This window comes from Macaca fascicularis, chromosome 5, assembly GCF_037993035.2.
Source record: "Macaca fascicularis isolate 582-1 chromosome 5, T2T-MFA8v1.1".
Lineage (NCBI taxonomy): Eukaryota > Metazoa > Chordata > Mammalia > Primates > Cercopithecidae > Macaca > Macaca fascicularis.
The window spans coordinates 188,690,827-188,979,184 of NC_088379.1; the positions used below are offsets into that span (position 1 = coordinate 188,690,827).

Below are 288,358 nucleotides of genomic sequence, written 5' to 3' on the forward strand. Positions count from 1 at the left end.
TTTCCTTAAGGTTTCAGATTCAATTTATTCTATTTGTAAATTTTGCATTTTTAAGTAAAAAATAAAAACCGTAACTCTTGGGGCCTCTGAAAAACATTTGATCAACTCGAATGGAACACTAAATCCCCTTTTCTTAACAATTAGCCCTACTTAGAAACATCTTTAAATACATTCCCTTAAACATTTAAATTGCATCTATAAATTTGGTTTATTTAATTTTTAAAATGTATTACTATTTTTGTTGAGTTAAAATACACATAACATGAAATTTACCATCTTAATCATTTTTAAGTGTATAGTCCAGTTAAGTTAAATATATACATAACGTTATGCATCCATTACTACCATCTATCTCCATAATTCTTTTCCTTTTGTAAAATGGAAACTCTCTACCAATTAAACAACAACTCAAACAACGACCCCTCTTTTCACCTTTCCTCCAGCCCCTGGCAACCACCATTCTCCTTTGTGTCATTATGATTTTGACTATTCTAAGTACTTTATATAAGTGGAATTATGCATTATTTTTCTTTCTGTGACTGACTTCTTTCACTTAGCATTCTGTTTTCAAGGTTCATCCTGTTGTAGCATTGGACAGGATTTCCTTTCTTTAGAATGCTGAATAGATTCCATTATATGTATATATTGCATTTTGCTTATCCACTCATCCCTCTTTGGGTACTTGGGTTGCACCCATGTTTTAACTATTGTGAATAATGTTGCTATGAATATAGGGAGGGTCCAGATATCTCTTCGAGTCCCTGCTTTCAATTTGCAGGTGTATCTAGAAGTGGAATTGCTGGATCATATGGTAATTCTATTTTTAAGTTTTTGAGGAGTTGCCATACTGTTTTCCACAGTGGCTGTACCGTTTTGCTTGCCTACCAACAGTGCACAAGGGTTCCAGTTTCTCCACATAATTGCCAACGTTTGTTATTTTCTGGGTTTTGGGGTTTTTTTTTTTTTTTTTTGATAGTAGCCATGCTAATGGGTGTGAGTTGGTATCTCATTGTAGTTTTGATTTGCGTTTCTCTAATGATTACTGATACTGATTATCTTTTCATATGCTTACTGCTCATTTGGATATGTTCTTCACAGAAATCTCTATTCAAGTCCTTTGTCCATTTTTGAATCTAGTTGTTTGTTTTTTTGTTGTTGAGATTTAGGAGTTCTCTACATACTCTGGATATCAGTCCCTTATCAGATATATGATTTGTAAATATTTTCTCCCATTCTGTGGATTGTCTTTTCTCTGTTGACTGTCTTCGGATGCACACATTTTAAAAATTTCATTAAGTCAATTTTTCTGTTTTTTTTCTTTTGTGGCTTGTGTCTCTGATGTCATACACTTGGTATACTTGATTTTTAAAAAGTGCTTAATATATCTGACTAGGAAGGCTTCAACCCAAATTTTCCCCAGTACTCTACTGGGTCTTCAGTAGTCATCAAATATGTGCCAACCATTGCTAGCCATTGGGGATATAGTTCTGAACAAAACAGAACAATGAGCAACAATGAATAAGACAGAAAATGTCGCTCATCCTCGTGGAGTTTACATTCTTCTAACTCTCATTTCATTCAACTATAGCAAAGCTAATAAACTAAAGTTTTAAATGAAAAGGATTTCAAGTCAAAATTTGTATACCTTTCAATTTAAGATTACAAGTCTAAAATCAATTATACATTTGAATTAGAGTCACAAAGCAAATCTGTCTAATTAGTGTCTCTAATCTGTCTGATATGAAAATACCAAATATACACATTTTAAAAGCCTGATTAAAGAATACTAATGCTATAAAATCAATTTGCTTTATCATTTAATTCTAACTTTCCTAATATTGAATACTGGGTTACAAAACTGAGCTTGCTTGATGGACAACTCATGACCCAGATCCATGATTGTCTGAGGTCGGTTTAGAGATCTGAAACTGACCAGAGTGACTCTTTCCATAACACAGATGGACAGACTGAGTCTGATTTTAATAGTGGCTATAGTAACAGGGACCTCCATTTTCTTCAGATTGGACTGGTTTCACAATATGCTGTTTGCTAGATTTAAGCCTTCCCTTCATAGCGTTATTCAGCATTGTCCCCAATTTGGATGGATAAATTACTTCACCACCTATACCTACTTTGCCATCTGATCCGATTCAGCTAACTCAGCCTATGTACCCCCTAATTCTTCTACATCAGGCTAGTTGGCCACAAACACTGTATCATGTCACCCCTCTGCAAGGTCTGCATTTGGAGGTGGCTGAGTGGAGCTGTAGCTCTTCTCCCCAAATGTCCATCAACTCACCTCCCTTCTTTTATATGAACAATTAATATTTTCTCAGTTTAATCAAGTGCAATTCAAACTTACTTCCAGAAAATTCTTAGCCAATCTCTCCCTTCAAACAGATTCCCTATTCTTCTGTATAGAAATTCTAAAAATATCATTGTTTCTTTTATCCAAACCCTTCAGCGGTTCACACTGCACTTGGAATAGAATATAAAACCTTTACCATGGGCTGCAAGTCCCGGCATGATCTGGCTCTGCATCCTTCCATGACCTCATCACAAACCTCCCTCTTACTATGCTCCAATTTCAGCCACAGTGGCCTTTTTCCACTTCCTCCAACAGAAGTCAAGATCCCTTCTACCCCAGGGCCTTTACACAGACTGCTCCCCCTTTCTGTAACCCCGTCTCCCCCACTCTGCTTGAGTGGCTCCTCATACTGTAGGTCTCAGCTCAACTGTCATTTCTTAGAGAGGTTATTGTTCTTCATAGAACTTAGCACAATTTCTGCGTTTATTTGCCTACTGTTTCTCTTCCCTACTAGATGGTTTGCTGCAGGGTCATGTGTGGTGCTCTGTTTGCCTAGCACCCATCGCAGGGCTCACATATTCTAGACAGTCAGTCATTGTTTGCTGAATGAATGACTATCACAGTTGCCACAGCAGTCACCATTAGCCTTAAGTCATAGCTATTATAATCATTCATATAACCGCTTTTGGCTCTTGGGAGGTACTGAGTAATTGTTGAATTGAGATATCTCAATGTCAGTTATCCTACATTCATTACTACAATTTATTATTACCTTTATGATCCTTTACACCAGCGGTCCCCAACCTTTTTCACATTGGGCACCAGTTTCGTGGAAGACAGTTGTTCCTTGGACCGGGGTGGGGGTAGGGTTGGAGGGTAGAAGGTTTTGGGATGATTCGAATGTATTACATTTACTATGCACTTTATTTCTTTTATTATTAGATTGTAATAGATAATGAAATAAGTATACAATTCACCATCATGTGGAATCAGTGGGAGCCCTGAGCTTGTTTTTCTGCAACTAGGCAGTCCCATCTGGAGGTGATGGGAGACAGTGACAGATCATCAGGCATTAGATTCTCATAAGGAGCATGCAACCCAGATCCCTCCAAGCGTGGTTCACAATAGGGTTCGCGCTCCTATGAGAATCTAATGTGGCTGCTGATCTGACAGGAGGCTGAGCTCAGGAGGTAATGCCAGCAAGCAATGGAGAACTGTTGTAAATACAGATGAAGCTTCACTGCCCACCTCCTGCTGTGCTGCCTGGTTCCTAAGGGACCAGGGACTAGAAGCTGCATGGGGTCCATAAATATCCGTGGGGTAGGTAAATATCCAAGCAGTCCATGGCCTGGGAATTGGGGATCCCTGCTTTATCCAGCTAGCTTTCTATAATTTCTAAATCTGTAATCTTTCTGTTCTTAGCAGTTCTCTTACAGGAAGACATTGAACTAAAAATGCCTTTTGGGGGACTATCCTTTCCTAATTAAAAACAAAAAAACACAGAACATTAGTGAATTGGTTGACAGTAATCCATTTATTTTTTTTGGGGGGGGGGGGACAGAGTCTTGCTCTGTCGCCCAGGCTGGAGTGCAGTGGCGCGATCTCGGCTCACTGCAAGCTCCGCCTCCCGGGTTCCCGCCATTCTCCTGCCTCAGCCTCCCGAGTAGCTGGGACTACAGGCGCCCGCCACTACGCCCGGCTAATTTTTTGTATATTTAGTAGAGACGGGGTTTCACCGTGTTAGCCAGGATGGTCTCGATCTCCTGACCTCGTGATCCACCCGCCTCGGCCTCCCAAAGTGCTGGGATTACAGGCGTGAGCCACTGCGCCCCGCCTAGTAATACATTTTGATTTTGTAAATATAAATTCCGTAGGCTACTTACTGATTACTTCTTTATTTATCCTGGGTATCCCAAGAGGTAGTACAGTGGCCACAGGTTATAGAAGGTGGTCTTGAGATCTGAATGAGGGGAGCTCTAATTCTAGATTTTATAATGCCTGTGGCTTAACGCCATCCTGCTCTACCTGGTTCTTCAAGATCCTTGCTACCCACCTCAAAGAATTCAAGCCTTGGAATAGCACGGATTGTGTTAGAAGTTCCTGAATCCTAAGCAGCTAGAATCCACTGGCTTGTTTTTGCGATATCAGCCTGTTAAAAGCATATCCCCATAAAGATTTAACATCCCTGTCTCTGCGTCTTGGCACCTGTGAATATGAAACAACAGCATAAATATGATTTTGAACGTTGCATTGTCACAGATGAAAAAATGCATCAACAAGTCAAATAAAATGCAGCACTGAAAAAGGAAATCAGGCTTATTTTTGTCGTTGTTTACTGTACCAAAGCATTTTTGGAAACCCAAATCGAGGAGATAACCGTTTTTGAATGAACGGCAGTGGCAGAGCATGGTCGGGGTTAGCAGCAACGTGGCTGGGCGCCTTTAACTCGGCGTGACCTCCGGGTCCCGGGCCCGCGTCCCGGGCCCATCGCCCCGGCCCGGGCGGCGCATTGGCCGCTCCTCCCCTCGCGCGCCGCGCGCGTTGTTGTCCTTTAGCGATTGGTTGTTGGACCAGAAACAGCTGTGCAGAGCCGTGCCATCTAAAGAGCTGTGGACCTGAATGCAGTGTAGCCGGCTGGCGGTGACTTACACCGGGACTCCAGAGGGAGAAAGGAAACGCTGCAGGCCACTTGCATTGCGTCTTCCAGGCTGCGTGGACCTGGCGCCCCGGCGAGTGCGGTTGTGGGGGAGCTCGCCGTGGCGCCCCCTCCCTCTGGCTTTAGCTTCCGTTGGGGTTGGCGCAGGTGGGCCAGGCAGGGCACCGCAGATCTCCCCGTTCCCACGAAGGCTGGCTCGCTGTTTCTCTCCGAGGGGGAGGGACCATCCTAAAAATATGTAAATATCCAAGCGCTGGCTCCAGCCTGGGGCAGCAGCCAAGGTCCCTGCGCCGCCGCCGGGTGTTTTACATGAAAATGAGAAGCCTGATGGGAACCACGCTCTAACTTAAGGCAGCCTGGTGATTAGCATGAGACTGGGCGGCTGTCCTGCTTCCTGCCCTTCAATAGCCGTTCCGCGCGCTCGCGCCGGAGCAGCTCTGCCACCGCGCGGGGGTCGATCGCAGGCTCGGCGTCCTTGGCAGCCATGGCTCCGTCGCCGCCTCGGCCAGTAAGTAGGAGCATGCATGTGTAGGGGGCACATGCGTGTCGGCGCCCCCACCCAGCCACCCACCCGCGCGCACGCACGCACAGCGCCCGGAACCTCGGCAAGGGGAAGATTGACGAGGCGCTGCAGTCGCGGGGACGACGCGGGCTCTTCCTGGATTCCGCAGGAGCCCGCCCGCCGCAGCTGCTGTCTGCAGAGCCTGCTCGGATCCTGTGCACACGCGCCCCCGGCTCGAGCCTCTGTGATGAAGACTGCCTCCCGGGGACTGCAGCGGAGGCAGAGCCAGCCAGCGCCAGGGACTGCGGGCCGTGCGGCTGATAGGCCCGCGGGGACACGACTCGGACACTGTCATCCCCACGCCTCGCGCTGAGCCGCCCGGCGCGGAGGGTCTGCCGCCGCCCCTCCGGACTCCCGCACGCCCGATCCCGGGTCAGCCCCGGAGGCCTCGGCTGCCTCATTTGTTTGGGTCTTTTGTGCCGTGGCTCCCAGTTGGCCAAGCACTCCTGCGCTGAATCGGGCCATTGTCTGCGCTCCCATTGCCTTCACGCTGCAAGTCTCGGCGCCCCCACCCCGCCCGCCCCCTCCCCGCCTCCTCCAGGCCGGGGAGCCTCCTAACGTGCCTTTCCCCCCAGGAATCTGGAAGCTATAAGCCGGGCGGATTGCAAATGAAGTGTAATGCATTGTGGGACGTGTGTAAAATCGGAGCCTTCGCCGTGGGGGTGTGGGGGGGCGTGGGGAGGGCCGGACCCGCCGCTGGCGGTGTAGACGCCGACGAGGAGGGGCTGGGAAAATGTGCGCAGAGTCCGCCCGGGTCGTGCCCGCCGTAGACGGATGAAGGAGCGCGGTGCGCCCCGGCGCTGAGGCCCCGAGGATCGGGGCGGCAGGTCGCCCTCCCCACCATGAAGAAGACCCGGAGCACAACCTTGCGGCGAGCCTGGCCTAGCTCGGATTTCTCGGACCGGGCCTCGGACCGCATGAGGTCCCGCAGCGAGAAGGACTACCGCCTGCACAAGCGCTTCCCCGCGGCCTTCGCGCCCCAGGCTTCGCGGGGCTACATGACATCAGGTTGGTTGGTGACCGCGTTTCTGCCCCCGCGCCGGGGCCGCGGGATGTGCTCGGTATCCCGCGGCCCGGGTGCTTGGAGGAGAGGACGGGCAGTGATGGATGCGATAAGTTATGGGGAAAGCAGGAAAAAATTAGCTCCCATCCACCATTTTGTACCTCCGCAAGATCCACAGCAGGCCCTCTCAATATGGGGTTGGAGAGCTATTAGTTAGGTAAAACGAGGGAGGGGGGACGAGCCGGGCGTTTTGGCTGCAGGGAGATAAATGACTGCAAGCCCCCGCGCTGCAGCCTCCTCGAGCTTTGTGGAGGATCCTGCGCCCAGGGTTGCCTGCAGTGCCAGGCTTGCTGGCTCCTGCGTGGTGGCCGGTTATCTGAGTGGGTATTTCCAGCAGCCCCCTGTTCTCCAAAAGGAACAGGTTCCATGCGCAGCTCTGGATGGGCTGAGTCAGGGGAGAGTCCTGCAGACATCCCAGGCTCGTCTGATTTGCACGCAGAGAACTGTGTTGGAGCTCACTGAATGCGTTCTGTGGGGGTAATGGTGTGGATGCGGATTGAATGCTCACATGATTCTGTGTGGATTTAACATACATTGCTTTGAATTAGGCTGTATGGAAAGAATGGAGGCTGTATCATGTATTTGCGTGTCAGACAGGAAGGACAAACAAAACGGTAAATGGAAAAGGGAGGCTTCAGAAAAGATTTCCGCTTAAAATGCAGTGCTGTGAAAAGCCTTCCTGAAGGAGCCAGTTCTTTTTTTGGAAATACAACGGAATGGCTTTGGTTTGATTTGGGAACCCAGGGATGAAATTCTTGAGGGAAATGCTGAAGGAGGAAAAGCCTGGAAAGCTTCCGTTGCCTTCTCCTTACTTCTCGTTAACCACTTGTATGTAATGATGTGTAAGGCATCGGTTTTTATTTATTTTTCATTCAGAGAAAAATTTTGATTTTCTTCTGAGCACACTGTAATGGAAGAACCGAGATTTTCTTTCAAACCGCATACTGTACCAAATCACTCTGAGCCCTGTCTTAACTGGGAAGATCATTTTAAGCTTGTGGTTGGTACTTAGAGTCTAGCTTTACTCTCTTTCTCCTAAAACAGCAAGTCCTTTTTAACTGGGGTCAGCATCTCATGCTTCAAAAATGCCTTGTGACCGCATTTCCACGAACGTAAAGCCTAAATAAAAGAACCATCTTTTTTATTGCAAAATCAGGCGACATAAGGATGTTGTACTATTTTGGCAATAAAGCTCCTTGATTTTCCCTTTCGTGAAAAGCCAAATTCGTAAAGAAAGTGACAACTACAGTTTCTGCTTCAGTCATTTCAGTCGCTGCTGTGGTTGCTATATTCCTCAGACTTGTGGCAGTAAATTTTGAAACACACCTAAATCCAAACCTAACCTCAAAACACGTATGTACATAAACCCATGTCTGCCCCTGAGTGTTCAGATAATCCTGGGTTTCATGTACTTAGGGTTTGAATGTCTTCATTCCACACTTCACAGTTCCCCTTATGCCTCCTAAAGAACCTGTCCTGACACCAAGTGTGAAGCTATAGGAGGGCTGGTGGCCATCATTTCTTCAACAAACCTGCAACACTGTGTTTCATGATTCAGGCACATTTCCAGGGAGCCAGTTTTTTTTTTCTTTTTTTTTAATCTATCTTGGCATTACCTCGTTATCACATTTTCATTCTTTGCAAAAGAACTTGTCTGCTATTGCAGGTGCTGTGAGGCATTTTTGAGGGCTTGAGGAAGAAGCTTTTAATTGTATTTGATTCCCTTATTTCATTTCTTGATCCGCAAATGGTAAGATGGTCCTATGGTGATAATGAAGGATAACCTGTTTCAGGTTGGCAGTTTTCTGTTCAGATTCAATGTTAGGTTACTGCTGAGAAATCTGAAGACCAAAAGATGGAAGAAAAGTTCCATCATTCATTCAGCACTTTTCTAGAGTGCCCCCGAAGAGCACAGTGCCTTGCTGGATTCTCATGGGGTTGTACGGTTGGATATAATATGGTTCTTGCCCAGGGAGGGAGGCTTGTCGTTTATTCTTTATTTTAAATATTAGTTGATACGTGGAATAAGAAGCAGGTGTTGCTGCTATGGGAGGAAATAGTAAACATGAAGACAAACACCTACAATGAACACTGGGAGAGTAGGTGGAGTCTTTCTCATGTGCAACTCTTTTGGGGGTTGGGTTGGGAAGGATGTGTATCTTCATGTATTTCCTTTACAAATATGGCTCCTTTCAAAATGTGGGTGTTGATAGAAATAGATGATATATTGAAACACTTGGAAATGATTTATAAGACATTCTCGTCCTTTTAGGAAATGTAAAGGAGATCCACTTTTATCAAGTTAGTGACTTTGGATACAAACGGAACCTTTGTCACATAAAATATTGAGTAGAAAATGAAACCTCTTAGAAACACATGAGGCCTTTCATATTTCTACTTTCTGTTTGTCCAGCCATTTGGTTTAATTACTACTGGTATCCTCATACTTGATTTTTAGTAAAAAGGTTTTTGTTGTGGGGAAATTACTTGGGTTCTAAGGACAAGATAAGCCTTTCAGAAATGTACTAAATGACTTAAAATAACTTCAGTTAAGAGACTATTTTTAGACCCCCTCCCTCAACAAATATTCCTGAAAATTGTGGGAAACAATCACTTAGTTTTAAGCTTCAGGACATGAGAGAGCCTTGGGAATTTCAAGAAATAGATATTAATAATTTTCCTTTTGGTCTAGCGTCCCATATCACGCAGTAGGTGCTTCAAGCAAAATTATAGGCTTCTGTAATAGCTTTCTAATGAGACAGCACTATTTCAAACAGCCTTTGCTCCACGAATAAGTAATTACCAGTGTGAAATGTGATATATAGCAATAGGCTTGACATTTAGCCTTGGCCTTTCCAATACCTTCAGGAAAAACTACACTTAAGCTCAAGAGGTTAGAGCGGGCACCTATAAACTAGAGAGGTCTTGCAAAAGGACAGTTAGGGAATTCTGAAACTTTAAGTCTCGAAGACTATGCCTTATGGGACTGTTTAAGCTCCCAACTCATGCTACCAAATCTGAAGAAATCCTAAGAATTCATGAGCTTCCTAGCAACCAGTAAGTTCACAGGCCATGAGATGACTTCATTGTTCATCTTGAATATTAATTTCCCAGTGGTGGTTTCTGGGCAGAAAGGGGAAGATCTTGTCTTTTGTTCAAATCAAGATGAATAATAAAAAGTGCATGGCATTATCTTAAGAAGAAAAGGGGTTGGACCAAATGGATGTGGGATGATTCTTGTGCATTTTCTAAAACTAGAAGTTACGATATTCATGAACTAGAGATAAAAGTGAAACTCCTCACAGAGGAGCAAATCTGTATAACGAACACTTAGTACTTTATGTATGAAAACATTTTCAGTTGTCTCTGTGCAATGATTTTCAAGGCCCCAAACCTGTGGTTGATGAAGTTGTTAGAGCTTTCTCTGTTAGAATTATGTGAACTGTAATCTCTTCACAAGAATGATGCTGCTAACTTTTCGTTTCCTTCACTACCCCTTCCCCCAGCCCTGGGGATGGGCACCTCTTTATATTCCATATATAATACCGTCAAAGCTTTGGGGGACATTCTTATTGATCAAGCATGGAAAGTAATTTTTTCACTATACAGGTTCTACAGCACACGATCCTTAAAAGCTTTGTTTATGAATGAGAAAGTGAAGTCCTGACCCATTTTAGTCTGATGCTTATCGTTTTGATAACATCTTTAAGGAGTAAAGTGTGCGTTTTGAATACTGTGATTTTAAAGGCTTTGAAAAGAAAGACAAAACAAAAGCCCTAAACTGACATTGCAAGAAATTGGAAAGCAGTTCTGTCTGCTGGGGAAGAATGGCCAGCTCATCACCTTCATTAGTTTATTAGTTTTTGGTTTATAGAAACTAATTCTGGGGCACATTTGACTGTGTGTTCCAGTTCCTTATGCTCTGTTATTTTAAGAGACATGAGGGTTTTCTGGGAGTGGAGGATGGACACTGGAGGTTCTAATCTGGGCCTGCCACAAACCAGCTGTGTCCCTGGCGAGTAATATGACCTCCCTCCATCCCCTCCCTCCATCTGTAGGAGTCCTCCACTTCCGTGCTGCCATTACAGAATTCGGCTCCGCAGTGGCTCTGTAATGAGCAAGTGCAAGACTTCTGAGCACTTACACATGAATCGTTACACAAAAGCTCGGCCCTCTTCCACTTTTTGGAGTCAGGTGCCTCCCGCATGTGGGAATAGTGCTCATTTTGCCGTACAATCCTATTTCCCATCATCCTGAAATGTTACATGAAATGTATGCATTTTAGGACTCGCCCTGGTGACCAGAGTAATGAGGGAGGAGGAAGTAAATTAAGACCTGGTAAGTTGTAATCATATGCAAGTTTTAATAAACAGCATCCCGTCACGTCCCATTCCTTCTTTGCGGAGATCCATTTTCAGCCTAGCCGCTCCAACTGTGTTTTAATTTGAAACTACCTATGTTGACTCCTTTCATCAGGCGAGTGGAAGTGAGGAATATTACACTTGGTGGTGAATGACTTTATTCTTTATTTCCCAGGAGAACGTGAGTGGGCTTACAAAAGGTCACCTCTCTTGGTATTTCAATATCTTTTACATTCTTTCCAATGTTTTTATTTGAAAGAAAGGAATATGAGTATATTGTATAAAAACCTTAGCACTTCTGCACCTCCAGAGCAATTCTGGCCTTAAATTCCCTACCCCCCGGAGACTTAGGACAATTCAGACAATGGTATACTCTTTGGTACACGATTGCTTAGGCTGAATGCAGGTTATAACTAAAAGCACAATCTGCTTGGACCCTTGCCAGTGGGTACTGTGCTAACTTTTGAATTTAGGACATGCTTTTGTAAATCAGTTATAGTGTGTGATGCCTAATCTATAAGGTATAAAGTAGAGGTTCTTCTAGTTGGTGAGAGTATAGATACAGTCTACTCCAAATTGACCTTATCCACAGTAACACAAGAAAGAAAGGACATGGGTGATTTTTTAAGTAGGGAGGAAACTTTTCCTGAAGTAGGAAAGGGCTGGTCTTTTTTAACATCATAATGCGCAACCAGTCAATCAGAAAATTCTATTTGTTCCTCCCACTTAAATATTTCTAAAACCTGTCTCTTCCTCTTCCATCTCTCTTGCTGAACTCTTTTTCTGTTCTATTATACCATCTTCCAAACATACCTCTCTTCCAGTTCCTTCCATCCTCCTGATGTCCCCCGAGGGCTTTGATGGTTTTGTTTTGGTTTTGTTATTTTAAAATCTCTCCTAAAGCAAAATTGCTCGTGTTGCTTCCCTTCCCAGTGTTCCCATCCATCACGCCTGTGGATGAAATCGTAGACCAGGGCACATCACAGTATAACCTCCCCCACTTTTTCCACCTCTTCTTCTCTTTCCCCCCTGTTCACCTCACCCTGCGCTCTGGGCTCTGGGAGCTCTTTACCTGCGGCAGTGCCTGTCACCTTGTGTACCTGTTGTAGTTTATGTGACTTTGCCCAGAAGGCGTCCTCCATCCTTGCAGTTCTGATAGAATCCTCTTTAGCCTTCCAGAACCAGCTCCTATGCCCCCTTCTCTTGCATCGTCTCTCAGATCCTTTCCAGAGTGAATTGCTCCCATGATGGTTGTTTTGTACTTGTGTTACAGCAACACGGTCACATTGTGCCGCACCACGAGTTTACAATCCATGTGCGTCTCCAGTCTGGGTGGTGAAATCCTCACTGATAGTACCTGCCTTATTCACATCTCTATTTTGCCAGCAACCACAGAGCTTGGCATGTATCAGGCACACAGAAAATGTGTATGGGATGAGTGACTAAAATATGACTTCTTAGAAAGTTGAATGAAGTCTTGAAGTCCTAATATGAGTCACCTTCTTGTAACTGCGGAAGTTACAAGTATGTATTCTAAGATCCTACTTTTGAAAAGATCTTCCATTGTGATTGGTAGAACCAGGACCAGCAAGCTATGAGTGGATGATTAGAAAGTACTAAATAATAGGATACAATCAAGAGTCAAGTTGAGTTGGTTGATGTGGTTGCTACAAGTGGAACTGGAGTTCCGAGAACAGAAGGATGTTGCTTAGAAAAGGCTGCCTGGAGGGAGGACTTACTTGGGTCTTGAAGAAGTGGGTTGATTTGAAGAGATGGAGAAGGAGAAGGATTTGGGGGAGGTTGAGGAAGCAATACAAACTAAGGCATGAAGCTGGAAATGAAAATGGATGTGTGAAATTTGTCTTACTGTAACTCTGGGATGTTATTAGAAATAATGTGTGGGATCTTGAAATTTGGGTGGATTCAGAGTTTGTGGGGTAGGTAACACATTTGTGATTTGGGGAGAGAAATGACGAAAGGAACCTTTTTAAAGAGGTGTCAGAGAGTGGCTTCCTGGGTAGATGCATGTTTTGAATGTTTACAGCCGGGGAGACCAGAGGGGAGGTGTTTGGGGGTTGATGTGGTGATCAAGCAGTAAGCCAACGACCACAGAACAGTGTGTCCTGGGCCAGGCGCAGTGGTTCACGCGCGCCTATAATCCCAGCACTTTGGGAGGCCAAGGCAGGCGGATCATAGGGTCATGAGTTCGAGACCAGCCTGGCTAACACAGTGAAACCCCGTCTGTACTAAGAATACAAAAATTAGCTGGGTGTGGTGGTGGTGTGTGCCTGTAATCCCAGCTACTCGGGAGGCTGAGGCAGGATAATCCCTTGAACCCTGGAGGTGGAGGTTGCAGTAAGCCGAGATCGCATCACTGTACTCCAGCCTGGGTGACAGAGCAAGACTTTGTCAGTGGGGTGGGGGAAGCAAAACAAACAAACAAAAAAACTGTGTGTCCCAGCACTGCTAGGCATTATTAGCACACCACCCTCAAGATGTTAAAAATATGTCTGCATACCACCTACATTGCTACCTATTTAATACTTCTCTTTAACTTGATCTACTTTTGTATTTAAGTGAATTAAAGAGAAAATTTTGCATTTCCTGTGAAATTATGGGTTTCCCTTGATAATTATATTTTTTCCTAATCCCTATTAAAATGGACGTTTAATTATTTCAGTAAAAAATATTCAACTAGATACTACCCGAAATGAACCCATGTGCCCGAGTGGTACTCACACCATATAGTGGAAAACCTGAGTAGGCCAAGGGAGGAGGGATGGCAGAAGGTGGAAAGGGTTACGAAGAGGAAAGGGAGAATCTGGGAGAACAAAGGAACTGGCTGTTCTTTGTACGTGGTTGGGTTTAAGAGGTGAAAGAAAAATAAAGGTGAACATGGCGAAACCCCGTCTACAAAAGATACAAAAATTAGCCACACTTGATGGCATGTGCCTGTAGTCCCAGCTACTCGAGAGGCTGAGCGGGAGGATCACCTGAGCCTGGGGAGGTTGAGGCCACAGTGAGCCGAGATTGTGCCACTACACTCCAGCCTGGGTGACAGAAGGAGACCCTGTCTCAAAAATAAAAATAAAAATAAAAAAGGTGCAACAGATTTTGTTGTTGTTGGAAGAATACAGTAAACGACCAGGAACCTGCAGACAGTGAGTGGAGAATGAGTTCCATTTTGGGCTAGTGGTTTGATATTCCAACCACAGAGGGCTTTCAGGTATACAGGTGAACAATAAAGGCATATAGGTTGGAGGTCATGTGTGCGGCAGTGTTCGTTGTGAACATGAGAATAGCTTGGCTGTCTGTGCTTTCTGTTCCCCTTCTTGGAGGGGAGCAGATGACCGATTTTTATTTCCAGCAGAAAGAGGTTCAGTTGGATTCTGTTAACTCAGAGTTCTCCTTGAGTTTCTGAAGCCTGGAAACTCGAGGCTAGGATTGCTTGGAGATTGTCTGCTTTCCTATTCCTAAAAGTAAAGTGCCCTTGAATTCTTGGATTTGTTTTATTAGTGTTCTCATTTATTCAGAAGCCACTGCATTGTTGATAGAAGGGATATGTTTTTGATATCTATAGTCAGATCTGAAAAGAGAACTCTGCAAGTAGCAGCACAAAAGACTAGGCCAGCTATGTAAATAATGTATATTTCAAACATCTGTCATATACCTATCCCGCTGAAAAATTATGGCTTAGGTAACTCATACACACAGTCAAAGTCTCCATTTATCTTTCTACTTTAATCCGTGATGGCCCCTCCAGGCCAAGTTTTCTCTTTTTGAAGATAAAAGAGAGAGATTTGGCAGATGCCTGTGGGCAGTAGGGGTAGCAGGACTATTGCCTGGCCTTATCTGTCTGATGGCCGTAGTTTCAGAGGGAGGAGCCATCCTCTGCAATTAACACTGCCTTCTCACCCCTACAGATTCCTGTCTGGTCGGTTCCCCTAAGAGAGCTAATATGCCATTTATTGCTTTTTGGCATATCCAACTTTTGCTTTGAAATTGTCTCGTTATTAGAGAAATTGAAGGCCGCCATAGTGACTGAGGTGCATGGGGTATTTGTCCTTTTTTTTTTCTTTTTGGCTGCCCAGTATCTGAACCTCTTTTCAGTGTCTGTGTCACTCCCCATTGTTACACGTCAAATGTGTCTGCCCAAAAGATATGTTCAAGTCCTAACCCCTGGTACCTGTGAATGCGCCCTTATTTGGAAATCAGGTCACTGTGGCTGTAACCGAGTTAAGATACAGCAGTACTGGAATAGGTGAGCCCTAAATCCATATGACCGGTGTTCTTATAAGAAGAAGAAAAGAGACACAGACACAGGGAGAATACCATGTGACGAGAGCGGCAGAGGTGGGAGTGATGTGTCTACAAATGAGGGAAGGCCCGGGACCGCCAGCCACCACCAGAGGCTGGGAGAGAGGCATGGGATTGCTTCACCCTCAGGGTCCGGGAAGGAAACAATCCTACTGACACCTGGGGTTTCCGCTTCTAGCATCAGAGCTGGGAGGGCACATATTTCTGTTGCTTTAATCCGCCCACTGTGCGGTGCTAGTTCCAGCAGCCGCACGACACTAGTCCGCCACCTGAGCCTTGGTGGAAGGCAGCGCCCGCATTCTCTGTGAAGATGCTGAAATTGCTGTGTAGTTACTTTCCTGGCCTTCCTTACGTGGAGGGCAGGGGCCAGAGACCTGGGTTTCACCCATTGGATATTCCCTTCTTATGACTTCTAATCTGGTGCTAGTAAGGTAAGATGATGGGGACTGTGAGACAGAGTCCCTGGATGTGGTGGTGTAGCATGATGGCATTCGGAGGCCAGAGGTGGCAGCCGGCAGGCGGTGCCCCATGTGACCTTGCTAGCGGTGCCAGCTGCAGGTTCGTGCTTGGTGGTGGCTGCAGAGGTGTCCTTATTGAAGCGGCTCTGGCTGCATGCTTCAAGCCTGGGTCTCCAGCCCTCCCTGGGATCCTTAAGTTACTCAGTGTATTTTACTGTGTTCTCTTTCCTGAGAGGCTGTGTAGCTGGTGATTTAGAGCAGAGATGTGGACCACGTGGCTTGGCTTCATAGTTCAATGTTACCATCACTAGCCAGGTAAACTTGGAGAAACTACTGATTTTCTCAGGACCTCAGCTTCCTTACCTGCAACATGGGAATAATAATGGTACCTACTCATTGGGCTTTGGGTGAATTAATACGTGTAAAGCACTTGGAACTAAGCTTGGTACAATGGAAGCATGATATCCCTATGACTGATTTTGCCATTAAAAGTAATGGCCAAAACTGCAATGACTTTTCCACCAACCTAATATTAAAAGAGCCAGCATTGGTTTCTGCAGTATAAAACTGAGAATTGCATCAGACACCTATATAGAATCACAACGGGATCTCAATCGTTGTCACTTCAAAATATTGATATAAAGAGTGGCTTGCACATAAGCTACACAAAAAAGTACAGTTGAGTTTTACTTTGCAACCATGTCATCTTCCTATGGTGACCTTTCCAGAGCCCTTTTGTTTTCCCCTTTCCAATAACACCCTCTTCCCTCTACTTCCTATTTGCTTCCTCCTAGTGTTTAGAACTTAGTTCCTTGAGGAAACCTGATGGGGTGTGACTGAGCTGGCTCCTTCTCCGTGCTCCGGCAGCACTTCTTGCACACACCTCTGAATAACCGATACATCTGCCATTTTCTTGCCTCACCCTCCATCTAGACTGGAAACGCTTTCAGGCCGTGGCTTGGGTCTGACTTGGTTTTGTGCTCCCAGTGTCTAGCGAGTGCCAGATGGGTAGCAGGTACACAGCAGTTTAAATAGATACGGCGACACATGGTCTTGCTGGCATTCCCAGTGGCTTCAGTGGACTCTGTATTTCGCGTCTTTCTCTAACCATATGCATGCTTGGTGCCCCAGGGGTTGATGCGAAGAAGCCACCGGGGTGATTGTGGTGGATCAGTAATCTTGACCCACTCACAGGGGCCCAGAGGAGCAAACTAAAGGAAACTGGGGTAGTTTAGCTATAACCACCGGGTTGTAGAGATATGAGCTTCGGTCATAGGATTTTTAAGAATTCCGGCATGGATCTTTGGTGAAATTATAAAACAACGTCTTCTGAACTCACCAAACGTCTAAGAGAAAACTTCCATTTAGATTACGTGCTAGAGCTTGTGATTAGAACGGGGCATTCTGTTAACCTAGTGAACTCATTGAGATTATCATTTCCATTAGTTTTCAAATAACTGAAAGAAGTATTTGGACATATTTTCCCCACATTTGCAAACTGGCGGTTTATAATGCAGACAATGGGCAGATGTGGATAACTTTTTAACAGTGCTTTTAAAAAGACTGTTTAGCCAGAGAGTGAACAAGTCCCAAAGAGCAGAACAGTGAAGATGGCAATAGTGTCAAGTGGATTTTTCCTTATTTGTGAGAGTGGCTTCTGTCTGTGTTCATCAAATGCCTTTATTCAGTAAGGCAGCACTGTGATTTAGGGCTTTGAAATCAGACATTCATACACTGGTGCTGGCACCCACTTGCTGGCTGTGGAATCCTAACAATCTATGTTATCAGTCTATCCTCTGTTTTCTTATCTTTAAGATGAGGATAAAATAGTATCTAATTTATAGTTGTTATGTGGATTAAATGCGCAAATGCAATCAAAATAATTAACATAGTGCCTGACGCACCGTAAGAACCTAGTACATCTTTGCTACTATATGATTATTTCTTTTGGAACATAACTATACAGGATTGACTGGTTTCTAAGTGTTTTACACCTGAGGATGCAGAAGAAGAGAACTAGCGGGCAACTTGTGTAGTGCCGCGCAGAGTTAAAAGCAGCTTTAAATGGGATTCTTCGCCTAATATTTGGTACTCATTTATCAGAAATCAAATATTCCGTTTCTTACTGATTTTGGTATGTGCTCTGCTAAGGAAATCTACAGAATTATTCATTTATTTAAGTGGGCTCATTTGTCCTTGAACTTCCAACTAAGGGAAAATGGCAGAGAATCACCGCGCAGTCGGCAGTCAATGTTCCCGTGGAATGTAACTCTAAGAGAACTTGGCTTTACTGAAAATCAGGGAAATTGTGTCCCATATAATCAGACATAGCTTACTCTGAGATTCTTATTTAGACTTTTCAGTTGAAGGTAAAGGAGAAAACTCCCGTTCTGAGCTGCGAGTTCAGCTGCGTGTTGATGTGTTTGCATATGCGATAAAAACCAGTCTCACAGAGCACAGCTGAGACAGGAAAGCTGTGAAATGAAAGGGCATCTTTCAAGGCCAATTTTGAAAGTAAAGCCAGTAGGCTCTCTCCTGCCAACCAAGTGCATGTTCCTCCTTTGGCGAGTTTGTAAAAGTAGTGATGGGCCCAGTGGAATCTCAGGTCAGCACGGCCTCTGGGTTGCATAGGAAATAAAAGGAGGGTGCTAGAATTGGAGGTCCACTTTTCACATGTGTGAATTTTTCATCTGCTACAAGCAGATGGTTTGGCAGCCAGGCCCGGGGCTCCGGGATGACAGCCTGCGCTGGAGGAGCGGAGTGGGTTTTCCCTCTGCACCCACCTCCTGTGAACCTCTGCACCAGCCAGGATCTGGGAGCTCAAAGCTGTCCACTTTTGCTGCATGTAGCCCTGAGTTTCCATGTTACTTATTCATTTGCAACACATCCTTTCCCTTCCTTCAAATCAAGGGAAAAATAACTAAAGAACGGAAACGGTACTAAGTAACTTGTTTTCTCTGGTTATGCCCAACTAATTGAACTTGGAAAGCCTCTTCTACTTAACATTCCACAAGTATTGGCTTTCTTTAGTCAAAGCATAGCTTCTGGAGCATGCAGATCTTGTTTTTCCATATGGTGTACCCTGCTTGATGTGGGTGATTTAAGCACTCGGAGAGTTACACAGAATGTTTGTTTGGGATGCCAGAGGCATAGTAAATAGTAGTGTACCATCCTGGCCTAAGGGCCAGAAATGGAGGTTTCCATTGTGAGATGCAGCCATATGCGTGCAAGGCTTCCTCTGCAAGGCAGCGTGGTGGAGTGTGCTCGGGCTGGGATTGGTGCTGTGGGCCTGTTAGAGGTGGGGTTTAAGGTTCTGCGGTCGTGGAGTCAGGCCCCCCGGGAGGTGTGTGTGAAGCTCGGCAGTGGCTCAGGCCTGGGACATAAGCACAGTCTGACAGCATGCTTCCTCAAAGACAGCGGAGTTCTGGTGTGCTCCTGAAATGTCAGTATGAAAAAGGAGTCTCTTTACCCTCAATTCCCTTTCCCCTAACAAAGGAAATCATTGTTGTTGTTGGGACTGTTTTTTAAGATGGTCTCACTTTGTCACCCAGGCTGGAGTGCAGTGGTACTATCGTAGCTCACTGCAACCTCTACCTCCTGGGATCAAGCAATCCTCCCACCTCGGCCTCCCAGGTAGCTGGGACTACAGTTGTGTACCACCATACCTGGCTATTTTTAAATTTTTTGTAGACTGGGTCTTGCCATGTTACCCAGGCTGGTTTCAAACTCCTGGGGTCAAGGAGTCCTCCTGCCTTGGCCTCCCAACGTGCTCAGATTATAGACATGAGCCACTGGACCTGGGCAGAAACCATTGTTTATTGAGCATGTACTTGGTACGTTGGTACCTGTGTGTTACCTTATTTAGTCCTCACAGCATTCCTGCAAGGATGCCACCGATTACTATTTTAGCAACACAAATGTAAAAAATCTGAGAAAACTGAGATTTCACACACACACACACACACACACACACACACTCTCATATGTATACTTTTAATCGTGTTCAATGTTAGTAAAATAACTTCTTATTTTTATTTATTTTTATTTTTAGTTTGAGACAGGGTCTTGCTCTGTCACGCAGGCTGGAGTGCAGTGGCGCCATCTTGGCTCACTGCAACCTCCACCTCCTGGGTTCAAGCAATTCTCCTGCCTCAGCCTCCTGAATAGCTGGGATTAAAGGTGCCCGCCACCACACCCGGCTAATTTTTGTATTTTTAGTAGAGACGGAGTTTCACCATGTTGGCCAGGCTGGTCTTGAACTCCTGACCTCAAGTGATCTGCCTGCCTTGGTCTCCCAAAGTGCTAGGATTACCGGTGTGAGTCACCACACCCAGCCAACTTATTTTTAAATAAAGTATTTAATATTATTTCATTCCCCCAGTGGTTCATTTTGCACTTCCTCTAAGTGGACCCCACTGTAGAAGCCTGTGCATAATGAGAGAGCAGATTTTAGGGCTCCTTGCATATTCTAACAAGTCTAACCCTAAATATTTGTGTATATTATTTAAAAATAATCTCTTCTCAGCCAGCCGAGTTTCTTCTGAGAATTATCTTGCCTTACCCAAAGAACAATAAAGCCTCCTAAGATCTGGCAAGGGGCGGGCTGGGGCATTTGCTGAGTGTTTCCCTGCTGCTATTTCTTCCTCTTCCTCTTTTTAGCACCTTATAGTGGGTTTCAAATGCCATTGTAATGCGCTCGTGAGCTCCTTAGTCATCTTAATTGGCTTAGTGTTATCATGAGCTGTCAATCATGCAGTGAACATCCCTGAGTCTTGGAGAAGATGAGATAGTTGGGATCGAACAACTCCTAGGTCGTAACTCATTTAGTGCAAAGGTACCTCACAACAAAATTTGAAACTTCAAATGAAAAGAAGTCTCAAACATAAACATAATTTCATTCATTTGCAAATCATTTTCTTTTGCTCACTCATTTTCTCTTGTATTTTTCTTGACTTTCTTAGTTATGAAAAATTGCTGAAGAAGCATTTGGTTTAGCACAGTCTAATTTCTGCCATCTGTTGTTGTAAGAGTTTGACTGAACATTATTCTGAGGATAGCAGTAGGCTAGGATCCAAATAATGGAACAATTTGACAGTACCTGGCACAATAATTTAAAGTGACGGAACTGGGGGCAAAGAAGAAGTTCCGTGGGTTTGCATGGTGTAAGATACAATTCAGTTCAAGGTAATCAAGAAACAAATTAATAAACTAGAAATGTTGAATATGATTAAAAAGGATAGATGGTTAAAATTTGGGTGAACCAACTGTATCTTTGATAAGAATCAGTGAACTGGTTTAGAATACATTAGATGTATATTAAAAAATCTTCAATTTTGGGGAAAACAAAAAAAGGCGTCCTTGTGACTCCCTGTAGGAGGGTCACTCTGAGAAAATCTGTTAACAATTTCCTCCAGCATTTCAGTGGTCCAGGAGGATGGGTTCGGTAACCCATGGCAACACAGTGAATGTGGGTAATATGAAAACATAAGCTTCGTTCAGTTCTGTTAGTAGGAGGACTTTCAAAATCTAGCACCTACATAATCCTTGGAATGTATAAGATTTAAAATAATACAGATAAAGGAAACCCCAGATCTTTAGAACATTTAAGAGCAGTCACAAAGCTTTATGACTTACGGTACATATTTTTAAAAGACCAAAATTACTTTTAAACAGTATATAATAGTTAAAAATTATATCTTTTATTAACACTTACCCCTGTTTCATGGCTAGCTAACTAGCTAACACTTAAATTCTGTGTATACTATACTGAAGAAATGTAACACAAAGTTGTAAGCTTTTAACTAAAAATATGATTTATAGTTTCTCTGTATTTTTAAATTTAGAATCAAGATACCAAAAGATAAACTCATAATATGAAAAAGGTCAAATTCACTTGTATTCAGTTTCCTAAGATAAGAATTTCTTAATTATCTGCATGTCTACTTCTTATTGTCTTCCTCCTTCTAATGATATGCTGGGAGAGATCTGACTAGTAAACTACCTCTTTAAAGCAAAGGGTTAATGATATACAGCACATTAAATGTACAGAAATTGCATTGATCTGAGCTAGATGACTTTCCACAAATTCGCTATTCCCTGGTGCTTTGAGAAGATGAACGGTTTGTTCCTAAGGTGCAAATATTATTTTAACTGTTTAGATTCATTTTTAGTCATGCATTTTTTTAAACTTACTTTTTCAAATTGTGGTAAAAAAACACATACCATCTTTTTTTTTTTTTTTTGAGACAAAGTCTCTCTCTGTCGCCCAGGCTAGAGTGCAGTGGCATGATCTCGGCTCACTGCAGCCTCCACCTCTCGGGTTCAAGCAATTCTCTGCCTCAGCTTCCGAGTAGCTGGGATGACAGGTGCCTGCCACCACGACTGGCTAATTTTTGTATTTTTAGTAGAGGCGGGGTTTCACCATGTTGGCCAGGCTGATCTTGAACTCCTGACCTTGTGATCCACCCACCTCGGCCTCCCAAAGTGCTGGGATTACAGGTGTGAGCCACCACACCCGGCACAAAAGTTACCATCTTAACTTCTTAAGGGTACAGTTCAGTGGTATTAAGTACGTTCACATTATTGTGAGGCCAACATCAGGGTGTATCCTGGGAACTGTTTTCATCTTACAGAACTGAAACTGTGTACCTATTACACACTAACTCCCAGTCCTCCCTACCCTGATCCCCTGCAACTACCATTCTACTGTCTGTCTCTGTGAAATTGATTACCCCACCTCATCTAAGTAGAATCATAAAATATCTGTCCTTTTGTGACTGGTTTATTTCACTTAGCATATCACCAAGGTTCATCCATGTTGTAGCATGTGTTAGAATCTTCTTGTTAAAGCAGAATTGTATTCCATTGCCCACATGTACCATGTTTTGTTTATTCATTCATCTGTTGATGGACATTTGAGTTCCCACTATTTTGCTCTTGTGAAGAATGCTGCTGTGCACACAGGTGTGCAAAGAACTGGCAAGTCCCTGCCTTCAGTTCCTTTATGTACATACCCAGAAGCAGCATTGCTGGCTCACGTGGTAATTCTGTTTAACTTAGTTTGAGGAACCACCAAACCATTTTTCACAGTGGTTGCACCATTTTGCATACCCACCAACAGTGTACAAAGGTTCTAATTTCTCCACATCCCTGACAACACTTGTTATTTTCTGTTTTTTTTTTTCCTTGATAGTAGCCATCCTAATGGATGTGTGTTCTTAGTCATGTATGTTACGAAGTATACTCATAGCTCCGTGCTGTGCATGATGTGTCTTCTCTGAGAAGTTAGAAGAAAACTGGAGGAATCTCTGTGTGGTCTGCTGCACAGAGAAACAGGATTGGCTGGAGTCTTTCTTAGAAGGCCGCTGTCACCTGATCAGTAACCAACGTGGAAGACAAAGGCAGAGCTGATCAACAAAACTGCTTCTAGTTTACTGTGCTTTTATTTGAATACTGTTTTCTTATTTTTTTTTTTTTCCAAGTGAGGGAAATATTTAAATACAGGCAAAGTCAACTTGTAATTCTTCAAGTTTTATCCCTGTTTGCAGTGTGTGTGATGAGGTAGTGCTGTGGGATGTAACCATATGGGCCCTTCCCAAGTTGCTTAAAATGTAGTGAAGAGCTTAGAATATCCTTGGGGGTGAGCTGCACAAAGTGAGGTGTCGGATGAGTCCTTACCCGGGGCTGTGAGGGGTGTGGCATGGAGTTGTCAGGCTGCATTCAGCAGGGGCAGCATTGAGTTGACTCTGTCTTGTATTCTAGATGTACCCTCCGGAAGGTAGGAACACTCTGTAGACTGTGGTTCCTAGACACCATCTGTGGAGGAGCATTGAGTTGGTTCCTTCTGCAGAATCATCTGGGGAGCTTGTTAAGCAGATACACATCTTGGCCTCATTCCCCAAGTATTTGTAGCTTGGGATGGGGCCCAGAACTTTATGTTTTAAAAGCTCTTGAGGTGATTCTGATGTACAGTTAGGTTTGGTAGCCACTGATTTGGAATTGCCTGTCCAGGACAGGGAGCCTCTCAGCTCCTTCCTTCAGATCCTCACTGCTTCCTCACACCTTCAGCAAACCAGCGTTGCCTGTTCGTGTCAGGGCCTTGACATGTGTGCTTGTTTTATTAGAGAGGCAGGATCCATGCTTGCCTTGAAGGCCCACACAGTTGGCTGGAGATACACAGGAAACCACTGCGTGACAGTGGGATGAGGGTGATGATGGGGGCCTGAGGAAGGGGCGCTGGATCCCACAGAGACTAGGAGATGGGAAAGGACTTCTGAGGAGGCACAGGAGCCCCTGTCTGCCCTTGGAGGGGCAGGCAGCCCAGCAGGAAAGGACAAGAGAGGCTGGAGACAGGAGGAGTCTCCCAGGCAGTGCTCTCCTTCTAGAGGCCAGCAGATGATAGAGACAAGGCGAGAGAGAGGAGAGGCCGGGACCCAGGAGGACCTTATATTTCAAGCTGAGGAGCTGTCAGGTTATTCTGAGCTTAATGAGTCCCAGACAGACTTGAAGTAGGGGAGTGACATGTTGGGATTTGCATGAGAGAGAGAGATTGCCCTGTCTCAGGGTGGAAAATGGATTGTAGGGCCTAGAGGAAGAAACTGATAGGCAGGCAGTGGATAGAGATAGGCTCTCAAGGGTGTCAGGGCCAGAATGTTGAGGAATTCCATGCCTGGTGGTGCCTGTCTCCACCTTGAAGCAGGAAGTTGGCTGCAAGAGTTAGAGGAGGTCATGGGCAAGATACCAGAGTTAAGATAGCTGTGCTGGCATCAGAAGGTACATGCGTAGACCTCCCTTAGAGAGTCTTAGGCAGGCCTGCTGAGACTGGATACCATGAATTTGTGGTGGCCTTAATTTGTATGACGCAGTGATTTTTATATGTAGTGCTCTATAATCTGAGTGCAAAAGTAGGAATATCAAACATTTGGATTTTTCTAGGTTTATCACTTTGCCAAGTAGAAGGATCTAGAGTAATGAGGAAGTTGAAGTTTCTTTTTCTCCCCATGCTGTAACCTTCGAATGAAGTCAGTGCTGATGGGATGTCTCCTTTGGGGGTTTGTTCCTAGTGAAAGCACAGGTTGGTATATGAGAAGGTGGAAGCACAGGTTTGGTGTATGATACTTCTTAATCTTCTGAATGCTTCTCTAATGATGGTAGTCTCAATACTCAAAAAAGGAATCCAAATTGAAAGAAGTACAATGGGTGAAAATTTGAATCTTGATCACAAACTGTCATTTCAAACTCACTTATTTTTTGGTAGAGTTGGGGTCTTGCTCTGTTGCCTAGGCTGGTCTTGAACTCCTGGGCTCAAGCGATCCTCCCACCTGGCCTCCTAAAGTGCTGGGATTACAGGCATGAGCCACCTTCCCCGGCCCCAAACACACTTGCAAAGTTGCTTGAAGAATAATTCCAAGTGAAGTCTATTATCATGAAGAATTATTTCTGAAGGATACTTGAGCTCTTCTTAAGCTCTAGTCAAGAAAAATTGATCACCTAATTAAGCTTTTGTCAGATGTGACTTGCTGTGTATATAATGTTCCACAGGACAATGTAATATATATAACTAGGACTAGAATTGCACTAATTTGGGATAATTGGGAGGAAGACCTGTCTAAAAAAGTGAAAGATTTAAATTTTATAGAATGTTTAATGGAATGCAGTCTTATTACTTTCATGTCCTTAGGCTATCTAATGAATGGATAAATTATTTATAATTAGCATATCATTGGTTCTACTAAGAGATTGCTCCTTTTAGTATTTGAAAACAGGGTTTTTTTTTTTTTCTTCTTGAATCGTTGATATGGTGCCCTGAAATTTTATTGATGCCAGTTATTTCTCCTAGCTAAAGGAAAGGTAACCTTTAACCTGGCCCTATCCCATCATCTCCAAACTCCAAAATGGTAGATTTTAAATCAAAATGAAATTTTATTACATGGCAGAACCAAGTAATTCTGCATCCTTAATGACATGTGAGTCTTTTTCTTTTTATAAAAGAAATCTGTATTTCCACCACCTATATGAGAACAGATGTGTTAAAATTCAAGACGAAAAATACACAAATAAATATTCAAGATAAAGAAATAAAACATTGAAGATAAATTAAAAAGTACAGATTTTAAAAATTAAGAAAATAAGGGAATAATAAAAATAAAAAATATAAAACATTCAAGATAAACACTCAAAATGATAAATAAGTAAATATCCAAGAAGAAATAAATAAGAAACATGTTGTTTTCCCTAAAGAATATTTTAGAATTCCTGATAATGTTTTCCACTTATTGAGGCCCTAATAGTAGTCAATGATATTCTTTCATTTAATACAACAACCAATTCTCTGAGGTTGGTATTATTATTATATCAATTTACTGATAAGGAATTTGTGGTTGAACATTACTAGCTAATTAATGGCAGCGCAAGGATTCAAATCTGGATCTGCTAACTTTTCTTAGGACGAACCTTTAGTACTTCACCCTCCAATGTATAATTAGAGTGAAGCAAAAAGTGTTTTTTTTTTTATTTGTTTGTTTGTTTTCCTTTTGAGACAGAGTCTTGCTCTGTCACCCAGGCAGGAGTGCAGTGGTACAATATCGGCTCACTGAAACCTCCGCCTCCCGGGTTCAAGCAATCCTCCTGGCTCAGCCTCCCAAGTAGCTGGGACTACAGGCATGCGCCACCACTCCTGGCTAATTTTTGTATTTTTAGTAGAGATGGGGTTTTGCCACATTGGCCAGGCTGGTCTCGAACTCCTGACCTCAGGTGATTTGCCCGCCTTGGCCTCCCAAAGTGCTGGGATTACAGGTGTGAGCCACCAGGCCTGGCCATAAATAGTGTTTTTTAACCAGATCTGTAAAAAAGTTAGGAGATGGAAACTGGGCAAAGAGTAAAGTGTCAACTGCTACTCTTAACAGAAGGAAAAAAGTGCTATTGGTGCAAAAATGGCAGCGTTTGGGAGGATCAAAACAACACATCATGATGAGTATTATTTCCTCATTGACTCTGATTGCTTTTCTAGTCAGTTATTGATTCTTTGCACACATGTAGACTTTTGAGTTGGTTTTCTCGAAGCGGAGCCAATGCCAGATAGTGGCTTGAGGCCCGGATGTGGGAGAAGGCTGGCCGAGTTTGGGCACAGGCTCTGCACAGAGGCAGCTGTGTAGCCTGGCCCCCATGCCTGGCCTCTGTGTCTTATGTGTGAAATGGGACAACAGCAGCACCTGCTTCATGGGATTGTTTGAGGATCAGATGCCTTCATCAGTGTAAAACCTTGAGGATAGCAATCTTTAGTTTAATGTTATGTGCTCAGGAACAGTTAACAGTTATTGTTATTAATAAGCTTGTTGTCAGTTTAGCAAGAAGCAGCTCTGGACCTCTAAAAAGGGGTCATTTATTTCTGAGAACTTTCTGGGTCTTTTTTTTTTTTTTTTTTTTTTTGAGGTAGGAGAGACTTAACTGCTGGTAATTACGATCTCTCCTGACCTATAGGAGCTGTTTGAAATAGTGTGTTTGAAATAGATGGGCTTTGCAAGATAGACATGGTCCTTTTTCAGTGCACATGTTACTGAGCTAGAAGGACCCATTAGGACTTAATGGTTAGGAGGTTGCCAACTGATGTTTTTGATACGAGGTAGGAGGGTGTGTGAGTGCTGGTGTGACATTCTAATAATTGCCTTGTTTTGCCCTTTCCGGGTCTTACCCAGGGCTGTACATCTGTAAGGAGCCACTATCAGTCTGCTCTCTCTTCTTGCTTAGGAGAACAGACTTACCCTGTTTTTCCACTTGCAGGTAAGTGAGCAGGGCACACAGGCATCAGCAGGGCACACAGGCATCCCACCAAGTGGCCCGGAAACAAACCTGGCTCTGCGCCCCTCCTTGCTGTGGTCGGATGGTCTTGCAGAGGCTGTGATAGGACCAGCATGATGGTCAGGCTACTCAACAGAGAACATACAACTGCAGAATCTTTCCGGAAGAGAACAGGGGTGCTAAGGATCCCTGGCGTATTATTTCAGTGGTTCCGTTTTGCAGTGTTTGTTTATTGGCTTTGTGGCAGCGTTTTTCCCCAACAGACTGGTGTTCAGTTTAGGTCATCTGTTTTAAGTGCATTTGTGTCTTTCACATCGGTGAGGATAAGGAGCCCTCATGGGGGACATTTTGTATCTGGTGTACCCTCCTGTTCATCTCTGCACCTTCCCAGAGCTGCCCACGGAATGCTTACAGCCCCAGTGGCCTCCTTTCTATGCAGAAGATAAACTGTTGGGTTTAAAGCAAAATGAAATAACAAAAAAACCCACACGAACACGGAAGCCTACATCAGTGTCTGCAGGAGCTTGGATTCTGCCCCCTTCAAGATTCTTGAGAAATTTATCTTTCAGCTGGAGAATACGGTGAAGAGAATAACAGAGGAGAGCTTTGGGGTTCAAGGATTTATCAGATATTTCAATTATTAATGGGCGATCAGGATGGAGGTCTAGGACAAGCTTGTGGTTTTGCTGAGGCACAGATTTTAATCCCGTGTCCTGTGAGCGTGGACCTGAATCGTTAACCCAGTGAGCTGGCCGAGCCTGGCACTCTTGCCAACCCAGTGTGGCTCCATGGGCCTGTTCTCAAAGTTCTGAGACAGGAGAGGGGATTAAAAACCTGGTATCTTGGGAGGCGGAGGTTGCAGTGAGCCGAGATCACACCACTGCACTCTCCAGCCTGGTGACAGAGCGAGACTCCATCTCAGGAAAAAACAAAAACAAAAACAAACAAACAAAAAACAACAAAAAAACTTGATTTCTTTTTGGAAATAGTCCTGAGAAGAACACCAACCAACCACAGCTGCTGGTGATAAGAATTAAGAGAAAATGACGATGTCTGAGGAAGTCATAGCTCTTACTCAAAGGAAAAGAAGCTTTGGATAAAGTATGAAATGCAAAACTTGGTAATGGTTCAGATCTGTGATATAACCCAAGCCCCGAAAACGTAACTCCTGGAAGCATCTGGAGAATTCCTCAGATGAGTATGTTTCACTTGCCATCTTAATTTTTATACACACAATATTTAAAGATATAAGGCAGTAACTTAAAATTTCTAGTTATTGGGGAAATTACATGGGATCTAGTCATGATAAAAAAAACATGGAGATTTGCTGAAGTCTTGGGGCCTCTCCATTACTCACAGCTGGTTTCTTTGCTGCAGCGTATACAGGATGAGACCAAAAGTGTTCAGAGCTGTGCCCCGAATATCAAGTACACAGCTATCATTAAATCAGATATTTTATGCTGTTTTTGATTGTGTGGTGATATTGGCCTTCCTTTGAATAATCCAGTGAAGATTTAGGTAAATGCATTAGGAATCCAAGGAAAAGAATGGTCTAGGTCTGGTGGTTTGGAAGTAGTATGCATTTTCTCTTTCTATGACGTTATGTGTACTATGTTGGGTCATCGCCATACCTGAGTGTAGTTTGGGGACATAATTTATAACAATAATCAATTGATTATTGGGTATATTTCAAATACCTTAGGTGAGACTGAGAAAGTGATGGAATCTCTGGCCATGGATCACACCGGTTCTTCTGAGCCTTCTGCAAACATTAAAACCAGATGAACAAAGAGGCCCTTGCCGGGGATTCATAACTCTCACTTCTCACTGCCATTCCCACATACAACCAAAAAAAAAAAAAAAAAGGACCATTTAGCAGCATTGAATGTTGAAAGGCCACAACACCGACAAGCTTCCAGTCAAATGTATTTCTGAGCTACAACTACTGTTTTGTTGGTCTTATGTTCACTGCTCTGTGAATAATTTTGTACAGCAAGAAAATATTACAACCAATTATCCTAGCTATACAACTTTTTTTGTTTTGTTTTGTTTCTTTGAGATGGAGTCTCACTCTGTCGCCCAGGCTGGAGTGCAGTGGCACCATCTCGGCTTACTGTAAGCTCCGCCTCCCGGGTTCCCGCCATTCTCCTGCCTCAGCCTCCCGAGTAGCTGGGACCACAGGCGCCGCCACCGCACCCGGCTAATTTTTTTTTGTATTTTTAGTAGAGACGGGGTTTCACCGTGTTAGCCAGGATGGTCTTGATCTCCTGACCTCGTGATCCGCCCGCCTCGGCCTCCCAAAGTGCTGGGATTACAGGCGTGAGCCACCGTGCCCGGCTTTTTTTTTTTTTTTTTTAAGACGGTCTTACTCTGTTATCCAGGCTGGAGTGCACTGGTACAGTCATGGCTTCCTACAGTCTCAAACTCTTGGGCTCAAGTGATCCCCCCAGCTCAGCCTCCAGAGGAGCTGGAGCTGCAGACATGTGCCACCAAGCCCAGCTAAGATTTTTATTTTTAGTTATTATTTTTTATTGTTTGAGACAGGATCTTACTCTGCCACCCAGTCTGGAGTGCAGTGGCATGATCATGGCTCACTCCTGGGCTCAAGTGATACTCCCGCCTCAGCCTCCCAAGTAGTGGGGACTACAGGTGTGTGCCACCATGCTTTTTTTTTTTTTTTTTTTTTTTGTATTTTTCATAGAGACAGAGTCTCATTATGTTGCCCAGGCTCATCTCCAACTCTTTTGTTCAAGCCATCCTCCTGCCTTAGCCTCCCAAAGTGTTGGGATTACAGGTGTGAGCCACTGCTCCAGCCATAACTTTTGTTTTCAAGAAGGAAGTTAGTCTTCAATATTCTGTTCTAAAGCTTAAAGAATAATATGAAGCTATATTTATTTCCCTCTGTTTTGGAGGAAGAGGTCATATTTTTTGGATGTTTTAAGTCTATTTATGAATAACTTCAATATCAGTTCAAATACTGATCTAGATCTACAAATTTTCTTTTTTTCTTGTATGATAGTCCCAGGATCATATGTGGTTTCCGCAGATATCTTCAAATCAGAGAGGCTGAACATAAGCCATACTGGTTAAAATAGAAATTTCTATTGGGGGACAACGAAAGTGTCTTTGTTAGTATCAAAATAATTCTTAAAAATATTCATCTAGAAACTGTCGTGTTTGTTCTTGTTGAGATGATTGTGTTAAACCCAAATCCTAGCTTGTTGAGTAATTTTTCCTTTTAATTTCTCAAAAGATCTTTATTTATCATCTACTATAATATATTAATTATGGAGCTACTGGTTGGGCATGGTGGCTCACACCTGTAATCCCAGCACTTTGGGAGGCCGAGGCAGGCAGATCACCTGAGGTCAGGAGTTCAAGACCAGGATGGCCAACATGGTGAAACCCCGTCTTTACTAAAAATACAAAAATTAGCTGGGTATGGTGGCACACGCCTGTAGTCTCAGCTACTTGGGTGGCTGAGGCAGGAGAATAGCTTGAACCCAGGAGGTGGAGGTTGCAGTGAGCCAAGATCGTGCCACTGTACTCCAGCCTGGGCGACAGAGTAAGATTCCTTCCCCCTGCCTCCCCCCACCAAAAAAAAAATTATGGAGCTACCATATTCCTGGTACTCTCTTCTATTGATTTATTCAGAGTTATCTAGTGTCTATATGCAATCAATATATTAGTTGCGAAGTGTCTAGGAACAGTGAAAGACACAAGTCTCCTGTTCACTTAGATTATACAGACTATTGTGAAAGAAAGGGACTGAAAGGAGTTCGCTGTACCGTAAAGGTAGTGTGGTGCAAGCTGAATGTGAGTCCGTAGGGTAAGGCGAGTCAGGAGGTGCCTTGTAGGTTGGATGACCTTATTAACTGCAACGCTTGGGCCAGTGAAAGAGGGCACTATTAATAATTGCACAAGAAGAGCAGGCATAAGCTGCAACCATCCCAGGCAAATGGGAATGTATGGTTACCCTACTCATGGGGGTGAGGAATTTGCATGCTCTTAAGAGGCAATAAACGAGAAACTGTAGAGAGTGTTTAATCTAGCGAGCAATAGAATAACAACTTGCATTGTGGAAGGCAGAGAAGGATTGGAGCGGGCAAGAAGGGAGGCGTGGAGACCAGGGAAGGGCCGTTTCAGGGATCCAGACCTGGGAAGGAGACAGCGTGGAGCAGGTGATGATGGTGGAGAAGCTGAGTCGTGGGCAGAGCTGAGACGTGCTTTGGAGACTCAGCTGACTGACAGGTGTCAGTGACTGTGAGGATGTAGCAGATGAGCAGGAAGGAGGAGTCAAGGCGATACCCAGTTGCTGAGTAAGGGAGAGGTGCCATTTGCTTGGATGGAAATGCATGAGGAGGAGCAGGTATGGGGTTGGGGACATTGATGAGTTCCATTTCAGATATATTGAGTTTGAGGTATCGATGCGATATATTGATATAATATATTAATTATATCAGTATATACATACAGTATATGCATGTATCAGTATATACATTAATGTATCAGTATATATATTAATGTATTGATACAATATATTAATTATACAGCAGAAATGTTTGGTAGGCATTTTTTTCCTTTCTGTGTTAACCTCAACATCAGCCTGAACATACCAATGTTGTTACTGAGGGCTTTTAATCCCTGTGAAGATCTTGAGCGCCTAGATTTGCTGTGATTCACTTAAGGGCTCATGTCAGTCTTGAATAATTAGTTACTGTTTTGAGCCTAGTGAAAAGTAGCATGGCTGCTCTTGTTGAAGCAGCTTAAATTTGGCTAGGAAATGGGGAACCCGGCTTCCTACAACAACATTGTTTCCCAACTCCCTGTCAGAACTGTGGAAGATGTGGGTGTTTCTGCAGCTTTAGAACTAAAGAAATGTCCTACATGACAGCTCCTCATTTGAACAATATTTATAGCCTTTTGCAGAATACTACTTCAAAAATACCTAGTATTTATAAGGCACTTATTCTCCAGAGCTTGCCTGTATTTTTCCATTTTTCCTTAGAATACATATGGAGTTGTTGAGAGGCAGATTCACATGCTAAATGACAAAGAAAAATATATAAATATGACATTGCTTTCTGAATAGTTTATTAGTTAATATTTGTATTAGCCAATGTTTACATTTTTAATGTGCGTCAATAGCGAAATTTCTCCTTAAGCTCCTGGATAATTTCTGAAGCAGATTATCTGGCTCACGTACAACATTTATTGGAGTTTGTGGACAGACACAAATACTATGCCTTTCCCCAATGTATTTTAAGTGATAGCGATTTACTTTAATACTATAAATTTAGCCAAAGACATAATTGGGAATGGCTTTTCCTAAGCCTGTCTAATTCTTATTGAAATTAAAGCATTTGCATAAAAAGCTATACAAAAATCCCAATTGTTGTTGTTATTGTTGTTGTTTTGAGGCAGAGTTTCACTCTTGTTGCCCAGGCTGGAGTGCAATGGCATGATCTCAGCTCACTGCAGCCTCCACCTCCTGGGTTCAAGGGATTCTCCAGCCTTAGCCTCCTGAGTAGCTAGGATTACAGGTGCCCGCCACCACACCCAGCTAACTTTTGTATTTTTAGTAGAGACAGGGTTTCACCATGTTGGCTGGGCTGGCTTCAAACTCCTGACCTCAGGTGATCCGCCCGCCTCATCCTCCCAAAGTTCTAGGATTATAGGTGTGAGCCACTGCACCTGGCCAAAACCCAGAAGTATTAAGACATGGTACATTGTGCCTAACTTGGGTATTGCTAATAATTACATTTATGTGATAATTAGAATTGTAGTATCTCCTGTTTGAAAGAGCATTTTATTATTTATACTCAGCTTCATCCTGCCTCCCTGCAAAAGTATTTAAGATGTGTTAGGGAGATACATAGCTATCATGTGATTAAAAAAATTAAATAGTGGAAAAATGGACATAGAAAATAAAAATAGGAAAGTAAGCAGAAGGTGGGGTGTTTAAGAATTAAGATGTGCTGGCAGAATTAAGAAATTCAAACTTGATTCTATCTATTTAAAAATGTAAATATTGGCCAGGCGCAGTGGGTTATGCTTGTAATCCTAGCACTTTGGGAGGCTGAGACGGGTGGATCACCTGAGGTCAGGAGTTTGAGACCAGCCTGGCCAACATGGCGAAACTCCGTCTCTACTAAAAATACAAAAATTAGCTGGGCGTGGTGGTGGCGCCTGTAGTCCCAGCTACCTGGGAGGCTGAGGCAGGAGAATCGCTTGAACCCAGGAGGCAGAGATTGCAATGAGCTGAGATCGCACCCCTGCACTACTGCCTGGGCAATAGAGCAAGACTCCCTCTCGAAAAACTAAAAAATAAATAAAAATAAAATAAAGATGTAAATGTTGTGTTTAATTGAAAAATATCTGTCTCTCCTGAATGCCTTGGCCCAAGCCCTTTGTCTTAAATCGGGAAATGGAGAATTACTCAAGCACTTGGGTCTAAGTATATAAAGGCCTTCAGAAATTTTAGATAGCCTAAGTTTATTTTATCTTTATTTCTATATAGCCTGTCTTTAATTCTTGTCTCCTTTACTGACTTATTCAGTTGTACAGCAATTAGTGACAGAGTTAATTAAAACAAATATCCAAAATCTTTCACTCAACAATTGCTTGATTTAGAGCAGCAGTTCTTGGCCTTGTTAGCCTCAACGAGCCTCCTTTTAAAACAGCAACAACAAATACTTTGGTAATGCTTCTTTTCTTATCCTGAAATATAATTTATCTACACACATAATTTCAAAAAATCAATATGCTTCTTAATTGTAAAATAAATGAGAAATAAGAAGAATGTAACATATAGTAAAATTAGGTATATTTTCATATGTACATGCTTGGATAGGTCTTCACTAGAAAATGCAGGAAGCTGCCGGCTTCTTTGCCTCTTAGGGGAATCGCTGTGAGCGCACAAGCAGTCTGACACCTGGGGTTGCGTGGGTGCCTCAGACACAGTCATCACCATTGCCACTGGCGACACAATTTTCTGAAACAAGAATCAACTCAGGGCAATATTTCAAACAAAACAAAGTTTAGTTTGTTCCATCTCCAGTTGTAATCCTGGAAAACTCAGCTTTTATTAAAGCTGGGGAAAGAGTTTGGTGTTTTTATGTAGAATGGAGTGATGTTCTAAGTGCAGATAATTACACACAGATGCTCCCCAGCATGGAGGTCCCGCAGGGCAGTGGGAAGGCCGCTCAGGAGCGTGCATTCTGGGCTCCACCCCACGCGTGCCCTGGAACCTCATCTGGTAAATACCAGAGGTACCCTCTCAAGCAAAACTGCCTCATACATCCCTGAAAGCTCCTCAGCGGGTATCACCCTGTTGACCAGAAAAGGGGGAAGGTGGAAAAGAAACAGCAACAACTGGAAGTTCGCGTTTAGGTTTGTCTTTCCCTTAGGCCTGGAAGGCAGCATTTTGGGGCTAACGCCCTGGAGAATTGTGAGGGTGAATAAGTCTATCTGCTTATTCCAGAAAGAGTCGGAGGGAAACTGAAGCGAGAGGGACAGCAGGCCAGGGCTGAAGACCAGAGGCAAGGCCCAGGGGCCCAGCAGTTTGGGAGTGCGGGGAAATTGAACTGAACTTTGAGTCCTAGTGCTGTATGAAATGTAGCCCCCACGTAGCTGTATGATCTTGGAAAAATGCTTCTAAACTCTGAGTCTTTCTTCACCTGTAGAAACAAGTACTTACTCCTAATTTATAGGGTTGTTATGAGAATTAATATTAATGGGACGGTAGTGCATTAAAGTAACTGACATTGTGCCTGGGACTAAAGAGTACTCAGAAACTGCTAGTTTCCTCTGCTCCCTCTTCTCATGCAGAGCTTTCTAGTGATGGTGTTTGCATTTCAAGAGGGGGGATGTAAGAGTGATAACAAAGTGAAATGTTTAGTTCTTAATTTTTAAGGTGAAAAACCTGATACACAGTACTTTATATACCCTGAAGCATCCTTAATTTTTCTGTTGAAATGAACCGTATGCATTTCAGATTTAGATTTTGTATTTCACAACATTCCTGGGAGAAAAAGGGTTACTTCTTTAAATGGCAAAAGAAATGCTTTCCTGCAGGAACTTCAAACAAGGGACATATAAATAAATTTCAACACGAAATCTTCACCACCCCTAATCCAACTTCCTAAGAGTAACTAACTACTAATAGAATTTAAATGTGAGTACTTCTGCAGTCTTCCTCCAAGCCTTGGCAAACGCTGTTCCTTCCATCTGGAGTTTCTTTGCCGTCCGTGTGAAACCTTCGCTCTCATCTGTGCTGAGGAAGCTGTAGCCTCGCGTAGCCCAGCCTGGCCCACCTGAATCTACTCAGGGTAATTGCTTCAGCACGGCTTGTCTTTGTTTGTAGGGCTGTGATTGATGGATATCAATTTTTATTTCTCCTGTAAGGTTTTTGCATATTTTCTTCTTTTTTTTTTCACAGTGGATCTTGAGTTTATTGACGACAGTATCTTTTACTTTATTGTAAGGCCTAATAGTGTCTTTTTTTTTTTTTTTTGGTATACCAAAGTTGCTCAAAATTGGAAAATATTGACCAAAGCACTGAATTGTGGTTATACATGAGTAGTCTGTAGGCAGAACAGTGTCTGAAGAAATGAAAAACCTAGATTTTAAGAAACTAAGAACTTTTAAAGACCCTGAGAATTTAATCACAAAGAAGTTTACTTAAAGGAGAGGTATTGGTGCGTGGAACTGTTGAATATTTAGAACTACTAGCCTGCCTGTGTTCTTAGAGGTATTCCATGAACAACTGTGTGCTGAGTGACAGTTTGTCTTATTTCAAAACTTCATCAGTCCTATCTGTTGTAACCACGTCTATGTCTTGCAAATGATATGTCGCCTCACTTTCATTCTGATTAATGAAACAAGGGATTTGTAGGAATAAACAGTTCTTAAAATATTTGGAGATCTAATTTGGTGGCCAGAGCATGGATACTTTTGCACATTATGAGTTTTCATTATAGAGACATTATCTTACTCATTTTAGTAAACTTTGAAATGGGCGTCGTAAATAAGGAGGGAAATAATAATGACGGTATCTTGAATTCACACGTGCATATAGTTGTATGCACTCAGGGCAGTGTGTGCATGTCTTTGATGTACAGATAAAGCACCCTTTGGTGAGGTACATTCATTGTACCTTTCCTTTCCTGTGAGTCACGGCCTACCTAAGAGAAAGCTTAGTAACATGCAAGCAAAATTCAAAACACATTGAGGCTCTTTAATGTACGTGATACTTCAGCTGAGATAACCTGTCATTTAAAAAATTTATTATCCAGAATTCTCTTGGTTCATGGCAATTTCCTGTTTAGACACAGCTTTCCTGAAAGGCTGTAATCAATTCTTCATCTATCCCGAAGGAGAGAATTTCCAGTGGAAAGAAGACGTGTCTCCTTCCTTTATTTCCGACGCTCAGGAAGCCGCAGGACCCTCTCTTTATTGGATGAGGCCTTGGCACTTGCTTAGGGAGGTCAGCGTTTGTCTTAGAGCTACTCAGAGTGGGGTTGGCAGACAGGTCCACAAGGACATATATTTAGACATTGGGAGTAGGCATTGAAACACTAATAGCAGTTTGATATTTCACCAACATCCAAACTCATGATCGGTGAACTCGTCTCATTGACGTCATTCAGGTGTGGTGTGAGCTGCAGAACAGTCACGCTCAGGACCTTGTTCACAATGTGTGGCATTTTAAGGTTAGCTTCTATGATCCAGAAGTATGGAAACCATTGATTTCATCAGTAGATGATGTACAATTAACTAACTTGACCGAAAAAAAAATTGGAATTGATTAAAGATGAATTTTGAAAATATAGTATCTCTGACTTTATTTTGAGTAAAAGTTAAAAAATCCTGAGCTGGCTGGGTGCTCATGCTTATAAATCCCAGTGCTTTTGGAGGCCAAGGTAGGCAGATGGCTTGAGCCCAGGAGTTCAAGACCATCCTGGGCAACATGGCAAAACTCCTTCTCTACAAAAAAATCAGAAAATTAGCTGGATGTGGGGGTGTGTGCCTGAGGTCCCAGCTACTTGGGAGGCTGAGGTGGGAGGATCGCTTGAGCCTAGATGGTGGAGGCTGCAGTGAGCTATGATTGCGCCACTGCACTCCATCCTGGGCAGCAGAATGAGACCCTGTCTCAAGAAACAAAACAAAATAATTCTGAACTTGCTGAAATTACTTTAAAATCTTCTTCCATTCTCATTAACATACCTTTTGTGAGACTGGTTCCTCTACATAACTGTTATTAAAACAAAACATGAAAGCATTTTAGATACACATTATTCCTTGTGAGTAGCGTTGCCATCATCCAGTTTGTGTTAGTAAATTAACATGCAAGAAGCAAGCTCATTTGTCACTTTAAAAAACTTTATTGATGGCTGAGTGTGGTGGCTCACACTTGTAATCCCAGCACTTTGGGAGGCCAAAGGGGGCAGATTACCTCAAGTCAGGAGTTCGAGACCAGCCTGGCCAACATGATGAAACCCCGTCTCTACTAAAAATACAAAAATTAGCTGGGCATGGTGGTGCACGCCTGTAATCCCAGCTACTCAGGAGGCTGAGGCAGGAGAATTACTCGAACCCAGGAGGTGGAGGTTGCAGTGAGCCAAGATGGTGCCATTGCACTCCAACCTGGGCAACAGAGCAAGACTCTGTTTCCAAAAAAAAAAAAAATCTGTTTTATTCCCAAAGTTTACTCTTTCAAATGCCAGTGCTCCTGTGTGACAACTTTGATTTTCAAAGCTCACCATTACCTTGGAGACAACGTTCTGCCTAATTTCAGGATGATTGTTTTGAGATGCATTTTTGAATTTTTTCCAGCCTTGTACTTGTAGTGTCAGTTGCTTCATTTCATCAGCTCTGATTAAGAATGCTCATCTTTTAATAGCCTGCTAATGAACTCAAAAACTTTATAAAGTAAAATAAAAAAATATTTTATTAAATGAATGATTTTAAAAATGCAGGCCGTTAATAAGATCTATCAAAAGAGTCAGCTCCTTGGTTCGTAGGGAATAGAAGACTGTTTTCAGATTTTGGACTTGTAAAAGCTATTGGTAACTAACCAGATAATTTGGATGTTTAAGTGATTTGTAACAATCTTAATCATTTGGTGACTTGGAACCAAGGATGGCATATTATTTCCTGGGGCTGCCATAGCAGAGCAGCACGCAGTGTCTGGCTTACAATCCCAGAAGTGTATTCTCTCACAGTTCTGGAGCCTGAAGGCTGAAATCAACGTGTTGGATCTAGGGGAGATTCCTTCCCTGTCCCTTCCAGCCTCTAGTGCCTCCAAGTCCTCCTTCGTCTGCGGCTGCATCTCTCCAGTGTCTGCCTCTGTCCTCACAAAGCTTTTTCGTCTTCTCCGTGTCCTCCTGTCTTCTTCTCTATGAAAACACCTGTTGTTGGATTTAGGGCCCACCTGAGAAATCCAGGATGATCTTCTCATCTCGAGCTCCTTCACTTAATCATATCTGCAAAGACCCTTTCTTAAGTCAAGCCCAATTCACAGGTTCTGGGGTTTAGGACTTAGATGTACCCTTTCAGGGGCCACCACTCAGCTACTACAGATGGTAACAGATTTGTTTGTTTGTTTGTTTGTTTCAGAATCACTATTTATTGAGTGTCGTTTATAATGTGCTCCAGAGGTTGCTGGAGGGAGAGGGACTGTGGTAAAATGAAGAGTGACACCTTTGGGTTGGACAGTCCCAGGCTTGATTTCAGGCTCTAGCATTCTCCCGACTCTGTGAGCTGGGATGTGCTTCTTAACTTCTCTGCGGCTCAGTTTCCTCATCTGCAAGATGACATAATGGTGAAGTTATATAAAGTTCCTAAAAATTCTGACCAGTGTGATAGATACATCAGGAGTGATCATAATTATGGTGTTTTCTTATTTAAAGATAGCATTTTTTTTTTTAATGGAGTCTCGCTCTGTCACCCAGGCTAGAGTGCAATGGCGCGATCTCGGCTCACTGCAGCCTCCACCTCGCGGGTTCAAGCGATTCTCCTGCCTCAGCCTCCTGAGTCGTTGGGATTACAGGCGCCCACCACCACACCCAGCTAAGTTTTGTATTTTTAGTAGAGACGGGGTTTCGCCATGCTGGACAGGCCAGCCTCAAACTCCTGACCTCAGGTGATTTGCCTGCCTCGACCTCCCAAAGTGCTGGGATTACAGGCGTGAGCCCCTGCACCCATCCAGCATTTTTATTATTTCTGAAATCAAGACACCCGGGTTCCCTGACATTGGTTCATGGTATCTTTCGTACCTCACGAATTTTTCCACAAAACTGCTAGGGCAAAAGAAGCACCTAGTTGTTCTGGTTACTCATTAGTGAGACCCAAACGACTAAGCAGGTATTTATGTCCTAGCAACTTCATAGCAATATGAAAAGTGGTATTTTATTCTTAAATAAGTCCCGTTACTCCGGGGATATATGTACATGCTGCAAACTGCAGAACTTCTCAAACCTGGGAATGACCTGGGGCATGGCCACTCCTCTTCCTGCTCCACGCTGATTTTTGCACAATACTGCTTTTTATCTTGGCAACCACCAAAAAACCAGCTTCACAAAGATGTTGTCATCAAAGGGAACACAGCATGTTCTAATTTGAAACTCAAAGATAACCCAGGTTGATTGATCACATGATGTTTGACAGAGGTCAAGTTTTATTTTCTAATTTGGTTGTACAAAATTGACCCCCTAATCAGCAAGATTTGAAAGCCTGACTTCCTTTTTCTTTAAAAACTTCGTGGTCCTAATCGTACTAAATATTTTATGTGTGATCGTTTTTTCTAAATCTACTGTTTCTTCTAAATTTGCAACCTCTTTATTTTACTATTTTAAAGTTTTATTTTACAATTCCTTCATAAAATAATTGTCCAATAAATATTTGTTGATGAATGCCATGTCAAATAAACCACTTTTCATTCAGGCTGACACGAAAATGAAACATTCAGGAGAGACAAAGCTTGCTGTAACGTATGCTTTGGATCTGTGGTGTGGCCAACCAACCACTTTTAATGAAACAAGCTCAGATCTAGCTTCTTTTGTGTGCACCAGAGATAAGGATGATGAAGTTAGTAAAAACACATTAGGTCATCTTTAGTTTATCTTTGCAAGAACCAAATCAGTTACTCGTAAGATGAGTGGACTGAATTATGGATTCCATGTGCTGATGGAGTCTTTGAGTCATATGTATTTGTTCATAATATTCATTCTTACTCATCCTTTTGGTTCTCCTACTCTTCAGTTCTTTCATTCATTCAAAAAATATTTTGTGGCCAGGCATCGTGGCTCACACCTATAATCCTAGCACTTTGGGGGGCCAAGGCAGGCGGATCGCCTGAGGTCAGGAGTTTGAGACCAGCCTGGGAAACATGGCAAAACTCTGTCTTTACTAAAAATACAAAAATTAGCCAGGCGCAGTGGTGGGTGCCTGTAATCCCAGCTACTCGGGAGGCTGAGGCAGGAGAATCACTTGAACCTGGGAGGCAGAGGCTGCAGTGAGCTGAGATTGTGCCACTGCACTCCAGCCTGGGCAACAGAACAAGACTCCATCTCAAGAAAATTCTTTTCTTGAGCACCCCAATATTCATGCACGATATGGGGGTATATACCTAATAAGTATACGGGCCGTATGGTGATAAACAACGTGGATACCATATTATGTGCTTAAAGTACTTAGCACAGTGCCTGGCACAAAGTTAGTCATTAGCAATTGGTAGATGGAGCTAATGTTGGTATTATTAAGTTTATGTGTTGTGCATTAGAAAGCTCCACTGGAAGAAACGCAGAGATGAAATATAAATCAATATGTTGTGAATATTTTAGTGTACACTTTGGTTAGAGAGAATCTGAGATTCTCCAGGACGACAGACAACACTGACACTCTTGTTGACATTTATCACTTCGTCATGCCTGGCACCCTACAACTCCTCTTCAGCTATTAGAGGGCACATGTGTTGAAGGGCCTGTCCTCAACCCATTAAAAAATATGGATGGTCCTCAGGGGTATTTAGTACCTCAGAAGCATTTAAAACTCTCAAGGATTAGTAAGTAATTAGCCTTCATGCCCGATGTGTAAACAGCAAAGGCATCTTTGGTTTTGACTCAATCAATGTAATTTTAATGTTAACGGCTCTGAGATCAGCAGCCAACAGTTAAATAAACTGACACTGAGAGCAGACATTTCAACAAAGGTACAATCCAATTTACTGTTGATTGACCAACCAGCTTGTTTCCTCTGAGTTTAGACATTTATAAATTATCTTACACATTTGTATTTATATATATGTGTGTGTGTGTGTGTGTGTGTGTGTGTGTGTGTGTGTGTGTGTATATGCGCCAGGCTTCTAGGGTGTTTTTTTTGTTTTTTTTTTTTAGACAAAACCGAGGTTAAAACAACAAAAACAAAAGTTGGATGAACACTCATGCCTCACCGCATGGGACCAGACTGCTGGTTGTTGGATCTGGGTTTCATCTGGTACTGAGGGATCACTAAGAGGCTTCTGATTGTCCTAAGCTCATCCGCATTTCATTTTCATAATCTGTATACAAAATCCTGTAGTCCTCCAGCTCTTCTTTTCTTAAAAAAAAAAAAAGTCATTCCATATTGCATAATTTACATTTGTAAACTGATTTTTTTTTTTTTTTTGAGACGGAGTCTCGCTCTTTCGCCGAGGCTGGAGTGCAGGGGCGCGATCTTGGCTCACTGCAAGCTCCACCCCCTGGGTTCCCGCCATTCTCCTGCCTCAGCCTCCCGCGTAGCTGGGACTACAGGTGCCGCCACCACGCCCGGCTAGTTTTTTTGTATTTTTAGTAGAGACAGGGTTTCACCGTGTTAGCCAGGATAGTCTCGATCTTATTACCTTGTGATCCGCCCGCCTCGGCCTCCCAAAGTGCTGGGATTACAGGCGTGAGCCACCGCGCCCGGCCTTAAACTTTTTAGGCACTACAAAAAGAGAGAGAAGAGCTCTTGTTTGTAAACTATGGGCTAACGACTGTTTCAGCCTGAGAAAACAAATGGCAGACAGGAACTGCAAAGCTGGTATAGGGTCCTAGGAGAATGGAGACAGGCCATGTTTATAAAGATTTTCTATGTAATGTGCTTTAAAAAAAGTCTTTTTTAATGGTTTGAAACCAATTCTTACAGCCCTGAGATAAGAAGTCTTTATTACTGTCTTGTCGGATGTTTTCATTTTGTGAAGTAAATGGCCTTTGTTTTTGTATTGCGACATAATAATTTCTTATCAGTTCATCTAATTGCTGGGGCTTTGAATTCCAACTCTGGCAGTGGTGAGTTTCAACTTTTCTAGAAGACTGAATCTGGGATGCAGTCAGCGTTCAGAATGGGGATAGAAAAGAAACCTTGAGATTACAAATTTTACAAGATTTATTAATTCAGATAAAAGTTTAGGCTGGAAGAGAACACTGACCTTTCATAATTAAATATATTTAGTCATTTAACTATCATTAATTTTGGGGATAGGCTATTATGGGACCGTGACCCTGTGTTTGCAACTTGGCAATCCGGGAATACTCTCTTCTGGCAGCTGGTTGTCCAGTGAATAAACTTAACAGGGAATTATTAGCAGGGAACTTAGCAGGAAATTATTTGTTAAAAATCTAAAATATTTTATTTTAACTGAAAACACCTTTTTCATGTAGAGGCAAGGACTATGAGTTTGCATAGTTTTTCTAGAATAAATCATACCTATTATGTATCATCTATGATTTCCAGTTTCATTTTCCACAGGGAAACAAAATGAGTTAATTCTTGAAGCTGAGTGATAGGTACATGGAGGTTTTAGGATACTGTTCTGCTAACTTTTGAATGTATTTGGAACTTTCCATTTTAAAATGTTTTTAAAATAAAATATAGAGAAATAAAGTGATCAAGAATTTCAAACATACGAGGAGAAATAGAAGTGCATAATCGTTCTTGAGTTTTATGATTAAAAAAAGAAATCTCATTGTGGTTTTGATTTGCATTTCTCTGATGGCCAGTGATGATGAGCATTTTTTCATGTGTCTGTTGGCTGTATGAATGTCTTCTTTTGAGAAATGTGTGTTCATATCCTTTGCCCACTTTTTGATGGGGTTGTTTGTCATCTCACACCAGTTAGAATGGCGATCATTAAAAAGTCAGGAAACAACAGGTGCTGGAGAGGATGTGGAGAAATATGAACACTTTTACACTGTTGGTGGGATTGTAAACTAGTTCAACCATTATGGAAAACAGTATGACGATTCCTCAAGTATCTAGAACTAATTGTACCATATGACCCAGCCATCCCATTACTGGGTATATACCCAAAGGATTATAAATCATGCTGCTATAAAGACACATGCACACGTATGTTTATTGCGGCACTATTCACAATAGCAAAGACTTGGAATCAACCCAAATGTCCATCAGTGACAGATTGGATTAAGAAAATGTGGCACATATACACCATGGAATACTATGCAGTCATAAAAAAGGATGAGTTTGTGTCCTTTGTAGGGACATGGATGCAGCTGGAAACCATCATTCTTAGCAAACTATCACAAGAACAGAAAACCAAACACCGCATGTTCTCACTCATAGGTGGGAACTGAACAATGAGATCACTTGGACTCGGGAAGGGGAACATCACACACCGGGGCCTATCATGGGGAGGGGGGAGGGGGGAGGGGGGAGGGATTGCATTGGGAGTTATACCTGATGTAAATGACGAGTTGATGGGTGCAGCACAGCAACATGGCACAAGTATACATATGTAACAAACCTGCACGTTATGCACATGTACCCTAGAACTTAAAGTATAATAATAATAATAAATAAATTAAAAAAAAAGATATTTAAAAAAAAAAAAAAAGAAATCTCAGGCCGAGGCGGGCAAATCATGAGGTCAGGAGATCGAGACCAGCCTGGCCAATACAGTGAAACCCCGTCTCTACTAAAAATACAAAAATTAACCGGGCATGGTGGCGTGCACCTGTAGTCCCAGCTACTCGGGAGGCTGAGGCAGAAGGATCACTTGAATCCGGGAGGCGGAGGTTGCAATGAGCTGAGATCGTGCCACTGCACTCCAGCCTGGGCGACAGTGCGAGACTTTGTCTCAAAAAAACAAAAACAAAAACAAAAAAAATCCAAAAAACAAAAAAAGAAATCTCCCCAGGGGATGCCACTCTGCTGTGGCCACCACTCAGCACCGTGCGAGGCGCTGTGGATTCAAAGATGTCTCAAAGTCAGTCCTGCTCTGGCAAAACCCATGACTCAGTGCAGAAGACAGGCGTACAAATGAAAGAGAATACATTCTGGTTGCATCAATGTTCTGAGTATAGATGGAAGAGAACGCATTCTTTCTAGGAAGTTGGGGACACTTTACAGAGTAGCTGACAATATAAGTCAGGGTAAAATAGTAGTTACTATCCTTTCATCCCTTTTGCTCAGCGAGTGTCTTGGCCCTGCTGGGCTTAATTAAAGCCAGGGCTGCCCTCCTCCTCCATGTCCTGGGAAACATGTCTTACTTTGAGCACCACTGCTTAACTGCAATAGTTCACGTGGTGCTGACATGTGAGTCTTCCAAACTCAAGTGCATAATACACTACATTAAGACCCTGTCATTACTCATCAGATGTTTACTGAGCATGCATTTAAAATATACGGGTGAGAGCCGGGCATGGTGGCTCATGCCTGTAATCCCAGCACTTTGGGAGGCCAAGATGGGTGGATCATGAGGTCAAGAGTTCGAACCTGCCTGGCCAACGTGCTGAAACACCATCTTTACTAAAACTATGAAAGTTAGCCAAGCGTGGTGGCATGTGCCTGTAATCCCAGCTACTTGGGAGGCTGAGCCAGGAGAATTGTTGGAACCCAAGAGGCGGAGGTTGCAGTGAGCCGAGATCGCGCCACTGCACCCCAGCCTAGGTGACAAAGACTCCGTCTCAAAATAAAATAAAATAAAGCAAAATAAAATGAAATAAAATGGTGAGAAAGTTATTTAAGTATATATTCTCTGTTTGCATTTGAGCACCTCAATATGACAACTAAAAGAATGTTTGGAGAATGTATTTATTTGGGAAATATGGGCCTTGCCTATTATAAGCTTATCTTTTATTCATTCGACAAATTTTATCTAGTGTCTACCATGTCTAGGGCACATCAACAAAAAAGACACAGTTTACAGAATGATACACAATATAATACCATTTTTTAAAGTCTTTTATTATGCATCTAAAAATACCAAATATTGTTGTGCATTCATTTACATATATAAAAGTGTTTAAATGTGCTGGGGGGATTGATGGTGAGGTTCACAAGAGTGCCTCTGGGTATGGAGTCTGTGAGTGTATCACCTTACCTTCAAGGTTTCATTCTTTTCTGTAGAAAAGATTATGACAAAATTTCATCAATTGTCAGTTTTAGGTGGTGGCAAGGCAGGTGTGTATTTTATACAACTCTGAGCTCTTTGGTATTTTAAAAATTTCTTCAAAAAGGGAACGTAGGAGAATTTCAGTTGCAGAATTTGGGGGTGGAAGTGGAGGAGACACAAGAAAAATCTGATTTTAACATGAGGGTACACGGGGGAGAGGGTCGTGACAGCATACCCATTCCTTGGTGAGAGAGCAAAAACAAAGTGACTTAATTGATTATTTATTGATTAGAATGGCTTAATGAGCTTTATAGCCATAAGTCATTTTGTCTTTAGATTTTCTAGATCATTTCTAGGTTACATCTATATTTTGAGCAAAAGATAGTTGTGCTCAAGACGGTTTTGCTGGGTACCAGTTACTATGAATGCCTGTAGGCCTGCATTTAAAAACGGAACCCATAGCAATTCTATGGAGAAAAGGAAAAAGTTGTGTGAAAACAAAGAAAGTTCCTTTTGTTGAGGGATTACGATGTTGCAAAGGGCTGAGGAAATCCGTTTACCATGGGTACAGCGAAGTCGTTTCCCATCGCTGAGCACGCCACGAAAGAAGACTGAAGGACCCTTGCGATTCAGGGTCTAAGACGCTGGGAATGCTCTCTTGTCCTAGTCCATGTGTTCTTTACCTTCCGTTTGTTTTGCTGGGACGCATCATTTCCTCTCTCCTTGCAAAGAGCTGTAGCCATCGTATCCTCCTTTAGAATATATTTCTTTAAGCTCTTTAGAAAACTTTAGTCATGAAATGCTTAATGTTCTAAATCTGAATAAAACCATTGTGAATGTAGTACATAGCTCCCTTAGGACTACAGTTTCTAAAGGGAACAATTTAAAATACTTTCTATGTCAATAGGCACTCAGGGTAAATGATTTTGGAAAGAAAGCAATAATGTTTCCTAGGTCTAACAGGTCTTGCTCTAAAACGCATAAATACAACGCGTTGGCTGAATTCAACGTCACACTTTTTAATTCAGATGACCTCTCAGGGTTTAATAAAATAGCAGGATAGCATAATGGTTAAAATGATGGGCTTTCTAGGAAGACTGACTTCATTTCAAGCGTTTATTTGCTGTGCGACTTCAGGCAAATTACATGCCTTTTCTTAGTTTCCTCACTTGCAAAGTGACTGTTGTCAGGAGGATTAAATGAGCTTATGCCTGTGACAAGAGCCAAGCACATAGCAAGAACTTAATAATAAGTACAGTCATGCCTCAGTGTCCATGAGGGGGGTTGGGCTATGCCCCCATGGATACTAAAATCCGAGGATGCTCAAATCCCTAGTGTAAAATGTCCTCCATATCTATGGGTCCTGCATCCTTGGACTCAGCCAACTGTAGATCAAAAATATTTGGAAAAAAAGGCATTTGTGCTGAAGACGTACAGACTTTTTTCCTTGTCATTATTCCCTAAATAATATAACAACTATTTACATAGGTTTTTGTTTGTTTGTTTGTTTTGTGATGAAATCTTGCTCTGTCACCCAGGCTAGACTGCAGTGGTGCGATCTTAACTCACTGCAACCTCTGCCTCCCAGGTTCAAGCAATTCTTCTCCTTCACCCTCCTGACTAGCTGGGACTACAGGTGTGTGCCATCACGCCCATCTAATTTTTGTATTTTTAGTAGAGACGGGGATTCACCATGTTGGTAAGGCTGGTCTCAAACTCCTGACCTTGTGATCCACCCGCCTCGGCCTCCCAAAGTACTGGGATTACAGGCATGAGCCACCGTGCCCTGCCTACAACTATTTACATAGTATTTACATTGTATTATGTGTGGTAAATAATCTAAAGATGATTTAAAATATATGTAGGATGTGGGCAAGTTCTATGCAAACACCACACCATTTTATATCAGAGATTTGATCATGCATGGATTTGGTATCCTGGAAGGGTCCTGGAACCAGCTCCGTAGGACAGCAAGAAACAACTGTATTTTCAGTGAACTCATGCACATCCTCCTGTATACTTTAAATTACTTCTAGCTGTGCTTATAATACCTCATACAATGTAAATGCTCTGTAAGTAGTCATTATACTGTATTTTAAAAATTTGTATTATTTTTGTTAGTTGTGATTTTTTTTTTCTGCATAGTTTTGATCATTGGTTGGTTGGATAGGAGCTCGCAGAGGGCTGAGTGTAGTATTTAATTGTTGGCCGTGGCATTCTCTGCTTTATTAGCTGTCTAGTTTGTGGGGTGGGGCTGTCTTTTGCTTCTCATGCAATCCACATCTCAAAATATGACTTGTTGTGTTGGCCTTTTGGTTCCACACAGAACTTCACTTTTCCACTAGCTATATACCTTATTTAATTTCTTTGTGCTTCTGTTTCCCTATCTGTAAAAAGCAAATAATAGTAGCACTACATCATTGGCTTGCTGGGAAGATTAAATAAAGTAATGATTGCCTTATTGCTCCGTCCTAAATAAACGTTCACTCTGTTTTGTGTTCCAGAGGCTGTTTTCTCTGCTTGGAACACATCTCCCCTTCCTCCTTCCTGAAGACTCCTTCCTTGTCATCTTCTCTGTTGTGTTCGTCAGGGTTCTTCCAAGCAGAGTGGAGCGGTGCCTCCTCTGTGTCTCAATACAATTTTGTACAGACTAATATTACTGCAGTTAGCATGTGTTATTAGAACCAGTTGGCTTTTTGCTTGATTCTGTGCTATCCTAAGTGATTACAACAAGGCTCCATGGTAGCAAACTTACATTTAAGAGTAAGTAGAGGCTAGGTGCAGTGGCTCACGCCTGTAATCCTAGCACTTTGGGAAGCTGAGTTGGGCAGATCACCTGAGGTCAGGAGTTCAAGACTAGCCTGGCCAACATGGTGAAACCCTGTCTCTACTAAAAATACAAAAAATTAGCCGGGCGTGGTGGCATACACCTGTAATCCCAGCTAGTCGGGAGGCTGAGGGAGGTAAATCACTTGAACCTGGCAGTCGGAGGTTGCAGTGAGCCGAGATCATGCCATTGTATTCCAGTCTGGTCAACAAGAGCAAAACTCTTTCTCAAAAAAAAAAAAAAAAAAAAAAGAGTAAGTAGAGATGTTTGACAAGTATGTGGAGGCTTATTTCCTTTCAAAAAGTAGAAGCCAATAGAGAAATCATTTTTAGGTTGCCCATTTATTATTTGTCCTTAAACTGATACATAGCATCTTAAAATTGGCAGGTGGAGTGTTTTCCAATAGCTCCATATTTCTATTAGTCAATTCAACACCTAGTTTGGGGAATAATCACCAGGCAGGGATACAGATGTTCCTGGGGCTCTTTCTCTAATGACTATGCAGTCTTTGGACAGGCTGTTAACTTGTTAATGCCGTATTCTTTTTTTTTTTGAGACGGAGTTTAGGCTGTAGTGCAGAGCCGCGATCTTGGCTCACTGCAACCTCTGTCTCCCGGGTTCAAGCGATTCTCCTGCCTCAACCTCCCGAGTAGCTGGGATTACAGGCGCCCGCCACCATGCCTGGCTAATTTTTGTACTTTTAGTAGAGACGGGGTTTCAGCATGTTGGTCAGGCTGGTCTCAAACTCCTGACCTCAGGTGATTCGCCCGCCTCAGCCTCCCAAAGTGCTGGGATTACAGTCGTGAGCCACTGCACTGGGCTGCTTTATTCTTAAAATCGCAATAATGAGACCTAACTTACCAGGTTGCTATTATTATTAAATGAGAGAACATGTAAAATACTGTCTCTGATACTTAGAGCGTGCTCGGCAAATCTTACATCTTTCCTTCTCTTGGCTCTAATCTATCCATTGCTGAAACAAGGATGCTAATTCCTAGAGGACCATAAGAAAAATAATAAGTGATATCCGCTAAGCAGAGGTCTACACAGTAGGGGCATTAACAGTTTTCGTATTTCTTTTGAGTCTTCTCATGGAGAGATCGAAGCTATTGGTATAATAGGTGGGGAAAGCAGTGTTCACAACCACCAGTCAAACCAAGATTAGGCACTAAAGGAAGAGGAAGAAACAATAGGAGAAGAGATCTCAGAAGTGATCTCACATCGTAAACACTCAGGAACCAAATTACAAAACAAATACACTGGCTAATTTTCAATCAATCACCTTATTAATTCTTTAAACATGGAAATTCAAAGGTAGCATTTTTTCTCTTTTTCTTTGTCTTTAATTTTAAGAAACTGCCCTTAAAATCATAATAGTTTGGATTTGTAATTCGCTCTACTTTCTTAATTTAGGCCGGGCGTGGTGGCTCACGCCTGTAATCCCAGCACTTAGGGAGACTGAAGTGGGCGGATCACAAGGTCAGGAGTTTGAGACCAGCCTGGCCAACATGGTGAAACCCCATCTCTCCTAAAAATACAAAAATTAGCTGGGCGTGGTGGCGGGTGCCTGTAATCCCAGCTACTCGGGAGGCTGAGGCAGGAGAATCGCTTGAATGTGGGAGGTGGAGGTTGCAGTGAGCCCAGATCGTGCCATTGTACTCCAGCCTGGGTGACAGGGCAAGACTCCATATCAAAAACAAACAAACAAACCAAAACTTTCTTAATTTCCATGCCGATACACTTTAGATTTTTGCAAGATATTTTTATATTTTTAAGTCATATTTTTTTGAGTGCTTGTTGTTTCAGGCTGGTGGTTTTATCCATTTAGACATTTAGCCAAGTCCTGCGTCCCATTTTGTGCTTAGATGTGTGGGTGCTCCATTCAGTCTGCATTTGTATCCCTTCTCTAGCCATGTCATCTCTTCCCCACTTTCCTCACCGTGTCCCCCTGAGGTTTGAGGGCTCCTACTGACAGTTAATACCGTGAATTAAAAGTCATAAAGTTTTCATTTTAGGCATGTTCTTCTCACCATTGTACACCATTTTTATTAATTTGCTAACTGCATTTGATTAATCTGCTAACTGCATTACACTTTTATTAAATTACGTTGCTATTTCAGAGAAGGGACAGCTAAAGCTGAAATTCTTTAGTTTTTATTTCTCTGGATAGATTAAGACACTTCGGTCATTCATTCATTCGTTCATATGTTCAGCACATGTTCACAGAGGCTTATTGTGTGCCTGGCTGTGGTCTAGGTGTGGGGGATTATTCAAGGATGTTAGCTAGTGAGCAAAGTTGAAACGGTCTCCGCCTTCATGGACCTACAGTTTAGTGGGAGAGAGAGAGAGACAGACTCAGACTCAGACAAGAAGGAAATAAAACAGGCTGCTAGGAGGTTCAGAAAAAGGGGACCTGGCCTGGGCAGGATGCTCCTGGGGCAGGGAGTGTGAAGGCGAAGGGCAGCAGAAAGTAGTGGGGAGCCAGTGTGGCTGGAGCTCCTGGAGAGATCGGGGGAGGCAGGATGGAAAGAAGAGACAGTGCCCCAGGAAGCCACTGGAAGGCCTTCATGGGGGAAGTGGCATGAGCAGGCCGAGTTTGTCAAAGATCACCGTACAGAGGAGCTGGAATGACATGGAGCAGGATGGTTGGGCATGCAATAGGGCGTGAGGCCAGGGAGCCCACGGGACTCACAGTGTGCTGGGGACTCCAGACAAGGAAAGGGGCAGCCTCACTGCAGCCAGAGAACAGCCCGCAGAGAGCCTGCAGGGGGAGGTCTCAGGAGCTCACAGTTTTGTGGGAGCATAGACTGGTAGGAGGGAGCAGCTGCTAAGAGATGGAGTTAGGGATGTTCACTGGGGTCAGAGCAGAAAGCGCCCACAACCGACGTCATGAAGTCCCTAGTTTGTAGAAGAAGGAGAGTAGCGCAAAGGCTTTGCTCAGGAGTGACACCATCACCTGGAGGCACTTTAGAAGCTCATTCTTCTTGCAGTGTGGGGAAAGGATTTGGGGTGACAGAGGTGGGAAGAGGAGCAAGGCTAGAGAGAGGAAGGGAAGTCCATGTTGCTGCCTATTCATAGATATTTTCATCCATGATTTAGAGAACGACAGTCTCTCTCTCTCTCTCTCTCTCTCTTTTTTTTTTTTTTCTTTTTTGGGATGGAGTTTTGTTCTTGTTGCCCAGGCTGGAGTACAATGGCACTATCTCGGCTCACTGGAACCTCCACCTCCTGGGTTCAACCCTTGAGGGTTCAGCCTCTCAAGCAGCTGGGATTACAGGCGTGCGCCACCATGCCAGGCTATTTTTGTGTTTTCCGTAGAGACGGGGTTTCACCATGTTGGTTAGGATGGTCTTGAACTTCCGACCTCAGGTGATCCACCCGCCTCAGCCTCCCAAAGTGTTGGGATTACAGGCGTGGGCCACCGCTCTCAGCAAGGAAGACAGTCTCTTACCCAGTTTTCTGAAAGTAGATGAGTGGTTGGGTGCGGTGGCTCATGCCTGTAATCCCAGCACTTTGGGAGGCCAAGGCAGGCAGATCACAAGGTCAGGAGTTCGAGACTAGCCTGGGCAACATGGTGAAACCCCGTCTCTACTAAAAAAATACAAGAAAATTAGCCGGGTGTGGTGGCGCATGCCTGTAGTTCCAACTACTCGGGAGGCTAAGGCAGGAGAATCTCTTGAACCCAGGAGACAGAAGGTTGCAGTGAGCCAAGATTGCACCACTGCATTCTGGCCTAGGCGACAGAGAGAGACTCTGTCTCGAAATAAATAAATAAATAAATAAACAAACAAACAAACAAACAAATAAATAAATAAAAGTGGATGAGCGACTCTTCACCCTCCGATGCTCTCCCTCTAGCCCTTTGTAGTTTCCCCACATTAAAGCAGTTTTGTTTGAAGTGAGATAAACAACACTGGACTTCCAGACTCTCTTTCTCAGAAAACTTTGGCACAGAAAGAATGTATTTGTGAGTTTTCTCAAAAGGCAAGAGAAGCAAGTGAATGTAAAATAATCCCCATCACGTATATTTCAAAACAGGGAAACTGTTGCAGAACGCACATGCTACTTTTTTATGGTGTTGGTTTGTTCTACGTACTTTAAAAACCATAACACATCTCATTTCACAAATTATCCAGGATTCACATAGTATTCTTCTAAAGAAAAAAATAAAAGAATCCATCACTGATTTTACTTTTGTTCTAAAAATGTTATTGAAGCCTTTTCTTCATTCTGAATTATTTGAACTCAACTATGTGATTACTGTCAAAAGAATATACAGATCTCACAAATATATATTAGATTCCTTTTCACAAGAGTAGTTTAGTTAGGGGAGTTTCCCATTGAATAGTACTTTCTTTTTTTTTTTTTGAGACGGAATCTCGCTCTGTCACCCAGGCTGGAGTGTGGTGGCGCGATCTCTGCTCACTGCAACCTCCGCCTCCGGGGTTCACACCATTCTCCTGCCTCAACCTCTCGGTAGCTGGGACTACAGGTGCCCGCCACCATGCCCGGCAAATTTTTTGTATTTTTAGTAGAAATGGGGTTTCACCATGTTAGCCAGGATGGTCTCGACCTTGTGATCCGCCCGCCTCGGCCTCCCAAAGTGCTGGGATTACAGGCATGAGCCACCACGCCCGGCCTGAATAATACTTTCACTGTAAACATTTGAGGCTTTAAAAATTGTCCAAATAATCGGGGGTAAATCAAAAAGGAATTTGAAAAGCTATGAAGTAGGAAGAACGGAATAAAAGTTTCTCCATCTTGACAGCCTTAAAATCAATGGCAGTGACCCCCAGGACGTGATTGTGGAGCACCAATTTTGTGATACTTGGGCCTCTTGAGTAAAAAAGGAGGTGCATGTTACATTAGTTTGGGAAATGCTGGATTAAACAAAGTTGCACCATTTTCTTTACTGTAGGACTGCTTAGGGTCCTACATATGCTCATATGAGTAGTGACTATCCCAATGTAGGTATAAAGTGTAGTGTTTCCCCATGGAATACTATGCAGCCATAAAAATGGATGAGTTCATTTCCTTTGCAGGGACATGGATGAAGCTGGAAACCATCTTTCTCAGCAAACTAACACAGGAACAGAAAACCAAACACCACATGTTCTCATTCATAAGTGGGAGTTGGACAATGAGAACACATGGACACAGGGAGGGGAACGTCACACACCAGGGCCTGTCAGGGGGTTGGAGGCTGGGGGAGGGATAGCATTAGGAGAAATACCTAATGTAGATGATGAGTTGATGGGTGCAGCAAACCACCATGGCACATGTATACCTGTATAACAAACCTGCACGTTCTGCCCATGTATCCCAGAACTTAAAGTACAGTTAAAAAAAAAGAAACGTGTGGTGTTTCCCAGATGGATTTTACCATGAAACTGTTTTTTAAAAGAAGTGTGTTCTGGGACTAGCGTTTTATGGGATTTCCTTGGGAAAGGCAGATTTTTCACACGGGGGTGGTACATGGGTCGTGAAGGCAAGGATGACATTGGGAGCATACCTCCTAACCCCACACCCTGTTGCCCCTTTACCATTTTGCATTGTCATGGCCTATTTATCGCCACCTTCCCCTCCCACTAGAGGTTCTGCAGGCAGGGGTGCCCCTTGTTCCTGTTGTACCCAGTGGCAAGATTGGGCCCTTCATAGTAGGTAACAGTTAACTTGCTTGAGCATTTTTTCTGTGCCACACACTGTTTATGAGGTATACATGATTATTCTCACTGATTTTTTTTTTTTTTTTTTTTGAGACTGAGTCTGGCTGTATCGCCCAGCCTGGAGTACAGTGGCAGGATCTGGGCTCACTGCAACCTCCACCTCCCAAGTTCAAACAATTCTCCTGCCTCCGAGTAGCTAGGATTATAGGCGTGCACCACCATGCCCAGCTAATTTTTGTATTTTTAGTAGAGATGGGATTTCACCATGTTGCCCAGACTGGTCTTGAACTCCTGACCTCAAGTGATCCACCTGCCTCAGCCTCCCAAAGTGCTGGGATTACAAGCATGAGCCACCACACCCGACATTACACCTATTTTATAGACAGTAGGCAGTTCAAAACTTGCCCAGAATCCCACAGCTGGTGTGTGAGGGAGCCAGAAAGTGGTTCTTAATAGATGTTTGCTAAATGAGTGAGTGAAATTTGCTTTACTCTTGCAGAGCTAAGATTGTGGGCCTCTAATTCTCACTGAAGGTGGTTTCATGTTGATAACACCCCTTCCGTCATCATTCCGGTGAATTTCTTATTAGTCCTTGATAAAAACTAATTTTTGTAATTAATGCTTCTTTAAAAATAACATGGAAAAAGAAACTAAAAGAATATCCACAGCACTGTGGAGCGCTTCTTGTCACGTTGCAGAGCCCGTGGGAGGTACTCAAAAAGGTCTCACTGGCGGGTTGATTTCTGCCCTACCAAGCCTGTGCTGTTCATTAGTTTTTTGTTTGTTTGTTTTTGTTTTGTTTTTTGAGACACAGTCTCTCTCTGCCGCCCAGGCTGGAGTGCAGTGGAATGATCTCGGCTCACTGCAAGCTCCACTTTCCAGGTTCAAGCGATTCTCTTGCCTCAGCCTCCTGAGTAGCTGGGCGCCCACCACCACGCCTGGCTAATTTTTTGTATTTTTAGTAGAGATGGGGTTTCACCACGTTGGCCAGGCTAGTCTCCAACTCATGACCTACTGATCCACCCACCTCGACCTCCCAAAGTGCTGGGATTACAGGCGTGAGCCACCACGCCCAGCCCAGTTTTGTTTTTATAATTAATTTTTGCTTTTACAAAGGTAATTACGTAATTTAAGAAGTCAAAAATGCACACACACATCACCCACACTACTGGCTAGTATAATGAAAAATAACAACCACCTGATCCCTTCCCCACCAATCTTTATTTATTTATTTAGAGATGAAGTCTCGCTCTGTTGCCAGGCGGGAGTGCAGTGGCATGATCTCGGCTCAGTGCAACCTCTGCCTGCCTGGTTCAAGTGATTCTTCTGCCTCAGCCTCCCAAGTAGCTGGGATTACAGGCGTGCACCACCATACCCAGCTGATTTTTGTTTAGTAGAGACAGAGTTTCACCATGTGGGCCAGACTGGTCTCCCAAAATGCTGGGATTACAGGCTTGAACTACCACGCCTGGCCCCCCCAAGCAGTCCTTGATTCTGATTCCCAGAGGTTATCTCTTCAGACTCTTCTAGTTGTTTCCTTGGCATGTATCTAATTTCTAAATGTGCTTGTAATGCTTTATCTTGGTTTATTACTTTGGATTTTATCTTTTATCTTCCTGGTAGACTGAGTGAAATTTAGCTTCCTTATATACTCACCTCGCCTCCCTTTATCTCCCCCACGTAGTTATACAAGAACTTACAGGTAAATCAATAATCGGTGTTGGTATTATGATGACTATGTAACTTCTATTCTTTGAAGGGCCAAGTATTGTGCTATGAATACACTTACTTCCCTTACGCAGCCATTCATTTTGTCTGCAGTTAATGATTGCCTGTTTTAAAAATTGCATAGATTTAAAAAAGTATGTCTTTAACTTTTTCCCCAGTGCTCCATCAGATGTGCCAGATTCTCACCGGTATTTTTTTTTTTTTTCCAAGTACTTTGGTATCTCAGGCAATCTAGCTATTCTTCCCTGTTCTTGGAGACTTCGCTTTGAGAGGGCTGTGTCCTCCTCCTCTGATCGGGACTGCTAACTTTTAAGGCTGGCTGACAGCTGATATCTGGGGGTTTTCTTTTCACCACTCCTGTGTTGGATCCTCTGTCTTCTAGGCCCCAGTTCTTCCTGTTCCTGGGTTTATTTCCCTATTTTGCTGGGCCACATCTCTAGTGGCTTCCTGGGAATATTAATTTTAGGAGTTTGGGAGAGGATTTTTCTGTTCTGTGCTTTGTATCCACTTCTTTAAAGTTTCTTTTCTAGTTTTTGCTTTGTTTTGATCTCTGCAGGCACTAAAGTGTTGCTTGGAAGTTCTGTGGGAGGTTGGCTTATCCCCCGTGGACCTGCCTGCGGAGTGATCTGTAGAGGGCAATGGTTGGGCTTTTCTCTTGCACCCGTTTCCCTAGAAGAGTCTACCAGCCTCTAGACTGTGACAGCAGTCTAGAGGGAGAGTAAAGTGTATGATTTTTCACATAACCCTGTTTCATTCAGTAGCTGATTTCTCCTCTCAGCTGTGCTTGGTGTCCCTAGTTAACAACCTGTGGTTTAACCTCTCCAGTATATAAATTGCTGTCGTCTGCCTAGGTTGAGAGGTAACTGTATTAGATAAAGGAATAGGGCTGAGTGTCTAAATGCTCCTTATAAAGTTTTGCAAACAGTAGTTCTGCTTTCAGTGGTGTTTTACACCTCGCCTTTAACAATACCTGAATTTTAGAGACTTTGCAGCCTTCTTTCCTCCCACCAGCTTTTAATTTATTTCTTTTGACACAAAAGTTACAAAGTACATGAAAGGAACACTAGTCTACTATTCTCTTACATTTACTAATTGTTAACATTTTGCCACATTTGATCGATCGATCGATCTCTCTCTCTCTCTCTCTCTCTCTAATATGTATTTTCTGTACTTTCGAGAGTAGTTGCAAGCATCGTGGCACCAATGTTTTAGAGTTGCATTTCCTAAATGTTTCAGGGGTACATTTCCCAAGAGCAAGGACATTCTCTTATAGATAATGAGACTAGAATTACCGACTTCAGAAAGCTGATCATTGATATGATACTATTTCTAGTGTAAGTTAACATTCAATTTTTTTTCAGTTGTCCTAATAATATCATCTATAACAGTTTTTAAAAATTCTTTTATTTAAATTCCAAACTCTAAGGATCACATGTTATACTGAGTTGCATTTCTTCAGTTTCTTTTAATGTCAGAGTTTTCCAGCCTCCTTTTGCATTTTATGAAACTGACTTTTTCTAGCATTACAGGCCAATTGTTTTGCAGACTATTCCTCAGTTTGAAGTCCAGTTATCTCTCCATGGTTAGATTTAGATTAAGCTTTTTCTTTTTTTTTTAAGAATACTATAAGTTGTGTAGTGTTCTTTTCAGTACATAACATTGGGAGGCACATGGTGGCTTTTTATCTCATTGATGATACTAAGTTTTATCATTTGGTTATGGTGGTGGCAGCCTGATTTCTCAATTGTCTTTTTCTTTTTGTAATGAAAAATAATCTGTTGATATTTTGAGACAGTATGAATAGCTTGTTTTCCAACAGCCTTTGACCCTGTAGTTTTATCATGCATCAGTAATTCTTGCTTTAATCACTTATTGCAGTGGTGGTTACAAATGTGATATTTGAATTCGATAGTTTCTTCTAAAGTTATGAATTGATGTTCATTTGTTGAATGAAAATAAGCACTGTACTTTTCTAAGCACTGTATAATTTTTTGTTTGTTTTTGTGCCGTAATGGACTCACGGATTTCTTTTGATTCAGTGGGTTATAATCTTTTGCAGGCATGCTATTTTATGCTGAACTGGTTCCCGATTTGACCACAGAAATCCTTTCAATCTTGTCCCTGTGTCTTTTGAGGTGTCCTTATCAGTTTTGAAGCCTTTTCTGAAACTAAATGATGTTGCATGTTCACCTATGTTTTTCCTGCCTTGGACCTATTCGTGATGATCAATTATTTCTCTAAGGCACCCTGATTTCTTTCAGGGAGGATGGTAGATTGGTATTTAGAACCCCAGATTGTGAATAAGGCACCGGGTTTCTTTCAGGGGTGAATGGTTGAATGGCATTTAGAACCCCAGATCGTGAATAAGACACCCTGGTTTCTTTCAGGGGTGAATGGTAGATTGGTATTTAGAACCTCAGATCGTGAATAAGACACCCTGTTTTCTTTCAGGGGTGAATGGTAGATTGGTATTTAGAACCCCAGATTGTGAATGCTGTGGGAGCTCTTTGCCACTGGGGTGGCGTTGCTTCCCAAGCTTTTCAGGGGACAGAGCTAGGAGAAATACACATATAAAAGCAGGAGTTCACAAAGATAGCGCTGGGCTCTTCGTCTCCCCTCGTGGTTAATTTTCTCAGTCACACCATATATACACAATCATTTTAGAAGTACCATACCCATCCCACCGTCTGTGGTTGGCTTTTCCTCTTATATATATATTTACACTTTCTTCACTCTCGTAATTCAGCTACTTCTCATCCATCTGCTTTTCCAGCTTCCAGAATTATTTGATGGCTTCCTCTGCTTTCATGTTCCCTCTCATTCTCTTCTTTTTTATTCCGCCTACTGTCATTTTGGTGAGAGTTGGGAGGCACTGTTTGCAGTCTACCATGTTTAACTGGAAACCCCATCTTAGATCTTCCATCTGTTGGTTACTTGAGGTAAGGTGACAGGGAATAAACAATATTTACCTTTAACACCCCAAGTAGCTTTGCTCATGATGTCTGCCTCAGTGTCCCAGGCCTGCATTCCTCCCGTATCTCTCACTGGCAATTAGAACTCTGCGTGGTTTCCTTGAAGTTTCTCTTCCTAACTCTCTCAGTGGGTGGGACTTCTTTTCGGTGGTATTGACGATAGACCTGAAAATTCAGGGATGTGGGCAGTTCTGGAGAGAATAGGCCAGGCTCTCTGTGGATGCATTTGCACTGTGCTTGAGGACTGAATGCTACAAATCAGATAGTCCTGGATTCTTTCAGACTGAAAAAAATTAGAAGACTAACCTGGGAAGAGGCAGAAGGCACGCCAGCTCTCTCAGCATGTTTTTGATGTCTCGGTGTTCTCATTTCATTGAAATTAGTGCAGACCTCTCCCCTTAGCTATAACACTTGGATTTTCTATGTCACTTTGATGTCTCCTATCTCTGCTTGTTTACAATGAACATAACTTCAAATTTTCATTTTCTTTCTACTCTGTTAAATGTGTTACGTGGAAATCTGAAATCTGAAGAGAAATTTTTACCTTAGAATTCTAAGAATGCCTTTGGTGTCAACTCTAGTTATGAAGGTCGCACTCAGGGTGGAAGGGGGATTTTCAAAAAGGTGATATACATGAGGCAGCCATCACCTTCGAAACAGTTTGAGAGGTTTAATTTATTTCTCATGCTTTGGTAAACAAAAGCTGGCATTTTCGTTCCGTGGTTTTTCAACTGCAAGGCTGCCGTTCCTGCCCTTCCCCCGCAGTGGTGCATTTTGGTGATGAAATCTAAAACATGTGTCAGGTTCGTAGGCATGCTTTTTACCAGGAACCTCCTTTAACACTTGCCATATTGGCAGTTTTTACAGGATCTTCTCTCTGTGCTTTATTTATTTATTTACTCTGCTTGCATTGTGGAATTATGGGTAGGGCTGCTTTACATCAGCATCCTGTTAAATAAAAATATCGAAAGAACATTTTCACCAAGAATAATGTGAATATTTCAACATAAATATCTATGCTGAATTGGCTTCTGGATTTCAGAACAGGAAGAACATTCATGATTTGGTTTTGCTTTGCTGCAGATTAGGTTTAGTGACAAATTCCATCTGGCTGGAGCTACATGCAGTCTCTCTATTGATTGGTTATATTGGGACTTCATGGGAGTGTCCTTCAATTTGCTTTTCCCAGCATTTTTAAAAGCTCCATTGAAAAAAAAAAATAGAGACTAGAAAAGAAAAAAGGAACCTGCATTGTTTCCGTTTGCATCCAACATGCAAAACATAGTTCTAAATTTTTAATTAGCTAAGTGAGTGGTGAAAAGGAAAAGTAATATAACAAGCCTCCGCGAGCAGCTGGGATGTGTTGTCATGACGACAAGTTCAGCAGGCTGCCAGCAAGCATGTCAATGGGTAATATTGGGAGAGGGCTTTGAAACAGTGCCTGCTAGCCACAATGTGATTGGTCACGCCTCTGTTGTCTTTGTGTGAACCGGTGCATGCTGGGTAAGACCTAGAGTGAATGCTCAGCTTGTCTCAAGGCTGCAATGAGGTAATGCTTCTGAATCTTTGGGGATCATGAGCTCCTGCCTCCAAAAGACTGCAGTCTAGAGTGTTTTCATTCCGATTTGCGTTAATTACCGACTGTAACATGTTAGGAAGTTTTACAGCTGCCTTTATTCAATCTTTGATATGTGCATGTGTATATTATAGATAACACGTGTGTATGCTGCATATAGAATCTCAAGCGTATTCTAAAAAAAGAGATAACCCTCCATATTAGTCATTCTGCTCAGAGTCAACATTTCATTTGATTGCTGGCATCAGTGACAATACCTATTGGTGGATAAATGATATATTAAAGTGCATTTACATTGGGTAAGCAAACTTGTTCATTTCTAGAGAATATTTTGGCATTGATTACTTTTTAAAGTCTTTTATCTATGATGAGTCGTAAGGGGCATATAGGGGGTTGTAAAGAGTGTCGGATTTGCTTGGTTAGGAGGTTTAGTTCATTTTTAGATTCCTTGAAATTGGCTGGTTTATATCCTAATATTGATATTATAGTCTTTCATTAATTGAACATAATATCTGACTGCTCCAGAATTATCTGCTGAATAATGCTCTGACAGTTGCAACTTAAAGCTGTAAAGGGAAGCTGTGTTTACAGATGTAAAGATCTGGAAATGTTTATGGTGGTTTGTGAAACAAATACATCAAGGTGCTGATGTGACAGAGACACATGAGCTACACCCCTCAGCCCTACCCCTGACACAGCGACTTGGATGCTCTCCAGGGTTTTGTCGGTTGGTTAGAGAATGTTTTATCACATTCATAAATAGTAACCCAATGCCCTGGAAAGGTTAGGGCAGTGTCTCCAACTAAGGTATGTGTTGCTAGGGGGTACACATACCGTAGTTGAGTTGGGCTGTCTGGTTCATCGTGTCACAAATGGGAAGCATGTGAGCGAGCTTTTGGACAGAGCTCATCGAGCTGTCATATTGCCACCCCAATGTATTTACCTCGCAAACAGTTCATAAAAATTTATAAGCCTTTAAATGGATAAACAAAGAATAAAAACACCTCGAACGACAAGTGATGGTTGTTGTTGCTGCTGCTGCTGCTGCTGCACAGAACGGTGGACTCTGCCAGCCACCTTGCTTTATGTGAGGTCAGGCCACCGGCATGTGAGGAAGCTGGATGATCGTCAGCCCAGCTACCTCCATTCACCAAATACAAGGCCAGCTAGCAAGAATCTGTAGCCAGCTTTGCAGCGCATCACACTTGCTTTATTCTTTTATATATTCATTTTAAAATTTTTTAGATTTAGAGGTACAAGTGCAGTACCCCTAAATCTACTTTGTGTTACATGCCTATATTGCACAGTGGTGAAGTCTGGGCTTTTAGTGTGCCTATCACCCTGATAGTGTACACTGATAGTAGGTAGTATGCTTGGCTTATTTCTACTCCTCTATATGGTTTCTGTTTGTATGGCTTTGTAAAGAAAAACTTTACCAAAGATAAATAAATGCGATAGTATAGCTAGGTTTTTAAATAATTGGTTCAAAATATTTGGAGCACAAAAAGGATCTTGGGTGTGACTTTTACCAAGATGTTGAATCTATCTCATGGCACAAATGCCAAAGCTCAGATTGTGCTGAGACCACAATTGGAGAGGCCTTTGAAGTGGGCTGGAGTCCTTTGTCTAAAACAAAGCAGGGTGCAGTGACCCCATGAAGAGAAATCCACCTGTTGATAAAACAGGCACTTTTTCTCTATAAACATTTGATTGTTCTGTTACCTTCATTTCTCTGGGGGATGGGTTAATTGTGTGGTTTCAAATCTCAAGCATGCTTTTCTAATTTAAACCGTGTTTAGGTTCATTAATGACTCGGTTTGCATAAGATTGGACCCTCTGTAATGCAGTTCCATTGTTATAAGCAGGATTTGTCACCTTTGTTCACTTGCAGGCTATAAAGCTTCCCTTACTTTAAAACATAGAAACCATATTTATTAATCGTCATAGGAAGACACCTTTATTTTGTATAACTATATAGTAATTGTTGTTCTTAAGTGGCAAAATTCTAATCTTTTATATTTAGGTGATTTAGTATGTCTCTGTGGTCAGATTATGATACGGCAAAATCTCCATTAAGTCCTTTTAGAGCGTCTAACAAATGCAAAATTAATATGTTAAAGATTAAGTAGAATTGAAAGGTAGAGAGATATTCTGTTTAATTTACTGTTTCATGAGCTTTTTCCTTTTTTGAAAGCCCCCTTGAAGAGGAGCAATGGCAAGTTCAAACTAGTGTGAATCATTATATCCTGTGACAGGTTCCACAATAAATGACTTGTGATTGATGTGAAGCCTGATGCTTAGAGATTAATGGCAGATGCAGTATTGTAGCATTTCTCTTTCATCACTGATATCATCCAGTGCAGCTAGTAGCTTAGCAAAAGACTTTGCTTAGAAATAATTGGGATTGGTAATACTGATGGTCTGTGAAGTTTTAAAAAATATGGCCGTTAGGGAAGTCTAGAGAAAAACAGTGTGCTTTTAGATAATTTCGTGGGTTCAAGAAATTTAAAAATACTTTTCTTTAGAAATTCACTGTTTACAAACAAATATCAAGCTCACTACATTTATAAAAGGGGGGTTATTAAGCAGTAGAAGCAAAAGTTCTTTTGAAGATAGGCAAACTTTAGAAGAATAAAATCGGTCTCTGGAAGGTAGAATATCAAGAGTATTAAGGCTTCAAAATCAGACAAAATCTTAATTCTTCTACACTCATTGGGGAAACTTTTGGTCACTTACTCTCTCTACATTGATCCTTCTCCCACACTTACCAGTCACAAAAGTCAGTGTCCCCCAGGTGTAGATGAGTGGGATGGACCAGTGGATACACCTGGCTCTTTACTGATCAGGTGGTTCCGTCACATGGAAACATGAGAAGGAGAGAGTATTTGTTACCCCCAACTAAGAAACATGTAGTCTCTATTGTTACGGGTTTTATTATGACGTCAAAAAGTCGTATTTGTATAATACTTAACTTCATTAATAAAGTGCCATTAAAATAATTTTTAAATGACACAAATTATAGTAGGAAACAACATGTTGAATGTTGCTTTCATCTACTTAAAAATGTTATATTTTTTCTTTTCTTTTTTTTTTTTTTTTTTTTTGAGATGGAGTCTTGCACTATCACCCAGACTGGTGCAATCTCTGCTCACTGTGACCTCTGCCTCCCGGGTTCAAACGATTCTCATGCCTCAATCTCCTGAGTAACTGGGATTATAAAGGTGCCTGCCACCACACCCGGCTAATTTTTGTATTTTAGTAGAGACGTGGTTTCACCATGTTGGCCAGGCTGCTTTCAAACTCCTGACCTCAGGTAATCCGCCCGCCTCGGCCTCCCACAGTGCTGGGATTACAGGCGTAAGCCACCACACCCGGCCTAAAAATGTTATATTATTTCTAATATGACAAAAATGAAACCAAACCAGCTTTCTTTACAAAGCTGAATGCTGATAATTGAAATCGAGACTAGCCTAAAATGTACTTCTGTTCCATTTATGTGAAAAGGGTTTCCTAAATGAATTAACGGCACAAGGGAGATTATGTGCTTCAGAGAATAAACTTTGCAAGTCACTTCAGTTCTTCTGATGGTGTGCTAATTAATATTCAAACGTTGTGTTGAGAAAGGACTGATTTTCAGATCTTTATGACCTAGAATCACTTCCCCAATGGTGCATTTTACACATTGTGTGATTGTAATATGTCAAATCCTTTTTTATTTGGAGCTCATGTTATTTAGATTGAGTCCATGGTGAGGTTGTATGTAATGCATGATGCCAACAGCACTGGGAGAGAAATGCTGTCTTTATCTCAGTACCTGTTTATCTGGAGTTGAAAGTGTTACTTGTAGATGGATTATACTCTGATTGTACTGTGTCTTGGTCTTCCTTTTGTCCCCAGAGTACCCGTACTGGGGCTAAGTATAAAATAGGTGTAAAAAATTGGTGAGTTGTTTTTGTTTTGTTTTGTTTTGTTTTTTGAGACAAAGTATTGCTCTGTCACACCCAGCAGTGGTGCAATCTTGGCTTACTGCAACCCCCGCCTCCCAGGTTCAAGCAATTCTCCCACCTCAGTCTCCCAAGTAGCTGGGATTACAGGTGCATGCCACCATGCCTAGCTAATTTTTTGTATTTTTAGTAGAGATGGGGTTTCACCATATTGACCAGGCTGGTCTTGAACTCCCGACCCTAGGTGATTCGCCCACCTTGGCCTCCCAAAATGCTGGGATTACAGGCATGAGCCACTGCACCCAGCCAAATTGGTGAGTTTTTATGTTGGAACGTTATGAAAAGTTACCCTTGACCTCAGAAACAGGAAATGAAAGGGTTTTATGAAATCTTAGACATATTATCTGTTGAATTTTCTTATCACCAAATAGTGCTTCTCGTATTTACCCGTTTCTTCTTTCAATCAGCATAAAAATCTTATAGTCTTAAAATCTGAAATTTGAATAAAAAGGAAATATTGTGGTTGAATTTAAATAAGAGCAGTTATGCCGTGTTTACGAATCTTTTAGCCACTCATGGCACCAGCAAGTCTGGCATTTTCTTGGTGACAGGGCATGTGGAATGGTGACAAGTGTGTAGGTTCGGGATATTGGAACCACATTTGTATCCTGGAGGTACCATTTCCTTGCTGGGAGACATAGAACAAATTAGCTTTAATCCTTTAGATGAGGATTACACCCACATCACAGGTTATATTAATTGTGTACCTATATGAAGTGTCTAACTTGGAGTACTGGCCGTGCAGTAGGTGTGCGATAAATGTTAGCATTCTTTGCCTCCTGCTTGCATTTAATTGCTAAAATGACCAAATTCTGTTTGCCTTAATGGGATATCTTTCCTGAAGGGATAAGATAAAATGGTTTGTTCTTCAACTCTGATAAGTGATTCTAGAAGAATATCTTTATATGATTAGACAATTTCATCATCTGTCCTTATGTAATGTCCTTAGTTTTATCAGCTCAAAAATAGGGATGCAATTGATATCAACATATTGAGATCATTAGGAGTTTATCATTGGAAAAGGAGTAAGAGAGGAGCATTAGACGGGAAGCTCATTCTGGGACTTATGCTTAGGGTGACAGAGGAAACCAGTGGCAGGGGTGAGGAGGGTGGTTTCCAGTAGTGCCGGTGAAAACCTAAAGCGAAAGGAAGAAATGGATTTAGAGACATCCAGACAGTGAGTAGAGTGGCTCTGTTGACTGCTTCCGTTATGAGGGAAGGGGGTGGTTAGGGAAGAAAGGACAGGTATCTCACACTCATGTGTCACGCGGCTGCCCCGGTGGTGGTGCTACGGTCCAAACCGGGAGATACAAGAAGGGGCAGGATTTACGGGATAGAGTACACGTTCAGTTTTGGGTGTGTTGAGTTTGAGGCACCAGAGGTATCTAGGTGGAATCATCTGATAGGTAAAGAGAGAAGGTGGCAGGGAGGGAGGGAGAGACAGATTGAGAAAGACAGGTGGGTCAGGCAGTCAGGGAGAGTTTTGGGACCAGGGAGGGAGTTTTGACCCCTTCAGCTCTGCATGGCTGAGAGTGGTTACACCTGAGACGGGGTGGGCCTGCCCCTGTGGGCCACGTAGCGGGAGAAGAGAGGAGGTGGGTGAGGATGGAGCCTTCGAGAGCTCTCTTTTAGAGGCCAGCAGAGGAAACAGTTATAAGAAGAGGAAACTCAGACCCTAGATGTGAATTTAGAATCTGGATTTGGTTTTAATAATTTACACACAGTTAGTTTCCCAAAAAGATGGATACGGCAACTGTTTGGAACCAAAAAACCAAAGCTGGAAAGAACCACGGTGCCCTAAGTCAGTTTTGCATTTAATGGACAGATGGGTCTCTTGAGTCCACTGAATTTCCATTTCATCACAGTCACCCTCCCGGTGGCGCCTCCCCCAGGAGCCGTTCCCAGTGGTGGCGATGACTCAGGCCACGCCACACATTCACCGTAACCTTCATGAGACCAAAATGCGGCAGGTGACTGTGGGAAGTAGGAGGTACTGAGCACTCAACGAGGAGGCGCGCAATTTAAAGTCGTTTTCACTCGTCTTTAGTATGAGCACTTAAATGGTTGTAATTAGAAGGGATGACCTAGGACCTGTGTGGAAAGTGTGACTTAATATTTTAAGTATTTTTGGGAGCAGAAAAGTGTTCTTTACTTTGTCAAATTTTGCTTTTTTTTTTCCTTGATAGAACTCAATCAATGTCTTAGCTATTATATAATCTGTCATTAAAACTGTGACCGTGGGCAAGTTACCTAGCTCTCCCTGATTTCATTCATAAAATGGAGATAATAGTATTTGTTTCGTAAGGTTCTTATGAGAACAAAGTGTCATGACATGTAGAAAGCCCCTTCGTACATATTGACAGTAAGGTGTAGTTGTTATTAGTAGGAGGTGGGAGGGGTAGGCATTAGAAGTGAGAGGGACTGGGCACAGTGGCTCAAGCCTGTAATCCCAGCACTTTGGGAGGCTGAGGCAGGCGGATCACCTGATGTTGGGAGTTCGAGACCAGCCTGACCAACATGGAGAAACCCCATCTCTACTAAAAATACAAAATTAGCCGGGTGTGATGGCGTGTGCCTGTAATCCCAGCTGCTCCGGAGGCTGAGTGAGGCAGGAGAATTGCCTGAAACCAGCAGGCAGAGGTTGCAGTGAGCCGAGATGGTGCCATTGCACTCCAGCCTGGGCAACAAGAGCGAAATTCCATCTCAAGAAAGAAAAAGAAGTGAGAGGAAAGCGGTTAAAGATGATGGGGTGTGCATACAAGTGAGAATGTTTATTATCAAGAAAGTGAGTGGTGCAAGAGGAAGAAAGGGGAACATGATGGTGTTTGGTGTCTTTAAGGAAGAGTGAAGGAAGGGTAGGAAGGCACGGCAGCATACACGGGCCACCCAAGGGTAGTGCTCACACCTGACAGTTGGATGTTTGGGACCTGAGATGTACCTAACTTAGATAACTTGTTGCATGCTCTATGCTCTGGTTGTTTTGAGTTTCCTGCAATCAGACATAGTTGGATTGTAGGATGTCATGAAAATGGTGATAGTAGGAAGGGAAGTAGTGATAATCCTGTATTGGATGAAAAAGATCATCAACTTTGGGTTGTGAAAAATGTAGTGCCACAAGAATATGAAAATATTAAAACTGAGAAACATAAAATAACAGTTTATGAATGCAAAGCTTGGGGAATGAATTATGACAGTCTACTATTTTTTTCGGAGCATAAGACAAAATGAGGAAGACAAAACTTAAGGAAAACCCATGAGGGGATCCAGCTGAACTCTGGATTGGTACACACTAAGAAAATAACTGAAACTGACATGAGTTCAGATGCAAGTGTTAATGCTTTTTATTAAGCAAAAGATATCAGGGTGGGTAGCACTTTGCTTCCCAAACTCTGAACATCACAAATGGAGTTGGGGAATGGCCTCAGGATGTGTGTTAGGATGATAAATCCCTGTGCCCTTTTCCCTCCCATCTGTCTGAAATCTAATCCAAGGGTTCTCACACTTTTGGACTTCACGTTCAAAGAACACGTCAATAAAATTTGTGTGGATCACTATAGGTCGCCAGCTTTTAGTTCTGGCAAGCAAGTGCTTTTAAAAAAAAATCTGTCATCTCTTATCACCATTACTGCATTAAAAAAGAAGACATTTAACATGCACACATACATGTATCTACATACACACACACACGAAGAAGAGCATAATTAAAGACAATTTTTGATCAAGTTTAGTTATCTTTATGAGAAACTTTCTTTGTGGTCTTATCTTTCTTTATTTTCATTGTAGACTGTTAAAATAATTGTCCACACAAGCACAAGCACAGACCTACAGAATCTGGCCAGAATTACAAAGTACTGGTCCAGCTGTTGTCTACCTGCTCCCAGGTGACCAGCCCAGGACAGCTTGGGAGACAGAAATCCTGCCACCTTCGCTGCTACAAACGCAGGGCTGAAAAGACCAACCCTTTTTCCGGACCACTTTGTGGCCCAAGCCAAGTTATCAAAAGGATCTTTGTTGCCAGGGGATGTTTTTTTCTTTTCTGAGGGTAGGTTGGGTTGCAGGGGAGTGGGTGGCAGGGGTTTGGCGGGAGGAGGGGAGGGTAGATAGAAAGGATAGAAAGTAAATGGTATAACACAAGAAGGATATTTTAAAGACTTTCAATAATTAAGTACATATGACTTCCTTTTTCTTTTTTGCCCTGGCACTGCCTGAAAAGTACATGTGACTTTAAGCTGTATAGGCAAGAATATTTCAGATTCTAGTGTAAAGTAATAGGATATGGTATCACATTGGGAATGCTGTCTTTCTTCATCAATTGTTCTTAAAACAAGCCTTTTATGAGGTGTGGAATTTTAAAGAGGCCAGTTTTGCTGTTCCTATGAGAATTGACTCCTTTATCGCAAAATATGAATGTGGCAGGCATGTGGATTTTTGAAAGTTAACAGAAAAATCTGCTAATCTGAACAGATGATTAAGAATGTAGTCTGCTTCATCAGCGTACGTGTTACGTGAACAGACAGTAAGAGCTTGTTACGGCAGTGACTTACCAGCAGGGATGGGATAAAAGTAAAATGTGGAAGGAAGAAAATACACCATGGGTTTTTATTATAAAAGAGCTTACAGACAACTTTTATTGATAGCTTTTGTAAATTTAGAATGAATTTATATTAATTCTAAATATAGAATTATTAATTCTAAATTATTAAATAATTAATTATTAATTAATTCTAAATATAGAATATGTTTGGCTTCAAACAGTGGTGTCAAATGCGGTATCATTGACATCTGTGGTAGCCTTCGTTCTCTGAAGTCTATCAGCAATGTCCATGCTGATAATTCCATCTAAATAATTGCCCAGCCACATATTTGGAAACACTTTTAAAAATTAGCCTGTTTTGTATTTAAAATTATTTTTTAAAAATACAGCAACAGGGTTTGCTTTGTTGCCCAAGCTGGTCTTGAACTCCCAGGCTCAAGCCACCCTCCCACCTCAGCTTCCCAAAGCCCTGAGATTATAGGTGTGAGCTACCATACCCCGCTAGATTTCTGCTTATTCATAACCTGCTAACTTTGAACTTACCATTTTCAGGGTTGCAGGGTTTTTTTTGAGACAGGATCTTACTGTGTCACCCAAGCTGGAGTGCACTGGCGCAATCATAGCCGACTGCAACCTTCAACTCCTGGGCTCAAGTCATCCTTCCACCTCAGCCTCCTGAGTAGCTGGAACTCTAGACATGCACCACCACGCCTGGCTCATTTTTAAAAGTTTTCTGTAGAGATGGGATCTCATTATGTTGCTCGGGCTGGCCTTGAATTCCTGGACTCAAGAGATCCTCTCACCTCAATCTCCCAAAGTGCTGAGATTCCAGGTGTGAGCCACCACACCCGGCCATAGTTGCAGGTTTTAGGTGTTAAATTTACATATCTTGTGTTGGGGAAACTATTGCTTTAGGGCCACAGATCTGAACAAAGCATAAAGGAGCTGATCCATCAGCCATTCCCCTCTCCATAGAGACTGTGCTGCGTTGCCCTTGGGCCAGACACGAGAAAATGCTTTATACTGTCTTGCTAGGTTTCTCAATCTCAGTCTATAACTACATGTACGTGTGTGTGTGTGTGTATGTGTCTGTGTGTATGTACGTGTGTGTAGTTCCAACTGAATTTTCTGTTCCTAGGTTGAGTTAGAAATCAGCTTTTGTTTGCTTTACAATTTCTCACGGCTTCAGTCAAACAGTGGTGTCAAATGTGGTATCATTGACATCTGTGGTAGCCTTCGTTCTCTGAAGTCTATCAGCCATGTCCATGTTGATAATTCAGTCTAAGTGATGGCCCAGCCACAAGCTGGACGGTGAGCATTGTTTTCTCAGTTGGGTTGGGTGCCCCAGAGGGAGTGCCACTGTGCCAATCAGATGAAGCATGGTTTGCACGGTTTGCCACTCACTGAGGAGGAGCCCCTGCGGCCCCGTTCTGTGGCCCAGGCCACATCACTGCCCCCGACTGGACCCTTGCCTGGATGAACTGTTAAGTGTCACAAGGAATCACACAGGAGGAAGGGCAGCCACCACATACACACAAGGAGAATGTTCGGGTGGCTCCCGCTGTCAGCAGGAGGCATCTCCATGGAGCACTTTGGGCTGAGCTACCTTCGTCCCTGTCCCCACTGGCTCCCTTGTCAAAGTGCTGCTGCCAGTAGCCAGAAATTAAAATCCTCGTTTGGGTTGAGTAAGAAAGTTTATCCATTACCCATAAACCTTTTCTTGCAAATCTGCTCATACTGCACATATTGACTTTCAGACTTCACTCTCTAATTGAGTAGAATTATAAATATACCTTGTCCATTCATCCTGCCAAATACTCAATATTTCTGTTCAACAGGCTGTCCTATTATCAGTAAACTGCCCTCACTATGACATACTAATATATATGATATGAACATTGCCTTCTTGGAGCTCTTTTTAGTATAACCGCTGGGGTCATATCCCCCAGTGAGAAGGCCATTAGAATTTTGGGGTCAGGTTATTTGTGCATGGTAGTGTAACTGTCAAGATGTAACGTTTGAGGAGTTTTTTGGTAGAACTTTTGTGTTGAGTGTAGAATCCAATCATGTTCATATAGTATACAAACTTGAGTGATACTCTTCTAAGGACCACAAATACCAACAGTTTGAAGTAAAAGTAGGAGGACTGAACATTATTGAGGCAAAGTCTCAGGCCATACCTGTTTCTCTTCTCTGTTGTAGTGCCCTCAGCCAGGGCTAAGGTGAATTTTTGAAAGCACCCATCACTATTGGTGTGTGTGACGTGGATAGGAGAGGGTCAGAAAGGGAAACAATGAACTCAGTAATTACATTTGACGCTAATGATCTGGTCTGTGGGCCATGTGGGTGCCTCCTGTCTCCTGATCCACCTAACACTGATGACAAAGCTCATTAGTACCTCTGGCCAGAGGGTGGACTTGGGGAAAGAGAGGATGGCATTCATGTCAATCAGTTTGGCTTCTCATTAGTAACTCTAAAGAATATAGTTGGCCAAAGAGGCCAGAACCACAAAAAGGAAGCTAACTTTGAGTTACCCATATCTGTCCACCATTATCACAGAGGTGGGAAAAGGCTAAGTGTCTGGTATGTGAGAGTGGATGAAGTGAAATGATATTTTCTGAGGCTAAAATAAAACTTAAAAAAAAACTCAATGGCAACAGTCCTAAAATAAAAGTAAGTCTTTATAAAAGGAAAACAAAGTCCAAAGTGAACATATTTGCTTCTCCTGCTAACAGTGCTATTTCAAAGAATAAAAAGTAGTTATGGATTCTGCTTCTGAGCAAGAGTCAGCATGTAGCTGAGACCATGGACAGAATGCATGGCACAGCAGGCACGGTGGGGAAGAGATCAGAATTTGAAGTTCCACTAAACTGTATCACGTGACATAGACTCCGAGGTAGCCCAAAATCCGGTAGGTCACACTGGTATGGACAGAAAGATCTTCAAGGGAAGCCCTTGCTTCCTGACCTGAGAAGCAAGAAAGGGGGGAGTGCTAACTTCAGAGTGAGTGGAAGAAGCCACCGTCTTCATTCTCTCCCTTCCCAGCCCATAGCCAGTTCTGCACAGCAGCGTAGGGCTGGGCAGACATCCAAAACTGTGCATGCTGGGAGAGGAGGATATCCTTCTTTCTGATGAAGGGAACCATGGTCCTAAGAGCATGGGGCGAATTCCCATTGCTTTTCTTCCCTCTCTGTCCTTCTGCCATTTGACACCACACTGAAATGCAGTTGTGCTAGAAGTATGTGGCTGAGCAAGGTAACTAAACCCCAGCGTTCTAGCAGAAGGACCATGAAAAGGGGCCCTAGGGTACTGGAAGGTACTGGGGAGATCACAGAGAGGATCAAGAGAGCTATTGCATAAAATATTGTGTGTACTCCTATACTCGCTTCTGAGCTGTGCATGTTTGGATCTGACTCTAAGCAGCACTACAAATGCTATGAGAGCTGAAATATGAACTAGATCATACAGGTCCCAGGGTGACTACTGCATGGTATACATGTAAGACAGATCCAAATAGCATTGCAAAGGCTTTCTGCACTGAAGTGACATTCAGCTGACAGAAGGTAGTTTGGAAATTGCAGCCTGAACTTAACAATGTTGATCACGTGCTTAAAAAAAAATTCAACATTGTCCTTAGGATTTAAAGACTCGGACTCTCATAATATAATAATCAACATTACTGAAAATTAGCCAGCATATGAAGAACTAGGATAATCTCAATTTGTATGTGAAAGAACAATTAACGGTTGCAAATACTGAGGTGTCACAGATGTTGGAATTATCAAAGATTTAAATCAATTATTCTAATCATGGCCCCAGAAGTGCAGGAATAGATTATATAATGCAGAACCGAGTGGTAATTTTAGAATATATTTGAAATACATAATAATCAAAAATAAAAATTCATGGGTGGGCTCAATAACAATAAAGATAATAGAGAAGAGGCAGTGGACTTGAAGATAAATCAATAGAAATTATTCAATCTCGACAACAGAGAAAAAAAATTGAAAAAAAAAAGTAAACAGAGCTTCAGGGATGTGTGAGACCATACTAAAAATGTCCAACATTTGTGTAATCAAAGTTCCTAAAAGGGTGTGATTTGAAGAAATAATGGTTGGCAACTAAATTTGGTCAAAGATGTAAGCTTTTAAATTTAAGAAGTTGAACAAACCTAAACAGGCTAAAATCAAAGAAATGCATACCCTGACACATCAGAAACTGTTGAAAACTAAAGAGAGAAAAATATTGAAAGCAAATAGGGAAAAATGCTACATGACATATAATAGAACAAGTTGAATTACTGCAGATTTAATTGGTATGTTTAGACATACCAATGATACATAACATATAATAGAACAAGTTGAATGACTGAAGATTTTCTGTTAGAAACCACAAAGGCCAAAATAAAGTGGAATACTATTTTTAAAATAACCAGTGGACATATTCTTTATATACAAAGGTTAAAAAAAAGATATTCTCAAATAAAAGAAAGCAGTAATTCACTGCCAGAAGACTTGCTCTAAAAGAAATGCTGATAGACAGAAAATTATACTAGAGGAAAACTTGAAACACCAAGAGAAAAAGAAAAGCAACAGTAGTAATATATGAGTAAATATAATTATTCTCTTCACTTCTTTAAAATATGTATAATAGGCTGGGTGCGGTGGCTCATGCCTGTAATCCCAGCACTTTGGGAGGCTGAGGTGGGCAGATCATGAGGTGAAGAGATCAAGACCATCCTGGCCAACATGGGGAAACCCCGTCTCTACTAAAAATACAAAAATTAGCTGGACGCGGTGGCATGTGCCTGTAGTCCCAGCTACTCAGGAGGCTGACGCAGCAGAATTGCTTGAACCCGGGAGGCAGAGGTGGCAGTGAGCTGAGATCGTGCCACTGCACGCCAGCCTGGCAACAGAGTGAAACTCCGTCTCAAAATAAATAAATTAATTAATTAAAGTATAATAATGGAAAGCAAATATTATAGCATGGGTAGAGTTTCATTGTATATAGATGTAACACATATGACAATTGTAACGTAAAGAGAAGAGGTTAAAGGGACTAAAATGGTGGTAAGATTTACCACTTGAAGTAGTAAAATATTAATTCTAAGTAGACTGTGAAAAGGTAAGTATATATATTGAAATGTGTAGAGCAACAGCTAAAGACACCATACAAAAGAATATAGTAAAAACTCAATAGATAAATAAAAATAGAGCACTGAAAATATTCAAATAATCAAATAAAAGTAGGAAAGGAAAAACAGGAACAAAATGAGGGAAGAAACCTAAAATAAATAATAAAGGGTAGACTTAAATTCCAATGTATAAATAATTACATTAAATATAAATGGTCTAAACATACAAATTAAATGACAGAGATTGTCAGAATGGATATGCTATCTACAGGTAATACCTTTTAAATATAATGAATGTCTTAAAAGTAAAAAGTAAAGAGATATACACTAATCATAAGGAAGCTGGAGGGGCCATATTAATATCAGAAATAGTAGACTGTAGAGCAAGAAAAATTACCAGGGATAAAGAAGAACATTACATAAAGAAAAACGGGTAAGTTCACCATGATGACATAGAAAGCATTAAAAAAGTGTATGTACCTAATAACAAAGTTTCAAAGTACATGGAACAGAATAGAACTGAAAGGAAAAATGGATAATTATAGTTAGGGGCTTCAACACAGCTCCCCCAATAATTGCAAGAACAAGTAGATAGAATAGCAGTAAGGATATGGAAAAATTGAACAATACCATCAGACTTGCTAATTGACATTTACAAAGTGTTCCTCCCTCAAATAGCAGAATATACATCCCTTTAAAATCCTCAGAGAGCATTCACAAAAATAGATGATAGCCAGAGACATAAAACAAACCTAAAAATTATTAAAAGAATTGAAATAATCAAAAGTAGTTATCTTATCATAAGGAGATTTAACTAGAAATCAACAAAAGAAAGATAATTGATAAATCTCTAAATACTAGGAAATTAAACAACATACTTCTAAGTGATCTGTGAATCAAAGTCTCAGAGAAAGCAGAAAATATTTTGAAGTGAACAAAATTGAAAATGCAATATATCATAATTCATATGAAGTGGCTAAAGCAGGACTTAGAGGGAAATATGGAGGATTAAACCCTCGTATTAGAAAAGAAAAAAAGAACTGCAGTGAGCAATCTAAGCTTCCACCTAAAGAAACTAGAAAAAGAAGAGAGCAAAACAAGTCTAAAGCAAACAGAAAGAAGGAAATTTTATAAAGAGTAGATATCAATGAATATGAAAACAACAATAGTGGAGAAAACCAATGAAATTAAACATCTGGTTTTTTAAGTATATCGAGAGCTGATAAACCTCTAGCTGGATTGACAAGGAAATATGACATAAATTACCAATGTAAGGCATGAAAGAGGGCATATCACTATAGTCCCCACAAAAATATAATAAGTAAATACCATCAACAGCTCTGTGCACATAAATTCAACAATATAGATGAAATGGACCAAATCCTAGAAAGAAGAGGTTACCAAAACTCACCCCAAAATACCCCTTTATATCTCAATACATTCAATTTATAATTAAATCTTTACCAAAAGCTCAAAAATCAAAACCTAAAAAATTCCAGGTCTCAATGGTTTCACTGGTAGAATTCTCTACCAAACCTTTATGGAAGAAATGATATCAATTCTATAAGATCTTTTTCAAAAAATCAAAGAGGAGGCAACACTTCCCAACTTGTTTTGTGAAGCCAGCCTTATCATGGTTACCAAACCAAAGAAAGTTAGTGCAGTAAAAGAAAACTACAGACCAATGTCTCTTAGGAACATAGATGCAGAAATCCTTCACGAAATATTAATATTAGTACATAGAATTAGGCAATATATAAAAAGAATAACAAATCATGACCAAGTGGATTTAGCCTTGGAATGTAAGGCTAATTCAGCATTTGAAAATCAGTCAATGTAGGGCTGGGCACAGTGGCTCACACCTGTAATCCCAGCACTTTGGGAGGCCGAGGCAGGCAGATCACAAGGTCAAGAGATCAAGAACATCCTGGCCAACATGGTGAAACTCCATCTCTACTAAAAAATACAAAAATTAGCTTAGCGTGGTGGCATGCGCCTGTAGTGCCAGCTACACAGGAGGCTGAGGCAGGAGAATTGTTTGAACTCGGGAGGTGGAGGTTGTAGCAAGCCTAGGTTGCGCCACTGCACTCCAGCCTAGGCAGTTGAGTGAGACTATGTCTCAGAAAAAAAAAAAAGTCAATGTAATGTACCATATTAACATACTAAGGAAGAAAAAAAATCACATGATAATATTAACAGATTCAGAAAAAGCAGTTGACAAAATTCAACATACATTCATGATAAAAACTCTCAACAATCTATGTAGGATTAAAAGGAAACTTCCTTGACCTGATAAAGAACATCCACAAAAATCTGCAGCTATGATAACAATAGACACTGCAGACTACTAGATGGGGAGGGAGGGAAGAAGACATGGATTGAAAACTACCTATGGAGTACTATGCTCACTACTTGGATGACAGGATCACTCATACCCCAAACCTCAGCGTCATACAATATACTCATGTAACAAACTTGCACATATACCCCCGTATCTAAAATAAAAGTTGAAGAAAAAGAAACCTGTAGCTAACATCATGCTTGGTGATGAAAGACCTAATACCCTCCCTTTAAGACTGGAAACAGGGCAAGGATGTTCACATTTACCATTCGTGTTGAACACAATGCTGAAGTTTTTATCCATTGGAATAAGGTAAGAAAAAGAAATGAAAGGCCTACAAGCTGCAATAAAACTGCCTATTTGCAAACAACTTGATTGACCATATAGATAATCCCAAGAAACTTACAGAAAAAGTTCCTAGAATGGCGTTGCCAGCTAGATGCAAGATTGTATAGCCAGTCTGGAAAATAGTTCAGTAGTTTCTTAAAATTTATTTTTATTTTTATAGATTTGGGGATATCAATGTAGTTATATTAAATGGATATATTGTGTAGTGGTAAAGTCTGGGCTTTTAGTGTAACCATCACCCAAACAGTGTACATTGTATCCAATAGGCAGTATAACAGGTAATATTTGATCCCTCACTCCCCTCCTACCCTCCTACCTTTCAGAGTCTTTAATGTCTGTTGTTCCACTCCACATGTCCCTATGCACTTGTTGTTTAGCTCCCACTTATAACTGTACTGTAAGTACAGTTTTTGACTTTCTGAGTAAGTTCACTTAGGATAATGGCCTCCAGTTCTATCCATGTTGCTGCAAAAGACATGATTTAATTCTTTTTTATGGCTGAGTAGCATTCCATTTCGTGTGTGTGTGTGGGGGTGTGTGTGTGTGTGGTGTGTGTGTTTGTGTGGTGTGTGTGTGTGTGTGTGTGTGTGTATCACATTTTTAGTCCAGTTATCTGTTAATGAACACTTAGGTTGATTCCATATCTTTCCTCTTATGAGTAGTGCTGCAGTAAACATCCAAGTGCAGGTGTCTTTTTGGTAAAATAATTTCTTTTCCTTTGGGTAGACACCCAGTAGTGGGATTGCTGGATCAAAGGTAGTTCTATATTTAGTTCTTTGAGAAATTGCCATACTCTTTTCCATAGAGGTTGTACTAATTTACATTCCCACAGACAGTGTATAAGCATTTCCTTTTCACCACATCCTCACAACATCTGTTGATCAGTGATGTTTTTCATATGTTTGTTGGTCTCTTGCCTGTTTTTTTGAAAAATGTCTGTTCATGTCCTTTGTCCATTTTTTAATGGGGTTACTTGTTTCTTTCTTGTTGAGTTATTTGAGTTCCTTGTAGGTTCTGGCTGTTAGCCCTCCATTGGATGCATAGTTTGCAAATATATTCTCCCATTGTGTAGGATGTCTGTTTACCCTGTTGATTATTTCTTTTGCTGTGCAAAAGCTTTTTAGTTTAGTTAAGTCCCATTGGTCTGTTTTTGTTTTTTGTTGCATTTCCTTTTGAGGACTTAGTCATAAATTCTTTGCTTTGACCAATGTCCAGAAGAGTTTTTCCTAGGTTTTCTTCTAGGATTTTAATAGTTTCAGGTCTTATATTTAAATCTTTAATTCATCTTGATTTAATTTTTGTATATGGAGTGAGATAGGAGTCCAGTTCTATTCTTCTACATATTGGCTTTCCAATTTTCCCAGCACCATTGACTGAATAGGGTGTCCTTTCCCCAGTGTTGTATATTTTTGTCAATGTTGTCAAAGATCAGTTGGTTGTAGTTATATGGCTTTATTCCTTGGTTCTCTATTCTGTTCCATTGATTTATGTGTCTATTTTTGTACTAGTACCATGCTATTTTGGTTACTATAGCCTTGTAGTATAATTTGCAGTCAGGTAATGTGATGCCTCCAGGAACTAAAAAAGAGCCTGAATAGCCAAAGCAATCCTACTTCAGTAGTTTCTGATGAAGTTAAACATATCCTTACCATATGATCCAGCAATCCCATTTCTAGTACATGCAACACAGTGGATACATTTTAACATTAGGCTCAGTGAAAGAAGCCAGTCTCCAAAAGTTACCTGCTATATGATTCCATTTATATGACACTCTAGAAATGGCAAAATGATAAGGAAAAATAATATAACGGTGGTTTCCAGGGATTGGAAGTGTGTAAGGCACAACACGAAGGAGTTCTTTGGGGTGATAGAGCAATTCCATATCTGATTCTATCCTGAGCAATGGCAAGGAGGCAAATCTACACATGTGTTAAAACTTACAGAATTTGTACATCAAAAGAGGCCTCAATTTTGTATATGTTAATTTTTAAAATTATATTAAAAATATGAATTTTCTTGGCAAAAGTGAATGGTACCCAATTTTATTATTCTGTTCTCGCATTGCTGTAAAGAAATACCTGAGACTGGGTAATTTATAAAGAAGAGAGATTTAATTGGCTTGTGACTCTGCAGGCTGTAGAGGAAGCACGGCAGGATCTGGTTCTGGTGAGGCCTCAGGGAACTTACAGTCACGGCAGAAGGCGAAGGGGGAGCCAGCATGTCGCCGTGTCTCCATGGCCAGAGCAGGAGAAACAAAAAGGTTGGGGGTGCAGGGGGTAGGTGCTACACACTGTTAAACAACCAGATCTCACAAGAACTCACTCACACACTATCACAAGAACAGTTCCGAAGAGATGCTGTTAACTCATTCATGAGAACTCCGCGCCTATGCTCCAGTCACCTCCCACCAGGCCCCACCTCCAACATTGGGAATTAATTACAATTTGACATGAGATTTGTGCAGGGACACCAATCCAAACCATATCACCGATATTCTTCTGATTGCCTATTGATTAACCAGATCAGTACTGTCCAGTATAACTTTCTGAGATGATGAAAATGTTGTCTATCTGCTCCGTCCAGCATCGTAAATACTAGTTACATGTAGCTATTGAGCACTTGTAATAATATTTTATTATTATTTTAAATATTAGGAGCTAACAATATTAGTTCCTAATTTTCGGTTAATTTAAATAAAATTAAATATGAGTTCCTCAGAAAGTTCGATACCACACTGTGGCATAAACTTTTTCTGCCCTAAGTTCTTATAATCAATGTTCTAAGAAGACAAGGAAGGAAAAGATGAAAGTAATAGGAGAAAAACTGAGAGCTTATGATTTTTTAGTTAAAAATCCAGATTCTAAATGTATTATTAGGTCTTATATTTCAGGTCTTATGTTAATTCCTCGGGAACTAATATTTTAGACCTGGTCATGCCGAGTTCACCTTTGTGATGAGAATGTTTGGCCCGTGTTATTCCTGAGGAACTAATATTTTAATTTTATTTAATTTAACTTATAATTAAAGAGCCACACACACCTAGTAGCTACTCGATTTGACAGCACAAATATTGATGACTCTATAATCACTGTGATCTTAGAAAACAAATTATGTTATTTTTATTCATTCAGAGAGATAAATTATGATGAGTTTTTACTTTTTGACATCAGGATTTTATGACATTTTCTAGCTTTATAAACAAAAATGCATGATCCAGCTTCCATGAGGTGATATAGGGAGGTGATACTGAGGATGAGGCTCATGTACATTAAAGATGTTAGTGGGAGTGTAGAAGTTTGTGATTGTGATACGAAAGGTATAGGGGAGACCAAAGCCCAAATAACATTTATTTTTAAGCCAGCGAATATTGGGTTGTTTTTGGGTGCTGAAAGTAACTATACTTTCACCAGGTGAACACAACAGTCCGGATCCTGTTGTCATCCTTGTCAGTAGGGACAGAGGTGGGCATTAGGAGCCTGTCCCCGGATGCGGAGGCGTCAGGAAAGCAGCCCTGGGAAGGCCCCTGCAAACCCCCCTGAACTGGTGTTCCATTGTCGCTTGCCCCTTCCAGCTGGTTCCATTGGGGACTGTGAGAAGTACAAATTCAGCCTGGTCGTGCCAAGTTCAGCTTTGTGATGAGGATGTTTGGCCGGTATTTCCTTACTTTACACTCCGTCTGGACTTAGTTTGGAGTGATTTTTTTCCCTCTTATTCATAGTGTTTTTTTTTTAGAAGTATTGTGATACTTTCTTTTCATGTATGTTTACTTTTCATTCCTCACTTAATTGGAAGCACCTTGAGGTCAGAGGTTGATTCTGTTGCTATGTCTGCTTTGCAAAATTATGGCAGTCTTTGCAACCTTCATATTTCTTTCCTGATTCCATCTTGCAGAGAAGGAATGCAACCCACAGAGAGGATAACTTAGTTCTAATTAAATAACCCAGTGACAAAGTAACTCAGTTTCTCAGCTCTTTGACCTTCTAACTAATTCCAGCTAAAAGAGCTCTAGGACTCATTGGTGGTGTATGTTTAAAGCAACAGAAATACTGATGATAGTTTTGAAAACTAATTGGAAAATGCCATTTTTAGGGTGTATTTTTAGATGTAGTTGTTGTTTCTCAAATTGGGGGCATATTTGTCCCAAGGGATTGGGGCCATACTCTGGCAGGTTTATACAACCTCCAGATAAATGTGGATGGTCTCCCTAAGGGGTCAGTTCACTTGTACATTTTGGAAAGTAATATTGAATGGTGTTCATTGTAAACAAAGTTTTAAACTTTTGTTATTAGGACAATCAGGGGTCTATCAGAGTAGAATGCATATACTGTGTGAATTTCAGGGCGTCTTCACAGTAGAATCTAACTGTTCTTCCTGTGCATATTGGGGGCTTCTGTGGGCCTCCACCATTATCCTCTGCAGTGTAAATACAGATACTAGATAGAAACGTCTGAGATATACTTAGGCGTGTTTTAACCCAGTAGGTTGGAAAGAAATAGACCATAAATCCAAATGCTATGTAATCAAATTGTAATGGAGAAGGGCAACATTTCATTTTTCTGTGCTGTCTCATCGTTTTCTTATTGTTTAATGTTAAAACAGCAATTTAGAGTCTGGCTTTTTAACTGAAAAATCATAAGCTCCTCAGTTTTCCCTCATTTTACTTTCATCTTTTCCTTACGTGTCTTCTCTGGATATTGATTAGACAAACTTAGGGCAGAAAAATAGTTTATACCATAATGTGGTATGGAAAACATTGGATATCTGCACACTTAATGTATAATTTTTTATCCAAAGTGCACCTGGGGCCGGGCGCAGTGGCTCACGTCTGTAATCCCAGCACTTTGGGAGGCTGAGGCAGGAGAATCACTTGAACCCAGGAGGTAGAGAGGTTGCAGTGAGCTGAGATTGTGCCACTGCACCCCAGCTTGGGCAACAGAGCGAGACTCCGTCTCAAACAAAACACAACACAACACAAAGTGCATCTGGAAAAGCCTTAGAGTCGACTTTTCTTTTACTATATTTTACAAGGAGGTGTTGTGGAGTAACGGAGGGACACCAGCACTGAGAATCAGGGGACCTCAGTGCTGGTTCTGGTTTTGCCAGTAAATCTTTGCAACCTGGGCAAGTCACCTTCCCACTTTGGGCTCTAGGATTATATTCGATCAAGTAATGGTGTACTAGATGTCTTTCCGTGTCTCCTCCAGCTCTCACCTGCACTCATTCAGTGTTCCCAATCCTATGAGAATTGACTGATCCAAAGACTTTTGAGAATCTAAGTAACAGAATAGCAATGTTCTTCACTTCATGTTCATGGTGATGCTCCCTAATACTTGTAAGAACACCAAGTGTATTTTTTTAAATATTTAGTTTTCTTGCATATGCAGTGCAAGGAAATCTTACCCAATTTAATTGAAATGGTTTCTTCCACCATTACAAATATGCACTTAAACGTAGTCAATCCTGGACTATAAAGGCCCTGAAAATGTAGGAACTTTCTGTTTTCCAAACTGCTTTTGTTGAGTTTTTAATTTGTGTCTTTTTTTTTTAAATCAATTTTATGCAACTAAGAAAGTCTAATCTGTTATTGATGCCCAGGGGTTTTTGTTTAGAGAATTTCTCCTCTTCCCTTTATTTCTCAGTTTGCGCTAATATTCTACCCTGGGCACTATTCCAAATGTCAGGCTACTGCTAGAGCACAGATAGTCTTTTCGATAGATGCTGAGGAGGTAGTGTTAGGTGCGTTGTAAAACTCCTAGAAATGCATTTCTGATAGAATTCCAGGATTTCATGTTGGAAATGTCGGATAGTACTTTTGTGAAACAGGGAAGTTATCTATAATTTTTATAAGCACCTCTCTCTGCTTCTCTCCGTTCCCTGGTTGAGCACTCTCCATCTTGTCCACTCTCTCACAGTAGGCTTTTACCTTGCCTCAGTAATTATCTTTTCCTTTGCATGAATCCTATACCCTGTTGCCTGCATAACCTAAACATTCAGCATGAGGAACATCTCCCTTGTAGAAACCTTTAATGCCATTCTCCATGTATTTAATGTTATCTTTATCCCTGCCTGACTGACTCTTTGGCCTCGTTGCTACCAATCTCCTTCATAGAATCCCTTCAACCTAGCCATGCTGAATCTACCACCAGCCACTCTCCAAAACATCTTAGACTGTGTAACCACATCATCTCTGTTCATACTGCCTTGCTGCCTGGAAAGCCACTCTCATCTTTCCTCTTCTCACCCCTTTACTCGCCCATCCTGCGGGGCCGCCTCAGTGCCTCTTCCTTCCTGAAGCACCTCTCAGTTCCCTCCATGCTTCCTTGATGGTGCTTTTCTCATATCAGAAATAACCATCTTTCTTTATTCTCCTGGTCCTCTTTCCCTCTTTGCCTTGAATGACACAGATGCTGATGTTGAACAATGAATATAGGAGTGGTACCCATTCATCGTTACTCTGACCTCAGCCATACGCTAGGATCTCACGTGCTGTATTTTATAAGTGTGTTTTGACTCAAAAGGAGGTTTAGTGGAATATTGTCACAGACTAGGATTGTTTTCTCCCTGATTGGTGCAGTCTTGAAAAGGGGAGAGAATCTTGACACCACAGACTTCTGAGCTGTGATAGGAGGCCAAGAAGTCCCTGGGGGAAGCCGCGTGTGACCATATTGTCAGCGTCGCTTCCCTCCTGGGAGCCGCCATGAACTTATAAATGTTTTTGGAGAATGAAGGTGTCATGCTTCTTTGGGAGGAGACTTACTAAGGGCCATCTAGCAAATGCCAAGTGAAATTCATTGCAAATATAAAATGGGCCATTTTCCTATCCATTAAAGACTGTTCTTTAAATTTTTTTTTGATTAATTAACTTTTAGAGACAGGATCTTGCTGTCTTTCCCAGGCCTGAAGTGCAGTGGTGCGATCATAGCTCACTGCAGCCTTGAACTCCTGCCCTCAAGTGATCTTCCTGCCTCCCAAAGTGCTGGGATTACAGGGCACCGTGTGCCACATTCTGAATCTGACCTTGGACCACCTCTCTTACCTCCTCTTCCTCTGCTTCCCAGTAATGAACCCTCAGCCCCAGGCAGGTCCGCCTGCCTTATGAACCCCACCTCCCCTGCATCCACACCTCCACACCTTGTCCATGCTTCCTGTCTGCAGGTCAGTCCTCTCCTTCCTTCAGCATAGATTTAGGGTCTGCTGTTGGCTAGGCACTTTCAGGGATATAGCTGCAAACGCAAAACATGCAAAAAACATCCCTGCTCACGGAGCTTATGTTATGACATATGGGCTGCGCTTTCTCTTTTCTTTCACCTGTCCAGATTCTAGAACAAGTTTGCCTTTCCCTGGAAGCCATTGCTGACTGTTTTGACCCTGGTTCTTTTCTTCAGAATTCTTGGGGGCACTGGTTACTTGTTCCTCCCCTTTGAAATACACTGCCTTGTATTTTTGCAGTTTTTATATGTGAGTATCTTACCTCCTCAAGTATATCTTAAGCTTCTTGAGGGCAGACACCATGTCATTTGTCCATGAGAGAGTGTGCACCAAGGTTCCTATACTGCATATGTACAAGACCTTAAAGATTTAAATTCCCAAACTGACCATAGGACTTTGCAATTAGTCACCTGATAAATATTTTTAATTGTTTTAATGATATTTATTGCTCTCTGCTTTTTCAAGTGGAGCAGCTCTAAGAGCATGTGAGACCATTAGTCATCAAGCATTTATTAAGATCCTCCGTGTGTCACTATGTGGCGCTACTATTTAATCTACTGCCAAGGACGCAGGCAAGTGCCAAGCACAACCTCTGCCCACACCTCATCAACTGAGCAAATCACCTCTGCGGTTCTCTGTGTGATGTTTGTAAATCTTTACTGTAACACCGAAGCTGTTACTCAAAGATGCAAGAGGCACGGGGCAAGGAGGAGGACTGCTAATGATGGCTGCGTGTGATTCTTGAGCTCATCTTGCCGTCAGACACCAAGATCTAAAGCATCAGCAGACCTTTCTTGACTTTATTTCTTGGTGGAGGCCAATGGTGCCCATTATGAAACCCATCGTACTCTCCGTAGGGCAGCAAGATGAGCTTGTGGTGGTTTTGCCTGACCGTGTATACTTTTCCCCATGGTCCTTCAATAAAAGTCTGCTGGGGGGGCAGTCGTCAGGGGTCATAGATCCCAGCAGAGGCAATTCCTACGGGAGATCCCACCTGTGAACTTACCTCATTGGTCCATGTGCCAAGTAAGCAGATTGGCTTCAGTTTAAATTTAAAAATTGCGATATAGGTTTTAACATTTTTTGTTTACAGTGGCTTTTTTACTCTAATAATCAAGAGGTAGCACGTGTTGTTGAAAGAACAGACTTTCAACAGCAATGGTTGTTGAAGATGATGTAGAAAGTCTGTAGAACAGCATACATAAAAGGGTAGAAGGTAAAATTGACTTTCAGTGGCTGAAAGAACAGACTCGAGAGCCAGCTGCCTTGGGTTCAAATCCTGTCCCTGCTGTTTACCAGCTCTACGAGCTTCAGGAAGACAGTTCCCCTCTTTAGGTGGGGATCACCCCAGTACTTAACTTCCAGAGTCCTTCTGAAGATTATGTGAGTTTCTAAATACAGACATACTAGGCCCATATATAGATGAAAACATGCATGCTTGGATATTAGAAATTATGACTACATTTTTATTTGTGCATTCTCATCCCTTTTCTTCGAGTATTTGGATTTTTTTTTCTTTCTCCACATATTTAACCTTTCGTAGATTATAGAAGAAACTTGTGTCTTTAACTGTCAGGAAGTGGTGCAGTGACCCAGGGCTTCCCAGGAGGCTCTTACATTGCTAGGACTACAGATATGTCTATTTAGATCTGAATTTTGTAATACATTTGTTCTGTGCGTCCATCATCGCATTCTTAAAGTGCGTGTGCTTATTAGGCACGCTGTCTGACCTCACAGTGATCAGACCAAGCCCCACAGGAATAGGCTGGATTAAGTGCGTTTGGGTGGATTTATGAACAACAACACAGCCACCCTTAAAGAAGTTTGACAAAAGGTGAGTGACTTTGGTTGGAGGCCCTGGTGCTGGGCCCTAGGCTCTGTCTGTGGCATGGATGAGAAGCTACTGGCTTATCAAAGAGGAGAGAAAATCATACACTAGAAAGGAAAATCAAGACTGTATTTGGTTAAATAAGTGGAGAGAAAAAAAAACAAATACTTGAAGAAAACGGATGAGAACATATAATAAAAATGTAGTCATAATTTCTAATATCCAAACATGTATGTTTTCATCTATATATGGCCTATTATGTCCTTATATGCTTCTGATCAAGCATACAAGGTAAAATTGATGAGGCTGTTAAAAAGTGCAGCAGTAGCAGTTGGTGTGGAACACATTCTCAAGGGGGTCACAGGGTGACAGATAGTCCAGGACAGGGAGGACATAGTGCCACAGGGAGAACTCAGCAGGAGGATGCCACATCATCAGAGGGAAATTGATACACCAGACCAGAGCAAAGGGGGGACCCCAGGAGGGCAGAGGATGTGAAAAGCGTCAGGCGGTTGAGGGCATGGAAGACGTTTTATTTAATAACATTCAAAGCAAGCATCTCAGTGGATCAGTAGATGAATATATAGTCTGCGTGCCTGCCAAGTGTCCCAGACTCTAGGCAACTAGAGAAGAGCTGATCTGGGCACGGGGACCTGGTTAGTGTTTGTAGCTGTCAGATGGGTGATGGCGCACAAGAGGGTTACACATTTTGTAGCCTACCAAGGACAGAATGGGTGTCACTGTGCCGGGGTGAGAAGAGACGCTGATTTGGACTCAACTCGCAGCGGGGCCTTTGCCAGAGCCTGAGCTCTGTGGGTGTAGGTTTTGGAGGACAGGCTGAATCACCGGAGTCAGGAGAGAATAGGATGCTTCCAGGATTTTAGCCTGGAGACCCACATGGGGACCCCTGTAACTCTGAGTTTCAGGGGTGCCTTACCAAGAGCTTCAGTGCATTTCCCGTCTTTGCTGGCACCCTACATTTTGTGCCCCTGGTAGCTGACCTGCTGGATTCATGAGGATGTGGGAGAATTTGCTGCACAGTCATCTGCCACGCACCTCTATGGGCTTCTGAGAATGGGATAATTTTTTGGTTACCTGGATCCTGAGTGGAGGCAGCAAGATGTGCCTGTTTTGATGTTACTGCGTTTGGGAGAGTTTGGCAGGAGCACTTCCACTGCCGTGGGATTCGTTTGCTTAGCCTCTCTGACTCCATTTTTCTCTGGCTTTTATGTGGCTGCTCTACTCCTTCCATTCTGTCCTCTCTCTCAAGTGCCGCCCCCGTTTTCCTCCTGAGATGTTTACGTGTTGCTTCTCGCACTCTAAATAAAGACTAAATGTTTTCTCTGCTGGCATAAGTTCCCCTGTGTGTGTGTGTCGGTGTGTAAATGCATGTCCACAGGTGAGCGTGGCACCCATAGTGCAATGAGAACGACATGTTTATGCAGATACATGGTTCATTTTCACCTTGCTGATCTTAGCGGTAGGCATTTTTAAGAAAACACGGAGGACACAGCCACCCCCCAAATCCCATGAATCCTGCTTCTCGGTGCGATTGGAGTTGTGTTGTAAGCGCAGGAGAGGCTCCTGCTGAGAGCGAGTTCCTGACATAGTGACCTCATTCCCAACGCCGCCCTCCTCGCAGCGGCAGAAGCCGCGCTGGCTGGTGCTGGGCGAGCTCCGCCGCTGCCCGGACCGCGAGCCTGACGGCTGTGTGTCGGGAATAAAGAGACCCAGGCTTGCAAAGACTTGCACGGCGACTGGAATTTATGACAAATAGCTCACTGCAGCTAAACTTTGATACAGTGTGCAGTAGAACCGCCTGTTACACACAGAAGGGAGATGCGTCCTTCGTCACAATGCAAAGCCAGCCTTAACACAAAAATAGGAAAATGTGGCAGGTCTCTGATTACGGACTGGTGAGTATATGACGCCAGATCAATTTTAATGTGTGTGTGCTCTCTTCAAGCATCTGGAGGTATGTGCCCTTTTTACCTTTTTCATGATTAAAAAATATGAGTTGGTGCTAATGCATGGGAGGGGACCTGGGCCCCTAGAGAGGAGAATGTGCCCCTCGCCACCCCTCGCCTGGGGTACATTCCGACCTCGCGTCTCCGCACTGCACAGACAAAGGAGCCCGCACAGACAAACAGAGGCTGTAGCTTTTCTTGGAGCGATGACTCATTTCAGTTCACAAAGGATTCTGGGCAGGGCAGTGAGAAGTCAGGTTGGCTGATCCATCCCTGTGACTTCACTTTGCAGAGAACAAGCGGAAGAGGAGTGACACTGCAGATTCCGAGGCATTGCAGTGGGATGTTGGCTCAGCAAGTGGCTGTGATGTATGGGATAGGCATGGAACAGGATTCCAGCTGTTCCGTGCAAATAAGATAAAAGAATGGTAAAGAGGATTCCTTTTTTTTCCCCTCCTCAAAACGTTACCAGCAAAGTACATTCACAAAGCCTTTTTAAGGTGCCTTTTGCCAGCTTTTGAACTGAACTTGTACCAGTACCTCAAGCCCTGAATTGTAAGAAGAGCTGAGAGTTCTGGAACTCGTTTTTAAAAAGTAGATCTACGAAGGTAAAGTGCCAGATTCCTGTCGTGTTCCACAGGCCCTCAGTAGCCAATCTGAAATGCTCATTTAGGATACTATGACTTGAAAGTTTACTCTTTCTTCTTATTCCAGATTCTAGGACGTCCGTTTCTGTTACTGGCTCCTTCTTGTGCTTGGATGCAACCCCCTAGCATGCACCAGGCTTTAGCGTCAACGCTACCTGGGGGATGGAGCCAGTCCAGAAAGGGTCAGGTAGGTTTCCCCTGCTTTTATTTCAAGAGTTGTTGTGTGCAAAGGAATATGGTGAAATGTTGGCACCACCTGTGAAGAGGGTGCACGGTCCTCTGAAAAGTCTTGCTGTTGCACTCTTCCCCCAGCCTCAATCTTAGGCAGTCCAGGTCCTCCCACTGTGGGCTGCTCACCACACATGACCTCACCAGCACGGGTCATCCCAGAGCTGCTCACGGGGACGAGAAGTCCACAGCAGCAGGATTTGCCAATAGGAAATAATCAGACTGCTCCAGATTTCCCTCAGCTATATATCTGTCTCGCTTGCTGCTCTGAGGGAGACATTCAGTAAATAGTATTTGACATTTTTTCTGGGGATTTTTTTTTTTTTTTGGTTTGGTTTTGTTTTATTTTTTGAGACAGAGTTTTGCTCTTGTTGGCCAGGCTGGAGTGCAATGGTGCAATCTCGGCTCACCGCAACCTCTGCTTCCCGGGTTCAAGCGATTCTCCTGCCTCAGCCTCCTGAGTAGCTGGGATTACAGGCATGCACCACCACGCCCGGCTAATTTTGTATTTTTAGTAGGGATGGGTTTTCTCCATGTTGGTCAGGCTGGTCTCGAACTCCCGACCTCTGTTGATCTGCCTGCCTTGGCCTCCCAAAGTGCTGGGATTATAGGCGTGAGCCACTGTGCCCGGCCTTGACATTTTTTCTTACCAATTAATATACAGTGCCTGAAATTTTGTGTACTGTTTGGCCTGTTAACCTACATGCAATGCACTAAAATCCAAGAAAGCCTGATTTATGTACCCAGGGACTGTTTCCAAGACTCACATCATATTGAAGCTGCTATTAACCACTAAGGAAGTAAGCATATTTCATCATAGTCTGCTTCAGGATTCAGATTATGACAGAGCTGTTTTCTTACAACATCCATGGACTTTTCACACAAAAGCTTTTTAAAAAAACATGACAACAAAATGGTAAATTTTGGTCCTCAAAGGTACATTACATGCTTCATTTCCAAAATGAGACTTGGCACATCTGAAAGCATGGCTTTACCACCTCATCACATGGATGGTTTCAGTACTGTTAAAGATATTTCTGAGAGTGGTGAATCCTGTATGTAATTGGTAAGAATTTTTAGAACATTTTTAAAGGCAGATATTCAAGACCCCTCGAACATCTTTCTCTTCGCAGTCACATCCATCCCATAGCTCACCCTCTCACAGAAGAAAAGAAAGCATCTTTCCTTTCTTCATTGTCAGAGGCCTCTTCTTTCTGCATAGCAGTTTGTATCTTCAGAGCAACGTCGAGGATGCTGAGTCAGGTTGAAAGGATGTTTGGTCAGAAAAAACACAAGCGCGGTATGTTGCAAATACAGTTCCATCATGTCCTCACACCCATCAATTCTACCCATCCTCAAAGACCTGTTCGAAATCTCTCTCCCCTGGAAAGTTCTCCCTAATCATCCCAACAAGAGGTCATTTCTAAATCCTCGAAACTCCCATTATAGAGTTAATTTTCTAGTCATTCATGTGTTTTCTTGCTATAGCTCTTCTAAGGGTTTTGAACAGCAGTGTATATATTTCATGATTGTTTATAGATTTCACATTGTATATCTTGTATTCCCACCTAAATTGTAATCTCACTGAAGGCAGAGATCAAGATTTATGCTTTTTTCTGCTCTCTACATCTCCTAGCAGTTCCCTACACATGGAAACCTTTCAAAAAATAGTTGAATAGGAAGAGGGAAAAGTTTAAAAAGCAGGAATTTTTTTTTTTTTTTTTTTTTTTTTTAGTCATAGAGGGTTAGAATGATCTGGTTTTGCTAATTTTAAGAATCTTCGTCTTCACAGGGTATATTCAGGCTAAGGCGGACCTCAGGAGTCATGCATACCACTCTAGAAGTTGTGATGGTTCTTACCTTGAGGCAGTGTCACAGCCGGGAAAGCTGCCTTACTCTGCTTGTAAAGGACTGTTACCGTTAAGGACAAGTGAGCATGTGAGGCCCTTAAATATGGACACTGATCATGGTTTACTTGAATTGTATTGGACAAGCCATCCTTAAGTTACAAGGAGTATGCGAAATTTGGGAAGTTCATGTGAAAGTCACTTTTTTGACTCCTACAGGACATTTTCCTTAGAAGAGAGCCAGAATGGTTACTAATAATTCAAGTCATATCAGAAATTATTCAACTTCTAGTGTCACTGATTTTTAGTACTAATACTACTTATTTAAGTGCTGAGTTTCCTCTCCCTTTCTTAGGTAATGGATTGGCCCAACCTAAGCTTTGAAATAGGTCAACATCCTTTGATATCCTTGTAACTCTCTATCCACACTCTTTCCCATCTCCTAGTGCCTTTTTCTCTCCAAAGTCCCTAATGTGATGCATGTTTGCACTCTCAGCCTGGAGATGCATCCCAAATGCTATGTATTCTACATATCTGATTAAAGTGATCTGATTAAACTACTTCATACTAGTGTAAGAAAGAATTCTGCACTCTTAACCTTCCCGAAGACATTTTAGTGTTTTTAAAAAGGCTATTTTTAGGACCAAACAAATTTTCCCTTGGTAGAAAATCAAACATGGTAAATGAGTAAACTGGATAAATCTAGATGGGCTTGGGGAAGTTTTTTTTTTTTTTTTTTTTGATGGAGTCTTTCCTTGTCGCCCAGGCTGGAGTACAGTGGCATGATCTTGGCTCACTGCAACCTCCACCTCCCGGGTTCAAGTGATTCTCCTGCCTCAGCCTCCCGAGTAGCTGGGATTACAGGCATCTGCCACCACGCCTGGCTAATTTTTGTATTTTTAATAGAGATGGGGTTTCTCCATGTTGGCCAGGCTGGTCTTGAACTCCTGACCTGAGATGATCCACCCACCTTGGCCCCCCAAAGTGCTGGGATTACAAGCGTGAGCCACCGTGCCCAACCAGGGAAGGTATTTTTAATACTAGTTACTATTTATTAAATATGTATTAGGTCTCGGGGACAGGGTAAGCACTCAACATCCATTATCTCATTTAATCCTCTCAGTGAGTCTACGAGGTAGACATCAGTATGTATACTTTACAAAAGAAGAAATTGAAACTCAAAAAATTAAATAATTTGCCCCAAATCACACAACCAATGAGGAGCAGAACTGGGCTCTGAACCTAGACTTTTGACTACAAAGCTCATGGCCTTTACCACCATCTTGTAATGCTGAACTGAAGAGAGAAAAGTTACTTAATTGTACATGGACTTGGAAGTTTCCTCTGTGTATCTGATCTGATCCTCCATCCTTTCTTTCATGCCTCTGAATTCTTACATAGGCCTTTCATAATGACCTCCATCGCAGTTGGAAGGGGTAGGAGGGTGTTCAGTTTTAGGGGGGTTGGTAGCAGTCAATCAGTATAATTTTGTTGTAATATGGGAACTGTCAACCTGTCCATATTTGTAGTTTATTTAATTAGGCCTTCCTGTCCTATTACAATTATATTTTACAGAAATCAGTCCCACTACTGTTGTCATCCCTAAACTGATGAAGCAGAGAATACAAAGACTGAGAAACAGCTCTGGTGATTCTCACTTAAAAGGAGGGAAAGTGAATGTGTGACCTAGAGTTGTTAGACTGATTTATAAGCTGAAGCTGGGAAATATCATCAGTGGAAATTGGAGCATCTAATGTCTAGTGTTAGGCCAGGTTATGCTGCAGAATGAACATGGAAGAGAAGTACAGCGTGGCTTAAAATAGGAATTCATGTTCTGTCCTATGTGATGCACTTAAGGAAAAGGAAGACGTCATATTACTCAGGTGCTCTTGTTGGTCAGGTGCTTTACAGAATTTCAGGACATCTGGGAGATCTTGCTAATTGTTGTCATCTAGGACTGGTACTTCATCATCATTTTATCCCTGTTGCTAAATGGCTTTAACTTCATTCTGGTTGAAGGACTGGAGCACAAGTGGCAGCTGGTGTTGGAAAACATCTCGTAAGGTAGCAGGGCCTTGCCTCTTCTTGTCTATGTATGTAGGACCTTTTGATTCTACATGCGTTTGAGGACCTGCCGTGTAAAAGCATTCGGCTAGGTTTATTCCATGTGCCTAACATATACCACCCTGGACGCAGTTGATGGGTTATAGTGGGGAGCCTTAGCAAAGGCATTAATTATGGAAGCCTCTGATTGGTCCCAGGGCTCATATTTCTATCCTACCTTTTCTGCTACGCATCTCTTGCAAATAGCTAAATGGTCCAATAAAAGTTTTAGTTGTTCCTATCAGAGATGTCAGGAATCACCTCTGGCGATGGGGAAGGTGGCTCTTGGCCAGGGCGCTCTCACCCACCCCTCCCCATGGATGGCCCCTTTCTGCCTGACTCTCTACCCTTTCTGCCTTGTCTGTTTCTGCTTATTCTGTGATAACCTTTTTACCTCTAGTCAAATCTGAGTAACAAGAGCAATAGCTAATACGACTCACAAAAGGTTGCGGACTGGGAAGATCATGAGTTTCCTCTGTAGACCAATGAGCCAATTAATTCGTCACTTCACCTAGTGGCATTAGACAGACTGATCAGCACAAAGGCTTGGGTGATGTGGGGGACGTTAACTCATTCTTTTTGGTGCCCTTAGCCACCATGGTTACTGTTGTTTAACTCTACTCCCATTAGAAGTTTCTTAGTAAGTAATAGCTAATGGACACCTGTATTTCAGTATGATTGATGGGTGTCTTCTGTTTATGCTGTCTTTTGATTAAAATGATTTACTCAAATAACAGCTTAGGAATTGGACCTGCTTTAAGATACCCATTAGGTGTTGAAGTAAAGCATTAGGAAACATTTAAAAAGTTGTTATAGAATCTCTAAATATTCTAAAATTCCTTTTCTATGCTGTTTCCTTCGTTGACTATTGCCAACAGGCTCAGCCTTCAACTTTTGAAATCAGTGGCATTTGAAACAAACCTACAGTAAACTAGTAAAAGTGCCTTTTCATTGCCAGTTTTCTTCTGAATGTTAAATACAAACATTGGAAAGTCAAGAATAGTAATCTGGTTTCAAGGGAAAGCTGCTTCAAACGCAGGAGCATGTGAGGTAACGGGAGCCGTCTACTCTGCCCCACCATATGGGTGCTGTGGTCTTCCAGAGAGCGCATAGAAAAGAAGTATGTGTGCGTGTGTGTTTTTTTTTAGAAGAGCTTTTTAAAAAATATTGTAGTAGGCCTTCTGTTAAAAGAACCAAACAGCATTAATACATAAAATTGGGGTTAATAAATTGAATTAAATTGTAAAACACAAGATTTGTCTGAGGCGCTGCACCGAGAAGTTGTTCACTTAACTGTAACCTCAGAAAGCAGGTGATTTCCCCAAACCCAAGGGCATATAAGATAACACCTGGCAAATGAATCTGAAGAGTCTGTTGAGAGGAATAGAGTTGTGTTGTCGCCATGCCCATAGTGCATTTTACAGGCATGTTTGACTATTTTTATGAGGAATCACAATATCCACTACTTGTGGTGATTTTATTGGCATCTATAATTTTAACTTGAGTGTTAATTTTGGCAGTACAGAGAACAAAAGGGGCACACATTAGTTCTGAGGAACAAAGCTGAGCAAGACTTTGAATTTAGAAAGAGAAAATGATGAAGCCTTTATTGTAAGGAAAAAAAAATTACTAGCCAGTATATGGAGCCATTTCTTTGAAAATTAAAGCCTAACTTTTTCAGATCCGATGAGTGTTAAAATAGTTTCCCCAGCATGATGGAAACAGAGCTAGACACCCGTACTATATGATGCTTTTATGCCAGAATTCTGCTGCATTGATATAGGATCATAGGATTTAGGAGCCTGAAGGAACCTTTGAAATCATTTCATCCAAACTCTCATTTTACAGATGAGGAAACAGGCACAGAGCGGATAATTGTATTTTGTTTTAAGAGACTGGATACTTATCAAAATATCTCTCAAATGCTTTTTGTATATTGGGAATTTCCCAATTATAAACTAGTACAGTTTCAGAACCGCATTTGTCAGTGAGTTGTTTTGGTACAAGAACTTCATTCATGTCAAAGATAACTCTTCACCCAGAGAATAGATTACATTCACATTTGCAATGAAAAATAGTACCTTAAAAGGAAAACAAGATAATTCTTACGGAATGTTGGTGCTTGAAAAAAAAATTATTTAAAGAAAGCTAAGATAGAGGATGGAGGCTAGTACTTTCCAGGCTGTTTGCTGTGATGCAGTTCACCTGGGGAAATTCTGGCTTTCCTTTTCTTACACAGTTGTATGAGGATGGGTGCTTTAAGATGGGATGACATAGTTTTATGTTGGCTTCTGGAGCAGGTATCTTTTGGAAAGCTACGGATGTCACCCAGGAAGGAGAGAGTATAAACTGTTGTGAAAGTCACATCCCAGGAGCGGTGCTGGCCTCCTGCGTGTGCACAGGCTGAGGAGTTCCTGGAACCTCAGTTAATGACTGCAAAAAGTGAAAATGCCATTTATAAAGGACAGGGCTTCATTACAGTCTTTTTTATTATTATTATTATTTTTGCACAAATAGAACCGAGATAAGAACAGTTTTAGAACTTGAGTGCTTAAAGGTATTTGATGTATAATAGGAATTCGGATATTTCTTGAAAGAATGAATTATGTGAGAGAGAGTTTTTTTTGAAATAACTCCAACTAAAGTAATGGGCCAAAAGTTGGACGGGGAAAGTAGACAGAGGGATTTAAATAGTGAAAATGGATGCGCTTGATAAAGCTATTTCCTGAGGTAGGGGTGACTAGCTGTAGACAATCAAAGAGCAGGTTGGCATCTGCAGGACCTCTGCCTGTTGTCCGTTGCGCGAGTGGTTTTAGGAGTCACTAGCTCTTTCTCCTCAGTTGCACAAGAGTGATTTTCTTATACAAGCATATCATGTGTTTTTGTCTGTATGAAAACATGAGCAGTGCCCCATCAACATCAAGAATAAGATCTAAGCCTTCTTGTCAACCAGGATCTGGTTGGTCTATTTTTCTCTGTATCTCACCACCAGCCTGCCCCAGGGGAGCCTGAACCTGCCGCAGCTCCCCAGGCTCAGCTCCGCGTGCTGCCTGGTCTCAGTATGCTGCCTCCCGCGCTGCCTGGGCTCAGTATGCTGCCTCCCGCGCTGCCTGGGCTCAGTATGCTGCCTCCCGCGCTGCCTGGGCTCAGTATGCTGCCTCCCGCGCTGCCTGGGCTCAGTATGCTGCCTCCCGCGCTGCCTGGGCTGTTCCGCCTCTCCTGGAGGGGGTCCATCTTCCACGCCCCTCATCATCCACCCGGCTACTGTTTCTCTTCATGCCAGTCAGCTGACGGTGACCTCACATGAAAGCAGTGTCCACGTTTTCACTCATGCATTTTAAATGTTAAATGCTCTTAAAACAGAAGTTTACTTACAATTGTAATCCTTTCATGTCTTTTCACATTTTAAGCTCACTTAAAAATCTATGGAATGCTTCCTTTGTCCAGGACACCGAGTTTGGTTTTATCTGAAATAGCCTAGATTTGACAAAAGTCCTCTGAGGACTGTACTTAAATGGATGTTCGTAAGAAAATAAAGCTGAACTAAAACCTATCTATTCCTTCTTTTTTAGAACAATAGGACAGAATTATAGCAGTTTAGAAAGAATTTTGTAGCTGACAAAGTGCCAGTGTGCTTTAAGATGAGTTGTTGTTATGAATGTGTTCTGAACTAATTCTGAAGACAGAAAAATCCATCCTATAAATTATAGACAAGTAAGTTATAACTCACGTTTCATGCAAAATATGGTAGTTTCTGTAGATTATGTAGATTATCATGACCAACAATATTTTAGCAGTACTTACATTCTGTTTTTTCTTCTTTGAAGAAATAAATGTGGTCCAGTAATTGGAAGAATTTTCTGGTAGCATATCTTTTTTTTTTTTTTAATACTTTAAGTTCTAGGGTACATGTGCACAACGTGCAGGTTTGTTATATATATATACATGTGCCATGTTGGTCTTAAATATGACTAGTTGGCTCATTAAGCAGGTTTATATAAGATCCACAGAAGATTATGGTAAACTCGAATAATGTTTATGTTGTGTTGAGAGACACTGGTGATTCCTTTGATACAGATCTTAAATGCATGTTCTAAACTTCACTTAATATATAATTATTCTTTTAAAAAATGTACTCGTTTTTCTTAATTTTTAATTTCTTATTGCTATATAATAGTTGTATTATAAAGTTATTTTTCTATAGTAACTGCTGTGTTTGGAGGACTATTGCTCATGCAGTTAATTGGGGGAGTCTTAGAAATTGCATGGCTAAATTTATTCTCTTTTTGTTTGCTATTATTTAGCAAAAATATTAATAAAATTACAATCCTTTAAGATTACTAAGAAATTCCTTGGATTATAATGTTAAAAATGGATATTCATTCATTCAACAAATATTTGTTGGGTAAGCACCGCATCATTCTAGGTGCTGGGAATGTGGCATTCACATTGCCTTCTGTCACAGAGCTTACATTCGAGTGGGTGAGACAGACAGCAAACCAGTGAACCAAACCCACACGCACACATGCAGGGAGAGAAGACAATAAACTCGGCTGTGTTGGAACGGCAGTAGACCAGTCAGGTTAGGGCTTTCTGATGAGGTGCCATTTGAATTGAGACCTAAAGCATGAAAAGCCAGTCTTGAAAGGTCAACCCAAGGAGCATCCCAGGCCAAGGGCACAAAAAAATACAAAGACCTCGAGTTGAGGAAATGCCTGACATGCTCAAAGAATAGAGGAGGTTGTGAGTGGCAAGTAAGGATGGAGGTGGGGAGTGGTCCTAGCATTGGGTGGACAGGTTCAGACCATGTGGGCCCTTGTAGGCCTACCAAAGAATTCAGCTTTTCTTCTAAGTGCAGTAGGCAGTCCCTGGAGGATTTTATGCAGGGAAGTGGTGTGCTTTTTGTTTTCCTAAGAGGACCTTGGCTGCTCTGTGGAGAGGGGAGTGTTGGAGGCAGGAGGGAAGGCTGAACATCATCAAGTTATGATGGACCAGGTGAGAGATGATGGCAGTTCGAGGGAGCTCCAGGGATAGAATCCAGGGGACAGACCAGGCAGCATTAGGGTCTAGACAGCATTGCTGATGGGCTCGGGGATGGGAAAGGAGTTGAAAGTAATATATCTTAGTGCAACACAAAAATGAGATGAGGTGGCGACAGTTATTTAGAACATCCAAATTCCATTTTGTTCTATATTCTGAGTTAAAAGTTATTGCCCATATTCATTATTATAGTGAAACTGAGCTTTTCCAAAGCAAATGCCATTCAGACACACTTAAAACATGCTGCCTCTTGGAGTTGGCTGCAATGAATGAAAAGAAATTAACCGAGAATATGGCAGTGAAACCAAACAAATTGTTTCCGCTAAATCTGTAAGGACAATCATGACCTAAGCTTAAGCAGTTAATTTTGCTAATAGTCATTTCTTTTTTACAGAGAGTTCGAGTTTCTTCTTATGACCTATACAAAAATCTGGAAATAGTCCGACCTGCATTTTGGGGATCATAGTTAGTATTTTAGTATCTTTCATCTTCTGAGATGTTCTTAGTTATATAATAGGCACACATTAGAAGGTATTAACCTCTCAAGTGATACCCAAGTCCAGAGGTTCTGGAATCTGCATTGATCCTCTCCCTCTTTGCCTGCTGATCCTATCTTCCTTTTCATCTGACTTTTAAAATCATCCCGGGTGACTTTCAGGGGCTAACTTATCACCTCTGTAAGAAAGCCGGCCTCAGTGCCCCTGTCCTATCCAGTGGAGGTGGAGTGAGAGAGAAGGAACCACAGACCAGTGTCTCAGACTGTCTGTGCCTGAGCTGTAGGGCCTGCTGTGGGGAGGGCGGGGCCAAACAGGTGAACTTCCCAACTCCCACCTCCGCTGCAGCTCGCACCAGCACTCAGCCAATCTTTACATATTTCTTATGTATTTATTGATTTAGAGACAGGGTCTTGCTCTGTCGGCCAGGCTGGAGTGCAGTGGCGCAATCTCAGTTCACTGTAGCCTCGACCTCCCGGGCTCAAGCGATCTTCCCACCTTAGCCTCCCAAGCAGCTGGGACCACAGGCATGTGCCACCATGCCCAGCTAATTTTTGTATTTTTTGTAGAGATGGGGTCTTGTCATGTTGCCCAGGCTGGTCTCAAACTCCTGGGCTCAAACAATCAGCCTGCCTTGACTGCTAGAAATGTTGGGATTATAGGTGTGAGCCATCACGCCCAACCCACATTAGGTTTTAGAATAAGACTTTGTTTGGGCTGGGCATGGTGGCTCACACCTGTAGTGCCAGCTCTTTAAGAGGTGGCCAGACTGTAGTCCTAGCTATTTGGAAGGCTGAGGTGGGAGGATCTCTTGAGTTCAAGGTTGCAGTGAGCTATGATTGTGCCATTTCACTCCAGCCCGAGCCACAGAGCCAGACCCTGTCTCAAAACAAAACAAAACAAAACAAACAAACAAAGACAGCTTTTTTGGGGGGTAAAAAAGGATATAACAAGTCTTTTCTTTAAGATTTAAATACATTGTTCTAGGCAGTTGCAAACTTGCCCACTGAGGTGGTCCTAGCCCACATCATTCTGTCATTTTTGAGTCACCAATATGAATTGAGGTTCACAAGCCAATGAGTGAAACTCACATCCCCCAAAATGGGCCCAAGTTCACACTCACTCTCGCCTGCTACTGCCCCACAAAATATCACAAGGATTTTTCCGAGGGCGTCTCTTTTTGATGCCTGTGACCCAAAGGCCCCAGAAATGTGTGGCTTCTGAGCTAGGTCAGTTCCTGGCTTCTGCTGATTTTTCTCTCTTCCTTCTTTTCTGGATGTGGGTGCTCCTGTCTCCCGCTGGCCACTGGGACAATGTCTTATCCTTCTCATATCCAGCCTGCAGAGAGTGGAGCTACAGTAGAGCTGATGGGAGCCCCATGTGGTCCAGGGAAGGGGGGCATTGAACTGCGCTGGCTTTGGGAAGGGGGTGAGGCCTGGGCCTTGGGCTCTGGAGTCCTGCTGCTTTGTCCGAGGCACCTGCTGGACTCTCCCCACACATGCTGATCTTCATCCCAGGCCCGGGTGCCTGATTTCGTCTAGCAAACCATTTCTCGTCTAGCCCATCAGAGCAGCAGGGACTCTGCACTCCTCCTGCAAACTGGGGACTGTGGCTGGGCACGGCTTTAAGGACCTGACAGCGAGGAGGCTGGTCCACGCCAGAGCAGCCAGACACCTTGTCGGGGAGGGTGTTACTTGATGCCACAGGCTCACCCGAGTCTCGGTCTTCGTCAGCCATGGTAGCTGATTACGTGCTTCAGAAACAAAAAGGAGAGATTATGTACGTACATTTAGGAAATCAGATTCGAAACTTAACAGACCCCGTGAGCCCCTCTCTGTTCTACCATGTTGATAATTTGCATCCTCTTTGTGTAGGACGTCTTTTCAAGTGCAACCTTGCAGAACCCCAGGTATAAAACAGGTGGCACTCAGGTGACAGAAGTTGACTTTCCTACTCTCCCAGCCTCTGCTTCTGCTGGGGGCACCTCTGTACCAGAAATATTCCAGGAAATTCTAGGCATCCTTGGAGCATCACTGGAAAATCACTGCACTGTGGCATAAAGACGAGAAATGAAGACCGATATTTGCATTGTAGGTTGACATCTCAAGAGTCACCGTCCATCACCCCTCCGATAAGGGATCTTCAGCCTCTCCTGCCTCCACAGGCCCTTTTAGCGTGCAGCAGGCCACAGTCTCTGAGGGAATTGTAATCTGCCTTCTCCCACCTCTCCCAGGCCGTCATCCCCACGACCACCACAGTCATCTTTCTGAAATCCACACCTGCCTTTGGCCTTCCACGGCTCACCACCCCTCATAGAATGCAGAGCTTGGACACTCAGCTCTTTGTTCATGGTCGTCCCTACCTACCTGTCCCCCTTCTCTTCTGTGCCCCAGAGAACATCTGCTTATAGGTCCCAGCCCCGCAGGGACATGCCTACTCTTGAGCACTGGGTTCAGATTACACCTCCTTGGTGGAACCTTGGAACCTCCTGCTTCTGAGCCCCACCCTCACCTCCCCGTGCGCCATTATCCTCCCTCTCGCAGCGCCCAGGTGTTGTTCTGTTCTCCTGTGAGCCTGCCACACAACGTTGGGAACTTTGATCTACTTGTCTGTCTCCTCCACTTAAATAGAAACTGAGGGCAGAGGTGTTTGGGGAGAGGCACGCACTCACTCTCTGCAGCTCCTGTGCCCCCAGCAGATGCGTAAAGGCGTTCAGTGTTTGAATGAATGAATCATCAAGTTACACAAATGCAATTTGTCGGGATATGACTGGCAGTTATTAAATAAATCAGCTCCAAGTTAATAAAAACGGAAATAAAAGCCTGTTGTGGCAAGACTTTCCGTACTAGGACTATTTAAATGAGATCTCAGGTGTTAAAGGGTGGTTTTATTTGTTGAGGCAGTAGGAGCTTCCACTGCGTGTGAAAGTCTTTCTACCTGAGTGGGATTGGCTGTGGCTTCTGTGTTCAGAGTGGAATTGGCAAGCAGTTCTGTGTTTGGAGCTGACTGTGTTCATCAGACCAGGGCTGGGTGGGTGCGTGAAGGTGGGAGGGGTGTGGACGGGTGAAGGTGTGTGTCTGACAGACGACCGGCTCTTTTAATGAACCGCTCACTTGAAAACTGTCTTTCTGCAGGTGATGTATCACCAATCAGTATGTCTCCCATCAGTCAGTCTCAGTTTATTCCACTCGGGGAAATCCTCTGCTTGGCCATCTCAGCCATGAACTCGGCAAGAAAACCTGTCACCCAAGAAGCACTGATGGAACACCTGACCACGTGTTTCCCAGGTAACGAGGCGGGAGCGGAGCGTGTGCCAGGTGGCGGTGTGCTCTGGTCACTCTAGGACTTCACATGGACTGTTCTTCCCATATTTAAAGATAATAGGAAAAAACTCTTCCCCAAAACTAACCAGAAGCTTTCCTTCCTTCTGTCATTAAAAATTCAGGCACCTGCATGACATAAAAAAAATAACTTAACTGCTTCAGCTGCAATACTTCTTAAATTGGCACCAAGAGGAAGAAATTAATTCAGAATTCATGAAGAATCTGGCAAAAATGACCTGGACTCCAGTCATTCTTTGCAATCTAATCTTTAAATACATGAATGTGAGGGTTCAACAACTGAAAACTTTAGTCCTGGGGAGTTAAACTGCAGAAAGGGTCATGTCAAAAATTAACATATCTTACCTATTTGTGTCATGGCTTGATGAGTTTTAAGAAAAGAATATTTGATAAATTAGGATTTCATTTTTAAAAAATAAAATATTTACTTTTTTCTTAAATATTATAAAAAGGAGGCAACAGCCCAGCCGTTGTGTGAGTGGCATTTGATGCTTTCGGTGCTGGAGGGCGTTAGGAAGGGTGACACGCTGCAGAATGCAGGACCGTCTCTCAAGAGAGCCAGTGGATTGTCACCCCACCCCCAGTGGAGATCCTGCCAGAGCTGCCAGTCTTATGTTTCAAGAGAATCTGGAAATTTGGTCTTATGGGAAATCTCTACATTTCTTAAATATTGACAATTGTATGTGTGTATACGTTTTAACATTTGTGTGCCAGCAACGTGCAAGTCAAATGAAATACATTATCAGGCTACCAGTTTACCAACTTGGTGTGGACTCAGCCTGTTTCTAGATTGAAATAGAGATTATATTAAAAGGCAACGTTTGATATATTTTTCATTCAACTTAGAAGAGATCTTAGTAAATATAAGCTGTTAATTGTATCAGTTAGCTTTTGCTACAAAAATTCTGGGTAACAAACAACTACAGAACATCAAAGGCCTATGGCAACAAGCATAGATTTCACTCATGCCTCTGTGGGTTCCCCAGGAGTCAGCTGATCTAGGTGGGGTCCAGCAGGGTAGTTTTGCTCCATCTGTACCCATCCTATTTAGAAAAGGGGGCAAATGGAGATCTCTTTCACTCGTGGGATGTCAGAGGCACCAGAGCACAAGCCCATTGCATGAAGGCTCTTCAAGCTTTGTTCATGGCAGCCCCATTAACATTGCAGTGACCAAAGCAAACCTGCTAAACTGAAAGTGAAGGTGTGGGGAAGTGCACTCCACACATGGGAAGAGAACGGGAGGACTAGTTCTAAGCTAAGTAGAGATCTTATCTACCACATTGGTTTCCCTGCTTTTCCTTGTGTCCCAGAGAAACGTTTTCTCCCTCTCCTTGTGATATTTCCTCCTTTTTCAATATTCTAATTACTATGTTTGATAATATGTATATGGTTCAAAATCTCTAACATGAACCCACCCTTGCAACATACAAATTATTTTAAGCTTTCTAGCATTTTAGTATCTCTGAATCGTCTTCACTATCTGATTGCCTATCTCTTTTTGTTAATTCTCTAACATGAACCCACCCTTGCAACATACAAATTATTTTAAGCTTTCTAGCATTTTAGTATCTCTGAATCGTCTTCACTATCTGATTGCCTATCTCTTTTTGTTAATTCTCTAACATGAACCCACCCTTGCAACATACAAATTATTTTAAGCTTTCTAGCATTTTAGTATCTCTGAATCGTCTTCACTATCTGATTGCCTATCTCTTTTTGTTAATTCTCTAACATGAACCCACCCTTGCAACATACAAATTATTTTAAGCTTTCTAGCATTTTAGTATCTCTGAATCGTCTTCACTATCTGATTGCCTATCTCTTTTTGTTAAGTCCTAGGCAAACCCCTTTCCTTTCAGTAGTGAGAGAAACAGAATCCCAGGTGAGAGCCACCTAAGTGGGGACAGATAGTGTTGGCAAACACGACGGTCTTGGAGGAAGGACCTGCTTTCTGCCCTGTGAGTGCGTAGCCACTTCTGACATTGAACAACCCAGCAGCTTTTTAAATCCTTGTATTTTTATTTAGCTTCATGAGAAATCACACGGCGTTTCTAAAGTTGCTTATATACCACCCATTTCTGGGCTATAAAGAATAGAAAGAACACAGAGCCAGTGTGTAATAGTAAGATGCTCCTCACTGCCAAGCAGCTGATAACAATATCACTAACTTGGAATGCTTTGTGGAGTAATCCATAGGTCATTTGTACTTGAAAGAATAACTGTTTTGCTAGCTTTTATGGCAAGGGAACTTAAATCCCAAAGCCCTGGTTTTCAGACAGACAGAGGAGCCTTTTCTTCTGTGTGACACTGATGACTCATTTGTCAGCCTCAGAAGTTTGCAGGGACACCATACAAACCCGAGTCTAGCACAGGAGTTTGCTAACCTGCAGGCCTAGTGTGGCCCACCACCTGTTTTTGTAAATAAAGTTTTATTGGAACACAGCCGTGCCCATTTGCTCATGAATGATCTTTGGCTCCTTATGCAATAGTGGCAGAGTTGAGTAGTGGCAATGGAGGTCGTATGGCTAAAAGCCTAACATATTTTCTACGTGGTTCTTTACAGAAAAAGTATGCTGACCCCTGGGCTAGGGCATGGTGGTAACTATTTAAAGTTATGTTCAACAATAGCTCCAGATTTTAAACTGTATTTCATAAAATATCAAAGTTTGTTTCCTGCCTGCCTGCCTTGTTTCCTTTCTTCTTAGCTCCCTTTCTCCTTTCCTTTCCTTCCTTCCTTTGCTTTTTTTTTTTTTTTTTTGGTCTGTCTTTTGCTATCCCTTAAGCTATAGCAGAAGAAAATATTTTAGAAAACCCAACCCTTTAAATTCTACTTGAAAATCATATTTTCATGACAGTGCTAAAACTCTGGAGGGATTTAAAGATCGTATTTATATTTTTTGTTTTTTAAAGACAAGAATAAAGTAGTTCTTTTATATCTTACTACTGAAAAATAAAGTTTTTGAGCCAAAGTATTATTAAAATATTTGAATCTCATATTTAATGTATATTTTATGAATCAAAAGTATAGTCTAGAATTTGGCTTCTTTTCTTGTTTTGGGTATCCATATTCTAAAGAAAGTTTAGTGAAAAGTCTTCTAGTAAAAATTTCTGATACATCAAAACTTAAACCTTTTTATCACTTTTCTATAAAAGTGAAAAAAAGTTGGCTGAATTCTTGAAAACCAACTCAACAACTTTTATCTATCAGTTTCCATTACAGAATCAAGAATATTTTTAAAAGGTTTATAAAGAATAATACTTGCTTCTCATATTTCTAAATAACTACACATCCATTCATCCAGAATGATCATTTAAATTGGTCTGGTACCTGTTAAGCTGTTACTACTGAATCTTTCTGGGAGGAAGGCTGGTCTTCAGGGACATAGAGATAGACCTATAAGGCTAGGTATGGAGCTGAACTTGACTTTAGAGATTGCTGGAGAATATTAATATTACATATACTGTGTTCTGTCTCCCATTCGTCTCCTTATGTCAGCTCTTATCGAATTCTTCCTCAGCCAGCGTTCTTCCCAAACAAGAATAATCTAACGAGGCTCATTAAAGGGTTTCACTTAAAAGTGCTTATCATACGGAACAGGTCCACGTGCTCTCTGTTCTGACAGTTTGTCAGATTTACAGGACTAAAGCATTACACAGAGGCTGATTGTGGTGGCTCACACCTGTAATCCCAGCACTTTGGGAGGCTGAGGTGGGCAGATCACTTGAGGCCAGGAGTTCCAGACCAACCTGGCCAACATGGCGAAACTCATCTCTACTGAAAATACAAAAATTAGCCGGGCGTGGTGGCACGTGCCTGTAATCCCAGCTACTCGGGTAGCTGAGGTACAATAATCACTTGAACCTGAGAGGCAGAGGTTGCAGCGAGCCGAGATTGTGCCACTTCTCTAGCTCGGGTGACAGAGTGAGATGTTATCTCAAAAAAAAAAAAAAAAAAAGCGCAATACGTAGATCCAAGTAGATCACAGCGTCATGCAGTGTTTTTAAATAGTTATTTTTGCTTTGAAAAATGTAAAGGTGTGGAAGAGGTCAGGTTCAGGCCTGTTAGGATGTAAAGTGTATTTTTGTTCTTTAAGCCCTCAACATCTGAATTCATGATAAACTTTCAGAGTCGAATTTGGAAGTAGTGGAGTATGCAAATGTTAAATATCCATCACAACCATCACTTTCTCAGGTCAACCCTACAGATTTCTGGTAGAACCCTGAATTTCATAGATGATCAGTCAGTATACTAGGGCTTAATAATAAAACGATAATCATAAACATAAGCAACTTTCAGTTAAGTCTGAAAACTCTCAGGTCATAGCATGGAAAAGGGATTGGACGGGGGCAAAGAATGTTTCTAGTGTGCATTATCAAATTAAACATTATTTGATTGATATACCTGGAAACCCAAGACATAAGAAAATTTAAGCACAAATACTCTATGGAAATAGAAAATTGTTTCTCTATTTTTTTCTCTATTTTTCTTTTTATTCTTTCATTTGAGAACCACCAGAGAACTTGTTTTTAATTGTAAGTAAAGATGATTGCATTGTAGTCATGATTCTGTATATTAATAGCTTTAAGAGTTTCCTAAGATCATCATTTGGAAGACCTACAGTCAGCCAATTCTATAATAAAATTAAACCTTTGCTTTATAGTAATAGCTATTTTTATCACACATACCTCAGCTTTCCCTTATTAGGAGCCATGGTAAACTGGTCAGTCATGAATACTTATAAATGAAACTTCTGAGTGTTTGAGGAAGTTTGTCATATTGTTGACTGAAAGTATGCTACCATTTAAGATGTGGTCAGTTTTAAACATGGGCTTGCTATCTTGATTACTGTGCCAAACAATGACAGTGGGCATCATTCGTGAGACTGCGGTGCAGAGGTGTGCCCTCATCTCAGAAGGTATATACTGTGTCAGTGGTGTCCCCTGAAGTTATTCAGTGGAAGGCACTTTGGGAGGCAGAGGCGGTAAGATTGCTTGAGCGCAGGAGTTCGAGACCAGCCTGGGCAACATGGAGAAACCCCATCTCTACAAAAAATATAAAAATTACTTGGGTGTTTTGGTGTGTGTCTGTCATCCCAGCTACTTGAGAGGCTGAGGTGGGAGGATCACCTGAGCCTGGGGAATTTGAGGCTGCAGTGAGCTGAGATCTTGTCACTACACTCCAGCCTGTGCAAGGGTGAGACCCTGTCTCAAAGAAAAAAAAAAAAAGAAAGAAAAAAATTCATTTCTATTTTGCACAGAAAGTATTATAAAATTCAAAAACAAATTTTGTTATTATTGGTCTTAAAATCATTTGTATAAAAACTAATGTTAGCTTACCAGAAGTAAAGTATTAGACTAAAAGGAAACCATGCAACTCAAAAATTAAATAATGATATTAATACATTATCTATGAACAATGCTACCTTTTCTGCCTTGGTCACTAAGGATGCCTTCTGAAGATGGTCACACAAATGGGTGTGTATGTTACCTCGCATTCATGGATTTTCTCCCCTTGAGAATTCCAGGCCATTTCTAATACCTTGATTTCCTACTTTGGAAGGACTTGGGGAGTTGAAGCAGCTCAGCTCACCCAGGTGTTCTAGGTTGGTGCACATCGTTGTTTGAAGGCAATCTGGTTTTCCGTGCGTCCCGACCCGAAGGGGAGACTAACTCCCAGCTGATATTTATTGAGCACTCCCTGTGTGCTGTGCCCTGCTCCACACACACTAAACTCCTTTCACCTCAGCCCTGTGGCTACAGGTACTGTTGCTATCCACCTTGTGATGACAGTAAATGAAGGCTCAGAGAGGCTGAGCTGCCTCAGGTGGTGCCAGCTGTCTTCATTTGCTGGGACTGCTGTCACAAAGTGCAGGTGGGTCAAACAACCAATGTTTATTGTCCTACAGTTCTGGAGGCCAGAAGTCCAGAATCACGATCTCAGCAGGCGTGGTTGTCCTGAGAGCTGTGAGCCCCTGTCCTCCGCTTATGGATGGCCACCTTCTCTGTGTCTCCTCAGTGTCTTCCCTCTGTGCCTTTCTGTCTCCAGCTTTCCCCTTTTCAGAAGAAGGACATCAGTCGTATTAGATGAGAGACCGCTCTAATGACCTCATTTTAACCTGACTCTAAAGACCCTTTCTTCAAATAAGGTCATATTTAAAAGGGTGTTAGGGGTTAGGATTTCAACATACAAATTGGGATGGGGAGTGCGTAATTCAACCAGTGACGCCAGCTAGCAATGACAGGGCAAGGGTTTCAGTCCAGCAGCCTGGCCCCAGCCTTTTGGTCTCCACCTTCCACTGCCTTATTCGTGTTAGGCTGAACCACATGAAGCTGCTATTTTTGTGAGTCAGATGGTTACATAGTGGCAGTTTCATATGATTCAACCTGACCGATTTCAGATCAATCTCCTAAGTATTATCACCCTTTATGTGCCTGGCACTGAGAAATGAAGAATACCCAAGAAATGAAGTAAGTGGGCTAGAGCCTGGAGAAGTTAAACTCTCTTAAGAATTTATACTCTTAATTCTGTCTCTTAAGGTAGATGAGGCATAAATATGCACAAAAACCCTTTGAAAACAATGATCAGTCATACAAAGAAGCTTTCGTCATTTTTATCTGGTGTTTCTATTCTAGCCAATATGGCAATTTTGGACAAACAGATATAGAGTGTCAAAACCTTCACTCGTGTATTTATTAGGGCGCTTTGGTTAGAAATTAGAAAAACCACCTTCATCTTACTGACTGACGCCAAAAAAGAGAACATTCTTACATGAATTTTACCCGTGCTGCAGTCAGCTTCCAAATGGAAGGCGATGACTCCAAAATTAGAGGGTACATCATAAACAGTAGTCAAGTCTAGCTGCCCTTTTATATAATTCACAAAACTAAGTTTATTAAGTAAAATCTTTAAGAATGAGCACATACAGTAACTCCTCTGTGGTAGCCTCCACATATGTTAGATGTGTTTTTTAATGTCAAGGTAGATACTTTCACTCTGCTTCTCTAGTTGCTTTTATATCATATTATGGAAAACGTTTTTCATTTTTCTCTCATTTAAAATATTCTGTCTTTCAAACAACAGGTAACAACAGTAGCAATCTGTCTCCACCTAACTTCCATCTCTGTCTTCACAGCTTTTCTATCTGCTCATTCTGTGGGTAGTAATTTAGGAGTTATCCAAGAAGGCGAGGATTTGCACTGAACTTAATGAACACCTTTGTCTGAATAGTGCCTCCTAGCCATGTCATGGTACTTGGCATCTTGGCAGAATGAATAGAATCCTGGAAATCAGGAATCAACATGTTCTGTCTTGATTCTCACAAGTGGATTTTTTTGTCGTTGTTTTGTTTTGTTTTGTTTTGTTTCAGGTGTTCCAACCCCAAGCCAAGAAATTCTGCGGCACACGCTGAACACACTGGTACGGGAGAGGAAAATCTACCCAACTCCAGATGGCTACTTCATCGTGACCCCGCAGACCTATTTCATAACTCCTTCCCTCATAAGAACTAACAGTAAATGGTACCATTTGGACGAGAGGATACCTGACCGGTCTCAGTGCACCTCTCCGCAACCCGGGACCATCACGCCCTCTGCCTCAGGCTGTGTCAGGGAAAGGACATTGCCCCGAAACCACTGCGACTCTTGCCACTGCTGCAGAGAAGACGTGCACAGCACGCATGCACCCACCCTGCAGAGGAAGTCTGCCAAGGACTGCAAAGACCCTTACTGCCCCCCTTCTCTGTGCCAGGTGCCACCCACTGAAAAGAGCAAAAGTACTGTAAATTTTTCCTACAAGACAGAAACTCTCTCAAAACCTAAAGACAGTGAAAAGCAGTCAAAAAAATTCGGGCTAAAGTTATTCCGGCTAAGTTTTAAAAAAGACAAGACCAAACAGCTGGCCAATTTTTCTGCCCAGTTTCCTCCTGAAGAGTGGCCCCTGCGAGACGAGGACACGCCAGCTACGATCCCCCGGGAAGTGGAGATGGAAATCATTAGGCGCATTAACCCAGACCTGACCGTGGAAAATGTCATGCGGCACACCGCCCTCATGAAGAAACTGGAAGAAGAAAAGGCCCAGAGGAGTAAAGCCGGGTCCTCTGCCCATCACAGCGGACGGAGTAAGAAGAGTAGGACTCATCGGAAGTCCCATGGAAAGTCTCGGTCTCACAGCAAGACACGAGTGTCTAAAGGAGACCCCTCCGACGGTTCACATCTGGATATCCCAGGTGGAAGAGAGTATGACTTCTGTGACCCTCTTTCCAGGGTGCCCAGGGAGGGCTGCTTCCTCATTGAACACAAAGGAGATAACTTCATCATGCACAGCAACACCAACGTGCTCGAGTCCCACTTCCCCATGACACCAGAATGGGATGTGTCCGGTGAATTGGCCAAAAGGAGAACTGAGATGCCTTTTCCTGAACCTTCTAGGGGAAGCTCCCACTCGAAAGTGCACCGAAGCCACAGCCATACCCAGGACCGGAGGTCCAGGAATGAGAGATCCAACAAAGCCAAGGAGAGATCCAGGTCGATGGATAACTCCAAAGGCCCTCTGGGTGCTTCTTCTCTAGGGACGCCGGAAGACCTGGCTGAAGGCTGCAGCCAAGACGACCAGACCCCCAGCCAATCCTACGTTGACGACAGTACTTTGAGGCCTGCACAGACTGTCGGTCACCAAAGGGCTCACATGGCGTCCACAAGCTATAAAGAGGTGTGTATTCCAGAGATAGTCAGTGGCAGCAAGGAACCCTCCAGCGCTTGTAGCCTTTTGGAGCCAGGCAAACCACCTGAGAGTTTGCCGTCCTATGGCGAACTCAACTCTTGTCCAACAAAAACAGCCACAGATGACTATTTCCAGTGCAACACCTCTAGTGAGACAGTGCTTACGGCACCATCACCTCTGGGAAAGAACAAGGAGGACCATGACACTCTGACTTTGGCAGAGGGGGTGAAAAAGCTCTCCCCATCTGATAGGCAGGTCCCCCACTCCTCCAGGGAGCCTGTAGGACACAAGGAGGAGTCACCAAAAGGGCCGGGTGGGGGCCCAGCTGCTTCGGGAGGAGTGGCTGAAGGGATCGCCAACGGACGCCTCGTCCAGCACCATGGTGCCGAGCCCAGCAGCTTGGACAAGAGGAAAGAGATATTTAGCAAAGACACCCTGTTCAAACCTCTTCACAGCACCTTGTCTGTAAACAGCTATCACAAATCCAGCCTGTCCCTCCTCAAATCTCACCCGAAGACACCTGCTGACACATTGCCAGGCCGATGTGAGAAACTGGAACCGTCCTTGGGGACCTCGGCGGCACAAGCCACGCCTGCTTCCCAACGTCAGCAGGAGTCAGGAGGGAACCAGGAAACCTCTTTTGACTATTACAACGTCTCTGATGATGATGAGTCTGAGGAAGGGGCAAACAAGAACACGGAGGAGGAGAAAAATAGAGAGGACGTAGGCACCATGCAGTGGCTCCTCGAGAGGGAGAAGGAAAGAGACTTGCAGAGGAAATTTGAGAAGAACCTCACCCTTCTCGCCCCAAAAGAAACCGACAGCAGCAGCAACCAGAGAGCCACCCATTCAGCCCGGCTGGACAGCATGGACAGCAGCAGCATCACAGTGGACAGTGGATTCAACTCCCCACGGTAGGGAGAGGTGTCTGTGCACGCATGCACCTAGCGGGGCGTGGGGCTTTCTGCACGTAACTTGACAAGTTCCTGATTTCATAGTCTCAGTTCTGTGGATGAGGGATAAGAGTTGTATGGTTCGTATTGTTAACAATCTGTTTCTGACTTCTTTTTCAGGAATTGAAAAAAATGTTTCTGCACCTGCAGAGATCACCAATCTGGACTGGTGGGTTGGCTCCTCCCCTCAAACTTGCATCAGTCTGATCTAACTAAAACCAACATTTCCAGTACTTTTTCTGCTACGTTCATATTGCCACCCATGCTAAGAGAAGGATGTTTTTTAAGTCCTTCAAAAATAGTAACTTTTTGAGTCGAATAAATAGTCTGGGGGCGGGGGAGGAAGATAGGCGTTGGGAGTAAATTGATTGATGCTAGGATAGGGATCCCTCTGGTGAAAATATAATAGCAGATCTCAAAACCTCTCCAATGGATCTAGAAGCTTGTTACCATTTGGATCCCAGTGTTCTGTGCAGCCTGTCCCTCTGGCTCACACATCTTCCTTTCGCCGCCAAGAAATGGAATATTTCTTCCCTCACAGCGAGGGCAGGGGCCTGTGCTCTGTTAGATCAAAGCACGTGCCATGTTTATTTCTCCTCCGCAGAATTGACGGAGCCCCTTTGGGCAGTCTAATTGTAGTTCCTTCTTGGTAGTAGGTGTTAGTTCAGCAAAGGGTTGACAGTTGAGAGTTAGTGGTGCCCAGCGGTCATGGCCAAAGCTCTAGAGTTGTGCAGGGATTCAGAAAGCAAACAAGAGTCTGTGCAACTTCCTTTTTTCTCCTTAACTCTTTCTTCTCCTCAAAGAGCAACATGGGACCTAATTCTCCTTCTAACTTCTACTCCAGATTGGTGACTCTGAGATGCAGAAATACTACTGAGAGATTGACATTTCTCATCAGCTGTGATTCCCAAGATTTTGCAATACTTATAATTTTAACACGGATTCAGATAGGATTATGTACTTCATATATTTATTTTAATTATTAAGAATTAAAATTAATTCTGTTGTGATCATTTCACTATATCCCTGGATAATTTTGGAAGTGAGCATCACACAGCTGGAACTGGGAATCATTAATTCCTTCATCCCATACTAGGCCTTTGTGATTTATTAAAGGGCTGGTTCATTGTTATTATTATTATTATTATTATTATTACTATTATTTTGGTCATGGAGCCTTTCTTCCAAGTTAACACGTGTGTGGAAGTCTAATGGCTGCACAGAGCTGAGAGATGGCCTTGGTGATAGTGGAGACTGTGGGCCCCAGTCCCTCTCCCCATCCCTCGAGGAGCCTCTGAGACCTCAGGGAGCCACGGGCCTCAGCCTGAAAACCACTAGTCTACTAAGTGGCTTTTCTAAGAAATCATTTTTGCTAAATAATTTTTTATCTCAAATCAGATATTAATTTTCCGATTTATTTTAACTATCCTTTTTTCCTTCATTTTCCTGTTCTACTCCTTTTTCCTCTTGAGTTCCTAGTAGTGGATACCGGATTAGCAAAACAGAAGGTCTGTAATCCGTGGTAGAAGTTCAGAACAGTTGCTGGTGGCAGGTGTGGCGTCTTTGCTTGTGTCTTTCTGTTCTTCTGTTTCTCATTATGTAGTCTCTGCCTCCTACCTGCTTTTCACACGCTGGTTTTAAACCTTTCTCCTTTCCCTCTGGGCCCCTGGACTTCCACAGACAGGAAGCTGCCATACTAAGGAGATAGTTGCTAAGGAGACATTGGGAGTAGTTTAATGGGTTCTAGCTAGGAAACCTTCCATTGCATAACATTGAAAGTTTTTTGTTTGTTTGAAGGTAAACAGAGATATTCATGAAATGGTTGAACCAGTATCTCTACAGAAAATATTTTACTATCTCTAAACTTGGGGTGCAGAATATAGAATTTATGACTGGGATTATTTCTTGAAGTAAGTTGATTTTCAGTTGTTTCATTGTGTACTTAAAGTTAAATGCTTTGTCATGACAGAAGGTAAAGCTTGTTCTAAAGAGACAACCTTCGCACAATAGCCACGTCTGCCCACTAATATTAAGTAGAATTTTCTCTACATGAAAACATGTATCACCTGTATATTTTATGTACTTAGTAGAGAATCTACAGACAATTGCTAAATTTATCCCTTTCGTATTTACTACCCTTCGATTAGAAGCTAGGTGACAAACTATTTTCTACACACCATAATGAAGTCACGGAGTTGTCTCGCTGATCCAGGAGTATGTTCTGCAAAGGAAAGTGTTTGACTTCTAGAGACTTCACTTTCCAGTCTGGGGACTGTTTTAGACATATAGCATTATCATGCTCATACCTTACCCTTGCTGTGAGACATGGGAATCTTTATTACTTTTTTTTTAGAGACAGGGTCTCACTGTGTTGCCCAGGCTGGAGTGCCGTGGTGATTGTAGCTCTCTGCCTCCTGGAACTCCTGGGCTCAAGCAGTTCTCCCAGTTCAGCCTTCTGAGTAGCTGGGACTATAGGTGTGTGACACCATGCCTGGTCATTTGAAAAAAAAATTTTTGTAGATCCTTCTGCCTTGGCCTCCCAAAGTGCTAGGATTATAGGCATGAGCCACTGTGCCCAGCCCTGACAGGCCATTTATTAAAATCTTTCAGTAAATAAGCCGCAACCAACCAACCAAACAAACAAACAAAAAGACCCCAAAAGGTGATTTTTCTCCATACCCCAGGGTTTCAGTGCTGGCTCAGAAGTCATGTTCAGCCACATTTCCAAAATTCTTTAGTCCCTTTCGTTGGAAATTAAAGGGGATGTAGATGGAAAAAGGGTAGAAACTTGAACTATGCTATGAGATCTAATATTGAAACTGAAAAGTCTTGACATGAAAAGCCTGCGATTCCAAATGTGAGGCCTAAAGCTGGTTGATGAACACAATATGAAAATCAAGAGACTAAAGGCTGCCAGGGGTATATCTGCTTAATGTATCGCATGAACGTGTGCTGTAGACGCCTGGGGCCAGGGGAACACATGCGCACAGAAGGACGAACAACACAGCCACTTGGTCCATTTCTCCTCCCTATAAAATCCTGAAATCCTATTTTTAAGGTTGCACTCCATTAGCTCTCTTTAAAAAAAAAACCCAACTTTGGAATTTGAGGAATATTTTTACTGCTAACATTCCATCTCCTTTAACTTTTTCATCAGCATATCCGGAGCCCTCAGTGTGAACATCACAGACTGTAATCATTATTGCAACAATAATGAAATACATTCTTTGGAGAAGATGAAGTACTGTACATATTCACCACTATTAACATGTTGGCTGTGATTGAAGGTGGGCAAAGGGATCTTATCGTAGAGACAGACCCCAGCTCAGATGATCTATTGTAATATGTGTTTACGGTGTCTGGTATACAGCAGGCACTCAATAAATGTTGAGCCCACCCCTCGAAACCTGGTTTAAGAGTGAATCCTTTGAACCTTAAAATGTATTTTCCCATAGAAAATATGTCATTTGTAATACATGGATTCTGAAGTGAACCCACAGTCACTATTTATTTCATTATATGCTAGGTGTGTAACAGAAATAATCCACATTTTCTACCTTATTAGTGTACAGATTTTTCCTCGATGCTTATTTCTTCTTCACAGTCACCCTAGGAGTAGGTAAATCCCATCATAACTCTCTATTTTAGAGATGAGGAAGTCAGATACTGTAAAAAGTTGCTTTAGTGATTAAGAATGAAACCAAAGGAATGTGTCTTGAAATCTATGGGGTTTTGCATCTTTCCTGCCCCTCCTCCTTCCTCCGCCTGCTGCATGCCTCAGTGGTGGCTCTGGCAAAGCCACTGGTGAATTTTCCTGGGGGACATGTCATGTAGACAAGTCTAGAGCTTTCCCTTTTAGTGATGACATTTTGGAGTGTCCTTTAGGTTTGCTCAGATTTACCATAAGCATTATGAAAAACTTGACTTCTCTCTATAAGTGGATTACCTTTCTGGAGGCACCCTTGACATTCAAGAAAATTCCAGGGGTTTTTTTTGTTTGTTTGTTTTTGGTTGGCGGTGAACAAACTGCCTTTTAAACAATTAACTCTTGGCTTCTTGGTGAGAAGCAAACTCAAAGCCACAAGGAGTTAGGCTTAAATAACCTCTTGGAAAGCGCTATCAGAGCACAGGATTCAGACAAAATTGCTATCGGCCTAGGACGGGAATGAAAGAGAGGAGAGGACATCTCCGCTGTCATAGTTTGACCTGTTAACTAGCTCTAGCAGGCTTAAGTCAGATGTAGGGACCAACGCTCAGAGAATATTTCCTAAGCGTTGACTCTGCCTCATGCAGTGGATGTTTTGAGAATGTTCTGGCGTCCTCAGTCTCTGTAGCTGATAGAGTTCTTGTAGCCACATTGAGGTTCTGGAACACGAAACCTACTCAGTTCTCAATCTGGGCCAGTCATCTGATTTCTGCCATTGCCCTGTGCATTTGAAATCTTAAATGTTCTAAATATCTTAAAGCAATGAAATAGATTCAAATGTTTCCAACTTAGAAAAAGTAAAAGAGAGAGCAAAATAATACAACTTTTAAATCACATCTATTCTATACGAATTATTTTAAAGGGCAATATTTCACCTATAATCCCAGCATTTTGGGAGGCCACGGCAGGCGGATTGCTTGCACTCAGGAGTTGGAGACCAGCCTGGGCAGCATGGCAAAACCCAGTCTCTACTAAAAACACAAAAATTGGCCAGGTATGGTGGCACATGTCTGTGGTCCCAGCTATTCAGGCGACTGAGGTAGATGGATTGCTTGAGCCAGGGAGGTGGAAGTTGCAGTGAGCTGAGATCACACCTCTGCACTCCGGCCTGGGGGACAGAGCAAAACCTTGTCTCCAAAAAAAAAAAAAAAAACCAAAAAAACCCAAAAATCCAAAGAAATGAATGGAAACTTAACAAATCAATGGGAAAAAAAAATCTACAGTCCTTTATCAAAATATAATGTATTTTAACTAACGTGTTAAATTTTGAAACAGTGGAATAAAACATTTAAAATGAATTTTATTCTCATCTGTGCAGCAAATGCTCAGGGTCCCCCCAAAAAGGGCATGCTTAGATTCCCCCAAAGTCAAAATCTAATCCAGAACGAAAATGGAATCTTTAGGGTAAAATTATCGAGTGTGTTCAGGAGCGGCTGTGCCAGTGAATTTCCAGCCTGAAATGAAATCATGACTTAGGTGTATTTATGAGTATCCATTTTAAAAACCACTGCGAGAGCTAGCTATCACCTCAAATTTTGAAGTCGTTTCCTTGAGTGTGAAAAGAAGGAGAAGACATTTCAAAGTGCGTTTAGCTGTTTAAAAACCCTTTATTCACTGAGTGTGCTGCTGATTATTATATGTCTGTGGAAGCTTCTGGAGCCTGTGGTGGAGAGGCAGATGTGAATAATCAGTCGAAATGTATATTGATATGACATTATGAACCAACAGAGGAAATCCATTAACGACATCATTTGCTCTTCCTCTGGGGCTCAATTTATAATTATTTATGTTCCAAACAAAACAAAACAAACCCTTTTTACTCTTTTAGTACTCGGGAGAGCCTGGCTTCCAACACATCAAGCATTGTTGAAAGTAACCGTCGTCAGAACCCTGCTTTGAGCCCGGCGCATGGTGGAGCTGGTCCAGCCTTCAACTTCCGAGCGAGCGCGGACCCGCCGACAAATGAAGCTGAGAAGCTACAGAAACCTTCCAACTGCTTGCAAGCTTCTGTTACTAGTGTGTGATAGTCCTTCTGCCTCAGATCTTCTGTCTCATTCGATACAGCAAAGTTTACGACACTGGGACTGATGTTTACATCTTTGGAAAGACAAGCATCTCAACCACAGTTTTTGTGTTTACTTAAACTGTGCTGCTAAGTAGGGCTAGGGCAAAAAAACAAAAAAAAATCTTTATTTCAGAGTATTGCTTTTCACATTTATGGCTCTGTAGCAACTGAATAACAGTAGGGGTGATATGTATACTTTTGCTTCACTAATTGTATCTGAGCACACATAGGAAAGTCTAGACACTGTAAGTGTAATATGCATTTTCAATGTCATGCAGTTGCCAATTCCATTTTAAAATGCCACAGATGCGTGTTGCTCCCAGTCTGTGGTTAAACGGTGCCACAGAACTGATCCTTGACACTTCCAAAAAAAACAAAAAAACAAAAAACAAAACAAAAAAAACAAAAAAACTAAGTCACCACGAAATGTCAAATGCAAGGGTCCACCCTGAGGGAAATAGATGCCAAACTAACTAGAAGGGACCCTGGCCCTTTGTGTGTGAATTGTTTATGCACCAGTCATTTTTCACTGTGAGTTTTCGTGACACTATTTTGCAGGAGCCCGTGGAAGTGTGTGAGAAGGGGTCGCAATGGAAATCGCTGGGAGTGAATGTTTTCAGGATTTTGTTTTCCAGTGTAACAGATGCTTGTCTGATTTTTTAACCTTCCATGATCACAAACAGGAATATAGGCCTTTGAATCTGAAGTGGACAAAGGAAAGGAATTTCCAGTCTGGCTGGGGCACAGCACTAGGTGATGGGAGAGGTGATGTGGACTTGTAAAAGGTATTACTCAAATATTGAAGGAAGAGAATTTCCTCCTCGTGATACTTAGGATGACCCTATCTTACTCAAATAGATACAATAATTAGTTTGTTTAAAAGCAAAATGTTCTTTGTGATACAAATGAAGAGTATGGCCTGAGGATGTTATTCTTTCTAATGGAAGGACATAAATCTATTTTATGTAGTTTTAGATAGAATGCCTAAATTAGGCTGTGGGAGATAATTTTTAGTGGTTATAGGAAAGAGCAAATTTAGGGAGAGTTGAACTTCAGGCCTTTTATTCCTGGGAAGATATCTATAGAGAAAACTTTTAAAATAATTTTTGATTAGAAATATACATGTGCCCATGTAATAAACAACAGAATGTGCTCATTCTGCTAGTGTGGTATAATCCTAATTTGTACTCCCCTAAAATTTATCAGAATAACAATTATGCATACATGAACTATGCCAGAGTAATGTTTACAGATACTTTGTAACCAATTTCAGGAGGCGTTTTTAGGTGGATGTGTAGTTAATTAGCCCAACTTATTTCAAAATGGTTTGTTAACTTACATTTTGCTTTGGTTTCCAATGTCATGTTGAACACAAAGAAGACCCAGCAGCAAAGGGATGACCAATAATTTCATCTTATAGCAAAGAGACATTCCAACGTTCCCATGTTTTATTTTCTGAGAACAGTGGAACAGATCTGTAGTAATGGAATATTCTTTGCAAAAGGGTTACATAGGACACAAGTAAGTGTTCTGACATAAAGTTTTATTTAGTTCAGTGGCATGTGCTGCTGGGAGCCATACACCATGAAATATATATATATATCCCAAAATAAATCTAGAATGTTTTCACCTCCGATTTCAGTAATTGGCATATGATTTGTGAGACACATCTGTTTTTGTATTAGGTTTAATCACTAGCAATCTGTTTAAAGAATCCAGTCCTATACACAGTTGGACTCATTCTTGAAACCTTTAAATGCTCCCTCCTAGTTTTTCAGTTATTTGGAAGTTGCATTGGGTCAAACTGAACTCCTTGAGTTTGGTATAAATTCCTTTTTTGTGCTTACTATAGTGAAACTTCAGCACGTTTCTTAGTAAACTCCCATACCATTGAAATGCTTAAGCCAGTTGGCTTTCAGTCTCATGCCTTATTTCCTCCAAGGCATGCCTCGACGCATTGTTTGTCTTATTGCTTAAATATGTCCAGAAGGAATGATCATGTATCTAATAGACTACATAGTCGGTTCCCTTGGGGAGTTATATATCATACGGTTACTAAATTTTTGTCTAAATTCATTTTTTCCAAAAAACCTGCTCTCAAATTTTTCTTCTACTCTCAGTTCATAAATAATATAACCATTGAAACAACACATCAGCCTCTAGCTGATCCTCTGAAAGTAGCCATTGAAATAATCGAATGCTGTGTGAACAGGAAAGGAAAGCATTACCTTTAAGAGAAGCTTTAACATAGGAATTTATTGATATTTCATGAGATATAGGTTTACAGAAGACATTATTCAAATAAATATGTACACTATTTGCCTGATGCTATGGGGTACATAATGTTTTAAAAACTCCCTTAGACCAGCAGCCATTAGTGTAGAAATGATGGACTTTAAAGGTGATACCATGTAAGCAGATGTTGCATATAAAAATATTCTTGCCTGAATCTGATTGAGATTCTTGAACAGGGGAGGAGTGGCTGCCGGCAGCACATTGCAAATGTCATCCGAGGTCACGGTGAGGCTCTCGGTCCCAGAACAGTGGGGTCCTCGCCAGGCGTTGCCAGTATCCTTTTCCTCCTGTAAAATCATAGCTTTGTGTTACACGACTGCTTATCCAGTCTTAGGGTTTAGCAACTGAAAGGTTTACAAAACCGAATCTGGTTGAATCTCTGTGAAAGGGTCAACACATCTGTCGGCATTTTGCACACTTATGTATTATTATGATACAACATATTACTTTATGGTAATTTTTATTTTTACATATAACTACCTCCATAAATTTGATGAAATGGCAGCCGTGTGTTAAAGTGTATCGTTCAGAAGCGCAAAGTTGAACACTTCCTTCAACATTAGGGCATGGCGTGCTGTGTGTGTCAGTGATTGCCTCTGTGGACTCATGACTTTCCATCGCCATGGCTTTCTCTTACGCCCTTGTTTGGCTTTCAGATGTAATCCTGTCTTCTCCTCTCTTCCCCACGAAAGCGCAGTCGATTTTGTTAGGAATGAACAGAAGTTTAAAAATTCTTTTGCCCACCCCCGCCCCCCCCACCCATTCCTGTTAAAAGTTCTCTGGCGAAGAGCCAATGGGTGAACGTAATTGAGAGAGCTATTTACTCCTTTGGAAATCTGATTTGAAGTCTAAGTTTTCAGTAACAGAAGACACACAAGCAATGTGGACTGCCAAGCTTGAAGCACTTCGGGCTCTGCCTTCACTCGCATGCTACCATGTCGAGCCCAAACTCCACTTTAATTAAAAGAGCTGTGCTGTGAATTCCACAACTTCTGTTAAATAATTTGTATTCCATTATATATATTTTGCACATCTCAGGGGACCATAATAAACATATGAACGGGGGGGTGCCATCAAATAGAGAAAACAAATAGAAGAGGCGAATGGAGACTAGCTGGATAAAAATAACAAGTTACTGCTTCTCTGATGTTGTGAAGGTCGGGTTCAGGAAGCGTCAATTCACAGTTAATCTGGAATAACAATGATCTGAACACCAGCTGTTCCCAGGTCCCTCTTTTTCATAGCCCAACCAGCATTTCTAAAATGTAAATTTAAATTACATTGCAGTCACCATGGGGAGAAGAAACCTGTTCAGCGGAAGCAGAAGCATTGTTCCTTTTTTAGGTTGGCGCAGCTTTGCAAAATTCTACCCAGGATAAACCACTTATCACCACCAAGTGTACTTGAAAATAAAGTTTTTAACTTAAATTACAAGCATATTGCTCACAATACAATAGTGATCATTTTTTGAAAGTCTCGCCATTTATAACATGGGCAGTATTTGGAGCTTGATTTAAAAACCAACAACATAATGACTTTTCACGATTCACTTTGGGATCTCAAAGTGCTTCCAAGGCATTCAGATTCACAAACAATTCACAAGACAGGTCATCTTTGTAATACCCATACTTGAAATGAATAAAACAAAAGGAGTGACTTGAGATTCCCCAGAAACACAGTGGCAGCTATCAATGATCTGTTTTCTATCTGTCTGATAGACCATCATGAGAAATCACTAAATACAATGCTATTTTTCTGATGTGTGCTAATAAAGTCAAAGAAAACAAATACAACTTGACACTTTTGTCCATTTTCATTCAAAAAAAAAGAGTTCAGGGTGTTTGGAATTTTACACCTCAGCACACGTTTCTGGTATCGATGGATGAAGCCGGTGATTGACAGATCCACCCAAATGCCATTGCAGTCAGAAGCAGATCTGGACACACACCCTTGTTTACAGTTTCATACTGGGTTTCTATAGTTCCCGTGCTAAATCATTCAGGAACACGACTGCTCCTGGCAGTGGAAGGTGCTGAAACAGAAACTTTAATTAAAAACTTTATCAAGTACTCTTCACAGTGCTCCTTAGCACCATAGAAATTCAGTACAGTCTATCGAGCCCTACTTTGGAGGAGCTGGATTTCTGAGGGAGCTTTTCCAGTTCTAAGTGTTTTCTCAAATTAGGAGATAGATGATCTTTGACAGGGATCTCCTCCATCACCACAGGCCAGTCACAACTAGCCACGTGCTGCCAGACCTCAGTGGCCCAAGCAGGCGCGATTTCTTCTTTCCCCGGTCTCCCCCAGGACCGTCCTGCCCATTGTCAACATCATCCAGGGCTCTTCTGGTAGTGATTGACATTTCTACACATGTTTAGGGCTTGGGGGAGCTAGAACACAGGAAACATGAAATGCAAAAGGCACGGAAAACACTGTTTTGCTTTGGGTTAGTAAAATGTGGGCAGGAAAGAGATTACTATCAGTCTGAGCTTTGCCAAGTGAGATAAAAGAATCAGCTGTCGCCCCATTCCTCTCCCAGAAGGTCTTATGGTATTAAGGATCCATCCAATATTCTCCCACAGATTTTTATTCAGGAGATGTTTCATAAATTACATATATGAAAACATTCATTATTACATCCCCATTGTGTGTTTCACACAGACATTGGCACCTTCTTATTGAGTTAATACTCTGCGTCTTTTGCAGCAGCAGCCCACAAGGAGATTCCCAGTGATGGCTCCCCTAACACACAATCCTGTGATTTTACAGTTCTATGACTTACAGTTGATGATTCACAAGATTCAGAATTCTACAAGACTCAAGGGGCACTAAACTTTCTTACGATTGTACATGATCAGTTATAGGGCTGTAATCATTGTTGGCTTCAAATGTGGACACACACACACACACACACACACACACACACACCATGCCAAGGAGGAAAGGGGGTGTTTCAAGTCAGGCAGCGATGATTCTGGAAGGCTGGAAATGTAAGGTTAGAAGCTTGACTGGTCCATGTACAGTTACCTGCCTCCCTGTCCCAAGGCTGATCTTAGTGAACCTGTTCCCTTGCTCCCACCAAGAAGAGGTACCAAATGTGAGACCTGAGATCTCCTCCAATATCTGTCCTCTGAAGTTCCAGGAAACTAATCATGAAGTACACACGCAGCAGCTCCTCCGCTTCCTTTCCTCCGAGGTCCTCCTTTCCATTCTCCCACCTAGATACTGACACGCCGTCACGGTTTCCACATTGGAAGGGCAGAGCACTGTGCAGTATGGTGCACACTTGCTGGGTGAGGAATAGAGCTGCCCCAGGGTCACCTTCATGCAAGTATTGACAGCTACAAATTAAAGTCCTTAGAGCAGTTGACACAGATACTACGTTCTAGAAGAGAATTAAATTTAAACATCAAGTTTAAAGGGATCATAATTCTGCAGGTATCTTTCTCTGAGTGACTGAATGTGACTATTGCATTAGGGTAAATGAATTAAGACGTGCAAGTGGGATTTACTGTATGTTAGAAAGGAGTTTTGCAGCCAAGACTGCCTTGAATAAAATGTGTTTGCACTGAAAAAAAATTTTAAATTACTTGGTCTCTGGTTGCTGTAAAGGTCATCCAAGATGGATGTTCTGTTTATATTGTATAGTATTTCATATGAAATAATTACAGTTCATGAAATGTCTTCCCTAATGTTACTGATTTATAACAGCACATTTGTAACATGGTTTTTATCGTGTCCGTGTACCATACTGTAAATGATGATTACTTGTCATGCTTAGTATAATAACTTAAAAGAAAAAAAAGGACAGGGATTTTTGTAAGTCTATATTTGAAAGTCCCTCCCTATGGTGATACTGTGTTCATGTTGTTTATGTAGTGTTGTGTGAAATATCCATTTTGGATTGTGTTACTTTTTAAGATATTAAATAACATTTGGTTATATGTCTTAAGTGGATTTTTTTTTGGTGCTCGAGAGAAAATATTTTAGGTGAGGTTCATTTATTTATCTTCGATTAATAGGATTTTATAACATTTTTGATTACACAATATTATTAGAGCTTCTGAGTTAAAACAACTAAAAATGAAAATATCTGATCAAAATTCTTTTTCCATGAAAGTTGGGGGAAAAATCACATTTTTAGGTAATTGGATTTAAAACAGAGCGAGAGAGATGCGTATAACTACATTTTCTATATGAAATGATAAAGTGATGTGATTAGGTCTGGGGTTTCTTTTTCATTAGCACCCATATCTCAGCTTTTGTTCCTAAGCGGATGGGATCCTCTGCCCGGTAAACACGAGGAGGCTGCTCACATGTACCAGTGAGTCACTTGCACAGGTTCGGAATCCCCCGTGTTTAATTGCCTTCAGCTGTCATACATTCTTCTGCGTCTCTTCACTGTAGCAAATCTTTGCCCGCAGAGAATGGGCTTTTTCAAACCAAAGGGATTTGCTGCCCCATTAATGATGAAGCTAGAAAATAGTGTTCTCAGTCAAAAACAATGAGCCACAAAGTCGAGCCTGATTTTCTTATAAAGGCAATATCCAAAGGAGACTTCCAAAAATTGTTGTGAACAATGACAGTGTCTTTGGATACGTGTCTGGAGACCGCAAGGTGACTACTTTGAAGAACAAGTTGTATTTTGTTGCGTAAGTTTGTCTATATATTTTAAACTGTCTCAATACAGACATTTCCTTTTTCAGGCATAAAGTTAGGAAGAGCAGGAATACTGGGAGTATATTGTGAGTTTTACTCTAGGACCAAAAGCAGCTGTGGTCAAGGAAAGGTAACTGTGTGTTCCTTTCAGAACTATCTAGTGAACCGAGGAAACGTGGGGACTTAAGGAGAAGGCGGAAGGTAGGATTCTGATTCCTTGGAGAGAATGGTCACGGTTCATAAACATGTTGTCTTTCCAAAGGAAATGGTACGGTTTTAACTAATTTTTAGCATTTAGAGTGGTGGGTTTTCTCCCCCTCCTTAGAGAAAATTCAAGCAGAGTACTCAATACTTGCCTCCTTCCCTGGTGTTGGCTGTGAAATCGAGAACCACTGAGTAATCAAAAGAAGTTATTCACCTGACCTTAATACTTCATTTAACTGTAAAATCTTATCCCTACTGTGGGAGTTCTTGGATTTAGAACTTGGATCTTGGTCCCCCACCCCACCCCTGACCTTCACACTCAGTGGCTCCAGACCTTTCCTGTCAAGCAAATAGTTAATCATATGTGATTAATACATTTTCACAGTACATTGCTCTATACAGGAATTTCAAGAAAAACCAAGGCACCTGTGCTCAAGAGAGGCCAAATAGGCTGCTTAACTGCAGCTCCTGAATTCCATCAAATAAATTCCTCCCAGGTCACTTTCCTTCGCGTTTTCCTTGCTTCTCATCCTTTAGTGTAAAGTTCCATGCATTATTTTTATTTTCCATTACCTTGAGTTTATTTTACTTTACTACTCTTCACTTTGCATAATAGCAGTGATTTTCATTTGTTTGTTGTTATGCTATTAATATTTGGACTCACTCTTGCTCTCTGTTATTGATAACTACAATTGATCACTAGTATTTTAAATTTTATATTTATATTGTCTTTCCCTCCTTGTATCCACAGACCACTACCATCCCTCAATCTCATTTCCACTCTCACCGTTGCACTAAGAGCATTTGGTTCTCCAACACTTCTGTAGATATCTGCCACCAGCTGAGTCATCAGAGGCCTGATAAATGGTAACTTGCAGATATGCATGGATGGATGGATGGATGGATGGATGGATGGATGGATGGATGGATGGATATCGCATTAGACCAAAGGTGCCTGTATTCTTATAGTCTGAAAATGACAATGAAACAAAAGGACATATCATGCAAAAGGATATTTTGTGATGTCCATGTGACTCCCTTTTAAGAACTTATCTTGGGAAATTATTTTGTAACCTTCTTCTATCTATGCTTCAAGCCAGTGCCTACCATTCTTTACTATACAATATATGATTTATTGTGGGAAAAGTTTTTTTCCCCTGAAAAACACCTCCTTTTTTTTTTTTTTTTTTTTTTTTTTTTTTTTTTTTGACAGAGTCTCGCTCTGTTGCCCAGGCTGGAGTGCAGTGGCACGATCTTGGCTCACTGCAGCCTCTGCCTCCCAGGTTCAAAAACTTTCATTGAGAGCTGGGATTAGAGGCACCTGCCACCACGCCCAGCTGATTATTTTTAGTAGGGCCGGGGTTTCACCATGTTGGCCAGGCTGGTCTTGAACTCCTGACCTCAGATGATCCACCTGCCTCGGCCTCCGTCCAAAATGCTGGGATTACAGACGTGAGCCACCGCGCCCGGCCAAACACCCCCTTTAAAGTTGGTAACAGCTCAGTGGGGTAGTAATCAGCAGACCCGTTGACACAGTGCAGCTTCATATTGTTTGTTACTGTTGCTAAAATAAATGAGACAGATAACTAACAAAGCTTAAGTGCATTGGAGAAGACAGCTTTTGCCCCTCTTGTTTCCTTCATGTGTTATTTGAAGGCAGTTCATGAGAGGACATCTGTGTTGAATGTCAAAGGACCAATATTCAGTCTGGGAAAGTGTTAAGATTCTCTGGAATAGAACAGTGAGCTTGGAAGCAGAAATGGTCATTTCTACACTTCTCTCCCTTCCGTGTCTCGTCTCTTAATTTGAAGGGGACTTAATTAGGTGGATTGGGGCTCCAGATGGCCCCCAAGAAGCCAGACAAATGAGCATAGTCGAAGGTATCTTTCACAACTGACTTTTGCTCTAGCCCAACTGGTGGAAGGGCCAGCACTTTCTTGCCTGGGGACTTCAGCAGTCAGCATTTTTGTAGAGAGTTTTTGAGTAAAGCACTTCCAGTGCATTTTAAAAATAAACCTTTTATAACATTTTTAGATTTCTAGAATTATTACAAAGAGAGTACAGAGAGTTCTTGGATACCCTATATCCAATTTCCCTTGTTATTATCATTTCACATTAATACAGTACCTTAGTCACAATTAATGAACCAATATTGTTACATTATTGTTAAGTGAAGTTCACCTTTTATTCAAATTTTCTGTTTGTCCCACTGTCATTTTTTGTTGTTCTTGTCCCAGGAGCCCAACCAGGATACTATACTACAATCAGTTGTCCTGCCTCCTTGGTCTTCCTTGGTCGGTGACAATTTCTGAAACGCTCTTTGTATGTGATGTCCTCGGCAGTTTTGAGGAGTATGTGTCTGGTGTTTTGTACAATGTCCTCAGTTTGAGTATGACTTATACTCAGAGTTATGTGTTTTGGGGAGGAGGACCACAGAGATAAATTTCGATTCTCGTCATATCATATCAAGGGTCCATCCTATTCGTTATGACTTATTACCACTGTTGATGTTAACCTTGATCATCTGGCTGGAGGTAGTGGTTGTCAGCTTTCTTCACCGTGAAGTTACTGTTTTTCCTCCATTTCCATACTGTTCTGTTTGGAAGAAAGTCACCATGTGCCACTTAAGGAGTGGAGAGTTAAGCTCTACTTCCTTAAGGGCAGAGTATCTAAATAAGTTGTAATTCTTTTGTATAGAAGATTTGTCTCTTCTTTGCCACTTATTTATTTATTCAATCATTCTTAGCAGTATAGGTTCGGATATTTATGTTATACTTTGAGTGAGAGTCTATTACCACTTGATTTTATTGCTCAAACTTTTCCAGCTTTTGCACTGAGAGCTCTTTAAGTTGGCTCTTGTACCTCTTTGATGTACCCCCATCATTGTGGTTTGTTCACATGTTTTTGAGCCCCTTCTTAACTCTCTGGCACTATAAGAAGCTGTAGGCTTATGGTGTATATTTCCTGTCCCAGTCTTGGAATGAGTCATTTCTCTAAAGAACACTGGTGTCTTTTATTGGAGAATGGTATTAGAAACCACCATCTGGGTGCTGGCGGTGTGCATTACTCCTGGGGAGACATTACTTCTACGTCTTCTCAGCTGACAGAGCAAGGAGGTATATGTGTGTATGCTCACCTGTCCACATACACATATCAATAGATGTTGCTAAATGTAACCACCTCTACTTCTATTAAGCTAGGTGTCGTGCTGATGTCCCCAACTCTAATGCATTGACATGGATCATTCAAGCCTCCTTTCTTGCTTATCTGTAAGTTCGCACTCCGACAGTGAGAAACCCGGCTCTTACACCTGCCATCCCTTTGCCGGATTGCTCAATTGCAGTATACACATATAGTAGGTCATCCACTGCATTTTCTAAAACTGATTTGATACATACAGAAATACAGAAACAAGTGAAAGTGTTTCTCGGCTTACTCTAGTAGGTGGCTTACTTCATGTGACAGTGCGGTGAAGATTATAAACGTGTTAGTGAGCTTATTTGGCCCGAGTAGGATTGTTCTAAAGAATGTAAGGTCCAGAGGGAAGAGGGGCACTATTAATTTTATTTAAGATGTGTTCTTCCTTATGCTGCACTGTTAGGACTTGGAAAGAAGCGATGTTGACTTAGTATACAGACTGAATGTCTGGTGAACCGCTACTTCCTTCTCCCGACTTCTAATCTCTGAAGATTTAAATTTTTATTTAATTTCAAGGTCCAGATCAAATGCTGTCTCTTTCACAAGGCCTTCTCTGAGTACCCTTCTCTGCTTCCATGCCCTGAGAAGATGGCTTCTTTTCCTCCCTTACAGTAGAGCATTCATCATTTCCAATCCTATGTTCTCGTGTTTTGCCTTATAGACAGACTCTGCCCAAGACCATGCCCTCGGCTAAACAATTGATACCACTTTAATATTATTTCCTTGATTTCCTGGCTGGGGGAGCCTCTGCTGGTCATTGTTTCTAGGTGGCCCTTATGAGCTTTGAAATCTTCAGCAAGAAATGGGCTGGGTGTGATGGCTTCAAGCAGGATTTCAAAAATGCTGTGTGCTGTGGTCAGGGCTGCTTCTCACTAAGAAACCTCTTGGGAATGTGCTCCCAGCGACTGCATCCTTTTTGCTTCCATGCACCTACCTTATCACCAAAAAACCTCAACACAAACCGAAACCAAAGAACACCAGGAACAGGAACTGAGCTTTGACTTTTGGAATGTCAAGAAGTTGTTGTAAGATGAGAAGCTGAGCGGGAAGCTTCCAGCCCGTCCTGTTGCAAGCACCTGTGCTGCAGAACCCTGGCCCTTTGCTCTCGGGCTGTGACGGAGCCGCTGTGTTTCTCCATGGCAGCCCTCAATCTGAGTGTGCAGCGCCAAGTGGGCGGGAAGTTAAAAGAGGTGGGAAAAGCCACCGAGCAGGCAGCTCAGGAGAAGCCAAACCTTGCACAGTGGAACGGAACGGGCAGTTCATTTGTGGGGAAAATACGAGACTGAGGTCAGGTGCTCTGTGGGGCAGCAGACAAGGGGGAGGGTCTTCCCCAAAGTGGTTGGAGTAGGTATGGCCATGCTCACAATGTGTTTCCTTTTAACCATATCTTAAATCTAAAGACAGCTGACTGTTGTTTGTGCAAACTTTCCATAAAAATGTAACAAAAAATTTATTTTCTCTGTCCTGATTTAAGTTTTCTTCCCCCCAACCCCCAGCCCAGCCACATGGCTTCCCCCGCAACCCCCAGCCCAGCCCAGCCACATGGCTTCGTTGGGGTTGCTTGTCATTTCTTCCCCCACCTCCTGCGCCTTCTCTTTGCATCTGTGGGATTTTGCTTGCAGCTAATTTTTCATTTTAATGTTCTCGTTTCTCTCCCCCTGTCCCGCACACTTTGAGAACAAGTCCATGAGTTTGATTTCTTGATAACTTTTTCGTGTCTTCCTAGAGCAGTTTCCCCAACTGTTGCTAACTCATTTTGTAGTCATAAGGTGGCTATTTGTAAAGCCTCACTAGGGATGTCTACTATAATATAATACTAACAAACTACTTGCTATTACTCCCAAATATTCAAGCTAGTTAAAAAAAAAAAAAAAAAAAAAAGCCAGCAACTCTGCTTGTCTTGTTCTGGTTGACTGATGTAATACCAGAAATCTCCCAAGCCTCTGGTTTACCTGAGGTGTTTGGAGTTGGTGTATTTGAGGGGAATTGCTAAAATGAAGTTGCACCAAGGTTCAGATAACTCGGGCTGGGTTGCAGCCCAGGGTGAACTGAATGACTACAAAGTCAAGTTCCCACTGGGAGATGTAACCTTACAGGTAAATTGAACAGGGGCTTCCAAATCCATACTTCTCGAAAGTCCTGCCTCTATGAAAATACTCATCTTAATTTTAGTCATCTGTATGTCCCAATTTTTCTACAGTAAGCACATATTATTCCAAACTCAGAAAACTATTTATGGAAAACTGAAATGTTTAAGAATACAATAAACAGAAGGGGCTGGGGTGTGGTGCCTCGTGCCTGTAATCCCAGTACTTTGGGAGGCCAAGGCGGGCAGATCACTTGAGGTCAGGAGTTCGAGACCAACCTGTCCAACATGGTAAAACCCTGTCTCCACTAAAAATACAAAATTTAGCCAGGTGTGGTGGCACATGCCTGTAATCCCAGCCACTTGGGAGGCTGAGGCAGGAGAATCACTTTAACCTGAGAGGCAGAGGTTGCAGTGAACTAAGATCACATCACTGCACTCCAGTCTGGGCAACAGAGCAAGACTCTGTCTTTAAAAAATAATATAAAATAAAGTAAAATAAAGACAATAAACAGAAAGTCACAAATTGTGACTCCCATGCCTCCCCTCTTTCGACACTCTCGAGCTCATCTGTCTTCTGGCTGGCGAGTGCTTCCTTTCTCCACAGCATCTTCTGGCCACTTCACTCTGACTGAGGCTGAATTTTGAAGCTTACAGATTTCTCATGAGTATAAAAAGCCTTATTAATTTTTTCGAGCTGTAAATCAATGTTCTTCCTACTAGCCAGAGCAAAAATATTGTTCTGGTCTCAATAAAGTGCAATCCAGAATTTCTTTTTTATTTCTTTTTAATTTTTTTTTTTTTTTTTGAGACGGAGTCTCGCTCTGTCGCCCAGGCTGGAGTGCAGTGGCCGGATCTCAGCTCACTGCAAGCTCCGCCTCCCGGGTTCCCGCCATTCTCCTGCCTCAGCCTCCCGAGTAGCTGGGACTACAGGCGCCCGCCACCTCGCCCGGCTAGTTTTTTTGTATTTTTAGTAGAGACGGGGTTTCACCATGTTAGCCAGGATGGTCTCGATCTCCTGACCTTGTGATCCGCCCGTCTCGGCCTCCCAAAGTGCTGGGATTACAGGCTTGAGCCACCGCGCCCGGCCTTTAATTTTTTTTTTTAATTTTTATTTTTTTGAGACGGAGTCTCGCTCTGTCACCCAGGCTGGAGTGCAGTGGCATGATCTCAGCTCACTGCAAGCTCCGCCTCCCCGGTTCAAGTGATTCTCCCGCCTCAGGCTCCTGAGTAGCTGGGATTACAGGCGTGCACCACCATGCTTGACTAATTTTGTATTTTTAATAGAGATCTTGGTCAGGCTGGTCTTGAACTCCCTACCTCAGGTGATCCCCCTGCCTCAGCCTCCCGAAGTGCTGGGATTGCAGGTGTGAGCCACTGCGCCCGGCCCAGAATTTCTTACTCTGAAGTAGGATTAAGTGAGGAAAACTTTCAGGAGTGAAGATTAAATGTCATTTCTTCCTCAAGGCACAGAGTAAAAGCCATCATGTAGCAAAGACAAATGAATTATTTGTAGTCAGTGTAAGCTGGTGCTTGACTTTTTTTTTTTTTTTTAAATAGAGATGAGGTCTTGCTATGTTGCCCAGGCTGGGCTTGAACTCCTGGGCTCAAGCAATCCTCCTGATTTGACCTGCCAAGTAGCTGAGACTACAGGCATGTGCCACTGTGCCTGGCTTATTCTCCTTAATCCTTACTGGAGTATTTAGACGTTCTTCCCAAATGGTTTGTCACAACTAACTCATTTCCCTTCAATATCCAAGCGAGAATCTTCAGATACTTCCTATAGGTCCAGATATCTAGGGCTTGTTAATTAATGTTGTACTTAATTAATCTTTATCATAATTTGTAAAAAAAAAAAAAAAATGTATCTAAATCACAGACTTAAAAAATGATACCCCCGGCCGGGCGTGGTGGCTCAAGCCTGTAATCCCAGCACTTTGGGAGGCCGAGATGGGTGGATCACGAGGTCAGGAGATCGAGACCATCCTGGCTAACACAGTGAAACCCTGTCTCTACTAAAAAATACAAAAAACTAGCCGGGCGAGGTGGCGGGCGCCTGTAGTCCCAGCTACTCGGGAGGCTGAGGCAGGAGAATGGCATGAACCTGGGAAGTGGAGCTTGCAGTGAGCTGAGATCTGGCCACTGCACTCCAGCCTGGGCGACAGAGCAACACTCTGTCTCAAAAAAAAAAAAAAAAAAAAAGATACCCCCAAAAGGTAGTTCATTTTGGAGAATGCTTTTTTAAAAATTTGGGGTCTTCTTGTTATAAACTAGGTTTTTGCAAAGGTATATGAATAAGTGAGGTTTAAATTTGATAGTGCCTTGAATGCTGCGTTTCCAGATTCAGAAATTAATAATACACTGTTTGAGGAAGGAACCCAAATCAATAGAAAGATGACACACAAGTGTGCTGCATGCATTCTGATGTTGGGATATGAATGTTGTTGTATTCTGATGTTTGGATATGAATGTTGCTGTATTCTGATGTTTGGATATGAATGTTGCTGTATTCTGATGTTTGGATATGAATGTTGCTGTATTCTGATGCTGGGATATGAATGTTGCTGTATTCTGATGTTTGGATATGAATGTTGCTGTATTCTGATGCTTGGATATGAATGTTGCTGTATTCTGATGCTGGGATATGAATGTTGCTGTATTCTGATGTTTGGATATGAATGTTGCTGTATTCTGATGTTTGGATATGAATGTTGCTGTATTCTGATGTTTGGATATGAATGTTGCTGTATTCTGATGTTGGGATATGAATGTTGCTGTATTCTGATGTTGGGATATGAATGTTGCTGTATTCTGATGTTTGGATATGAATGTTGCTGTGTTCTGATGTTGGGATATGAATGTTGCTGTGTTCTGATGTTTGAATATGAATGTTGCTGTGTTCTGATGTTGGGATATGAATGTTGCTGTGTTCTGATGTTGGGATATGAATGTTGCTGTGTTCTGATGTTGGGATATGAATGTTGCTGTGTTCTGATGTTGGGATATGAATGTTGCTGTGTTCTGATGTTGGGATATGAATGTTGCTGTGTTCTGATGTTGGGATATGAATGTTGCTGTGTTCTGATGTTGGGATATGAATGTTGCTGTGTTCTGATGTTGGGATATGAATGTTGCTGTGTTCTGATGTTTGGATATGAATGTTGCTGTGTTCTGATGTTGGGATATGAATGTTGCTGTATTCTGATGTTTGGATATGAATGTTGCTGTATTCTGATGTTTGGATATGAATGTTGCTGTATTCTGATTGGATATGAATGTTGCTGTATTCTGATTGGATATGAATGTTGCTGTATTCTGATTGGATATGAATGTTGCTGTATTCTGATTGGATATGAATGTTGCTGTATTCTGATGTTTGGATATGAATGTTGCTGTATTCTGATGTTTGGATATGAATGTTGCTATATTCTGATGTTGGGATATGAATGTTGCTGTGTTCTGATGTTGGGATATGAATGTTGCTGTGTTCTGATGTTGGGATATGAATGTTGCTGTGTTCTGATGTTGGGATATGAATGTTGCTGTGTTCTGATGTTGGGATATGAATGTTGCTGTATTCTGATGTTTGAATATGAATGTTGCTGTGTTCTGATGTTGGGATATGAATGTTGCTGTGTTCTGATGTTTGGATATGAATGTTGCTGTATTCTGATGTTTGGATATGAATGTTGCTGTATTCTGATGTTTGGATATGAATGTTGCTGTATTCTGATGTTTGGATATGAATGTTGCTGTATTCTGATGTTTGGATATGAATGTTGCTGTATTCTGATGCTGGGATATGAATGTTGCTGTATTCTGATGTTTGGATATGAATGCTGCTGTATTCTGATTGGATATGAATGTTGCTGTATTCTGATTGGATATGAATGTTGCTGTATTCTGATTGGATATGAATGTTGCTGTATTCTGATGTTTGGATATGAATGTTGCTACAGTGGATAGTTTACGCAGCAAGTATTCAGCACTTTCCTCTTTGCTTCTGAGCATCCCGGAAGTTCTAGCGACACAAAGTAAAAGACATGATCATTGCCTTCTAGGGGATTCAGAAGGGAAGGTCACCCCTGCACACAGAAAAGCAGTGATGTGTCCATGCTGCAACGTGCTGGGGATACTGTGGGGAAGGGTTCCAGAGCCATTCCGCCTACTCACCAGGTCTAGGATTCGGCAGCCAACACCCTCCTCTGACCTCCGAAGCTCGGTGTTATTGACTTACCCTAATAGGGATGGATCCCGCCTTCCCTGCCTCATGGTGATTTCTGTGAGAGTTAAACAAGAGCCATGAAAATGATGCATGTCAGGTAGGGTGTAAAACCACAATTGTGCTGTTGTGCAGGTTCGGGGGAGACAGAGCTCACTTTGCAATATTTTATTACTAGAGTTTAAGCTGGACCTTTAAAGTAGGGTGGGATATTGGTAAGGGCAAAGGGATTTGGAGAATATTCCAGGCATGGATAACAAGGGCTTAAACTCACGAGCAACAAAGATAACAGTTGCAAGACAGAGTACCTATAATGAATCTTCCTCTCAAAGTAATGTTTAGCGTCATAAATATTCTATGTGTATATGAGGGGGAAAGGGATTAACATCACAAATACAATTTTTCCAACACAGTTTTGCTATAGAACATGAAAGATGAGCATTGGAATGTGACATGGTAGAAGTTTGTCACATGTTATTGTTTCATGCCTTGTCTGCAAATGGAGCCGCTACTCCCACCCCCAGCTCTCAATGACTAATTCCTACTTCAGTAGGAGCCCTCTGTCTTGGCTCATTCCCCCTCCAGTCTAGTCTAGTGTTGTCTTGTCTTTCCTTCCTCCCTCCCTCCTTCCCTCCCTCCCTCTCTCTCTCTCTCTCTCTCTCCTCTCCTTCTCTCCTTCTCTCTTTCTCTCTCTCTTCTTCCTTCCCTCCCTCCTTTCCTTCCTTCCTTCCTTCCTTCCTGCCTCCCTCCCTCCCTCTCTTTCTCTCTCTCCTCTCCTTCTCTCGTCTCTTTCTCTCTCTCTTCTTGCCTCCCTCCCTCCCTCCTTTCCTTCCTTCCTTCCTCCCTCCCTCTCTCTCTTTCTCCTCCTCTCCTTCTCTCCTTCTCTCTTTCTCTCTCTCTCTCCTTCCCTCCCTCCCTCCCTTCCTTCCTTCCTTCCTCCCTCCCTCCCTCCCTCCCTTTCTCTCTCTCTCCTCTCCTTCTCTCCTCTCTTTCTCTCTTTCTCTCTCTCTTCTTCCCTCCCTCCCTCCCTCCTTTCCTTCCTTCCTTCCTTCCTCCCTCCCTCCCTCTCTCTCTTTCTCTCTCCTCTCCTTCTCTCCTTCTCTCTTTCTCTCTCTCTCTTCTTCCCTCCCTCCCTCCCTCCCTCCCTCCCTCCCTTCCTTCCTTCCTTCCTTCCTTCCTCATTCTTTTTCTTTCTTTTTGTAGAGGCAGAGTCTTGCTCTGTGGCCCAGGCAGGAGTGCACTGGCATGGTCACAGCTCACTGCAGCCTCAAACTCCTGGGCTGCGGCCATCCTCCCACCTCAGCTTTCTGGCCCCTTCAGTCATTTTAGCACTCTTGTGTTCTTTGCTTTTCCCCATGGACATGTTGTGTGTCCCCAGCTGGATTCCAGAGTCCCCGAAGTCAGGAATGCCTTTCAGTCCTGTGACCTCACAGAGCCGGCAGTGGCTGGCTGTAGTGGGTATGCTGGTCGGATGCTGACAAACTGGCTTTCCTTCTTATGTTGACTCAGCCCTAACCCTGACAGCCACCCACTTACAGTTATACTGGTGAGTTTCAAAGTGTTCTTCACAAAATAATGTGCCTGCACTTGGGTAGAGAAAAAGCCAACTGTATTTTTAAGACTTCTGAAATACTTGTAGTTTTTGGGCCCAGCCACTACACCACAGACGTGAGTGTAAAGATGTCATGATCTTACTGTGTTTTATATGTGTTTTGGCATGGTTAAATAACAGCATTAGAACATGAACCTCAAAATCACACCTTTCTGATTTTTCTCTTATTTATTTTGGCTCTCCCTTCTAAGGCCCTGTGTCCACTCCTTGAATGATCAATGTTCCTTAAAGATTTTAAGGCTCCTTTTCTTCTTGTTCCTGGGCCTCTATTTGGATTTTCTTCCCCTCCCTCTTTTTGTGGAGAATGGGGTCTCACTATGTTGCCCAGGCAGGTCTTGAACTCCTGGGCTCAAGCAATCCTCCTGCCTCAGCCTCCCTAAGAGCTGGGAGTACAGGCATGAGCCACCGCGCCTGGCACTTGAATTTTCATGTAAAAGAATTCAGTATCTTAATTTCCAGCCCACACTTCCTCCCTGAGTTCCAGATTGAACATCTCCATTTCTTCACGGCCAATATTTCCAGCAAAACTTGCATTTTTCCCATCAGAACTTGGTCATCCTTTCTGTGTCCCCAGTCTCGCCAAAGATCTCATTGGCTACCCACTTGCCAAAGCCACGAACTCAGGAGTGCTCCTTGGCCCCTTCGTCGCTCTCTTGCATGCCACATAGAATCCATCACCAGGTGGTCTTCGTTTATCTCCTAAGAGTCTCCCGAATCAGCCCACTTATCTCCAGCTCCACCACCACCACCATGCTAGTTTAGCTCACCCTTACGTCTTGCCTAATTATTTCAGTGGCCTCTTCCTTGATTTTCTGCCTCATTTTTACCACACTGTCGCTGGAGGCATCTTTCTAAAATACAAGTCTAACTGTGTTACTCCCCGGCTTGGATCCTTTTGGTGGCCAAAGTTAGGTCAATTAGATCCAGGTCTTTACTAAAGCTTGCAAGGCCCCCTGCCCCCAGTCCCGCCTTGCTGACTCTACCCTATCCCCCAAGGCTGGCATCCCTGTGCTGCAGCCAGGCCTCTGCTCAGGCTCTTGGCTGCCTCCATCACCTCAAAGACCCTCAGCAGAACTGGAACGGCCTTTCCTGCCTCCACTGGACCCATCATGGCACCTGTTTACTACTCAATCTTTAGGTTTCATGGACCTGGGCTGCAAGATATTTGTTTGAGCCTGACGACCCTGGTGAAGAGGCTCTTAGATGGGTCCCCTTGGCCCCTACAGCTCAGAGCTGGGGATTTCCTGTCATGCCTGTGTCTTCGGGGTGAGACGTTTAGGTGAAGATGTATGTAGGGAGCATGTCCAGAGCAATGGTTCTCATCAGTGCGTGGCGCAGGGCCGTGAATCAGTCACTGGAGAAATGTTTCCAAAGTATGCATGGTTGGCCTCCAAGGAGACCCTCATCCTCTCAAGATTCTGATTCGGGAAGTCCACAGTGGGGCCCAGGCGTGCATATTTTAACAAAGTTCCCTACGATTGAGTCTGTTTTCTCTTCCCTGACCCTTTCCCAGAAAAGAAGAAGCTTAAAGCTTGGTGGTGATTTCTGAAATTGGTCTTCAGGAATCAGGGCACACTTTTCACTTTTTTTCTGCCTTCTCAGACGTAATCCTAAAAAGCGAGACAGGAAGTTGTGTCACAGCCAGGCTGGGAGGTCTCAGATTGAAGACAATTCTATAGAGACATTCTGTACAACCACTAACATTCCCCAAGGACCTGAAATCTTAAAAAAAAAATTTTTTTTCTACAATTTCAAGTCACCTATTTAAACTAACAACTTCATCCTTAGGTAACTGTAGTGACCATCTGGAGCTGTTAAGGTTTGTACTACATACGAATAACATGCTGGCCCCAGCACTCACCTCTACCAGCGCAGATCCCAGGAACGGTTGCTTCTGGCTTCAGTGTCACGCTCACCCTTCAAAACTTACCTTCTCTAGGGAGAGAACACCCTAGCCAAGGGTACCTCCTTCACAAACCTGGGAAGCAGGTGAATTTATCTGGAGCCACTTTTTCTATTCTCTGTCCATCAATTCTGTCTCCTGTACAGGAGAAAAACCAGTAACTGTCTCCAAAAGTTCTCTTTTCTAAAGGTGTATGTCTTATAAAAGAACCTTCGGTAGGAGGATGCTGGCGAACCTGACCTTCCACATAGTTTCACAATAGTCTGTTTGTGTGTCTTTCTGCCCTGTTACTGTGGGGCTTTTTGAGCACAGAGGCTGTGCCTTCGTCATCTTTGTATTTTCTGTGCTGACACAGACGTAGGTGTTTGCTGAATAACTGAATGAATGCATGCAGTCACGTATGCATGAGAGCAGCAGAAGGAATTATAGGCATTTGGGGTAGGGTGACCTTCAGCAAAGTCACACAGATCCGTGTAGTCACCTATATGGTACTGGTATGTTATTGGGGGGCATTCTTATCAGTATTCCTAGGGAGTCATTATTATCAGTAATTTTTAAACAAAGTAATTAATATTTGAAAAGTATTTGTGATAGAAAGTATTTGCATATTTGAAAAATAACTTGAGTGAAATTAAAATTTTTGTAATATTAGAATTATAATGCAATCAGCTCTCTGTATCTGCAGCTTCCACATTTGTGGATTCAACCATCTGTGGATTGAAAATATTGGGAATATCAATACCCATATCAATACCAACATCGATATTAATAACAAATAACAATGCAACAATAAAAAATAATACAAATAAAAATCCAATCCAGTAGAACAACCTTTACATAGTGTTTACATTGTATTACATGTTATGAGTAAACTATTTATTAGAGGTGATTTAAAGTAGACAAGGGCATGTGTATAGGGTACATGCAAATACTGTGCCATTTTATATCAGGGACTTGAGCATCGGATTTTGGTATTTTCAGGGGGTCCTGGAAACATTCCCCCTAAGATACTGAGGGGCAGCCATACAAATTTATCCTGAAATGTCTCTAGTCTTCACTTTGAACTGCAGACCCCTTGTGCCACCTTATCACTGATTCTGTGTGGCCTGAAAGATTCCAAAACACATACGTATATTCACACACGCAAACAATACAGGGGCAGTGTTAGACAAATGGGGTGAAGAATTGGGGAGCTATTCATAGGTGGGGAACAGAAAAATATTTGGAACATCTGGTCTCATAAAGCCTCACTGATTTTAACATTTATTATTGTTATTTTATTTTTGTTTATTTATTTTTTGAGACAGAGTTTCACTCTTGTTGCCCAGCTGGGGTGCAATGGCATGATCTCAGCTCACCACAACCTCCGCCTTCCAGGTTCAAGTGATTCTCCTGCCTCAGCCTCCCAAGTAGCTGGGATTACAGGCATGAGCCACCATGCCCAGCTAATTTTGTATTTTTAATAGAGATGGGGTTTATCCATGTTGGTCAGGCTGGTCTCGAACTCCTGACCTCAGGTGATCTGCCTGCCTCAGCCTCCCAAAGTGCTGGGATTATGGGCGTGAGCCACCACACCCAGCCTTATTATTATTTTTATTAAAAACTAATATATTTTTATTATAGGAAAACAGAATTACAAGAAAGCAGAAAAGAAGCAAAAACAAGAATTAACCATCATTATATCAACCAAAGATGATCATTTTCAATATACTATGTTTCCTTTCAACAAACGAATATATATATATATATATATATATATATATATATATATATATATGTAGACTGTATGGTCTAAAACATGTATTTTAAAACAAAATTGGGACCATACAGTCTAAACTGTTTTGTAACCTGCCTTTTCCCCATAGTTATCCTTAACGTTTTTCATGGCTTTAAATATCCTTCCACGTTGCTCCAAATGGCTGCATAGTGATGGCTTCCTTAAATCATTTTCCTTCTGTTTCTCATTGTTGGATATTTTCAAAAACATTTTTCTGATGTGAATGTTCAGGCCGTCACAGACATCTCTGAAGAAACCTGGACGTGTCCTGGAATGAGAATTGCTGAGTCTGTAGCTCTTCCCGTGTTTAAGGCTTTTGAAAATACATGGTCAAGTTACCCTTCATCATTTGTCGTGTCCAGTTACATCCTGGTCAGCAGTTATTCCAAAACTATTTTCCAGCACGTGTAATGGTCACTTTTATTTTGGAACTTTTACAACTGTATCCATCCCTGTAGGATTTGCATTTCAGGATTACATTCTGAAGTATAATCTGCAAAATTATTCTGCATGGTTGAGTCTTTACCAGGTAAAGTATCAGATCTCCTAATTAAGTTTTAATAAAACAGTATGATAGGGGATTTCTTGACTTTTGCATCTCTAAGAGTCCACTGGGGAAGCTGAATTGGTCATTGCTAATCAGAAATATTTTGAGAGAAAGTAACTGTTTTATTGTCAAACTTTTTCACCTGGATGGCCGGGAACAGCATATTCAAATTCAAAATTCTTTCTGCCTTCTTGCTCTCAAGTATGCAAGCACAATGAAGTATGCTTTGGTCTCCAGCTTGGTAGAGAAACATTTACAACACAACCCATATATTTTCATCCTGGTTGTATGGGTGGAATAAAAACCATCTCTAATTCCCATGGAGATTCAACCTCTCGTATAAGATGTTTTTCATTTTAACCCAGAGTGAAAGCTGCATAAAAACTACTTGACTGTATTCTTCTGTTAGTAACATTAGATTCCCAAGATGCAACAGGCTTTCAGATTTATTATTCTCCTACAATGAAGAAACTCAAGGATACGAAAACCTGGAAGAGCTTTTCATTTGACATCTTCCTTTCAAGGTAACAGTTCTGCTGCAGTTTTTTTTTAGTGTGCACCAGCTTATTAGTGGTAGCTTTGTGTGAAAATGTGGTTATCACAAAAAGGTAATATATGGTGAAGAGCAGCTGCTCCTAATCACAAACTGTCCATAAATAGCTTTTCCCCCTTGAGAAGACGCTCAATTCTCTGGTTGTAACAGTCAGCAGAAAATTAAAACCCCATAGGATGATAAATAGTTTAAAACATATTTCTCCCCAGTGTTTTGAATGTTGTCTTGTAATGCAGTGCACTTTTACTGAACCAGAAATTGTCTGTAGTAAAAGAATATTGGGAGAAAATGTTTAGATTCTCATTGAATTCTAGAACTTCGAAGGCATGTTCTGGTTTCACTGTTAAAGGTTAATTGCTGAGTATATGTCATAGGCTGCAATAAAATGAGAGTTTTTAGTCTTCTGCTCCCAATAAACAGTTACAGCTTTTAACACATAAAAGTTGGAGATCTTTTTTTCTTAATTTAAAATAACAGCCAAATAAATTTCTTGGCAATAAGCAAATGATTGCTTTTAAAAATGCTATAAATATTTCATTTTTTAAGTCATCAAAAAGAAAACAAATCACTTCTTTCAGCTGTCTTTTGACACAAAACTATCTTTTCTGTATACACATGGAAAAAATATTGTTCTTGGTCTTTATGCTGATGCCTTTTCTGGCTATTAATCATCTGTTTATACATAATATTGACCATTCCCTCGAGGCACACTGAACTTGCAGCTTCCCTTCCTTAGAAAAGGAAATTGAGGAGAGTCACAGAAATGATTTCAGAATTTTCTCAAGACTGTTGAGACTAAATTCTAAATGATTGAACCATGGTAGTAAATTCATCGTCAGGTCGAGGCTGTGATTTTTCTTTTTTTTGTTTCAATTTTTTTTTTTTTTTTTTTTTGAGACAGAGTCTCGCTCTGTTGCCAGGCTGGAGTGCAGTCGTGTGATCTTGGCTCAGTGCAACCTCCAACTCCCTGGTTCAAGCAATTCTCCTGCCTCAGCCTCCCGAGTAGCTTGGACTACAGGCATACGCCACCAAGCTCAGCTAATTTTTTTTATTTTTAGTAGAGATGGGGTTTCACCATGTTGGCCAGGATGGTCTTGATCTCCTGACCTCGTGATCCACCCACCTTGGCCTCCCAAAGTTCTGGGATTAGAGGCCTGAGCCACCGCGCCCGGCCAAAGCTGTGATTTTTCTACTTGAAGCCACTGGTTTCCACCAGAGGTTAATTGACTGTCAGTCTTTCCTGTAGGTGACTCTTCCAACTCTTAGCAGTCATCAGTACCTACAGAGGAGAATCTCAGTTGTAGGTGGCTTGACTGAGTCTAGCAAATGAAACTTTGTTCTTGCCCTAGCTGACTGATGTCTCAAAAGTCCTTGGAATGATCTATTCATTCCAGTGTATGCACAAAACAAAAAAATGTGAGCTTGTTTTCTGCAGCCAAATCTTCCCAGAGCAGATGGGGCTTGCGCTTCTCAGGGTGAGGGGTGTCCTGAGGACTCCCACCTTGACATTGCAATGAAAACTTTCTCTCACATCTCTGAATTCTCTCATGTAGCACAATAAATTAGAAAAGGCTGCTACTCCCCTTGGTAGGCTTAGAGAGTGCTCCCATGTTAGATTAATATCCAGAAATCATCTCTTCTCTGGCGTAGCAGAAGGTACATGGCGGGTCCCAGATGTTTCTTCAGGCCTGTCATTCCCAGACATGATAGATGACATCAGGGAAGCCAGCAGGAAGGAAGGGAGCACTGCCTTTCTCTCTCTCTTTCCTCCCTCCCTCCTCTTCGCTTTTTCCCTCCGTCTCTCTCATCCCCCAAGCCCACCCCACCTTTTCTTTCTTTTCTAAAGGATACAGGGGAGTTGAAGGTTGACTCAGAACCTCCCCTTATGAAAAAACCTGCCCACATTTCAGTAAATACAGCTGGTATTAAAAGACTTTGGTTGGTTAGAAATATTTCGGATGTCACAAACTTGGACAGCATGTGGGAAAGTGGAGGGGACGATGGCATGAGTGGCACCTCAGCAGTGGCCCCTTGGCCGCCTCTGGCCTTCCCCATGGCTGAGCCTCCTGCAGTTCTGTTTTGGAGACAAAAGCTTCCTATGCTGTTTCTTCCTCCTTGCCTGAAAATCACAAGGAAAGCTAACAGAGCACCCTAGAAAACTCCAGAAACTTTCTAACTGCTAAGGGAAAGTGACCTTAACCCTAAGTGACCCTTCCTTATTTCTCCAGTACTGTGCTAGGTACATTTCATAGATTAGGGACAGTGACCTTTGAATGAGTTCATCCACGTGATTTCACAGATAAGGGGCCTCAGATTCACGGGAGCACATGGTAGGAAGCCAAAGAGGGCAGCCCGGGTTGCAGACGCGAATCGATCAGAAGCGTGTGTGCAGCGGCGTGTGGGTGGTAAGCTCTCCCTCCACTGTGCTTTCAGGCTGTCCACAGGACCTCACCAAACCCCACGGGGCAATCCGCTCTTGGGAGCCCTGGGAGCTGGCTGTGCCCCTGTAGCATCGGATTCCCCAAGACTAAGAACCTGGGCGGGAGGGAGAGAGAAGGTGTGCTCCCTGTGGCGATGGAGGTGGAAAATGCTTTTTTGTAGCTGCAATGCTGTCTTACTGATCTCCAGCCTCGGTCCACCTGGGACAGGCTGGAGCTGATCTTTCTCCAATTCTTTCCCAAGTAAAAGGTGAGAACAGAGAGAACAGCAAGGGCTCCTCCTGTGTGACTTTGCTGCGGTGGGCTTGGCTCCTCAAGACTGTAAACGCTGCCCTCCTCTTCCGTGCCTTCCCCTCTGCCAGTGGGGGTGTTAGACGCACCTGGGGAGTCACTTCCACCCGTATTGGGTGTAATCCCACTGAAGGATCGGGGCCCTGAGGGAGAAGGGAGGAATTTACAAAGACTCCTCACATCCCTCTCTTTTTTTCTTTCTTTTTTAATTTTGTAGAGATGGAGTTTCCCTATGTTGCCCAAGCTGGTCTTGAACAACTGGCCCCAAGGGATCTTCCCACTTCAGTCTCCCAAAACACTGGTAGCCCTCTCTTCCAACAAGCCACCTTTTGCTCATGACCTATGTGATCCTGGTCTACTGGGGCAGAAAGTAAATTGAGACTTTTGGGTCCTTTTCTAAGCACCGTTTCAGAGCTGGGAAAGAAGGGTGCCATCTCCTCATTCCATTCCCATCGTTCACTCTCCTGTCCCGCACGTGGAATCGACAGAGTCCCCCGCCGTGAGCTCAGCACTGGCGGAGAGAGAACTTCCGTATCTCACCGCTTTTAATCATTTTGGCCACTTTGTAAGAATGACATAAAATGGTTGGCATCCTTCCCTTTTCAAGAAGAGGAAATTTGAGCTTGGAGGTAGGTTGTGTTGTCAAAAGTCATATGGCTGGTGAACAGCAGAGTTAGGAATTACACACTAGCCAGGCTCATGCCACAACCTGAATGGCTGGAGACGCCAAGCGCCAAGCTGCCTCATGTACTTTCACATCAACAGAAAGCCCCTCATTTTGTATCCAATTTATATGACTGTATCAGTTATAAACATTATGGTTCTACTGTCTTTGGCATGTAGCTTGCCAAGCCAAGCTCATACGGAGCCATAATGGAATGTGTCCACAGACTGACCACAGTGTTGCTCAGAGAAGACAGACTTCAGAGCAAAATAAACTCCACAAAGCATGCTGAATGGCTTCCTATGACTTGGAGCCATAAGGAAGTTTCTTTTTAAAACGAAGCTAACTTTTTCCCTATTTATAAGAATAATACACAACCATCAGACAAAGAAAAAACTGGGAAAATATAACCGACAGATTTTAAAACCACCCATAGGGTTAACGTTAAGTTGTATGTAGTTTCCATTGTACATATATACATTTTAATAAATCAGACTAATTATATATGACCTTTTAAAAAAACTATGATGTTGTCCCTGACCATATGGCCATCCATTAGCTACTCCGTGAATCAATGCAGGGCCTTAGTCCAGACCGTCTATTCTATAGGCAAAGTACGGCCCCTGGGAGGATTTTCCTCCCCCATTTCAGGGTTACCATGAAGTGGGGCTATCATGACTGCAGTGCTCCTCTTGGGGCTGGTTCTGGCATATGGTACGGAGCCATCTGTACATTTGGCTTCAGTTGTTTTCCTCTTTTGTCAATAGGCCATCAGGAATTTCCATGAGGTCATGGGTAGAGGCGGAGGGCATGTTGTCAGTGTGGCCAGGGTGGCATCCTGGGCTCCTGAGCACACAGGACTTATTTATGCCTTTGTGAGCTGTAGATATCATCTGTCCCTAATGGTGGAGCACTTCTTGGAATTTCCAACTTTATGACCAAGTAGATCTTGTAACACACAGTTCATCAATGCTAAGAATTGGATGTCTGGTTACCTGGTGTCACCTGGTCAGTCATCTCCCCCAGGATCTGGTGGCAAGCCAGGAACTATTACTCTTAGAAGGAGAAGAGGTATTTGTCGGAGGCATAGTTTTACTCATAAATTATAAGGTCTTTCATTTTCTTTAAAGAATTTTTTGTGTGTGTGGTAAGGTACACATAACATAAAATTTACTATCCTAATCATTTTTAAGTGTGCCATTCAGTGGTATTAAGGACATTTATAATATTGTGCAACCATCACTGCCATCCATTTCCAGAGCTCTCTTCATCTTGCAAAACTGAAACCCTATACTTATTAAAAAACGACTCTCCCTTCTCCACTCCTCCCAGCTCCTGGCAAAGTAGACCAGCATGCTACTTTCTGTCTCTATGAATTTAACTACTCCAAATACTTCATATGAATGGAATCATACAGTTTAGTATTTTCCTTTTGCAACTGATATATTTCACTTAGCATAATGTCCTCACAGTTCACCCGTGTTAGCATGTGTAAGAATATCCTTCCTTTGAAGGCTGAATAATATCGTATTGTATGTATGTACTACATTATGTTTACCCATTCGTCTATCAATGGACACTTGTGTTGCTTCCACATTTTAGCTATTGTGAGTAAAGCTGCTGTGAACACGTGTGTGTAAATATCTCTTCAAGACCCTGCTTTCAGTTTTTTTTGAGCATATACCCAGAAGTGGAATTCCTACATCATATGGTAGTTATATTTTTAATTTTTTGAGGGGAAATCACTGTTTTCCACAGTGACTGTACCATTTTACATTGCCACCACCAGTGAACAAGGATTCCAGTTTCCCCACATCCTTGGTCAAACTTGTACTTTTTTGGTTTTTTGTTTTTTTGGTAGAAGCCATACTGGTGGGTGTGAGGTGGTATCTCATGGTTGATTTGCATTTCCCTAAGGATGAGTGATTTGGAGTGTCTTTTCCTGTGCTTATTGGCCATTTGTATATCTTCTTAGAAGAATCATCTATTCAAGACCTTTGCCCATCTTTGAATCAGGCTTTCCTTTGTTGTTGAAGGTCTTTCACCTTTGATGATCCTCTGGAAGCTTGCAGTAGGTTCCAGACAGTCTCCTGATGTGCTCTAGGTCTTTCAACACTGCTTGTTCATAGCACTGACTCTATTTCTAGAGTCATGAGGTTCTAGCAACAACATCTATTGGTCTGCAACCCTGAGCAGCGTAAGAACTATACTGTGGGAGAAAAGCATGCTACAAAGAGCATTGCTGGCTCCATTTGTTCCATTCCCATCACTGACTCCCCCTTCCCACACATGGAGTGGACATAGAGTCCCCGCCGGGAGCTCAGTGCTGGCAGAGAGATACCTTCCACATCTCACCACTTTTAACCATTTTGGCCACGTTATAAGGACAACATAAGATAGTTGGCATCCTCCCCTTTTCAAGAAGAGGAAATTTGGGCTTGGAGGTCAAACTTCTGGCCCAATTCTCACTTAAAGCCAGCAGCTGTTCACAGCACAGAAATTTTGTCGTTTTATTACACTTACCTTTAGGTTTTTCTGATTTTTCACAAATCATCAAGGTCAAGATTATGCATGATCTTCTGATTTCCCCAAAATAGGAAATGAATAATTTAACTCACTTATATTTCCCCACCTATTACAACATTTCTTCCTTTACCTGTTGTCCAGACTTTGTTAACTAAAATCCAGTTTGTTGTTTTTTACATATTTTTACATCGTGTGTCTTCTCTGTCTCTGAGAAATCTAAATTTCATTTGCATCTACTTATGTGGAATGATTTTTTGAGATTTAACACTGTCTTAATTGGTTATAATGACAATGGTCAGTTCTTGTATGCACAACTAGAGCTGGAATTATAATTCTCTTTCAAGTCTATTGGAATGATTCTTCAAATAATTTTTTAAGAAAGAGATATAGATGATATTTTCTGAGCCTTTGTATGTACCAGACCATTTTTCTGATACCGTCACAAAAGAAAAATAACTGAGGATAAAAATTATGTTGTAAGTATATTACTCCAACTTCTATAATTATTATTTTATTTCTTCTGGTACGTAGTGTGGCAGAAAAAAAAACTCTGAGAGTCCACTTTACTGGTCCAGGTTGATTTTCGTTCACTTTTAAGGAAACTTCTCTTTTATGAGGGAACTTCTTTTTTGTAATACATATGTTTAGAATTTTTTTGTTGTTTGTTGGAATACTTTTACAAACATTTTAATCATTGATTGATTGATTGATTGATTTTGCGACAGACTCTCGCTCTGTCACCCAGGCTGGAGTGCAGTGGCACTATCTCAGCTCACTGCAAGCTCTGCCTCCCGGGTTCACGCCATTCTCCTGCCTCAAGCTCCCGAGTAGCTGGGACTACAGGCGCCGCCACTGTGCCCAGCTAATTTTTTTTTTATATATATATTTTTAGTAGAGACAGGGTTTCACCGTGTTAACCAGGATGGTCTCAATCTCCTGACCTCGTGATCCACCCACCTCGGCTTCCCAAAGTGCCGGGATTACAGGCGTGAGCCACTGCGCCCAGCCTAATCTTTTTAAAAAATAATTTCAAACTTATAAAAAGGCTGTAAGAATAAGATGAGTACAAAGAACACCCGTGTGCACTTTGCCCAGATTCACCTGTGGCTAACACTTGGCCTTACTCTCTTTGTCTCTCTCTCTCATTCTCTCTCTCTCTCTCTCTCTCTCTCTCTCCCCTTCTCTGTTTGTGTCTCTCTGCCTGTCTCCCTGTCTTTCCATTCACAGACACACCCAACTTTTTCTGAACCATTTGAAGGTAAGTTAGATGCATAATGACCCTTTGTCCCTGAATACTTTGGTGTGTATTTTCTAAGACAAAGGGGAGTATATTTTCAACTTTAGAAAATTTAACATTGGAAAAATAGTTTTTAAATCTAAGCTAACCACCCATTTTCCAATTGTGTCAGTTGATCCAATAATGCTCTTTATAGCATGTTTTCTCCCTTAGCATAGTGTCTAGTCTAGAGTCACATAGTCTGTGTATTTGCTGTGTGTCTTCAGCCTGCTACAATCTGGACTGTTTCCAAAGCCTTTTGTGTGCGTGTGTGTGTGTGTGTGTGTGTGTGTGTGTGTGTGTTTATTCACATCTACATATTCTGAAGAATGCAGCCCCCTCCTCCTTTTTTTAATGGAACATTCCTCATTTTGGCTTTGTCTGATGCTTCTTCATGGTTGACACATTCTTGGCTGAAATGCTGCATAGGTGATGTGCCCTCCTTAGGGCATCTCCTTTAGAAGCATATGATCTCCATCTGCCCCTCATGGTTCATTCCGTTGATCTCCTATATTTGGACACTTAGGTAGTTCCCAGTGTTTTCCAATCACAAATACTGTCACAATGAATAACTTTGTGCATACATATTTTCATATTGTTGGAGGTATATTTTCAGGGTAAATTCTCAGAAGTGGGATTGCTGAGTTGAAGGGTAAATGAGTATATAGTTTAGTTAGATATTTCCAGCTTTCACAATTCCCTTCATAGGAATTGTACCATTTTGCATTCCCCATAGCGATGTGTGAAAAGTGCCTGTTTCTTCTTAGATTTGCAAACAGAGTACATCTTTTCATATGTTTGAGTCATGTTTAATCATTTTATGAATTGTCTATTCATGTCTTTTGCCCATTTTCTATATGATTTTGGTCTTTCTCCCTCAATTTAAAAAAGTTCTTTGTTCTTTAAAATATTGGCTCTTTAACTGCGATAAATATTGCAAATATTCTTTCCTAGATTGTCATTTATCTTTACTTATTTTTTTGTCATTTAAATGCATTTTCTTTTTATGTGGTCAAATTTATCAATCTTTTTCTCATGGCATGTTTAGTCAGAGAGTTTCTCCCAAAAACCAGGTTATGGACGAATTTACTCATGTTTTCTTAAGGTACTTCTAGAGTTTTAAAATATATATATTTACCTTTGGATCGCTGGTCTATTTGGATTTTATTCTTAGGTAGCATGTGAGGAATGAATTTCTTTATTTTTAGCCTTTTCAAGTCACTGTGTTCAGGTATATCTCTTATATACATCGAAGTGTCGGATTTTGTTTATAAGCCAATTTAAAAATATTTTTCTTATAATAGGTGAGCAAAGCCATTTATTGAAATCCTCATCAGTTTTTGGTTGGACAAAGTTCATCTTCTAATAGATTCATTGGAAGGGGCACATGTATATAGCATTCACTGACCTCTGACATTTTTTAAACTTTTTCTCTTGCCTTTTATGTGAAAGACAACTTGTCTAGATATAATGTCCTTTGTTTAACTTTCTTTACATTTCTTGAAAATCTTGCACCATAGTTGCCTTGTCTTGTGTTATGGAAGTCTGATGCCAGTCTAGTTCTCTTGCGTTTTCAGTTACTTTATCTTTTGCTTAGAGGTCCTGAGAATATTTCCTTATCTTTAAAATCAGATATTATAATTTTACTAGGATATATTTTAGAGTGGATCATTCTGTGTCAATTTTTCTAGTATCAGGTGGACTTTTTTTTTTTTTTTTTGATGGAGTCTCACTCTGTCTCCCAGGCTGGAGTGCAGTGGTGCAATCTCGGCTCACTGCAAGCTCCACCTCCCAGGTTCACACCATTCTCCTGCCTCAACCTCCTGAGTAGCTGGGACTACAGGCACGCCACCATGCCCGGCCAATTTTATATATATATATATATTTTTTTTAGTAGAGACGGGGTTTCACAGTGTTAGCCAGGATGGTCTCGATCTCCTGACCTTGTGATCTGCCTGCCTCGGCCTCCCAAAGTGCTGGGATTACAGGCATGAGCCACCACGCCCAGCCCAGGTGGACTTTTTAAATGTGTAGATTCAATTCTTCTTTTATTTCTGGACACTTTTCTTGGATTATCATTTTAAATATTAGTTCTGTTTCATTGTTTTGATTTTCTTTTGCATTGATACCAATTATATATATGTTATACCTGCTTTGCCTGTCTCCGATTTCAATCACTTTTTCTTAAACTTGTTTTTGTTTTTGTTTTTTTCTTTACCTTGCTTTCATTCTCTTGGCTATTTCTTGCTCTTCTTCAGTGTTCTTCATTTGGTTTTCCTTTGAATATATTCTTTTTTTCCTTTGAATATATTCTTACCTTGGCATATTGAAGCTCAGTTTTCAGTTCTGATATAATACTGTCTTGTTATTTTTTCCTGGGATAAATCTTTATTTTATTTCTTCCAGGTTTTTTGTTGGTTTGTTTTGGCTATTTCTCTTTTTAGCTTTTATATTTCTTAATTGGGTTGATTTTAATATCCCAAATGCCTGTTTGAGGATTTTTAGTTCTGTTTGGAGTGTTATGATATAATTTTCTTTAACTTCATATTTAGATTTTTGGAGGATAAATTTTATAAGCAGAAGAGCCTTAGTGAACTTGTTCTTATACATTTGTATGAATGTGGCTGCCTTTTCCTATTCCTATTCATTTCATGGGTAGAGATTGTAATTTACCATCACTCTCCCCTGTCAGTTCTCATCTCTGCTGTGTAGTTTCTTTTAGAGATGAAGTTGGTAGTGGTAGGTCAGACTAGGGAGAAGTGTTGATGTTTCTTATCTTTTATTACTGCATGGTATCTTATTATGTATTTCCTTCACTTCCTCATGTATTTGATTATACCCTGGAAGCTGTCCTGCTCTGATTCTGCTCTAATTCTGCTCTTTTCAGTCCAATTATCTGTAGTGAGAGCTGAGAACTAGCAAACTGTGATCTGAGTTGAGTATGTTGACATGTATTATTTCACTTTCTCTTTCTGGAAGTGATCTTGTGTGTACTTCATCGAAATTCTTCACTACCACCTACTATTTTTCACAGACTTCTAAGCTTCTCCTCTCCTGTTTGCCGTACCCACAGGCTTGCAGTGGCAGGTGGGTAGTCAGGGCTTTGGTGGAGTTTTTAAAAATCTCTTTACAAGTAGTTTGAAGGTCGTGGGATGGTCTGCCTTTTTATAATACTGAAAGCATGAGTACTAGTGGTGTATTCTCTTTCCTTGTTAATTTTAATGTTTTGGTTTTGTTGTGTTGTGTTGTTCTGGGAGGGTATGGGAGGAGATGTGGAATTGGCTGCCATTTTCCTCAAAACTTAGAACTCTCCGTAGGTGTAGTTATCTTTTTATTAATTATGCATGAGACATAGTGAACTTTTAAAATTTTTATGTCTAGATTTTTTCTTTACTCCAGAAATTTTTGTTTATCCTTTGATAATTGATTGTTTCAGTTAAAAGAAATCTACAAAGAACTAGAATCTTTGTTCTTCATGTCCACCATCTGCCTCAGGTATCATATATGCTGCCATGGGTAATATTTCTCTGGGTTTCTTTTTGTCTCTCTCATACCATCTCTTTGTTATTCAGTTTTATTTTTTAGATTTCCTTGACTCTTTCCAATCACCCTATTGAATTTTTTTTCATCTTGGCCCTATGAGGCCTTTTATTTTGTTTCCTACCCATTCCTTTGTCAAAACATCCTGATTCCATTTTATACACACAATATCTTCTTCAGTTTCTTTGAGAACATCATAGTTTTTGTGTTTTAATTATTTCCTGCTTCCTATATTAACCCTTCCTTTTGAAATCATATTTCCTGTCTGCTTATTATGAATTCTCTTTTTTGTATTGTTTTTATTGATCCTAGGTTGCTCATTCATATTTAAGAGTAAGGTTCAGCCAGGCGTGGTGGTTCACACCTGCAACCCCAGCACTTTGGGAGGTCGAGGTGGGTGGATCACTTGAGCCCAAGAGTTTGAGACCAGCCTGGGTGACATGGAGAGACCCATGTATTTAAAAAAAAAAAAAAAAGAAGAAGAAGAAGGTTCTAAAATTAGACCAGGAACTTTGTATATTTTTGTATGTTTGGGTAGGGCTGTGTTTTAGGATGGTCAGGCAGGGAGACAGCTGTTATGCCGGGAATTCATTGAAACCCAGAATATGAAGGTCTTTGGGGGGCAGGGGGTGGCGGGTAGATATTTCATTTCCAAAAGTGAAACCTTTTATTTGTGAGCTTTGGAAGCACAAATTCTTAGGTAACAGCATTCTGTGTAATAGGCCAGGGACACTGATTCATTAATTTATTTATCTTTTAAAAATCCATTTGTTTTCAGCCTTAAATTTCACTTGGACTTTTGCCGCACCAAAGTATCCAGTTCCTAGGGCTCTGAGGAGTCCTGTAGGACCAGCTACCACTCCCTGTGATCCAGATACTCCCAGTGAGCACTGTGCTACCTCCTCCTCCACCTTGTATATGTCATTCCTCACTTCTCCACTGGCTTTCTGCCTTATTGTTGAAATTTTTGTTGAAATCACTCATCGGCAGATAGCTACTCTCTAGTCTCTTTGACATTGTAGATTAATATATTTTTAAATCTTTCATTATCCTTACATTTTGGTAGTGTCTCAAGAGGGAGAAGATTTTTTCTTTTTGTTATGGACTTAACCTTTCAATTTATTAATTTTTCTCAACTGCAAAATGATCATTTCTAAGGTCACTTATCATTTTAAAATCCTGTTGTACATCTCTCCCCCACTTGTGGGCTGACCTTAAATCCCAAAACTCATGACTTTCATGAGTTTTCAGCCTGTCTCCTCAGACTTGATCTTAATGAAAATTTGACTTTTTTTTTCTAAAGGGGTTTGATTGGTTTTAACCTGCTAAATGATCTCCTTAGAGTTGCTTTGGAAAAGCATTAACTTATTATTATTATTACTACTACTATTATTATTATTATTATTATTATTTTGAGATGGAGTCTCACTCTGTTGCCCAGCTGGAGTGCAGTGGCATGATCTTCGCTCACTGCAACTTCCGCCTCCCGGGTTCAAGTGATTCTCCTGCTTCAGCCTCCCGAGTAGCTGGGACTACAAGCACCTGCCACCATGCCCGGCTAATTTTTGTATTTTTAGTAGAAATGGGGTTTCACCATCGTTGGCCAGGCTGGTCTCAAACCCCAGACCTCAGGTGATCCACCTGCCTCAGCCTCCCAAAATGCTGGGATTACAGGCATGAGCCACTGCACCCGGCCAGCATGAGCAATTATTAAATAAACCACCCTCTTTCTCTCACCTGGGCCAGCCTGCGTGTAGTTGCTCATGTGACAAGTCGCTTGAAAGCAATTCAGTACGGGCGGGTAGGAGTGTTTCGCCTTGCGACTTGCAGTTTGAGGCTCATGTTCAAAATAACTCAGGTTTTCTCCGTCCATCGCATCTCAATGTTTGCAGAACATCTCTCTCCGTTTTTGGTTCTATGAGTCTTAGATACTCGAGTTTGGGTTGTTCTGGATAACAACTGCCCATCCTGTTGAAATTTCCTTTGGCTCTTTTCCAAAGTGAGTTTTGACCATGTCACTAATTCTATGTGAAAGTCAGATAACTGCAAATGTGGTGAAGACCTGTCCAGATATTTTGTGTGATGCAGGTAGAACTTTTATTTTTGTTTTGCTTTACTTTCCGTTATGTTGATCAATACCATTTAAAACCAAGTTAAAGTAGCACAGTGTATGTCTAAATTAGATGATTTTCTTCATGATTCAGTAATACTGAGAATAAAAATAGCCAACACAGAAACTTCTTACTACATGTCAGGTGCAGTCCTAGGGAATTTGCATTAATTTATTCCTTTCATCCTCACACAGCCACGTGGGATAGCTACTATTATAATTTTCATTGTAAAGATGAGGAAAGTGGAACCAGGGTACAAACCCACATTGTCTGACTCCAGAAGGAATTTTTTGTGGAAACTTTTTTCTTTTAGAAATGGTCCAGAAAATACCTGGTCCTAGGAAGAGAAATAAACCTTGGAGTTACTGGGGTGGGGAAACAGGAAGAAGATGAATAGGTCATCTTCGAAATGAGAAGATGAAGCAGTTCATTGGGATTTGTAAGATTGTTGTAGGAAGAACCAGGTAGAGGAAACCATGAGAACAGATATCTGAGGAGGCGGGGCCTTCTTACTGTTAGAAGCACCACTGTGGCACAAACGGGTCCACATTCCTCTACGTCCTATGTTAAATAGCACCTTTAGATGTACAACAATTTTTTTTTTTTTTTAAACAGGATCTCACTTTGTCATCCAGGCTGGAGTGCAGTGGCATGATCTTGGCTCATTGCAGCCTCCACCTCCCAGTCTCAAGCAATTCTCCTGCCTCAGCCCGCCAAATAGCTGGGACTACACGTGCGAATCACCATACCCAGCTAATTTTTATATTTTTAGTAGAGACCGGGTTTCACCATGTTGGCCAGGCTGGTCTCGAACTCCTTGGGCTCAAGTGATCCACCTGCCATTTGAAAATAATTTTATACTTCCATTCACTCCTGTACTCCTCATTCGGCAGGTGTTTGTTGAGCTCTGTGTGGAGGACGCAGTCTGGTGAAGGAGAGGAGTCAGTGAGGAGAACTTCCCTGCCCAGGGAGCCAGCCTGGAGCAGTGAGCCCAAGAAGTGGACGCAGGCTGGACAGCGGCGTGGGCTACTCAAGGAAGGAAAGCAGACCAGGGTTCAGCAGATGTGGAATCCCAGAGAAGGGATGGGGAAGGTCACAGCGTGCAGTGGGGTGGTCGGGGTCTGCCTTGTGGAGCAGGCTAGATGTGTACTCACTCTGTCTCGGGAAAGGGGGTTCGTAGCAGAGGGAATCACTAAGGCAGGATCATGCCCAGCTTGTGGAAAAACAGCAGGGAGGCCCACACAGCTGGCATAAGAGAGGGGTAAGGGAGCTTGAGACCCCTCAGGACACAGAGCAGGCCGACCTTGTAAGCTGTTTGGGGCCTTGGCTTTTATCCTGAGTGACACGGAAAAGCATCACAGGGTTTGACGTGGTCTGACTTCATCCATGTCCCTGCATAAGGACACGATCTCATTCTTTTTCATGGCTGCATAGTATTCCACGGTATATATGTACCACATTTTCTTTATCCAGTCTATCATTGATGGGCATTTAGGTTGATTCCATGTCTTTGCTATTGTGAATAAGCACTGAAATTTTTATCTTATCCTGGGCACTGACTGTAGGATAAAGGTGGTGAAGGTGCCCACAGCAGGCTCGGAGGTTTAGACTCTCCTCACGTGAGGATGACATATCCTGTTTTTTCAGTCCTCTCACTGAAGGCTAGGAAAGCCATCATAACTTAATATGGCCTATTACCCTGAATCTGTTGTGTATCCCGTGTCTATTTAAATTTGTTAGAGGGCAAGATACTGTTAAAGCTGCTGCTAGGAGCTTTAACTTGGTGCAGTCATGTCTGGCAGGTGGGGCAGGGAGACAGATGGGTAAACAGACGGAGCCAGCTGGTAGTGTGCTAGGTACCATAGTGCCATCACTTCTATAGAGCAATGAGAGAGAATATGGTCCACTGGCATCCATGCCCCAAATGGGCCTTGCACAGATCTGAGGTCCCAGAAAACTAGCCCCCAACTGCTGGTGACATCAGCTACTCCTTTGTTGTAGACTAAAACATTTTCATTGACAGCCTTGGAATGAAAATAGCTGGGGGATGAGCACTGACCAATAGGCTGTCCGCTCCCTGCAGGCAGGGGTGGGGCACAGTGCAGCCTCCAGAGCATCGCCTGCAGCCCTGTACCCAGGAAGCCTTTAATACGTGTTTGCTGAATAAATAGATATGGGGTTTCCCCCCTTAGGAGCAAGTTTTGTAAGGAGGTAGAAGGAAAGAGCTGGAGTGTAAGAGTCACCACTTTCTTAATAAAACAAAATCAAGAACCAAGAATCAGAATCCCACATCCAGAATTAAAGTTTAGAAGCTGAAAGGGAACCTTTTTGCCGAGAGGGAGAGCTGAGCTGTGTTCATGAGGGTTTCGACTTCTTCTAGGGTTCTTTTACTTCATCTAGCTCTGCCGCTGTTCCGGCCCCAGAGACGTGCTGCACACACTTGAAGTTTCTTGCTCAAGCCCAGATGCCGTTGCTGTCACATTCCCTTTAATCCAGCTTGGATGGACTGAGGCTCTTCAATACTGCTATAACAGGTGCACCAGATGGAAAATAAAACACAGTATATATGAGCATTCAAACAGCCCTGCTTTAAAAGGCTGAGCTAATTACCTTCCAACTCCAACGGCCTACCATAAATGAGGTCACCCTGTCAGAGTTCCTGAGTTCCCGAGTCCCAGCTGTTGGCTTGTCCTTAGATGGATGGATATTCATCCATTAAGGTCCAGGCCCAGAGACTCTCTTTCTCTCTGAGGCTCTCCTTCCAAATTCCAGCTTTAAATTTGAGAGATGAGCTTCCCTTGATGCCTGATCTCCACGAAATCACTTCCTCCAGTTGAGCTCTCCGCCCTGCTATGCGGTGAAGGGCCTCGAGGCCAGCACAAGATGAACACGCCTATACTACAGCACCATGTGACAACAGGTGCATATCACATACAGCCGCAGGAGGACTATCCATCACAATTCCCGGTGTCACATGCAGAGCCCAACACATTCAGAAGTAGGGAGGAAAGAAACATCACTAAAAATCTTAGGTAGAGGAAGCTGGGGCCACCCAAGAAAGTCAGGTTGCCTGCTTTGCAGCTCTGCCTGAGGCATCCTCTGCACGTGTTGTATTGGTGCTGGTAATCTGAGGTATCATTGAGAGGCTGTGCCTTTAAAGGGGTCACAGGAATCTCAAAAGCCAGAAGCAAATCCATTGGAATGGGAGTTCTTATGGGGGAGTAGCCTGCCTGCCAGCACTCCATGCTCTGTGTGTTCCGTATCCAAGTCAGGGTTCCCCTCCTTGGAAGGGAAAATCCCTCTCTCTAGAGCTGGCAGGTCCAGTTCCTTTCTTTTTTGCAAGTAAAACTCTCAAAACCAAGGCTGACTCTTCACAAATCCCTCCCTCAGTCTGTTGTCTGTTTTCCCAGGCCTTTATGGAGCTGTGATTTGTTCACAGATGCCAAGCAGTTACATGGTTAATCCTCCCTCTGCCAACCTTCCCTTCAGTACCACACCCTCCTTCCTAATGCGCCTGAACTTGCCATTGTCCAAACATGAGCAACTGAACTGAAAACTCAACTTTCTGATTTAATGCACAGAGTGGTTTTTGTTTTTTGTTTTTTGTTTTTTGTTTTAAGGAAATGTATCTGATTTTGGCCAGGTTTTAGTTTGTCATTATATCTGCGTGTAATGTTCTTCTGTAAATATTGCTTCTCACTCCCATAAGTTTGGTTCAAAATACCTTGTTCAAAAATACCTTAGTTACTCGTATTTTGGATTCTAATATTTCAAATAGACATGGACAATTCATTCGAAATAAGTTGGGAATTTTCTCTTGGCCAGTTAAGATATCGAGGAGAAAATAACTTGATATAAAAAGTACTTTTCTGGATTTTTCTTTATTTAAAGAAGGATGACTTGGGATGTACTTGAAGCTTCTTGAGAGTTTGAGAATATCTTAAGATAGATCCTGGTTTTCTCATAGTCTGGCACTTGTATCTTTCACTACTTCCTGTCTCAATGTTATTCTACGTGGCAATAAATGCCAACATGGCGTCAAGCAATGAGTTGAGTTTAACAGAAAACGTTAGAGGTAACCTCCCTGTTCTTTATCAAAATGTAAGAGGAGAAGGGAGATCCAGAATGTAAAATTTTCCCCTTTTCCTCCATTGAAACGGCAGCTCTTCTGTGGAAACAGCTCAATAACAAAGATTCTTCTTAATCACACACATCGTTTAACTGATGTGATTTTATTCTAAACAAAGCAAATGTCGTTGACTTTCATTTCAGTTTCTAAAAGGGGAAACCATGTACTTGGTCCCTCTGTGGGGCTCTTTGCCATTTTAAGCTTTTTTTTCTTCCAAATTATGAATGTTCCTCAGTGAGTCTTGATAATAATTTTTAAATTAGGCTTGTCTGAACTTGTGTTTGATAATCTTAGGTATTTAATTGTAAGTGTCATAGATTCCTAGCATTTCCAGTCCAGGTGTCAGATTAAAAAAGACAGTTTGACATCCTCATTGTGCAGGTCATTTTCATCATTTTTCATGCCAGGAGCAAGGTAATTAATATTGCTCTCTCACTGCAGAGGCAGAGTAGTAAGTTTCTAAATGTTACACTTCACCTATATGGACAGTGATGCACATTCTGCTTGCAGTTTCTAGTGTAATGCCCGAAAGAATACTATAGATGGAAAGCCATACCGTGGAAGACAATGGGCCAATTCTCACAAGTAGCAGGGCAGCTAAAGCTAATATACAGCCATGCCTGCTGCATTGTTTACACAACTTTTGAAAAGTAAACAGAAACTATGATTTTAAATTTAATTAAGAAAGAATGTGTTGGGGGGAGGCAAATCAGATAATCACATGCACAAAGTGTTTAGAGGAGAACTCTTTGGACCTAGAGTCCTACTTTGTTGTTGATTTTCATCTTGCGACAAATTGCTTCCCAAGGCTCTGAGCTGGTTTAAAGTCAATAGGAGTTCTGAACAGGGTATGAAAAGAAACAAGCACGAGGAAAAAATGGGAGATTTCTGGACACTGATTCTGAAGATATTTCACAGTTCACATTTTTCAGTGCTTCCCAAATATTTAGCCCTTTCCAGGGGATCAAAATGTTCACACACCATCCCATTTTCCAGTTAGAATTTCACCTGAGAATTTAAATGCATGATCAGTAGATTGTTTGGTGAGCAAAGATTTCAGCACAAGAAGTGACTCCTGGCCGACAGTGGCCTGTGCACCTCTCCTGGCTGGATTTGTGTCGGTCAGTCCCATGTCTCTCTGCGTGTTGTGCCCCTTCAATCTTGCCAGTCCCTGATTATTTGGCCTTTTACCTCTTTTCTGAGTTCTGGACTCATCGAGCAAGTCTTACACATAAAAGTATTTACTGAACACCTGCTTGCCACAGGCCTTGGTCGACAATCTTTCTCCGGTCAAGGCATTGTACAAGTGACACCTATTCCTTTATTAAATCACATCCAAGTCCCTGTCTTCCTGAGCTTGCCCCATATTGATTTTAATTGGATTAGAGACATTTTCAAAGTCATCTTAGTTTGTTGAGAGACAGCTTACGTGGCACGTACATACCCTTGAAACTGAAAAAAAAAAATCACATTTCTTTTTTGGAGATTTGCAAAGGAAGACAAAGCCCAATGAACACCGGTAGAACGGAAAACAGTTTCCAAAATCCTTCAGTGGTCTTGCTCCTTTCTCTTTTCATGGAATCGTATAATGACTATCATTTTATGTTATAGAAAAGTTTCTGGTCTATCACATTTTCTACTGTAGAAAAACATGATTGAATGGCGCACTTTGACGGAACTTGAAATAACTAGTTGTTAGTTTTCTGATCAATGACATTTAGAGTTGTTTACTATGTGCTAAGAGAAATCAACGATCAACTTTGAAATATCCCAAATCAATGTTCTCAAATAGAGAAATACATGGGGCCTGAATATTTCAGACTTGCACTAGGGGCCAACAGCCTCAGAAGCATCTCAAACACCTCCCCTGACCATCACCAACAAAAAAGGCATGTATTGCAATTCTCAGATAACCAGTTTCCCTTAGACACATGCAAGCTGCCTTCGGTGCCTGCCACAGCTGCAGGTCTTTCTTGGGAGTTCCGTGGCATGGAGGAAAGGCAGAGCCTGTAGGCCATCCTTGGCTAAGCAGAGGCATGAGGCAGAGTTGGTGATTCAGTCACAGCCCTGGAATGACAGCGTCCCCATATGGCAGATCCCTCACATAGGAGGCCATGGGAAATCCTAACCAGGGACCCATGATGGCATCTCTAGAACTGCGTTGCCCTCTGACCTGTCTGCTAGGGCCAAGACTGGCCAAGCTGCTACCTATCGTGCCCTGGTTTGTGCAAGTGCCCTGTACATTCCCACCCGGAACTTCCAACACTGAGCTAAGCTGACCTTGTGCTCCCCTCAGTGTGAAAAAGCTTATCTCCCACCAAGTGTCAGGAGCTTTGGGTAATCAGGGCTGTATGGGGATGGCTCTGTCTGTGCTGAGCCCTGTGCCTGTCACTGAGACATTTGAGGTTCCGTTTCTTGCCGATGAGGCAGTGTTTCAAAAAGGCTCTCCATCTGGGGAGGACTCGTCCTGTGTGAGGCAGGGGCTTAAGCACTTGACCCGCTTGTGACTTTGAATAGTTGCAGCAGCCCCGGGGTGAGAGGCATTATTGACATTTCACAGGTGAGGAAACCGAGGCACAGGGCGCTCCATAACTTGCCCAGGGTCACTCGTGAGTGAGTGGCTGAGGCAGATTCTGCATTCTAATCTGATTCCATCTGGAGCCCACATTTTTAAGCGCACTGCCCTGCTGCTCTGGGCTCTTTTATCATCTTGTTTACCACAGGTATTGAAACAGGAGACTCCTAAAGGAATCCATGGATTGAGGCTGTCAAACATGAAACCAGAACACGTTGTGTTTTCAATAGGGTGTCATTCTTTCTACACAAAGACAACAGACTCTGAATTCTGCCAGTGCAGCACACTGTGGGCTTTCTAAAAAACAACAAAACAAAACAAAACAAAAAACAAACAAACAAAAAAAACCCAGCAGTGGGATAATTCTGCTTCTTTCTCTATGTTCTGAATGGGTCACCCTTGTCTTACACCCAACAGTTCATATTTTGCAATGCCTGGTATTTAAAGATTAACTTCATTAAATAAAAATGTGAAGTGTGTGGCCTACAGGGTTGAGGAAGAGTAGAAAAGGAAAATTTGGCTGGACGCGGTGGCTCACACCTGTAATCCCAGCACTTTGGGAGGCTGAGGCGGGCGGATCACTTGAGGTCAGGAGTTCAAGACCAGCCTGGCCAACATGGTGAAACCCCATCTCTACTAAAAATTTAGCTGGACGTGGTGGCAGGTGCCTGTAATCCCAGTTACTTGGGAGGCTGAGGCATGAGAATCGCTTGAACCCAGGAGGCAGAGGTTGCAGTGAGCTGAGACCACACCACTGCACTCCAACCTGGGTGACAAAAATGAAACTCTGTCTCAAAAAAAAAGAAAGAAAAGAAAGAAAAGGAAAATTTCTCATGCATCCAGTGCATACATTTCCTATTCCAAACGGTAAGTGTAATTCATCAATTTATGGATCAGACAGTGGTTTGATAAAGATGGACAGAGAGTCACTGAGTTGCCTATGACAATAAGGTGTGTGTTTATGTGTGTATGCTGTGGTGTGTTCATTCACAGAAACCCTCACATCCAGTTCCCATGGGGTGCTGGGTTCTCAGGAAATGTGTGTGAGGATGGGAGACATGGGACTAGAATGCGCATGATTTTCAGGGGAAAATTTTAGTTTTACAGTAGATGGACAAGGAAATTTGCTTTTCATTTGACATCTTACTTCTCTTCTTTTTTAAACTAAAAACATTATAATCTTATTACCAGGGTAATATGTCTTCAATTTAGATAAGTTGAAAAAATATAGAGAGCCCCAAACTTGTACAGAAATACAAATCTTGATTTTATTCTTGGTCCCTTTATCTGAAGGTTAGGTAAGTCATTTTCAGAAAGACAGAATGCGCGAGTCTCAACACTCTCAACACTCACCTCCCTGGAGGAAGCTGACACCTCGCTCTCCACCCGCACTCCCACACGCCGCCTTGCCCAGGGGCAGCAGAGCTCGCATGGAGCCCCCTCCTCTATCCCTTGGCAGGGTGTCGTGATTTCAAGTATTGCCTCTTGACTCCAGAATCTGGATTTTCAATCCTGACGTTCCATGTCATTAATCTTCTGCTGAAAATTTCATACTCATCCCCACTTTTCACTCCCCTTTAGATCACACTAATGCAGATCTTGTTATTAAATGCCAGCACTGTTACAACATCTCTTAATTCGTCTCCCTGACTCTAGTGCCTTCTCCTTCTAATCCAGCCTTCATACTGGGACTAGTTTAATTGTTTTAAATCCCCTCATGCTCTCTGATGCCTGTAGGGTAGTGTGCTAACACTTTAACCTGGAAATAAAAATGCGTTGCAGTCTTGCCTTTATTTACCTGCTCAGTTTCTCTTTCCCACGATAGTCCAGATATGGCAGAAGCATTTAGTATTTACTGAATATCCACGTGCTCCCCTGCATTTCCCGGCCTCCCTTACTGGCAGACTGGGCCAGGATGACTGAGTTCTGACTAAAGGGATTTGGGTAGAAGTAAGGTTTGTCACTTCTAGGCCTGGACATAAAAGCTCCTACGTGGCTTTCCAGTCTTCTCTTCACGTTTCATGGTGTCTTCAGAGATCACATGTACTTTCTAAGCACATTCAGAAAGTGCAGCTATAAATAGTGAAGACTCTGTCCGCCTGGGACCCTGAGTGACCACATGGAGTATACAAATCCCTGTTGACCCATGTTGAGTATGTAATGAGTAAGAAATAATTTTGTTTTTGTATTAAGCCTTTGAGATTTTAGGCTTAATTTGTTACTATAGCATAGTTCGTGCTATCCTGGCAGACCCCACAGGAATGCATCTTAAGTATCTCAGAATCGAGCCAGAGGCCTAATCTGTTACTTCTGACCAAGAAGAGAGAGTTGAGACCTAGTCCCAGAACTTTAGTTCTAGAATGACCAATTCAGTGATCCCCAGATTTTGAGATTTCATCAACTGGGAACAGTCAAAGTAAAAACGGAGAGTTTGACAGGCGTTACCAAATGATAATTTTGCCAAGAAAAGGAATTTGAAAAAATCCTGTCATCTACTGTTACAACCATTTGGTTAAAAAGGACATATAATGTCACATACCTCCTCCCAGAAGGCAGAACATATGCTGTCAAAATTAAGGGTGAATTTTGTCATTGAATAAATTTTGCGTCATAAAAAATGAAACTCTTGACAATATTGTTCTAATTTGCTCACTTCAGTATTTCCCAGTGAACACTTTAGTGATGGAAGGGCTGCAGTGGGGACCAGCGTTCACAAAGTGTGGAAGACTCGGTTCCCCAAATGAAGCTTGAAGACCTGGAAGGACCTGAGTGAGGTTTTCCACTGAGATGCGAACCAGCTCCAGGGGGCCCCTGGGGAGCTGCCTTGTTGACCACAGGCCTTTAGGATCTTTGTGGACTGCTGAGACCTCTTGATTCTAAGTTAAGGAGTGGGAAAACTTGCACACTTACACCAAAATGTGTAGGGGGTGGGGGCGTGCGGGGTCCCAGGGGTTTACACATAGCTAATAGGTGTCAGGGGCAGGATTGGATTGAACCTTGGCCCCACTCCACCATCTCGATGCCATTCCACTCTCGAGAGACTGAAGACTCAGAGCTACCCAAGGTTCCTGGAACTGATTCTGCCAGGGTCCTCATTTGCTGACTCTGCTGCTATCCCCAGGGCCTGGATGCTGCCTCAACCTGCTTAGGTCCTTCCAGGCTCAGCCCTGGGGGGTCTCTTCTTCTGGGAATGTCCCCTAACCCCCATGCAAGGGCTCAATTCTTTCCCCTCATGCTCTCATACTATCCTAAATATACAGTTGACCCTTCAACAAGATGGGGGTAGGGGGTCCCAACCCCTCGTGCAGTCAAAAATCCATGTATAACTTTTGACTCCACAAAACCTTAACTACTAATAGCCTACTGTTGATTGGAAGACTTACCGATAACACAAACTGTTGATTAACACATACTTTGTGTTATATCTTCTCTATTCTTTCAAGAAAGAAAGCTGGAGAAAAAAATGTTATTAACAAAATTACAAAAAAGGCTGGTTGTGGTGGCTCACACCTGTAATCCCAGCAGTTTTGGAGGCCAAGGTGGGCAAATCACTTGAGCCCAGGAGTTTAAGACCAGCCTGGGCAACATAGCAAGACCCCACCTCTACAAAAAATACAAATAAACAATTAGTCAGGCATGGTGGCAGGCACCTGTAGCCCCAGCTACTCAGAAAACTGAGGTGGGAAGATCACCAGAGCCCACGAGGTCAAGGCTGCAGGAAGCTGTGACCGCACCACTGCACTGCAGCCTGAGTGGCAGAGCAAGACTCTGTCTCTATTTTTAAAAAACAGAAAAAGAGAAAGAAAATCCCAAGAATGAGAAAATATATTTACAATTCAGAAGGTGAATTACAAATGCAATTGTCCCTCAGTATCCAAGGGGAATTAGTTCCAGGACTCCCATGGGTACCAAAATTTGAGGATGCTCAAGCTCCTGATGTGAAAGGGCGCAGTAGTTGTACCTACTCACATCCTTCTATACACATGCACTTTACATCATCTCTAGATTACTTATAATACCCAAAACAATGCAAATGCTATGTAAAGAGTTGTTATTGTGTATTGTTTAGGGACTGATTGCAAGAGGAAAAAAGTCTGGACATGTTCAGATGCAATTTTCTTTTCAAATATTTTCAATCTGCCATTGGTTGAATCCACGCATGGGAAACCCACAGATACGGAGGGTGAACTGCTCCTCTAGCGAGTTTTGTGCGTAAGTGGTGGACTCCGGTTCTGCCATGATTTGGCTTCTGTTGCCTTTCAGCATTGTTGAAAGAGCTAAAGATTTTTGATTTCCTCTTCTTGCCCTGAACATGGGAATCATGACTTTCCCTTCCCCATTGCACATTCCCAGGCTGGGGCTTGAAAGGCAGGACAGAAGAGGGAGCTCTGAGTTAGGCCATCCAGGCCCTTACCTGGAAGCTTCGCCTTGTGTAGGCTTCATGATGGATGGTCTACTCGCTCCTCTGAGTGAAAAGAAATCTAGGAAGGTGCAAGTCTCAGAATTAGCGCCTGACCCTGGGCTGGCCGGTGTGTGGAGGAGGTGACCAGCTGTGCGGGGAGGGGGAAAAAGACCTCACAGCCCTGCCTCAAAGCTCCCTCCTCCTGCATTCTAGTGAGATCTTTCAGGCATTAGTTCCCCAACCAGGGGCAGTTAACACGGCACCACTCAGCATCACCTGTCCAGAAAAGGGCATTGCAGAGCAGAGAGGGAGGCACAGCCATCTGCCATCTGCAGAGCACCCAAGGCCTCTGCGTAAGCCCTCTCCATAGCAGAGGACTTCCTGGGCCCTGGTGAGAGGCAGGGAAGCCTGGGCTGGGAGAGAGCACTTCTGGAGAGACAGTTGGAAAGGAAAGAAGAGCCCCCCAAACCAGGCACAAGATTAAATTTGCTCCCAGCACATCCTTCTGAAAACTGCCGTATCCCGGGGCCTTGTTATCATGGCCTAAGCGTGTCAGGAAATCCATGAAACAGCTCCATGTTGTACTTAAAACCTTACACTTTGCATTGCCTGTCTTCCCTGCTGGATTTACACGAAACCAGAACAGCCGGCCGGTTTAGTCCAGGAGGTAACATTTCATCCATGACCCTGGCCCATTCTCGCCTCTCTCTTCCTGCTCACACTCACTCACGCAACGGTCCACCGAAAGCCTTCCTTGAGAACCTTGGATTTTCTCCCTGGCAGGGTCTTTGAATGCTCACCCTGCCCCTCTGCACAGTTTACAGACAAAGACGGTAACAACCATGAAATTCAAGTTGCTGGTTGAAGGCCCACACTTCTGAAGGACGCAGGTCTGGGAAATTAAGGAGCCCTGACCCTCTCCGATCACCGACCATTGTCCAGTTCCAAATATGTTGTCCTGGAGCCAGACCCTAATAACCGTGTCCTGACTCTTTTTTTTTTTTTTTTTCAAATGAAAATGACTATGATTTTATTTGGTCATTAACAGTTTTACGATACTGCCAAGTTGACATCCAGAATCCGACAGATGAAAAATAGCAGATAGACAAAAAGCATCGCATTTTCATTTTTTATCATTATTAAATGACTTTAAAATTATCTTATGTTTAAGTTATTAAATGATTTTATTGTCATTAATTACGTTTTGCTGGGGTAGAACTCACATAGCATAAAATTAGCCATCTTAAAGTAGACCATTCAATGGCATTTAGTAATTAACAGTGTTGTGCAACAATCACCTCTCTCTAGTTTGAAAACATTTTTATTCCCCAAAAGGAGACCCACGAACCACGAAGCAGTCGCTCCTCATTCCCCTCGCCACGGCTCCTGCGTTTCGTGTCCCTTGGATTCCGCTGTTTTGGATACTTCATAATAACAGAATGATACAGCGTGTGACCTTCGTGTCTGGTTTCTCTGGTAATTATCTTGATGTACTGTTTGGTACATTAGTAAGTAGATGAAGTGAAAACCAGTAAACCTAGTAAGATTATTAACCGTTCCCTCCTTAGTCCGCCCCGTGTGCAGGGTGTGGAGGGACCTGATTTATTCTTGGCATCTCCCTTCACCTTGGCAAAATAGTACCAGTGTCTGGTATGTGCTTTATTATTATTACTATTATTATTATTAATGGACTTTATTTTTAGCAGAGATTTAGGAAAATTAAGCAGGTAGTACATAGATTCCTATATAGTCCTCGTGGCCTTCACAATTTCCCCTTTTATTAACATTACCTTCAAATGGTACATTTGTCATAATTAAGGAACCAGTGCTGATGCATTATTACTAACTAAAGTCTCTAGTTTATTCACATTTCCTGAGTTTTTTCGTAATGTCCTTTTGCGGTCCTAGAATCTCATCCAGGACACGGGATTCCATGGAGTTGTCACATCTGTCAAGGCTCCTCCGCCTGTGACAGTTTCTCAGACATTCCTTGTTTGTGATGTACCTTGATGGTTTTAAGGAGCGCTGCTCAGGTGTACTGTAGGATGCTCCGTGACTGGACTGTGATGCATTTCTTATGATGAGACTGGGGTTACGGGTCTTCAGAAGAAAAGTCACAGAAGTAAAGTGGTATTTTCATCAGACCCCAGATGAGGGGCACATAGCAACATAACTTACGACTGCCGATATTAACCTTGGTCACTGGCTTAGTAGCGTTTGCCAGATTCCTCCACTGTGAAGTTCCTCTTTCCCTGCTTCCTGCCTTTTCTTATTTTCAGAAAGCCTTGTTCCCATGATGATGCTTCTGTAATATAACTGGGTGGATGCTTTGTGTGGATACAGCAGCCTCCACGGTTTGGATGGCCTCGTTATCTGCTTAGCAACGCAGGAGCACCCACAGGCTCGTGTGCTCAGTCTTCCACAGCTGCAGTGTCATGTCCAGGGTCTGGCCCACAACTGACAGGGAATCAGAATTTCCACGGAGATGTCAAACACATCACCAATCATTCCTTTCTGCTTAAATTCTTATTTAACAGTCTTCCCAGTTAAAAAAAAAATTTTTTTCCTTTAAAAAATTTTTGAATTTTTTTTGTAGTGACAAGGTCTCCATACACCCATAGTCCATCGCACAGACTGGTCTCCATCTCCTGGGCCCAAGCAATCCTCCCATCTTGGCCTCCAAAAGTGATAGATTACAGGCGTGAGCCACTGCATCTGGCTGCACTTTTCCAAGTGTTATCAGTCATGAAATCACAGCTAACAGGAACAAGCACGTGAATGCAGGAGGAGGTGGCAGAATCACACTTTCCTGTGCTCAGTCAACAAACGTTTCCGACAACACGCCTGACATTCTGCAAGGACAAGTCATCTGGACAATGACAAGCATGGACTGATCCTCTGCAGTGTCACTCACAACCCTTAACAAGTCTATTTCATACATGGCAGACATGGGAGCCCTGAAGGTGCAGCTCCAAAATTGTTGCTTCCATGAAGGTTCAGATGAACCAGGGACTAATTCTGGGTTCTTGACACTTGGGTTTAGGCATAAACTTTTGCTTGGATGTTTTCAATTGAAGATGAAGAGGACCAAGACACAGATTCAGATGGGGGTGAGACGATGCCCGCGGTCCCTTCAGTGCATTAGTCACTCTCAGAGCTCTTCAGTGGAAACTCCTTGAAGCCAGTACTGTGCCATTAATGAAATTTTTGAAAAAAGAGAAAAATAGGCACACTGCCTTAGCAAATAAGATGGAGAAGGAAGTGAATACAGTTAGCTGGGTAATAGGGGACTACTCACGATTATATGGAAAATAACTTTCTGGGATGCAAGTTTCAAAAGTTCAGGACACAACACTGGAAGAGGTGCCAGGTTGCAAGTGGGAGACATGCACTGGACTCTGGACTCCAGAGTGCCGCCTTTCCTTTCTCCAGCCATGCCCACCCTGCCTGTTACAGCACCTGAGCATGAGGACAGAAAGAAAGGACAGAGTAGAGAGGGTGGGGAGGGTGTGTCTGTCCACTGGGCTGGGCAGTTTGGGTCTAGGGGAGGGTGTTCTAGGGCTCCTTTGAAAGCACAGGTAACAGATGACGAGCAGCACACAAAAGCCATTGACTAGTCCACACACTTAGAAAGGTGGAAAAGAGGAAATGGGTATTTTCAGTAGAAGACAAAACAATGTACCAGTGGCTGGTCATCCTCACGGATCATCACGGTATGAGCACCTTGTACAGGGCATCTGGTCTGCCGTGAGCTGTCAGAGCCATTTTCTCAACCACTTTTTTCTTTCTTTCCTTCTCTTTCTTTCTTTCTTTCTTTCTTTCTTTCTTTCTTTCTTTCTTTCTTTCTTTCTTTCTTTTTCTTTCTTTCCTTCTTTCTTTCTTTCTTCTTTCTTTCTTTCCTTCTTTCTTTCTTTCTCTCCTTCCTTCCTTCTTTCCTTCTCCTTCCTTCCTTCCTTCCTTCCTTCCTTCCTTCCTTCCTTCCTTCTTTCTTTCTTTCTTTCTTTCTTTCTTTCTTTCTTTCTTTCTTTCTTTCTTTCTTTCTTTCTTTCTTTTTCTTTGAGACAGGGTCTTGCTGTGTTGCCTAGGCTGGAGTGCAGTGGTGCAATCTTGGCTCGCTGCAACCTCTGCCTCCAGGATTCAAGAAATTCTCCCTGCTTCAGCCACCTGAGTAGCTGGGATTACAGGCGCCTGCCACCATACCTGGCTAATCTTTGTAATTTTAGTAGAGACAGGCTTTCACCATATGGCCAGGGTGGTCTGAAACTCCTAACCTCAGGTCATCTGCCCGCCTCGGCCTCCCAAAGTGCTGGGATTACAGGTGTGAGCCACTGCACCTGGCCTCAATCATCTTTAAGAATGAGGGTTTATGACTTCAAACTATACTACAAGTTTACATAACCAAAACAGCATGATTCTGGTACCAAAACAGATATATAGACCAATGGAACAGAACAGAGCCCTCAGAAATAATACCACACATGTACAACCATCTGATATTTGACAAACCTGACAAAAACAAGAAATGAGGAAAGGATTCCCTATTTAATAAATGGTGCTGGGAAAACTGGCTAGCCATATATAGAAAGCTGAAACTGGATCCCTTCCTTACACCTTATACAAAAATTAATTCAAGATGGATTAGAGACTTTAGACCTAAAACCATAAAAACCCTAGAAGAAAACCGAGGCAATACCATTCAGGACAGAGGCATGGGCAAGGACTTCATGACTAAAACACCAAAAGCAATGGCAACAAAAGCCAAAATTGACAAATGGGATCTAATTAAACTAAAGAGCTCCTGCACAGCAAAATAAACTACCATCAGAGTGAACAGGCAACCTACAGAATGGGAGAAAATTTTTGCAATCTGTACATCTGACAAAGGGCTAATATCCGGAACCTACAAAGAACTCAAACAAATTTGTGAGAAGAAAACAAACAACCCCATCAAAAAGTGGGCAAAGGATATGAACAGATATTTCTCAAAAGAAGACATGCATACAGCCAACAGACACATGAAAAAATGCTCATCATCACTGGCCATCAGAGAAATGCAAATCAAAACCACAATGAGATACCATCTCACACCAGTTAGAATGGCAATCATTAAAAAGTCAGGAAACAACAGGTGCTGGATAGGATGTGGAGAAATAGGAACACTTTTACACTGTTGGTGGGATTGTAAACTAGTTCAGCCATTGTGGAAAACAGTGTGGTGATTCCTCAAGGATCTAGAACTGGAAATAACATTTGACCCAGCCATCCCATTACTGGGTATATACCCAAAGGATTATAAGTCATGCTGCTATAAAGAAACATGCACACATATGTTTATTGTGGCACTATTCACAATAGCAAAGACTTGGAACCAACCCAAATTTCCATCAATAATAGACTGGATTAAGGAAATGTGGTACGTATACACCATAGAATACTATGCAGTCACAAAAAAGGATGAGTTCATGTCCTTTGGAGGGACATGGATGAAGCTGGAAACCATCATTCTGAGCAAACTATTGCAAGGACAGAAAACCAAACACCACATGTTCTCACTCACAGGTGGGAATTGAACAATGAGAACACTTTACACAGGGTGGGGAACACCACACACCAGGGCCTGTGGCGGGGTGGGGGGAGGGGGGAGGGATAGCATTAGGAGATATACCTAATGTAAATGACGAGTTAATGGGTGCAGCAAATCAACATGGCACATGTATACGTGTGTAACAAACCTGCACATTGTGCACATGTACCCTGAAACTTAAAGTATAATAAAAAATATGTATATATATATATAGAGAGAGAGAGAGAGAGAGAAAGAGAGAGAGAACGAGGGTTTAAAACTGGCCAGTTCCTTTTGGTGGAGTGACAAAACCCATAGTCACAGAGACAGTTGGGGCAGACGAAGCCTTGCATCAGGACCTGCATGCCTAGTTTTTTACTTGCCACTGAAGGCAAGGAAACAATGGACAAATCACAACCTCCTCATGTTTGGGTAGTTTGTGGTCACTGCTTACAACATAGTTCACTCTCTTAGGAAAGTGTGAAATGAACGTTGTCTTGAGTTTCTGTGGACGTCTCTGGTCCACCAGTGATCAATTTGTCCAAGTTTGTCTGGCTTTAGCACCAAAAATCTTACCTCTTTGGAACCCCAGTCCCAGGAAACCCTGGCAGTTGGTCACCTTGCCTCCCAGTAATCTGCTCTGAGAATCTTCATTTTAACAACTTGGCTCATAAGTAATCTGGATTCCCTGTAGTCTGAAAGTATTAAATTACTAGAGAGTGTGTTTCTTCCCCTGCTCTTGCAAGGGCAGTCTAATGAAGATGTGAGCTGCAGGCATTAGCTCCACTGGCAAAAGTCATAACATACCAAGGGTGACATACCTTTCAGGAACCTTAGGTGAAACCGTGAAGGCTATTGCTAACATGTATCGATGCAGTAACACTTTTTTCCAGAATGCAGAAAAGCTAAGACTTGGGACCAGAGAAATTATGGTAGAAAAATTGGAAAGCTCCTGAGCTTGTAGCTGAGTTGAGAAATGCTTGGAGAGGAATTCCTGGGAGAAACCGAATTGTGTAAGGGTCCCCAGTGCCTGGAACTGATGTTCAGAAAAGGAAGAAACTCCACCAGATGGGGAGTGGGAAAGGTCATGTGTTCCAGTTTTTAGCTGAGTCTTATTTGGGATGATCACCATTTCTGTGACTTCTGAACAGCTTTGACCTCCAGGACAGGCCAAATGGACCCCTCCGATTTTCTCAGAATTGTAGTATTTATTTATGTCTATATCATATTTGCAGACATGTATTACGCGGGTTTCCTCTGCTGTGTTTCCTCAGCTGCAGTTTCATAATTTATTCTGCCAGGCTCGGCATGTCCTTGACATACCAAACTATTAACTCAAAATCAGAAAAGTTCTGTGAGGTCGCTGAATTCTTTCCTCTGATGCTCAGCCTGCACGCTAGCTGAAAATAAAGTCACTGGGCTGGAAAAGAAAAAATAATTGGCCTAAATCATCACAGAAAAGTCTAAACAGAAGATTTTCTTTCCCTCTTCACTTGCAATGATTTATTTTCATGGTTTTATGAGACTTTAATGAGGAAAACTTATCTGTACGCCTGGTAATTATCAACCACATTTCCATTTCCTGTCAGAAAATCCACAGTAAGCAGAACCAAAATGGTGGAATCGGGAGACTGTTTGGCCTCTGACCTGTATGGCTGAGGAGTAACTCACTGCCACACAGAGCATGTGACTAGCATGTCTGTGACTTCTCTTGTACACTTTTGTTTAAACTAAATTGCCACATTCAATTTAGTATAACTCAGGACAAGTAGACTCAAACGCCGTGAAGTGTCCCGGACACTGTCCCATGAGGTAGCATTTGGGCAAGACAAAGTGTAACTTCCCTCTTCATAATTTAATATAATTTCTAGTCTCATCCAGTTCCTTCTGTTGGGTGAATGAGGTCATACCTGACACAAGGGTCTGACAAGAGGCTATGAACTTTGCGTTTTGGAAAGTTGAGTTTTTCAACATAGATTGCAGCTCTGGCCTGTGAGTGACGATGCTACAATTTGGGTCACTGAGGAAAGCTGCCATGGGCACTGACTCCAGACTTGGGGGTGTGGATGTCCTGGCATCCTGAGATTCAGGTGGAGAGCTTGTCGATGGCATGGCACCGGTCTCTGGGACCCCTAGAACAGAAGGTACAAGAGGGGAGCTCAAATGAGCACACCAGAGAGATGGAGGCTGTGGGAGTTTGGAGTGTCTGTAGAATTGTAGGGCACTGCAGCACCCACAGCAGCCGGGAAGTCAGAACACATCTGAATCTTCTGTTCTAGTTTAGTTAACAAGGTGAGAATCCTTTTTTCTTACACTTTTCTCTAGGTGTAAAATTTGTCATGCTCCGAAATAACCTACAAATTTCTCTCTGCTTGTTCTGTCATTGAAAGAACTTTGCTCATGCTTTAATTGTATCTCTATTGGCATTTGGGGGTCAGTGATAAAAAAAAAACCTGAATAATAATGTAATGACTTATTTTAAATTAAAGAAATACTTTCCAAAAATATTTCTCAAGTCACCACAGGTAACACTGGGTAGATTTGTACCAGGTGCAAGATCTACTCCAGGAGAAAATGAAATGGCCCAAATGTGCTCCTGCCCCCTCTAGAGCAAGGAGTATGAATTCCTTCACTCTATCTCTGCATCCATCCCCATCCTGCCCTTCCCCACTGGACATGGGTAGGAGGAGACACTGGGAGCTGGAGGCTACCATACAGCACGCAGTGGCTGTAAGCTTTGGGCATTGCTGGGCTTTTATTATCTTTTCAGTTATTAATCAATGTATGTCCTTTGACTCTTTCTCTATATTGCAGGAGTGTTTATATTTGGCAGGCTTCCTGGACTAGTGAATGAGCTGGGCCAGGGCTGTCTGCTCTTCGTCTTTCTCAAGGGGCCATTGCCATTAAGTCACCTGCTATGACAAGCAGTGTAAAAGGGGCTCTTGGCACACCAACATCATCTAGAAGAAGCACACTCCAAGATCAAGGCATTCTGTCAGTTAAGACCCAGACTGTCCCAATCTGGAACAGTACTGTCTAATAGGAATATAATGAGAGTCACATAAGTAATTTTTGGTTTTCCAGTAGTGGCATTTAGAAAAGGATCACGAAACAAGTGAAATTAATTTAAATATATTTTATTTAACACAATATGTCCAAAATAGTATTGTTTCAACATGAATGAAATAAGACATGAAATATTTGAGACATATATATATGTATGTATGTATACACATACATATATGTATATGGTTTGAAGTCCTTGAAATCTGATATGTATTTTATACACACATTAAATCTCAATTCTGACTAGCCACGTTTTAAATGCTTGATAGCCACAGGTGGCTAGTGGCTACTGTGTGAGACAGCATGGATCTAGAATGTTTATTTATTCTAACTAACTCCATAGCCTCAGTTGGTTGCCTTTTGTTGCTGTGGGTATATGAATGACTGTACTTAATCATGGTAGACAGTTTGCCCCACAAAACTGTGCATTCCCTGCCCTTTGTTATTTTCTCTCCATTATCTCATTCTGGACCAACATTTAGAGCTAGAGTTAGAATTCTACTAGTCCCAGCGCTTCTCTGCCTTAGAGAATGATATGACCATTAGTTCACCACAAACCTTCAGACTGGAAAGTTTAGACTACTGATTCCCAAAATGTGGTAGGAGTAAGAATTCACTGGTTAAAATGCAGATTCCTGGGCACTGATGATAATTTCTGGAGGTGAGGCCTGGAAATATGCCTTTTATCAACATCACCAGGTGATCTAATACACATCAGAGTTTGAGAACACTAACATAGACCCTCCACTGAGGATGGTTTGTCTAGGAACTTCAGGTTCTTTCTCACTCAGTCTTTGTTCAGCTTCCAGCGACAGACAGCCCCCATTCTCCCCTTGGCAAGGCCGCTGCTCGTCACTGTCCCATATTTTATAATCACCTTGCTCACAGTCAGCCAGCCGCATGCAGAGACCTATATAACACTCAACAGCTGAGAACCCGCTCCGCGGTGTATTTTTAAGACTCAAACTCTCCTTTTGAGCTTCTTCCCTCTATTTTTGTGCCAAGATAACTCTCTATGGTGCAACCCCTGAAGCTTAGCCACTTTTCTCTCAGGGGCTTTTAGGATATTTATAAACATCGTCTCGTTCATCTTCATTGCACTCCTGTAATAAATAACAAGTGAGATTGTCTTCATTTTGCAGGAGGGAAATCGAGGCATCAGATAGTTGACTTGTGAAGACACTTTGGGGCCAAAATAAGTGATTAAATCACTTTTCTTTTTGGCAGCCATGCCTGTGTTTTCCCTTCCCTGACCACTAAACTCTTATGGTCACTGAAACCCACGGAGAAGAACTTCTGATAAAAACATTCTACTGAAGATGCTGCGTGTGTCAGCGTCCTGCCTTGGGTGATGAGACGGTTGTCTCCAGGCTATGTTGGGGGACTCGAGGCAGGAGGTGTGCTGTTCCATTTCATACTTGCTATGGGTTTGGATCTGGGTCCCTGCCCGAATCTCATGTTGAATTGTAATCCCCAGTGTTGGAGGTGGGGCCTGGTGGGAGGCAATCGGGTCATGGGGATGAGTTTCTCATGAATGGTTTAGCACCATCCCCCTTAGCACTGTCCCCAGGACAGTGAGTGAGTTCCTGTGAGAGCTGGTTGTTGAAAAGTGTGTGGCACCCTCCTTGCTCTCTCTCTTGCTCCTGCTCTGGCTGTGTAATGTGTATGCTCTCCCTTCACCTCCTGCAATGACTGAAGGTTCCCTGAAGCCTCCTCTGAGGCCAAGCAGATGCCAGCGTCATGCTTCCCGTACACCCTGCAGAACCATGAGCCAATTCAACCTCCTTTCTTTATAAATTACCCAGTCTCAGGTACTTGTTTATAGCAAGGTGAGAACAGGCTAACAGGATACTTCTTCGGGATACCATGTCTTTTGGAAAGAAGTTATCTATAGCTCCCAAGTCCCTGCAGCCCAGTGATGAGCATTTGAAATGAAAGCAGGGAGGTCTTACCCTTTCTCTCTACCTCTGTTTCCCAGCAAGGCTGGCAGAGCATTCCTCACTCAGGGCCATGGCAGCCAAAGGGAGGGCATCGAGGCTCACACGGAGGTGCTGGGCTGTCGTTTCTTAATGTAGTCCAAAGCCATTTCTGCCTGTAGACTTGAGGAATCTTTCTGTCAAGAGAGAGTAGTGTGTACAGAGCTACCTCAGAGAAGGATTCCTTTAAACAGTATTTGAATTGCTGTGTTTTGTTTGGCTGCTTGATGATCCTTTTTCAAAACATATACTTTAATGCATGTATTTTATATGTGTGTTTTCATAATATAATTTCCTTCTCTGTCTTTTTGGTTTAAAGTTCTTCTTTTTCACTTACAGGTTTATTTTGATCATAAGTTCATTATAGAAATTTGTAAAATACAAAACGTATAAAGGTGAAAATTAAAATTACCTGCACTCTTACCATCCCCAGAGATAACCACTACTATTTTGGTGTGTTTTATAGTTTTTTCCTTGCTTTTTTTTTTTTTTTTTTTTTTCTGAGACGGAGTCTCACTCTGTCGCCCAGGCTGGAGTGCAGTGGCGCGATCTCGGCTCACTGCAAGCTCCGCCTCCCGGGTTCACGCCATTCTCCTGCCTCAGCCTCCCGAGTAGCTGGGACTACAGGCGCCCACAACCGCGCCCGGCTAATTTTTTGTATTTTTAGTAGAGACGGAGTTTCACCGTGGTCTCGATCTCCTGACCTTGTGATCCGCCCACCTCGGCCTCCCAAAGTGCTGGGATTACAGGCGTGAGCCACTGCGCCCGGCCTTCCTTGCTTTTTAAAAAAACATATTTGACATGACCAATATGACTAAAAACCAGCTTTTTCTTCTAGAAGCCTTGGTTCATTTCTTGGACAGTGATGTTTATTCTCAGAACTGGGTCTGAGAATGTCAATGGATGTGTAATTGTTTCTAGGTCTTTTTGGTGAAGACAGCTAGAAAATATATATTTAAATATAAAATCTCCATGAGTTTTTACTGGTATTCTTTTACTTTTTTACTTAACCTCTTCTATTTTATAACTGCATGTCCTTTCTTTCACACTGAGAAGCCTGGTTCTCAATGACATAGGAATGATACATGTATTAGTCCATTTCTCACGCTGCTGATAAAGACATACCCAAGACTGGGTAATTTATAAAGCAGAAGAAGTGTAATGGACTCGCAGTTCCATGTGGCTGGGGAGGCCTCACAATCGTGGTGGAAGGCAAAAGTCACGTCCTACATGGTGGCAAACAAGAAAGAATTGAGACCCAAGCGAAAGGAGTTTCCCCTTATAAAACCATCAGATCTCACAAACATGAGAACAGTATGGGGAAAACTGCCCCCATGATTCAATTATCTCCCACTGGATCCCTCCCACAACACATGGAATTATGGGAGCTACAATTCAAGATGAAATGGGGGAGGACACAGCCAAACCATATTACTATAATTAGAATATTCTATATTAATTCATATGCTTTACTCTATATTACTTACACAATCATCTCAGAATAACAGTACAAATACTCCCACCACCAATGTGATTACTGAAAACAGTGTTTTTACTGCATATTTTTTCCCTATTTATCCTCCCCCCATTTTAAAACAGTTGTACTATGTCTATACTATCAAGACATAACCACTGCATGATGTATGCTCACCTCTCTTCTGTATTGACTGTACATTTACTGTTCATTTCTAGAACTTATATCAATGTTTCTCTGGTCATTTTTATTGTCTGAATCTTGTTCTCTAGTAGATTCTTCAGAAAGAATCCATCAGGACAATATTTTCTAAATTCTTTGATGTTGATAACAGTTTGTACCTTTCGTTCTTGAGAAAATCCATTTTGCTGGACATAAGATTCTTGGCTCACATTTTCTTTCCATTAGTATCTCAAACATGTTAGTCCATTTTCTTCTGCCATGAAGCATGTGTTTGAAAGACTTTTCATTGTAAATTGCTTCCTGTTTTTGCTTAGATGCCCAAAAAGATTTTTCCTTGTCTTAAATTCCAGTCTAGTTTGGTTTTGGTATTTGTGGTTCTGGTTGATATTCACAGGTCTGTGGCGTGTTCTTCCAGTGTGTAGTCTCAGGTTTTTTCTTTTTAATTCCAGGAAAGTTTTCTTGCTTTGTTGGGTTCCTAGCTCATTTTCTTGCACTAACAATATTTGAGGATTATCTCGATAGATGGAGAAAATAAAGCAGCCTGTGGTGCCAGTAAATTCACTGGATTGGAGCTGTCCACTCTAGTTAACAACCTTCATGATGCCCAAGACTGTATTGTCTTTCATGAACTTGTAAAAATTGACGTGAAGCCATCAGATAAAGATGTGCGTGAAGAAGACACAGAGAATAGAGAATTTGAATGCCCACACCTTCCAGCACCACAGATTAATGATTGCTCTCCCAAATACACCTGTTCCTGTTCCAGTGAGTACAATCTAAAGGAAAATGGCAGAGAGTGTCAAAGGATCACTGTGACCACTCTGGTATCAAAAGTCAGTGTTCCTTCAGAAGGGACTTCTCCGGTCTGGGTCATCCTTCCCCTTTTGCTGTAAGCAATGGCAGCAGTAGGTGGATACTTGAGTGGCAGAATTGGCAACACAAGAACATGAAAGGCATGATCTTTGACAATCCTGTGTACTTGAAGACCACAGAAGAGGACCTCTCAGTGGACATGGGTAGACATGGTGCTTCTAGTGGATGCACATGCCCAGCATTATTGGTCATAAGCACAGATGATGACTCAGCTTGACTTCTAAGACCAGTCTCAACTTTTGAGTTCCACATCAATAATTCCCTACTTTGGAAGGGTAACGAAGCCAGAAGATGAGGCCATTTCTTCCTCCAGCTTGGAGGAATCTCAAGATAGCTCTGTTGTGTATAAAGCTTGTATATTTGAGCTTTGCTGTGGTTTGAGTTTGTTCCCATCAAAACTCATGTTAAAATTTGGTCCCAGTGTAGCGGTGTTGGGAGGTGGGGCCTAGTGGGAGGTGTTTGGGTCATGGAGGTGCAATCCTCATGAGTGCTTTCAACTCCTTCCTTCCTCACAGACACTGACATGATGCAGACCTTATAGCTATTGGTAACTTGACCCCATCTACTTGTGTCTTGGGGTTTTTGGGGATACTTTGTCACTCAGTTTTGTTATAAATGTCTGTCTTGTTGATTTTGTTGTTTGATATTTTTAATGTGGGGATTCAGAGAGATAAAAAAAAAAAACAGTCTCTGCTGCCATTATTACCCTCCCAGAGTCTCTTTCAACTTTATTTATTTATTTTTATTAAAAATGAGCATAATGAGCCTGGGGTTCCCTCTCCACCAGGCACATCCCCAGCCTTGCACAGCTCTCGGTTTATAGCAGGTTGCTCTTCCTCTGGTGCTCAGAGCTCTGTTTCCACAGATACTATCTCCGTGCCCACCCATAAGCCACCATTTCTTCTCCATATCCTTAAAGCAGATCCCAGCCATACTGAGCTACCCACGCACATTCTCCAGGGGATCTCCAAAGGTGCCAATTGTTATTTTTGTCAATGCTTTGATTATAAAATTGCACAGGTTTTGAGACACCTATTTTAACCTCATTTTTTTCCATAAACCCCATGATATTTAGTACACAGCTTTAGAGAAGGCGAAGTTTTTCAGTAAACGTGTCTCATGTTATTACAGAAACAGCTGCATGTATTCATGTATGACACATGTGAAAGAGCACTTGAAATCATTGAAGACAAATGTATAGAAAACTACATAAGTGAATAAGACAGGACAGTTGCTAACCCAGGAAAAAAACACATGGTACTGAGGAAAGAAATAATCATAGCAAAGTGAACAATGTTGACATAATCATAATATTTGAAACACTGATTATCACTCTAAGTACAACTTGTGAAATAATCACAGTGAGAGGAAAAGATGAGTGCAGTGGGCACTAGGAGTCAGTAGATGCTGTCTAAAAATGTAAGAAATAAATGTCATGAACATACTGATTGTGGACGAAACATGGAGATATATGCCAAAGGAAAACCAAAAACTGCTAAAAGATCAAACCCTGAGGACTTAAAGGAATGGAACATGGAGTTACTGTGTTGTTTTGTTTTGTTTTGAGACGAGATCTTGCTCTGTCACCCAGGCTGGAGTGCAATGGTGAGATCTTGGCTCAGTGCAACTTCTGCCTCTCGGGTTCAGATGATTCTCTTGCCTCAGCCTCCCGAGTAGCTGAGGTTACAGGTGGGCACCACCATGCCCAGCTAGGTTTTTTGTGTGTATTTTTAGTAGAGACAGAGTTTCATCCTGTTCATCAGACTGGTCTCAAACTCCTGACCTCATATGATCAATGTGCCTCAGCCTTCCAAAGTGCTGGGATTACAGGCATGAGCCACTGCACCTGGCCTGATTTCTAAAATATGTACATGCACTATTTCCTTGTTAATAATTTGGGAAAAAAACATTTGAAAAGCCATGCTGAATACAAGGTTATGTACTTTTCAAGGTTCTTATATTAAGTGCCAAATTGTTCTCAGAAAGGATACATTAATTTAACATTGTTTGAGGTCATGTATCCCCTCTGATGTGTCATTCCATGTGGATGGAATTCCATCAGGGCAACACTCCTGACAGCTCCCTGCTACAATTTGAGAAGAACCTTTGCCAATTTCATAGACAAAATTAGCATCTTACTTATTTACAATTTTGATTACACTTGAAGTTATATGATTTTAAAAATGCGTGTAAACTGTATATAGTAATCTGTGTCCTTTACTCATTTATTTACTGAGGTATTAATGATTTTCTTTTTGATTCATACGAGTTTTTTTAAATATTAAGGAGGTTGAGCATGGTGACTCACGCTTATAGTCTCAGCACTTTGGGAGGTTGAGGCGGGCAAATTGCTCAAGCCCAGGAGCTGGAGACCAGTCTGGGCAGTGCGGAGAAACCCTGTCTCTACAAAAAATACGAAAATTAGCTGGGTGTGGTAGCGTGAGTCTGTAGTCCCAGCTACCCAAGAGGTTGAAGCTCTGATGACCTGTGATTGCACCACTGCACTGCAGCCCGAATGACAGGGCAAGACCCTGTCTCAAAAAAAAAAAAAAAAAAAAAAAAAAAAAAAAGATTAAGGAAATTGACCATTTATTATATTCACTATAATTTTTTCTACTTTGTTCTTTTCTTGTTTAAGAATCAATTCAACTTAAATTTGCTTAATTTTTGACACACAAAAGTTCAGAACTTTTATACTTCTTTTTGTGGTTGCTGTCATTGTTTCTCAAGTTTTAAAAGTTCATCTTCCTCTCCCAGCACCCATACCGGCATCCAAAGGTTTGATGAATAACACTTTATTACCACACTTGACTTGGATAGCTGCCTTTTGCTGGGATAAGGACATTCAGTATCTGCAGGGGAGAAAACAGACAATACTTCCATCCACCATCGGGGACATGCTATGCGAATGAGCTCCAGAACCTCTAGAAGTGATTCAGAGAAGAGTGTCATTAACCCTGGCACCGGCTGTCCTGTGGCGCTGCTGGCCCTTCCCAGTCTTTGAGAATCCCAGCAGTGGCAGCTCTGTTATGTGTTATTGGTGCTGAGCCAACCCTGAGAGCTGCTTTCAGCGTGGCCTTTCCCTACAAAGTAAGGGGTCTCACCCTGCATGACATAAAAGCCCTTCATTAAGTATTTGCTGAGTACATTTTATTGACTCTAATAGCTCTCTCAACATTAAGTTGTCTGGTCCGTGCTGGACTTACTATGATCAGTGTTAATTTGATTGCTAGATTGAATTTTCTTAGGTCAAGTGGATGAATAAAATAGGTGAGACAGATTTCCCTAAAGACAAATAAAATCTCATCAGCCACAAAATTTTGTATCTTGTGGCTCAGAAGAAGGCCTGCTGCCTCTCTAACTACACTCTCCCAAGTATTTTGTTCTGGCTACAGCCATGCGCTGTTTCTTGTTTTGTAGATACTTCTGAGCAGGACTAGTTGCAAACGGTCCGCAGGACGGCTCCAAGTGAGTTGTGATTCACTCCAAAGAGCGTTTTCCTCTTCAGTGTGGTTTGTTTCAAAGCAGAAGCCATTTTCTCGCCCTCTTGTTGTTACATTGGTATTAAAAGTACTAAAGCACTTGTAGCATACTGTATTCGATGTGTTTATGCAACACAGCAGAGCACAATTAATTTCCTAATCTGCGCAAATTCTAGTACTAAAATTATGTAAGCATAAATGCTCCCTTTGTATTCTTAAAAGGGCCTAATACCTACTAATATTTTTCTACTTTTATTAAATTTTTTCCTGTTTTTCATTCCTGGTTGAACATTATAATCACCTGGGAATTTCTTTTTAAATATCAGCTCTTGGCCCCCTCTAAGGCCTTTTGAATCAGAATCTGCAGGGTGGGGCCTGGACATCAGTACTTGTAGATAATGTTCTCCAGTAATTTTGGACAGTCAGTTCAAAAATTTTAATTCATTATGGCCATCATACAATACCCATAGAGAGACAGCAGTCCTCCTTATGAGTGTATAGAGGCTATCTGATGGGAGCTTTGGGGTCATCTGAAAATAGCATGGGGGACCACCGGGGGACAGCTTGGTGGGGGACATGCTGAGGGTATGTCAGAAGCTGTTCGCAAAGCAAGCCTCCTGTTTCGACTTATTTGTCTCAGTTCATTTGTGCTGCTATGACAAAATTCCTTAGACTAGGTAATTGATAAATAAGAGAAATGTATTGCTCACAATTCCAGAGGCTGGGAAGTCCAAGATGGAGGCATCAGCAGAGTTAGTGTCTGCGGAGAGCCTGTTCCTCATAGATGGCGCCTTCTTTGTGTCCTCACATGACAGAAGAGGGCAAGGGCACTTGCTCGAGGCTCTCTTACGATGCAGGTGGTGCCCTACATCACCCTCATGGTGCGGGGGGCCACCTCGTCATCATAAGGAGGAGGCCTCCTCGTCTCCTTCTCTCTGGACCTATGCCCCTGTCCTGTCTGCCACTTTTCCACCTCTGTGGGAGCGCAGGAGGTGCTCAGAGCACCCCCTCCTTCAAAGACAGGTGGAGGCTCAGGTCCCTGTGCGTCTGCTGACATCACCCTGGGGCCAGACGTTCTAACCAGCAGAATGTCAGGGGAGAGAGGAGAGGTGGAAACAAGGCTATTTCCACTTTCCGATGCTGCTGACAGGTAATGAAAGGCAAATCCAACTCTGAAGGTGTAGGAAGGAAGGAGATGCTGAGTGGGATTCTTCCTCCTCCATAGGCTAAGTCTTGCGTGTTCAGGACTCAGCAACTTTCTGTTGTAAGGTATAGGAAAAATGACAGTACAAGAGCGTACCAGAGTTTTGTTGAAAAGTTGAATTAAGTGTGGTAAAGACAGAGCTCATTTGTCTTTTCTTCTTTCCCCATGGCTCCGCTCCCTTTAGTATATGCCTGAAGAAGGAGGCTGCTGAAACATCAGAAAGAAACCCCTGCCCTCTGGATTTCATGTCACGCAGCCTGTCACTTCTCCAATCCTGCTACTCTCTGCAAAACATTTTCTGCATCCAGCTTCTCCAACCCATTCCTACTCTGAGGAGCGCTGTCCAAATTTAGGTGATCTTCTGACCAGAGCTTCCTAACCTTTTTTGCTTTATTTACTTATTCAACCATTCATTCATTTATTCAACAGACAATTATTAACTATTTTGTGGCAGACTTTGTTGGGTGTTGAAGGAGACCCCTCCCTCCAAATGAAAAGATACTATCCCACCTTTGGTTTTGTTTACAGACTAGAGAAAACTTGAAGACAAATGGTTACAATATAGTGTGAGTTGTTTTGCAATAAGCAAGACAATGACAAGAACCGGAAAGCACACCAGCATTACAGAGCATCTAAGATCCGAAGGATAAATGATTGCTAGACAGAGTGGGCAGGACATCCGGACACAAGGCCAGCCCAAGAGAGTTGAGAATGGCACAGCCAGGGGCTCATTTATGAAACTTGTCAGGGAGCAAGGAGAGATGTAGGGGAAGCCAAGCCCCAGAAATAAGTTAGAGGCAGAATTTGGAATTTAAGTCGATAGGAATGAGAGAGATAAGGGTGGCTTTGAAGCAGGTGAGCAACCTGCTGTTGCTGAGAGACAATTCTACAGGCAAGACAAAGAGCTGACTGCAGCGGTACGTCCAAAGGCCAAGAGTGAGGTCCTGAAGGAGGCAGCAGGTGAGGAGACCAGCAGGAGCACAGGCCATTGAGCTTCCTGTCACCAGCCCCTCTGCATGAAAGCAGGTGCCTTCTTTCATTGCATTATTCCTGTTTGCCCTGAAATGCTCTCTATGCATTGCCTGTTGCAACAGGAACATTTCGTCCCATAGAAATGAAAATTCAATCTGCTCAAAAATGCAATAATGTAGTGGGGCGTGGTGGCTCACGCCCGTAATCCCAGCACTTTGTGAGGCCGAGGCAGGTGGATGGCCTGATGTCAGGAGTTTGAGACTAGCCTAGCCAACATGGTGAAACCCTGTCTCTACTAAAATTAAAAAAATTAGCCAGGCATGGTGGCGGCATGTAATCTCAGCTACTTGGGAGGCTGCGGCAAGAGAATCGCTTGAACCCGGGAGGCAGAGGCTGCAGTGAGTCAAGACTGCACCATAGTGCTACAGCCTGGGGAACAAGAGCAAAACTCCGTCTCAAAAAAACACAAAAAACAAAAATGGAAGAATGCAATGACTATAGTGTAAGTTCTTTGAGGACAGTAACCGTATTTTTCTCTTCTGTGTATCCCCAGAATACAGCACAGTACCTGGTGTGAAGGAGGAATTCGACAGATTTTTGATGAGGCCAGGCACAGTGGGCTCACGCCTGTAATCCCAGCACTTAGGGAGGCTGAGGCGGGAGGATCCCCTGAGGCCAGGAGTTCAAGATGAGTCTGGGAAACATAGTGAGACCCCATCTTTACAAGAAATTTAAAACTTAATTGGGCGTGGTGGTGCGCCGGTAGTCCCAGCTACTCAGAAGATTGAAGTGGGGGGATGGCCTTCTGAACCCAGGAGTCGGACGCTGCAGTGAGCTGCGATCACACCCCTGCACTCCAGTCTCTGGGCAAGTGGTAGTTTGTGGTAGTTTGCTATGGCAGCCATGGCTTACCAGCAACCACTAGAAGCTAGTAAGGGACAAGGCGACAGAGTGAGACACTGACTCAAAAAAATCTTTGATGAGCTGGATTGATTCCTGAACAATTGGAAGTGTGTGTTAGCTTCCTATGGCTGTGACAACAAACTACCACAAGCTGGGTAGCTTTAAGCCACAGAAATCAAGGTGCCACAGGGTCACGAGTTGTCTGAAGGTTCGAGTGGAGACTCCCTCCTTGTCCCTTCCCAGTGTCTGGCAGTTGCTGGCAAGCTTCGGCATTCCTCTGCTGGCAGCTGCACCGCTCCAGTCTCTGTCTGTCACTTCCCTGCCTTCTTCTCTGTGTCACTGAGTCCACATTTCCCTCTCCTTTAAGGATACCAGTCATTGGATGAGGTTCCACCCTAATCCACTGTGACCTCATCTTGATTCTTACCAGGGGTAAGAATGGGAACATATCTTTTGGGAGGGGCACAGTTTAACCCACAGGGTGCTGTGTGTGCTCTTCTTCTGTAACTACAAGTCTGAAGCTTCTTTGGAGGGACTCCCTCCACATGGGGCAGATAGTTCCAGGGGCAGTTCCGGAACTTCAAATAATTATATTACACAGTCAGCACGCCCTTTTCTAAGGGCTACTACGTTCATGCATTCTTCCAGCGTTCAAGGGCCTACCGTGTGCTGATGCTGCTTCAGGATCTGGATGTGGAGAGATGAGTAAGCCAGACCTACTCTGATCAAATACAATTGTTTGTGTTTTAAACGTGCCAAGAGCATCATGGACTCTTCTGGCAATTACATAATTAAAACTTAGTTTTAAGAGGAAGGAAAGTAATCATTTTTCTTCTTGCCAAGATGTAAACAAAGATGCATGACTGGGAAAAAGTCTTGCCTTACGGACAAGGACTTACGGCAAAACTGTGGAGCCCACCTTGGAGTGCCCCGAATCTGAGCACACCAGGGTGACAAATACAGAAGCAAGGATGAGTGGTCTGAGGGAGGGGAGATGGAGGGGAGCTGCGGGATGGAGATGAAGGGGAGCTGTGGGATGGATTGCAGTGGTGCTGGGGGCCCCGACAGTGGATCAGGCCAGGAGTCCTCCTGCGCTGTCCTGGTGGCCGCTGGAACCACAAACATGATGGAGCTTCTCCTGGTCCAGTGAGCGCCCTGGGTGGAACAGGAAAGAAACACACTGGAGCAGGCGTTCTGCATTCAGGGAACCGCCCCAGGACAGCTGTGTGTTTGGGCCTTATTCCTCTTCGTGGCTTTCCCGGCATGGCCTCGGGCTGCCATCACACCCTTCTTCCCCTTGGGCCTTCTGGTCTGACACTCCGTGTGCCTCCCCACCTGCCTCCTGCCTCTGATTTCAATCCTTGGGCTCTCAACAACTGGTCTCCCCTTTGTCAATGTGGAAAATGTGTAACAAATGGCCTCTGTTTGGCGGAGGTGGGATGGCTGACACCTGTGAATGGACCTCTGGACAGCTCCTCCTGCCCGGCTAAGGCTGCAGAGACCCAGACAGTGACAGCAAGCAAAGGAGCAGCGTCCTGGCCCGGGACTCTTGGAGTACTCACCAGCCATGAGGGACAAAGGCTGAGACGCAACATGAAACATGGACATAAATGTGGTTGTTTTGTATAACCCCCCGAATAACTGGGAACGACACTACCTCTCTCCATAGTGTTTTACTTGGTGACACGCAGCGTATATATGAGAATGAAGGAAGGATCTTGAAGATCATGGTTCCCACACAAATTACAAGCACCATTGCTAAAGTATGGTTACAGTAAAAAGTCCTATCCAGTTTCTCAACTGCCACCCCCGCTCGTATGAGGACCATGAGACATCATAACCTACAGGTGGAGTTCAGTATTCAACAAAATGAGCGGCTGTCATCCTGGCTGTCGCCTGGTGTACCAGAGGCTGGTGTTTCCTACTTAAGGTCTGAACAGACTTCTGGGCCGGGTTCTATTAATACATATCAAGCAACTATGAAAAAAATGACTGGATTATTTTCCCCAAGCAATCAAAAGTAGTTTCATATTATTTTATATTAGTGTGTGAAATTTACATTCATTTGTATACCATTTTTTAAAATCCTTAATTCTAAGACTTGAAAATGAACTAAAGAAATCTATGTCCGGTGCATTTAAGTTCAGGATTCAGGGCAAAATAGTGCAAGCGGCCAACGTAAACTTGTCACCAAAGGCTGCAGAAGAATGCAGATATATGTGACATGTCTGAAAGCCCTCTACAAGATGTTTGACTCTACTAACCTTGAATTACTTTGGTGTGAGAAGCAGAGTTGCTCAGCCGATGCAGAAATAAAGCACTGCATCTGATCAATCAAATTCAGACCCTCAACTAGCCCACACGCCCAAGTGTAACCCTTGTCTTTGCAGAGCCTGGGTTGCGTCACCATGATGGCACTGTGGCCACACTGCAGTTCTCCAGGGCACGCCTGTGGTTCATCCATAAACTGTTATCAGTTTCCACACCCACCAGCCTCCCATTGCTGTGGAGCCTTGTTCAGACCTTGCCTTTGCTGGATCCTTCAACAGTAGGTCTCACAGTGACGGAAACTGTTTCTGGGCCTTGCACCCTCTAGTCCTCTCAGCCAGGAATGTGCATGGAGGTCACATTCCCAGGGCCAAAGAGGCTCCATGTGAAGTGGGCAGGGGGTGGAGCCTCCACTTTTAGCACCCCTTTATTTTCAGGGACGTTTACTACAGTCCCACCTCTGGCCTTTCTCCACTCTTCACACCCTCGTCTCCCCAGTAGAGGAGAAGTGATTTACCTTGTTGGGGAGCTTGTGAAGGGGCTCCTTCCCTGCTTCTCTCTGAAGGGCCAGCTGTGCACACAGAGCTCACAGTGTCCCCTGCTCCTCTGTTCTCTGAGTCTCACAGGTGCAGGGCCTCGGTGGGCAAGCCTGTGTAATTTAGAGGTATGGTATTATAAACCACATTCTTTGGTATCCATCAGCTTTGTTTTAAGAAAGGATATTTTACTCTCCATCTGCCATACCCTGTGTCTACCTCAGCGAGTTTTCAAATTAGTGAGGGTGCAGGGGTGGCAATTATGAGGGTCCCTCAGACCCCAACATTCTAAAAAGAGAGAAAACAAGCTAGCTTTCTGCTTCCAAGGAAACTATGAGTCAGAGAAGAAAAATAGAATTACTTGCATATTTAGCATGCAAAATCTTCATGCAAAATACAAGGAAATAGAAATAAAGATAACTGTGAGCCATAACATTGCCCAGTGCTAAAGGGAAACAAAAGTGAAGTAATTGAGGGAAAATGGGGTTAAATAAGAAGGTCAGAGTTTAGATTAAAATGTTGAAGCAGGGACTTTAAAAAGTGGAAGTGGGCCGGGTGTGGTGGCTCACACCTGTAATCCCAGAATTTCAGGAGGCCGAGGCAGGCGGATCACCTGAAGTCAGGAGTTTGAGACCAGCCTGGCCAACTAACAGTACAAAAATTAGCCGGGTGGTGGCATGCTTCTGTAATCCCAACTACTCAGGAGGCTGAGGCAGGAGAATCACTTGAACTTGGGAGGCAGAAGTTGCAGAGCGCCGAGATGGTGCCGCTGCACTCCAGCCTGGGTATCAGAGCGAGACTTCATCTCAAAAAAATAAAAAATAAAAAATAAGTGGAATGATAAGGTGGAACTTCTAGTTGGGGTACTGGGGAGAAGGGGCTTGTGGGTCTGTTACTGGCTTCTAGGGTGAGGCCATAAGAGTGCTCTGGGAGAGCCTGGGTGAACTTGGGTGGTGAAGCTGGATAAAGACTGGACACGGGCTGTCCCAGGGATGGTGGTGGAAATGGGGCCTCGACGCAGGCTCAGCTGGAAGATGGTGCAGAATCCTAAGGAAGGGTCCTCCGCAGTGCCTCCAGGGGTTGGGAGCTGTTTTCAAGAAAATTAGGGCTCGCTTTCTATAGAAGATATTTCTCCTTGAATTTATGGGGTACTCGTTTTAGTGTTCCAAACATGTATTGTGTAACCAGAAATACAGAATTCAAATTTCTGAAGTGATTTGGATTTTTTTTTTAAAATAAGTGTTTCGGTCAACAGAATAATTTAAACATTTCTCTAAAAAGCAGACATGCTTTGCAACAAGTATTGCCGGGACAACTGGATATCTGATGGAGAAGAATGAAGTCGTGTTCTTTCCTCACGTCTAACACAAAAATTAACTCAAAGTGGATCATAGACCTAAATGTAAGAGTTAAAACTTTAACACTCTTAGAAGAAATTAAAGGGGTAAATCTTCATAATCTGGGCTTAGGCAAAGTCTTCTTAGATATGACACAAAAAGCACAACTGACAAAAGAGAAAACTGATGTTGGATGTCATCAAAAGTTTAAACATTTTATGCTTCAAAGGACGCCATCAAGAAAGTGAAAAGAAAGCTCGCGGAATGGGAAAAATTTTTGCAAACCATATATCTGATAAGGGACTGGCATCCAGAATGTATAAAGAATGCTTACAACTCAAAAGACAAATAATCCAATTAAAAAATGGGAAAGTTCAAAGAGCTGAAAGCAGAACTATCAGACTCAGCAATCCCATTACTGGGTATATAACCAGAGTAAAATACATTGTTCCACCATAAAGACACATGCATGTAAATGTTCATTGCACCACTATTCACAATAGCAAAGATATGGAATCAACCTAAATGCCCATCAATGAGAGATTGAATAAAGAAAATGTGGTATGTATACACCACAGAATACTATGCAGCCATAAAAAAGAATGAGATCATGCATTTTGCAGGAGCATGGAAGAAGTTGGAGGTTATTATTCTTAGCAAACTAACACAGGAACAGAAAACCAAATACTGCATGTTCTCACTTACAAGTGGGAGCTCAATGATGAGAACACATGGATACGAAGAATGGGAATAAAAAGACACTGGGGCTGTTTGGAGGTTGGAGGGTGAGAGGAGGGAGAGGATCAAGAAAAACAACTAATGGGCACTGGGCTTAATACCTGGGTGATGAAAAAAGCTGTTCAAACCACCCCCCACCACCCCTGACACAAGTTTACCTACACAGCAAACAAAAAAAACCAAAAAAAAATGGGAAAGGATTTGAATAGACATTTCTTCAGCAAAGACAGACAAATGCCAATAAGCACATGACAGGATACTCAACATGACTCATTACTGAGGAACTGCAAACAAACCCACCATGAAATGCCACTTCACACTCTCTAGGATGGTTGTAATTAAAGACAGCTGGTACCAAATATTGGCAAGGATGTAGAGAAATTTGAGCTCCCCTACACTGTTTGTGGGAATGCAAAATGGGGCAGCCAACTTGGAAAATAATCTGATCGTTCCTCAAAAGTTTAGCATAGAGTTACCATCTGACCCAGAAGTTCCACTCCCAGTGGCAGACCCAAGAGAAATGAAAACGGGTCCACAAAAATGTGTTCTTGAATGAAACACATGATGGAAATCGAAAAAGTGGGAAAAACTAATGTCCATCAATAGGTAAATGAATAAATAAAATGAAGTATATCCATACAATGGAATAATTCTTTGTAAATGAAAGGAATGAAGTACTGACTCATGCTATAACCTTGAAACCATTATGCTAAGTGTAAGAAGCCATCTGCAAAGGACAGCATATTGTGTTATTGTATGAAATGTCCAGAACAGGCAAATCTGTAGAGCCAGAAAGTAGTTTCGTAGTTGCCTGGGGTGGCAGTGGGAGGAAATGGGGAATGACTGCTAGTGTACTAATGGGTTTGGAGTTTCTTTTTGAAGTGATAAAAATGTTCTAAAATTTGTGATGGTTGCACAACTCTGTGAATATACTAAAAGCTGTTGAATTGTACACTTCAAATAGATGAAATGTATGGTGTGTGAATTCAACCTCAATATATTAAGTGCTATATTTTTAAAAAGTTAATATGCATAGTATATTTAAAATGTAATTCCCTCCCTCCCTCCCTCCCTTCCTTCCTTCCTTCCTTCCTTCCTTCCTTCCTTCCTTCCTTCCTTCCTTCCTTCTTTCCTTCCTTCCTCCCTCCTCCATGCTTAATTTATAAGCCTGAGACAGAATATGTTTAGATCCATGAAATAAAGCATAATTATATTGTTAGTTGGGTAATAAGAAAAGATAGCAAGCCAAAAGTGGAAAGTTCATTTAATTTGAGAAACTACAGACAGAGAGGATATCTGAGTTTTAGGCAAGTCTCCTTAATGATATTTATTCATTTTTTTATTCAACATATTTATGGGACATGTATTAAACATTTGAGGCACTGTACTAGGTGCTACTTTATGATTTCACAGCAACATATATTTTCCATAGCACACACCTGAGACCAAGTTTTAAATGTTTTATAACCAGTCTGTTGAGGCTACATCCTTCCTTTTTACTAGCAAGTCATTTACAGTAGCTGACTTTGGTCTATCACAAATTGCTTACAAAGATAAAACCCACAATCACATTTGGAAATCTCTTGCTATTTACAGAAATGCAAAGCACCTTCTTAGAAAATTCATAAAATAGCTGTGAGTCTTGAACAATGTCTGAGTGTGTCTTGTAGCACCGTTAGGTATCTCAGAGCCACAGGGAGTGGGGTGTGGAGGAACCAAGTCTGCCTTTTATGGGTCCTCCCTCCACCACTGGGGCTGCAGATCTACTTTGGTTTAGGAGGGCTGAACACTTGACCCAACTGAGGTTAGTGGCTGGTGTCAGTCTCACGGCCCCTAGAGATATGGGCTGATTATGAAATAGCTCTCAGAAGAACTGGGTCTACAGGATCGAGTCAGAACCCACTTCTTCTCAGAGCAAACCCAAGACTTGGGTCCATGTGACTTCAAAGTGCTATCTCAGGACCACCCCAGACCCTCTGAACCTGCATGTCTTGAGGTGGGTCAGATGAAGCTTAAAAGCCCAGGAAGTTTGCAAACTACTGTCTTTGATGAACTCAGCTCTGAGGTGGACTTCCAAGGTCCCTTTGAAAGTAAAGGAAACTAGGATCTTACAATTGAGGACTGTTGGAGGCTAAAAGGAATCCCCTGGGCCTGATCTAGTTTATGCTTACTTCTTCACAACTTAATTGAATTGGATTCTGGAGATTAGGCATATGGACAGGAAGAGTGGCCACTCATCTCATCTTTATTATTATTATTTTGTCTTTTTTTTTTTAACTTTAAGTTCGGGGATACCTGTGTAGAACATGTAGGTTACATAGGTATATGTGTGCCATGGTGGTTTGCTGCACCTATCAATCCATCATCTAGCTTTTAAGCCCTGCGTGCATTAGGTGTTTGTCCTAAGGCTCTCCCTCCCTCTGCCTCCTACCCACCAACAAGCCTCAGTGTGTGTTGTTCCCCTCCCTGTGTCCATGTGTTCTCATTGTTCAACTCCCACTTATAAGTGAAAACATGCGGTGTTTGGTTTTCTGTTCCTGTGTTAGTTTTCTGAGAACAATGGCTTCTAGCTTCATCCATGTCCCTGCAAAGGACATGATCTCATTTTTTTTAATGGCTGCACAGTATTGCAGGGTATACATGTGCCACATCTTCTTTATCCAGTCTATCATTAATGGGCATTTGGGTTGGTTCCAAGTCTTTGCTATTGTAAATAGTGCTGCAGTAAACATACGTGTGCGTGTGTCTTTATAACAGAATGATTTATAATCTTTTGGGTGTATACCCAGTAATGGGATTGCTGGGTTAAATGGTATTTGTGGTTCTAGATCCTTAAGGAATTGCCACATTGTCATCCACAATGGTTGAACTAATTTATAGTCCCACCAACAGTGTAAAAGCATTCCTATTTCTCCACAGCCTCACCAGCATCTATTGTTTCCTGACTTTTTAATAATCATCCAAAAAGAGCCCGTATAGCCAAGACAATCCTAAGCAAAAAGAACAAAACTGGTGGTATCATGCTACCTGATTCAAAGTATACTACAAGGCTACAGCAACCAAAACAGCATGGTACTGGTACCAAAACAGATATATAGACCAATGGAACAGAACAGAGACGTCAGAAATAACACCACACATCTATAACCATCTGATCTTCAACAAACCTGACAAAAACATGCTATGGGGAAAGATTCCATACTTAATAAATGATGCTGGGAAAACTGGCTAGCCATGTGCAGAAAACTGAAACTGGACCCCTTCCTTACACCTTATATAAAAATTAATTCAAGATGGATTAAAGACTTAAATGTAAAACCCAAAACCATAAAAACCCTAGAAGAAAACCTAGGCAATACCATTCAGAACATAGGCATGGGCAAAGACTTCATGACTAAAACACCAAAAGCAATTGCAACAAAAGCCAAAATCGACAAATGAGATCTAATTAAATTAAAGAGCTTCTGCACAGCAAAAGAAATTATCGTAAGAGTGAACAGGCAACCTACAAATTGGGAGAACATTTCTGCAATCTACCCATCTGACAAAAGTCCAATATCAGAATCTACAAGGAACATAAACAAATTTACAAGAAAAAAACAACCCCATCAAAAAGTGGGCAAAGGGTATGAACAGACACTTCTCAAAAGAAGACACTCATGTAGCCAACAAGCCTATGAAAAAAACTTCATTATCATTGATCATTAGAGAAATGCAAATCAAAACTGCCATGAGATATTATCTCATGCCAGTCAGAATGGCGATTATTAAAAAGTCATCTCATCTTTAATCTGAGGCTCATTCCTTTCATTTGTTCTCAGTAGACCAACCCAATTATCTTTGTCCTGGAATCAGCAGTGAAGTTGAAAAGTAATCCAGGAGAAAAAGTGTCTATATATATTCCTAGCAGATTTTACTCCTATGGAAAAAAACACATTTAGAGAAAGTGGAATTTTCCTAAGGAGAACAATGTACTTTTAAAACAAAAATAAAAGGGAACAAATTTTTACCAAATAATTAAGCCATCAAAAATGTATGCATTATTTAAGTAAAAAGTTTTCTTTTTTACCCTCAGTGTCTGAATTTTCTTTATTGTTTACCAGGATTCATGATTCCTTTTGTAACTTGTTCTCAGTCATTTATTCAGTTGAGTAATTACACTTTGTCAGACAAATATCTAAAATTTTATTATGTAACTTGCAGATTTTCAGGACAAGTGAAGGAGGAAAATGGCAGAAGAGTTCAGGAAAGACAAAAATGCAAGACTATGTCTAAGTTTATGCCTCTCTTGAGTTTGATGATCCACTTTTAATTTAATCATCTGAGTATCTCTTGGGGTTTCTGCCTTCACAATGGAGGAAAGTGGGCTCCGCCGAATTCATTTGAACACCGTCCTTTAAGGAGAAAGAAACTCTGAACAATAGATGTCTTTTTCAACAACTACTGCCAATGTTTTGAAAGTTCTCATTTGTTTTCAGCTAGATAACAAAGGCTGAAGAGTCGCCTTCTTTCCAGTTGATCCGATGGTTTACTGGCGCTTTTAAAACACATTACATAAATCCTTAGAAATCTTTTGTGAACGTAAATTCAGTATTTTTAAGCAGTAATCCTTTGCTCTCATGATTCATGGCATGGAGACAGCACGCAGTCTTCCTGAATCAAGGTGAACGTTGATATTCAGTTTTCAAGGTAACACACCATATGAGGCCTCCATCGTCCTGAGGAGACCTGGCATGTTGCCTTTTCCCAACAAAAAGTCTCATTTGCAGATGTACCTCAATTAGTGCAAACTTTTTTTTTCTTTCTCTTTTTTTGGGGGGGTTGGGGGATGGGGTCTTGCTCTGTTGCCCAGGCTGGAGTGCAGTGGTGTGATCAAAGCTCACTGCAGCCTTGACCTCCTGGGCTCAAGTGATTCTCCTGCCTCCACCTCCCGGGTAGCTAAGACCACAAGTGTGTGCCACGATGCCTGGCTAATTTTTTAAAAATCTTTTATGTTTTGTAGAGATGGGGGTCGCCCTGTATTGCCCAGGCTAGTCTGGAACTCCTGGCCTCAAGGGTTCTTTCATCCCTCCTTGGCCTCTGAAAGTGTTGGAATTACAGGTGTGAGCCACCATGCCCAGCCCAAACTCATTTTTTAATGCAATAATAGTGTATGCAAGTATATATATATGTATATAGGTATGAATGACCATGTAAAAAGGCAGTTGTCTCTTGTGTTACAAGTTCTCCTAGAGCAAACACAGATGACTACGCTAAAAATATTTCAACTCAGGCTCCATGGCTCTTCTCAAGGGTATCAAAAGAACTTAGGTCTCAAAGGTGGTACTTTGGCCAAACTGTTTCCTAATCAAATGACCAGTTAATTGGTCAGTGACTGGGATTCTGCTCCATTGTGCTCTCTCCTTTCTCCACCAAGCACCATTTTCTTTGGAGTTCTATGCCACTCAAAGACTGTCATTAAGCAAGCCGTGCTGCAGGAGTACTGGTGCCCAGGACTGAGACTTAGTGCATCACCTCTCCAAGCAACCCACTGAGATCCTTGCTGATGCCTCCACATTCTCATCAGTGAGCCAGTGCTTTCCCAGCCTATACTACCATGTCAGGAATTGCTCTTGTCTGCACCCTGTATTGGGAGCCACAGAGTGGCAGTGTCTGAGGAAGCCTTTGCACAGGTAGATGGGCAGGGCAGGCAGCCAGGCAGGCCATTCATCCGTCCGTCAACAAGCAGGGCCTGCTATGTGCCAGGCTTCATGCCATGATGTACTATGTGTGATAAGTCTCACAGAAATCCATGTCCATCAGAAGCTTTTCTGCTCCTCATCAGAAGCAAGGGAGAAATTTTTGTGCACTCAGACTGGGAGGGGACTCATGTCTTTCACCTTGTTCTGTGAGTTCTCCAATCCTTAGTGATTTCTTTATTTTTTGATTGATTGGTGATCCATGCTAAGTTATGTCTTTTCTGGAACTCAGTATCAGATGAAAAAATTCCATGAGCTGGGTCAGAAATAGACAGTAGCTTTTGCTTTCGTGTAGACCTCCTTTTATCAGGGATGGAAGGGACAGTACAGGATTGTGGCCACAGACACTGAGGATGGCTCCTGGGTGTGGACAGGGCACAGACAAGGGCCTGGTCTGAGGGGCTCCTTTGTGCAAAGTGGGACAGGGAGGGCCCCAGAGCCGCATCTGTCTGCAATGTCCACTCCAAGTTTGGTTGCTGCAGGAGCAGGTCCCTGCTCAGAGAGTTCATCCTGAGTAATGTGAAAAGAAAGGAGAAAATGACACATAACTGAACAAATGGAAAGCTAGGATTTTTCTACCTTCTGGAAAAACAAGGTTTGTATCTTTTTTTAACAAGTAGGAACTTTTATGTATACAATTATCCAAGAATAATATATTTACAATGTGCATGGCCTTGATTGTGTTAATGAAGCTATTATTCACACACAAAATGAAAATCATCTGGCTTTGGAGGCCCACTTTGCTGATGGTGGTGTTTTTTTTTTGGGACAAGCAATAGGATCAGTTATGCAAGCAGGAAAAGAACGATCAGGGCCAGGGCCCAGTGGCTGGGCTGGACAGGTGGGGCGGTGCTGGCGCGGCCCTTCAGCATGCACATCACCCTGGACCAGGACCCGTTGTTGGGCAGTGGGGTGATGCCCACCACGTTGCACATGACGTTGTAGACGTCCACCGATCTGATAGGAGCGGCTCTGAAGTTGGATTTGAAATCTGAAAGGGAAAGGCAAACAAACAAGTTGTCATGGCAGCTCTGGGGCACAGGTGGGCTGAACGCAATAAAGAAGAATTACACTCAGGCTGCAGGTGGCGTTGAGATTAGGGAATCAGCTCCATCAGTGGGATGTGGCCTAGAGAGTGTGAACATAGAAGGGTATCTGGAAGGCTGTAGGTTAGAAAGGGAAATAGCTTTCTATGGCTCATGGAGATGAATTTCTTTAAAAGACAAGCAGCAGAGCCAGGCTTGGGGGCTCACACCTATAGTCTCAGCAAGTTGGGAGGGCGAGAAGGGAGGATTGCTTGAGCCCAGGAGTTTGAGACCAGCCTGGGCAACAGAGCAAGACTCTATCTCTAAAACAATTTTTTTAAACCAGGCATGGTGGTGTGCTCCCAGCTACTCGGAAGGCTGAGGCAAGCAGATCACTTAAGCCGAAGAGTTCAAGGCTGCAGCGAGCCACGATGGTGCCACTGTACTCCAGCCTGGATGAGAGAGCGAGATCCTGTCTCAAAAAAAAAGGTAATCAGCAAACAGATTTTCTTTGTGCGTAACTGTGCTCTCTTTGTGACAACAGCACTTTCTTTGGGAGGCTGGGGGAGGCTGAAGAGCCATCTGATGCTTCTCCATGTCTGCAGAGCGCAGTAGAGCCTGTATGGCCACAGAGTGACTGTCTTGCCCTTAACCAAATTAAATGCTATGTCATCTTCCAGAACATCTATCTAGCCAGGACCGACAGCCAGACTGCCAGTGTCTACTGCAGAGGCCACACGACAGCCAGAGTGCCAGTGTCCACTGCAGAGACCGCAGGACAGCCAGACTGCCCGTGTCTACTGCAGAGGCCGCACGACAGCCAGAGTGCCAGTGTCTACTGCAGAGGCCGCACGACAGCCAGACTGCCAGTGTCCACTGCAGAGGCCGCACGACAGCCAGACTGCCAGTGTCTACTGCAGAGGCCGCACGACAGCCAGACTGCCAGTGTCCACTGCAGAGACCGCATGACAGCCAGACTGCCAGTGTCCACTGCAGAGACCGCAGGATAGCCAGAGTGCCAGTGTCCACTGCAGAGACCACACGACAGCCAGAGTGCCAGTGTCCACTGCAGAGGCCACATGGTAACTCAAGAATGTTTTCTCACTTTGCTGCCCCGTCGAGGTCACAGGTCTTGATGGAATGGGAAACTGTACAGTTTTCTCGGTGCTGGCTAGCTCAGCAGCCACGGCGATGGTTTCCTAAATACATTTGGAAGATGAGTGGAACACTCTTGGGGAGCATTTTACCAACAGATAAAATAAATTAGCCATGTGGAAAATGAGCAAACTGGCATCTGAATCAGGGATCCATGTGCAGGCTCTCAGGGATCTAATGGACATGACCACTGTGCCTCTGCCCAGAGTGACCCCAAGCTCGAGAGTCGGGTAAGAACAGACAGGTAAGGTGGCCATGCCCAGCATGGTGAGCGAGGGGCGCCGAGGGTGACTCCGCAAGCCTTTGGAGGGATTTCAATCAAGGGATTTCTCCTCCTCTTCAGGGGGCAAATGAGAGGCAGAATTCAAAGCACTTGTCCATTTAAAGAGTGAATGTAAGATTTTAGTAATACACATAAGAAGCTTCACTTTTAGGACCCAAACCAGAGCTTCCAACAAAATACCCAATGCTACGTTAAGGTTGAATTGAGGGAGGAGATTTGATCCGTTGATAAAGGCCTGTGCCTGTGCTTTTTAGTTCCCCTACAACTTTTGAAGGAAATGAGTTGTTTGGGGGCTGTAAAGCCAAGTTTTTTAAGATATTAGAAAATAATCTTTATAACTGCTTCGCTAAATAATCATAAATACTTCTGTTAAAAAGCAGACAAACAACACCACACGGCAATCTATTCCAGAGGCATCAGCGCCAAATTCTGCTCCTCTATTTATCCTGGAATTATACACTGGAAAAAAGGTAAATATAGACACTTCTGCCACATAGTAGGTTAGATCCAGGGCAACTGCCCAAGTAGCACGTGTTGCTCCCTTTGGAGAATTAAAGTTGAATGCAATATAAAGCGGTGTGTGGGCTCCACCACCAGCCTGCCCCCAGCATGCACTAGCTGGGTGACCTCAGGAAATAGGCATAGAAAGTCGTCATTCCTGGCACGTTGTGTATACTCAGTAAATGGTCACTGCTATTATTAATAAATATGTATGACAAGGGCAAATTGTGGTTTGAATATATTCACTTTGTAAATTATTTGGAGGGTTCACTTTTCTTCAGGGGCATGGAGGATAAGGGTCAGCTTCTCCTCAAAGTAAAAATTGGTTTTAAAAAATGTAAAACCTGGTTAGCCACGGTGGCTCAGCCTATAATCCCAGCACTTTGGGAGGCCAAGGTGGGCAGATCACCTGAAGTCAGGAGTTCAAGACCAGCCTAGCCAACATGGTGAGACCCCGTCTCTACAAAATTTACAAAAATTAGCCGGGTGTGGTGGCAGGCGCCTGTAATCTCAGCTACTCAGGAGGCTGAAGGAGGAGAATTGCTTGAATTGGGGAGGCGGAGGTTGCAGTGAGCCAAGATTGTGCCATTGCACTCCAGCCTGGGTGACAGAGCGAGACTCTGTCTCAAAATAATTATTATTAATAATAATAATAATAACAACGTAAAACCTGCCCAGAGAGGAGAAAGGAAGGGCTGCCCCAATATCCCAGCCCCTCTCAGTATGGAGGCAAATCAGACAATCAGAAGAGGATAGTGGTTACACTTCCCATCCGAGGAATCAACTGCAGCATGAGAAACCAGTGGAACGGTTGTTCCAGTGACATGGAAGCAACTCTTCTATCTCCTTCTTCTCATGTGACCTGGATGTGCTAATCCTACTGCCACATGGGGCCATGCCTGGCTGTGTGTGGGTAGGAGGGCATATGAGACAGTGGACCATAATAAGCCCAGGTGCCCCCCAGCCTTTCAAATACCTACTTCTGGATGGGTACTATGGCTCACACCTGTAATCCCAGCACTTTGGGAGGCTGAGGCAGGAGGATGGCTTGAGGCTGAGGAGTGCAAGATCAGCCTGGGCAATATAGCAAGACCTCAACTCTGCAAAAATAAAAAAATTAGCTAGGTGCGGTGGTGTGTGCCTGTAGTCCCAACTACTCAGGAGGCTGAGGCAGGAGGATCTCTTGAACCCAGGAGATAGAGGCTACAAGTGAGTCATCATGTCACTGCACTCCAGCCTTGATGACAGAGAGAGACCGTCTCTAAAAAACAAAACAAAACAAAAATCCTCTTCTTTAACACTTCACAGGAAAAACTGAGATCAAATTCTTCTGACAAAAGTATTAGAAAATGTTATCTTTTTATACTGAAAATATGAAATCAAATTCTGTGCATTTAAGCAGAGAGGAGAATTGAGGTTTCTTTCCCATCCCATCTAGTTCATGGCCTCCTGTTCTGCAGGGTTAGTGCTTTGGGCTCAGCGCAGAAACGATCCAGGCTGAAATGAGAAAGCTTTTAGAAAATTCCTGAATAGCAAAACAACGCCTGATCCAACTGAGGACTCAGACAGGCTCTACTAGCTCAAGATGGCACTTCAGACATGGACTGAGAGTCCAAGTTATCCTCGCGCGTTTACATTTTCTTGGTTATTAGAGAAGATGTGTCTCTTACAGAGAGGAGGTTCTGCAGGCTTACACTGTGCCTGGCCACCGGGGGCTGCTTTCCCAGTGAGGCTTGCTAGCTCTCAGGCAGCTCACCGACTCACACTCCTGCTGTCTTATCTCGAACGTGGAGTTCTCTAGGGCAAGATTAGACCGTTCAAATTAGAAACTGGGATTAACGAGAGAAAAGCTCTCCTGCAGAATTACTTCCCTTTCTCTTTGCTGGACCAGACTCATTGACTTCTAAGGCAGCATCTGGGCAGCTGCAGTGATGCTCAGCTTTCTCCCTAAGCAAGAAGCACATACAGTTAATCAGGAGGGATGCACCTTTATCTCAAAGTGCAGCTAGATAGCTATGAAAGGCCTTGCTCTTAAATTTTCTTCTCAGTAAACAGCCAGTGTGTAAAGCTGTTTAATTTTTCATGAGAACTGGAGCCAGAATGTGATGGTTTGCGGGAGGCTCTCGATGCTGTATCTGCCTGGAAACATTTTGCAATTAGCCCAGTCCATTTTCATCAGGGGTCATCTATCTGTCCGTAAAAGACTGGGAGCTTTTAGTCTTAAAGGAGCCTATGACGGAGGCCTCTGTTAATGGACAGAATCTCTTCACTGAATTTTAACTTTAAGCTAATGCAGCTTTGGGTACCTTGTTTAAAATTTGGGGCTAGATTTGGTTCTGCTTTAAAATATTCCTGAGACTCGGCTGGGCACAGTGGCTCACGTCTGTAATTCCAGCACTTTGGGAGGCTGAGACAGATGGATCACCTGAGGTCAAGAGTTTGAGACCAGCCTGGCCAACATGGTGAAACCCCGTCTTCCTACTGAAAATACAAAAATTAGCCAGGCATGGTGGTGGGCTCCTATAGTCCCAGCTACTAAAGTGGCTGAGGCAAGAGAATTGCTTGATCCCAGGAGGTGGAGGTTGCAGTGAGCTGAGATCGCACCACTGCACTTCAGCCTGGGTGACAAGAAACTGTCTGAAACACACACACACACACAAGAACACACATACACACACACACACACACATATATTCCTGAGACTCTCATTTGTATATAGTCCTTCCCAGACAACTGCTTTGCATTCATGATCCTATTTCCCTCATCTGGGAATGGAGGGTGCCACACTTTTGAATGAAAGCCTTGCTGACTACTGTTCTCCCAAAGAGAGACCATGACCCTGGAATGTATCCAATGTAATCCAGCAGTTACCCTCAGCGTGCTCCATTCCTAATTCCTTTAGCTTTGGGGCTCTGCATGTCTGACCTGGGGTTCGGCTGACAGGGAGCACCTGATAACCATTATTGGTTAAAGGCAGCATCTTCAGAACCCTCTCTTAGGCCAACATCATGAACCCTGTTAGTGTTCCATGAATTTGCTGCTACTGCTTCTAATGCTCCCTTGAGGACTTGGGAACCTGGATCACATGCGGAAAGGAATTTGGACTAATGTGTTTCCTAAGCTCAGGCACCCACGAAGGTTGCAGAAACTGACACCTCATAGTTCTTAACAGGGATTTTGTGGAAAGTAGAGTGAACCATGGTAGGCCGAATAAGGGATGCTGACATACGTCTTTGATCTTACTACACTGAAGAGATAAGCAGAGCTTGTAGATGTGATATCTAACCTATAATTTGAAAGGCAAACGTGGACTTTTGGGGGCTGAAACATTTTGACCAACATCTAGAGAAAGGCATTCAGAATACAGGCATCAGGGTAGGCTGCTTATAATTAGTACAGGAGGAGGGACTGTACTAAGAAAGAAGGATAGCTCATGAACCAGTCAACTGGTTGGTTGATGGCTGATGGCTGTTGGATGCTTTTTTCCCCTTTTTAATTTTTGTTTTTGGGAGAAGAGGGTGTTCAGGTAGTAGTAAGATCTTGAGTGTTTGGCAAACTTTTCCGAAGTATGAATTGACAGGGATCCATCTGTTAAATCAAATGACCAGATAGGCCTCCTCCATCTCTCCTCTCCTCCAGCCCTAGGAATTAATCTGGTCAAGGAAGACAAAGCAAATTTGCTCTCATCCAAGGCATCCCTCGTCATTCTGGCTCATTCTCAAAGTCAGGCTCAAGGTCATTTCCGTGCCTGCCCTTGAGCACATCCCAGCTTCTGGTTGGGCCCTAAACTAAATGAGCCTCCCTGAGGTGGGTGCTGTAGATGGAAAGGACTGTGGAAGAGCCAGACCTTGAGAAGCGATCGCATCAACTGTGAGACTCACAGCTGTCAGCAACCTGGTGTCCGATAAGCTTTCCTGGACATCAGATAGCTGTGAAATAACATTTTGATGAATTAGGTAAAAAATGAATCACAAACATGTGGAATACATTTTCTTCACTGCACTCAGGATTTAAAATTTACGAGGCAAAGTATTTGGCTACATTTGCCAAACCCAAGAAGCATTTGAAAGGAAGCCAGCAAAAGATGTTTCATGGAGACCGGCTGGGTTTGCTCTGCTTGGCTCATAAAGAGGGTCTGTAAGGAAATCTGCAGCCTCTCCTGGCACCCATAGCCCCCCCTTACAGATGCTTCCCTGGGAATGGGGTCTGAGAGGATCTGGTCATTTCCTCGCCTACCAGGTCCGAAGGCCAGGAAGATGCCCCGCATGTCCATGAGCTCGTTGTCGTAGCCGTGCCATCCACGCTGCCAACCTTCCCGCCTGCCGGTGCTGTTCATCCAAAACGGAAGCATCTCTCGATTCTGAAACCAAGCAAGGCAGACACGTGACTCTGAGTCCTGAGTGGTGCTGAGCGGGCATCTGCTCCACGCTGCCCCTCCAGCAGGGGGCGCTTTCCTCCTCTGCACACTGACTGAGCCACCCAACCTCAGCTGCCACTCTTCCTGCTCCAGGCGGCTCAGACCTTGGGCAGCAGCCTATTCAATTGCTAAGTGCTCTAGTTAACAAGATGTTTTCCTACATGGGGCTGAATTGTGTCCCATAATCAGTTTTAGAGCCACTAAATATAGTAAGTTAGTGGCAGAAGGGATGTTAAAGTGTATCTGTGGTGTCATAAAAAATGTATTTGGTCTTTGTCCCAGGTTTCTCACCTAGAGCTCCGAAAACCAGGGGTACAATTTCCTGAGTGATAAGAATGTCTTTGGCTTTCCATTTAAAAGGAGCTATTTTCTCCCACACCTGAATTAATGCTACTGAGAGGGGTCCTGGAGTTGGGGGCTAGACAGCTTCAGGGTGGAGGCTGGCCACCAGAGGAACCAGACCAGGAGAGGGGAGAGGGGTTGGAGACTGAGTCCAATCACCTGACCCATGATTTCCTCACTCGTGTCTGCTCAATGAAGCCCCATATGAAGCCCACGGGGCGTGCGGTTCCGGAGCCCCTGGGGAGTGGAAGCTCTGCCTGCCTCACCTCCCATGCTTTCTCTCCCACGGGCCTCTCTATGTGGTGCCTCCCTAAGGGCCATCCATTCCAATAAAACCATCGTCTTAAATGTAGTGTGCTTTCCTGAGTTCAGTGATTGTCCTAGTGAATGATCAAACCTGAAGTGTGATCCCTCGAATGTAGCCAAATCAAACACAGGTGCCGGCATCCTGGGGACCTGGGACTTGTGGCTGGCATCTGAGTGGGGGCTGTCTTGTGGGATGGAGTCCCTTGACCTGTGAGGCCCACTCTAACTCCAGGTATTGTTGTCAGCATTGAACTGAATGGCGGGATATCCAGCTGACGGAGAATCGTCGGGAAACATTATCTATCTAATCACATTTCCTAGCAAAGCAGCTGGAGCCCAGCCTCAGCACATTCCAGCGCCCTTTCCCATGCAGCCCACCCTGCCCTTCTTCCTCCTAGCCCTGACCTTGGGAGCAACTCCAAGCCAGCCTCCTCTCCTCTGTTAATGAGCACAGTGGAAGATGGCACCTTTGCTTCCCTTTTCCAGGCTTTGCAGATCTTAATTTCCCTCAACCACTCTTCCTTTGGGAGGGGTTCCAGAACCATCACTTCCCATCACCCTTCTTTTCTTCAGAACCAAATTTTCTACAGCTGCTCACTTCGTATGAAATAGAGGACTGAGAGAAGGCTTTGCAAGTCCTGTGGAGGCTGCAGCCGGCTGGGCGCAAGCCTAGTCATGTACCACAGAAGCCACTCATTCTTCTAAGACCTCACCAAGGACGAACCGTCCATCTTTGCTACGCAGGTTTCAATATTACAAATATTTACTACTTCAAATGCAGGAGGTAGAATAGGCTGGTCATGATGAATGAGTAGAATCAAGACCGCTAAGCTACCAGCAATTTACAGGTTGGCTCACGAGACTAGTAACAGTATCATATGTTTAGTGAGCCAAGCAGTCCACCAAGAGCTGACACCAACATCCACTCAACCATCACAACATCCCAGTGGGGATGATACCATTTCCTCCGTGTTGTAGTTGAAGGGACTAAGGCTCAGAGAGGTGAAGTGACTGAGTCAGAGCCACACAGCTAGTGCAAGGCAGGGCTGGGACTGGAACCCAGGTCATCTGTCTCCCGGTGCCTGGGCCCCTTCCACTCCATACTGCCAGAGGTCACTGCAGTGCTCCTGCTGGCACTGGCCAGTTAGGTGTCACCTTGCACCTCACATCCTCACTCACAGAGTGTGACCAGAACCAAAGCACTAACAGGATTTTGGAACTGGGTTGGTGCAGTTAAATTAGGTTAAATTCCAGCTGCTACTTTCTAGCTCTGGGATCTTGGCTATTTCACTTCTGTGAGCTGCAGTCTCCCTGCTGGTCCTGGCCACCTTGTAGGGTCTGTGGGGGATGGCATGACTGTGTGCTAAGTCCCTGACATACAATAAGTGCTCAATAGGTGGCAGCGGTCTGGTCCGCAGATGCCCCTGGCGGTGGGGCCAGGCACCCAGGCCGTATGCAGCCGGGCAGTGTGGGTCGTGAGGGCTGAGCCTGCTTATGCTTATTTAGCTGTCATATCACATTGCACAGCCATCTGCTCTCACCCCATAAATCGCCCCCTCGCATTGCAGCTTTCCAAGTTTCTCCGTTTCCTGAGTTTCCCGCATCCCTCGTCCCTCCTTCTCCAGCTGTGGCTCGTGTTTTTCCATGGGAAGGTTTCTTTCACTTACTGCATCTCTAACTTTCTCTTTTTCTTCCTTATCTGTCCATGGTGATGATCACAACACATCCCAATTTAGTCTCACCAGCTAATTTAATGTGTTGCTTCTCCCTCTCACAGTCTACAAGGCGGAGAGCACTGAAGCACGAAGTGGAACTCTTTTGCTATGAACGACCTCACCAATTATGAACCTCATAATCTGTGTGTGTGCCATGACAAAGAACAGAGGCAAGAGAGATGAAGCCCGACGGCCTAGATTCCACAAATCAACACACGCAGCCATGAAAACCCCAGCCCTGAAGGTGATTTTTGGATCTTTCTAGTCATAGGTAAATCGACTCATTTTTATTAAAATAACAAGTTGCCCCAGAAAAACAATTGCTCTTACTGAGGAAAAAATCGTAGCCACCTGGCAGGTCAGGTGCACAGGTGACTGTGTAGTGTAAGTGATGGCCTCAGCCTTCATTTCACAATGCTGCGGCGACGATTTTCTTCTTTTCCCTCTGCCAGTGACTTTTAGCACCTCTGTTTTGTACCCCACATTATCTTTTCAAGGGCATACAGCTGAGGCCAGGCCTACGAAGAAGGGCCTGCCACACGCCTCTCCACCTCCACAGCGGGAATCCCCACCTGCGGATCCGGAAGCTCCTGGTTGGCCGGCTGACCCCATCCAGCCCCTGCAGGGCCCAGGGACTGCCACATAGCACCACCTAGTGACATCCCGGGAGGCGACCCAGCCCTCCAGATCTGGCCGAAGGTGAGAAACAAGGGTGAGGGTGGGCTTGTGTGTGTGTGTTCAGGGGCAGGGGGGCCTCTAAGTGGGATCCCACTGTAGGGTGGGCAGCCAATTCCCAGGGTGGCAGGAAGCACCCGGTTCTCCTGCAACGTGTGCTGGAGGCGGTGGCTCCCCACTTATCATCTGGTGGGGAGGAAATCCACTCCACGCGGGCAGAGAGGGAGTGGGGGGCCCCAGGTGAGAGGAGTCCCAGGCGACGGTGGAACATCCCTGCCAGCATGTAGGAGAAGCCCATGACTTCAGGGCTGGTTTATTCAGTTCCACGGACATGCACTGAGCGCTGGATTCATGCCAGGAACTCGGCTAGGCTTCTGGGGTGGGGGGCACAGAGGTGGAGGGCGGCTCCTTCCCCTAACAGAGCTCAGCTTTAGTGAGGGAGGAAGGGGGCTGCAGCTGCTGGGCATTGACTGCAGAGTAAGTCGCTACCAGGAGTGGGTGCCCAAGCCTGAAGGAGGGAGGGAGGCTCAGGCCGCAGGGAGGCCTTCAGCGGAGGGGACACGGGAGGAGGCTGTGGGAGAGTCAGTCAGTGGGGACGCAACTGTGTGCATGTGTCCTACATGCATGTAAACACGCGTGTGCATGCGTGTGTGCATGTGTGTGTGCATGAGTGTGTATGTGCCTGGATATGAGAGTGTGTGTGAGTGCATGAGTGTAAGCATGTATGTGTGTGCACGAGTGTGTATATGTGAGTGTGTGTTTATGTGTGTCTGTGTTGTGTGTGTGTTAATATTTATGTGTGTGTGAGTGTGTGTAGCAGTGGGGTAGGGAAATGGAGAGGAGAAATCAGGATGAGGAGTCCACACAGGGAGTCCAAATAAAGAGGGTGGGGTCACTACAACGGTTCTGCAGTGACAGAATCCTGGGAACTCCAAGAGCAGGGGAGCCCTCGAATGACCTAGGTGGGAAAGACGGAAAGAAAGCTGCCGTCAGAGAGAGACGGCTGGAAGAGCTGGAAGGGGAGAGGAACTGGATTGTTTTGCTAGCGGGGTTGTGGCAACTAAACAGGGTGATCAACTCTCCTGGTTTGCAGCTGAGAGAGTTTCAGGGATGCAAGACTTGCAGTTTGAAAACCAGGACAGTCCCAGGTGAACCAGGACAAGTTGGCCACTGTACAGTCAGCACTATATTAGGAATTTAGGTAACATCTTCACCCACGGTGATGTGCTCAGCGCTTCCCAGTGCCCTCCAGGACCCCTCCTCTAGACAGGGGTAGACAGCAATGCCAGGACCCTCCTTGATGAGCCCCTCAACCAATTAATCATTTCTAACAGGAAGGAACCAGAAATAAATCACCCCACACCAGGAAGCGCGGTGAGAAGCGGCTGAGCGGTTGCCTTCAGGCTTGCGCGGTTTCATGCGGGTGCCTGCATTCTATTTGGGTGCCTGCACTCCGTCGCCAGCTCCCCGTGATAATGCCTGTTACATGCTTGCATTAATTTGGGTAGCCAAGGAATAATTATGAGATAAGGGTTATAATTTCTAAACCAGGCCTTTGTCTTAATCATCCTTAGCATTAAAATGAAAAGAAACTGCAACATTCGCGCTTTACCTCCAAATCAGAAACCCAGTAAATACAGTTTGTTCTACACTTGCCAGGGCCCATCCGTTTGCATTCAGCATTGTAGGATCCCTTTGTGTGCTGAGCTGAGCTGTGCTGTCTGGGGAGCACACCCAGAAATGCGAGGCTGCGCTGGGAATGAAGGTGCAGGTGGAGGGAGGGGTGGAGGGACAGGAAGAGGCGGGGAGCACCGAGTGGTCTATGTTCATTATTTGCTGTTGCACACGGGCAAGGTGTGGCTTTGGCAAACTCTAGGCGCATTTACTTGTCTTTTCGTGATGCATTTTTGGAATACATGAGCATATATATTTCTCACCCGTTCCTTCCTGTCTCTCTCCACCATATATAGGAGAATGGTTGCAAAGCCAGGAAGAATAGCAAAGGAGGCTGGTGGCCAACAGCTGCCCAACATCCAGCCTCCAGCTGTGTCCTACATCCCTAAATGACTCCTCTCAAGGTGGCGGGAGGGTTGAAATCTTGTCCTCCCTGGCAACCCACCCAGAGTAGAGGTGCCGTTGCAGGGCCTTGTCTGGTCCCTCCTGCTCTGCCTGGTGCTGCCCCTCTGGCCTTCTTCCCACAGAGGCCACAGCGTCACTCCCTGCTGGAAACCAGGGTGCTCACCATCCACACCAGTGCATCCCATGCTGGCTGCACAAGGACCACCCTGAGCTTGGCCTGGACCTGGCTCCTGGATATTTGCATTCAGCAGGTCAGGAGGAGTTGAGGAATCTCTTCTGAATGTCCCCCAGGTGGTCGGGATGTGCAGTCAGGCATGGGAACCCCTGGAAGCTGCTCACCTGGCATCTGCCATAGGCCATGTAAAAGGATGATTGTCCTTTTCTGAGAAATGCCTGAGATCAGGGACTGTGCCTCATCTCCCTTTGTGTGGCCCTGGGCATAGCAAAATGGGCCCTCCCTCTTACAAAGTTCAAAGGGCTTCAAGGGACCACAGAATTAGGCACAGCATTAGCTGGCACAGGGCTGCTTTCCAACAGACAGGAGTTAGGGCGGCCCTCCAGCTGCTCCAACAGGTGCTTCATTCTCAATGGCTGGCACCCATGGGGTGCTGGTTGTTACACATTTTAACTATCATGTCTCCTTTCAACTACTGAAAGTATAATTCTCATGAGGTGTGGGGTCAGGGACCCAAGTTCTTCCCTTTCTCCCTTGAGGCATCACAGCAGGTCTCCAGGGAACTGGGGGACACCGTTGAAATCTGGTCAGATGAAAATAAAAGGTGAAACCTATCTAAGGTGTATTAGAGGCCTAATAAAAATCCGCATTTTTCTTCTAGGACATGGTTATAACAGAAGCCTCCCACCTCCCTGAAAATACAATACACTTCTGACATCCTCCCAGTCTAAGAAAAGTCACCAATAATGTTCAAGCCATGGGTGGCTTCTGTGAAAACTCTGGTGAAATGATGACAGTTTGGCTGGCTTGGATGGTTTTGCTGCTAGTGTGAAGGTCGAGATATGGTTTCTATTATAAACCACGCTTTCTCGGATTTTGTGGCATTGCTATTTTAAATTGTCCTGCAAAGAGGCTTCCAGCCAGCGGGACTCTTCGGAGCCCGTGGGAGTGGCGGTTATGAGCCTTTGAGATGTGTTTGCCGCATGCCGCTCCAAAGAGATGTTTCTCTAACCATTTCCCTTTCTCTGTCTTTCTAAAACAGAATGTAATTGCTCAGGCAGCAGACCACTGGCCTGACCCCAGAGACCCCCTGGCCACACACTGCTTGCTCCTCGAAATGGGAACTGCAGGCAGCAAAGTCAGCAGGGATCCAGAGACGCAGACGTTCTCGGCGTGGAGCGAAGCGCTGGAGAAAAGCACTCAGTGGATGGGTTTTCTTTCTTCTTTTCTTTTTTTTTTCCGAATCACGTTGATTGCACTGCAGCCAGGCTGAGAAGGGTATGCTTGTGCTCCCATGCAGCTCACACAGACGGCCCTGGTCACCACCAGAACGCATGCAGCTTCCCGCCCCGCATCTGACTTCCTGAAGCTCAGGCAGGCCTGGACAATACCACACGAGCTGTCACTAAAGCTCCGAAGCCACGTTTTCTAGATTGTCTTGATTTCCCCAGATATTTTGGGTCCAGGCCTCACAGCCGTTCAACCACAGGCTTTAGAATTGAGCCTGGCATTTCATATCCTGTTCCAGTTTTCAAAATAAGTCTCTCCTCTGGAGAAAAATATCGGCCTCCTTTAGAAGCTTGGGCCTGAATTTGCTGCATTTCTCTCAAGTCAGGCAGGGGTCCGGACCATGTTCTATGATCTTTCACCAAGCTCTGGGGAAATCTTTCCCCATCCTACCTTCATGAGCATGGTGGCATAAGATGGACACTGTCCAGGAGAGGCTGCAGGAATCAGCCCCTCAGGGCTGTGTGTCTCGGCCTTGGACTGTAGCTCTGGGTCAACTGATGCAAGGAGAATTCGTGCTTTCAACATCTCTTCCCTGTTGAAATCTCTTCTGGAGCTCCTAATAATTAGCCAGGGTTGAAAGCCTGACTTCACTTTCTTCTCTGTTTACTTGGTGACTGGTTTACATGGTGACTGGTTTACACACCAGCCATGTGAACAACCTGTCAATAAGTAGAGTCAGGAATCAACTGCCTCAATGTTTAATAATTCGTACCACCCACTAACATCTACTGAGACTCTACTGTGTACAAGTTCATGATGGGAAACAAAAGTCGAGATGCCAAAGACCTGTCCTCAGGGAGCTTCCACTCTAGGAGGGCAGAGTCCAAAACAAACAAATGTAGCATCAGGTCTTACGGAATTCCAAGCTGGAGAGCATTAGCAACTCTTGAGTGTTTCCTGGTAGAGATGGTGTTTGATTTGGCCTTTGAAGGACAGGGAGGGATTGGCACAGAGAGGGCATTCCAGGGATTCTACTGATTATTTATTAGGCTGATTGAAGTTACTTGGGCGAGCTCGGTTACCTCTCCCTGACCACCAAATTCCCAACACTTAAGTGTTGCAATGGAAGAATTGTTTTCACAACCAGAAAAATTTTGGTTCTGGTATATGCAAATCACCCATGTTGGTGATAAGAAAGAAAGGGGTTGGGGTAAGGAAGAAGAAAAGGAGGTAAATTGGGCTTGGAGCAACTGTAGAGATTTTTGCAGTATGACATGAGCAAAAAAAATTTAAAAGGACGATGGTAGAACTTCTGTTTCTGCAAGTGTGAAGGAGCCGAGACGTAGCTCTAGACCCCACAGAAGCCAGAAGGGTGAGTCTGTAACTGGGAAACACGAGGTCAGAAACGCATTGAACATTCTGATGAAATGTTTGGAACATCTTAGAAGAACTGGGTGGGACTGTGTGCTTCATGGCTAGACTGGAATTCAAGTCCTGGGTTTGTTGCTCAGAGATTTGTAACCATAGGCATGGGACCTAAAATGATGAGCCGCCATTAACTCAGTAAAATTGGGATCGCAGTATCCACAATGCAGAGAGAGTGAACTGAGGAGGTACCTAATTCCAGATAGCCACTACTGTTATGGTTGTTATTGACCAAAATAAAAAAAAAAACCATATATTTATTATGTGTAAAACATAAAATAACTTGATGTGTATGTCATTGAAACTTTTGGGAGGACCATAGGGAGCTCTTTCCAAAGTCTACAATGATCCAGGCATGAAAAATTAAGATTGTTGTTCACAGCAACCAGTATTACTAATTAAAGGTGGATGAAATCACATTGACAGTCTATTTAGCGGGTCAGTGTAAGAATTTTCATGGAACTGCTCATGACCTGTTTGACTTTGTTCTTTGACTCTGTTCTTCCCATGAGCTGTGAATTACATTACCCTGAAGATAATGGATCATTACCTGGAAAAATTCCCTGTGGTTTCCCATTGAACTTAAGATTAAAAAATACCAAGTTTTTTGTTTTTTTATCTTGAGATGGAATCTCGCTGTGTCGCCCAGGCTGGCGTGCAGTGCTGCAATCTTGGCTCACGGAAACTTCTGCCTCCCAGGTTTAAGTGATTCTCCTGCCTCAGCCTCCCAAGTAGCTGGGATTGTAGGCACGTACCACCACGCCTGGCTAATTTTTATATTTTTAGTAGAGACGGGGTTTCACCATGTTGGCCAGGCTGGTCTCAAACTCCTGACCTCAGGTGATCCGCCTGCCTCGGCCTCCCAAAGTGCTGATGTTACATGTGTGAGCCACTATGCCCGGCCACAAAAATGCCAAGTCTTAAGATAAAAAATACCAAGTCCTGGGCCAATGGTCCCTTGCTTACCTAAGCAGCCCCATCTCGTTGCCACGTCCCCTCTCCTGGCTCCCCACACTTGGCCACCTGGCCCATTCTTTCCATTCCTCTAACTCTCAAAGGTCTTTCCAGCTCAGGTTCTTCAAGCAGACCGTTCCCTCAGCCTGGAGAGCACTTCCTCTTCCCGCCTGACCACTGAGAACTCCTCCTCTGGGTTTCAGCCTCAAGCTCTCTTCTCAGAGAGGCCCCCGTAGCCCCTCACCTACATCGGGCTCCTGTTTCCCCCACCCCAGTACCCTCTTTCATGGCAATCTCTGTGTCCATGACAGCCCTTACCACAGTGATTTATTTGTGTGGTATGTGTATTTATTTAGTATCTACTGTCTTCATGAGCAGGGAGAGCGGGAGGGGGACAAGGACTCCCAGTGGCTCCCCACTGTGGAATTAGAACTTTTCATTGGCCATCACATGTAGTCGGCACTTGGCACACATCTGCTGGTTTGCTAGGCGCGTGATGGCTGATGCACACGGCCTTCAGTGGGGGATGGAAGAGTATGCTTGAGTCTGCTGCAAACTGCCCTTCTCCACTTGTCATTTTGCTGTGTTGTGCCTGACTCTCCCATAATTTAGCATCACCGAGCCTGCCTCCTCAGTGTCCTTGGCCCACCATGACATTGTGACAACCCAACCTGCCCTAGGCCCCTGGGAGAGGGAGTGGCAGGGTGTCCAACTGAGAACCCCAGTGGAGCCAGCCTGGGCAGGGCTCCTGTGCTCTGGGGAAGAGCGTGATCTTCATCCCCTGGAGGGAAGACGCAGGGCAAAGGCTTTCCAGAGGACAGGGACCAGGTCTCAGGTAGGACTTCCGTGAGGAAGGCCCATTTCCTATGACAGGCTCAGGCTGGACCCATGGAGGCAGCCTGTGCTTTACCTCTTTCTGTTTCATCCTATGGGGATAAGAACACTTTCAGATTTCTCTCCTTTCAGGACAGGAGGCCGGAGAAAGGACTGACAGCAGCTGGAAATCCAGCTGGACTATTAAAGAGTGCAGGGGCAGAGGCAAACTGGGGGCCCCTGGCCAGGGGGCTTGCTTTACTATGGCAGGGTCAGCAGTCCCACTACATGACTGTGTAATCCCAGCACTTTGGGAGGCTGAGGTGGGTGGATCACAAGGTCAGGAGTTCAAGACCAGCCTGGCAAATGTGGTGAAATCCCATCCCTACTAAAACTAGAAAAATTAGCCAGGCATGGTGGCAGACACCTGTAGTCCCAGCTACTCGGGAGGTTGAGTCAGGAGAATCACTTGAAACTGGAAGGTGGAGGTTGCAGTGAGCCAAGATCCCGCCACTGCACTCCAGCCTGGGCAACAGAGCAAGACTCCGTCTCAAAAAAAAAAAAAAAAAGACAATCTGTTCCTGTCTTTATCTTTTTCAGTGACTCCTCTCTAAGAAATCCTGAGAAAAAGATGAACTCAATGAAGTCTTCCTGTTAGTGCCGCCGCCTTAAAGTCTGCAAGACTTAAATCGATGGTAGAAAGTTAGTGTGTTTTGGGGAGGGGCATTTTTACCAAGGAAACCAAATCTTCCATGTTTCTGGGATGGCGGCTATAGGCAGAAAGGAGTGGGGGACAGGACTCTAGTGGCTGTCACCCAGCATCACCGTGTCCTGACTCAGCTGTTTTCCTCATCATGGCTAAACCAGAAACCAGTCTCATCTGCCAGCCGAACTCAGACCTGGAGAGATTGCTTTCAGGCTGAGAGTCTTGCCATGCCACAGATGTGAAGTGTAAGCCAGCCCTGAAATGTCATCGCATGCACTGTGGATGGGTGTGTAGGTTTCAGGGCAAAACATAACGTTCTTTTACCATTTGGGGAGAAGTTTTGCAAATAGGAATGTGAGAGATTAATAGCCTTGGCACAGAGCAGAAACAAGGATATAGAATGGGGTTTTTAATTCTCTGTTGTCAAGAAAGTACAACAAACAATAGAATGATGTCAAAAAAAGAAGTTTAAGCCAGTAAAGAAAGAATGGGCACTTGTTTTTGGGATTTCTCAGAAAACAAATAAATAAAGCCCCAATGTTATACTAAAGTAGAATCAGAAATTATAACTTTTACATATGGTTTCTTCATAATAAAAATTTGCAAATTCCAGGGTAGAAGTAAAATGATTAAGATATTTAGTCTAGGAAACTGCAAAAAGTCATTAAAAGATATCGCAGTGTCTCTCAGGACTCAGGGACAATTATGATTTTCCAGAGAAACATATATGTTCATGAATATAGATGCTGTAAGTTATATTAATGGAACTGATTGTTCTCTTTGGATTAGCTTCTTGGAAGCTGAGAACCACATGTGTGTTCCATTTTATTTGGCTGTATGTTATTTGCAGAACTAACAATAACAGCTGGGTGTGCTGGCTCACACCTGTAATACCAGCACTTTGGGAGGCCAAGGCGGGCGGATCACTTGAGATTCAGAAGTTCAAGACCCTCCTGGCCAACATGGTGAAACCCCATCTCTACTAAAAATACAAAAATTAGCTGGGCATGGTGGCGGGCACCTGTAATCTCAGCTACTTGGGAGGCTGAGGCAAGAGGATCTCTTGAACCTAGGAGGCAGAGGTTGCAGTGAGCTGAGATCATGCCACCGCATCCCAGCCTGGCTGACAGAGTGAGACTCCGTGTCAAAAAGAAAACAAAAACAAAAACAAACAAAAAAAAAACAAGAAAACAACATCAAAACAAACAAACAAAACTAACAATATCCACGATGCAGAGTCATTAGGAGAATTAGAAACAGGAACTAGGATGCACTTAATTCAAGATAGCTATTATTATTGTAGTAGTTGCTGTTGTCACTGACTAAAATTTAAACAGAAATTTTTCTTGATGTATTTATTATCTGCAAGGTATAAAATAACTTTCTATGCATACCATTGAAGCTTTGGGGGAGGGGTCGTTCTAGAGTTGCTAAGGATCCGGGTGTAATACATGAAGATGAGTTTCGCAGCCCTTATCATTAGTAATTAAAGGTGTGTGAGCCACCATGGATAGTCTATTAGTGAGCAACCCTCATCTTTCAGAGCTAATCTTATTTTTTCACACCCTATTTATCTTATTTCTGATGTTCTTTTTTTTCTTTTTAAAGTTCCTGCTTCACTTATCTTTGAAATTACCTCGAATCTTCCTTTGGAAATGATTGTATATTTTAAAATGCTGCTCCAGTAATTGTCAATAGCTAGGCATTCTTCCTTTCTGGTCTGTGGCTTCTCCCTAAGACGCACAATACAGTACTGCTTAGCCCTTGCTAACTGATGGTCTCACTTCTGATTTACTCAGACAAACGTGTGTGTGTGTATTTGTCAATGCGTACAAAACACATAATAGAACATAACATGGTCAACGCTAATTTGTCAGTTTCCTCCACGGGAGCAGGTACTTGGACCCACAGCAGAGTACGGGGGCAGGAGGATGTGGGGGAGATGGAAGGGAGCATGTACTTGGACCCACAGCAGAGTATGGGGCGGGAGGATGCGGGGGAGATGGAAGGGAGCAGGTACTTGGACCCACAGCAGAGTACAGGGCGGATGACTGGGGGGAGATGGAAAGGAGCAGGTACTTGGACCCACAGCAGAGTACGGGGCAGGATAATGGGGAGTAGATGGAAGGGAGCAGTCACCTGGACTCACAGCAGAGTATGGGGCAGAATGACTGGGGGGAGATGGAAGGGAGCAGGTACTTGGACCCACAGCAGAGTACGGGGCAGGATGATGGCGAGGAGATGGAAGGGAGCAGGCACCTGGACCCACAGCAGAGTGCGGGGTGGAAGGATGGAGGGGAGATGGACGCAGAGCCAGCGGAAGGAGGACGTGTCCTCACACTTGTCACTGGGCATCCTGAGTGGGCCAGCGCAAGTCAGAATGGGGCAGAGACAAAATGGGGCAGAGACAAAAATGCTGTTTGTCCTTGCTCTCCCCTCACCCCTTCTTTCTGTTCTTTGTTTCGGGGCCCCAGTCTGCCTGATTCCTGGCCTCTGTTTCACTTTTGTCCTGTGATTGGGACCCTCTGGTCTGCACTTCAGCACAACTTCAGATCTCAGAACCAAAGCTGACCCAAGGCAGGAACTTCCTAGCCCCACTAGTCAGCTGATTAATGAGACCGAGGGGAAGCCGCTAGTGGGTTCTGGGCAGAAGCAGATTTACAGCTTATGCATCAAGGTTCTTCATGTGTGTGAACTTCTTCCAAATCCCTGTACCTAATTTTGTATTCATAATTGTGTATATTTTCTTCTTAAAGAGAGATCCCCTTCACCTTAATTCCATAATCTTCAGAGTCCTACAAAACCCGAGTCTGGCCCTGGCTCTGGTATGTATATTTTGCTCCCTGATAAAAGTAGGAGACGTGCAAACAGAACCCACACCCTTTCTTTCCTGCTTTGGAATGTCCTGATGGGATATGATGTGATGTGTGGAGCTGCAGCAGCCATCTTGTGACCTTGAAGAAAGCCAAGAGCATTGCAGAAGAGCTGGCTTGGGGCGTGAGATAATTGAGTTGCTGGATTCAGCAATCCTGGAATTGCCTGCCTCCAGACTTCTACTTATGTGGGATAGTAAATCCTTTTTGTTTCAGCCACATTTATCAAAGGGGCTGTGATTTATGACCAAGAACGTCTTAACGGATGTCTCAAGGTCTCCCAGTACTGCGTTTCATCACTCACTGGAAGGCCCAGCATCTTCATGCCAGACGTGTGGCTGCTGAGACACCATGTTTACTTTCACTGAGAGGATTCAGGGCTGAAGCTGCTTCCCCAGCACCTGTCACACCCTACTGCCGGGGGCCAAGACCTTTCTCGATGGAATTGAGACGGCACCTCATTGGTCATCCAGCATCTCCATAGTGACCTCTGGCCCTGCACTCCCCTACCTAAGCCTGTTTTCCACCAAGATGCCCGGATCACCTCTGCCCTCTTACACCCTCCCTGCCTTCCACCCCGTCTCTCAGCACAGGCGACTTCAGCTAAAGACCACGAAGTAAAGACGGATGCAAATAGCCAGCTAAGAAATGACTGACGGCTGGGAATTAACCTTCAGGGCATATTTGCTTTTAAAAATTCAAAGCAATTCTGCCAGAATTTTATGAACTGAAAAAAGTTCAAACAGTAAGCCCTTTGGTGAGATCTGGAAGGCTGGCATTGTGGAATACAGTGAGACCGGTGACTTGCTTGACTACATATGTGCTCTGTGTGAGGTCCTGAGCCAACCACTCTAAGTGATGATTTGGTGATCCCAACCTAACCTCACTCCAGATGACCTCACACGGTGTGATGAAGCGATGAGAAGCATTTTGGATTGTAGAGGAGAGGTCGTTAGGGAACAGAGGGACCCTCACCTTGTAAACCACGTGGCAGAGAAGCCATAGCTGCCTGAGGAGGGCCTCGCTGGCCTCTGCTCTGCAAAACTCACACTCCTAATCGGATCTGCTCTCTTCTCAGTTCCTTGGTGCCAGGTGCTTCTCTCTGTCTGAGAGCACCCAGAAGTCACGCAGTCCTCCTGCATGACTGAGGTTCATGTCACACAACCCCCATTTTCCCATGCCCATGTCCCAGACTCCCACTCACTTACCCAGTCAGCCTCCCTGCTGGTCATCACCAGCCTGCCTCCCAGGGTGGCTACCAACAGTCTGAGGTCTTCCACTTGATTGGCCTCAACCAGCTACTCTCATGTACCCTGGAGCCTGATCTACTAGGTTGGTGCAAAAGTAATTGTGATTTTTGCCATATACCGCAATTACTTTTGAACCAAGCTAATAACTGCAAGCTACCTTCAAATTCCTAAAATAAGCCGTGCTGTCTTCAGGAATGAACTGTAAACATCACTTGACCACAGACTCCCCTAAAGGGCAGGGCCTTCCCGCCATGGCCTGATATCACAAGCTGATGCCAGAGCTGGGGGAGCTTAGCGTCCAGGCCAGCCAGGAGGAGGCTGTGGAGGTCATTCAGGCCTCCACAGGTCCAATTAAAGATTGGAACAAAAATGCATGATAATCTCCTCTGAAAGATCCAGTTGGCATGCTGGGGACTCGCAGTCTCGTTTGCCAAACATTTCTCTTGAAGGTGAAAGCTAGCTGAGCCTCTCCTTGCTTTTGACTGCCCTTGAGCAATTGCTTTGGTTCACAGTAATTGTTCCGCTTTCAAGCAAACAGGTTACATTGTAAGCCCAGTAATCGAGTTAAGGCCCGTTTGTTAAAACACAGGGAGTCTGGAGCCACGAAGTCTAAACCATGACTCTGGGTTCACATCTACAGTTGTGTCTACAAAGTTACCCGATCAAGACTTTTGATTCTCTAAAGAAAGACACAATGCAACCAATGATGCCTACATGAAAAAATCTTTTATGTGTAAAAACTTGAGTAACTATTATTTCACGTTGGACTGTTTTATAGAATTTGCATTGTGAATAAATTGGTGCATATTTCATAATTACCTCAGTTATGAACCAGCCTTCATCAGCCACTAAAGTCAAAGGAGAGACAAACTTCCCTTTCTTGTAATAGAACCTGCTTGGGATGGCTTCTTTCTCATAGACAGTCATGTGTTCCACTGTGCTCAGCTTGTTATATACCTGTAAGGAAAATCAAGGGTGATCAGTTTCACTCTCTTAAATACGTGTGAATATTTACTGGAGCTAGGGGAGAGGAGAACGTACGTATAAGACCAAAGAAAGAAATTGCCAAATACTTGATAGACTTGAATACGTAAAAACAAAAAACTTGTGTGTCTCAAAAAGCCAGGTGGCTTTATCCAGGGAGGCTGAAGATCCACATACTCTCTGACCTAAGAAGTTGACTGTGAGGAACAGAGTGAAATCCCTCAAGCCTGTGCACCTGTAGACATGTGGACCAATGAACCCTGCAAACTGGAACAGCCCAAATGCCCAGCGAAAGTGGGGGAGAGAAAGAATTCATGGTGTGGTTCTGTAATGGAATACTCTACAGCACTGAAGACGAATGAATTATAGCTACAAACACTCCTGGAAGATTCTCAGGGATCTCAGCTTGAGAGGGAAAAAGAAAGTTGCTGAAAATACAGACAAAATTATTCCAATTCTATATTTCTTATTATAGTTTGAGCAACTACAAAACTAAACAGCATATATGGTAAAACTGTAAAGAGAAGTTTTAATAATTTAAGACAGTGGTTTCCTCTGAGGGGGCAAAAAGGGGGATTGGGTCTGAGAAGGACATACAGATGTCCCAGGTAATGGTAATGTTCTATTTCTCAAGTGTTGTGAGTATAAAGGGTCTGCTGTAACATTACCCTTCACACCTCATTCATTTTATAATAACGTCGAAATGCCCATGCTCTAATATTATTTATGTCTAAACTCCCATGCTGATTTTAAAAGGAAAGTAAGAAATTGGTCTACCTAATATTAAATATCACAAAGATCAAAAAAGATTTGTTCTTTAACTTGACCTAGAGCCTATCCTACTTGCACATGAATCTTCAAAGCACTAGTAATTGTTTGCCATTAATTACATTGCTAATTTCATGATGAAGATGCAAACTTGGTACATACTTTGTACATCTGTCTGCCTCAGCCTCCCAAAGTGCTAGGATTATAGGCTTCAGCCACCGAGTGTAGCCCTGTACATATTTCTTTTTCTTTTTCTTTTTTTCTTTATATATATATATATATATATATATATATATTTTTTTTTTTTTTTTTTTTTTGAGACGGAGTTTTGCTCTTGTCACCCAGGCTGGCATGCAATGGCGAGATCTTGGCTCACTGCAACCTCCACCTCCTGGGTTCAAGCAATTCTCCTGCCTCAGCCTCCCAAGTAGCTGGAACTACAGGTACCCACTGCCACGCTGAGCTAATTTTTGTATTTTTAGTAGAGACAGGGTTTCACTATGTTGGTCAGGCTGGTCTTGAACCCCTTATCTCAGATGATCCACCTGCCTCAGCCTCACAAAGTGCTGGGATTACAGGCATCGGCCACTGTGCCTGGCCCTGTACTTATTTCTAATAGTAGCAGCCACTTAAATATCTATGGCTAAAATTAAAATCGACTGACTGATGTTGACTTGGCCTTTAGCCAAATCAGGCATACATTTCTGGGCATAACTGAAGATAAGATTGAGTTTATCAATTCAACTCTGTAAAATAATTTAGTGGATGGTTTCTGACGGCTCCGTGAGTTATGATTTTCCACTTAAGGAAATCTGGAGTTCTTAAGGAAAGGAAGATGCATTTGCAGAAGGATTTTTGTATAAGTGAAAAATCTGGCGACACACAGCAGGTCTCACAAACTGTTGTGTCCGTCACATGACAAACTGTCGCCCAAACATGGCCCCCGCTTTTGAATACTCTACCAACTGCTTTGGCTGCTTGCAATGCCTGACTTGAACACTACCTTGGAAGGAGCTCTCCCTAGCTCAAAAGCTGTTGATGCCCAAGTTCTGGAGACAGCACGTTCCTAAGTGCCAAATTGGAGACAAGGATGATCTTTCTTGCCAAAAACAACAACAACAAAATACTTATTTTCAAGAACCTGCCAATGTGTAAAATACTGTTCCTGATTTCATATTTTGGGAGCTCATGGGAACACTGCGTACACATAGCCCGCACCTATAGTTCCTGACCATGGGGCCTGAGAACAAAGGGCCGTCCCCCTGGGCATGGGGCAAGGCTGGCAGCAGTGGCATTGTGGGCATCTGTGTTCCTCAACCCCAAATAGACAGATCTTATAGGGAGTAGGCCCCATGAGTTATGATTTTCTACCTAAGGAAATCCGGAGTTCTTAAGGAAAGGAGGATGCATTTGCAGAAGGATTGGGCTAAAGAGGTGAGACCCCGGCCTCCACCAGTGCTTAATCCTTACTAATGACTGTCCAGAGCCAATCGCATCGCTGCAGTGAGGATGGTGAGAGAAAGCAGGCCAGCCAGGACCTACTCCTGGCACCCTATGGTTGGCAACCTCCAGGGGCAGCAGGTTGCCTGCCCCCAGGAAGACAGTTGCTTCCCGCCATGATCAGTTTCATCTGGGAGTGGGACGAGCCACAAAGCCCATATTGGGAAGTGACTAGGAACTCAGGGACGAGCAGCCAGCAGAAGGTGCCACTTGCTCCTCCTCCCTTCTCAGGGTAGGTCGCCAGCTACTGCTGGGGAGAATATTTGTTTTGAGAGCAGGGGAAGCAGAGGTCTAGTCATCCCTGACGCGGGGCAGTGACTGTGGGGAGCTTTATCCCCTATCTTGGCACTGTGGGAACTCAACCACACCCAGTGCAGGGCGGTGACCGTAGGGATCACCCTCTGGTGGGGATCGTCATGGACACTACTGTCCTTGCAGGGGGCTCAGCGTGCTTCCATATCCCTCACAGCAGCCAGGAGGCAGCTATGACGACACCGCCATGCTCACGTACAGGGAGGCAGAGGGGCCAGGGTGGGGAGCTGGTCTGGCTTCCAACTGAACAGAGCTGGGAACGGTGGCTCCTGACATAAGGAGATGGGCACTTCATACAGCCTCAGCCCTTCGTTCTTTACCCTCTCGTTCCCCACAGAAACAGATCAGCCTGGCAGCAGCCTCCTTCCTGAGAAAGGGCAGCCTAGGGATGCTGCTGATGCTCCCCAGATGCGCCTGAGAAGTGCTGCGTTTGGGCCTATAATAAAACAGCCCTAGGCTGGGCATGGTGGCTCACGCCTGGAATCCCAGCACTTTGGGAGGCTGAGGCTCGGATCATGAGGTCAAGAGATCGAGACCATCCTGGCTAACATGGTGAAACCCTGTCTCTACTAAAAAAAACTACAAAAAAATTAGCCAGGCGTAGTGGCTGGCGCCTGCAGTCCCAGCTACTCGGGAGGCTGAGACAGGAGAATGGTGTGAACCCGGGAGGTGGATGTTGCAGTGAGCCGAGATCATGCCACTGCACTCCAGCCTGGGTGACAGAGCGAGACTCCATCTCAAAAACAAACAAACAGGCCGGGCGCGGTGGCTCAAGCCTGTAATCCCAGCACTTTGGGTGGCCGAGACGGGTGGATCACGAGGTCAGGGGATCGAGACCATCCTGGCGAACACGGTGAAACCCCGTCTCTACTAAAAAAAATATAAAAAACTAGCTGGGTGAGGTGGCGGGCGCCTGTAGTCCCAGCTACTTGGGAGGCTGAGGCAGGAGAATGGCGTAAACCCGGGAGGCGGAGCTTGCAGTGAGCTGAGATTCAGCCACAGCACTCCAGCCTGGGCAACAGAGCAAGACTCCGTCTCAACAACAACAACAACAAAAACAAACAAACAAACAAAAACAGCCCTGGTGAGGTCCTGTACGGTGCTTCCTTGATCTCGTTTAATTCTCATGACATTCAGTGGAGTAGGTATCATCATGCCAATTTCAGAGAAGAAAAAACAGAGACTTGATCGAGGTCACTCAGGGAGTGAGAGGCAAACTAGATAGTCTGTCCCCAGCATCTGAGCTCCTGACACTGCTCCGTATGTCAGTATTAAAACTACAAGAAAAGTCCGGGCGTGGTGGCTCACGCCTGTAATCCCAGCACTTTGGGAGGCTGAGGCGAGCTGATCACCTGGGGTCAGGAGTTCGAGACCAGACTGACCAACATGGAGAAACCCTGTCTCTACTAAAGATACAAAATTAGCCGGGTGTGGTGGTGCATGCCTGTAATCCCAGCTACTCGGGAGGCTGAGGCAGGAGAACCACTTGAACCTGGGAGGCAGAGGGTTGCAGTGAGCTGAGATCGCACCATTGCACTCCAGCCTGGGCAACAAGAGTGAAACTCCACCTCAAAAAAAAAAAAAAAAAAAACCAACCAAACAAAAAAAACTACAAGGAAAGGACACAGTACAAAGTGGCGATACACAAGGGCCCGCATGGCCCCCCTGCACCCGCTACGGGCCTGTCTTGCCTCAGAGTGCTTTCCAGGGGCCGGCCAAAGGCTCACAACAGGTCCACGGTCCTTCACTTGCTGCAGGTCGTTCAGGCTGATGTACTTATTCAGCTCAATCACTTTGTCCATCCAGAAAATGTCGGTCATTCCGTGATCCGAGAAAATGATGACGTTCAGGCGGTCCTGCAGGCCCCGCTCCTGTGCGGTGGGAAAAGGCAGTCATTATGGCACAACAGAGAGGCTCATACACTCAGAAAACTTTGTCAACTGCAAACGATAGGAGAAAGGCTATCTTCTCAGTTCTGTGTTTAATCATCTACTATTTTGCCCTGGTGAGACCCAGTTCAAAACCCACAACAGAAGCCCTTTGCAGAGGGGACTGTGAAGCTCAGTCCCATTCAATTCGTGCTGACACCTTACACAGCACTTTCAGCTTTTTAAGGTCGACCCTCTGTTTGCATCTTCTTTGGCTCTTTCAACAAACTTGTGTGCTTGTTTGAGAACTATCACGTGCCCATGTTGCAGATGTACAGGATAAAGCACAGGAAGGTAAAGCAAAGGCAAAAACAAAACCAAACACTTGTAGTCATTCAGCAAAAGCATGAGGTAGAATCAGCACTGGAACCTGTCTACACGCCCAGCTGCTACCAAACTTATTAGGATTCCACAGAGCTGGGTATCTCTCCAGCCGAGCCAGGCAAGAAGGCACACCTAGGTCCACTGGCCTGGCTATGGAACAAGGGATCGCTTGGTACCGCAGGAGGCACTGTGTGAAGCAGAGGGACTCGTCAAGCCTGTGCCGGCCCCGTCAACCTTTAGCAGTAAAAGGGAAGATGTTGACAGGCATGACTGTGGGGGAGACAAACAGAGAGAAGGCCAGGCCAGGTGTCTTAGCTTCAGGTCACCTGGATCCACTTGGTCATGTACTTCAGGACAGTGTCTACAGCCTTGAGAGCATCTTTCCTCTGCGGAGATGCAGGCCCATAGTGGTGGCCTTCCACGTCGATGCGCTCATGGTATATGGCTGCCAGGTCAGCCCGGCCACTCCTGGAGGGACAGAGGAGAGAGCCATAGGTGAGGGAGGCCCCTGCCAGCTTGCTCCCTTATCACCCCCATAGCACTCTGTGAAGGTGTTCACACTCCCCGAAACCTTGTCCCTGGGCCAGGCAAAGCCAATACCCTAAAATAAATGAGGTCAGATCTCCAAGGGAAACACACACACTGAACCAAGAATTGCTGGTCCTGAGCACCTTGGTGATTAAAGATTTCTCATCATGCCTTGGAGAGGGGGAAGATGTGATAACAGGCCAAGGATAGTTATTGCTGCATCGTCGCCGCCTGCTGTCACCAGGTCAGAAACACTGGAAGCTGTTATTTAAATAACTACTCTTCAGTCATTGCTGGACTCTAAATCAAGCACTACATCGTGGGCCTAATTGGTTGGCCAGGATAAGAACGGCATTTCCACAGCAACTCTGCAGGAGGCAAACAGATGAGTGTTCAGGGCCTGGCATCTGTGGCCCTCCCTCGGACACTTGTTCTATGGGGGCATGTGAGGGGTCAGCTCCAATGTGGATATCGAGTGAATTCCAGCAGTGACCACACCTCTAGGGGCCCAGGAAGACCCAGTTCTGACAAAACTCCCCTTCTTGGCTAGAGTATTGATGGTAAAAATCCAAGCTGTTTCACCCTCATTCTTGGGTTAAGAAGGACTGGGAGCGAGTGATCTAAATTGGAGCAGGAAGCTTGCAGAGTCCATGAGAGGGGAGGAATAATGTGGAATGTTCTCTCCTCCCTTCCCACAGTATTTCCACTGTGACTCCCTCCCCAGTGCTGGCTTTTCCACAACTTCCACACAAAGCACCTGAAATGGATCAGGGTGATGATGACGATGGTGATGGTGGTGATGATGATGTTAGCAGTGACTAACAAAAGATGCAGCAATGGAAAAGGAATTAAAGCTCATTTCCCTGCTGGGAGTCTACATGGGTTAATAACTAATACTCTTGGCGGATTTTAAACATACACTTGTGCGCACCCAGATGAAGCACACGGCCTCCTCTGATATGGCCTCCCCAATACTTAAAACATGAGGAATTAAAGAATGTGTCCTGGAGCCCACAGGGCCTCGGCCCTTGTGGTCCACAGGGGATGGAAAAGAGTACCACGGTAGCTCTGAGAGCTCGGTCTGCCCGTCCGTCATTAAACCACTCCTGCTCACCCTTCAGGTCCCTGGAGAGACACTGCACCTTCCAGGAAGCTTCCTCTGGTGCCCTGCGGCTAGACTGAGCAGCCCTGTGTGTGTTCCCATAGCACCCTGGGTTCGCTTCCGGGCCATGACTTTTCATACTGTGCGGTAATTGCCCACTTATGTGTCCTTTTCCCTGTCTAAATTGTGAGATTCGTTCACTGTAGGAGCCAGGACGCATTGTCCATCGTATCTGAGCTCTAGCCTGGCATTTGGTGCACAGCAAGAGCACTGTTAACTGCCCTGTAACTGTATAATCACAGTCAGTGCTCAATACGTGACAGCTCCTATGGGTCAGGCACTACGCTGAGAGCTTTTACCCACATTATCTTATTTAATCCTCAAACAGCCATGAAAGGTAGGAATGTCCTGAACAGAGAATGCAAGACAGTTCCTGGCATCACACAGCTAGTAAGAGGTGGACCAGGATTCAAACCCTGGTGCAGCTCACTCCCAGCCCCAGAGCACAACCACTGCAGACTCTGAACTCAGTAACCTGCCCAGGCCAACCGAGAAACATTCTGCTTAGTCTTCACGATCTTTTCGAAAAGGATCTTATTCTCTCACGAGAATCCTACCAACCCCTAGAAGGCTAGGTGTGAGAGAGGCGAGAGGGTGACAGTGACATCAAGTCTCTTTCCTTTCTGCACGCTCAGTGCTCTGTCTGTGGGTTGAATAGGCCTCCCACGTCTGTCACTGCAGTGAAAAGTATCCTCATAGAAAAGCACTTACAGGTTTCATAGATGAGGAAATAGGCCTAAGAGGGTTCGAGATGTCACTTAAGGCCTCACAGACCTCTGAGACACAGCTAGAACCAGAAATGCAAGCCTTCAAATCTCCAAAGTCAGGATACTTTTAACTCTAGCAAACTGGGCCTTTGAGCATCCACACGCACTCCATCCACTCAACTGGGAGCAAGTCCCAAGAATGTTCACCTGGCATCTTCCTTCATCTTCCTTCATCACAGTCAAACCCGCAAGAGGTACATTCTTTACATGCCCTCCCGGGTGCCCTGAGGTGAACTTCACTCACAGTTTTGAGGACACATGGGTTTCAAGTTAAATGAAATTGCTAGTCAAATGTTCTTTTCTCTTTTTAGAATAAAACAAACTGCCCCCTGGTTAAAAAGACCCTTTACCACCCTCCTCCACGTTGTGGATTGGATTAGGTTATTATTTAGGTGTTTCTCACAAATGGCATTATCCTTATTCATACTCACTAATGTGTGCATGACTAATCCAAACTCCTTCTGCCTCTATAGATAGCAGAGAATACAAAGTCACTGTAGGGTCCCACAAATGTGTAGGTGGTTGGTAAAACAGACAGCAGCATTGTCACACATGTGCCAACACTCTTTCAAGGCCCAGGTTCATTAGACTGATAGGCTGATGGCACTTCTGCCATTGCAATCTTTGAACACAGGGAAACTTCCATAAACTCTGTCCTTTGGATAAGCCTCAGCATTTCATTGCTTTAGGTACGTGCACGTTTAGCATTTCAGATGTGCCTGTTCACACAGTATGACATCTGTTTAGGTGTCCACACTTCCAGAGTGGGCTTCCATGTAGGGAAAAACCCGATTAAACTCAGTGGTGACTTACTACAGTGAAGAGTTTTCATGAATACAGTTTACCATTGCATTAAAGTTTAATGAATGAACTAATTCTAGGTCTCTTCGTGTTAGATACCACATCTTAGTGCAGCACTCACTGTCCTGGTTTCTTTAAGGCTATTACCATATTCACAAACCTCCGCATCAGCCATTATGTATGACACTTTACCTGATGGCTTTTGGTCAGGAAGCTGTCAACCCCAGATGCTGGGAATCCTGGATTTGGGATGCTCGTGATTCAGGGATTACTTGTCTTTTGTGAAAGGATTACACGTTGACATTTCATTGACTCATTAGGACCCTATGTCTTCAAGGGCTGAGACCTCTTGCCTATCTAGTTTAGCTGACAGATGCTTGCCTGCCAGCTGTTTTCCACGTGGATCTTGTTTCCATCCCAGGTCAGCTCATTTGCAATGAACTGGTTCGGTGAGGAGTGACGAGTAGCCATGCCTGCCCATCTACTACTGCCCATTGACAGCTCTAAGGTCCAGGAACCATTCCAGAAGGACATGTGGCCCCAGCACTGTTACCTGAGAGCTGCAAGGGGTTCCTAGCCCTGGTGTTTCTGGGACACCTGAGTCTCCCATCACCTGTCCCGATTTCTTTGCCATGTAAAAAGTTCTTAATATTCTTTCCATTTTTCTTACTAAAGTGGGTGACTGTTGAGAAAAATGATCCAAAACTTAGAAATAAAGCCTACAGTATGATTTCCTGTCTTTTCAGTGCCGTGGTGAGCACTGTCTAATAAGCTTGCTTGAGTCACCAGACTGAACTACTGATTGGAGTTCAGACTCTAGAAACCTAGCTGTTAACTTGTAGGAAACTGATAAGATGAAAATTATTTTTGTCTGATGGAGGAAGCAGCTCTAACATTATGGTTTGATTATCCTCCATATTATTAAGCATATCTGCATCAAACAACAATTATCCCTCATCATTCTCCATCCTTCTGTTTCTTGATGTGTGTGTGTGTCTCATTTTCTCCTTATAAGCAGCTTTGTCATGCTCCTGATTCCCCTCAGCAAGAAACTACATTGAACCTTGGCATATTCCTCATACCCAGATGTACTGAGCCCATAACAAGTCTTAATTTTGAAAATTCTCTTTTGACAGGGTCATTGGAACCAGACAAATCTGGGATCAAACTCTGGCTTCTCTTCGAACTAACCTCGAGGCCTCAGATGAATGGCAAGATTATCTCCAAGCCTCCATTTCCCCATCTGAAAAACCTACTTGATGTGGTGTGGCTGTGTCCCCACCCAAATCTCATCTTGAATTGTAGCTCCCATAGTCCCCATGTGTAGTGGGAGGGATCCAGTGGGAGGTGATTGGAGCATGGGGGTGGTTGCCCCCATGCTGCTATTCTCATGATCGTGAATGAGTTCTCATGAGATCTGATGGTTTTATAAAGGGCTTTCCCCCCTTTTGCTTGGCACTTCTCCTTCCTGCTGCCATGTGAAGAAGGACATGTCTGCTTTCCCTTCTGCCATGATTGTAAGTTTCCTGAGGCCTCCTCAGCCCTGTAGAACTGCGAATCAATTAAATCTCTTTTCTTTATAAATTACCCAGTCTTAGGTATGTCTTTATTAGCAACATGAGAACGAACTGATACACTACTCAAAGGGTAACATGGTGTATTAAACAAGCTGATGGGTATAAAGCACTTGGCACATAGTGAAAGGGAGGGGAGGGGAAAGAAATGCCTCCTATTTCTCTCTTCCCTCCAGGTGGCCCTAGATCGCTTTTCCTGAGTATGTGGCTGAGCAGGGAGGAGGAGCCAGTCTCCTAGCCCCAGCCTTATTCCTGCTCCTTCTTCCCTGTACTCCACAGGGAGGAGGGACCAGGCCAGGACAGGGGAGCTGGCTTCCTGGTGGCCCATGGAAAGAGTTGTGTCATCCAATCCTTCATTAGTACAGGCACCACTGAGGCTCTGGGATCCTGAAGGCAATCCTTTTGAGCTGTCTTCAATATCCTGGAGCTTGACAAAGGATTATATCTATACACAGTCTATGGCTGTGCCCACTGGTCCTGCAGCCCAGTTGTTTCCTGACTGACACTTTTGTGAGGCTGCACAGTGAGTCTGCTATACAAGCCTGGAAGCAGTTGCCCAGCCCACTGTGACTGCCCCCTGCCTTCCTCCACCCACCCTATGAGCCATTCAAGGCTTATTTCAGCTTTAGCACCATGCACCTTTTCCTGCCCACTGAACCATGAATATCCTGCAAATAGGACTTCCTGGAGGATGCGAGTAAGTCATGCAGATCACAAACCCTGTTTCCTTTTCAGCCAGGGTAAAGGGCCATGTGTGTGGGGCGCTGCCTGCAGAGCGCCATGTGTGATGGGAGGCACATGGCTCTAGTGCCTGGGCTGCAGGCTGTAGACACATGACGCCTGAGCAGGCTGCAGAACCCCAGGCTTTAGGATGGCCCCAAAGAGAAGACTTGCAAAGGGGCGCATCTGGACTCCCTGTCACTGTCTCAATTTCAGGGTGTCTTAGAAGTGTGAGCTGGCAGAGACCAGGGTGAAGGACTGAGGAGTTGACCCTAGAGCAGTTCTCAGTCACTGCGTCCCCAAAGCGGGCCTCCAGAGACTAGGCCCTAAGCTGCTGTAGAAAGAGCTGGGCTCTGGCTCCACCACTGGCTGGCTAGTGAGGTCCAAGGAGAAGTATTTAACCTTCAGAGAGCCAGTGGCCTCTTTTGTAAGGCGGGGAGAGAAATGCCTACGATACCGTAGACATGAGAACCAAGTGGGTTACTGGAAATAAAGCCCATTGACACAATACTAGCCGATTGCTGTTAAAGCACTAATTCCCTTCCCTCCTCCTTTTCCCTATTCTAGAAATTGTCCAAGTTCAAAGGTAGCATTACACAAGCCTATTTCTGGGGTCAGTAATGCATTATGAACACTGGAAGGCAGGGCCTGGGTCAAACTTGGATGAGGGATTATCCTTCCTACCACAGGCTGACCTGGATCCTCTGCTGAAATGTCCCTGGGCAGACCTCTATGTTCAAGATCTTAATAGCCTCTCCAGCTTTCTGTCAAAGCCCATCTATCCTGGGTTCCATTCTCTCTGTCTCTCAAGCTAATAGCAAAGTGGATTAAAAAAAGACGCTCTGTGAGTCTTGTAGTGACTTGGAGAAATGTGAGTGCATGTTTGGACACTCATGTATGAAAACTCCAAGTGCTCCTCAAATTATAGTTAGGAATTTGCAGTAGAGCTGAAGAGAAGTCAAGAGGTGAGCTGCGGCATTCTAGACACGCTCCTCTTTTAGGGGTCTCTGATGGACAGATCAATAATCCTACATCTTTGCTAGACACACATACCAAGAGACTTAATGATTCCTTTGAGCCACATGATTGCATGGACAAGCTACTGCGGGCAAAGTGCTCTTGACTGGTCTAGATGGTTCTAGACTGGACATCTTCCTCACTCACCTCATTCCTGAAGGGGACAAAGGTTAGATTTCTTTAAAAGAAAAATGTTGGCCCACAACTTTCAGACCTTTGTTATTCTTTGTAAGAAGATAACGAGACATGTTCTAATAATAACACTCAGGTTGACTGAAGGAGGGGCTTCCTGTGTCTTCAGGGGAGACCCAAGTCATCTCACTGTCTTCCACAGGTAGTATCATCCAGCCTATTATTATTCTTTTCTTTCTGTCATGTCAAGAGCTGCCTAGCTTTAGAGACAGTGGGTCTCCGTCTTTCCACCTACTACCCAAAGGGGCTGTTCCTGGTGGCCCTGTTAACTTTGGCAACATGAAGACCCCATGAGACAAGTGCACTGGCCTGGTTTCCATCCAAACCAGGCCTTCACTGCTTCAGGGGTATCATTCTTATTGCAAACCATGTGAATGCCAACCCATGGAGCTCAAGACCATCTACATAGAACACAATATAAATATGTGGAGCTGGGCAGTATGGTAATGCCAGGGCACATTAAGTGGAGGTCTAGCTGGGGACTCTTTCCTGGGCTTCCAGTTCTTCGTAGCCTTTTCTTCCTAGTAGAACCTAATACCTATGGTAGACACACACTCATACCCCACCATCGCCACCACTGCCACCACAACCAAAACCTTCGCCATTCCTAAATGTTCTCCAAGGTAAGGATGCATTTCCATAGCTTCTCTAGAGGAAACAGAGCCCAGTACTTATTCCCCGCCACATGCTGGTGTCTCTCAGGACAGGGAAGTCTGCTTAGACTGGCCAGCTAGTAGGCCAGTGCCAACCTGGGATTCTCATGGCTGTGCTATCTGTGCTCACCCCCCTGTGAATCACCGGGTGGTACAAAGTGACAATCCATTGGCCGTTAAGATAAAATGAATGCAAAAACGATGACATTGCCAGACTGTTGGGTTATTTGGAGGTATTTGTATGGCAACTCTAATCCAAATTTTCATATTTGGCACAGCCATGGGCTGTAGGGACGGCTGGCGTTCTGGATATGTTGGAAACAGCATTGGTTAGACATAGAGCAATGTCCAAGTGCCAGCCCCACTCATCTGCTGCACATGCTGTGCTATTCTGCTTCACTCGCACAAAACTAGACTGCAGCGCAATATCCAGCTCATCCTTGTGTGGTTCTCCAGCACTCACAGGCAAGTACTTCTCCATTTCGATGTATTTTAAACCTGTTTTCTCTCCGACCCGTCAATGAGAGCATGAACCTTTATGTGCCCCCACCTCCCTGGACCCTCTTGATAGGTTTCATGGAAGTGGAATCATTCTAAGAAGCAGTGAAGGCAGGGTGTCGTTTTCTGCTTTCACTGCTCTGTGGGGTGGCTGCTGTTCGCCATGGTGTGGGAGGGGCGTGGCAAGAAGAAAATCCATGATAGGTCAGCTCTGGATCTGGGGCGGTCTTGGTGACAGGCCATTTCATGTGGCTCGTGCTAGTGCTCTGTACACTGTGCCCTGGGTAAGTTGGTTCTCGGATATGCCCAGTTCGGAACCAGGCTCCTTTTCTTGGCGGGAATGAAGGTCCTGTCCCCAGTCTCTTTGCTCTGATTATGGCAGGTCTTCTGCCTGAGGCACCCAGGAAACCCATTCAGTGGCCACAGTGACCTCAAGTCCGCTCCTGGAAACTCAAGAGCCCCTAACATCCACAGCCTCTCGGTAGCCGATCTCTACTTAATGCTGACTCCCACTTGGGCTCCCACCTTGCTTTCTGCTTCCAGAGATTTCTGAGACTGATGAGGCTTTGTCCTGAACTGTCTGGATCAGTTTCCTTAATAGTCTTGTGTGTGCTCTACAAGACACAGCATTACTAATTCCTACATTTTTGCAATTGTGTGTCATGGTTCCATGTGGGAGGGAAAAAACAGATTCTGTGTTCTAATATACCCATGAGTTTTGTACATTTCCAAGAAAGGAGTAGGGTAGGCAATTTTCCCACACTTATTTGACCACATATCCTTCCTTTTTGCCAAATACTTATTAGTACCTTCAGAGACACAATTGGTCACTGAATTGTGCTTAGGGAAATGATGCCATTTATATTGTTTCTCCATTGTTTAACAACATCAAAAAGGAGGTTCAAAACCTTAGGGATTTTCCTGCTCTCAATTCAACATTTCCAGAGACTGCCCCTGCCCAAAATCACTTGCTCGCAGTTACTCCCTACTAGCAGCTAGCAGTCACCACACAAGAGGCTCACCAACTCCCTGAGACATGATTTCTCCGCCACCAAGCCCTCTTAATTCACTTTAGGATCCATGATCAGTCCTGGAAACAAGGAAGAAAATGGTGTGTTTGGGACACTTACTTGAAGGAGTCAAGAGCATCGCTGACTGCATTGGCAAAATTGATATCCGTTGGGACATTTTTATATTCTAGGCAATAGGTGGGTCTGACACCCAGAATCTCAACCTCACAGCCTGAGAAGGAAAAAGATGGCAAATAGTTACTCTCTTCAATAAGCAAAGTCAAGTTATGAGCCTATTTCAGGAAGCAAACACCATTAGTCAAAATAAAAAATAAAAATGTGTATTTTTATGAACTAAAATAACTTATTGCTAATAGGTGGTGTATTCAACTGCAATTTTGCATAACTGGAGCAGAGGTTCTCAAATGTCACTCCTATGCAACACTGGTGCCCCATGTCAGAGATTGGCAAAAATTAGACAACTGTCTTTCCCAATTTGAAACAAAACACAATTAATCAATATATACAAATACCTCAATTGAAAGTTTCTTCAATAGATTTTTCATGAATCTAAGTCTTTCATGGAAGTCTTCTAGTGTACCTTTGCCTCTTTTAGAATCAAGTATTAGGTAGTATCTGATTAGTCAGAAGATTATAAAATAAATATTTCACTATCCTGTGGCATTATACAAAAGCTAACTGGACTTAGAGGTACTCTACCAAATTGGCAAGCTAAAAATCAGTGAGTTCAAGCAAGAGGTCTGAGCCACATCCTTGCCTCGCCCAAAATAGAGTGAAAGAATCAAACTCATTCTGATGTGAACAGACTCAGCTTTTCTGCCCCAGACTCCTGGACAAGTAGAAGTAGTTGCTCTGCAGAGGAGACACCCATCCATATTAAGAGAACATAGAACAGGAGAGGGATGTGCCCATCTCGGTTTCCGCTACTTGGGTAAATATTTATTGGGCACTTACTGTGACCTAGTCACTATGTTCAGTCATAGTGGAAACAGAAATGGATCAGGTAGGGTCTCCTTCCGGGAGCATCCCAGAGTTTAGTCTAGTGGGAGGGGACACAGGAAAGCAGCATAGTATGTGAAGTGAGGTGCATAATTCCTGGGTGTTGTGGGAATCAGATGAAGGGCCCTGACTTCAGGCATCACTTCCTCCTGAAAGCCTTCCTCAGGTCCCAATGTTGGGCTCAGTTTTGTAGATGTAGCCATGGCAATGGGATGCAGGTGGGCTGGGAGGGCGTTCCAGGCAAAGGCAGCAGCTTGACCAAACCTTCAGAGAACTTCGGAGCAATACTGTATGTGTAGAGAACTGTAAGTACCATAAAATGCCAGACAATGATGCCAGGAGACCAGATGCTGCTATTTCTTGTAGCCCAGGGAAAATGATTTCCAAGGTGAGGTAAGTAAAAGTGGGACAAAGAGGGAGTGCAGGAGGAAAGGAGGAAGGAGTCTCTGTCAGGAAGCACATCAACCCCACCCCTGGGAACACCTGCCAGCTGGTTACAGCCAATTTAAAAGACGATAGGGCAGCCTCCAGAAAGCATCCCTTCATCTGGCATACTATAGCAAGACCTGGGTGTGTCATGGGAGACCCTAGTGCTTTCTGCTTGATATGTTGGGTTCAGGGTGAGCAAGGGCCCTTACAATAACTGGGACAGAACTAGAAGGCACGAAGCTTCCTTTTCCAAAACATGTTTTTTGAGAGGAAAAAATAGGCTAGGTGACCCAGAAATAAATACTGCTCATGACTTCCAGGAAAATATTCATTAGAGTAAGAAATGTCAGTGGAATTTTGAATGACTATATCACTTTACATACCAGTGTTTTATTGTTGAAGGTGATTTGTGAAATGTTATTGCTCTTTCCAAGCTATTTTTTCTGTATCCACCTTGTGCTCAGTGCCAGAAACCCCAAGGCAAATAAGATATCACCTACCCTTTAAAAGTTTAACAGCCATGTACAATGTGACCAGGTGTCTGCTTCTAGCATCTTTGACACATCTGTATGTAAATTGTAAGTAATGCAGGTATGATCATGGTTTTGAAGATAAAAGAAATGGCATTCTTTTTTGGTGTTTGCACGTAATATAAAACTATAAATGCTTTTGGTATGAGCAACAATATATACGTCTGTTAATGTTATCAAACAGACGTTCTCTTAATACTTCTATATAAATAAAATGAATCTGGACTTAACACTGGCATAGTAATACAGTTCACTTGAGAAATTTACCCTTGCCTCAGGTTAAAGTAGAATACAAACTATTTTTATTGATTAATTACATGTAAAATTCTATAGTACAGGTAGAGGCAGTATGTGTCAATGTAGAGCTGTAGAGCTGTTGTTACAGTGCTATGGAATTCTTTATTTTCAAAAACTATAATTAATTTTAATTTAACCAAACATCATGGCAGCAGCCTACAGTGGCTACCTAGGCTAAAGGTAGGATAGGAAAATCGAGATAAATTTCCCCAAAGTACACAAACTCTTCACTGAGTGGAAAGCAACAGTTCATCAAAGACTAAGGACATACATCAGAGTGGAAAGGGATCTTCCAACTTGCAGAAAGCTGTAGATAATGCTGGAAAGAAAAAGAATTCCTCAGTGACCCAGGAAGTTGGCAGCATGAATTCTCTATGTAAAGCACTGGACAAATGGCAAGACTTGCTAAAGTGATCATCCCTATCATTTCTCACCTGTGACACTGGTGGAAAAATGAATCTAACTAAACCTTCAAGAAAGCCCAGGCCTGCTCAACTACAAATTAGATTGATTTGGATGCCACCCTAGAGGAATGAAATAGGAAGAAATAGGGTCTTTCTGGGGAAAATATTATTTACCATATTATCTCTATTGTTCTTTCTTGCACAATGTCCAACATACAATAAAAAATCATGAAACATGTTAAAAACAGTAAAACGTGCCCCATAATTAAGAGAAAAAATAATCAACAGAAGCAGATCCATAGATGGCACAATTATCAGCGAGAAAGTTTAAACATAAAATACATTTTTAAAAAAGATTATTGACTAAAGCAAAATTGGTAACAATATATTATGGACTTTACAGCATATGTAAAAGTAAAACATATGACAATAAGAATATAAAAAGTGCATATGTGGACAAATGGCATTATATAATAAAATTTTAAAACTCTCATGTCATTTGTGAAGTAACATTATTTTAAAGTAGACATAAATAAGTTATAGATGTGTGTTGAAATGTCTAGAATAACCATTAGGAAAAAACACAATAAAATCTAAGATTAATAAAGAAGATATGGGCCGGGCGCGGTGGCTCAAGCCTGTAATCCCAGCACTTTGGGAGGCCGAGACGGGCGGATCACGAGGTCAGGAGATCGAGACCATCCTGGCTAACCCGCTGAAACCCCGTCTCTACTAAAAAATACAAAAAACTAGCCGGGCGAGGTGGCGGCGCCTGTAGTCCCAGCTACTCGGGAGGCTGAGGCAGGAGAATGGCGGGAACCCGGGAGGCGGAGCTTGCAGTGAGCCGAGATCGCGCCGGGCGACAGAGCGAGACTCCGTCTCAAAAAAAAAAAAAAAAAAAAAAAAGAAGATATGATAGAATTCTAAAAGTACTCAATCAGTGAGAAAAAGACAGGAAAGGAGAAACAAAGGAACAAAAACAGTTAAGACAAGTAAAAAAACAGTATGAAGATGAGAGTTTTAAACTCTACAATATCAATAATTACATCAAATATAAATGGACTAAATTGGCCGGGCGCGGTGGCTCACGCCTGTAATCCCAGCACTTTGGGAGGCCGAGGCGGGCGGATCACAAGGTCAGGAGATCGAGACCACGGTGAAACCCCGTCTCTACTAAAAAAAAAAATACAAAAAAAATTAGCCGGGCGCGGTTGTGGGCGCCTGTAGTCCCAGCTACTCGGGAGGCTGAGGCAGGAGAATGGCGTGAACCCGGGAGGCGGAGCTTGCAGTGAGCCGAGATCGCGCCACTGCACTCCAGCCTGGGCGACAGAGCGAGATTCCGTCTCAAAAAAAAAAAAAAATAAAATAAAATAAATAAATAAATAAATAAATAAATAAATGGACTAAATTTGTTATTTAAAAGGTAGAGGTGGGTCAGACTGAATAAAAAAGCAAGACCCGAGGTCATGAGTTTGAGACTGGCCTGGCCAATGAGGTGAAACCCTGCCTCTATTAAAAATATAATATTAGCCAGGTGTAGTAATGTGTGCCTGTATTCCCAGCTACTTGTGAGGCTGAGGCAGGAGAATCCCTTGAACCCAGGGAGTGGAGGTTGCAGTGAGCTGAGATTGTGCCATTGCACTGCAGCCTGGGCAACAAGAGCAAAACTCCATATCAAAATAAAGAGAAGCTTCTAATTTTAATGACTACTTCATCAGTCCTTTTTCTATATTGTTAGTGCTATTTTTTCCTGCTTAAGAAATATTTTTCTTATCCAAAGTCATGATGATATTCACCTATGTTTTCTTTCTTCAGTTCCAAATTTTTCTAAACATAGAAGCTTTATGTTTTCCATTTTACATTTAGATCTACAATCCATCAGGAATTACCTAGAATTAATTTTCATTTATGGTATTAGATAGGAGTCAGAAGATGTATATATATACACACACACATATATAGGAGTCAGAAGATGTATATATACACATATATACACACATACATATATATATATATATATAATCTCCAATTGATCGATCATAATTTTTTGGAGACTATCCTTTATCACTTTGTGGCAGTGTCACATATTGGATCATATGTTTGTGGGTTTATTTCAGGAATTTCTGACCTTTACCCTCAGTCTATTTAACTATTCTTGCGGAAATACAATTTGTCTTACTTTTTGTAGTTTAAAATAGGTCTGTATCTATTAATGGAGTAAATCTTCCTGTTTTGTTCATCTGTCTCCAAATAGTTTCAGCTATTCTCGAGTCTCTGCATTTCATATAAATTTTAGAATCAGTCTTTCAATTCACACACACACACACGCACACACACACACACACACAGAGTTGGGATTTGATTGGGATTACAGTGAATCTGTAGATCCATTCTGAGAAAACTGATAAAATATTAAGATTACCAATTTATAAATATAATATATTTTTCCAATTATTTAGGCCTTTTTACATTTCTTTAAATGCTTTTTGATATTAAGTTCTTGAGCCATTTTTGTTAGATTTATTCTTCCATCTTTCATGTATTTGAATTTACTATAAATGGTACTGACCTTTTAATTTTTTCTCAGTTTTTAGTTGATATCAATACAATAATTTTTAAATGTTGAATTTGTATCAAAATATCTCTTATTAATTCTAAAAGTGAATTCTTTGGGGTTTTTCCAAAACAGTCATCTGCGAATAGTGACAGTTTGTTGCCTTTTTAATTGTTTTACTTTTATCCCTGTCATCTTCCCCTGCTCCCCCGAAGGACCTCCAGTACACAGCTGAATAGAAGTCATGCTAGAAGGCACCCTTACATAGTCCTGAATGCATTTCTCCATAAACTATGATGTTTGCTGTCGCTTTTTGTTTTTTGGTAGATATCCTTTATCATGCTAAGGGTGCAGTGTACTAATTACCCAACTTTATTTTAATAAATCTTAGTTTAGGATTGTATCAATTGCTTTTCATGATCTACTGAAATGATTAAATGATTTTCTCTTTCATTCTAATACTGTTGTAAATGATATTGATTGATTTTTTTTCTTTCAGATGGAGTCTCACTCTGTCACCCAGGCTGTAGTGATTTTTAAATGTTAAACGTAGGTTTTCCTTTTATAAACCCAATTGTTTGGCATATATTATTCTATTTATATATTGATAGATTCAGGATGCAAATACTTTGTTTCTAATTTTTCTATCTATGTTCATGAAAAAGGTTGTCTTGTAATTTTACTTTCTTTTAATGTTTGTCACATTTTTGTATCAAGATTATGCTAACCTCATTATGGTAGTGATTTATCTTTTTTTTTTTTTTTTTTTTTTTTTTTTAAGAGCTGGTATCTCACTGTGTTGGCCAGGCCAGTCTTGAATTCCTGAACTCTGGGGATCTTCTTGCCTCAGCCTCCCAAGTAGCTGAGATTACAAGTGTGTGCCACCATGCCTGACTCGATTTATCTTTATGCATTCTCTGAAAGAATTTCTGTAAGATTGCTATTATTTTTTTCTTAAATGTTTGAAAACTTCACTAGTGGAGGTGTCTAATACTAGGTTATTATTTTAGGAATGGTTTTTAAAGATTTAATTTAAAAACAGATATAGAAGTATTCCAATTTTCTATTTCTTTTTTTGTGATTTGGTGATGTTTTCCCTAGAAATCTGTCTGTTTCATCTGTGCTTTCAGATACATTGGTGTAACATTTTCATACTCTATTACTGGCTTTTTAAGGTTTACAGGTTCTCTGTTGATGTCCCTTTTTTCATTTCATTATTGGCTATTTGTGTCTTCTCTCTTTATTTCTGTATAAGCCTTGTCAAGTTTGCATCCATTTTAATAGGTTTTTTTCCCCAAAAACAAATGGGGCTTTGTCAATTTTCTTTGTTGTATGTTTATTTTCTATTTTATTCATTTCTGCTTTTCATGATTTTCTTCTTTATATTTGGGGATAATTTAAGTTGCCTTGAGTTGGAGGCAAATCACTACTTTTTGCCTTCTTAGCTAATGCATCTTGTATGCCTGTTAATTTCCTTATAAGGATGACTTTAACTGCATTATTCTTAAGCCACTACATCATAAGTAGCATTTTTACTATCCCTCAGTTCAAGATTTTTCTAAGTTTTCACAATTACTTGAATCAAAATAACTTTTGAATCAAAAGTTATTTAGAAGTCTGGTTATTTTCCAAATGTATGAGATTTAAAGTTTTATTTTTATTATTGATTACTGTTTAATTACATGACAGTCATAGGACACATTCTCATGATTTCAGACCTTTTCAATTTGTTGAGAAAGATTTTGTGGCTAACATATGGCCATTTTTGATAAATGTTTCGTGTGTACTTGAAAATAACGTTTATGCAGCAGCTAGGTGCAGAGTTCTAGTAAATTCAATTAGGTAAGAATGTTAATTATGTAAATTTTCTGTATCTTTCTAACTTCTTGCTCTCTTATTCTATCAGTTATTGAGAAAGATGTATTTAAGTCCACTATTGTTGTGAATTTACCTGTTTCTCCTTTTAGTGCTTCCAATTTTTGACTTATTTATGTTGAGAGTGTGTAATTAGGAACATTACTATTTACACTGTTACATCTTCTTAGAAGATAAAAATTTATATCAACATGAATAGTCGTTAACTTAAAAACATTCTCGGCTTAGAGTCTACATTGCCTAGTGTTATTATAGCTGCACCAGCTCTCTTAGTGTTTTGTGCAGTGTGTCTTTTAAAAATGCGATTACTGGGCCGGGCGCGGTGGCTCAAGCCTGTAATCCCAGCACTTTGGGAGGCCGAGGCGGGTGGATCACGAGGTCAGGAGATCGAGACTATCCTGGCTAACATGGTGAAACCCCGTCTCTACTAAAAATACAAAAAACTAGCCGGGCGAGGTGACGGCGCCTGTAGTCCCAGCTACTCGGGAGGCTGAGGCAGGAGAATGGCGTGAACCCGGGAGGCGGAGCTTGCAGTGAGCCGAGATCGCGCCACTGCACTCCAGCCTGGGTGACAGAGCGAGACTCCGTCTCAAAAAAAAAAAAAAAAAATGCGATTACTTTCAACTTTCTGCATACTTAATATTTAATGTATGTCTTCATCAGCAGCCTATATTAGTTTTTGGTTTTATCCATTCCAATGATAGTCGTTTTTAAAGTAAATTTCTATCAAAGTTTAACATAGATGCAAAAAAGTGAATAATTCATAAGGATACTGTTCAGTGAATCCTTAAAAGGTGAAGGCAGCTGTATACTGAGTATCCATGTCAGGAAACAGAACACAGTCATCACTTATGGGTGCCTTTTCATGCTCCTTTCTCATCACTGTTCACCCAAGGGTGAATACTGTTCTAACACTGTACATTAGCTTCTGCTGTTTTGAATTTTTTGTAAATGGAACACTACATATATTCTGATTCATTAAAATATTTAACAAAATATTAGTGAAAAAAATAAAAATTTACATTTAATGTATTTTCTGATATTTTTGTGTTTAAATCAGCCAGTTAACTACATTTTGTATCCATCACACATTTGATAGTTTTTCTCTCCTTCTTTAATTTCTTTTGAATAAAGTATATATTATTATTATTGTGCCATTTTCCTTCCTCTATTAGTTTGCTATTTATACATTTTGACTAACCTCTTCCTTGCAAAGGGCCCCAGAGATGATAAAAATGAAAATATTAGTCTATTAAAGTCTATTAGTCTATTAAAGTCTATTAAATTTTATATTTATTAAAATTTTTATTAATTTTTTTAAAATAAATTTTTTTAAAAATTAAAATTATTAAAATATTAAAATATAAATTTTCATTCCACAACTTCCCAGAAAATGCAAGAACATTCAGACACTTTAACTCTGAAATTTACATTTCTCCCATCTTCTGTGCTTCTATTGTCATGTATTTTAATTCTCTACATGAGAATTAAATTTTGGATTTTAATCCAAAAAAGGGACTTTTAGTATTATTATTTATTTAAGTTTACCTACACACTCACCCTTTCTATTACTCTTCATTTCCTCCTCCATCTCTGTGCTTCCATCTGTGATCATTTTCCTTCTGTCTAAAGAAGTTAGTATTTCCTTTACTCTAGGCCTGCTGGCAATAAGTTCTCTCAGTTTGCTATCTCTATGTTTACTATGGTTGCTATCTCAGTTTACTGTGCTATCATTTTTGAAGGATATTTTCACTTGATATAGAATTTTAGGTTGATCATTGTTTTCTCGTATCATTCGGAGCATCTCATTCCATTGTCTCCTTGAATTCCAATATTTTGTTGGAGAGTCAGCTGTCAGTCTTATTATTGCCCCACTGAACAATTTTCTCTGGCTTCTTTTAAGATTTTCTCATTGTCTCTGGTTTTCACCAGTTCTGAAATCCATGATGCTCTTTCCTGTGTTTCACAGCACTTCGTGAATGTATGGTTTGGTATTTCTTGTCAGTTTGGGGAAATTCTCAATTATTATTACTCAAATATTACTTCTGCCCCATTTTCCCTCTCCTGCTGTGACCCCTTCACTACATACCGCATGTCTCTTACATGCTTTTCTGCCTTGTTCATCCTTTTGCATCTTCACATTGAAGCTGGATAGCTCTCTCTTTATTTCTAGAGTTCCCTTTGTAAAAAAGATTTTAACTTACTACTGCAGGTCTCCATTTTGTGATTTCGTCTTTTATCATAGTTCTTTTATTTTTGAGATGGAGTCTCGTTCTGTCACCCAGGCTGGAGTGCAGGGGCACAATCTCATCTCAGCTCACTGCAACCTCTGCCTCCCAGGTTCAAGTGATTCTCCTGCATCAGCCTCCTGAGTAGCTGGGACTACAGGCACCCACCACCACACTTGGTTAATTTTTGTATTTTTAATAGAGATGGAGCTTTGCCATGTTGGCCAGGCTGGTCTCAAACACCTTACCTCAAGCAATCCACCTGCCTCAGCCTCCCAGAGTGCTGGGATTACAGGTGTGAGCCACTGTGCCCGGCTTATAGTGGTTTTGGGTCTATTCTGCTTTGTTTCTCTCTCTTGGTTTTTCAGTCAGGCCTTGTTTTCTTATATTCCGTTTTTGTTTTTTTTTTCTTTAAATTGAATACTACATATTGTATACATAAAACTGTAAATACTGCTTAACAGGATATATAGTTATCTTCTAGTAAGCACACAGTTTTGCTCATGGTGAGGATTTAGGCTATCAGCAGACTACCTTAATCCAGAGTGGATTCAGTCAAGGATTAAGATGATTTGAAGCTTAGTTGTGTCTTTATGACAGCTTCCCCCTTGTCTATTTCTAGCTTATTCTTAGTGCTAGGGTGTTGCTTTTTATTGTTCCAACTGAAAGTCTGGGATTTTTACTAGATTTCTTTTCCTTGGTGGGCCCTGAACTCCAATTTTTGTCCTTTCCCCTATCCAGTAGTGCTGCCATGTCTCTTGACCTCTCAGCTGCTGCTTTTGTGATCAGCATTGGCTGAAGGAGAGACAGGGTACCATTGCCGCCGGACGCAGCTCTTTCTCCACATCTTGGCTTATCTCTGGTCCATCACACACATAAATGCATGCACACATGCATGCAGGCCAGCAGCTCTTCTAGTTGTTCCTGGAGAGATGCGTTGTTTCAAAACAACTTAGCTGGGCATTGTACCAACTAGAATCCCACATTTCAACAAATAATTTTTAAACATAAAAGGTTGTAATTTTAGAAATTATCTTTACATTTTATTAGAAATGTATGTCTTAATGAAAGAAATAGGTGTGCTTTAAAAAACTAATTTGTATATTCATGGATAAATATGACTGATTTCTAGAATGAGACAAGTTCAGAATCAATGCTATTTCTAGTCATTAAATGTAAGTGCTGAGAAAGTTGTTCACATAAATAAATATATAGAAATAGAAGGAGTTTTTTGTACGAATGTCATTTAATTCTTTGAACTGTTTCTTTGAATGCCAAAATTGCACAGTGATCTATCATCATACATTTGAAAACAATATTTCAGCTGACAGCTCAATTAAGTTTTTCTTAAATAATGTTAAAGCAAGCACTGGAAATATCTTCTCTTTTAAGGTTTGTTATTTTGTTACTAGATTCACTCACTTTCCAACATTTGCATCAATATTTTGAACCATCTGTCTGGTGCTAAAGGCATTTACATACTGTGGCAATGCACCTTAGTAATATTCTTGATGGGTGAGAGGTATCTTTTTCTTACATAAAACAGTAAAGAACATGTTTTAGTCAGGATGACTTTAGCAATACACATGGACTTTGAGGGTCTTAGAATTGGTTTCTTTAAAACTAATTTTGCTCTTGGAAATCCCTGGGAATTAAGTCTGAAGCCTCCTGAACTAAGAAACGAGGCAGCAGTAGCTCCACTCTATGGGAACTGTAATGTCCTGGAAGCAGCTGGGCCAGAAGTGATGTTGACAGTTGGAGGTAAGAGGTGAAATCTGTCTGACAGTGGCGTAAGTTATTCTCTTCAAGGTTATCCCCCAACTAAAGCTCTATGTGCAGAGCAGAGAGAGGAAGAAACTTCGAAGCCAGGGCACATAGGACATCCTAATTACGATCTACTGGGATGATTACAGACTCAGATAATGGGGTGAGAAGCACCACCCATCAGAGGTGCTTTGAATGCAAGTGCTGCAGACACCGTTCATTTGAGTGGAAGTCATGTGTCTCTGAGAAGGGATGGGACTACCACCCAAGTGGATGGAGACTGGACAGGTGCAATCCTTCTGCTGTGTCTCTGTAGAATGGTCTCTCCGTGGTGAAATCCCCAAGGGGAAAACATCTGCCCTTACCTCTAATGTTAAAACCCAGAGTGAATAAATGACTGGCAAAGGCAACGGCCAGCAATAAATGACAATGGCAGCAAAACGGAGCGTGGAAGAGAGAGCAGTTTCAGATTCGGCAAAGTTTTAGAGGGAGCAAAGTTAATTATTCCGAGGTGAATTTGCGTGGGAGCTCTGTTTTGTTTTCTCTAGTCTTTATCTGATGGAAATCAGACTGGAGGGGGAGTGTTGTGTGAATCCCAGGAGGTAGCTGTCTAATCAGGAGTCTGCGGGCCCCTCTCCTGTATCTCCCACAGGCTCAATCTGTGAAGTGGGCGAGCATTGCTCAACCTCGCAGGCTGCTGCCTCCAGGCCATTTTCATGGCTCCACAGGGAGCATGGAATCTGGTCAGCTGAGAGCTTGCAAGTCATCCCAACACAACTGAAGAAAGCAGGGCTTTCTGAATCTCTGCCTCAGGGATCTGTGGAGAAGGCGGCAACAAGGGCGATGGGCTGCCTTGTGCAATTTCAAACATTAATCAGGGACTTGGGGCAAGATTTTGATTTCATGACAACTTTGAGGGCATGTTTTAGCTTTACTCTGTCTTGTTTCCTCATCATTCCCAGGGAGCATTACAGGGAAATGCCCTTAATTAGGGCTCATTTTTTAGGACCTACTGTTATCTCTGTCTAGAGTCTGCCTTTTTGCTGGGTATTCCCACCTCGGGCAGTCTTCTCCTACAACCTAATAAGTACATCCTGATTGGAAAAAAAGCATTAGTGAGAACTTAAAGGACAACCAATGACAGCCATCGCTAAGCCCGTGGGCTTTCGTTCAAAATAATAATAATAATAATAATAAGGCATTTCTTCTTCAAAACATATAACTTCCACCCATTAGAAAATTATTTTCATTTTTTTTTTTCATAACACTTTACTGGCTTGGACCAAAAATTGTCAACACAAATATGCAAATCTGTAACGTCTACAATATGGACGATGCCCCCCATAGATGTGGCATCCTGTGCAATTAGCAGCTTTCACAGCTGTACCTGCCATTGTACCTCAAACCCCTTCATCTACAGCTGAGAAAGCAAAAGCCTCCTATAGGAGAAGTGAACGTCCCATGGTCTCCCGGTCTGCCAGCCATCGGGTCTAGCTCTGATACTTTCCACCGTGCACACTGCCGTCCTGAAGGAGACTCGCTTCTGGCAACTCTCTCCAAGGACCACCGAGTTGAGCCCATAAAAATTACATTTCTCCAAACTTCCTAGAGCCTAGGTTTCCCCTTCCAAGTGTAGCTCCTGCTGCCTGCCAACTTTGACACATCTTGTAACAATAACCCCTGTGCACTGCATTTTATGTGATGTGAGACAGGTGTGCAACTGTTGAATACATGTCTCAAGAGAGCTTATTAAAACAGCTAAGCCAATTAACTCTCTTAAAAGCACGTAACCTTTTCCAGGAAAATACATCTGAGGCACAGAAGCTTGTGGGAACAAGTCCTTGGGGGAAAGCATGGCCTTTGATCTCAGAGGTCAGCCTTTTCCTGGGGTCGGCCTTGCCCACGGGGCTGGGGGACCTTTGGCAGTGACTCCCTTCTGATGCGGGGAGGAAGGGAGTGGGCTAGCCTGAGCGCAGGGCGACCCTGCAGACTGGCCTTGTGTGCAGGGGTGAGAGCAAGCTGGGGAAGACAAATTAGATGAGAACCAACTCATCCATTAGCGCTGACTCTGAAAACTCAACTGAAAATGACCCACTGGGCACAGAAAGTGACTAATAGGAAACCAAGATGAGAGGGAATGTGTGCCGTACCCAGGCTGAGTCTCAGCTTCAGGGAGGCAGGTGGTGAAACTACAGCCAGGCATAATGAGGTCAAAGGCCACGCTTTCATCTCTCTATCTGCTGGTTAGCTTTAGATCAGGAAAAATCCCTGGCTCACGGTCAGGGACTGCACTTCTTCCGAGTGGGACCAGGTGAGAGGAATGAATGACCATGACTGGAATTACGGCCCCTGCAGGCTACTTGACACACTTGACATACGTGATCCACAGGGTCTTTGTGTCTGAGGCATGTGCCTCATGACCTTCTCAATCTTGAAAGGATTACAGTGACTCCACGCCTCCCACAAAGGAAGCCCTCTTGACTTTCTGCACCACACGGTTTTCCTGACCAAAGCCTCCTTCTCCGAGGAGCTGGTTTCCTCGCACTTGGATCACAGCAGCCTCGACCTACCTGGGATGCAGGATGCCAAGAGGTGCTTTAATGCAGAGCTCATCAGGGTTGCTGAACCTCTTGCCCCTGTCTAGGAATTCCTCCCTCACCCCTCCAATTTGAGTCTGTGATTCCCACGTCTTACAAATGACCTTATTCCCCATGTCTACTAGAGTCTCATGGTCTCCCAGGCTTCTCAGGTGGTTCTGAGCCGCTCACAGGAAGAGCTGAGGCGAGGAGGGAGCAGTGCCTGTGGGCCCTGCAAAGCCTCTTCTCTGCGGTTTTTGGGCAGCAGCCCGGCGCCGGCTCTCATGGCCTAGCCAGTCCTGTGGCCTTTTCGATGAACTCTGCCTCTGCCTCAGTCCTGTGGGTGAGCCCTGAGACGTGACACGGTGAGGCTCTGTCCTCCTCCCCTTCTGCATGGACCTGGTGGCCTCTCCCGCTATGCGTCCCTTTCCTGGGAGCCCCGCTTCCTGTCATGCGTTGGCCCTCATGGCCTATCCCAGAATTCTCTGGGCAATCTGGAACAGGGCTCCTGCTGCCCTCTGCACCTCTGCAACCTCGTGCAGGATCTGCGGAGACAGGGAGGGAAGAGCAGAGACAGGCTAAGGGACTTCTGCACGCCTCGCAGTGAATGAGTGACTGCACGGATCTGGAATCCATGTTCTGGCTTTTGAAAAGAAAATCTTCTGCCCTGAAGTTCCCCAAGTGCCCCAGTGAAGTGCTGGAAATACTACAGCTGAACCGGAGGGAAGGACTCTTTCCCCACCAGTCTGCCACCCCGGACTGTGCTCTGGGGAGTTGGGTTGGCACAGCTGGGAAGGCCAGTGGGAGCCCCAGCAGTGCCAGCCCCTCTCCAGACCTGGCCAGAAACCAGGTCCTGGTACAAGGACCTCTCGTGGGACTAGGGTCAGACAGCCCCAAACGGCAGCCCTGCCACCCACTTCCCCCTGCATGTTCCCTCAGCCTCTACTTCCCCAGTCCTGTGGAGGGGATTGGGGGCAGCCTTTCCCCTGGGATTCTCTGGAGAGGCCCCTCTTTCTGCAGGTGTCTGGAGCAGCCAAGGCTGTCCAGGGAGCCCGAGGTCAAGTCCAATGGCCTAACTAAGGTAGGAGGCAAAAGGAGGTGGCAGGACCGCCTCACCCAGCTCCTGAGCCCCACTCCCAGCGCCTGCTCCAGGTCAGACGGCACGCTCCATGGGAAGGAAGCTTCTTCACCCTAAACAAGCTCCGAGCAGGCAGGACACAGAGAGGCCCCAGGAGCCGTAGCTGGCACTTGACCTTGAGAACAAGGTCTTCCTCACTGGGTCCCACCCTGGGGTACAATCCTGCATTCATGGTTCCTTTATGTAAGGCACCGAGGAGTGTCAGGATGAAACAGTGTGTGGCCTGAGAGCCCATGGTCCTGGCCCTGGTTGAAATTCAGCGGAGGACAGAGGGCACTGAGGAAGGAAGGGCAGGCCCTGGGAAGGATTGGGCCGAGCAGGGCAGACCAGGTGGAGCGCCAGGAGGAGGAAGAGGTGAGCAGCCTGAGAAGGGCCTTCCCGCATTCATGCGCTGGCCTAGCCACTGCCTCAAGGAGAGCCCCCGAAACACAGTTCACTTGTTCTAATCTGCAGGCGCCTGAGTGCAGGGTTGCACGTGGAGCGACTCGCTCAGCCTAAGGAACGCCTGTCCTTCCCGAGTCCCTTCTGCCTTATCTTCTGTCTTCCACCCTTCCTCCTTCCTTTGCCTTGCTGTTTCTCCCCTTTCACCTCCCTGCCTCCTTTTCTTTCTTCCTTCCTTTCCTTTCTATCCTCTCCCCTTTTTCTTCTTTCTTTTTTCCTTCAACCTGAAAGCATCAAATGACACATATTGTTTTCCATTCCTGAGGCAGCACTCAATTGATTTTAAGAAGTCGTCACAACACAGCTCCAGGCAGATGAGATGAAGCCTGTGGTTGGTCTCCTTTGCCCGCTGCACGTGTTGTGCTGTGATGCAATTATTTTTGACACACCTGGCTGCGTGATTAGGCTCTGAGCTTCTTGGTGGCAGGGCTGTGGCACATTTCGCCTGTGTCCCATGTGTCAGGTACACAGGCCACACAAGAAAACCACCATGGAATGAACACATCAGTGAACAGCATAGGCAATTGATTTCCAAATTTCTTTTTCAGAGAAACCTTTTCCCAAAGGAATCCCAGATATCTCCTGCCTCTCCAGCCCCTGAGCCCCTGAAACTTGACTGGGAAGCTGAGGGTAAGTGAATGCAGTTTGAAAACCTCCGGTAGATATGCGATGCATGTCAGGGAATTCCTTACTGTAAACCCACAGGGGCCGGTGACTGCCCAAGAATGAATGGAGTATTATGCAATTGTGTTGAAACGAATTTGGAACAAAGCAATCTGGCTGGAAAGAATTTGGTTAGCACATCAATTTGGTCAACACAATAATTTGGTTTAAAAGGAATATTCATGACTCTCTGATTTTAAGCTTTTTTTTTTTTTTTTTTGGTTTAGTTTGTCTGCTGTTACTCACCTGTCCTCTCTTTTTTGTGTATATCCCAGTTAATTTTCAGCCAATTTTCAAGGGTTGACTAATGATGTTTAGAAATTAGTTGAAACGGCTGGGCGCAGTGGCTCACGCCTGTAATCCCAGCACTTTGAGAGGCTGAGACAAGTGGATCATGAGGTCAGGAGTTGAAGACCAGCCTGGCCAAGATGGTGAAGCCCTGTCTTTACTAAAAATAGAAAAATTAGCTGGGCATGGTGGCGGGTGCTTGTAATCCTAGCTACTCGGGAGGCTGAGGCAGAGAATTGCTTCAACCTGGGAGGCGGAGGTTGCAGTGAGCTGAGATTGTGCCACTGCACTCCAGCCTGGGCAACAGAGAGAGACTCCGTTTCAAAAAAAAAAAAAAAAAGAAATTAGTTGAAACAACCTGAATTGTTTTTCTTGCTATAAAAACAATGCATCCTTGTTACACAAGGTCAGAAATCATAATGTTAAAGAAATGAAACAGCCGCAAAGTCCAGAGCTGGCCAGGGTTGTGCTGTTAATAAATGCAGATGCTCCTTTGCAGTCCCCGTGATGCTCAGCAACATTAAATGCTCACGATGCCCACTCCGTCTTGCATCCTTTTGGCCTCTGTAACGAGTGTGTGTCAACAGTTGTCAAGTAGTGTCACTGTCTCAGGGAAGCCTTTCCCTGCCTCTCAGATGGGACGGGCCCCTCATCAGATGGCTACGCAGAGTGATGCTACCTTCCCTTGCTTTTCACAGCTCTGCTGGGGCTTCTCCTGCTTCTGAAGACTTTTTTCCTTGGTGTCCTTTGCAGGCTCACCCTCCTCCATCTGGTTACTAAAAATTAGATTTCCTCAAGGCTGTGTCCAGGATCCTTTTTCTTTCCAGTTCTGTACTCTCCCCGGGTAAACTTCTCCATTCCCACAGCTGCGCTGACCTCTGATGCGCCATTGAGTCACGTCTTTGTATCTCCAGCTCTCTTCTCTGAGCTTCAGACCTGGCAGCTCGACGTCCCAGAGCCAACTCCGAGTTGATGTCCCTCTGCCTCCAGACTGCTCCTCTTTCAGCCACGCCTGATTCAGTGAAGAACCACCATCTATGCAGTTCTGTGAGCAAGAAGCCCAGGGCCATTCCTGTCATCGTCCAATCCCTCACTCCCAAATCCAATCCATCAGCAGGTCCTGGCAGTTCCAATTTCTAAGGGTGCCTCCCACCCAGCCATTTCTCACCACTTCTGTTACCCAGTCTGAGCCATGCTCACCTGCTCCCCAGGTTTCCACAATGACTTCCTGATGCGTCCGTCGCCCTCATTCACCCACCCTGGATGCCGCCATTCCATTCAGGTTGCAGCCAGAGTAGTGCTTTCAAAATGCAAGTATGATGCCGTCACATTCTTCCTTAAAACCTTCCAGTGACTTCTCATTCATTTCGGGATCAGAATAAATGCTTCAGCGTGGGCCAGATGCTCATGCCTGTAATCCCAGCTCTTTGGGAGGTTGAGGTAAGAGGATTGCTTGAGTCCAGGATTCGAGACCAGCCTGGGCAACATAGTGGACCCTTGCCACCCCCAACTCCATGCACATCTCTACAAAACGTAAAAAACTTAGCGGGGTGCGGAGGGGTGCACCTATCAACCCACCTACTTAGGAAGCTGAGGTGTGAGTACTCTTTGAGCCCAGGAGGTCGAGGCTGCAGTGAGCTACGATTGCACCACTGCACTCTAACCTGGGCAACAGAGAAAGACCCTGTTTCAAAGAAAAAAAAAAGTGTTCAGCTTGGTTGTTAGAGCCTGGCCTGGCCTCAGCCTCTCTCCCCCTTATCCACACCACACCTCTCCTCCCTTCTTTCAGTGTCTTGAAACTTTCATGCTTCCCACCCTATCCAGGATCTTAGCACCTGCTGCTCCTTGGGTTTGGGGTCTCCTTCCCACCTTACCCATGCCCTCATTGTCACTTTCTAAGGACACCTTTGTTAACCCTCTCAGATGGAGCTAGACTCCTTATTAGATGATGTCATCATGCTTGCTTTTCATGATTGTACTTTTGATAACTGTACTTATACATTTATTTGGATAAGTATTAGATTGTCTACCTCCTTCACTGGATGGTAAGTTCTCAGGAGGGAGTGCAGGTGAGGAGGGTCTGTATCTGCTTTTGCTCATGGCTGTCTCCAGAGAGTTCATCCCAAGGCCTTGAGTCACACCCTTTAAAGATGTTTTGTGAAGAAATGGATTTGCCATGATTTTTGAAGGATGGATGCTCGTCCCTGGATTTCTCTTTAAGACTTTCTAATCAACATAAGGGATGCTGCTAAAAAACTATGCACTCTTTTGGCCAAGATACCATCCTGCAAAGGGAGATTGGATGTGGTTAGACAGCTATAAAAACTTTTGAACACTGGAGGAATCACTTCGGCAGACAGCAGTCCAGAGAGGCAGCATCTCTTCCATTTCTCTGCAGCAGAAACGGTCGATGCCCAGAAACCCTGCAGGATGCTTTTGAGGATCATTTTGTGGAGACAATCTCACTCTTGAGATGTGAATTTGCAATCCTTTTCTTGCTGTCAAAGACAACATCAGCAATGCAGATCTTGCTGAAGTTACTGACAAAGGAAATGATGCAATGTGAATTCAACCCAAAGAGGCTTACAGAATTTTGACCCAAGCCTACCCTTGCCAGACAACATTAATTGCAGAAGCTTAGGTTTCATTTGATACTTCGATGAGTTTTTAACACATTTCTATTGCATTAAAAAAATCAAATCAATTAACTATCATAAGTATGTGTGTGTTATCACATCAAGGACTACTTGGCAATCCTCAGCATTGTAATCTCTTATCCTACATGACAACAAAAGTGTGAGTGTAGTGGATGTGGATGCATTCTTCTGGAAAGACGTCTACAGTTTTTATCAGTTTCCTAAAGAGGTTCTTGACTAATGAGGGCAGGAACCAGCAGATTATGCCTTGACTCAGGCCTCTTTCAGTCCTAAAATTACATAAATCACAAAGTCTAATGCCAAACTGGTAATGTTATTTAAAAACTAGTGGATATCCAGACCACTTGTGTTTGCAATGTTTTGACATCTGCCTGAAAAAAAATCCAGTTTTTATCCAGAGGATTGGTGTCACATGCATAGAGGCCGTGACTTAGCTGTCAGGTTTACTCACACCTCTGTATGAGCAATGCTGAGCTCCTTATTTTCCCTGTGCCTGAGCCTCTGCTTCTAAGATCAGCCTGACTGAAGGTTGTCAAGGACCTACCATGGCAAGAATGAGAAAGAGGCTGGAGCTGACCTGTAATTCTTGACCAGTAGCCAATGCATTCCTCTTATTATCCAGATGACATCACCTTGATTATAACAAGCAAAATTTGATAGAAGCTGAGTCAAATGCCCACCCACTAACTCCCCACCCAGCCCACTGCTGGAAAGTGTGGGAGTGGAAGCCAGGTGCAAATGTATCTTTCTCTACGTAGAAGGTGACTTATTGGTCTGAAGGCCTGCCCTGGACAGGAAGAGGCCAGGAGAAGAGCCCAGACCCACACCCAGCCCCATTCCAGGAGCATATGAGTGGTTGCATCCAAGTCCTCCTTACTGCTTGGCTGTAGGGAGTTAACATTGCCAAATGCGTGGTGGGAGATGTGAACTTAGAACTCCAAAAAGTATTAAGCACAGACTCTTAAAAAGCTGCTTTTTTTATTCCTTTTTTGTATTTTATAATAGTCATAAGAATAAACTTAAAAACTGCTGCTACCATGTAAGGTAGCCCTGCTTATCCAAAGACATCAAGCTGCATTTCTACACCATATCTTACTATTCTCCCATATTCCCTATTTTTCCTCCTTCCTCCCATAATTCTTCTCTGCTTTGGGTTGCTTTCCAGTATGAATTGAATGTTGGAGTCTCTTCCTCACCGCCCTCCACTCCCACCAATTCCTTTAACATTAGACTAGAAGGATAGGGTGGAGGGATTAAGTGAGTGAACAACACACACTCAGCTCTCACTCCTTGCAGAACACAACGGGGTCCTATATACAGTTTCTGGCTGATTTTGGGGCCTACCCTGACTTAGGGCCTGGGATCTTTTCCAGAGGCATATTTCTCCCTGAACTCCAATGGCAACATTGGGCGGGGTGCTAAAGGGCCTGGTGAACGATATTAAACGCCTCAAGACTTGAGGTGGAGTATGTTGGACTCTTCACTGTGGATCAATTTTTCAGCCTGCTGCTTTATCTACCTGACAGGAAGACTTGAACTAGTGCCATTTCTAAATTGCACTTCTAAATATTGACTTAATGGCGAGACTCAGCGTGTCATAACCCAGTTCACTAGAGCAACGAAGATTTTCCAGACCTCACCAAGAGGTCTGTACAATATCCTGTGGGGAGTGGAGAAGGAAAAGGAGGATTTAAGAAGAAAAATACAATCAAGTCATGTTTTGAAGAAATGCCTCTGCAACTCGCTTAATCTTACAGAGACACATGAGTGCTTACTGGGCTATTGGCTAAGGCTGGAGGGAACCAGGGTGGACACAAAAATGACAGCAGTGACCAGAAATACTGCAGCTGCCCCCTAGGAAGATGAGAGGGTGCCAGGCACGCCCTGCTGGGCTGGCAGCAGAGACAGCTGGCTCTCTGAGTGCTTCGTTTGAGTATCCAGTTTAGAAGGACTAGACAGCGTCTGAGAGACTAGAGACTTTATTCTATATCTATGACGACTTCAACACAGCCAGATCTTCAGTGAACCTCCATTTAGGTCACTGAGGAAGCTCTAGGAGGCTATCTTTATAGCTTCTTTCCTCCTGACAGTTAACAGTATAACTGATCTTAAAGCATTTCTGTCACATCCCATTAGCTGTTAGACTATGGATCAGAGGAAGAGATTGGTCCCTTCTTGTCCTGAAGGAGCTGTTTTGGAGGAGCAACAAGATATTTTTCATGCAAATTAGCTTTCAGATTTCTTTAGACACTCAGTGATATATAAGAGGAGATAAAGGCCTAGAGCAGTGGCTCAGGCTTGTAATCCCAGCACTTTAGGAGGTCAAAGCGGGTGGATCACCTGAGGTCAGCAGATCAAGACCAGCCTGGCCAACATGGTAAAACCCTGTCTCTACTAAAAATACAAAAATCAGCTAGGTGTGGTTGTGCACGCCTGTAATCCCAGCTACTCCGGAGGCTGAGGCAGGAGAATCACTTGACCCGGGGAGGCAGAGGTTGCAGTGAGCCGAGGTCACACCACTGCACTCCAGCCTGGACAACAAGAGTGAAACTCTGTCAAAAACAAAAGGAAATATAGCATAATAATAATACCCTGTACTGCTGCAGAGAGAAGTGAGTGCAACACGGCAGCTGCCCCTCAGTAGGATCTCCTCCCACTTGGCCATAGCACTGGCATCCTGGCTGCTGAAAGCCCCTCTCTAGGAGATATTATGTGGAGGGAGCTCAAGGGGTGTTGGCAGGAAGGTTTTGTGTGTGAGGGTGTGCTCTTCAAAGCAGGAAAAACTTAAGTCCCAAGACAGAGAAAGTCAAACTAACCAGATATCATGGAAGATGACCCCCATGGTATTGGCCATATTTATCTTGATGGTCCTTAGATTTGTTTCCAGGTGGTCCCTAATGCAGTGTGCCTAATCCATTCCCTCCCTATGTATGAACTTGTTGATAATAATGCCTCTGAGAATGACCTCAAAGTGCAACAAAATCCTTGTGCCTTGACCTCATTATACTTGCTAGAAGAGCCAAACTCACCCCTAGGTTTGACTCCTCTAGCAAGCCTGATGGGCCTGGTCCATGCACTGACTTGCTTCCTTAAATCTAGTCCACCTCCATGAAAAGTTGTCTCCTTGTAAGATAATGGGATCTTCCTAAACTCTTCCTTTGCTCAAAAGTGTCTTGCGTCGCCGAGATGGCTGCTATGGAGGGAATCTTAGGTGTCTTCTGAAGAAACTGTGATCAATCCCCCTGAAACTGTGTCTGCTGGGAGAGCCTATGCCAGCTATGTCTTTGTTGCTCGGCCCAGCTGTGAATTCATGCAGCCTGCCCTGGCCTTCAGAAGCTCACCTGCGGGTATGGCCACTGCTCTGCAGCAGCTTCTGGGGCACGCGCTGCGCCGCAGCTGGGTGGTGGGCTGCCCTCCGATGTCTCCATGTGTCTGTGTTCCGTGCACCTCTGACAGCTGGATAGCCTGGAGTGCCCCAACAGCTCCCCACACACCCACTTCCATCCAGCATCCTCCAAACTCCTGCCGAAGGCCTACGCACTCCTTGTGGGCCTTCACCCCACTCTCCACTGCCCCCTCCCTACAGACCACACATCTCGCAACCCACTGCCCTCTCACAGACCCTTCAGGCTGTCCTCAATCCAGACCAGTGTTACCCCCTCAGCCACTTGACCCCATCTCCTACAGGCTGCTCTTCATAATGCCTTCAACTTTCTAGGCCTCCCCTGGTATCTTCCTCCATAATGGCCATCATCAGTATGACACCATTGAAAATTAGGAAAAAAGTGTCTATTGCCATGTGTGTGGGAAAGGTAAACTGCCCACTTACCTAAATAATGAATCCCACCAATGGAAAGACAATGGGAAGCCGGTTATATTGTTATCACTGAATCCTCTCATCCTTAATGAAAGATATTCAGTGACCAAGATGAGGGTATCCCGAGGACTTCTCACAGCAGCCGAGGCAGTTTACATGACTACTTACCTCGTTGAGCTAGGGTGTAGCTCAGGAGTCTTAACACAAAGGGACTGCATTTCATGGACTACCAAGAAATAGTGAGTGCTTCCAATTATCTTTTCAATATTGTAGAGGAGTTCAAACACATATAGAAATGGTACACTATTTTTTTAAGCCAATAAGCACCCTATAATTTCTCTCTCCTGTATATCCAACATTTTGCACATGAAAAAAGCAAGCTATCCTGTGGTGTTTGCTAAGTCAAGAGAATCAGGAAATAGCATTATGTCCAGTATGATGTTAGAGAGTTAAAAATACATTTTAGAAAAATGTGCCCATAAGATATATTTCTTTTCTTTTCTTTTTTCTTTCTTTCTTTCTTTTTTCTTTTTTTTTTTTTTTTTTTTGAGATGGAGTTTTGCTCTTGTTGCCCAGACTGGAGTGCAATGGCACCATCTCAGCTCACCGCAAACTCCTCCTCCCGGGTTCAAGCAATTCTCCTGTCTCAGCCTCCCGAGTAGCTTGGATTACAGGCATGCACCACCACTTCGGCTAATTTTGTATTTTTAATAGAGACGGGGTTTCTCCATGTTAGACAGGCTGGTCTCGAACTCCCAACCTCAGGTGATCCACCCGCCTCAGCCTCCCAAAGTGCTGGGATTACGGGCGTAAGCCAGCGTGCCTGGCCAAGGCATATTTCTTAAATAAAGATCTCATTTTCCAAACCACGGCTTGGTCTTCAAACAGTAACTTGACACTGACTGTTCTTGGAGACTCTACGATGATTTGAGATTTGGAATGGATGTCCACACTCACCTGGCCAGTAGTACATGTAGACCTTCCTTTTGGCCTTGGTCAGAGTGACCCACAGAGGTTCTGACCCATTCCACCAGAGAGGCATCAGGCTGTCTTTGTTGACGCCAATGTCAAAGGACTTGTTGGTGTTGGGGTCCCACATGTAGTTCCCGATCATCTGATGGACTTCACAGTGGCGGCCTATGTCAATGAGAACACAGTTGTCAGTTTACAGTTCTGGTGGTTTCTATTTTCATCTTTGTTCCTTGATCATAGAAGCCATTCATGATCGTTTAGGAAGTACAGAACAGCATAAAGATTTGCTTTTGATTTTAAAAAAAAATTAGATTTTTTTTCTTAAGCGTGCCATGAAGATAGACAATCCAGTAAGATGTCCACTAACTGACGGAGGGTGGGGTCATTTTGAGTGACGTCACCCTGTCAAGTCAGCTGTTTTAAGTTACACTGAGGACACTGTGTGCAGAGCTTAAAGTCTAAATATGAATTAGCATGGACATCCGTGGATTCCTCTGAGACTTGGTCTCCGGTTCTCACTCCAGAGCCCTCTCTGCACCCGCCAAACCTCCTCCCGTGAGATCAGGAATCTAGCTGTTACAGCGTTTGTTCTTTCCTTTCTTAGATAAGAGGAGCTGTTGCTTCAGTGCTGAACAGTGATAAAACCTATGACGTTTGGAACAGAATGGCGAAAAATAGATTCAACTTTGAAAAACAAAGCAAGAAAACAACCCTCCAAATGCAGTGTTATATAGAAACGAGGGCTGGTTCTGTTGAGCACAGCTTAGTCCCAGAAGACAAGCCAGAAGTGAGAGACGCAAATGCTTGGACTCTTTTGAAACATTAGGCTTAAATTATTTATTTTGGAGCAATCTGTTACATCTTTAAAGTAAAAATAACACAAACATTGGCAAGTGCATCAAAAATTGCTGCAATTTTAGTGAGCGTCATTTGGCACCGGGATGAAACATGCTTCACTGAGCTGCCTAACTATGCTTAATCAAGTGGCTTTTCTTCTTTGTTTTACTGTTGTTGTTTCTTCTCCCCACCCCCTCCCCAAATTTTATTTTTAAACAAAAACAAAGAAAAATTATAAAATACTATTTGGAAAATAGACACTAAAAATATCAAATGGAAAAAACTTTCATTTCATCCCAGAAAGCAAGGCATGCCACAAACTGTGCTACTATGCTCCCAGAGATCCCCCCAAAAAATGTTTTTTACCCAAAGCTATAGAATTAGTGTTTTGATCTTGACCAAAACTTTCACATTAAAAAGATTAATAAAATTAAAAATAAAATTAAGATGTTGAGCAATTTCTGCAATGGTTAAGGAAGTTATTTTATTTATTGTCTCAACTAACATGTATTCAGTGCTCTTATATATATAGTTCCATGAATTGTAGGCTGTGATAGGTGTAGAGATTCCAATCTGAGTAAATGCCATGCCCATCCTCAAGTGGCTTGTAATTTAATACTCAACAGAGGGTCCTCTGTGTAAAAGAGCCAGGCTTCCCGGGGCTGGGTCTGAGAAGGAGGACAGGTTGCAGCCATAACTTCAGAATTATGATGACCCTCGCTCACCCTGTTGCAGGGGATAATTCCTAGTATGTTCTCACCAACTCATTAAAAGTAGGGTCCTAATTTTATTGGTTTAACTATATTATCGTTTTTAGTATATGAAAGTTGAATCATATTAAGAGAGCCCCTCTTACAAGTAAAAGTACTTATCTAGTCCCTTTATTCAAAATTTTGCATTGTTTCACAAATTGTATCATCCTAATGATGCTTACTCATCCTTTCACAAGGCAAGATAATCATGATCATATCCATAGGAAAAGGCCTCCTTCATGGACAGTCTTTCCCTATAGATCCTCTGATGCCCTCCCAAGTCCAGGAGGACTCAACTGCAGCTGGTGTGCAAAGAAGCTGAGCAAATGTGCAGAATCAGAAGTGGGTGTGGGAAGCATCATTCCTGAGGTCAAGAACCAAAGCCTCTGAATGAATCACCAGGAAAGGACCAAGGATATCAGACATGGGAATAATAGGGACAGATGCTGAGTGAGTGGGGTGGAGGGATCTCTGCTTCCAAGCTTGAATTGTTTGGACCATTTTAGAACAAGGGCATGAAACCCAAAGATAAATGGAGGCTTCACATGATGTGCTTTTCACAAGGCTGCATACAAGGAAGCATGAAACAACCAAACAACAATTTTTAAAGTACGTATAATCTATACTTGTATATCTCAGAAACCCCATATCATTTGGTGAAAATTTCTCTCTTCTCTTCAACACACATATTTAGCACTCTGGACTCTAAATTGTCCAAACTCGCTCATTCTTCTTTGTTCTCTGCTCTCTGGGTAGAAAGTTATGAGGAGCTTCTTGTGGGTTGCAGAGCTGTTGTATGGCTGGATTGTGTGTGTGCATGCATGCACAGGTGTGAGAGAGACAGAGACACAGAGGGAGACAGAGAAAGACAGAGAGAGAGATGGAGAGAACATTCTCCCCAGAGAATTCCTGCAAGGTGGGGTGCTTCCAAGAAGGTCACCTCAGACTCCTGTGGAGAAGTCGGGTTGGGTTTGTTCTTTTGGTGGATTGGGTCCTGAGATGAAATGGGAGGGTGTGCTGTCCGCAGGGCTTCCTTTGCTCTGCAAAGAGCGGCCTTTCCTGGAAGCCAGCAGGAGGAGGCTGCTTCAGATTTTCTCCTCCCTTCCATGAATACAGTAAGGCTGCAGTCTGTGCTTGCAACAGTCGAAGTCGACTCAGACTCAAGCTGATTTCCCTGCCAACCCTCTCTCTCTCTCTTGCTGTTTCATTTGTATTGCCTCGGTAAAAGTGGTGGCTGAAAGAACAGAACAGAACACAATGTACTGGTTTCTGCAGCCCACGAGCTCTCATCTCCATATTCCTGCCTGACCCATATCTATTTTTATACATCTGCAGCTCTGGGTTTTTCTCTGGTTGTGCTTTCCAAACAGAGCTTGGATGTGGTTTGGTTTTTTGGTCTCTTTGCTCAAGGCTTGAGTAGAAACTTTCCTGACATTCTCCAACACCACAGTTGCAGGTGGTTTTCAGGTATGATGTAAGGAACGTCTACTGCTCTTCCTCCTGCAAATAACGACTCTGGAGGCTTTGAAATCTGTGTTTGCCTTTCTCAGAGAGAGCTCCTGGAATTGTTCCCACAGCTAGAACTGCTGTATGAAGGGGGTGGGATATGACACCTTCAGTGTTCATTCCCCAGTGTCTTACTCAAGTGTGTTCAGATGTAATGACCATCACAAGAAGTTTCTTAGCAAGCTCCCAGAAACCTCTGAACCATGTTATATGTTTCATCTCAGAAATGGCTGGCCTTTTCTGGCCAGAGAAGGTAGAGGATATGTCCATCTTATCTACAGCTCATGGTCACGGAGACTTTCTCTTTGACCTCTGAGTCCTCTGCTAGACTAGACCCAACCTTGGGCTTCCCTCCTTTTTCTTGTAGAGTCCAGGTTGAGCAAGAATCCTGCTAAGTCAGTTTAGTGATAATCCTCCACGCTTGGTATCTGACCACCCTCAATATCTCACCACCATGCCTGCCTTCAGCAAGAGTTCTGTTGAGTAGATCTAGCCAGAATTCCATTTCTCCTGATGTTTCTTCTTAGTAGTTTTCCATCTACTGACCCCACCATGTTCCTTGTCTGTCAATCTCTATTTGCCTGTTGTACTTGGAGTGGAGCCCAATCTCTCTCGCACTGTTGGATCCCATTGCAGCGTCCTTCCATCTATCACAGTAGTTCCTCCTTAAAGGAAGTTTGCCTTACCGTCTTTAACAAGCATCATAAATAAGTATTTCTTGTCTTTCTTTCTTCTGTCTTTCTGTCTTTCTCTTTCTTTCTTTTTCTTCTGTCTTTCCTTCTTTTTCTCTTTCTCTCTCTTTCTATTTCTTCTTTCTTTTTTCTTTCTCTCTCTCCTTCCTTCCTTCTTTCCTTTCTTTCTTCATTTCTTTCTTTTTTCTCTTTCTTTCTTTCTTTCTCTCTCTCTCTGTCTCTCTCTTTCTTTCTTTCTTTCTTTCTTTCTTCCCAATCTCACTTTGTCACCCAGGCTGGAGTGCAGTGGGGCAATCATTGTTCACTGCAACCTCAGCCTCTCCAGGTTCAACCTCCTCCTCAGCCTCCCAAATAGCTGGGACCACAGGAATGAGCCACCAAGCTTGGCTAATTTTTTTTTTTTTTTTTTTTGTATTTTTTGTAGAGGCAGGGTTTTGCCATGTTGCCAAGGTTGGTCTCAAACTCCTGGGTTCAAGTGATCCACCCGCCTGAGTATCCCAAAGTGCTGGAATTACAAGCATGAGCCACTGTGCCCAGCCAAGTTTCTCTTTAACAGTGGATATCTATAAGGTTGCTACTGCTTAGATTTCAATCAGTCTTAATTTTTTCTCACTGTTTTCAAACAGTCAATGCTAATTCCTTTTATAGTTCCTTACCTCTTTTATTCTTTTTGCTTTCACTCAACATGTATTTATCAGATAATGTTTGCATGCTAAGTATATAAAGATAAAAAAGAAATGGTTGCTGTCTTTGGCTTACAGTCTGCCATGGACAATAGTAGTAGGCACAGTGGTTAAGGGAACGAATCTTGGAGTCAGATTGTATAGGTTCAAGTATAAACTCTACTTTTTACTGTCTGCATGACCTTGGACAAGTAGCTTAGACTCTCTGAAGCCTCAATTTCCTCATCTGAGTAATGGGCAGCGTAACAATTATTGTGAACAGTCATCCCTTTGTGTGGCCATGTGGAACCATAAAAATGGCTGTGCAAGCCAAAACCATGAAAAGCTATCTTAATAATCAGTGGGGTGGGGTGGGGGGAATAGGATTGTTCTGTGACATTTAAAAATGTTTGTCAAAATATTGAAAATTCTCCTACTATCAGTTATACAAGAAAATGAAGGAAGAATTATACAATTATAATTTATTAGTATTTTATAATTTACAATATTAGAAAGGTTGAGAATTAAAGGGCACTATTTCTTTGTAAGAAATTTACGAAGAATGCTTTGAACAGTACTTGGCTTCTTCCAGAGGTATAACAAAATATGAGCGAACATCTTTTCCATGCCTTAGGGAATTGTTATCTTCTTTCTAAGTACAGATTGGCTTTCAACATCTTATCCTTTGTGCTTTCAATGTCATAAAATAGCTCCAGGCGTTCTTTAATATGAAGTTTTTGCTGGTGTCACTTCGTCTGGGACATCTTCATCCTTTTTTCACAACTTTTTTCTTCATTTATGTCAATAAATTCACGATCACTAAGGTCCTTGGGGTGCATACCTAGAGCTTTGTAAATGATTTCAGTGTCAATATTCATGTGGTCAATGATCTCTTCTATAATTCCACTTACATTTGATTCAAATCCTGCAAAGTTATTTTCCAGTGGAGTAAGAGTTTCTGCCATCCTCCATGCATATTACTTGCTGTTCCTGTCTGTCATGGTGCTCGAATGTTTCTGGTTGCATGTTTTATATCACAGTTCTTCCAAAGTTTAGCTAAATAAACTGCATTATATCCCATTGTATCATCAATAACCTGTCTGAAATACAGGTTACTTACATCTAAAATAATAGGTTTCAAAAGTTGAAATAACTTATTGTCCCATTTAATAGATGATTAAAGTTGTTTTTATAGAAAAAGCAAATCAAATTTTCTCATAATCTTTCAGGTATTCAGGAGGGTCAGAATGACCCAGAGCATTATCCAATGATAGCAATGCATTAGAAGTTAAATTATATGGGTTTATCAGTGGGACACAGGGAAGCAACACAACTACATGCTTTGCTGTCTGTGCATGAGCTAATAATAGATGAGCAGCAGGCGATCGCCAGCAGACTATGAAAGAAATGATGTAATTGACCGATAATCATGACGCATATTTGTTATTTACATAGTGATAAATAGTCCTAGTGGATTGAGGACTAGCAAGGAAGTTTATAGTTTATGCTACAGTAGCTACAATTGGGGTTGCCAGATTTATTTTAGTCAATATACTGTGGTAACTGAAATTTGAATCATGTTATTGGAGAACCGACATTATTATTTTTTATTTTTAAAATATCTTATTTAAATAGATTTTGGGGTACAGGTGGTTTTTCGTTGTGTGGATAAATTCTTTCGTGGTGATTTCTGAGATTTTGGTGCACCTGTCATCGAGCAGTGTACACTGTACCCAATGTGCAGTCTTTTATCCCTCACACCCATCCCACCCTTTTCCCATGAGTCCCCAAAGTCCATTACATAGTTATTATGCCTTTACATTCTCATAGCTTAGCTCCCACTTATAAGTGAGAACCTACAATATTTGGTTTTCCATTCCTGAGTTATTTCACTTAGAATAATGGCCTCCAGTTCCATCCAAGTTGCTGCTAATGACGTTATTTCATTCATTTTTATGGTTGAACAGTATTCCATGGTGTCCATGGTGGTTTTCTTTATCCACTCATTGATTGATGGGCACTTAGGTTGGTTCCATATTTTTGCAATTGTGAATTGTGCTGTTATAGACATGCATGTGCAAGTGTCTTTTTTATATAATGACTTCTCTTCCTTTGGGTAGGTACCTAGTAGTGATATTGCTGGATCAAATGGTAGTTGTACTTTTAGTTCTTTAAGGAATCTCCATACTGTTTTCAATAGTGGTTGTACTGGTTTACATTCTCACCAGCAGTGTAAAAATGTTCTCTTTTCACCACATCCACACCAACATATATCATTTTTTTACTTTTTAATTATAACCATTCTTGCAGGAATAAGGTGGTATTGCATTGTGGTTTTCATTTGCATTTCCCTAATAGTCACGTTGAGCATTTTTTCATATGTTTGTTGGCTGTTTGTATGTCGTCTTTTGAGAATTGTCTACTCGCGAATTTTGCCCATTTTTTTTATGGGATTATTTGGAGAAAAGACATTATTTAACCTGTGGTAATTGAGTTTTCTGCATATCTGAAATGTGCAAAGCAAAGAGTGTGTGTGCATGCACATATGTGTACATACACATAAACATACATAGCACACAGTAAGCACTGTTAATATTAACTTATGAGTATTTGGGGAGAGTCACACAAACAAATGCCATCTAGAGGCCAGCTGGAGCTTTCTCTCTCATGAGCTCTTCATGTGATTGGCTCCAATCCTACTTCCATCAAGATTCTCACAAGTCCACAGGAGATGCACATAACTGCAGGCATCTCTACCTCCATACTCCTGCTTCCAGGACATATGGTGTCTAGAAATGTAGGTCAGCTCTTTCCTGTATGACAAAAAGGAACCTCCTCACATGAAATATTCCTGAGTGGGGTGAACTTTATTGGGGATTCAGTCTGGAGAGGAGGGGAAGATTGAGGGCAATGCAAAGAACTTCCAACAGAACATTAGACATCCAACGTCTCTTCATGACAGAGAACACAAAAGCAAACACACCAAAAACAAAAATAAATAGATGGGACTCAATTAAACTAAAAAGTTTCTGCATAGCAAAGGAAATAGCAGAGTAAACAGACAACCCACAGACTGGGAGAAAATCTTCTCAATCTATACATCCAACAAAGGACTGATAACCAGAATCTACAAAGAAATCAAACAAATCAGCAAGAAAAAAACAATCCCATGAAAAAGTGGGCTAAGGACATGAATGGACAATTCTCAAAAGAAGATACACAAATGGTCAACAAACATATGAAAAAATGCTCAACATTCACTAATGACCAGGGAAATATAAATCAAAACCACAATGCAATATCACCTTACTCCTGCAAGAATGGCTATAATAAAAAAATAAAAGATGTTGGCATGGATGTGGTGAAAGTGGAACACTTTTACACTGTTGGTGGGAATGTAAACTATTATGGCCACTATGGAAACGTGTGGAGGTTCCTTAAAGAAATAAAAGTAGCACTACCATTCAATCCAGCCATCCCAATCCTGTGTATCTACCCAGAGGAAAAGAGATCATTATATATGAAAAGGATACTTGCATATGCATGTTTATAGCAGCATAATTCATAATTGCAAAAATATGGAATCAGCCAAAATGTTCATCAATCAACAAGTGGATAAAGAAAGTGTGGTATATATATACCATGGAATACTACTCAGCCATGACAAGGAATGAAATAATGGCATTCGCAGCAACCTGGATAGAATTAGAGACCATTCTTCTAAGTGAAGTAACTCAGGAATGGAAAACCAAACATTGTATATTCTCACTCATAAGAGGGAACTAAGCTATGAGGATGCAAAGGCATAAGAAAGATGTAATGGACTTTGGGGACTTAGGGGAAAGGGCGGGAGGGGGTGAGGGACAAAAGACTACACATTGGGTACAGGGTACACTGCTTGGGTGATAGATGTAGCAAAATCTCAGAAATCACTGCTAAAAAACTTACTCATGTAACCAAACACCACCGGTTCCCCAAAATCTATGGAAATAATAAGAAAAAAGGCATCCGAGGTATCCCCAGTCTTTCCAGCAACCACTTGCCCCTCCCCCCATGGTTTTCTCCTGGCCGCTGCTCTCAAGAACCCAGCTAGCACATCACATTGTCTCATTGCTTCTCTATTTTCTGCTCCACAGCAACCCCCTCCAAAATTTCTCTCCAAACTTGGTTTTCTCAAAAACAGTTCAGCCTTCCAGTGTTCTTGTTCAACTTATATTTGCAGGCTCATAGGGTGCTGGAAAAAGTGGGGGAAGGAAGGAAGCAAGGAAGGAAGGAAGAAACTTCAAATGCATGACTATTGCTGGATAATGCTCTCATCACCCTCATCTTCCTGAGTACTTGAATGAATATGTGAAAGTTTGCTTTTCCTACAAAGACAACTTCAATAATCTATTAAATGGGAGAGTAAATTACTTCAACTTTGGATATTTTGAAACCTAAGTTATTTCAACTTTTGAAAGAAGGAAAGAAGGAAGAAAGGAAGGAAAAGGAGGAAGGAAGGAAGGAAACAAGAAAGGAAGGAAGGAGGGAGGGAGGGAGGGAGGGAAGGAAAGAATGATTGGAGGGGAATGAGCCAAGACAGAGGGCTTCCTACTGAAGAAGGAATTAGGATAGTCCTCATACCAGTAAAATGTGGCATGTTGCTATTCACCACACTCAGAGTTCACTTTCTTTGAAAGGTGAGATGCTCTTACTGATGTGCTAGACGTGGTACTAACACAATTCGAGATGGTCACAGCTGGACTCACTCAAGGTCCTGGCAATAAACAGGCTGCACAGAGTTTAATTCAGGGGCTTTTACAAAGGGGTGGGCTGGGCTGAGGGAAGCCGAGGGCATGGCGAAGCAACCCAGGAGGGGTGGTGGCAGCGAGCCACCATCACCCACCCACTCCGCACCCCAAGGGGTGAATAGCAAGGGGAGGAGATGTGGCCACGGGGACCCCAGACTTGCCTCTCCTGCCACTGTCCTAGAGGCCGTCCCTCAAGGTCACCTGCTGAGGCTCAAGGCAGGCTGGAGAAAGCAGAAGAGGGCAGACAGGCAAACAGCGGCTCTCCAGCACAAGGGCCAGGGAAAATCGTAAGACGTGGATTTTTCAAGAAAATCACGTTGATCAGTTGGGCGAGGGTCTTTCACTGAATATCAGAGACCACGCAAGTTGAGCGTCCTCTGAACAAGTACTCGTGAGCTGCGATGGTATCACACACTCTCAGGAATGGAAGGGACCTCAGGCGGCCTCCTAATCTAATCCTCTCCCTGCAATTTCAGAGGTGAGGAATAACTCCCTGCGCTTTGTGTATATTAGGTGTAAAAGGCTCGAGTGTGCGCCCAAAGCCACAATTCCAGTAAGTGGTGGGTGGGGTGGAGAAGCAAAGGGAACGAGAGCGACTTGAACCTGGACCTCCTGGCTTCTCATATCATGCTCTTCACACTTCACTTTCCATGACAATAACAGATTTATGGTTACAGTTGGACTCTGGAATATGAAACATATGCTCAGTTCAAGGTGAAAGCTCTCGGTTTAAAAAAAAAAAACTACATTTTATTCACGTCTCCAAACATATACAGAAAAACAACTGCATAGCTGGTTATGTCGCTGAACAATCAGGTTTGCAGCCAGTGAGGAATTCCTCAATTCCACGAATGCTTTCTTAAATCCGGTGTATAACCACCTTTAGCAAGTGATAGTAATCTTTAATTTTTAAGCCATTCGTTTTGTTTCTCTGAGGCCTATGTGTGTTTCTATTAGGCGACGTGGTTGTGTCTACTAGAAATCAAAACAGCTGGCAGAAAAGGGAGAAATGGGGTTACATTCGAGGCACATCAATTTAGTCAAAACGTGGGGATATAAGCGGGGCTTACCATACACTAAGAAGGCTCATGGAAATCGTTCTTTTATAACCTGCAGGATTTTGCCCAGAGGCAGCATTCGACGGAGCCCTGAGTCCAGAGTTGCAGGCAGGCCTCTGGGGCCACCCACTGGAAGCCTGGGTTATAACGACATGTGGCGGGCACAGGGACCTGGGCTGTGGGCATTCTGTCCGCCTCCGGGAGATGGTGGCTATGGTGGAGAGACGACAGAGCAGTTTGGGTCTGGGTCTTCTCACTTTCTAGCTGTGGGAATTGAGTCTAATCCTCAGCTTCTCAAAGCCTCACTTTTTCTCTCTCTAAAACGGGATTCATAATACTTACCTGGCTAGATTGCAATGAGCATTAAAGATAAAAGGGGTTGACGCACAGGTGACGCTTGCTACATTGCAGGTATTGCTCTAAGGGCCTCTCTTATGGATTGAATCGTGTTTCCCCAAAAAGATGCGTTGAGATCCTCACCTCTGGTACCTCAGCATGTGACTCTGTTTGGAAATTGGGTCTTATAGATGGCATCAAGTTAAAATGAAGTTCTTAGGGTGGGCCCTAATCCCACATTTCTGATGTCCTTATAAAAAGGGGAAATGTGGACAGAGAACCTGACCTGCACCCAGGGAAGACGATATTTGGAAAGGGAGAGATGGCTCTGTAAACCAGACAACATTGGGGCTATGAGAAGCTAAAGAATCAAGGAATTTTCAGAGGGAGCACACCCCACCCACACCTTAATTTCTGACTTCTGACCTCCGGAACTAAAAGACAATACATTTCTGTTACTCTAAGCCACCCAGACTTGTGGTACTTTGTTACAGCAGGCCTAGGAAAGGAATTCCACATTTCATCTTCACTGTGACCCTAAGGGATAAGTATGATTGTTAGCCCCGCTTTCCAGGTAAAGTAACTGAGGCACAGAGAAGGTGAGTTGCCTGAAGTCTTACACCACCAGGTATACTGGAGCCAGGATTTCAACTCAGGCAGCCTGGATCCCGAGGCTCAGCTCTTCACCACTGCGATCTACTAACACTTGTGCAACCAGAATGAACCAGCACTCTACGCGATTCCCAGCACTCAGGAAGCCCACAGGAGAAGGAAGCTGCTGGTGTTATGCTTGCTATGATGCCATATGTGAAGCCTCCACCGTAAAGGACAGGATGCATTCAGGGGAACACCTCAGTCCGGGTGGAAGGTCTTGGGGCTGAGCCCACTGAGGAAGCACTTTACCTGGGACTCTGGAGGGGTGAACCTCCTAACCTGGACCACAGACAGAAATCGATTTTCTGGACACTTGCCAATCAGTTTAATTATAATAGTTCCCAGTCCTTGGCCACCTCCTTTGTATCTGGAACTAAATGCTTTACATTTGCATCTTATAAATGTAAAAAAGCATTTTACATTTATAAGGAGGTGTAAAGATTAGTTTAGACCCTGTTTAGATAGTCTTCAACATAACTGTAGGAGATGGAGAATATTATCTCCATTTTACAGATGGAAGAACTAAGATTCACAGTGGCTGAGTGAGGAGGCTGGAGCCACACCGCTAGGAAGAGGGCAGAACCCCAGTCCCAACCAGGTCTCTGACTCAGCATCTGCCCTCCCCCGCACCAACATCTGCTCCCCTCCAGCCACACTGTTGCCTCATCAGTTCACCAGGGCTGGCCATTTTAATACAAATGACCTCATACGTCAGGCCTGATTCTGAGACTCTCAGCAAAGTAACCACATGGAGATGCACAGATCTGTGGAATGCCAGACATTCTCCTATCTCTTGCAATCAACTATCATGCACCAGGGTTTACCGTAAATACCTCTAAGGAGGGAATACTCTCAGACTATAGATATCAACAATGGAGATGGTAACGTTAAGCTTCCTCTTCCTCTGGAAAGAGGCCAGCTGTGGAAAGAGAGGCTCCCAAATTCTGAAATCGGGGGTCTTAAGTTAATGGATACATTTTAGAGACAACGTACATATATTATCTCAAATTGACATGGTTCCAAGAAGTAACCTTATATACTCGATTCAGAGCCAAGCAGCCAGAGAATGTTAAATAAGTCAGACATTCCCACTAGTAGGTTCCTCTTAGTACTTTTCCTTGAGCATTTGGAGGTGTAAAGATTAGTTTAGACCCTGTTTAGATTAGTGAACTTTCAAATAACTACTTTATACCCAAGAGACTTGAAAGAATTAACAATGCATTGCTCAAAGTACCTAATTTAAAAATTGAAATTTGCCTTGCAGATAACCTCTGTTGGGAAATCCATTTTATTTTTTTAACTTGTTCAAAGACAGACTTTGGATGTTAAAGAAGTGGTTTCCAATGAAATATGCAAGATTGAGGTGAAAGAAAAGCTCACAATTTGCACATCTTTAAAAGCAACTACTGAAGTATGTGCCAGACACAGTCATCGTTACATCCCGAGACACAAATACTGTAAGACTGAGATAACAGGCTTTGATTATAGTGTGAAGTGTAGGGACTGCAACAAAAATAACCCCAAAAGAGGAGACATGTTTGATTAGGAACATTCACACTCATTGTTTTGAGGTCACTGGACTTAAAAATAAATGCATTGCTTTCTGTCTCTGCAGCGCCCACCAGCTTGGTGCAATTATTTAACAACTAGAATACAGAAAAGGAAACAAAAAATAATTTTCCTGCATAAGGACAAAAATGTGAGCCCTTAAGTTTTGACTTAAACACTTTTTACTTTTAGAAAACTAATTTTTAACAAAGCTCAAAGAAATTTCCTGACAATTCAATCCGTCTTCACCGCTGTGCAAAGCTGGAAAAGAGCATCAGTTAATTACCACATTGAAAATGAAACCTCTTTTGAGGCACACTCCCATTTTACTGAGATCTTATAGAGGCTTCTCAAAAGATGGCGGATGTTTGGAGGGAGGAGCTTCTTACTCGGGGCATGTCTACCTCCGTACAGGAAAGTCAGCCAACATCTCCATCCTGAAGCACCTCCGTCTTCTGGCTCGTGATAAAGCTTCCTCTTCCCACCCACCGGACTCCCTCCTCTCGCCAGTGACCAGGCTGGCTGCGTTCCTCACACTAGTAGGTGGTGACTTTGGCAAAAACCAGGCTCCCCCTGCAGGTGGCGGGAGTAACCCCTTCTATGTTCTCTTCCTGTGTCCTCACTCAGGACAGAAATTCTCCTCATGCCGGGCAGAGAGATTGCACTCATCCCACAGCTGCCCCACCTGTGCCTGGGGCAGGGGTTGGGAGGTAAGGAGAGGAAATTTAACTCAGTAAAAAAAAAAAGCACATTTAGGTTCAAGCTTTTCTTTCTTTTTTTTTGAGACAGAGTCTCGCTCTGTCGCCCAGGCTGGAGTGCAGTGGTGTAATCTTGGCTCACTGCAACCTCTGCCTCCCGGGTTCAAGCAATTCTCCTGCCTCAGTCTCCCAAATAGCTGGGATTACAGGCACCCACCACCATGCCTGGCTAATTTTTGTAGTTTTAGTAGAGACAGGGTTTCACCATGTTGGCCAGGCTGGTCTCACACTCCCGACTTCGGGTGATCCTCCCCCATCAGCCTCCCAAAGTGGGATCAAGCTTTTCAGTTGGAATAGAACTTAGAATGGCCAATGAGTGATGATTTCCAACAGAAGAGACTAGTTACCAAAATATTACTGAATCAACTTTTAATGCCAGGAATTGATAGAGAATGATGGAACCCAGCTCTTTAGGAGTGTGAACTAATCAGGGACTTTAACAGCTCAATCAAGTACGAACCCATCAATCAACCATTCCCCGCCCCCTTTTTGGGGGGAAAGAAACAAGTGGAAGCAAGCTCATTTTTGTTAGCATGGTTAGTTTTGTTTGTCATTGCCAGAATATGTGAGGTAGGTATGATGCTGGCCTGCCCAAGTTCACGGCCTCGGGCCAGGTGCGCCCATAGAGAAGTGAGACCAGCCTCTCAAGTCTCAGGAGTTAACTTCACGCAGTCACAGCTGGTTCGTCCTGATCAATGATCACCGGTGATCTGCATATCAACAGATGGTGTTGGGAGCAGACACTGGGTCTCATTTAATGATTCATGTCTATAATCCTCCTTGGGTGCTCTTTTCATAAAAGCTGTTGAAAGATAATCTGCCTTAGGGATCAAAGAGCAACTCAAGCGAGCTGCATCCTTGTGATGTATTGATAGTTTCCCAGTCCAAGCGGTAGACTCCACGGGAATAGGCGAGATTTGAGTTAAAAACAGAAGGAACAGGTAGGATGAGAACTGGCAGGAGCTGAGGACCTGTGAGAACCGTGTGGCCTAAGTGGAAGGAATTTTGGAGCCCAGGAAACCAGAGTTCAAATCCTATCCCAGCCACCTCACACGACTCATTTCACTTTATTGAGCCTCAGTTTCCTCCTCTTAAACATGGAGATAATCATAGCTCTTTTCAGAGTTAAGTGGTTTCTGGTAGGGAAAGCTTTTGTCACGATGGCTTCCGCACGATGTCTGGCGCGGAAAAGGCCAAGCCTATCAAATGGGCCTTTTAAAAAGGCCACTTTTAAAAACGGCACTTTGAAAAATCCTCTTCTAGGGAGGGATGGGGCCGGGCAGTCCATTTCTTACTTGGTATCTACAGACCATTTGCAGAGGAAAAGTCTCAAATCCCCTTGACGAAAAGAAAAGCAGCACCACGTTGCACCCGCCTTGCACAGGAAGCTGGAAGGTTTGCACGGGGGTGAAAGTCACAGGCAGAAACTGCCCGCGGGGTCCCGGACGGCTGGGAGCGCGCCCTCTGAGCCCGGCCACGCTGGCCCGCCACTGCCCTCTGCTGGCGGCTGCGGCCATCGCCACCGCCCGCAGCCGTCCCCGAGGTCCTGCCGAGAGGCGCCAGGCTGGGTCAGCCTTGAATTCTGTGTTTGCATCTCCCGGTTTGAAGGGCCCCCCAGGATTCGCAGGAATCTGAGAGCTGCTTGTGACTATGCTGAAGATGCCGAGAATGCAGGCAGAGTCCGGGCCGGGCCGGCGGACGGGCGGCCACGCGCAGAAGCAAACGCGAGCCTCGGGGGCCTTGAACCTGGTGCCGGGGCCTTGCCTGGGCTGTCCAGGCTGGGAGTCTCGTGCTGTGCCCCTCGCTTCCTCATTCCCCCACCCCACCCTCCTCACCCCCCCACCCCACCCTCCTCACCCCCCCACCCCACCCTCCTCACCCTTGTGTTTCATTTTCCCTTTTAGGATGTATGCTTCTTATTTGGGATTGTATTATTCTTGACCCCAGCCCTTTCTTTCCCTCCTTCTCTTAGTTCCTCTTTTGGTTAAGGTTATGATTTTTTTAAACCACAATTTGTAATGGTCCCTGCAGTGGACGTTTAATTTCAAACACCCCTTTGTTCCTCCAAAGGCGAAATTCCTCCTGCACCCTGCATGGGCCCATTCAGGAGCGTCTGTGACCCAACCTCTCTGGCTCTGGGGAGAGGGCAAAGTGTGGCATCTAGCCCTAGCCAGGCCAGCCAGGAGCCGCATTCCTGCCACAGTGACCGTGGCTCCAGGATCCTGGCTGGACGGGAGGATTCTTCCTGCTGGAAGAATCCATTCCTCTCGGTGGCCAAGCTGGGAAGAAATGTCCCCATGTAAAGACGTGGCCCCAGGAAGAGATGGCGGGGCTACAGCCAGGGCCAAGGGGAGGGCAGCAGGGGCAAGAGGAGGGAGGGTGAGTTCCGCTGGCCTGGCTCCTGCCTCACCCCTACTTCTTTTTGTGGGAGCCACCAGCCCTCTCTCAGCCTGGAGTAGCAGGCCTGGGATTTCTGTCACTTGCTTCCTTTGCCTGTCCCTGGCTCCTTTCTCTGCCGTCATCACATTTCTGGCCACCTTGCCCTCCTCCTCTGAGTTCACAGCGGCTGGGCAGGGTCCTGGCCGTGGAGGGCACCAGTTTAGAGCCACTGTAGATGAAGGCTCCAGGCCGCAGTCGAGGCTTCTGAGCACTGGGCCTTCGCCACCTGGCTTCGCCACTTTCTCCAAGGCCAATCACCGGTGGCAAATCTCACAAGCGCCTTTGTGTTAAAAGTAATGACTACCTACATCTACCTCTCCCGAAGAGCTTACATTTAGTTTAAAAATAATCTATTGTGAAAATATTCGAATGTACAAAACAGTGTGATAACACAGGACAGTGCTCCGCTCTGGTTCCCTGTGTCTTCCTCCCCACACTGGAATATTGTTAAAGCAAATGCCAGACATCCCATCTGAAGTCACAAATACTTCTGTGCTTGTCTCTAGTACTGAAGGACTTTTTAAAAAACATACTCTTGTTATCACACCCAACAAAATGAATATAACTATTTAATATCAATGAATATAACTATTTAATATCAATGAATGTAACTATTATTTAATATCAATGAATCTAACTAATATCAGTGAATATAATATCATGAATATAACTATTATTTAATATCAATGAATCTAACTAATATCAATGAATATAACTATTTAATATCAATAAATATAACAATTTAATATCATTCAATACCCAGTCCATGTTGCGTTTTCCCTAGTTATCTTTAAAATGCCTCTGTGAAGTTCATTTCTCTGAATCAGCATTCAGGCCGGGCAAGGTGGCTCATGCCTTAATCCCAGCACTTTGTGAGGCCAAGGCTGGCGGATCTCTGCAGCCCAGGAGTTTGAGACCAGCCTGGGTAACATGGTGAAACCCTGTCTCTACAAGAAATACAAAATTAGCCATGTGTGGTGGTGTGCACCTGTAGTCCTAGCTGCTCAGGAGGCTGAGGCAGGAGAATCGCTTGAGCCAGGGAGTTGAAGGTTGTGATGAGCCAAGATCACACCACTGCACTCCAGCCTGAGTGACAGAGTGAGACTCTGTCTCAAAAAAGAAAAGAAGGAAAAAAAAAAAAAAGAATCAGCATTCAAACAAAACCCATGCATTTTATTTGGTTATGTTTCTTGAGTGTCTTTTAACTAATAATGGTTCTCCTCCATTTTGTTAATTCTTGTCCATTTATTTATGGAGGGAACTGGGTCATTTGTCTGAAAATGTCCCATATTCTGGATTAGGCTAATTGTATCCTCGTGGTGCCATTAGCTTGTTCCTTAGTCTCCTGTATTTCTTGCAGACTCCTACTTTGATCTACAGGTCTTAGATTCAGGTTCCATGTGTCTTAAGCAAGATTGCACGTGGTGCCAGGTACTTGCTCTTGCATCAGGCCATGTGGCTCGTGGTGTCTGTTAAAGTGGATTGGTGGGTTCAGATGGTGTCAGCCTAATCTATCCACTGTCAAGGTTCCTATCAACCTGCATGTAATGGTTTTAGCAACCACCGATAATCATCACCTACATCTGTTCCTTTTAGTCACAAAAGCCCTTCCCAGTGGAACTGTTCTCTGAAACAGGCAGGTTCCTTTAGGAACGTCTGTTTGGCCTGTATACCCCTTACATTGAAGTGAGGCAGTGGATCGGTTATCTGTTTCGGTGTAACTGACAACCTCAGACCTCAAGTGGCTTAAACAATAGTCACGTATTCAGCTCACAAATCTGCCATCTGGATGGACCACGGAAGGGAAAACTCCTCTCCGCTGGACGCAGCACCTGCAAGGGCAGCTCAGAGGCTGGGGTAACCTGACACCAGAGGGCTGGAAGAATCTGCAGGCAGTTGATGCTGGCTGCTCACTGAGACCTTAGCTGGGTTGTCAGCAGCTGCATCCACCCGTGGCCTCTCCATATGGCCACCTGGCATCCTTACAGCATGGTGACCAGGCTCCAGGCATGAGCACCCCAAGAAAGCAAAGAGAACAGGCTTGGCATCGTTTGTGACCTAGATCCAGAAGTCACATAGCATCACTTCTACTGCATCTGTTGGTCAAAGCTGTCACAAAGGTCTACTCAGGTTCAAACAGAGGGGACACCACTTGATGGGGAAGTGTCACCATATAAAGAACAAGTAGAATGAAATTTGTTACGGCAGTTTTCTTTGGAAAATACGATTTGCCACCATGAGAAAACAAATTCAAGTAATTAAGGGGTAAGTGTCACAAGCCAGACATACATTTGTCACAGCTTTATCTAAGCCATTTAAAGAGGAAACTATTCCAAGACCATGGCTGTAGTTTAGCTCGACTTCTTGCCTTGATAGAATAAATAGACATATTGATATAGTTAGTTATTTTAAAACTTGTGTGTTCACGTAATTTGTTAGTTACAAAAACGCTGACTTTTTTTTAAACCCCAATGTATCAGGCACGATTCGAGATGCTGAGATAGAGCAGTGAAAAAGATGGACAGAATCCCTGTCCTCAGGAATCTTGCTTGCGGGCAGGAAAAGACAGATCTTGAACGCGTAAGCTAAAAGACCGGACGGTTTCAGGAAGCGAGGTGCAGTGGGCAGTGGAAGGAACAGTGGAGAGCGTGCGAGGGAGGTGCAGCGTTGGCTGGGGGGCCGGGAGGGTTTGGAGCGGGCAGTGAGATGACGCTTGAGTGGCGGGTGAATAATGACGATGACACAGCCATGGGAAACCTGGTGTAATGAGAGCGTCCAGGGTGAGAGGGTGGGAAGGAAGAAGTGTGGGAAGTGGGGGAGCTGGTGTCGCAGAGAAAGGTAGAGCCCAGTGATGTGGCACACTGTCGGGAGGATTTAGATTTTACTCTAGGCATAATGGAAAATGCTGGCAGGTCCTCCTTTTAGAAAGGTGCCTCTAGGGACTTCTCAGGATGGGAGGTGTTTGGAGGGGAAATCTTATTTCTCACCCTTAGCTTTCCACACAGGAGAGAAATTCAGCCAACATCTGCCTCCTGAAGAGCCTCCATCCTCTGGCCAGCAGTCACGCCTCCATCATCCCCAGACCCCAGCTACACTCCTCTCTCCCAGGGACTTCAGGTTGAGGTGACTCAGGCAGAAAACAGCTCCAGCCCCTCCCACGCTGTCTGAAGGGTAACACTGGCAGCCAAGGGGGATGACCGGAGCAGGTCAGGATGGAAGCAGGGCGACTTGGGAGGACGTCAGGCACGCTGGACTGGGGTGAGCAGTGGGCACAGTGAATGGTGGCTGGGTTCTGATTTGTAATGACTTATGTGGGTTTTTTCCTCCATCTTCTCCATTTCAGTTTAAGGTCCACAGAAGCCTTATAAAAAGTAATATGACTTTAAAGGGTTTGATGTAGTCAAAATTATGAAAGTGGAAAGTAATGCAATCTCACTTTTGTTGGCTTTTTACATTGTAACGTACAAAAATAAACAGTTCCTGAGTGGTATGTGTACCAGCCAGAGGAAATGTACGTTGGTTCACCGTTTGTGGGAGGAGCAACAGAATTATATTTATCAAGGATTTTTTTGTTGTTGTTTATTTTTTTAATTGAAACGGAGACTCTCTCTGTCGCCCATACTGGAGTGCAATGGCACGAACTCGGCTCACTACAACCTCCGCCACCAGTGTTCAAGCAATTCTCTGCCTCAGCCTCCTGAGTAGTTGGGTTTACAGGCGCCCATCACCACATCCAGCTAATTTTTTTGTATTTTTAGTAGAGACGGGGTTTGGCCATGTTGGCCCGGCTGGTCTCAAACTCCTGACCTCAAATGATCTGCCTGCCTCGGCCTCCCAAAGTGCTGGGATTACAGGCATGGGCCACTGCGCCCAGCCTATCAAGGGTTTTAAAAGTGTTCATTGGAGCCTGGGACCCAGTAACTCCACTTCGAGAAGTCTAACAAAAGGAAGAAATCAAAGGTGGGATTCATGAATATGGATGTTCAACACAATATCAGAAACAATCTGAGCATAAAACCAAACACAAATGATGTATTACATTCTGCCCCTTCATTCCTGACCTATTATAAATGGTGTGAGTTTCCATTTTCCAATCTTTCTAAGGTAGTTCAGGTACAATTACTTGAGGTAGAAAATTGAATTTGACGACCAAGAAGGTGTAAGGGCAAATGTTTTTGTGAAATAATTTTTTTGCCTGCATGTAGTTCGTGCCCAGAATTTTACTCTGGGATTTACTATTCTCCCAAAAGAGCCAAGTGGCTCAGTTTGAAGAGTCTGCAAGTGTCTGAGGAAAGAGAAAATAGTTTTTCCATTTAGGTATTGGCAGGGTCACTTTGGGAATCTGACTTTCAAATTACAGAGTCCAAACTGAAAGGGTCTTAGGGACATTCTGGTTAAAACGCCCACCCATTTCTGGAGTATCTGTTGTTTTCCAGGCACTGGTTAGGTACAGCGAATAGGAGGGCACGATTCTAGTGCATAAGGCCCTGACAGTGTAGCGCTGGGCGTAAGAGAAGATGAAACACGTCACCACAGGCTGAATGTGGAATGCCAGGTCAGACCAACAGTGAGTGAGGAGGCAGACGGGAGATCCAGCCTCAGGGGACACCTGGTGGGTCACGTCTGGGAACACTGCGGATCGTAATTCCCAAAACTCTGAAGAAAAGAGATGAGAAGGTCTCAGACTCTAGAGAAATGCTGGGTTAGAAATGAGGCCGGAAGAGGCAAGATCTAAAGCCATAGCTTTACTAAACAGTGAAAAAGCAAGCTCTTAGAAGAGGCCCCAAATACTTATTTATTTATTTATTTATTTATTTATTTATTTTTGAGACGGAATCTTGCTCTGTCACCCAGGCTGGAGGAGTGCGGTGGCGCGATCTTGGCTCACTGTAACCTCTGCCTCCCGGGTTCAAGTGATTCTCCTGCCTTAGCCTTCCAAGTAGCTGGGATTACAGGTGCCCACCACCACGCCTGGCTAATTTTTGTGTTTTTAGTAGTATAGTTTTTTTTTTTTTTTTTTGAAATAAGTGGGGGCATCAATGAACCAACCAATCAATTACAAAAGTAGAGATGAGATCTTGGTGCTTTAATCCCATGCCAGGCTAGTGAAACAGACAAGATTCTATTACCTGCAACATATGTAACAATAACTAATGACAGCCTTGTAAGGGAAACATTTACTCTCCGCCATCACTGTGCTGTGAGATTTCCAGAATGACCTCATGGTATCCTCCCGTTGACCTTCTGAAGCAGGTATTTTACTTAAGGGAAAACCGAGACTCAGACAGGTGAAGTAAACTCTCCAAATTTACCCTGCCGGTATGTGTCAGAACCAGGATTGGAAGTAATCTACATCTAATTTGTACCTCCAAAGTATGTTACAATATTACTTCTAAATATGGTCTATGTACTTGGGTTTGACGGCCCATGTTCAGGGACGTTGCACAATTTAGCAAAGTATGTAAATGTACAGGCCTTGAAGTCAGTGTAAGCCCACACCAAACTTCGATGACCCGATGGCCACCCTGGGGACTCCCAGTTTCTTTATCTTAAAATGTAGGAGATGTAATTCACGCATCTGCTAACCCTACTTACTGTCTCTTGTTTTCACTCTGCAACAACTTTGAAGCAGAAATTGTCACTTCTATTTACTGACTGGAAATAATTGACTCACACAAAAGCATCAGTGAGGTTCCCAACAAGGCTCTGGGCTCAGCACTGATAGGAAAACCCCGCCTGATGTAGTGTCCAAGTCTCTCCTCTCAGCTCCCAGGACCTGACCCCACTCTCCCTCCTTGCCCACTGCCCCACCTTGCGTCCTCACTCCCTCGCCTCCAGGTCCATCTCCCCTCCAATGGCCCCCGGAACTCTCGGTTTCTCTCTCTTCTCTGGCAGAGGCCTCAGTTCATCTCCAGTCCCAGTTTCCAAACCGACAAGCCCGTATACATCTCCCTGCTTCAGCAAGCCGAGATCCACTCTCCTTAAAAATCAGTGCAGGGCCATAAATCACGTTATTTTTTCCCTCTCAGAGGGATGATTAGAGAGATAATTCATGTAACTGAATCACATAATAATCACGGAATGAAAGGCAGCCATTAGCTTCATTAATGGAGAGATCATACCTTCCCTGCTTTCTTCTACACCACTGAGTTGATGTCATGGCTGATTCTATGGCAGAAAAGCCCTTCATCTGGGGCTACCACCACAGAGGGGGGCATTTTATCACCGTTGGGAAGAAGCATAGCCATCACTAGCACAGAAATCTATATGTTGTTAACCTGTGGGCCAAAAACTAGGCAGTCTCCCCAAATGGAAATACCATCAACAACTGGAAAGTTTGTGATGAGATCTTGTTCTGGAGTATTGAGAAACAGGAGTCCCACTTACATCAAGCCGTGGTCTTTATTCCACCCCAGACGTAGAGGGAAACAGCAGTGTGGCGTATGAGAACACAGCCTGGCCATTAGAGGACCTGGCCAGATCTGCTATGAACCATCACCCCACGTAACGTCTTGGCCTGCTAGGTGCACTGGGTCAGATGTCCACAAAAGTGGCAGGTGTTTATGAAGGGAGAAGGAGGTTGGAGGAGAGGAAAGGTGTTGTGTAAAAAATGGTACAAAATAATCTTTTTTCTTTGTACAGATGGAGGTCTCACTATGTTGCCCAGGCTGATCTCAAACTCCTGGCCTCAAGCAATCCTCCTGCCTCAACCTCCCAAAATGCTGGGATTACAGGTGTGAGCTACCACACCTGGCTCAAAATAATCTTAAAAGCTGTGTGTCATTATTATTGACACTGAACAGAGAGTTGGAGTGGTTGAGTCAATATCCCAAGGTCATGTAGTTGGTAAGTGGTAGAGTTAGGAATCCGACTTCAGAAGCAGCACCTTTGGCCAACAGATCAAGGCCTCTCCAAGCATCATCTTCATCATTACAGCTAACAGGTACCAAATACTAAGTCTATACCAAATAGGATACAAGGTGCATTGCCAACACTATTTGCTGAATCCTCACACCATCCCTGTGAGGTTGGCACTATCATTACCCTCTTTTTGAATAGGAAAGCAGATGGAGAAGTTCAGTGTTAAGTGGCTTGCTCACAGGGACTTGGGGAGGGCGATGAGGTGTGAGTGGGGGCCATTCAACTTGGGGTAAGGCTTTTGAGCAGTGTGCCATTTTGCATCTCCAGTGGACCACAGTGAGCACACCTCCTGAGGCACTGAACTGCAGGAGGAAAAAGACATTGCTAAGGATCAGAGTCCTAAACACCAACTGAATGGGGCCACTGAGCTACGTTGGCTCCTTGGGTACTCTCATGCTGGTGGGGTCTGTAGAAGAACCTGTTACAGTTGATTGAATCTTTATTAAAGTGACAGTACAAGAATTTTAATCATGAGAATCAGCACAGGACCATGAAAACATCAAAGCATAAGAGAAAACTATCAGCAAGACAGCTTGCTGCCCAGGCCCTGAAGGCACTCATACAGAAGAAATGTGGACAGGAGGTGGAAACCTGGGTCTTGGCCTCCTGAGACTCTGTCTCTAACTACAACCTTCTGAAGCTCAGTTTTTTAATCTCTGAAATGGGCTGAAAGAATCTCACCTCGTGATTGAGCTACCCTGCCCGGAAAACCACTCGTTTTCCCTGGATCTGTGCAAGCTACAGTTCAGGAGATCCCCTTGTGAACCCACGCCACCAGGGCCTTGGGTCCCAAGCACAGAGCTGTGCAGATTCTCAGTGGCCACTTGGCTGGAGACTGTCTAAGACTACTGAGTTCTCAGGGAGAAGGGTTGCCACCATCACTGTAGCTCCAGTCTGCCATTTTCCCCTGCTGATGCCAGGGAAACTGGTGGGTTTGGACTCAGGAAAAATTCCCCACAGTGCAGCACAGTGGCTATGGCAGATCATGGCCAGGCTACCTCTTTAGGCCAAACTTGGACCCATCCCTCCTCACCAGATGGGACCTCCCTGCAGGAATTTCAGCAACTCCAGGCAAGGAGTTAGGGATAGAACTCTGGTTTCCTTGGGATGGAGCCCCTAGGGCATGGGGCAGCTGCAGTCTTCATGGATCAGCAGACTTGATCTTTCTCCCTGCTGGCTCTGAGGAATCTGGGTAGTCCAGACGAGTGGGATTCCTTCCAGCACAGTGCATCCCCTCCACCAAGGGGCAGCCAGAATGCTTTGTTAAGCAGGTCTCTGATCCTGTGACTCCTGAGGGATTGAGACCTCCCAACAGGGGTCACCAGACTCCTTATATAGGAGCATTCCCACTGGCATCAGGTCAGTGCCTCTCTGGGATGGAGATCCCAGAGGAAGGAGCAGGCAGTCATCTTTGCTGTTCTGCAGCCTCCACTGGTGACACTTCCGGATGTGGGAGGAACCCAAGCGAATGGAGTCTGGAGTGAATGCCTAGCAAACCTTAGCAACCCTACAGAAGAGGAGCTTGACTGTTAAAAGAAAAACAGATAAGCAGAAAGCGAAAACAACAGCATCAACAAAAAAGTCCCCACAAAAACCCCATCCAAAGGTCAGCAGCCTCGAAGACTGAAGGCAGATAAAGTCATGAAGATGAGAAAGAATCAGTGAAAAAACATTGAAGACTCAAAAAGCCAGAGTGTTTCTTCTCCAAATGATCACAACATGTCTCCAACAAGGGCACAGAACTGGGCTGAGACTGAGATGGACGAACTGATAGAAGTAGGTTTCAGAAGGTGGATGATAACAAATTTTGCTGAGCTAAAGGAGCATGTTCTAACTCAATACAAAGAAGCTAAGAATCATAATAAAACACTACAGGAGCTGTTAACCAGAATAACCACTTTACAGAGAAACATAAATGACCTGATGGAGATAGAAAACACAACAAGAGAACTTTACAATGCAGCCACAAGTATCAATAGCCAAATAGACCAAGCAGAAGAAAGAATTTCAGAGCTTGAAGACTATCTTGCTGAAATAAGACAGGAAGACAAGATTAGAGAAAAAAAGAATAAAAAGGAATGAACAAAACTACTGAGAACTATGGGATTAGGTAAAAAGACCAAACCTGTGACTGATTGGGATACCTGAAAGAGACGAGGAGAATGGAACCAAGCTGGAAAACATACTTCAGTATATCATCCAGGAGAACTTCCCCAACCTAGCAAGTCAGGCCAGCATTCAAATTCAGGAAATCCAGAGAACCCCAGTAAGATACTCCATGACAAGATCAACCAGCCCTAAGACACATAGTCATCAGATTCTTCAAGGTCAAAATGAAGGAAAAAGTGTTCAGGGCAGCCAGAGAGAAAGCCCAGGTCACCTACAAAGGGAAGCCCATCAGACTAACAGCAGACCTCTCAGCAGAAACCCTACAAGCCAGAAGAGACTGGGAGCCAATATTCAACATTCTTTTTTTTTTTTTTTTTTTTTTTTTTTTTTTTTTTTTTGAGATGGAGTCTCGCTCTGTTGCCCAGGCTGGAGTGCAGTGGCCGGATCTCAGCTCACTGCAAGCTCCGCCTCCCGGGTTTATGCCATTCTCCTGCCTCAGCCTCCCGAGTAACTGGGACTACAGGGGCCTGCCACCTCGCCCGGCTACTTTTTTGTATTTTTTAGTAGAGATGGCATTTCACCGTGTTAGCCAGGAAGGTCTCAATCTCCTGACCTCATGATCTTCCTGCTTCAGCCTCCCAAAGTGCTGGGATTACAGGCTTGAGCCACCACACCCAGCCAACATTCTTAAAGAAAAGAATTTCAAACCCAGAATTTCATGTCTGGCCAAACCAAGCTTCATAAGCAAAGAAGAAATAAAATCCTGTTTGGACAAACAAATGCTGAGGGAATTCATCACCACCAGGTCTGTGCTGCAAGAGCTCCTGAAGGAAGCACTAAACATGGAAAGGAAAAACCATTACCAGCCACCACAAAAACAGACTGAAGTACAAAGACCAGTGACACTATGAAACAACTACATCAACAAGTCTGCAAAATAACCAGCTAGCATAATGATGACAGGATCAAATTCACACATAACAATATTAACCTCAAAAGTAAATGGGGTAAACGTCCCAATTAAAAGGTATAGAATGGCAAGCTGAATAAAGAATCAAGACCCATTTGTGTGCTGTACTCAAGAGACCAATCTCACATGCAAAGACACACATAAGCTCAAAATAAAGAAATGGAGGAAAATTTACCAACCAAATGAAAAGCAGAAAAAAGCAGGGGTTGCATTCCTAGTTTCTGAACAAAACAGGCTTTAAACCAACAAAGCTCAAAAAAGACAAACAGGGGCATTACATATGGTAAAGGTCTCAATTCAACAAGAAGAGCTAACTATCCTAAATATATATGCACCCAATACATCAGTAGCCAGATTCATAAAACATGCTTTTAGAGACCTATAAAGAGACTTAGACTCCCACACAGTAATAGTGGAAGACTTTAACACCCCACTGTTGATATTGAGATAGAAGATTAACAAAGATATTCAGGACTTGAACTCAGCTCTGGATCGAGTGGACCTGACAGATATCTACAGAACTTTCTGCTCAAAAACAACAGGATATACATTCTTCTCAACACCATATGTGTCACTAACTGGAAAATCAATCATGCAATTGGAAGTAAATCACTTTTCAGCAAATGAAAAAGAAATAAAACCACAAAAAAATAGTCTCTGGGACAACAGCACAATCAAATTAGAACTCAACATTAAGAAACTCACTCAAAACCATACAACTATATGGAAATTGAGCAACCTGCTCCTGAATGACTTCTGGGTAACTCATGAGATTAAGGCAGAAATCAAGAAGTTCTTTGAAACCCAATGAGAACAAAGAGACAATGTACCAGAATCTCTGGGATGCAGCTAAAGCAGTGTTAAGAGGGAAATTTATAGCATTAAATGACCAATTGAAAAGCTAGAAAGATCTCAAGTTGACAGCCTAACATCACAACTAGAAGGATTAGAGAACCAAGAGCAAACAAACCCCAAAGCTAGCAGAAGACAAGAAATAACCAAGATCAGAGCAGAAATGAAGGAGACAGAGACATGAAAACCCTTCAAAAAATCAGTGAATCCAGGAACTGGTTTTTTGACAAAATTAGTAAAATAGACCACTAGCTAGACTAATAAAGAAGAAAAGAAAGAAGAATCAAATAGACACAATACAAAATTATAAAGGGGATATCACCACTGACCTCACAGAAATACATAACAACCTTCAGAGAATACTCTAAATACCTCTATGCAAATAAACTAGAAAGCCTAGAAGAAATGGATAAATTCCTGGACACATACATCCTCCCAAGACTGAACCAGAAAGAAGGTGAATCCCTGAAGAGACCATTAAAAAGTTCTGAAATTGAGACAGTAATAAATAGCCCACCAACCAAAAAAAGCCCAGAACCAGATTTATAGCTGAATTCTACCAGAGGAACAAAGAGGAGCTGATACCATTTCTTATGAAACTATTCCAAACAATTGAAAAGGATTCACTCCTCCCTAACTCGTTTTTTGAGGCCGGCATCATCCTGATACCAAAATCTGGCAGAGATACAACAAATAAAGAAAACTTCAGGCCAATACCTCTGATGAACATTGATGCAAAAATTCTCAATAAAATACTGGCAAACTGAATTCAGTAGCACATCAAAAAGCTTATCCACCACAGTCAAGTCGGCTTCATCCCTGGGATGCAAGCCTGATTCAACATACACAAAACAATAAGGGTAATTCATCACATAAACAGAACTAACGACAAAAACCACATGATTATCTCAATAGACACAGAAAAAGCCTTCAATAAAATTCAACATCCCTTCATGTTAAAAACTCTCAATAAACTAGGTATTGATGGAAAATACCTCAGAATAATAAGAGCCATTTATGACAAATGCACAGCCAATATCATACTGAATGGGCAAAAGCTGGAAGCATTCCCCTTGAAAACTGGCACAAGACAAGGATGTTCTCTCTCACCATTCCTAGTCAACATAGCGTTGGAAGTTCTGGCCTGGGCAATCAGGCAAGAGAAAGAAATAAAGTGTATTCAAATAGGAAGAGAGGAAGTCAAGCCATCTCTGCTTGCAGATGACATGATCCTATATCTAGAAAACCCCATCATCTGAGGCCAAAAGCTTCTCAAGCTGTTAAGCAACTTCAGCAAAGTCTCAGGATACAAAATCAATGTGGAAAAATCACAAGTATTCTTATACATCAACAATAGACAAGCAAAGAGCCAAATCATGACTGAACTCCCATTCACAATTGTTAGAAAGAGAATGAAATACTTAGGAATACAGCTAACAAGGGAAGTAAAGGACTTCTTCAAGGAGAACTACAAACCACTGCTCAAGGAAATCAGAGAGGACACAAACAAATGGAAAAACCTTCCATGCTCATGGATAGGAAGAATCAATATTGCGAAAATGGCCATACTGCCCAAAGTAATTTATAGATTCAATGCTATTCCCATTAAGCTACCATTGACATTCTTCACAGAATTAGAAAAAAACTACTTTAAAATTCATATGGAACCAAAAAGAGCCTGTGCAGCCAAGACAATCCTAAGCAAAAAGAACAAAGCTGGAGGCATCATGCTATCTGACTTCAAACTATACTACAAGCCTACAGTAACCCAAACAGCATGATATTGATACAAAACAGACACATAGACCAATGGAACAGAATAGAGAACTCAGAAATGAGACTGCACATTTACAACCATGTGATCTTTGACAAACCTGACAAAAACAAGCAATGGGGAAAGGATTCTTGGTTTTATAAATTGTGCTGGGAGACTAGCTAGCTGTAAGCAGGAAATTAAAACTGGACGCCTTCCTTACACCTCATACAAAAATTAACTCAAGATGGATTAAAGACGTAAATGTAAAACCTAAAACCATAAAAACCCTAGAAGAAAATCTAGGCAATACCACCCAGGACATAGGCATGGGCAAAGATTTCATGACGAAAACGTCAAAAGCAATTGCAACAAATGCAAAAATTGATAAATGAGATCTAATATAACTAAAGAGCTTTTACACAGCAAAATAATTTGTCATCAGAGGGAACAGACAAACTACAGAACAGGAGAAAATTTTTGCAATCTATCCATCAGACAAAGATCTAATATCCAGAATCTACAAGGAGCTTAAACAAATCTACAAGAAAAAAAAAAACGCATTAAAAAGTGGGCAAAAGACGGCCGGGCGCGGTGGCTCAAGCCTGTAATCCCAGCACTTTGGGAGGCCGAGACGGGCGGATCACGAGGTCAGGAGATCGAGACCATCCTGGCTAACACGGTGAAACCCCGTCTCTACTAAAAAAAATACAAAAAACTAGCCGGGCGAGGTGGCGAGCGCCTGTAGTCCCAGCTACTCGGGAGGCTGAGGCAGGAGAATGGCGTAAACCCAGGAGGCGGAGCTTGCAGTGAGCCGAGATTGTGCCACTGCAGTCCAGCCTGGGTGACAGAGCGAGACTTCGTCTCAAAAAAAAAAAAAAAAAGTGGGCAAAAGACATAAACAGACACTTCTTGAAAGAATACATACATGCAACCAACAAAGATAAGGGAAATAGCTCAACATCACTGATCATTAGAGAAATGCAAATCAAAACCACAATGAGATACCATCTCATGCCAGTCAGAATGGAGATTACTAGAAGTCAAGAAACAATACATGCTGGTGAGGCTGTGGAGAAATAGAAACACTTTCACACTATTGGTGGTAGTGTAAATTAGTTCAACCACCATGGAAGATAGTGTAGCAATTCCCCAAAGACCTAGAACCAGAAATACCATTTGACCCAGCATTCCTATTACTGGGTCATATAAATCATATAAATCATTCTATTATAAAGGTACATGCATACAGATGTTCATCGCATTATTCACAATAGCAAAGACATAGAATCAACCCAAATGCCCATGAATGATAGACTGGATAAAGAAAACATGGTACATATACACCATGGAATACTATGCAGCCATAAAAAAAGAATGAGATTTTGTGTTTTGCAGGGACATGGATGAAGCTGGAAGCCATTATTTGTATCAGCAAACTAATACAAGAACAGAAAACCAAATACCACATGTTCTCACTTATAAGTGGGAGCTGAACAATGAGGACACATGGACACAGGGAGGGGAACAACACACACTGGAGTCTGTTGGGGCATGTGGAGGGAGGGAGAGTATCAGGAAAAATAGCTAATGCATCCTAGGCTTAATACCTAGGTGATGGGTTGATAGGTGCAGCAAACCACCGTGGCACACGTTTACCTGTGTAACAAACCTGCACATCCTGCACATGTACCCCAGAATTTAATAAAATAAAATAGAATCTCATCTCTTTCCAACAGATTATGAAATGTGAAGGATAAACGAGTTTATAAGTATGAAAATATTTGAGAGCTCTTTGGAAGAAAGGTGCTATGGAAACGTAGTACAATGTTTGCCTGCATGATGTGCATGCCGTATTTGTATATGCTATCGCACTGAAGGATTCATGTTTCCTATTAGTTCTAAGCCGGATAGTCAGATGAATAGAACATAACCAGATATCTGATTCTATTAGGCAGATACTGAGTATGTAGAAATATGTTAATAGCTTTTAATTTTAGATTGCCAGCCTTTGCACCACTGATGGAATAGGTTAAACTTGAATATTGTAAGCATAGACACTTCCCACCATTGACAGGCATGTTAAGAACATGGATGTACAGCCGGACAGATTAGGTATTCTGTAGGATTCTCCTTTTCCAATTTAACTAGATCCTGGATAAAACACACATGCACATGTATGTACACACACACGCAAGAGTTTAAAAAATATTGCCAAGCTCACAAGTGATCCCACCAGGTCAACGGTGTTCCTTCTTTCTTGGAAAGAGAAATGAGTGTCTTCTTTTCAGGACAGTTTCAATTTAAGTCCCCAAGTTTCCCACAGACTAAGTTCAATCATGTATGAGCTAAAAGTTTTACCGAACATGCACATCAATAAGCCACATGGCAGAGGTGGCTAGCTCTCAACCAATGTCTTCTATTGTCCTTCCTCTGGGAACAGATGTTGCTGGGAAACACTCAGCAACTGCCTCACCAGCAGAGGCATTTTCTAGCCACATTTCCATCTAGGTGGAGCCCTGAACTGCACTCAGGCCAATGGGAAGAAGGCAGAAGTGAAATGCACCATTTCTAGCCCTGGCCCGTGGATGCTTCCCCTGCGATTCACCAGAGTCTTCCTTTCCTTGTCTACCAGCAGGATGTTGGTGTTCAGGGTGATCCTGGAAGTTGGACATGGTGCAGCCTTCATCAGTCAGCGTCTGTGAATGACTGCATGGAGCCAGCCCCACCTCCATGCACCAACTGGACATCAAGTGAGGGAGAAAAAGGTTCTAGCCTGTTAAGCCGCTGAGATTTTAGAGTGTAAGTGAACAGCGGTGAGTTTTATCTTAACTACTGCAGTCACTGTGAGAGTCAGCAGAAATGACAACCACAGATTTAGCACCAAGGGCTTTAAGTTTGGAATAATTATATTTAGAATAAAAAACAAGCTTTATTACATGTTTAAAGAAACAAAAGATTGAATCAAAATTAGCAAGGAACAAGAGACTATAAGAAATAACCATGTAGAATTAAGAATCAAATAGATTTTTTGACATTAAGAATATAACAATGTTAAAAATTTGGTAGTAAGCAAAATAGCAGAACCAATGCAGCTGAAAAAATAATGAACTGGAAGATGTAATTGGAAAAAATAATGCAGAATTCAGTATATATGGGAAAGAGATTAAAATATAAGGGAAAGCAAATCGTGGCTCCTCAACCTATGCCTACCCGGAACCTGTGGAAGTTACCTCATTTGGATGAAGGGTCTTAGCAGATGCCATTAAGTTAAGGGTTTCAGGATGAGGTCGTCCTGGATGATCCAATGGTTCTGCATCCAATGGCAAGAGGTCTTATAAGAAAGGGAGACAGTCATATGTCAATGGAGGCAGAGGTGGAAGTGACGGGTCCACGGGCCCAAGAAAGCCAAGGAATTCTGGCAGCACCAGCAGCTGCAGGACAGTCATAGAACAGATTCTTCCTTGGAGCACTGAGAAGGCAAAACCCCTGATTTTGGACTTCCTGTCTCTAGAACTATAAGAGTCAATTCCTGTCATCTGAGTCATCCAGTGTGTGGAGTGTGTGACGGCAGCCCTAGGGAGCCGACACAAAGGCTGCGAGACAGGAAGAATGGGGGTAGAGGAGCTGCTGTGTCACATCTAAAGAGACAGCTGGGAGGAAGAGTGGAGACAACAATGGTAGGACAATATCATGAGAGATAATCACGGAATTTTCCGAACCGATGAACCATATGAATCCTGAGATAAGTAAATACAGCATATTTTACAAATGCAGGTGAAAATGTATTAAATGTGTACTAAACTGGATTGAGAGCACAGAACGTCCCTGTCTTCAGAGTAGCTGGGAGTAGAACTACAGGGTCATGGGTGGAGTTTGCCCAGGACAGTCCTGGTTTACACCTGTTGCTCCTGTCATGATTCTTACCTCCTCTTTCTTTCTCAAAAAGGTCCTGATTTGCATAGGTTTTGAATGTCACTAAATTCACCCTCCCATAAAGACAAACACCAGAAACAACATCCCTGTGAACCTCAAAACACAAGCCTGTGGGGACACCCCAGCCAGTGCTCCAGAGCCACATGGTCTCAGCCTCTGTGTGGGGCAGCAGGGAAGAGGAGCCGTGTCCTTTTGGGAGAATCATGCCCAGACCCCAAGGTCCTTTCACTCTCATTACCTCCTTTAGCCTGCAGAACACCTTGTCCTTATTTAGATTTTAAAAAAGTTGTAGTATTCTTGCCAAAAAAGGTTTAACTTGAATCCATTCATGAATAAAAAAAAAATCAGACAAATCCAAAATGTGGTATATTGTACAAGACAACTGGCTGGGCTCTTTATGACTGCCAACATCATGAAAGACCAAAATACAAAACAAAAAGACAAAACAATTTCTCTTAACGCAGAGCAAAGGAATATGGCAACCAAATGTACTGCTTGAAACTTGATTAGATTTTAGATTTCAAAAAATGTCCTAAGGGATTCTTTTTTGGACATTGAGAAAACCTGAAAATAATGGCAAATAGTATAATGAGTTGATTTGTTGAATCATTGTTCAATGTCTTGGGTAGTATTGTGGCTGTATAGAGAATATCTCACCTATGCTGAAGGATTTAGAGGTGGAGTGTCAGGTGTTAGCAATTTACCCTCAGCTGGTCCAGCAAAAACAAAAGAGAAACCTGTATTTCTCAAATGATTAAATAAAGCAAATGCGCCAAACCTTAACAATTTGAGAAACTTGATAAAGGGTACATATTCATGATACTATTTCAATGTTTTTGTACTTTGAAATTTTCTATTATAAAAACTTGAGGAATAGCCATACAATGGGATACTATTCAGCTATAAAAAGGAAACAAACTATGGATACACGTTACAATGTGAATGAAAATGAAACTCAAAAACAGCATGTTCAGTAAAA

General features: G+C 43.2%; 2 protein-coding genes and 1 long non-coding RNA gene across 10 annotated transcripts in view; 2 read left to right on the plus strand and 1 right to left on the minus strand.

The window, feature by feature from the left end:
- The first annotated feature begins 4,925 nt into the window (after positions 1-4,925).
- Positions 4,926-123,409, plus strand: STOX2 (storkhead box 2). Of its 6 annotated transcripts, none has more exons than XR_001491153.4 (6): positions 4,926-6,534; positions 101,522-101,674; positions 109,096-111,361; positions 111,521-111,569; positions 113,198-113,310; positions 116,935-123,409. XR_001491153.4 is itself a non-coding variant. In XM_065545728.1 (6 exons), exons 3-6 carry the CDS (start codon positions 88,838-88,840, stop codon positions 117,128-117,130), a joined length of 2,640 nt encoding a protein of 879 aa, XP_065401800.1. In that variant the 5' UTR covers positions 87,705-87,977; positions 88,321-88,636; positions 88,743-88,837; the 3' UTR covers positions 117,131-123,409. The 6 variants fall into 6 exon arrangements, 5 of the variants coding, with proteins under 5 accessions (XP_015306549.2, XP_005556442.2, XP_065401800.1 ...); XM_065545728.1 differs by lacking the exons at positions 4,926-6,534; positions 111,521-111,569; positions 113,198-113,310 and adding exons at positions 87,705-87,977; positions 88,321-88,636; positions 88,743-88,862; XM_015451063.4 differs by lacking the exon at positions 113,198-113,310.
- Positions 123,410-192,914: 69,505 nt separating this feature from the next.
- ENPP6 (ectonucleotide pyrophosphatase/phosphodiesterase 6) overlaps positions 192,915-288,358 on the minus strand; it is a 120,904-nt gene continuing 25,460 nt past the window's right edge. The window contains exons 2-8 of one of the 3 annotated variants that reach the window (XM_005556391.4): positions 254,792-254,971; positions 231,274-231,385; positions 222,558-222,699; positions 221,671-221,850; positions 217,235-217,372; positions 201,692-201,815; positions 192,915-195,482 (exon numbers count right to left, since the gene is read on the minus strand). In XM_005556391.4, coding sequence (XP_005556448.4) covers positions 195,277-195,482; positions 201,692-201,815; positions 217,235-217,372; positions 221,671-221,850; positions 222,558-222,699; positions 231,274-231,385; positions 254,792-254,971 — 1,082 coding nt within the window. In that variant the 3' untranslated portion in view covers positions 192,915-195,276. Of the gene's footprint in view, positions 195,483-201,691; positions 201,816-204,502; positions 205,869-217,234; positions 217,373-221,670; positions 221,851-222,557; positions 222,700-231,273; positions 231,386-254,791; positions 254,972-288,358 lie in introns of those variants that run through there. The other 2 variants (XM_015451064.3, XM_074040805.1) reach the window with 2 other exon arrangements.
- On the plus strand, positions 204,296-210,238 carry LOC123573670 (uncharacterized). The gene is made up of 3 exons (XR_006698399.3): positions 204,296-204,506; positions 204,733-204,934; positions 208,207-210,238. It is a non-coding gene; the product is annotated as an uncharacterized lncRNA (long non-coding RNA).

What these genes read in the sequence shown, in the direction of transcription:
- STOX2 (XM_005556385.5), top strand. Translation starts at nt 6,369, where the DNA reads ATGAAGAAGACCCGGAGCACAACCTTGCGGCGAGCCTGGCCTAGCTCG. An exon ending in GCGGGGCTACATGACATCAG is followed by an intron (nt 6,535 to 101,521) that starts GTTGGTTGGTGA and finishes GTCTTTCTGCAG; the next exon opens with GTGATGTATCACCAATCAGT. An exon ending in CCTGACCACGTGTTTCCCAG is followed by an intron (nt 101,675 to 109,095) that starts GTAACGAGGCGG and finishes GTTTTGTTTCAG; the next exon opens with GTGTTCCAACCCCAAGCCAA.